Source organism: Schistocerca nitens, chromosome 8 (genome assembly GCF_023898315.1).
Source record: "Schistocerca nitens isolate TAMUIC-IGC-003100 chromosome 8, iqSchNite1.1, whole genome shotgun sequence".
NCBI classification, from domain to species: Eukaryota; Metazoa; Arthropoda; class Insecta; order Orthoptera; family Acrididae; genus Schistocerca; species Schistocerca nitens.
In genome coordinates, this window is record NC_064621.1 from 302,591,762 (window position 1) to 302,880,119 (window position 288,358).

At 41.7% G+C, this 288,358-nt stretch overlaps 1 protein-coding gene across 2 annotated transcripts; it reads left to right on the top strand.

Annotated features, from left to right (window-relative positions):
- Positions 1–31,765: 31,765 nt before the first annotated feature.
- Positions 31,766–155,871, top strand: LOC126198945 (malate synthase-like). Of its 2 annotated transcripts, none has more exons than XM_049935588.1 (10): positions 31,766–31,846; positions 58,954–59,100; positions 85,399–85,614; positions 89,975–90,142; positions 105,906–106,092; positions 106,189–106,329; positions 106,427–106,598; positions 117,610–117,721; positions 141,280–141,537; positions 152,546–155,871. In XM_049935588.1, exons 1-10 carry the CDS (start codon positions 31,778–31,780, stop codon positions 152,762–152,764), a joined length of 1,689 nt encoding a protein of 562 aa, XP_049791545.1. In that variant the 5' UTR covers positions 31,766–31,777; the 3' UTR covers positions 152,765–155,871. The 2 variants fall into 2 exon arrangements, with proteins under 2 accessions (XP_049791545.1, XP_049791546.1); XM_049935589.1 differs by having other exon boundaries at positions 106,427–106,586.
- The last annotated feature ends 132,487 nt before the right edge of the window (positions 155,872–288,358 follow it).

The following is a 288,358-nucleotide window of genomic DNA, read 5'->3' on the forward strand; positions in this document are numbered from 1 at the left end:
AAACTGGTAATTGTGTAAGTGGACTACGTTATAGGATTTGTGAACTCACAGTTGTTATTGTGATCTTCAGTCCAGAGACTGGTTTGATGCAGCTCTCCATGCTACCCTATCCTGTGCAAGCTTCTTCATCTCCCAGTACCTACTGCAACCTACATCCTTCTGAATCTGCTTAGTGTATTCATCTCTTGGTCTCCCTCTACGATTTTTACCCTCCATGGTGCCCCCCAATACTAAATTGGTGATCCCTTGATGCCTCAGAATATATCCTACCAACCGATCCCTTCTTATAGTCAAGTTGTGCCACAAATTTCTCTTCTCCCCAATTCTATTCAAGACCTCCTCATTACTTATGTGATCTCGCGCCCTCACATGGCGCGCCGGAATGCCTTGTTTTACTTCAGTGTGATTGAGTTGTGGTAACACACGGTGTCTTCTTTCTGGAGTCCAGAAAACATGCACAGGGAGGTGGGACAATGGAGATTCTCAGTTGTAGCGATACGGCACACAACATAAAGTGACGTGTGTTTTTGTATGTTCCATAACTGCAATTGGCGAGCATTGGTGGTTGTCAGAGTTTTCACTAACCAACATACACTGCAGTGTTGTTCACAAGCATCGATGAAGTAGATGTCTATCGTTGTGAAGAATCACGGTGAGGTGCTGAGCAATCTTATCGTGTCATCGCTGTATTTAAATCCATTTTTATGGCATGGCCACCGTGTTACCTGAGTGTGTCATGCTTTTGTGGTATTTGAAAATACGGCAAAGCTTTTGCGAAATTTTACTGACAATAACTCATTTAACCTTTGCTAGCTTATGTATTTTCCTTGTAGATTCAATAGTTGGTAGCATATCTGTATATACTGTCTTGTCCTGCCTGGGTCACTGTGGAGATAATCGTAGCAGTGGACTGTAGATCACACTAGCGGTCCATTCTGCGTGTGTGGCTGTTTTAATCTTCTGATGGCAGAAACAGTATTTTTTATCTATATAATTTATACCTGTACCTTAGGATACAGTTTACCTCGTATATCATTATTGCCCTCTTTGGGGATCAGATTACTTTATTACTGTGGAGCAAATAATAATTTATTACGTCATTTTTTATCTGAAGTAAGTCACTGCAAGGTGCTGAGTGCAGGAGTTTGCTGCATTCCTATGAGCTCTGACACTGTAAACTGTTGTTTAATTAAGAGCCCACGCTTGCAAAACTCCCAGTCACACTCCTCTCCCATCCAAATCCTTCACCATGAAAGTAGGAAAAGGTAATTTAGAACTCCGAAGTCGATAATTTATTTTGTGGTTAACGTATTTTTTGTTTTCAGATTAGGACTAGGATTTATGCTGTAAGTTCAAAATGTAGAAAAGTTTAAAATCTTGCATAAGAGAATGAGACACTGTAAAGGAATAACACTGCAGTTGTTATTGTCCAGTGTTGCAAAATGCTAAAGATGTGGACACTCTAAAGAGGAGTGTCCCTTATCCGCTGACAAAACTTTTCCACGTAGGCATCAGGAGATAGCGATGTGAGAGATATCTATTATCAGGGACAGGAAGCAGACGTTGATGTTTTGAGTACTTTGATATGGAGATTTAATTTCAGTTGTTGCCTGGGAACGGAAGTGCCCCCTCTACACAAAACAGGTTATTCATTAATAATACGATACGCCGTATCATAACCAATTTCTCGTGTAGAGAAACCACTACTCGAACGCTGTTCGCGCGCCAACAGTCCCGGTGGCAGAATCAGTCTCTTTTTCTATCATAATTTTCTCAGTTTTCTGAAGAAATGTTGAGAGTATTGACGACATCATACTTTTAAACGTTTCCCTCCTTCTATACTGTTACGTTTTCTATTGTCTCCTACGATGATTCTTTTCTTATTATTTCAAATAAACGGCACTGTTGTAGAATGATTTTTACTGTGATTTGGCACTGCGTACAATACATGCAGCCACATTCGGCAAACCACAGTGAGGTGCGTGGCAGAGGATACCTCCTTTTGTACCATATACTAAGTTTTCTTCATCTTTCGCTCGCGTATGAAGTGCGGGACACGTGATTAATAAATGCCTTGAATGCTTAAATTCTATTTCTTGTCGTTCATTAAAGTGATAAGGAGTAGGCTGTAGTTTACTCTTACTCTCTTAATACTGGTTCCTGAAACTTTGTAAGCAGACTTCCTCGGAACACTTCGCGTCTCTCATTAAGTGTTTGCCAGTTCAGCTTCATTTCTGTGTCGCTCTGTGTTTAATCAGACAAACCACTGACCATTTGTGCTGCCCTTCTACATACTTGTTCAAACTCTTCTATTAGTCGTATTGGGGTGCGTCCCACATACATGAGCAGTATTCTAGGATGAGTTCAACAAATTTTTTATAAGGATTCCACATAGTAGACTGACTGCTTTTTCCCAATATCCTACCAATGAACCTTTACTATCCTCACCAATGATGGATATCGGCCACAGCTCTGGGATGTTCCACCTTGTAATCAATTATCATCACCAGTGGGGCTCTGTTATGTGGCAATTTATTCCCAAAATGTCTTGTAACCTGTTTCATAACTTAATATGCAGATCCCAAAAGGTAGTCAAGTCAGATCACTAATGCTGCACTAAAACTGCAAGCAATATTCACTACTGCCAATGGCTGAACTACTAGTTATTATTTCTGTATCTTCTTTCTTCATAGTAAAATGAGGGAGTCTTGTCATTTCGGCAGCTTTGGAGCTTTTAGCTGGCTCACAAGAGGGAAGCTTTACTTAGGAGAACAGAGTAGTCATAAAGCTCTTTTCAGCTGAAAGCCATTCACCACTCAGCTAGAGAGCAGAGTCGGACAGTCTGCTGACCCTGTCCAGCAGAGACGTCAGGTGAAGCTGCGCAGTGTGCCATAAAACTGCACTGTGCAAGAAACAAAAAGGAATCCTTTTTTAGCTAAGATAAGAATCTGAAACATAGGATAAAACATAATACTTCGAAGCATGAGGGCACCCGTTAAGCCCAGGTTTGATCATCGGGAACGTCTGTTCAATTTTTAGTAACGGGTACTTTGGTTGGCTCATAGTCATTATTTCAGAGCGAGTTCCCATGTGATTGCACGTCCATGCCGTTTCGTTGCCATTACTGAAAGTATGCCATGTACTAAGAAAGATTTTCTGCCTTCTTCCCCCCGCTATGGGAGAGACCCCACTGGTTACCCACGCCGCAGTCTGTAAGAAATTGTTAAACTTGTTTGTAAATAATAACTGGTCAGAACTCAAAAGGTTTGCCGCAACTGACTGACGTGATTTCGATAAAGGAATCCACCGTAGGCAGAACAAAAGTCATTAATTTTCCACAAATATAGCTTATTGGACAAAATAGCATGCTCATCTACCCCGACGAACTAAAATCAGTTAACACAAAAACTGACCAAAAGGCTGAAAGTCTTTGACAACAACTCAATCTCGTACCTGGTCGAGTTTTCAACAAACAAATGTTTACAAAGCGCTACTGCTGCCCACGAAAAGCAAGTGCCACAAGAGTTTACTTGTAATACCTGCACAGTGATACAGATTCTTGGAGAAACAGAATACAGTCAGTGTTCTAGAAAAGCTTGTGAACCAGATTACGACATCCAACCACGGAGACTGGACAGTCGACGGAGCTGCAGAGGCCAGGTGGTGTCCGACGAGGTATCAGCTGGTCGGCAGCAGGCAGCAGCGTTGTAGTGGAATGGATTTCCGTCTGTAGCTCTGACTCGACGTGAACTCACTCTGCACGGCGGTGCGTGGGCCTAAATACTGTTGCAAGCCAGGATATCGCAGGAACTATTTTAGGATGCAGAAGGTCCCTCCTGGTCCGCAACCCGTGGTGGCGCTGCTGCAAATCTGTTTTCTGGTGCAGAGCGGTTTCATGAAATCTAGGCAACCCGCAACGTTGCTGTGCCAGATGGATTGCCGGCCGTACAGGCAAACGCCGCAACACGTCACCACCGATGCTGGTGGAACCAACAAAGTTTCGTAGAGAAAAGAACATTCTGCTTTGAGGCTGCCGTAAACAACACTTCTCCAGGGCTTGAGGCAGTGCGAGGGCTCTTAGAGTTACATATCGAGACGTATCTGACTTAGAGCAGAATGCAGAAGCTGAGCTGAACTTAAAATTTTCAGCCACCACTGCAGCCGTCTTGTAAACTTGCACAGCTTAAGGCTGGTAAGCAGGAGCTATCGTTGCAGCCACTGAGACGAGGTGAATGTGATGTGCATTAATTTGCATAAAGATTTTGTTTCAGAGATCTAGTTTTCACAGCCAGCTAGTTGCACCCATCATGTGCTTAGGCGAGACTGTTGGTGTTTGATCATGCTTTTCTGGGGATCTTTCTTTAAATCACCAATCTTTTCCGCAATCATTGGCCGTATTCATGACACTGTTTCATATCATTGTTTCATGTATCCGAACGCCTGCACCCAGGCCATAGTTCGTACTTGCAGTCCGTTGTCCACTTGTTAAGTTATTGTATTCTTGATTAGTGAGTAAATAGTGTTTTTTTTAATATGCAACAAAGCAGAGAGAGCAGCCATTCGTTTCCTTTCATATTTTGATGGATCGCGTAACTAATATGCCCGTGTGAGGTCAGGTACCTATACTTGCTTGCTTAATTTGAGCACCCGTAGTAATTTCAACTTAATAAGCTGTTATCTGTTGTGCGACTCTGTTCCCTTTAAATGTTCATGATCTTTTGGGGGTCTTCCTATCCATGTAGGTCACAACGGATAAGATCTGTAGAATCTCAGGGGTATCCTAAACAGATAAACCTATACCTCACAGTGCTCAGCACGCCACGAGAACCGACCCACTCTCTCAGGACCAAGGCCACACTGGCAGTACCTAGTTCAATCTTGTATAGTGCATTTCATTATGCCAGTCACACCTTTCAGCTGTTCGGGTAATGACTCTGTTACGGATATCGCTGTTCTTGTTCCCAGATCTGTGAGAATATGTAGACAAGAATTGCAGCAGCTGTTGCTAGCTTGCGGGCACAGCGTCCTTATAGCAACCGAGCTGTTGATTTGCTGTCAGATGGTCCAACGTCGCTTGTTAAACCTGCCTGCAGAGCGGTAATACACAGCACACCCAAGGGGATTTCTCTACCTGTCGGTTTCTGTGGTTTGTGGCGAGAGAATAACTAGAAGCAGTGTACTGATGTAAGGATTGCTCTGCTCTCTTGTATAAGTAGCTGTTATTTTCGTAATTCACAGCACAGCAGTTCTACCAGGTTGTGGGGAGCCACCAGCCGCAGGCACGGGTCTGCCATCGCAGAGCCAGCTTCCTGCACTAACAAGGGGAGGCCGCCAATTGTGAAATTCAGATTCGATTCATACTGCGCATAATAAAAGCTCATGGCCAGAGGTGTAATGTGGCAAAGCACCAAGATGCACTTCTCAGCCGTTGTCGAGAAAAATCGACAGTTAAAAGAAACCGTTGGGGTGAAATTCTCTCTACGATTTATAATTTCCTACATCGTCGTGGTGCAGCGGTAAGTGCTCGGGTTCGTAATCCGAAGGTCGTCGGATCGAATCTCGCACCATGCAACCTTTTTTTAAATATTTGTTTTTTGTAATTCAAATATATATATATCGTGGGGTCTCTACTGTAATTCGAACGTTTGACTTACACTATACGTATTCGTTTCGGAATATCGTTTCTACGTCTTCCGTTAACGACACGTGTAAACATTACGAAGACAATTAATAACATTTGTGAAATACAACTTTGTTTGCGGAAAACATAATCATGTTCGAAGTCGCCAGTTTTTCCACGACAAACGACTTTCAACAACTTATTATATGCATAATTGTTGCAACTGATTGCCGGGAATTATATATATATATATATATATATATATATATATATGAATTACAAAAACAAATACTAGAAAAGAATTTGCATGGCGCGAGATCCGATCCGGCGACCTTCGGATTACGAACCCGAGCGCTTACCGCTGCGCCACGACGCTGCAGGAAAGTATAAATCGTAGAGAGTATTTCACCGCAACGGTTTCTTTTAATTGTCGATTTTCTTGACAACGGCTGAGAAGTGCATCTTGGTGCTTTGCCACATTACACGTCTGGCCATGAGCTTTTATTATGTGCAGTATGAATCGAATCTGAATTTCACAATTGGCAGCCTCCCCTTGTAAGTCTAACCTCCGATAGAAGGTGATGGCGCGCAACCGAATACGAAACAGTCTGTCTTGGAGCTTATCGTTGGAACTGGCTATCCTTTAAGGCATAGCTGCAGATAGTGGGATAATATGTTTTACAGGCACGTAAAAAACAAACACCCAGACTGTGAATTTGTCCAATGATACCTGGCGGTATGAACTGCAATGTCACACACTTTTCAGGAGGGATAGCTTGCTCTAAAGGAATATGAGTTTTATACGCAAACCAGGAATCAACCAAAGACAAGTTATTTTGCCAGCTAATGGCTAAAACCAGTGCACATATCATAGTTGTAGTTGCCTTACGCACATTTTCCCTCTCTTTCTTTCTGTGACGTAAATATTCTCCATTGCCACTGCAAGATCACGCTGACGAGAAAGAATCATAGGGGGCAGTACACCTCCAGCTTCTCGCAGCACAATAAATAACCTTCCCACCAATTTACCATCCAGATTAACAGTCGGCATAATTGCATACGAATGCGTTAAGGCATTGATGTTAGTTGATCTTGATACAACTCCCTTTGTACTTCGTATTTCCATTGTTAGTTTCATATGAAAATCCTCTTCAAATCCCGACTGGTCGAACACAGATTCCTTACTGAACTATGGGTAAGTTTTTTTTTATCTCATCTACAAATTTTCGGGCCGATTCCTCAGTTTGCTGCGCATCGTCAAGTTGACGCTTTGTTTGAAATGTCGCTATCTTACGTCTTTCAGTGCAGTAACACTGTGTGAAGTTATGGAACCATGCACCGCTTCCCTTGAAATCACTGTAACCTATGTCGCACACAATTCGATGTGCATAACGTGGTAGGTCACTTATTCTGTTTAGTAACTTTTTTTTTTTTTTTTTTTTTTTTTTTTTTTTTTTTTTTTTTTGCTGTGGTGCGGATGATCTTCCATGTACGGAATTATGCTTAGCACCCGCTCCTTGTCCAACCACTGTCGTTTAATACCTTCATTGCAGACAGGATTTGTGGCTCCCTGTCCGGCAAGGATATTGAACTACTCGTACATGCCTCGACACTTGTTTCTGTATCGTCATCATTATTCTCATTGTGCACACAGTCGAGCGTATGCGACGCCACACATTCCACTGACTCATCTTGCAGAAGCACGAATATTTCATCTGCCACTTCTTTCTCACTCTGCGTAATTCCTTGGGTTCCTTTGTAACGAAATATCAACTTCGAAAACTATTGGTGTCCACACAACGCAGTGTTTGCTTTGTTTAATGTTACCATTGCTCTGCTTTGTATCGACACCACTAGCACTGTAGCACTATAGTGAGTTACTCGTCGACTATGCAGTCCAGCTACGCTCCGCAGCCCTGTGCTGTACTCACCAGCAAATACCTCCAGTGCTGCCCCCTGTTGCCATCAGTAGTCAATATTGTGGTTGCGTGGTAGGCAATATGTGGAGCGTCGAATGCCGTAAACGTTATTCGCCTTTTGCTACCTCGCACTCAAGGGGTTTCTTGTCAGTATCAAGGGCGGGCATAATATTATTGTAACGTCCCTCTATCGAACACCAGATTGTCCTCCTGATGCAACGGAAAACTTCACAGAAAACCTCAGAACACTTGTACATCACTTCTCTAATCATACCATTATCATCCAACAATTATTGGGAAAATTACAGTTTTGTTAGTGGGGGGGCGTGACAAGACATCCCGTGAAACATTACCAGACGTCTTCTCCGAAAACTACCTTGGACAGATAGCTCAGAACTCCCCTCGTGATGGAGATACATTAGATCTAATGACAACAAACCGACCTGACCTCTTTGAGGAAGCCCACATCCAAACTGGTATCAGTGACCATGAGTCTGTTATAGAAACAATGGTATCAAAACACTAAGGGCAACTAAAACAAGCAGGAAGATTTACATGCTCAGAAAATTAGACAGGAAGCAGTAACGTCACATCTCAATGAGGATCTGAAGCTTTTAGATCAGGACAGAAGCATGTGGAGGAACTATGGCTCAAATTCAAAAGAATAGTGGTCTATGCACTGACAGATATATACCCAGTAGAACAGTTCGTAATGGGAGAGATTCTGCATGGTATATAATCATTGTAAAGAAACTTTTAAAGAAACAGAGACTACTGCATAATAAGTATGAAACAAATCAGAGGACTATAGATAGAGAAAGGCTGAATTATATGTGTTTGGCAGTCAACAGAGCAATGCGTGAAGCCTTGAACGACTACTGTTGTAGGAAACTGTCAAATGATATTTCGCAAAACTCAAAGAGATTCTGGTCATATGTAAAGGCTGTCAGTGGCACCAAAGTTAGTGTTCAGTCACTCATGGAGGAAAGAAGAACTGAAACTGAGAGTAGCAAAACAAAAGCAGGTATGTTTTTCAAATGCTCTTTTACAGTAGAAAATCCTGGAGTATTGCCATAATTTAATTCTCGTGTCACTAAAAAGATGAGTGATATAGATAGTAGCGTCAGTGGTGTTGAGCAACAGCTAAATCGTTAAAACTGATCAAAACCCCAGGGCCTGATAGAATCCCTATCGGATTCTACACCCACTTCGCGGCTGAGTTATCCCCTCTATTAAATATAATCTATCGTAGTCTGTGCCCAGTAACTGGAAGAAAGCACGGGTCACGCCGTCTACAAGAAGAACAGCAAAAATGATCCACAAAACTACCGCCCAATATTCTTGATATCCGTGTATTATAATCTTAGAACATGTTCAAAGTTCAAATGAACCTCGAGCAGAGAGACCTACATGCCAGCCAGCATAGATTTCTAAAAAATAGACCATGTGAAACTCGGCACCCTCTTTTCCCATATGGGATTCTGAAAGCTGTTGATCAAAGCAGTCAGGTAGATTCAGTACTTCTCGATTTCCGAAAAGCATTTGACTCAGTACCACATCTACGTTTATTATCAAAAGTACGATCATATGGGGTATCGACGAAGTACATGACTGAATCGAGGATTTCTTGGTTGGGAGGATCTTGGATCAATTTCATCGACAGATGTAAAACTAACTTCGTGTGCACCCCAGGGAAGTGTGTTGGTTCGAAGCTGTGCAAAAATTCAGTCAGACTTGACAAGATTTCAAAGTGGTGCAATGATTGGCATGTGGCTTGAAACATTCGAAAATGTAAAACTGTACATTTCATAAAACGAAAACCATAGTATCCTAAGGATATAATACACCACTGGCCATTCAAATTGCTACACCACGAAGATGACATGCTACAGGAAAAAGATGCTGTGATATGCAAATGATCAGCTTTTCAGAGCATTCACACAAGGTTGGCGCCGGTGGCGACACCTACAACGTGCTGACATGAAGAAAGTTTCCAACCGATTTCTCATACACAAACAGCAGTTGACCAGCGTTGCCTGGTGAAACGTTGTTGTGATGCCTCGTGTAAGGAGGAGAAATGTGTACCATAACGTTTTCGACTTTGATGAAGGTCGGATTGTAGCCTAACGCGATTGCGGTTTATCGTATCGCGACATTGCTGCTCGCGTTGGTCGAGATCCAGTGACTGTTAGCAGAATATGGTTCCGGTGGATTCAGGAGGGTAATACGGAACGCCGTGCTGGATCCCAACGGCCTCGCCTCGTATCACTAACAGTCGAGATGACAGGCATCTTATCCGCATGGCTGTAACGGAGCGTACAGCCACGTCTCGATCCCTGAGTCAACAGATGGGGACGTTTGCAAGACAACAACCATCTGCACGAACAGTTCGACGACGTTTGCAGCAGCATCGACTGTCAGCTCGGAGACCATGGCTGCGGTTACCCTTGACGCTGCATCACAGACAGGAGCGCCTGCGATGGTGTACTCAACGACGAACCTGGGTGCACAAATGCAAAACATTTTTTCGGATGACTCCATGTTCTGTTTACAGCATCATGATGGTCGCAACCGTGTTTGGCGACATCGCGGTGAACGCACATTGGAAGCGTGTATTCGTCATCGCCATACTGGCGTATCACCCGGCGTGGCGGTATGGGATGCCATCGGTTACACGTCTCGGTCATCTCTTGTTCGCATTGACGGCACTTTGAGCAGTGGACGTTACATTTCACATGTGTTACGACCCGTGGCTCTACCCTTCATTCGATCCCTGCGAAACCCTACATTTCAGCCGGATAATGCACGACCGCATGTTGCAGGTCCTGTACGGTCCTTTCTGGATACAGAAAATGTTCGACTGCTGCCCTGGTCAGCACATTCTCCAGATCTCGCACCAATTGGAAACGTCTGGTCAATGGTGGCAGAGCAACTGGCTCGTCGCAATACGCCAGTCACTACTCTTGATGAACTGTGGTATCGTGTTCAAGCTGCATGTTCAGCTGTACCTGTACACGCCATCCAAGCTTTGTTTGACTCAATGCCCAGGCGTATCAAGGCCGTTATTACGGCCAGAGGTGGTTGTTCTGGGTACTGATTTCTCAGGATCTATGCACCCAAATTGCGTGAAAATGTAATCACATGTCAGTTCTAGTATAATATATTTGTCAATTGAATACCCGTTTATCATCTGCATTTCTTCTTGGTGTAGCAATTTTAATGGCCAGTAGTGTATTAGTGAGTCAGTGTTGGAATCAGTAAACACATAGAAAGTACTGGGGTATAACACTTAATAGGGACATGAAGTGGAACGATCGCGTATAGGCTCAGTTGAGGGTAAGTCTGGTAGCAGACCGGTTTATTGGTCGAATACTAGGGAATTGCATTCGGTCCACGAAGGAGATTGCTTACAAATCACTTCTGCGACCAATCATAGAATATTGCTCGAGTGTGTGGGACCCATACCAAATAGATCTAGCAGGAGGTATTGAACGTATGCAGAGATGGGCAGCACCAATGGTCACAAGTTTGTGTGACCCACAGGAGAGTGTCGCTGAGATGTTGACAAAACTGAATTGGCAGACGAAGACTATCCCGAGAAAGTAGTCTACTGACAAAGTTTCAAGCACTAGCTTTAAATGATGAGACTAGGAATACACTGGAACCCCCCACACATCACTCCCAAGGGGATCATGAAGAAAGGAGTAGATTAATAACAGCACGCAAAGACGCATTTAAACAATCATTTTCGTCGTGCTCCATACGTGAACAGAACAAGAAAAACCCCTCTTAACTGGGACAGTGAGATGCACACTATCTCAAGCACTTCACAGTGGTTTGCGGAGTATGGATGTAGATGGAGATGTAGATGGGAGATAAAAATTGTAGAGGGAGACCAAGAATTGAATACAGTAAGCAAGTTCAAATGGTTGTAAATTACAGTAGTTATTCGGCGATGAAGATCCTTAAAAAGGCTGGACAATCCTCGAGAACTGTATGAAGCCACCCTTCGAACTGAAGGCCACAACAACAACAACACATTTACATTGCTTGATTACAACTTGCAACTGAGATGTGAGATTTATCATGCGATTATTCTTCCGCGTATGCTCCCACGATTTTTCACTGATGACCCAGTAACACTATTTGTTAGAACAATTGACCTTAAGTGAATTTCAGAACTGTTATTGTATATAAGCGTTATTCCAAATTGTGATATGTGACATTAGAAGTGTTTTTTTTTTTTTCATTTATGTCTGCGGGTCGCAATACATGTTGTGAGCGGAGGAAGTTTCACATATACTGACTAATTGCAATGATATCTTTAATAATACAAATGTGTTATCAGCAGAGAGAAATTTCAAATATAAAGTGACAACGGAGAGTAACGCGAGAGCAATTATTTATTATAAACAGGAAGGTTACACTCACGCCAGGTAGATGAATAGATAACATCATTGGTGGCTGTGACTCATGTCTGTATCAAAGGAAAGGAAATTTCGATGAGGTACTACACTTGTCTTGCGATAAGTTATGATAAGATTAATTATGTTTAAGGATGAATCAGCAGACACAAGATAATGTCACTGACATAAAAAAAACGGACTTCACGCGTTTCATGTTTGATGATAATCTTTATGTGGCGATGTACTGAGTAAATACTATTTCTTATTTTGTTACTAGATAGGCAGTTTCCTTCTCAAAAAATTATGAGTTGGCTTCTGATTGAAGTGCTTAAATCGCCTACAATCCAGAGTGCTACAGTTCACGCTAAATTCATTAAGGGGCCTAATGAAAAATCTCCTGGGAAAATTGCCACCAATAAAGAAGGTCATAAAGAAAAAAAGGTGAATCCACGGAATAAATGTTTGTCGTGGATAGCAAAACGATTTAAAAACTGCACATTACGTAAAGTTACTGGAAAGGTGACCGCAATCTCATACGGTCGTTTCTTTGAATTAAATTACTGATCACTAAAGGCAAAATATAAAATATTGTTTCCTTTACAAATATTATAGACACTGCATCACGTAGAATAAACTGCCTAAGGCTTAAACTTAAATCAATAATTAACTGGAACAGGTGTGGCCCGGAGTAATTTTAAGAGTACAGAATTAATGTAAGTAACAACATTTACGACGCCATATTTATTTCTATTCTTGAGAAATACACACTAAAATAAAACAAAAAACGACGCACCACGAAGGAGTTATCCGAATGGGATGGAAATTGGTAGATGTGATGTACATGTACAGACAAATAAATGATTACAATAATAGAAAAACGGGATAATCTATCCTATGGAAAGAGCTTCACTAATGGAGCAAATCAGTAACGCGTTGGTCGGCTGCTGGACCTTAGGCAATCAGTTATTCGGCTTGGCATTGTTTGATAGAGTTGTTTGATGTCTTCCTGAGGGGTATTGTACCAAATTTTGTCCAATTGGCGCGTTAGATCGTCAAAATCCCGTGCCTATCGGAGGGTCCTGTCTACAATATTCTCAACTGGGGAGCTATCCGGCGGCCTTCCTGGTCAAGGTAAGGTTTGGAAAGCACGAAGAGAAGCAGTAGAAACTCTCGCCGTGTGCAGGTGGGTATTATATTGCTGAAATGTATGCTCAGGAGGGGGCATCTCCAAAGTGAGACACGTCTTCGGCCTAGAATCTCATTGACTTGAGTAGAATTGTCTTCTGTGATTAGTCCAGCTTCGCACTGAGCCCCGACGACCAGCGAAGTCATGTGTGGAGACGGACAGCGTTGGGATACCGACCTGGCTGCCGCCCACCATACGGTCCAACAAACAGGGCTGCCAACCCTCGGCTAGCAAGATCGTCGGACTTCTACCCAACTGAAAACATTTGGAAAATTATGGAAAGGGCCCTCCAACAAATTCGGGATCTTGACGATTTATCGCGTCTAGTGGACAGAATCTGGCACAGTATAGCTCAGGAGGATATCCAGCATCTCTATCAAGCAATACCAAGCCGAGTAACTGCTTGCATAGGGGCCAGAGGTGGACCAAAACCTTAGTGAGTTGCTCAACTTGTGAAGCACCTTTCCTTGAATAAATCATCCACTTTTTCTGAAATTGTAAAATTTCCTAGAGTACAAAACCATGGAAAAGAACATGCGAGCCTACACCGTATTCAAACCCTTCTTTCAGCTATTCCATTATTAACATACTTCGGGAAATCAAATGGGAACCACTGGAGGGAAGACGAAGTTCTTTTCTAACAGCTCTATTGGGAAATGATTGTGTTAGGCAAAGCACTGCATCTGTGTCAGCCACAACACCAAGGCGTTCTTATGGGTAACACATCTGCCTAGTAACCAAGAGTCCTGAGTACAAGTCCCTGCCTTAGCACAAATTTTAAGTCTTTGCTTCAGCTTCTAACCTTATCTAACTATTGAGAAAATTTAAAGAAATGGCGTTTGAGGTTCACAGCAGAACGATTCTACTGCCACCAGCGTCATTTTCACATAAGGGCCACGAATAAAGGATGAGAGAGATTAGGCCTCATACCGAGTCACGCAGACAGTCTTTTTTCCCTTATTTTATTTGCGAGTGAAACAGAAAAGTAAATGATTTGTTGTGGTACAGGGTACCCTCCGCCAAGCACGGAGCAGAATTGCTCCACACGACGACAGCGAACTCCAATATGGAGTACCAAAAGCTGACACAGAGACGCCTGCGCATAGGTTACCGCTACATGGGCCTTCTGTAGAGTTTTCCACTCTGTCAGTTTGCTCTGTTTGAGGCGCACAGGCGCATACGTACTTGTGATATTGCGTGCACGGCCTCTGAGTAGTGGCCAAGATTTCCGTGGCAGAATAACCCGTATGATGTCTTGCGGAGATATAATGCTCCGCTGCGGTTGGTTTACTAGCCTGCAAAAGTTAAGTGTGGTGATCATATCTCACACATCTTTGACGTACCTTGCCTGTGGTATAACCATTGTAGGCTTTTCCACACTGCCACGGTACTGTGTAGGCTTCAGACTTTCGCAAAACCCAAGTCATCCTTTACTGAACTGGTCAGAGCCCAGTTCTTTTGTAGGAGGCCGGAAGATTGTTTAAACAAATCGTTTCTTCAGGATTCTACCTAATTTCGACGAAGTGTTGCTGACATATGGTAGAAACGTTCTGGACTTGAAGAGCTCCGCCGCATGATGTTGCGAGTTGTCACGTTTCTTCGTCTTAAAGCTATGCTGATCTTTGGATGATATCCATTATTTCTGAACGCAGAGTGTGGATATTCCTGATCCATTGCCAGGCTTTCTCTATAAGAAACAGCATGTAAACGATGTATCAACGTTCGAATGACGCCCATAGTTTGAGAAGGGTGGCGGCAGCTACACGCCTGCAAATATAGGTACGTATGCGTGGGCTTACCATATAAAAGGAAAGTTATAAGACGAATCCACTTTCCGACTGACTAAAACATCTATAAATGGCAGATAGCCGCCTTTTTATACTTCCATCGTAAGTTGGATATCCGCGAGGCTAGATTCTAGAAATCGTAACGGCTCTTCCTTCTCGTGTGATCACGCTATGAAAGTGTCATCTATGAACCGCCTGAATAGTTTTGGTTTGAGTTCCTCCGAATGACGTGTCCTCTCCTCAAAGTCTTCCATAAAAACGTTTTCTAGCGGCGGAGAGAGGGGACTACTTATCACAACACCGTCAATTTGTTGAAAATATTCACTATTGAATAAAAAGTAAGTTGAGGCAGAGGCATGACGGAGTATCGCTGTTATATCGGTTTTGAACTAACAGTCGATGAATGACAACGAATGCATCACAAGGATTCTAATAAAGAGTGAGACGAAATCAAAACTTATTCGTAAGTCCGCAACCTTGAGTCGTAGTGATCTTAATCTACGGATGACGTCACGAGAGTTGCGAATATGATGCGCGGATTTTCCCACTAAGGGTCTCACAGGGAAACCACAGGACTATGGGATTTTTGTAATTTTTTATACTTACGGTAAGGAGTTTACAAAGAAAAAGAGTTTACAAACTTTCTCGACAGGAGAAGAATCTTTACCAAATTATATCATTATTTCATAAATAAATCCAGAAACAAATTTAATAATTAGCGTTTGATTGCGCAGTTAATAATATAAATTTTAAGTATGCCAGAAATTTTGTAATTTGAATTATTCTTAAGAGAAGAGTAATTTTAATTGTTAGTACATATCGCTTGTAACACATTAATTTCTTTTTATACATTTTAGCCTGAAATATAATACATCGTCTACAGAATCGTATGAATTCTTTTAGTGAGATAATTTTAACCTATGCAAGAATCGATAGTATATATGGTATCAGTTATCTCTATAAATAAAAGGTAATGTTAGAGGAGGATGATTCATTATAACTTCCAAGTGTCGACGAAGCGGAGGGAGACGTCTCAGAGCACCACACTTTTACACAATTACAAAGGAAGGCTGTAACCACCTGTGAGCCAAGTTTCAAACTTCTGTGTCGAAATGGGAGATAGTTATGGGGTTTCGAAACAGTGATCCCTTAATTGTGTTGCCAAATGTACATAAAGAAAAGAAAAAATCGGTAGCGCTCAAGACAAGTAATGGGTGGTTCGAGCCTCGTTTAGATTATTGTTTTATCGTTTTTTTGGTTCAGTTTCGTCATTTAGGTATAAAATTAATGAAATATATGCTAATTAATACACTTCTAACACTCATTTTTAGAAAAATGCACATCATCTTATTTCTAGTTGTATTTCCTACACAAAATGCAGTTTGTATTGCAAATATTAATTAGTAAATAGCAATCTTTTATGAAAGGTTGTTAATATAGAGTATTTAAACTTTAAATAACATTTCATATTAGTTTTTCACTTTTGTGTGTTTTACACTTCATGGAAATGCTCCTAGAAGATGCACCTTTATTTAAAATTTACCACAGCTGAGAATTGAATATAGATCACACACATTTCAGACAAGCACTCTACGACATGTCCGCATAGCCCCGCGAACCACCGAGAAATAGACAGTGCTTTAGGCTTTTGAAGACGCTCATAAAATTTCAAAGTTGGTTTTCTCTAGAGTGATTTTAGAGTTGCATTGAAGGGTTTTGGTTTTGATATTTGAGGTTTGAACTTCGCGTACCATAAATATATATTTAAAAAAGTGAAATTGCTGTGTAGTCTCTTGTCAGTAGCGACACTAGATAGACCTATAAACTTGTATTTTTTTTTTAAAAAAAAGCGACTTTTGTAGCGGTGTGCAATCAGTCTGTAGACTATGGCTGATGGATCAAATTTAATTCATCTAAATACAACTGTGTATTTATGCTACCCTCCTAAGATATGTTTATCTACACGGGGTGACAGCTAGCATGATGACCTGAAGGAGCTGAACTCGTCTTCACATCAAAATAATTCCAAACTGAATGGCCACGCCACCGCCTCATATAGGTCACCACATGCAGACGCGGCAGTTGTGCCGTACGGCAGACTGCTCCGCCGACCTGCTCGCCGATCCGTCTGACTGCGTGTGGACACCGGCGATTGCTCGGCAGACTTTACCTACCTGCACTGACGGAATGCGTGCTGGCAGGTAGCTAGCCGGTCAAACCCACACACCCGGACCACGGATCCGACTGCAAACCCACACACTAGACAACTGGTCTGGGCAGACCCACTCGGCCGACGAGTCAGGTGAATTGTCCACCTGTGTAAGGGGGGGCTTTTTAGAAACGACGACGCACAGTCATCAGGCAGTAATATCTGTGTTGCGACCACTAATCGTGGAGCTGTTCAAAAGCTCATCCATTGCTGTGGCCTGCCAAAAAGCCGGCGTGTGAAAAGAAGGATTGGAAGAATTACGGATGTTGATGACTCCACTGAAGTCTGAAACGAATTGTATGGTGGGAAAGAAAACAGTGCAGGTGAAAAAATGTATTCGATGCTCAGTGTCGTTAACGACTTGCTCCACAGATGATAAGAGTCTGGATGAGATCTAATACTAATGTGTCGGCACGAACGTAGGTGAAGTAAGACAGGGAGTAAAAAAAATGTATCAGGCAATAATTAAATGTTACTTCGAGACTGCTGGAATACTCTATTACATACCACAGATCTACTACCGAGCCATATTCATATGACTGTTCGGAAATGTCGCAGACAATCTCTACACACAGAGTGGCCATACGTTCAACGAGCACAAGTTAACTTGAGCAGCTTCTGTGAGTCAAGTTCTTGAATGCCGAGTCTCGCAAGTATGCGTTTCATACAGTCTATCATGTTGCAAAGTTTCACCGACCCAGCGATTTCTTTTAGGACTGCATACAGTATGTTTCCCCAGCACAACGTCACGAATTGAGTACCAAGATCCCCACGATCCAGTGACATTAATGTGACCACCACCCTTGTGAAATGTCTGGAAACAAAGTGGCCCTGCCAAGAGGAGGAAGAGTTACAGTCTGGGAAATGTTTTCGTGGCATTCCGTGGGTGATCTCCTCATTCTGGAAGGACAATGAATCATCACAAGTATGCATCTTGAGCAGTGCTTCGACTCGCCACTACGTTTGCTCGCTTTGTCTGTCTGTGAGTGGCAGTAGCAGCGTTTATCGATAGCGAATACTGTGGTATTATCTTTGGAGCGACCACTAGTATTGCCAGGCGTCGTGAGTCACCAGTTGAGTTGTCAGGGAGGGGGAGGGGAGGGGGAGGTGGGGGACGGAGCAGCAGTGAGTCCGCTCAGCCAGTACTCGCCCGACCGCTGGCGTCATACATGCACTTCCCGACGGAAGGATGTGGTCGTGAGAGAGCACGAGCACGTCAAGGACCGGATTCAGCGAGTTGAAGTTGAATGGATCGTTATATTCCATGTTGTGTCGATTCCCTAAGGTCTCGACACAATGAGTGGCTAGGTGCACGCGAAACTAACGCAGACGGGCGTAAATTCTGAAACAGGAGACTGGATGAAAAACTATAAAGAAAAGAAGAGAGATTGTCATCTACTTAACTTTTAATGATGTTCTTCTTGTTGAAATACATCTCTTGCATAGTAGTAAGCAATTAGCAATGATACACATGGCGCCTTGCTAGGTAGTAGCGATGGACTAGCTGAAGGCTATTTAATCTGTCTCTCGGCAAATGAGAGGAATACTTGGTAGGTCTAGTCGCAAGCTATGTCGTCCGTACAACTGGGCGAGGTCAAGTCCGTGTCTTGTGACCTGCCCTGTGGTGGCGCTACGTTTGCGAATACACAGTGGCGACACGCGGGTCCGACATGTACTACAGGACCGCGGCCGATTTAAGTTACCACCTAGCAAGTGTGGTGTCTAGCGGTGACACCACATTCCAGTAGTGCAACCTACACTTGTGTGTGTGTGTGTGTGTGTGTGTGTGTGTGTGTGTGTGTCTCCGTCCGTCGAAGTGACCTCATGGCAATAAGTTGTCAGTCGACGATTCATACTGGGACGTTTGCCTTGCCTGTCTTGATCGAGAGCGACCGTTGGTTGGTCGTTCGTTCTGTCGTCTTAACGGACGACGTGTATTTGGTCTTCCGACGGCTTCTGGGTTCAAATGGTTCAAATAGCTCTGAGCACTATGGAACTTAACTTATGAGGTCATCAGTCCCCTAGAAGTTAGAACTACTTAAAGCTAACTAACCTAAGGACATCACACACATCCATGCTCGAGGCAGGATTCGAACCTGCGACCGTAGTGGTCGCGCGGTTCCAGACTGAAGCGCCCAGAACCGCTCGGCCACTCCGGCCGGCGGCTTCTGGGTTCTCTGTGTCGCCTTGCTCCACAGTGACTGGTTTTAGTACTGTTTGAGTTGTTTGTGGAATTGTTTTCGGGGATCCGTGTGTATCTAGTGTGGTTTTGAATAAGCAGTCATTTTAACACTGTCTGCGTACTGGATTCGTGGAGGCAACTTCTTGTGATTACCTCGGATTATTCTTGCGTTTGAACATGATCTCTTGTATGTTCGTCGCTTTACGATGTCAAGAGTGTAGTTCACGAGTCTGCATGGCATGGATTATTCTGTCGTGTATTGGGCGTCGGACGTTAGGTAGATTTTGCGACAGTGTTGGTGTTGCGTTTAACTGTGACTGGTTTGAGTTCCCATCCTGTTAAGTGAGTATAACACTGGGCTGCCTGTCTCACCTTACGTTTGAGAGACTTTCCCAGGTCGAGCTTTGGAGCACTGTCTGTGGATCACTCCCTTCTTTATTTGATATGATTGTCAATCGTTTAAAAAATAATATTTTGCTTAAATTATTCCTTTTACTTGTGGCCTTCAGCCGACAAATAATTTGAATTTTTTCTTAATAAGGCCTTCAGCCGTCAGCATAGCTTGTGGTACAGTAAAAAAAAAAATTTAATCATTCTTTTAAAATTTATTTCAATATTTTCAACGTGTAATTCTCTTTCTGACTTGTAATTCAGGCTTTCAGCCGTTAATTGTTTGTGGTACTGCTTGTGGCCTTCATCCGACACACAATTTTGAATTCTTTCTTAATAAGGCCTTCAGCCCTCAGTGTAACTTATGTAACAAAAAATGGTTCAAATGGCTCTGAGCACTATGGGACTTAACTTCTGAGGTCATCAGTCCCCTAGAACTTCGAACTACTTAAACCTAACTAACCTAAGGACACCACACGCACCAATGCCCGAGGCAGGATTCGAACCTGTGACCGTAGCGGTCACGCGGTTCCAGACTGTAGCACCTAGAACCGCTCGGCCGCCACGGCCGGCACTTACGTTACAGTCAGTAATTTTATGATTGTTTTAAAATTTATTTTAATATTTTCAACGTGTAATTGTCTTCCTGATTTGTAATTCAGGCCTTCAGCCGTTAATCGTTCTGTGGTATTGCTTGTGATCTTCAGCCGACAAATAATTTGAACTCTTTCTTAATAAGGCCTTCAGCCGTCAGTGTAGTTTGTGTTACTGTCAATTACTTTAAAATGATTGTTGAAAATTATTACCTTAAATAAAGTGTATGTGTTTACTGTGCAACCAACGGTAGCTGAGTAAGGCCCCGTCCACTCATTTTCCTGCTTTCCCTAAGTCCCACGTTTCACATCTATCCTTGGGAATATGTGCACCCCTACATTCAGTTTGTTTTTTCTCGGGAGGGTGATATCTACTCTTAGGACAATGTAACGTGTCACACAGCTCTCAGTGTAGGTGTGAGGTTCGAAGAGCACTGGGATGAGTTTACCATATTCCCCTGGCCACCAAACTCCCCGGATTTATGCCCAATCGAGAATCCAGCCGCCTCGATCGGGCTGTTCGCGCCATGGATCCACATCCGTGAGATCTAGCTCAGCTGGTCACGGCATTTGAAACAGCATCGCTCCATATCCCTATCGGTATCTTACAGAACCCCACTGACCCCAGCATGTCTCGCAGTGGTCTGCACTGCATAAGGTTAGTCAGGCTTTTGACAGGTGTTCAATTACCGTGACTAGACAGAGCAAGACCGCAAATAATTATGACTCGTCGCGTAACTTCACTCCCCTGGCATTGCATTGCGAATTTTTGATGAAAACTACCATTGTTGCAAGTTGACACTGATTGCATTGTCATATACTGACGACGTAATGACTTGTACGTTGTTATACTTAAGGCTGTTGGCAGCCATCAAGGGCTTTCCAAGCCAGTAAATCAGAGATACGATACAGAGAACAGACAAAAGTGGTAGCATTTAGGTTGCCGAAGATAAATAGTAACACTAGACGCTCTTGGCAGCTGTCCCACGGGAGACGTGGAGACGTTTCACTTCAGAGAATTAACTGGTAACTCCACCCACCGCCTAGATGCTGTTATAAGATCACAGCAGAAGATGGCCACGGAAAAGTACATCTTAGCAGGGGTGCAATCTTGATACCTGCTCCTGAGAACTGCAACGTCACAAAAGGGCTGAGGGCGGGAGAAAGTGACGTGAAACACTGTTGCTGCTGGCCACAATAGGAGTGCCAGTGACGTTTACCTTTCAGCTGAACGCTGTTGCCATCAGACTTGGAGTTTGTTAGTGCAAAGTCCACAAGCATCCGTACCTATCGAGTAGGAGAAGATCCACATGATTCACCCTGAAGGTGCAGAACGACTCGTCAGATTGGCCGAGGCTTGTTAAGTGCCGGTGGATTGATGGGTCGAGTATAGGAAGGCAGAAATAGTGCGCCGCCACGAGTCTTTAAAAATCCATATTTTTGTATTCAGAGGGAGTTCTCAGTCAGATCCTTGGGGCGCTGACTCCGTGTTGCTCGTGACCAGCCTCGGCAAGCTACCACATGTGTTTTTCACTTGGAGAGCTGCTCTCAAGTTTGTACCTAACGAGCCGCTAGTGTCCGCTACTACTGTTAGCTATCACCCCCATGGATTCAAACACTGACTTCTATTGTGCAGCCAGTTGCCTCCTCTACTTTTTTCTAAAGTTAGAATTACCCTTCGGAGTAGTAGTTAGTCTGATCCGTAATAAATAGTGTTAATCACACCACCGAGTTTCATGAGTCTGCTGCTGCCAGCACTTTGCCGCGTCCCAAAATCCGCGCCTCTCGTAGTTGCCCTGTGACTGTGTTTGGCGCTGATCCAAGTCGTCAGCCTGCCTTCAATAGGAATTTGTCTTTCTGCATTTGCTCCTCACTGCTCGAAAATTGCAGACTGACCTCATACACCCGGTTTTCCCTTTATCCTGCGTTAGGACACGACAGAATGCTCACCAAAATATGTTTACCGTCACTGGGATTCAGCTTGTGCACAGACAGACAGGAGTATGTCCCCACCTTGAACGTGCACAGAATCGCTGACACAAAATATCATGTTAATACCTGTGTGCATACATAGCGCTACAGTCTGTGGTGGCTGAACTTTCGCTCTCTGGGGCTGAAGGAAAAGTGGTCTTCACTGGTGGCAGAGGAAGGTGTAATGTCACGACTTAGACTCACCTAAATTTGCAAACCCATGCAGAGTTAGGGAAAGTTGACAAAGGGCAGAAAAGTTATTTCTGGAGAACCAACATTCGGTTCAGATTACAATCCATTAAGGTGAAACGGATGACTTGTGCATGAAAGTATTGAAATGGTCTAAATGTGGACAGTTACAGAAAATACCAGTACTGTTACTGATGTGTCGGCAGCTGGGCCAACACCTTGTAGATAGAGGTGGCTTAAAGGGCACGCGAGACTAACGCAGACGGGCGTGAAGTACTGGAACAGGATACGTAATTAATGCTATGAAGAAAAGAACGGAGCTTCTCATATACTTATCTTTAATTTCTTCTTGTACATCTCCATGGTGAACACAAGTGAGACTCTAAGTACAATCACTGTAAGGCTAATGGCGCCTTGCTAGTTCGTAGCCATTAACTTAGCTGAAGGCTATTCTGTCTCTCGGCTAATGAGAGAGAAAGGCTTCGTACGTCTAGTCGCTAGCTCTGTCGTCCGTACAACTGGGATGAGTTCGAGTCAGTCTCTCGAGACCTGCCTTGTGGTGGCGCTAGGTTTGCGATCACACAGTGGCGACACGCGGGTCCGACATGTACTACAGGACCGCGGCCGATTTAAGCTACCACCTAGCACGTGTGGTGTCTGGCTGTGACACCACAGTTATAGAAAATACCAGTACTGACAGCCACCGAGATGCAAATCCTTGTTTCAGTGGGCCATCTGCGAAACATTATTAGGAGTTTGCCCCCCCTTCTAAAATTTAACCTTCGGGGTCTTCCAGCCAACAGTGTCATATAAATCTTACTTTATACAATCTTTCCGAACAGTTTCATTTATTATTTTTTATAGAATAGTACGACAATTTATTTTAAGGTAATGTCTTGAACACTTAAGTTCTTCACTGTACCATTACCGGCTTCGGCTGTTGTCATCTTCAGATCATAAAAATTTTTTGGACATAAGTATCAACGTCAATATCTAGAGACCTAGATGCAAAGTAAGTGAGCATTTGTTGCGTTGTTCTACGAAACTACTGGCCCGTGTTCAGTTCTTGGTGGGAACTTTCTTTTCATTACATATTTCTTTCGCGCATGTGATAATGTTGTGATAATCGAAATACCTTTCTTTGCCTTTTTTTAAGTAAAACATCGGGAGGTGTAATTAATATTTAGTAACGTATTGACAGTTATTTTCATCGTGATACATAGCACAGAAATACACTTAAAGTGTATTATTGCTTAATCCTAACTGATCGTCTGTTAGGGAGCATTCTCGCAATCAGCGCAGAAACAGGCAAAACATAAATATTCGTCGCACCATGCGCAACACATTCTTTCGTGGAATACAAATCTGATTCACTTTGGTAAAAACATATCTACCAAATATCAATTCAGATTTGTACCAAGCGTGTAAAACCATATGGTGAATGACAGGCGTGGACAACTGGTTGTAGACCGACAAATGAATTTAGATAGCGTTCGTCCCATCTTGTAATTCTCTGCTCCGCTGTGATGTCGCATTATTTCGAAGTCGTGCGAGGAAATCTTTACCTGTTGGAAAAAGTAAACATCATACGGTTAATAAAGAGGGGTAAATTTCCGTGGTATCAATTTTAAGGTCCAGCTCGGTTGAGCAGCATCATCTACGAAAGTCCTACCTATCGCATCTTGTATCACGATGAAAAAGAGTTAATGCATTATATATACTTATTTTCTTATTAATCACACCTCCGATAATCTACTTCACAAAAAGGAAAGAAAGGCATTCCTATTATGAGAAAATTTTCAGATACCTCGAAAAAAAATATCGAATAAAAAGATACGACCACGGATCAAACACAAACCAATAGCTTCGTAGTCTATGCCTTGACCACATTTTTTTCGTTGTTGTTCTCGTCATTTAGTCTGGATGGATGTCACATGACACCCCTTCCAGTCCATAGTTTTTTGATACTTCACCGTTTTGTGTGTGTGTGTGTGTGTGTGTGTGTGTGTGTGTCTGTGTCTGTGTCTGTGTGTGTGTGCAGCCAGCCTCTGACCGCACTCGCTCTGCTAGACATGTAGGTACAATGACGGATACCCAAGCTACAGTATGAAAACACAAAAATATTAATAGCTCGAACATTAATAACGTTGGGCGCCATATTACATTAATCAGAAAGATTTGTTCTTAGACGATGTTTCGATTTACACCATTGAAAATCCTTCATCGCTTTTATCTCGACTTTTTTTACAGTTGGGGAGTGTCTAGCAAAAGCGGAAAGATATCTTTTAGTTTTCCATGTATAACGTCCTAGCAAAACTTATTCAACATCAGTGATCTACATGTGAGACCTTTCCCTTGTAAGACTAACAAGAAATTAAGCATTTCAACACTTCGAGCCCGATGATCTAGTAGTAAAGCGAATGCCTGGAAACCGACGAGTCGAAGGATCGAATCCCAGTTGGACTAAGGAATATTTCAGTATGCCTTTAATGTAGGGTTCACTTGCCCTTACTTGTCAAGATACGCCATGAACGACGCATGGATCACGTTCCACGTTAAAGTCTGACCGTTTCCCCCGGTAGGATTTTTGCAGTGAACTTTTATTAAATACAATTAAGTTGGAGGTGAAACCGTTACAAGTTTGAAGCCGATGTCAGCCATGTTAGTAGCCCCAAACATTAGCTTCTAGTGAAACTGTTTTGATAAAAAAAAATGCCAGGTTGCTTACAGGTATACCAGTCGTTCTGACTATTGTCTAAAGAGTGAAGGTGTCACATTTCATTCGTAAGTGAACTCGTTCAAGCGGTATTTTCTTTTGTATGCATGAATTTCAGCTGCGCCTGGATACTTTTATTCTAGCAGTATTGTTGTTGTGGTCTTCAGTCCAGAGACAGGTTTGATGCAGCTCTCCATGCTACTCTATCGTGTGCAAGCGTCTTCATCTCCCAATACCTACTGCAACCTACGTCCTTCTGAATCTGTTTAGTATTTTCATCTCTTGGTCTCCCTCTACGATTGTTACCCTCCACGCTGCCCTCCAATACTAAACTGGTGATCCCTTGATGCCCCAGAACATGTCCTACAAACCGATCCCTTCTTCTAGTCAAGTTGTGCCACAAATTTCTCTTCTCCCCAGTTCTATTCAATACCCCCTCATTAGTTATGTGATCTACCCATCTAATCTTCAGCATTCTTCTGTAGCACCACATTTCAAATGCTTCTATTCTCTTTTTGTCTAAACTATTTATTGCCCACATTTCACTTCCATACATAGCTACACTCCATACAAATACCTTCAGAAAAGACTTCTTGACACCTACATCTATACTCGATGTTAAATATCTCTTCTTCAGAAACACTTTCCTTGCCATTGCCAGTCTACATTTTATATCCCCTCTACGTCGACCATCATCAGTTATTTTTCTCCTCAAATAGCAAAACTCATTTACTACTTTAAGCGTCTCATTTGCTAATCTAATACCCTCAGCATCACCCAATTTAATTCGACTACATTCCATTATCCTCGTCTTGCTTATGTTGATGTTCATCTTACATCCTCCTTTCAAGACACTCAAGACACTGTCCATTCCGTTCAACTGCTCTTCCAAGTCCTTTGCTGTCTCTGACAGAATTACAATGTCATCGGCGAATCTCATAGTTTTTATTTCTTCTCCATGGATTTTAATTCCTACTCCAAATTTTCCTTTTGTTTCTTTTACTGCATGCGCAATATACAGATTGAATAGCATCTGAGATAGGCTACAACCCTGTCTCACTCCCTTCCCAATCACTGCTTTCCTTTCATGCCCCTCGACTCTTATAACTGCCATCTGGTTTCTGTACAAATTGTAAATAGCCTTTCGCTCCCTGAATTTTACCCCTGCCACCTTCAGAATTTGAAAGAGAGTATTCCAGTCAACATTGTCAAAAGCTTTCTCTAAGTCTACAAATGCTAGAAACGTAGGTTTGCCTTTCCTTAATCTTTCTTCTAAGATAAGTCATAGGGTCAGTATTGCCTCACGTTTTCCAATATTTCTATGGAATCCAAACTGATCTTCCCCGAGGTCGGCTTCTACCAGTTTTTCCATTCGTCTGTAAAGAATTCGCGTTAGTACTTTGCAGCCGTGGCTTATTAAACTGATAGTTCGGTAATTTTCACATCTGTCAACACCTGCTTTCTTTGGGATTGGAAGTATTGCATTCTTCTTGAAGTCTGAGGGAATTTCGCCTGTCTCATACATCTTGCTCACCAGATGGTGGAGTTTTGTCAGGACTGGCTCTCCCAAGGCTGTCAGTAGTTCTAATGGAATGTTGTCTACTCCCGGGGCCTTGTTTCGACTTAGGTGTTTCAGTGCTCTGTCAAACTCTTCACGCAGTATCATATCTCCCATTTCATCTTCATCTACATCATCTTCCATTTCCATAATATTGTCCTCAAGAACATCGCCCTTGTATAGACCCTCTATATACTCCTTCCACCTTTCTGCTTTCCCTTCATTGCTTAGAACTGGGTTCCCATCTGAGCTCTTGATATTCATGCAAGTGGTTATCCTTTCTCCAAAGGTCTTTTTATTTTTCCTGTATCTATTTTACCCCTCGTGAGATAAGCCTCTACATCCTTACATTTGTCCTCTAGCCATCCCTACTTAGCCATTTTGCACTTCCTGTTGATCTCATTTTTGGAGACGTTTGTATTCCTTTTTGCCTGCTTCATTTACTGCATTTTTGTATTTTCTCCTTTCATAATTTAAATTTAGTATCTCTTATGTTACCCAAGGATTTCTATTAGCCCTCGTCGTTTTACCTACTTGATCCTGTACTGCCTTCACTATTTCATCCCTCAAAGTTACCCATTCTTCTTCTACTGTATTTCTTTCTCCAATTCTTGCCAGTCGTTCCCTAAAGCTCTGCCTGAGACTCTGTACCACCACTGGTTTAGTCAGTTTATCCAGGTCCCATCTCCTTAAATTCCCTCCTTTTTGCAGTTTCTTTAGTTTTAATCTACAGTTGATAAGCAACAGATTGTGGTCAGAGTCCACATCTGCCCCCGGAAATGTCTTACAGTTTAAAACCTGGATCCTAATTCTCTGTCTTACTATTATATTATCTATTAAAAAGGGAAATGGATGGGTTAATGTTAGATATAGTGGGATTTAATGATGTTCGGTGGCAGGAGGAACACGACTTTTGGTCAGATGAATACAGGGTTATAAATAGAAAATCAAATAGGGGTAATGCAGGAGTAGGTTTAATAATGAATAAAAAAAATAGGAGTGCGGGTAAACTACTACAAACAGCATAGTGAACGCATTATTGTGTCCAAGATAGACACGAAGCCTACGCCTACTACAGTAGTACAAGTTTATATGCCAACTAGCTCTGCAGATCATGAAGAAATTGATGAAATATATAACGAGATAAACGGAATTATTCAGGTAGTGAAGGGAGACGAAAATTTAATAGTCATGGGTGACTGGAATTCAACAGTAGGAAAAGGAAGAGAAGGAAACGTAGTAGGTGAATATGGATTAGGGCTAAGAAATGAAGGAGGAAGCCGCCTGGTAGTATTTTGTGCAGAGCATAACTTAATCATAGCTAACACTTGGTTCAAGAATCATGAAAGAAGGTTGTATACGTGGAAGAATCCTGGAGATACTAGAAGGTGTCAGATAGATTATATAATGGTAGGACAGAGATTTAGGAACCAGGTTTTAAATTGTAAGACATTTCCAGGGACAGATGTGGACTCTGACCACAATCTATTGGTTATGAACTGTAGATTAAACCAAAGAAACTGCAAAAAGGTGGGAAATTAAGGAGATGGGACCTGGGTAAACTGAAAGAACCAGAGGTTGTAGGGAGTTTCAGGGAGCGCATAAGGGGACAATTGACAGGAATGGGTGAAGGAAATACAGGAGAAGAAGAATAGGTAGCTTTGAGGGATGAAATAGTGAAGGCAGTACAGGATCAAATAGATAAAAAGACGAAGGCTAATAGAAATCCTTGGGTAACATAAGAGATACTAAATTTAAATGATGAAAGAAGAAAATACAAAAATGCAGTAAATGAAGCAGGCAAAAAGGAATACAAACGTCTCAAAAATGAGATCGACAGGAAGTGCAAAATGGCTAAGCAGGGATGGCTAGAGGACAAATGTAAGGATGTAGAGGCTTATCTCACGAGGGGTAAGATAGATACAGGAAAAATAAAAAGACCTTTGGAGAAAGGATAACCACTTGCATGAATATCAAGAGCTCAGATGGGAACCCAGTTCTAAGCAATGAAGGGAAAGCAGAAAGGTGGAAGGAGTATATAGAGGGTCTATACAAGGGCGATGTTCTTGAGGACAATATTATGGAAATGGAAGATGATGTAGATGAAGATGAAATGGGAGATATGATACTGCGTGATGAGTTTGACAGAGCACTGAAACACCTAAGTCGAAACAAGGCCCCGGGAGTAGACAACATTCCATTAGAACTACTGACAGCCTTGGGAGAGCCAGTCCTGACAAAACTCCACCATCTGGTGAGCAAGATGTATGAGACAGGCGAAATTCCCTCAGACTTCAAGAAGTATGTAATACTTCCAATCCCAAAGAAAGCAGGTGTTGATAGATGTGAAAATTACCGAACTATCAGTTTAATAAGCCACGGCTGCAAAGTACTAACGCGAATTCTTTACAGACGAATGGAAAAACTGGTAGAAGCCGACCTCGGGGAAGATCAGTTTGGATTCCATAGAAATATTGGAACACGTGAGGCAATACTGACCCTATGACTTATCTTAGAAGAAAGATTAAGGAAAGGCAAACCTACGTTTCTAGCATTTGTAGACTTAGAGAAAGCTTTTGACAATGTTGACTGGAATACTCTCTTTCAAATTCTGAAGGTGGCAGGGGTAAAATTCAGGGAGCGAAAGGCTATTTACAATTTGTACAGAAACCAGATGGCAGTTACAAGAGTCGAGGGACATGAAAGGGAATCAGTGGTTGGGAAGGGAGTGAGACAGGGTTGTAGCCTCTCCCCGATGCTATTCAATCTGTATATTGAGCAAGCAGTAAAGGAAACAAAAGGAAAATTTGGAGTAGGCATTAAAATCCATGGAGAAAAAATTAAAACTTTGAGGTTTGCCGATGACATTGGAATTCTGTCAGAGACAGCAAAGCACTTGGAAGAGCAGTTGAACGGAATGGACACTGTCTTGAAAGGAGGATATAAGATGAACGTCAACAAAAGCAAAACGAGGATACTGGAATGTAGTCGAATTAAATTGGGTGATTCTGAGGGAATTAGATTAGGAAATGAGACACTTAAAGTAGTAAAGGAGTTTTGCTATTTGGGGAGCAAAATAACTGATGATGGTCGACGTAGAGAGGATATAAAATGTAGACTGGTAATGGCAAGGAAAGCGTTTCTGAAGAAGAGAAATTTGTTAACATCGCGTATCGATTTAAGTGTCAGGAAGTCGTTTCTGAAAGTATTTGTATGGGGTGTAGCCATGTATGGAAGTTTAACGTGGACGATAAATAGTTTAGACAAGAAGAGAATAGAAGCTTTCGAAATGTGGTGCTACAGAAGAATGCTGATGATTAGATGGGTAGATCACATAACTAATGAGGTATTGAATGGAATTGGGGAGAAGAGGTGTTTGTGGCACAACTCGACTAGAAGACGGGATCGGTTGGTAGGACATGTTCTGAGGATTTAAGGGATCACCAATTTAGTACTGGAGGTCAGCGTGAAGGGTAAAAATCGTAGAGGGAGACCAAGAGATGAATACACTAAACAGATTCAGAAGGATGTAGGCTGCAGGAGGCACTGGGAGATGAAGCTTGCACAGGATAGAGTAGTATGGAGAGCTGCATCAAACCTGTCTCAGGACTGAAGACCACAACAACAACATCTCGTCATACATTTCACCAAATGGCTCTGAGCACTATGGGACTTAACATCTGTGGTCATCAGTCCCCTAGAACTTAGAACTACTTAAACCTAACTAACCTAAGGACATCACACACATCCATTCTGCGACCGTAGCAGTTACGCGGTTCCAGACTGAAGCGCCTAGAACCGCACATTTCATTAATCTCATCGTCATCTGCGAAGCTAGTCGGCATATAAACTTATACTACTGTGGTAGGCGTGGGTTTTGTATCTATCTTAACTGCTGGAACACGAAGGCGGCGTTTTTACATCTTATGCTTCGCTTCTTGGTTATTCTAAACATATAACAAAAATAAGTTACGCTGACGAGGCCAAATTCATTGTATTACTGGATCAAATATGCCTTTAGGACCACAAAAACGTCTGAAAATACCTTACTGACGCTGATTATTCACGAAATTTGATATTTACTATTTAAAACAAGTGTGGCGCGGAGACGACAGAAATTAAGAACAAGACGCAACTGTCAACAGTAGTCTGCTAGTCTTTAGAGTCTTGCAATCGCTGGCTGTCACGTAGGTAATGACAATAGCTGCAGCGAAGATTTTTCCGTTGGCATGTTCCGTAGCTCGTGCACTCAACATAAAACAGAGAAGAAAATATCTATTACGCCTATGTTTCCCATAGTATCGTAACACCCAGGACATTTGAATACACATAAAATCCCAGAGATTGAAAATATTGCTACAGGTGTAAAGTTCTTTTATTTAGAACACGACTGGCTTCGGGCTCTTATAAGCCCATCTTCTGGTGTCGTAACTTGGTGCTGTGACTCCGAGCTTAGTGGTGGACGAATGCAAGACGCGGTGTGCTACCACTGAGCGCAGAGCATGGAGTGTTCTAAATAAAAGAACCTAACAACTGTAGCTGTATTTTCAACCTCTGGTATAATGCTCGGTTTCGGATGTTCCTCCGACAGGATTGTTTGCACATAAAATCATTTTAACATATACTGCAATAGGTTAGGCGGGAAGAACAGCATTGTGAATGCTCCAATATCTTGCCACCCTGAAGAGTTGGTAGACGACAACAATGAGAAAGGATTACAGGGAAGATTATCTATCATGGTTTCACTGTGACATTCCCCGGTCATAAAGAGGTTAAATAATTAATATTTAACGGTAAGAGTAGCACGAATACCTCAGTTTTTCCGGGTACACACCGAAATTATGCCTGTATCTTATGCGCATTCTTTATGGCTTGCCTCGTCTTGTTTGTCTTCAAGGGAAAGAACCCAGCCTGATAAGAGCAACAATGATAGAGGCGGCTCTCTGACGTTGCAGTAGAGAAGACCAGTGTGACCTCGCTCTGGCGGGACTCTGAACCCAGCTCGCTTATCAGCCCGGCCGCGGCTATTTCCAGTTTTTCGTGGGACCGCCATGGCGGCAGACGCAGCCACTGTACGGCGCCTACGCGTCCTCTCCAGGGTCATTGCTGGCGTCCGCAAGGTAGTGTACCTGCGCGTGCCCCACAGTAACTGACACCGATAAAGAACAGACAACGCTACCGCTCTCACAACTCTCCTTTTGCTACCTGCTGTGCCAGTACTCTCCTTCTGCTACCAGCTATGACCACTTATGAGATACTTGGTGTCCCAGGAGGAGTGGTCAACATTAAGGCATATGACAGGAACGATCATTCGAAGCAAAAGAGTCCAGTAAACGTGGTCTCTAAAATGCATACCTTAATATCTGTGAGCACTCTTCGTCTTCGATAGTGTGAAACAAATCTCCTCTGCTGCAAGCTCTTTGCTTTCCACGTTTTGGGGCAGGAAGTAGTATGGACCAAACCAATAAAAAGATTGTCTAGTAAATATGAGCTCTAAAATGCATACCTTAAGAGCTAAAAGCACTTTTACTGTAACATGTGTTTCATAGTAGCGAAGATAAACAAGCTTTCATAGATTTTAAGGTATGCACTTTAGAGTCCATGTTTACTAGACTTTTTTTCTTGTTTTCGTGCATATGGAGAGCAAAAAGCTTACAGTAAAAGAGATTTGTTTCATAGTATCGAAGATGAGGATGTGCTCATAGCTCTTAAAATATGCATTTTAGAGTCCATGTTTCCTGGACTTCTTTTGGTTCAAATGGCTCTAAGCACTATGGGACTTAACATCTGAGGTCATCAGTCCCCTAGACTAAGAACTACTTAAACCTAACTAATCTAAGGACATCACACCTCCATGCCAGAGGCAGGATTCGAACATGCGACCGCAGCAGCAGGACGGTTCCGGACTGAAGCGCCTAGAACCGCTCGGCCACAGCGGTCGGCGGACTACTTTTGCTTCGATTTATCGTTCCCGTGACGTCTCGAATATTAACCATTCTTCCTGGGGCACCCTGTGCAGCAATGTGCTGTAATACATAAATCGAAGAAAAAATGCTATCTATGCCTCATTTACATTCCCCTGGGTGCAATATTAAGTCTGTTGATGATTGTCAAAAGTACACAAACGAGTCAAATAAAAAAAAAGTTCTGCAACATGTTGTTTTGATTTGAGAACACGCTTTTTGGAGCACATAATCATTTACCCTTCGTTGTGTATACGCACATTTGTATTAGTTCCTAAACGATATCGTTAGTGGCTCTTTGTTATAAATTCCTGCGATTGTATTCTAAATTCAGTTTCAGAACTTTAAGTACACGACAGACGCATATGTATCTGTTACGCTTTTCGCTTATCTTCCAACCCGATATTAATGTTTAAGACTATGATGTTACTCTTCGTGCGCAGATACAGAACGTTAAATACTCTTCCACCCAAATTTCACACCGAAATTTTGTACCTGAGTCTGCAAAAGTATCGAACAATTATCGTTGATCATTATTTTACTATTTCTGTACTTCCTGTGACGTGTTTTTGTTCTATCTTATGAAGCTCATTTCATTGTATGGTATTTCGCCGCAGTACGATACCATAGTCAAGAATAGGCATCAGTGTGCGCGTCTTTTTGATAAGAGGATAGAGAGATATAAAGGATACTTTTGTAATAATGTTTTGTTTGCTTTATCGTGCAAAACGACCAGTAAACCACAAAGTGACCAGAAGCTGACATGTCGCGAACGTAGTTCATACATTTTAGTTTCCAAAAGTGGAAAAGTCGATTCAGATTTTATCCGATGAAACGCTCATTTTGGTGTCCTTGGATTTCTCGTTGTTCTATTAAATAAAAATTATTTCTCCTTAGGGAATTCTGTGGAACACAGCCACATGCGCGACAGCTTGCAGTCACCCGCATTTGTAGTGTATGACGCATGAGCAGGTTTTTAGCAATAATGACAATAAAATATATAGAATGTTTTCATATAATTTTAATGTGGTCGTGGTGGTTTATCGGATAGAGCACCAGTCTGCAGTCCTGGAGATCCCGACTTCAATTCCCGACAGAGGTAGATATTCGTCCTCCTAACAAACCCTCCACGACGGCATGCCTACTCGTCCAAATTTATGGTCTACATAGGACTGTGCCAGAAATTTAAGTGACAAAACTGAGAGCTTCATATGGCTAGCGTTTCGAAAAAATGGCATCTTCGGCGCGGGTCGAACGAGGCATGAGCCATTTAAGTCCGCTCAGTTTTCAGGCTGCGGTTGGGGCAGTGGAAAGATGGTAATCCGAGAGTTGTGGGATCGCTTCCCTAATTGGGTTGTTCACGTTGCTTACACTGTCAAGTAAACCGAAATAATGCTCAATATATTGTATTTATTAATATTTTCATAAAATGCAATAAAATGTAAAGCAAAGGAACATTTGGGGCTGCAAATAAATTTCCAGGAATGGATCATAATGCGAGCGAATGAGGACTTCGTATATCAAGTTAGATACTTTTATTATTTTACATTTGATGGTTTGTATGTTCTGGGGTGATATTCATGGTAGACATAGGAGTGGCAGCCGCGCGGGATTAGCCGAGCGGTCTCAGGCGCTGCAGTCATGGACTGTGCGGCTGGTCCCGGCGAAGGTTCGAGTCCTCCCTCGGACATGAGTGTGTGTGTTTGTCCTTAGTATAATTTAGGTTAAGGGACTGATGACCTTAGCTGTTAAGTCCCATAAGATTTCACACACATTTGAACATTTTTGAACAGGAGTGGCATCTTGCGCACGCTATAAACGCCGCTATTTTTACAGTTACATGGTTGTTTGAAAGTTACCATAGAAAAACAAACGTGGTTTATATTCGTGAGAGGTTCTCTCTCATCGCTCAGTTTGGCAGCAAAACATGCACAACGTTATCATTTCGCCAAATAATGGCTTGGATTGCTGCCGACATACCATGGAATTTGTTTTGATGCAGTCTTCTCCAAGGTCAAAATGAAACTAACGGAATACGAAGCCTTAATTACAATCTCTCCTCAAAATTTTATTTACAGAGTCCTCATGAAAATTTATTTCCAAGCCCAAATCTTCGTTTACTTTTCGTTTTCATACCGTTCATGAAAATAATAATAAACACGATATACTGAGTTTTATTTCAGTTTTTCTGCAGTCTAAGTAATGTAAAAATTCAAAATAAAAAATAAAGAAGTTTCCGTGTGAGGACTCGAACCCACGACCCTCACATTACCATTCTGTAATCTTTCTGCTGCGCCAACCGCTGCTTGGAAATTATGTTAACATAGATGGCTCATGCCTGGGCCGACCCGCGCCAACAGGGCTATTTTTTTTTTTTTAACCGCTTGACCATCTGGAGCTCCTGCTTCTGTCACTTTCATTTCTGGTCAACGCCTGCATATACTGTAAATCTGGACGAAATCAGTGATAACAGAGTAGGCGAGGTCCCCTTGTCAACCTGCTATCAAACAAGAAGTGGGGATCTTTCCCGGGGGTAAAAGACGACCAAACGAGGAACCGCCACTATCATCTTGCTAGTACCGCGGAAATTTTGCCTGACCCTGCCTGCAGTCAGAGCGATAGCTTAGCCACAGGCTTGTGCCACAGACTTTACGTTTCTATAACAACAATAAACTGTTGCATTACAAATATAAATAAATATTTTAATGTGATAATAATAGTTTGTTCTCTTCAGTGAATTCCACACTGCCTAAGCATAACGGTCAAGAAATTACAGTTCGAGCAAATACAGGCTTTGAAAAGCGTAAGCCCAAAAATTTGAAAATTTCACATATCACACGATTAAAAATAACCATTATTGCAGAAAACTCTCACAACTTTGATAACAACATTATCAACAGAATATAAAATCGAAGTGTGCATCTACAATTATCAGAACTTCAATAGGCACTCCGACTGCGGACACTAGTCCTTTTTTTTTAGTTGAGGACCTTTCCTTACTTAACTTCCTAGACTATGCTGGTTCTACGTTAGGTTTTTCGAACCATGTTGGATTTATTGGCGACACAATGGAACTGTCTCGAAATCTGGCAGAAAACCCGAAGAGATTCTAGTCGTATGTAAAGAGCACCAGTGGTGACAGGACACAACAAGTACCTTCACTGCTCCATAACAATAGTGATATAGATGACAGTGCCACTAAAGCAGAATTACGAAACACAGTTTGCCGAAATTCCTTCGCAAAAGAAGACGAAGTAAATAGCCCAGAATTTGAACCAAGAACGACTGTCAACAGAGTAACTTAGACGTAGATATCCTCGATGCAAGGAAACAGCTTAAAACGCTTAATAAAGGCAAGGTCTGCGGTCCAGATTGTATATCAGCAAGGTTTCCTTCATAGTACGCTGATACAATAGCTCCATACTTAGCAATCATATACAACCGCTTTCTCTTAGAAAGATCCTTGCCTCACAAGTGTCTTCTTACCAAACTGTGTGCCTATGGAGTATCGTCTCAGCTGTGGACTGAATTCGTGATTTCCTGTCAGGAAGGTCATAGTTCGTAATAACTGACGGAAAGCCATCGAGTAAAACAGAAATAATACCTGTCGTTGCCCAAGTAAGTGTTATAGGTTCTCTGCTGTTCCCGATCTGCATAAACGATTTAGGAGACAATCTGACTAGTCGTCTTAGCCCTCTTAGATTGTTTGCAGATGATGCTGTCAGTTACAGTCTTGTACAGTCATTTGGTGATCAAAACGAATTGCAGAATGATTTGGACAAGATATCTCTATGTTTCAAAAATTGATAATTGACTCCAAATAATGATAAATGTGAAGTCATCCAGATGAGTGCTAAAAGGAATCCGCTAAATTTCGGTTCGACGATAAATCACACAAGTTTAAACGCTTTAAACTCAGCTAAATACTAAGGGATTACAGTTACAAATAACTTACGTTGGAACGATCACGTAGATAATGTTATGGAGAAAGCAAACCAAAGACAGCTATTTACTGGCAGAACACTTAGAAAATATAACAGATCTAATGACAGTGCCTGCACTACGCTTGTTCGTCCTCTGATAGAGCACTGCTGCGCTGCATGGGATCCTTACGAAATAAGAGTGACGGAAGACATCGCAAAAGTTCAAAGAAGGCCAGCTACGTATGGAGGAATGATCATCATAATAAAATAACAGAAATCAGAGGTAGCACGGAATGATTTTATCGTTGGTTTTTCCCATGCGCTGTTCGAGACTGGAACGGTGGAGAAGTAACTTGAATGTGGTTCGATGAACCCTCTGCCAGGCACTTAGTTCTGAATTGCACATTAATGATGTATATACAGATACCGTACGGTTCGCCTTCGTATATGTACCTTTTCTACTCTGGAATGTCTGTGCAGCCGCAACCCCACCCACAAGAGTAAATGAAAAGTATCCTATGTTAAAAGTACCTTGTAAGGTTTAGCATTTCTTCCCGTTTTCGAGTCTTAGTTTTTTACGCCAGTTTAGTCTCCAGATGTTAGCTGTGAAATCTGAAACTTGATACATCTACACATATTTCAACGGGACTTCAAAACGTACGTTACACTCTATTAAGACAGACAAAAAAATTTATTGAATGCTGTCCTACATTTCAAAGTGACACAGATACATGACACTATTTTTCTATGTAGCCATCACGACCCTGTAAGAAACGGTTGGAACGTTCCATATCTTTTTTCATTTCCTCGACGATAAAAATACACTCCTTGGTCACAGATCCATTCGAGAATTTCTGTGTGGACGTCCTCATTATTGAAAAACCCATTTCTCCCCCGACGTTATTTCAACTTTCCGAAAAGATGGAAATCGCATGATGCAATATCTGGACTTCTTGTCAACATCGTCCACGCCTGTCCGGCCTTGTTCAAGTTATTAATTGACACAATTTCACTGCGGGTCGTTGCGACTTTGCATTTGGTCCACATATCAGTAGAATTTCTCAGTGGATATGTGTGCAATTTAGACGTTTTTCGCGCTATAAATTTGTCTTGCCTCTGCACTCCCTCACTGTGATGCAACTGTTATCCGTACCGCAGCAGAACTGTGTCTGCAAGAAATCTGAAACATGTACTCTCTTCTGAAAACTCACCACTCTTGTCTTAGTGCGGGACGACGAGTGTAACTTACTGTCCGAAGTCCCTATGTATAAAATAATGTCTGTATTCGATGGCTAATCTCGGGAACCGCAGTAGTGATTTTGATACGGTTTTTACTAATAGATAGACTGATTCACGAGGATGGTTTATGTCTATAACTTATAATCGGTACACAAGACAAGTCATCTGATGCAGATACCTAATGTTACCAGTGCGAAGCTGGATAATGTCGCTAGTTTACAAATATAAACTCTTCTGTACTAAAAAGTGGTTGGAGGATTCATGACACAAATGACCACCTCTTCCCCCACTCCCTTGGATTCAGCCTGCACGTGCCATTGGTGTAGCCCATGTGACCATCGGTCATCTGCGATGCTTGGAAAACCATCGCAGCTACAGCTTCGAGATACCCACTCAATATCTGATTATCATTGCAATTGGAAACACAGCTGCGTGTGCCTGCCACCTCCTTACCTAACAGAAAACGCGCCTGTTCTGATAACCCATCAGACGCATTACCGAATTAGTCTAACCATGGTCATACAGCCGCAACAATCCTGCTTGTTTTTGTTATCCATTGCAATAGCAGCGCACCTCGTAGCCAGCAAGCTGAACTGTTCAGTAAATGTGGAAACCCAACCCAAAAGCCAGTACCCAATATGCCAAATCCTCGTGCTGTCCAGCGCAGGTACACACGCCTACGACTGCACACAGAGAACGCTGGTTTCCTGGTATCCAAGTGCAGAAATACCGTTACAAACAGAACATCGCGCACACTTCATTAGTTCTGCAGCTTTTTCTTGCAATTTTACAGAAACTATTCGGTAAAAAAATTTATTTTTCGTTACTTGTAGCTTCATACACTGAAGAGCCAAAGGAACTGGTACAGCTACCTAATATCGTGTACCGCCCCCGCGAGCACGCAGAAATGCTGCAACACGAGTGGCCAGGGACTCGACTAATGTCTGAAATATGCTGGAAGGAATTGACACCATGAATCCTACAGGGCTGTCCTTAAATCCGTAAGAGTACGAGGGGTTGGAGATTTCTTCTGGACAGCACGTTGCAAGGCAACCTAACCATGCTCAATAATGTTCATGTCTGGGGAGTTTGGTTGCTAGCGGAACTGTTTAAACTCAGAAGACTTTTCCTGGAGCAGCTCTGTAGCAGTTCTGGACGTGTGGGTTGCGCATTGTCCTGCTGGAACTGCCCAAGTCCGTTGGAATGCACAATGGACACGAATGCAGGTAATCAGACAGGATGCTTACGTACGTGTTAGCTGTCACAGTCGTATCTAGGCGTAATCAGGGGTCCCATATCACTCCAATTGCACCCCCCCCCCCAAACACACACCATTACAGGGGCTCCATCACCCTGACCACTTCCCTGCTGATATGCGGGGTCCATGGATTCATGATGTCTCCATACCCGTACACGTACAACCCGCTCGGAACAGCTTTAAACGAGTCTCGTCCTACCACGCAGGATGTTTCCAGTCATCAACAGTCCAATTTCGGTGTTAACGGCCCAAGACGAGTCGTAAAGCTTCGTGACGTGCAGTCATCAAGGGTACACGAGTGGGCCTTCGGCTCCGAAAGCCCATACCTATGATGTTTCGTTGAATAGTTCGCACACTGACACTTGTTGATGGCCCAGCATTGAAATCGGCAACAATTTTTGGAAGGGTTGCACTTCTGTCACGTTGAACGATTGTCTTTAGTCGTCCTTGGTCCCGTCCTTGCAGGATTTTTTTCCGATCCCAGCAATGTCGGAGATTTGATGTTTTACCGGATTCCTGATATTCACGGTACACTCATGAAATGGTCGTACGGGATGCTGTGTCCCATCGCTTGTGCACCGACTGTAACATCACGTTCAGACTCACTTAAATCTTGATAACCTGCCACTGTAGCAGCAGTATCAATCTAACAACTGCGCCAGACACTTGTTCTCTTGTACAGGCTTTGCCGACAGCAACGCCTTATTCTGCGTGTTTATATATCTCTGTATTTGAATAACATGCCTATACCAGTTTCTTTGGCATTTCAGTGTAAGCCATCTTAATGGTGAAGTGTCAATAATTTCGATAATGATCGTAATTATTGTGATATTTGACATTTAAGTAACATACTCCGCGAAATTCGAAAAGTTTGCAATGAAAAGTAGGAATCGCTATTATTTTGTATTTGCTGCATATTGTGTCATACATTGCTGTGTATGAAATTTAGCTAACATTGTTTTTTAGTTAGTACTGAGAAGAGAAATGGATTTTAATTTGCATACTCAGTTCCGACCGCACACCCATAAATTCAGAATGAAATATTCATAACATCCCCTGTGGTGTCACCGCCAGACACCACACTTGCTAGGTGGTAGCTTTAAATCGGCCGCGGCCCATTAGTACATGTCGGACTCGCGTGTCGCCACTGGCAGTGATCGCAGACCGAGCGCCACCACACGGCAGGTCTCGAGAGACGGACTAGCACTCGCCCCAGTTGTATGGACGACATTGCTAGCGACTACACGTACGAAGCCTTGCATTTGCCGAGAGACAGAATAGCCTTCAGCTAAGTCCATGGCTACGACCTAGCAAGGCGCATTAACCATATCTGGAGAGAGTCTCACTTGTGTTATCAAGAGAAATGTACCACAATGAATTAAAGTTAAGTGTACGAGAAGCTCCGTTCTTTTCTTTATAGCTTTCATCACGTATGCTGTTTCAGACTTAACGCCAGTCGGCGTGTGTGTACGCGTGCCTTTCGGTTACCCGTCACTGTGGACTGGCTGCCTTGTCAGTCCACTACATCCCCCATATCTCAAACTGTTTGAGATATGGTAAATTATAGCACAAAAGGAATAGAGCATTTTGCCATATGTCTAACATGCAGAACCTTCTTATCCATGGCAATATAGCAGAAGCCATAGCTTTTATTTTCAGTTTGCAGGGCAGTACTGTAATTTCTTAAGAGTGAAATAGGAATTTGGTACTACGAAAACGAAAGTGAAAAATCTTTTCTTACATTGCAAACTGATATAATGAGGTGTTCCATAAGCTGTTGACGTCTCTGGTCGATAATTGCTTCTTTAATAGGACACTGTTTCAAGAGTCAACCAGAGAAATGTAAAAATGTTCAAATGTTCAAATTTGTGTGAATTCCTAAGGGACAAACTGCTGAGGTCATCGGTCCCTAGACTTACGCACTACTTAAACTAACGTATGCTAAGAACAACACACACATACACACTCATGCCGAAGGGAGGACTCGAACCTCCGGCATGAGGGGCCGAGAAATGTAGACGTTACACGTTACTGATATGCTTCTTCAAATGGGAAAGGTTAGCAATCCACCAAAAATAAATCACTAATACTGTTACAATTTTGGTGGGATCCCGTAGTTAATCATGCTTTTAATAGTGAACGACGGGAATAGAAACTTACCAACGGATTTTTTCCTGCACTTTAATGAACTGAAAAATACGAAAATAATCCACAGCAAACAGTGTACCATCTATTTGTTACTGCTGCCGTTCAGAGTGAAGTGATGAATTTCTTCACCTTAATTATCCTTTCATGCGTTAAAGATAAATTATATATCTTTGTAATTATTTTCACATTAATGAGTAGTCTCAAAGTGTTTCATGAAGTATAATAGAACGATGCTGCATTTTTGCTCCAGAATACAACTGATGAAATAAAACTTTTTCATAACTGTGAAGATGTGAACACTGACGACTTGCAGAACCTTGCCAACTATTCGTTGAAGTCAGTATCATTCTTGAATCAAAAAGTATTTGTAGTTAAAAGATTCAATCCTTCACTGTGGGCAGCGATAGGAATGGAAAGATGGTACGATATTTGCTTACTTTTTCATATATCAGAGACACCTGTAGTGCAGAAAAAAAATCCTTTGGTAAGTATCAGCCTCAGGTGTTTATTATTAGATATACGAGTGCACTGGGTCACAGGATTTGCTTGAAATTGCAACACGGTTGGAGATAAATTTTCATGTGACTTGTTAAACTTTTTTTTCTTCAAGGAAGTGTCACCAGCGACGAGTTTGGAATAACGCGTACACATTTCTAGCAGCCACGTTAAATTTTGCCGATTTTGCAAAAAACAGCAGAAATTGAAAAAAGTTAATATTTATAGATATGATTGCAAATATAGTTTGTTATGAAGCTACACTGTGACGGCAAAAGTATTTATTACCATATTGTTGCTTTAAAAACACAAGAACAAGATTGTGCGATATTCACGCACCTGTCATTCCCACAATACTGATCATGTATTTCCAGCATTGTTCAATTTATTTTGCACTGCGTTTCCTGGTAGGAGGAGTACATGATTGATAATGATAGGATTTCTTTAAACATATTAATACATGAGGCGGTTTCAGTTTTGATTAAAAAAATATTTAACCGATTTTTATTCTGCGGGTGTACTTTTCCCTAAGTTGCTGACCTAACTCGTCCTCAATTATTTGTTTAATAAACCACAGTTACAAGATTCTCTTGCAATTGCAATAACGTCAACAAGTTAGTGAGTTGATTTTGTGTGAACTCCGCTGTGTTTTCGCAAAAGAAGAAAATTTTAACTCAGCAGCAATAAAAACATAGGCTATGAGTCATAAATCGCTACTGATGACGCTTTTCTCAAAAATGAAAGTTTAACAAGGCAGGCGAAAATAAACAAATTCTTTCGTTGCAATTATAGCAGAATCCTTCAACCCAGTCTGCTTCTAATAACGAACAGCTGCTATTGTAACTTACCAGAGCATTTTCGTTTTACACCTCAAACTCCCTGAAACAGTCATTTATTAACTGAGGCCAAGTCAGATCAATAGCATATGAAAAATCACATGCTTAAGGTAAAAATTAAACGTGTAATTTCTTCACTTATATTGTTGTAAAGCCATACTAATGGTCATTTAACTTGCTTATGCTGTTGCAAATCGACGCTAACAGCCATTTCACCAGCTACCGATTACTTTAAAAAACTCCAATATTCTGTTGAAAAAGTCTCTAGTTACTGTATAACGCTGTAGATAAGAAAACTCAGCATGCTAATAGTACGTATGGTAAAATACCATCGTCTCTGTACGCTATCGTTTTCCACAATCTCGTTTCGGTATCTCCAACCCTTTATGAGGTATTAGGGTTGTTATGGATATTTCGTTCTGGCTTTTGTCACTGGCGTGTGCGATCGGAACTGAGTGCAGTACACAAAATCATTTTTCTGGAGATAGGAAATAGAGACTTCTTCCCAAATCTAAAACAAATTCAATACGTTAGCTACATTTAATATGCAGTTACGTATGCTGTAACACGCACGAAACGCCAAATCATTGCGATCTATATTCTCCATTGCAAAATTTTCGAATTTTTCGCAGTGTCTTACTTTTTAAAAAAAATCACAAAAACTATTACCGTTAACGAAACGTGGACCTTCACCATAAAGCTTATATTTAAAGCTGCAAGTAACGTATATATATATATATATATATATATATATATATATATATATATATATATATATATATATTTCTTTTTACCACACATTTTCTATAAGATCGTTTGAAAAAGATTGTTGGGCGCGCGCTTCGATTTTGTTAGCTCAGCGCGTCATCCACCAGCGCCGTTGTTGCTGGCATACAGTATCTCGTACATTCCGGCTCGCAGGCAGGTGCTGGCCCGCACCATTCAGCGCCGCCATTCCGGCGGTCATTGTTTGCTGTCCCATTTGATAACATGGGGATATTCTTGGCGCAGTTTCCAGCCGTTTCAAGCTGGCTCCGCTATGCAGGTAACCCGCTTTCTTTCTGTGCGTGCCATATGACAACTATGAGCGCAGACCTTTCTTTTCTTTCTTTTTTTCTTTTGCTTGTTCCTTTTTCCGCAATGACACAGGGTCGGCATAGTTAATCGGATTTGGCAAGGTTAATTGAAGGGGTGGCCGGATGTCCTTCCTGTCGCCACCCCGTACCCCCCTGGGACGGAATTCGGGTACCCCAACTGTCTGTGTCAAGTGTAATCCATGGAATAGTGCGAATGCGGTCAGATGTCTGCGAGCCGTGTAACTGAGGCGGAAAGTGGGGACCAGACCAGTATTCACCTAGTGGGATGTGGAAAATGGCCTAAAAACCACATCCAGGCTGGCCGGCACACCGGCCTCCGTCATTAAGCCGATGGGCGGATTCGATCTGGGGCCGGCGCGCCTACCCGATTCCAGGAAGCAGCGCATTAGCGCAACTGTGAGCGTAGACCGTATCGCCTTTATAAACTGTCCAGTCACATTAAAGCGACCACACACTAATTTAGACTTAGCGTGCAGTAACTACTCACAAACCGTAGGTGGCATCACTAGCAGTGGAGGCATTGTAAAGCGCGTCATGGGGATGCGGAAACAGTGCACTCGTTGTCGTAACGCCGAAACTAAGCGATTTATCTGTCGTCCAAAAGGGCATGATCACTGGCTTTCAGGGCAAGGGTGAAAGCATTTCCGAAACGACCAAGTTTGTAGACTATTCGCGTGCCAACATGGTTAAACTATACCGCGTATGGCACAATGGCGGTATTTAAAACCGGCGCCATGGTAACTGTGTTGCACCGCGGGCCATACATGACAGTTATGGAGATGTGTACGAGCGAAACGAAGCGTAACTGTTGAGCAGAACCGGCCATGGTGGCCGAGCGGTTCTAGGCGCTTCAGTCTGGAACCGCGCGACCGCTACGGTCGCAGGTTCGAATCCTGCCTCGGGCATGGATATGCGTGATGTGCTTAGGTTAATTAGGTTTAAGTAGTTCTAAGTTCTAGGGGACTTACGACCTCAGATGGTAAGTCCCAAAGTGCTCAGCCATTTTTTTTTTTTTTCGTTGGTGACATTGTCATTTTGAAATCCACAATGGATCATCACAAGTATGCATCTATCATTGGAGACCATGTACTCCCCTAAATGCAATTTCTTTTTCCTCACCACGATGGTATTTACGTAGAGGACAATGCCACGTGTCATGCAAAAAGTGGTTCAAATGGCTCTGAGCACTATGGGACTTAACATCTGACGTCATCAGTCCCCTAGACTTACAAATACTTAAACATAACTAACCTAAGGACAACACACACATCCATGCCCGAGGCAGGATTCGAACCTGCGACCGTAGCAGCATCCAAGACACTGGAGTCGGCATGGCTCCACATCGCTGTCGGTACCTTCCAGAACCTCACCGGCTCTCTTCCTGCACGTCTCCAGCGGTCTGCGGTGCAAAAGCTCATTATTAAGGCTTGTGGCAGGTGGTCACATTAATGTGACTGAACAGTGTAGTTTCTACAAACGGTTACGTGTGTAACGCAATTAATTGTAGAAACGGCGCCGGCCGGGGTGGCAGAGCGGTTCTAGCCGCTACAGTCTGGAACCGCGCGACCGCTACGGTCGCAGGTTCGAATCCTGTCTCGGGCATGGATGTGTGTAATGTCTTTACGTTAGTTAGGTATAAGTAGTTCTAAGTTCTAGGGGACTGATGACCTCAGCAGTTAAGTCCCATAGTGCTCAGAGCCATTTGAACTATTTTTTGTAGAAACGGAGAGTAGATGACATCACCTTTTTTTCTCTCTGTTTGCTAAGGAGCCAGAGGTTCATGAGATTTGAGACCTAGTATGGAAGAATGGTAAACAATAACTATCGGCAGAAGCCGATTAGCCATATAAGTATAAATTTACAAACCTGCAGCTACTTGATTTGCCGTCAAACTAAATCTTCTGCTTGTTCAGTGTCTAAAAACAAATAATTCTGTGGAGTGTTTCTCTCCATTTCTGAACACAAACTTTAAAGTCACACTTCGTGTGACATCTTCAGCAGGTCATAATATCCATTGGTTCCACCTGCCTTCTGAGAGTAAAATATCTGTGTCCACAGTTCGGGTCCATGCCGGGATAAAACCATAACAAGTGCTTCATATTAATATGTAACTGTATTATCAATCTCTTTAACACAATGGTGACACAGAGTAGTATTAATGATTACAGAACAGACAAATCAGAAGCCTGTATAGTCGCTGTCCGATGTATGTCCAGCCGTACAAAATGGTTCAAATGGCTCTGAGCACTATGGGACTTAACATCTATGGTCATCAGTCCCCTAGAACTCAGAACTACTTAAACCTAACCTAAGGACATCACACAACACCCAGTCATCACGAGGCAGAGAAAATCACTGATCCCGCCGGGAATCGAACCCGGGAACCCGGGCGTGGGAAGCGAGAACGCTACCGCACGACCACGAGCTGCAGACCTCCAGCGGGACACCGCTTCTTCTTTTCCTTTTCGACGCTGCCGTAGTTCCCGCATTCATTCAGCACTCAGCTTTTCAGGCTTTCAGTATTTATTTTGACGCAGGTTTTCTTCTGACTTGTGCTTCGGGCATATTTATGAGTCGTATGAGGTTGCGTCTTTCATTATTTTGTAATTTTCAATTTAATACGAATTTTCACTTATATTATTGGCTCGCTTTGTATCGTAGCCAGAGCTCCATAAGCCTTTCACAATGACACCCGAAACAGTCCCTAGCTAAATGAGTTTCCACGCTACATCAGTTTTTAACATTTCACAAAGGTAATTCGCAACAGTCACACGCGTGCTCCTACACTGGTACGATGACGTCACTGAAAGGTGAAATACTGCACGACGAATACAGACCGATATGATCGACCTGTTTGTGGGCTCAACCACTGGCTATGCATTATTAGTCTCGTAGGTATTAGCGTTTCAAAACTTACGGTGTTTCACCACAGGATAAAGTTCAACCGATGACAATAGATGTTTTCACGTCAAAATAGCTCCATAAATATTGATTACACTAGTTCCTTTGGTCTTGATGTAATAATGTGGCATTTATTGTATGTCTTTCTCTAAAATTAGAAATTGGTCTGTTACACTTGTGATATCATTTTGGCCTTTTCCTTTGCCCCTGACAACCACTAGTCCTTATTTTATTTCTCTATTAGAATTCCATCCATTTATTATTATGATCACACTTTTTCACTCCACATGTCGATAGTTGGGAGCTCAGCTTTCTGCATTTGTACATTTCTTGTGCCTAAAAACTAAGTTCCACAGTTATCATTGAGTTAAAGGTTTCTACTAAAGCTATCATGTATTGCATGTATTATATCTGTTGAATAAGGTTCCACAATTTACTTGTTGACATTATACTACATAGGATCTTTCCAGTGAGAGATGAATTTCTTGAGTATCAGTGACATAACATACAATTTTAACTGAACTGCAATGTAAGTAGCGTATTGTAATACTGTTTGCAACAAATTGCTATTATCAATTTGAAATAGCTCATATCACATGGAGTACCGGTAGTTAGTAACATATTTTCGTGCTCCATGGATCAAATGGTTTAAATGACTGAGCACTATGGGACTTCGGAGGTCATAAGTCCCCTAGAACTTAGAACTACTAACTTACTAACCTAAGGACATCACACACATCCATGCCCGAGCCAGGATTCGAACCTGCGACCGTAGCGGTTGTGCGGTTCCAGACTGTAGCACCTAGAACCGCACGCCATTACGTCCGGCTCCATGGATCATTTGCACGATACATCGTAAGGATGTGGAACGAGTCATTTTACATTCACGTCAAAAATTAATTTTAAAATGTGGCTACATGCTGAACATTTATAAGCTTTTTTAAATTATTTTTATTAAGAATGCAGATGTGAGTCAGAAAAACCTGCCCACCATCTTTTACACATTAGAGCTACTGATAGCCTTAGCAGAGCCAGCCGTGACAAAACTCTTCCGTTTGGTGAGTAAGATGTATGAGACAGGCAAATAGCCTCAGACTTCAAGAACAATATAATGATTCCAATCCCAAAGAAAGCAGGTGCTGACAATGGTGAAAATTGCCAAATTATCAGTGTAATAAGTCACGGCTGCAAAATACTAACACGAATCCTTTAAAGAAGAATGGAAAGACTGGTAGAAGCCGACATCGGGAAAGATCAGTTTGGATTACGGAGAAATGTAGGAACAGGCGAGGGAATGCTGACCGCACGACTTCGCATAGAAGATAAATTAAGGAGAGGCAAACCTACTTTTGTAGCATTTGTAGACTTAGCGAAAGCTTTTGAGATTGTTGACTGCAATATTCGTTTCAAACTCTGACGATTGTAAGGGTAAAATACAGGGAACCAAAGGCTACTCACAATTTGCACAGAAACCAGATGGCAATTTTAAGATCCGAGGGCATGAAGGGGAGGCAGTGACAGAAGGCAGTGAGACAGGGCTGTAGCCTATCTCCGACATTATTCAATCTGTATATTGCGCAAGCAGTAAAGGAAACAAAAGAAAAATTTGGAGTGAGGATTCCAGTCCAGGAATAAGAAATAAAAACTTTGAGGTCCGCCGATGAGATTGTATGGTTCAAATGGTTCAAATGGCTCTGAGCACTATGGGACTCAACTGCTGTGGTTATCAGTCCCCTAGAACTTAGAACTACTTAAACCTAACTAACCTAAGGACATCACACACATCCATGCCCGAGGCAGGATTCGAACCTGCGACCGTAGCAGTCCCACGGTTCCGGACTGCGCGCCGAGAACCGCGAGACCACCGCGGCCGGCGATGAGATTGTAATTCCGTCAGAGACAGCAAAGGACTTCGAAGAGCAGTTGAACAGAATGGACAGTATCTTGAAAGGAGGATATAAGAATGGAATTTGGATGGATGTAGAGTTCTTTTCATGAACTCAGAAGTGTTAATCATAAAATGTTTTATTTCAAGATCACTTGTCTTAACATTCACTGAGTCATATTTAAGACAGTTCTTGTAGTCTATCCCCGATGTTATTCAATCTGTATATTAAGCAAGCAGTAAAGGAAACACAAGAAAAATTTGTAGTAGGTATTAAAATCCATGGAGAAAAAATAAAAACTTTGAGGTTCGCCGATGACATTGTAATTCTGTCAGAGATAGCAAAGGACTTGGAAGAGCAGTTGAACGGAATGGACAGTGTCTTGAAAGGAGGGTATAAGATGAACATCAACGAAAGCAAAACGAGGATAATGGAATGTAGTCGAATTAAATCAGGTGATGCTAGAGAATTAGATAAGGAAATGAGACACATAAAGTAGTAAATGAGTTTTGCTATTTGGAAAGCATAATAACTGATGGTCGAATTTGGGAAGATACAAAATGTAGACTGGCAATGGCGAGAAAAGCGCATCTGAAGAAGAGAAATTTGTTAACATTGAGTCTAGATTTAAGTGTCAGAAAGTCCTTTCTGAAAGTATTTGTATGGAGTGTAGCCATGTATGGAAGTGAAATATGGATGTTTAACAGTTTAGACAAAAAGAGAATAGTAGCCTTTGAAATGTGGTGCTATAGAAGAATGTTTAAGAATAGATGGGTAGATCACGTAACTAATGAGGAAGTAGTGAACAGAATTGGGGAGAAAAATTTATGGTACAACTTGACGAAAAGAAGGGATCTGTTGTAGAACACAGTTTGAAGCATCAAGGGATCACCAATTTAGTACTGGAGGGAGAATACAGTAAGCAGATTCAGAGGGATGTAGGTTACAATAGTTACCCGGAGATGAAGAGGCTTGCACGGGATAGTGTTTCATGGAGCGGTGCATCAAACCAGTCTTTGGACTGAAGACCACAACAACAACAACAACAACAACAACAACAGAAACTGTCCGTCCCCCATTCGCTAGTTTTCTCGAAAAGTGATGTGGTTGACTATTCTCTGATTGATAATTTTGGAAACTGCTCAAAAATCTTGTTATAATCGGCGATCACACCACTATTTGGAGGTTACGAACAGTCAATGATAAAGACTGAAAACGGGCTGAAGAATTCAATTTTTCGTGCTAATTTGTCGGTTTTCAAGAGCTAAAAGCAGATAAATGCATGTTGTGTAGACACAGGCAGGAGTTCAGCTACTTCTATTTTTATTGTAAACTATGAATGAAATGTTACGTTTTAAGTTTTCTACATATATTATGTCGCAAGTTTGTAGTAGCTCCTTCCGTTTTTAATCTTGTAAAGCTAATGGAGCATTGTACTTCATTGATACCAAGCTTCACAAAATACTTCCAGACTAGGGACGGCGCCATTCCGTAATGCGACTGATATCCGATGACGACAGTAAGAAACTACCATGTAGATCAGATGGAGCAAATCTTGCACACTGCCTGTACATGCGTACCATCTAATAGGTCACGTCAAACGGTAAAAGGTACGTTATCCTTTCAGCAATACTGTACCAATTCTTATTCCATGTGTTTGTTGCTCGTCTATGTTGGCATTGTTATTAAAATAACACTGATCGATTTTCTCCATTTTCATAATAACGCAATATTTCAAAGCAATGCAAATTTTACGAATAAAAATTACTCATTTCTTACAAGTATTTATTTAAAAACGAAAAATTTTGGCACACTGCTGTTATGGCTAATTCATTTTCTGATTTCTTTACGCGATTATTAGTAAAAAATAAAAACGTCTCTTACAACCGAGACCAAATAAATATCGAAAATAGCGGTTACTCATAACTGAAATACCGGTAATGGTTTTAATCTTCCGGCTTTTCTCATCCCTATCACACACAAAGATTCGAAAGCAAAGTCCACCACTTTCCAAAAGCCAGCACCTGACTTACAGTGAAAAGAATCATGACAGGCAACTGGGTGCACGTTACACGAAGTGCTTCATGACCGATCAAACACCGAATTCAGACAAACCGTAGTTTACGTAAAACGATACTGAAATCGTCACTTCGAGAATTCCGCACTGCTTCTATCGACGGATTTTATCGGTACAGAAAAACCTAACTCGGAATCGAAGCTAACTTTCATCCAGAATGACTACTTACTTGACCATGGAGCACCTCCCTGGTTAGTTCTCTCCAAAACTTCAACTACCTCACCTCCGCATTCGGAGAACGACAAAATTTGGTGGGAGTATACCAACAAGTCCCCAAACTGCTTGTCGCGCCACAGTATCATGACTAGAGTTGGCTTTGAAAATAACGTTCAGCTACCATTCCAGCCCACTACGCTAGCCAACCCAAGAGCTTCGACGTGAATCTGTCTGCATTTGTTAATACACCCACATTCATTAAAAATGCGAGATCATCCATTTTTGGAGCAGACGGTAATAGGTGCGTATTGTAGTGACCGTCAATTGTAATTAAGGTGAGAATAAAGGCACACAAAATCAGGTTCCCAGCGCGATCTTCCTGCTTGGTACGGAAAGTACGAGCATGTAAAATTAGAGCAAATTCAGGCAGAGAAAGATACCCTGCCAAACTTGGTAAGAGCACCAAAATTCTATGAGAGCAGGATTGATTGACGGCTTTCACCTTGGCCAGCAAATGACCTTTAGATGTGCCGCCCAGTGAAAACTTAAGGGTTGCCGAGAGAATAACAACACCATTTACCAGTCACTATGGCTGCTGAATTCTGACATTGAGCTTATTTGTTTTCCGCGTCCAGAACATTATACACTAAAATATAATAAAGTCAAATGTAATAAAATTTAAAGATGAAATATGTTTTGTCCAGTAATCAGCTGCACAGATGGTCTTATCATTACCTAGCTCTAAATCTAGCGGGGTATAGTTTGTGCTGAGGTTTCAGCACATCAGTACGTGGTCGTCCATTTGGACATTCCCACAGTCACGCAGTGGTTCCCAATCGAAGTAGTACCATCGGGCTAGGTTGTACTTCCAAATTGAGATCCTAGTCCTCAGCTTGTCGAGAGCCTTCCAGGTCGTGAAGGATTTGTTACTTCCAGCCGCAAGTTCTTCCTCCAGCTCCAGTACAGAATTTGGTATTGCCTCCTTCCATAGCTGAAGGCTCCTCTATTCGACGGTGACGTTTATTGGTTCTGACATCCAAAGGAAACTCTCTTGAGCGAAGCCACCAAGGCTGTTGTTGGTGCCCGTGTAAAGGGTGACGGTAATCTGTCATCTGTTTCTTCCTCTAACTCGGCAGCTACTTTCAGCCGTACGCTACGGGGAGCTACCCCTTATCCTTATGAGAGAGTAGATCATCTCTGTTGCCACGGGCCTCAAACATTCTGATACGAAGCGGGATGATTCATTTAAGGGCACATCGATATGCATCACGAGGGTCTAATTCTTCCACACAGGCGTGGTATGTTCAGCTGCCGACAAATTGAGTGCAATGGCTGTTGTTCGAAGCACTTGTGTGTCAACACCTCAGTATGTATCATTTCATAATAAAAACAGTCTTGGTTGCAAAATTGTTTAGTGTAAACGTCGCGTTTTTCCCTTTTGCGTCATCACCAAATTGTGTAAAAATAGTTGGATATGTAACCCATCCGCCATGATGTCATATGAAATGAAAAATGGGAGAAACAGTAACGGGAACGGAATAATTTTTACCCTAATTTGCGTTGATCAGATTACGAATTATATTCTTCTTAGCACTGACCTTGTGGCTTAGTGTCCAAACAGTTCAGTTTAAATAATAGAGTTCTGTCCAACCCCACGTCAAAATATTTGAGTGTGTAGCAGTGTTCCAGCTGTTGCCCTTTTCAATTCACAGAGTTTTCTTTTGACTTCCTTACTCCTCAGGTGGAAACCGCAAACTTCCGTCTTTGATGAATTTGGTTTCAGGTGGTTCTGGTGACAGCAATCCTAGCATTTCAAGACTGCAAGTTAACTTATTCTCCGCTTCCTCGAAGGTGCTCACTTGGACAGCCAAGGCCGTATCATCAGCATATACAAACTGCCTACTATCGGGATGCACTGGCTGGTCATAGGTGTATATATTTAACAGCAATATACATTGAACAACGATATGGGCCTTCGGAGCCGAAGGCCCACTTGTGTGCTCTTGAAGACTGCACGACACAAAGTTTTATGCCTCGACTGGCCCCGTCAACAGCAACATTAGACTGTTGATGACTGGAAACATGTTGCCTGGTCGGATGAGTCTCGTTTCAAATTGTGATGATGTTTGGTTTGTGGGCGCTCAACTGCGCGGTCATCCGCGCCAATACAAATTCCCAATTTTTATACAGTCCAAGTTTTGCACAATCCAGTCTAGCCGCTGTCACGGATGATGATGATGATGATAAAATGATGAGGACAACACAAACATCCAGTTCCCAGGAAGATGAAATCCCCAACACGGCCGGGAATCGAATTCGGTATCCCGGAATCTAGAGGCAGCCCCCCGCACCACTATACCACGAGCTGCGGACTCGTTTCAAATTGTATCGAGTGGATGGACGTGTACGGGTATGAAGGAAAACTCATGAATCCATGGACCCTGCATGTCAGCAGGGGACTGTTGAAGCTGCTGGAGGCTCTGTAATGGTGTGGGGCATGGACAGATGGAGTGATAAGGGACCCCTGATACGTCTATATACGACTCCGACACGTACGTAAGCTTCCTGTCTAATCACCTACATCCATTCATGACCACCGTGCATTCCGACGGACTTCGGCAATTCCAGCAGGACAATGCGACACCCCACACGTCCAGAATTGCTACAGATTGGCTCCAGGAATATTTTTCTGGGTTTAAACACTTCTGCTGGCCACCAAATTCCCCAGGCATGAAAATTATTGAGCATATCTGGAACGCCTTACAACGTGTTGTTCAGAAGAGATCTGCACCCCTTCGTACTCTTATGGATTTAGGACAGCCCTGCAGGATTCATGGTGTCAAATCCCTCCAGCACTACTTCAGACTTTAGTCGAGTTCATACCATGTCGTGTTGCGGCACTTCTGCATGCTCGCGGGGCCATGCAGTATATTAGGTAGGTGAACCAGTTTCTTTGGCTCTTCAGCGTAGAAGCGCCTATTCTGCAGTACACACTGCATAAATCGCAAAAATCCAAAATCTTTAGTCATCTGGTAAACCTTATATATCAGTCTCCTGTAGTTAAGTGTCATACGCTACGCTCGGATCAAAGGAACATCGGTCACCTGCATTCTTTCATATCCATCTTCAGTGTACTGGGTTAAATCCAAAATTTGCCCAGTGCAAAGCCTAAAACCGGCTTGTTCAGGCCTTAGGAACTCGTCTACAGGTTTGGATATTCTATTCAGCACAATTCTCTCGAGGGCTTTTAACAGGTGGCACAGCAGAGATTCTAGACGAGCCAGTATCTGTCAACTAAGCTCAGTTCGACCCGATGCCCAGCCGAGCTAGAAACGTTGTTGCTGTCTGAGTTGGCAGCTCTGTGTACTAAATTTCGTACGCTGTACACCCGAAAATGCACTGAAAATTTAATTATACATTCTTTCTACTTATTGAACATGCAGAATAAGTAAATTTTTGTTACTTGCTATCCTTCGTGGTATTGGAGCTCAGAAATTCCGAAAGACTTCGATATTTAAACAGAATGCGGCTTGCGAATAACTCATACCCATTACGTGAGCACAGCTACGCCATCCAAAATATAAATATCTCTCGTTTGTTATATGGTAGATGCTTCACACAGGGATCTCTTTTTCTTTACAATTCATCTTTCGCTGGTAACACTGGGACTGTTAGAAGCGTTTTTCTTTAATTGATTTTTTAACTTCATTATTTTAATTCAGCTTAGACTCAGCAGTCGTACAAGGGTTGGACAAAAACACGGAAACATCGCAAAAAATGCGTGGTTGAACATAAATTGAGATGCCAACCAAGGCTGCAGATTGAGCTGTTGTATTTGACCACGAACGGCGCCTGTGTAATGTCCTCAATAAATTCTAGATGTCAGCCCTGGTGAGGACAGTGTTCTGTGTAGTTGTGAGTGCATTATGTCGGAGCTAAGTGAACTCTAACGTGGGAAAATTGTTGGTGCTCTTATGGTGGTTGGATCTGTAAACAAGGGACCCGAAGTGTACAGGGAAAGCGGAAGAATATCAGCTGCTAAGTCACAACGCGGACGACAGTGCGTGTTTAGTGATGGTAACAGACGTTCGTTTAAATAGAATAAGAAGACAACATAAGAGAACAACAGCTGCAAAAGTCACTGCAGAACTGAATGTCGCATTCGCCAATTCTGTCAGTACCGAAACAACATGAGGTGAGGCCCATAAACAGGGGCTGTAGGGAGACCTGGATTTCCAAAACCACTCAACAGTGGCTGAAATGCCCGCAACAGGAAAACCTGGTGCTATGGCCATAAAACCTCAACGATGGAGCGATGGATGAAAGTCATTAGGTCGGATGAATCCTGTTTCACACTGTTTCCAACTTCCGATCTACACTCCTGGAAATTGAAATAAGAACACCGTGAATTCATTGTCCCAGGAAGGGGAAACTTTATTGACACATTCCTGGGGTCAGATACATCACATGGCTGGCTCTGAGCACTATGGGACTCAACTGCTGTGGTCATTAGTCCCCTAGAACTTAGAACTACTTAAACCTAACTAACCTAAGGACATCACACACATCCATGCCCGAGGCAGGATTCGAACCTGCGACCGTAGCAGTCGCGCGGTTCCGGACTGCGCGCCTAGAACCGCGAGACCACCGCGGCCGGCATACATCACATGATCACACTGACAGAACCACAGGCACATAGACACAGGCAACAGAGCATGCACAATGTCGGCACTAGTACAGTGTATATCCACCTTTCGCAGCAATGCAGGCTGCTATTCTCCCATGGAGACGATCGTAGAGATGCTGAATGTAGTCCTGTGGAACGGCTTGCCATGCCATTTCCACCTGGCGCCTCAGTTGGACCAGCGTTCGTGCTGGACGTGCAGACCGCGTGAGACGACGCTTCATCCAGTCCCAAACATGCTCAATGGGGGACAGATCCGGAGATCTTGCTGGCCAGGGTAGTTGACTTACACCTTCTAGAGCACGTTGGGTGGCACGGGATACATGCGGACGTGCATTGTCCTGTTGGAACAGCAAGTTCCCTTGCCGGTCTAGGAATGGTAGAACGATGGGTTCGATGACGGTTTGGATGTACCGTGCACTATTCAGTGTCCCCTCGACGATCACCAGTGGTGTACGGCCAGTGTAGGAGATCGCTCCCCACACCATGATGCCGGGTGTTGGCCCTGTGTGCCTCGGTCGTATGCAGTCCTGATTGTGGCGCTCACCTGCACGGCGCCAAACACGCATACGACCATCATTGGCACCAAGGCAGAAGCGACTCTCATCGCTGAAGACGACACGTCTCCATTCGTCCCTCCATTCACGCCTGTCGCGACACCACTGGAGGCGGGCTGCACGATGTTGGGGCGTGAGCGGAAGACGGCCTAACGGTGTGCGGGACCGTAGCCCAGCTTCATGGAGACGGTTGCGAATGGTCCTCGCCGATACCCCAGGAGCAACAGTGTCCCTAATTTGCTGGGAAGTGGCGGTGCGGTCCCCTACGGCACTGCGTAGGATCCTACGGTCTTGGCGTGCATCCGTGCGTCGCTGCGGTCCGGTCCCAGGTCGACGGGCACGTGCACCTTCCGCCGACCACTGGCGACAACATCGATGTACTGTGGAGACCTCACGCCCCACGTGTTGAACAATTCGGCGGTACGTCCACCCGGCCTCCCGCATGCCCACTATACGCCCTCGCTCAAAGTCCGTCAAGTGCACATACGGTTCACGTCCACGCTGTCGCGGCATGCTACCAGTGTTAAAGACTGCGATGGAGCTCCGTATGCCACGGCAAACTGGCTGACACTGACGGCGGCGGTGTACAAATGCTGCGCAGCTAGCGCCATTCGACGGCCAACACCGCGGTTCCTGGTGTGTCCGCTGTGCCGTGCGTGTGATCATTGCTTGTACAGCCCTCTCGCAGTGTCCGGAGCAAGTATGGTGGGTCTGACACACCGGTGTCAATGTGTTCTTTTTTCCATTTCCAGGAGTGTAATTTGCGTCACTAGACTGAAGTATGTCGGGAGTTCGGTGACAATTTGGGCAGTCATATCGTGATATTCCATGGACCCCATAGTTACACTGCAAGATCGGGTTGTTTTTGTTGTGGTCTTCAGTCCTGAGATTGGTTTGATGCAGTTCTCCATGCTTATCCTGTGCAAGCTTCTTCATCTCCCAGTACCTACTGCAATCTACATCCTTCTGAATCTGCTTAGTGTATTCATCTCTTGGTCTCCCTCTACGATTTTTACCCTCCACGCTGCCCTCCAGTACTAAATTGGTGATCCCTTGATGCCTCAGAACATGTCCTACCAACCGATCCCTTCTTCTGGTCAAGTTGTGCCACAAACTCCTCTTCTCCCCAATCCTATTCTGTACCTCCTCATTAGTTATGTGATCTACCCATCTAATCTTCAGCATTCTTCTGTAGCACCACATTTCGAATGCTTCTATTCTCTTCTTGTCCAAACTATTTATCGTCCATGTTTCACTTCCATACATGGCTACACTCCATGACACTTAAATCTATACTCGATGTTAACAAATGTCTCTTCTTCAGAAAAGTTTTCCTTGCCATTGCCAGTCTACATTTTATATCCTCTCTACTTCGACCATCATCAGTTATTTTGCTCCCCAAATAGCAAAACTCCTTTACTACTTTAAGTGTCTCATTTCCTAATCTAATTCCCTCAGCATCACCCGATTTAATTCGACTACATTCCATTATCCTCGTTTTGCTTTTGTTGATGTTCATCTTATATCCTCCTTTCAAGACACTGTCCATTCCATTCAACTGCTCTTCCAAGTCCTTTGCTGTCTCTGACAGAATTACAATGTCATCGGCGAACCTCAAAGTTTTTATTTCTTCTCCATGGATTTTAATACCTACTCCGAATTTTTCTTTTGTTTCCTTTACTGCTTGCTCAATATACAGATTGAATAACATCGGGGAGAGGCTACAACCCTGTCTTACTCCCTTCCCAACCACTGCTTCCCTTTCATGTCCCTCGACTCTTATAACTGCCATCTGGTTCCTGTACAAATTGTAAATAGCCTTTCGCTCCCTGAATTTTACCCCTGCCACCTTCAGAATTTGAAAGAGAGTATTCCAGTCAACATTGTCAAAAGCGTTCTCTAAGTCTACAAATGGTAGAAACGTAGGTTTGCCTTTCCTTAATCTTTCTTCTAAGATAAGTCGTAAGGGCAGTATTGCCTCACGTGTTCCAGTGTTTCTACGGAATCCAAACTGATCTTCCCCGAGGTTGGCTTCTACTAGTTTTTCCATTCGTCTGTAAAGAATTCTTGTTAGTATTTTGCAGCTGTGACTTATTAAACTGATAGTTCGGTAATTTTCACATCTGTCAACACCTGCTTTCTTTGGGATTGGAATGATTATATTAAGATCGGGTTACTGCCAAGAATTATGTTATCATCTCGGCTGATGAAGTCCATCCCATGGCACAACACGTGTCCCCAGTGGTGATACTGTATTCAAAGACGACGGCGCCACTTTCCACACAGCTCACATCGACCAGGACTGGTTTCCTGTGAGCACGAGGATGAATTGTCGCATCTGCACTGGCAACGACAGTCACCATACCTCAATATTATTGGTCCTTTCTGGTCTGCTTTGGAGAGAAGTTTTGCGTGATCGCTATCCCCCTCATCGTCGTTATCTGAAATGGTCACTATTTTGCGGGAAGCATGCTACAGATTCCCCTGAAAGCATTACAGGATCTATATTGATCCACTCCGAGACGACTGGAACCTGTTTTGAATGCCAAAGGGTTTCCTACACCGTATTAGGCGTAATAATGTGTTGTATTTTTGTTGTTTCCATATTTTTGTGCAACACTTGCACATCACTTTGGCAGAGCGCGAGTGGTACATAAACCTTCAACTACCTCCAGAACGTAATGGTAACGTAATCACATTGTACAGATTGAGAAGGAAACGGTGTTCTCCAAAGCGTAGTGCTTATTTTCAAGGAGAAATTGAGATAAATTACGACATCCATCTTACGTCGCGTAATATCCTCGATGGTGAAATTAGCGAAATTTGGGCTGATATCGAGTTACAGAATAACATAAACGCCTTGGTAATATTCGTGTTTTCTACACCAGCAGAACAAATAATGCTGGCGCATAATGTGGTCTGCGAAGTGCTCTTGAAATCAGGAAGAAGTATATATAAGCTTGATCTGATGCAAGGCATATATCTCATTGCTTCTATTTGTCTACAGAACAACGCCAGTGCGAAGACTCTCTGGAATGTAGAGGTGGAAGCTGTGCCACCAGGCGCGGAAGAAGCTCACCGGATCTTGCTGACAACGGCAGCCCTCTCCTTCGTTGCAGACCTGACGCGCACTTTCGAGCATGGCATACAGGAGGTAAGTACGAAACGCAAGGTGAATCCACGGCTGTGTTCCTCCTCCTATATACTCAGAATGGAACGTAAACAGTATGCACCAAATTGTATGACTCAGGTTGTTTCTTCCCCTTGCGAAGCCAGCGAAGGAATTAGTATTGGCGTTACAACAGAAAAATTATGTAATAATATACTTAAACATCTGAGATTATCACTTTATCGTGTAGCCCAAATTGGGATACTCCTGAAGGGCCACAATTATAACTTCGTTATTCTCTGATTTAGAAACCCTTTCGTAGCTGTCAAGTAATTGCTCATTTGCGTTTTTCACACCTTCTACAGCCTGCTTAAATGGAAAGGAAAGAAAGGAGATAGCATACTTCTCTAATTCGTATGGGAATTGAATATACGTCCTAATCTTCTCCTCTCTTCTGTCTTTGTCAATCTTCTCCTCCTTCACCCTCTCTCTGTCCATCTCCTCCTCCTTCCCCCCCCCCCCCCCCTCTCTCTCTCTCTGTCCGTCATGTCGCACCCTCTCTCTATCTTCTCCTCTGCTCAATCTCTGTCTCCATCATTCCTTCCCCCTTTGTCTGTCCATCTCCTCTCCCCCGCCCCTCTATCTCCATCTCCTACTGCCACCTCTCTCGCATTCTATCTTCTCATTCCCATTGTCTATGTCCATTTCCTCTCACACCTCTGTCCACCTCCTCTTTCCCACTCTCTCTAACCTTAAGTCTTGCTTATTGGTATTGCAAATTCGGATTCTGTAGGGCTCTAGCGGTATCGTCTTTGATTATCAGAACGTCCTCAGTCAGCACTGGCAACCAGAGACTTCCGGCATGAGACGTCACCCACCTTCTGCCAACTGCCTTGTCAAAGAGCATGAAGGAGTGGAATGAGGTTCATGGCACTCTCTTGCCCTTGGGGTGGGAAACTGCCACTAAACGCGGAAGAATCAGCATAGATCAGCTACATGAGGATGTAGAAGGCAGTGGGCATTAAAGACATATAATGTGTATCCACAGGACATGTAGTTTGTAATGATAATCGCTCCAATGGCAAAAGATTCCGGAATAGTCTCTCATTCCGATACCGGGAGGTTGGAGGGGGGGTGGGGAGGCGGAGGGACTGCTAAGGGGGGTGGCCATGACAAAAAGAGTGAATAACCAACGAAAGGATAACGTTCTATGAATCGGAGCGTGGACTGTCAGAAGTTTCAACGTGGCTGGGAAGCCATAAAATCTGAAAAGTGAAATGCAAATGTTCAATATAGATATAGTGGGGGTCACTGAAGTGAAATGGAAAGAAGAGAAGGATGTCTGGTCAGATGAGTGTAGGATAATAACAGCAGCAGAAAATAGTATAACGGGAAGGTGGGCGGAGAGAGTGTTATTGTGGAAAGTTCAGTGATAGGTTGCTCTCATCAGAATCGACATCACACCAACACCAGCAACTATAGTTCAGGTTTACATGCCGAAGACGCAAGCCCAGGTTGAAGAGACAGAAATAGTATATGAGCATATTGAAATGGTAATTCAGTATGTAAAGAGAGATAAAAATCTAATAGTCATGGGGGACTGGACTGCGGTTGTAGGGAGGGAGTAGAAGAAAGGATTAAGGGAGAATATGCGCTTGGTAATAGGAATGAGAGAGGAGAAAGACTGATTGAGTTCTGCAATAAATTTCAGCTACTAACAGCGAATACTCTATTCAAGGCTCACAAGAGGAGACGGTATACTTGGAAAAGCCCGAGAGATATGAGGAGATTCCAGTTAGATTGCATCATGGTCAGACAGATATTGATAATGGAAGAAAGACTAAAGGAAAATCAAGACACGTTCATAGGATTTCTCTAACTGGAAAAAGACACAGTGTAAAATGGTGCAAAATGTTAGAAATTCTGAGAAAAATAGGGGTAAGCTACAGGGAGAGACTGGTAATATACAATACGTAAAAGAGCCAAGAAGGAATAAAGATAATGGAAGACCAAGTTCGAAGTGCTCGGATTAAAAAGGTTATAAGACAGTGATGTAGTCTTTCGCCCTTACTGTTCAATCTGCACATCGAAGAAGCAATGACAGAAATAAAAGAAAGCTTCGGGAGTGGAATTAAAATTCAATGTGAAAGAATATCAATGGGAAACTTTGCTAATGACATGAGTGTCCTCAATGAAATTGAAGAACAATTACGTGATGTGCTGAATGGAATGAACAGCCCAATGACTTCAGGATGCGGACTGAGAGTAAATCGAAGAAAGACGAAAGTAATGAGAAGTATCAGAAATAAGGACAGGATTGATGGTCACGAAGTAAATGAAGTTAAGGAATTCTGCTACCTAGGCAGCAAAACAACCCATGACGGACGGAGTAGGAAGGACATCAAAAGCAGACTAGTACCGGCAAAGAGAAGTCTACTAGCAGCAAACATAGGCCTTAACTTCAGGAAGCGATTTGAGATGTGGTACTACAGACGATTGTTGAAAATTAGGTGGACTGATGAGCTAAGGAATGAGGAGGTTCTGCACAGAATCGGAGAGGAATGAGATATGTGGAAAACATTGACCAGGCGAAGGGACAACATGATAGGACATCTCTTAAGACATCGGGGAATGTCTTCCATGGTATTAGAGAGCTTTAGAGTGCAAAACTGTAGAGAAAGACAGATTGGAATACATCCAGCAAATAACTGAGAACATAGGTTGCGAGTGCTACTCTGAGGTGGAGAGGTTGGCACAGGAGAGGAATTCGTGGTGGGCCACATCAATCCAGTCAGAAAACTGATTACTCAAGAAAAAAATTCTTAGATTGGTTAGTGGTTCCAAGCAAGTGTGGCACAAGCAAACCATTAATGTTTATTTTCCCCTGGACAGCAAGTCAAGCATTGAAATCTGGCGTGCGGACGCAAAACGGATCGTCTGTACTGTAGGCATAGTCCACTTCATGGTGCAGTTACGGCAATGCAGAAAACTTCTACCGTCGTCAGCTATTGCTGAATAAACTATAGTCGTAGCACCTGAGTGACATGGAGATTCACCCATATACGTTCCTTTAGTTACACGATGTCTTCTTTAAATGCACACAAAAAGAAACAATTCAAAATAAAAACATGGCTGCGTCGTTAGCTACCATTTACAAATTAAACTTAAAGCAATTACAGCCCTCGGTCGCTAAGATTAAGTCTTTTGACCTAGTTTAGACACTTCTATGAGTGCCTTCATTGAAATTACATTCAAATTGGCCTATAACATAAGTACAAAATTACGGGGAAATCTTTTGTACAAAAATGTAAGTACTGACTAATAGCACAAGAAAGTAACAGTACTTAAATGTCACGTGTAAAATAAATATCAAGCGATAAAGCTTTAGTCACAAAATTTTTAAAGTAGAATGCGTGGAAAGCAAGCCACTACGGGCTGCTCGCATACGTCGAGTTACAGGTAGCATCAGGCTGAGGCGCCCGTGTTAACAACGCAGGCAGGTGAACATTGCACCAAGAGTGCCATCTAGTAGCCGCAAGTACAAATTGGCTACTTAACATTCAAATAAAGACAGACGAGTATTATGATGAACATTACTCAGTCAGGACGTAAAAGACAATATTTTGTTTGACAGTAGCAGACAAGATAACATTGCGTCTACACCAGAGTTTAAAAGTAAAGTTTAAAGGATGAAAACACCATTATAGAAAATACAAAAAGGGCTGAATGACACTGCCTGTAGAAAAACAATGTAACATGAAATTCAGCAAATATAAACCATTTAATAAACGAGAATTATGAGTCGAGTTAGATAGAAAAAACATTTCGGTAATTACTCGAGGAAACCCGAAATCAAACATGAAGTAACGGCTTTATACCGTTCAAGAAGTTTTTATTTCGTAATTGTAGTTGTTTATTGAGAATGATGGTGATGATTGGTTTGCGGGGCGCTCAATTGAGCCGTTATCAGAACCCGTACAAATTCCCAACCTTTGCTCAGTCCGATCTGCCATTTTCATGAATTAGGATGAAATGATGAGGATAACACAAACAGCCAGTCATCTCGAGGCAGGTGAAGATCCCTGAACCCGCCGGAAATCGAACCCGGGACCCCGTGCTCGGGAAGCGAGAACGCCCGCGGGACCTCGAGATGCGGACCATTGAGAATGAGGCTATCATTTCGAGAAAAATACATAGAAGGCTGCCTCTAAGTATAAAGATAAAACAAAGAAAGTGCTACGCACAGGTATGGCTATCCAGTTTAATAAGCAATGTGAAAAAAGGGGCTCTTCCCTAATCATGTGAAAGCCTATATTAATTTGCAAATTGTAACAAAGATCCCAAATTCTTCAAACATACAGTTAAAAATCTCATTTCTGATAATGTTAAAAAGCTATATGCTTAAAAAGATGCTCTTAATGAAGACGCATATTTTCTGTATTTAGATCTTATAAATACACTCTTGGAAATGGAAAAAAGAACACATTGACACCGGTGTGTCAGACCCACCATACTTGCTCCGGACACTGCGAGAGGGCTGTACAAGCAATGATCACACGCACGGCACAGCGGACACACCAGGACCCGCGGTGTTGGCCGTCGAATGGCGCTAGCTGCGCAGCATTTGTGCACCGCCGCCGTCAGTGTCAGCCAGTTTGCCGTGGCATACGGAGCTCCATCGCAGTCTTTAACACTGGTAGCATGCCGCGACAGCGTGGACGTGAACCGTATGTGCACTTGACGGACTTTGAGCGAGGGCGTATAGTGGGCATGCGGGAGGCCGGGTGGACGTACCGCCGAATTGCTCAACACGTGGGGCGTGAGGTCTCCACAGTACATCGATGTTGTCGCCAGTGGTCGGCGGAAGGTGCACGTGACCGTCGACCTGGGACCGGACCGCAGCGACGCACGGATGCACGCCAAGACCGTAGGATCCTACGCAGTGCCGTAGGGGACCGCACCGCCACTTCCCAGCAAATTAGGGACACTGTTGCTCCTGGGGTATCGGCGAGGACCATTCGCAACCGTCTCCATGAAGCTGGGCTACGGTCCCGCACACCGTTAGGCCGTCTTCCGCTCACGCCCCAACATCGTGCAGCCCGCCTCCAGTGGTGTCGCGACAGGCGTGAATGGAGGGACGAATGGAGACGTGTCGTCTTCAGCGATGAGAGTCGCTTCTGCCTAGGTGCCAATGATGGTCGTATGCGTGTTTGGCGCCGTGCAGGCGAGCGCCACAATCAGGACTGCATACGACCGAGGCACACAGGGCCAACACCCGGCATCATGGTGTGGGGAGCGATCTCCTACACTGGCTGTACACCACTGGTGATTGTCGAGGGAACACTGAATAGTGCACGGTACATCCAAACCGTCATCGAACCCATCGTTCTACCATTCCTAGACCGGCAAGGGAACTTGCTGTTCCAACAGGACAATGCACGTCCGCATGTATCCCGTGCCACCCAACGTGCTCTAGAAGGTGTAAGTCAACTACCCTGGCCAGCAAGATCTCCGGATCTGTCCCCCATTGAGCATGTTTGGGACTGGATGAAGCGTCGTCTCACGCAGTCTGCACGTCCAGCACGAACGCTGGTCCAACTGAGGCGCCAGGTGGAAATGGCATGGCAAGCCGTTCCACAGGACTACATCCAGCATCTCTACGATCGTCTCCATGGGAGAATAGCAGCCTGCATTGCTGCGAAAGGTGGATATACACTGTACTAGTGCCGACATTGTGCATGCTCTGTTGCCTGTGTCTATGTGCCTGTGGTTCTGTCAGTGTGATCATGTGATGTATCTGACCCCAGGAATGTGTCAATAAAGTTTCCCCTTCCTGGGACAATGAATTCACGGTGTTCTTATTTCAATTTCCAGGAGTGTATTTTTCGTCTTAATTACAATTTTAACGTTGACTATTTCTGGATACAGATTAACGAACATTTAGAAATTTGTAAACAAGTCATATTGCATGAGCACGAAGAAAAACTTAGAAACCTTTTTTGTCTATTTCCTGCTGAAAAATGGCCTCAAAGTACTTTCAAGAAAGCAGTCAAGTATTTTGTAAAAGAATTTTAAATAAGACTAAGATTAATTTTATACATTAAACTGTACAGCTACACTATTGATGAAAAACAGCTGGAGACAGCGTCTGCCGTAAAATATCTAGGCGTAACTATCCACAGCAACCTTAAGTGGAATGGGCATATAAAACAGATAGCGGGAAACGCGGACACAAGACTCAGATTCATCAGAAGAATCTTAAGGATACGTAAATCGTCCACGAAAGAAGTGGCTTATAACGAGTTTGTTCGCCCGTTTCTTAGTATTGTGCATCTATCTAGGATCCCTGTCAGGTAGGACTGGTAGAGGAGATCGAGAAGATCCAACGAAGAGCGGCGCGTTTCGTCACGGGATCGTTTATCTGGCAAGAGAGCGTTACGGGGACTCTACACAAACTCCACTGGCAGACGTTACAAGATAGACCTTGTACATCACGGAGAGATTTGCTATTGAAATTTCGCGACAGCACTTTTTGGAAGGAGTCAGACAACATATTACTTCCCCCCGCCCTCCCACATACATCTCGCCTATTGACCACGAGGAGAAAATTCGAGAAATTAGAGCCAGTACAGAGGCTTACCGACAATCATTCTCCCCACGCACTACTCGTGAGTGGAATAGGGCTGGAGGGATCAGATAGTGGTACCTAAAGTGCCCTCCGCCACACACCATTATGTGGCTTGCGGTGTATGATGTAGATGATGTCTTGCTTGGAAAAGGTCTAAAGTATAATGTCATGCCCAACTTGACAGACAGTAAATGTAACAGAAAAAATGCTTGTCGACCTAAAAATTGGTCTTGATTGTAAAAAAAAAAAAAATAGATAATTCATGTCAAACTAGAATTACCTTTGATGTAGCTAACATCCTCAGTAAAAACACAGCCTCTCTTCATAATGTTATGCATAACGATAGGAAGTTGGTTAAATCCATTAATAATAAACTTAAAGAAACTGATACTTTAATAACCAAGTCTGAAAAAGATTGCTCTTTAGTTTTTGCCTAAAGTTCTGAATATATTTCTAAAACCTTAGATTTTTTTAAAGAAAATAATATTTTGGAACTGCTTGAGGATCCGACTCCGGAATTACAAAAAGAAGTCAGTCACCTATCAATGACGCAAAATTTTTAATCAAACCTTTTCAGAAGAAAATGCTTATCAACATGAACCGTCACCCCCCAAATTTCGGTCTCAATTCAAAATACACAAACCTAACCATCCGATACTGCCGATTTCTAATACTATGAATAGCGCTTACCTTGATGTAGCCAAATTTCAGCATGAAACTCTGAAAGAATTCTTCTTCTTCCAGAACAATTATTCCATCCCCAATAGTCACGCCTTAGCCCATAAAATAAAAGATTCAGAATGCAGTTCAGACACCACGTTGTTTTCACTAGAGATAAAAATCTTTATACTAACGTTCCTGTACAAGAAACGCTTAGGATCGTAGAAAAAAATTTACGTCATTTCAAAAAAGAACTTTCAGATGAACAAATCACTGACTTCATGGATCTAATCACAGTCGTAGTCAAATACCATTTTGAATTTAACGAACAACTGCAATCAGTAATCCCACAGTCTCGCTATGGGAAATCCGTAAGCTGGTATATTTTAGTCATCTTCAAAGGACTTGTTGTTGTGGATTGGCAGGAGAGCCAACCCAGGAATACTAGAGGAAGCCGAAAGGCACGCGTTTTAGCTCACGCAGGCTGGCGTGAGGTCTGGAACACGACAGGGAAATTAGACTTTAGAAAAACGAACGTAGCTGGTGGAATACTTAACTTTAATCCATTAATGGTGAACGTCAGTCTGACGGTACATGAATTACAAGATCAATAGCAACTGATAATGGCGCCTTGCTAGGTCGTAGCAAATGACGTATCTGAAGGCTATGCTAACTATCGTCTCGGCAAATGAGAGCGTATTTTGTCAGTGAACCATCGCTAGCAAAGTCGGTTGTACAACTGGGGCGAGTGCTAGGAAGTCTCTCTAGACCTGCCGTGTGGCGGCGCTCGGTCTGCAATCACTGATAGTGGCGACACGCGGGTCCGACGTATACTAACGGACCGCGGCCGATTTAAAGGCTACCACCTAGCAAGTGTGATATCTGGCGGTGACACCACACTTGTTAATGGCATTGACCGTATTTTCAATCTCTTTAATGAACTTTATAAGAAAATATCCTTCACCATCGAACTCGAGAACTAGGCCCGCCAATTAAACTTTCTTGACTTGACGGTTACAGTAGAAGAAAATAAAATATTTTTAATGTTTTTCGTAAAGAAACATCATCATCATCATCATAATCATCATTTAAGACTGATTATGCCTTTCAGCGTTCAGTCTGGAGCATAGCCCCCCACATAAAATTCCTCCATGATCCCCTATTCAGTGCTAACATTGGTGCCTCTTCTGATGTTAAACCTATTACTTCAAAATCATTCTTAACCGAATCCAGGTACCTTCTCCTTGGTCTGCCCCGACTCCTCCTACCCTCTACTGCTGAACCTATGAGTCTCTTGGGTAACCTTGCTTCTCCCATGCGTGTAACATGTACCCACCATCTAAGCCTGTTTGCCCTGACTGCTACATCTATAGAGTTCATTTCCAGTTTTTCTTTGATTTCCTCATTGTGGACACCCTCCTGCCATTGTTCCCATCTACTAGTACCTGCAATCATCCTAGCTACTTTCATCTCCGTAACCTCAACCTTGTTGATAAGGTAACCTGAATCCACCCAGCTTTCGCTCCCATACAACAAAGTTGGTCGAAAGATTGAACGGTGCACAGATAACTTAGTCTTGGTACTGACTTCCGTCTTGCAGAAGAGATTAGATCGTAGCTGAGCACTCATTGCATTAGCTTTGCTACACCTCGCTTCTAGTTCTTTCACTATGTTGCCATCCTGTGAGAATATGCATCCTAGTACTTGAAACCGTCCACCTGTTCTAACTTTGTTCCTCCTATTTGGCACTCAATCCGTTTATATTTCTTTCCCACTGACATTACTTTCGTTTTGGAGATGCTAATCTTCATACCATAGTCCTTACATTTCTGATCTAGCTCTGAAATATTACTTTGCAAACTTTCAATCGAATCTGCCATCACAACTAAGTCATCCGCATATGCAAGACTGCTTATTTTGTGTTCACATATCTTAATCTCACCCAGCCAGTCTACTGTTTTCAACATATGATCCATAAATAATATGAACAACAGTGGAGACAGGTTGCAGCCTTGTCTTACCACTGGAACTACTCTGAACCACGAACTCAATTTACCGTCAACTCCAACTGCTGTATTTTAACCCTGCCACCTTTAGAAATTGAAAGAGAGTATTCCAGTCAACATTGTCAAAAGCTTTCTCTAAGTATACAAATGCTAGAAACGTAGGTTTGCATTTCCTTAATCTTTCTTCTAAGATAAGTCGTAAGGTCAGTATTGCCTCACGTGTTCCAGTACTTCTACGGAATCCAAACTGATCTTCCCCGAGGTCAGCTTCTACTAGTTTTTCCATTCGTCTGTAAAGAATTCGTGTTAGTATTTTGCAGCTGTGACTTATTAAACTGATTGTTCGGTAATTCTCACATCTGTCAACACCTGCTTTCTTTGGGATTGGAATTATTATATTCTTCTTGAAGTCTGAGGGTATTTCGCCTGTTTCATACATCTTGCTCACCAGATGGTAGAGTTTTGTCAGTACTGGCTCTCCCAAGGCCGTCAGTAGTTCCAATGGAATGTTGTCTACTCTGGGGGCCTTGTTTCGACTCAGGTCTTTCAGAGCTCTGTCAAACTCTTCACGCAGTATCGTATCTCCCATTTCATCTTCATCTACATCCTCTTCCATTTCCATAATATTGTCCTCAAGTACATCGCCCTTGTATAGACCCTCTATATACTCCTTCCACCTTTCTGCTTTCCCTTCTTTGCTTAGAACTGGGTTTCCATCTGAGCTCTTGATGTTCATACAAGTGGTTCTCTTATCTCCAAAGGTCTCTTTAATTTTCCTGTAGGCAGTATATATCTTACCCCTAGTGAGATAAGCCTCTACATCCTTACGTTTGTGCTCTAGCCATCCCTGCTTAGCCATTTTGCACTTCCTGTCGATCTCATTTTTGAGACGTTTGTATTCCTTTTTGCCTGCTTCATTTACTGCATTTTTATATTTTCTCCTTTCATCAATTAAATTCAATATTTCTTCTGTTACCCAAGGATTTCTACTAGCCCTCGTCTTTTTACCTACTTGATCCTCTGCTGCCTTCACTACTTCATCCCTCAAAGCTACCCATTCTTCTTCTACTGTATTTCTTTCCCCCATTCATGTCAATTGTTCCCTTATGCTCTCCCTGAAACTCTGTACAACCTCTGGTTCTTTCAGTTTATCCAGGTCCCATCTCCTTAAATTCCCACCTTTTTGTAGTTTCTTCAGTTTTAATCTACAGTTCATAACCAATAGATTGTGGTCAGAGTCCACATCTGCCCCTGGAAATGTCTTACAATTTAAAACCTGGTTCCTAAATCTCTGTCTTACCATTATATAATCTATCTGATACCTTTTAGTATCTCCAGGGTTCTTCCATGTATACAACCTTCTATCATGATTCTTAAACCAAGTGTTAGCTATGATTAAGTTGTGCTCTGTGCAAAATTCTACCAGGCGGCTTCCTCTTTCATTTCTTAGCCCCAATCCATATTCACCTACTACGTTTCCTTCTCTCCCTTTTCCTACACTCGAATTCCAGTCACCCATGACTATTAAATTTTCGTCTCCCTTCACTATCTGAATAATTTCTTTTATTTCATCATACATTTCTTCAATTTCTTCGTCATCTGCAGAGCTAGTTGGCATATAAACTTGTACTACTGTAGTAGGTGTGGGCTTCGTATCTATCTTGGCCACAATAATGCGTTCACTAAGCTGTTTGTAGTAGCTTAACTGCGTTCCTATTTTCCTATTCATTATTAAACCTACTCCTGCATTACCCCTATTTGACTTTGTGTTTATAACCCTGTAGTCACCTGACCAGAAGTCTTGTTCCTCCTGCCACCGAACTTCACTAATTCCCACTATATCTAACTTTAACCTATCCATTTCCCTTTTCAAATTTTCTAACCTATCCGATCCGTAGAACACCAGTTTTCTTTCTCCTGATAACGACATTTACAATTTGTTATTACAATTTGTACAGAAACCAGATGGCAGTTATAAGAGTCGAGGGACATGAAAGGGAAGCAGTGGTTGGGAAGGGAGTAAGACAGGGTTGTAGCCTCTCCCCGATGTTATTCAATCTGTATATTGAGCAAGCAGTAAAGGAAACAAAAGAAAAATTCGGAGTAGGTATTAAAATCCATGGAGAAGAAATAAAAACTTTGAGGTTCGCCGATGACATTGTAATTCTGTCAGAGACAGCAAAGGACTTGGAAGAGCAGTTGAATGGAATGGATGGTGTCTTGAAGGGAGGATATAAGATGAACATCAACAAAAGCAAAACGAGGATAATGGAATGTAGTCGAATTAAGTCGGGTGATGTTGAGGGTATTAGATTAGGAAAGGAGACACTTAAAGTAGTAAAGGAGTTTTGCTATTTGGGGAGCAAAATAACTGATGATGGTCGAAGTGGAGAGGATATAAAATGTAGACTGGCAATGGCAAGGAAAGTGTTTCTGAAGAAGAGAAATTTGTTAACATCGAGTATAGATTTAAGTGTCAGGAAGTCGTTTCTGAAAGTATTTGTATGGAGTGTAGCCATGTATGGAAGTGAAACATGGACGATAAATAGTTTGGACAAGAAGAGAATAGAAGCTTTCGAAATGTGGTGCTACAGAAGAATGCTGAAGATTAGATGGGTAGATCACATAACTAATGAGGAGGTACAGAATAGGATTGGGGAGAAGAGGAGTTTGTGGCACAACTTGACCAGAAGAAGGGATAGGTTGGTAGGACATGTTCTGAGGCATCGAGAGATCACCAATTTAGTATTGGAGGGCAGTGTGGAGGGTAAAAATCGTAGGGGGAGACCAAGAGATGCATACACTAAGCAGATTCAGAAGGATGTAGATTGCAGTAGGTACTGGGAGATGAAGAAGCTTGCACAGGATAGAGTAGCATGGAGAGCTGCATCAAACCAGTCTCAGGACTGAAGACCACAACAACAACATAACTAACTGCTGCCTGACTATCCATGTAAAGACCTTTAATTGCTTGCAAAAGTTTGCCTCCTATTCCATAATCTCGTAGAACAGACAATAACTTCCTCCTAGGAACCCGGTCATATGCCTTTTCTAGATCTATAAAGCATAGCTACAATTCCCTGTTCCACTCATAACACTTCTCCATTATTTGCCGTAAGCTAAAGATCTGGTCCTGACAACCTCTAAGAGGCCTAAACCCACACTGATTTTCATCCAATTGGTCCTCAACTAATACTCGCACTTTCCTTTCAACAATACCTGAGAAGATTTTACCCACAACGCTGATTAAAGAGATACCTCTGTAGTTGTTACAATCTTTTCTGTTTCCATGTTTAAATATTGGTGTGATTACTGCTTTTGTCCAGTCTGATGGAACCTGTCCCGACTCCCAGGCCAATTCAATTATCCTGTGTAACCATTTAAGACGTGATATTCCACTGTATTTGATGAGTTCCGACTTAATTTCATCCACCCCAGCTGCTTTATTGCACTGCAATCTATTGACCATTTTCTCCACTTCCTCAAATGTGATCCTATTTCCATCATCATTCCTATCCCATTCTACCTCGAAATCTGAAACATTACTGATCGTATTTTCACCTACATTGAGCAACTCTTCAAAATATTCCCTCCATCTGCCCAAGGCATCCAAAGGATTCACCAGCAGTTTTCCTGACCTGTCCAAAATACTTGTCATTTCCTTCTTACCTCCCTTTCGAAGAGTGCTAATTACACTCCAGAATGGTTTTCCAGCAGCTTGACCCATGGTCTCCAACCTGTTTCCAAAATCTTCCCAAGATTTCTTCTTGGATGCTGCAATTATCTGTTTGGCTTTGTTTCTTTCTTCAACATAACTTTCTCTGTCTACCTGAGTTCTAGTATGTAGCCATTTTTGATACGCCTTCTTTTTCCTTTTACAGGCTGCCTTGACTGTGTCATTCCACCAAGCTGTTTGCTTCATCCTACTTTTACACACTACTGTTCCAAGACATTCTTTAGCCACTTCTAGTACTGCGTCCCTGTACCTTGTCCATTCCTTTTCCAATGACTGTAATTGACTACATTCAACTAACTGGTACCTTTCTGAAATCGCTGTTGTGTACTTGTGCCTGATTTCCTTATTATGAAGTTTCTCCACTCTTATCCTCCTACATATGGACCTGACCTCCTGCACTTTCGGCCTCACAATCCCAATTTCACTGCAGATTAAATAATGATCAGTGTCATCAAAGAATCCCCTAAATACACGTGTCCCTCACAGCCTTCCTGAATTCCTGATCTGTTATTATATAGTCAATGACAGATCTGGTTCCCCTGCCTTCCCAAGTATACCTGTGAATGTTTTTATGTTTAAAAAAGAGTTTGTGATTACTAAGCCCATACTGGCACAGAAATCCTAGAGTTGTTTCCCGTTCCCGTTGGCCTCCATATCCTCTCCAAATTTACCCATAACCTTTTCATACCCTTTTGTTCGATTTCCAATCCTGGCGTTAAAATCACCCATGAGCAGAACACTGTCCTTGTCCTTTACTCTAACAACTACATCACTGAGTGCGTCATGAAAGCTATCCATCTTATCTTGATCTGTCCCTTCACAATGCGAATATACTGACACAATCCTAATTTTCTTGCTAGACACTGTCAAATCCATCCACATCAGTCGTTCGTTTACATACCTTATTGCAACTATGCTGGGTTCCATTTCTTTCCTGATGTAAAGCCCTACACCCCATTGTGCTATTCCTGCTTCGACTCCTGACAGGTAGACCTTGTATTCTCCCATTTCCTCTTCGTTCTCACCCCTTACCCGAACGTCACTAACAGCTAAAACGTCCAGCCCCATGTTGCTTGCAGCCTCTGTCAGCTCTACCTTCTTCCCAGAGTAGCCCCCATTGATATTAATAGCTCCCCATCTTATTACCATTTGTTTGCCAAGTCGTATCTTAGGAGTCCCTGGTTTGTCAGTTAGAGGTGGGACTCCGTCACCTCCAAAGGTCCGAGGCATTTTGCTCTGACTGTTGCCAGCATCATATTTAAAGTACCAGGGAAGCAGGTTGCTAGCCTTACTTGCCCCGAGTCCCATTGGGTTTTACCCCTAACGGCTGAGGGACTAACCGGTGGATTTGGTAGTCTTTGCCGTATGAGCACAAAGGTGACCACGACTCAGAATATGTCCGAGATGCCCAGCCTTATTCCAAAGTAACTGGTATCCCGACTGTCGGGACCACTTACTTGGCCACTCATATGTTGCCCGTGGTTCATGAACTAGGACATGACTACAGGAACCCACACCATGAACCATATACTGATCAAATCGTACCTGCGTCTTCCATGCACCCACAATCTCACAAAAACGCTTTCTTTCACTCTGCTATTCATAGCTACTTCTATTCCACACATCAAAGAAAAATTTAATGAAGAAATTAATTTACTCAAAACGATAGCAGTTAATAACGAATATGAACCTGGCATAATCAATGACATCCCAAAAAAGAAAACTGTTAAAAGAGTTACTACGCTCGACACCTCTATCATTGAATCCAACCCAAAAAAGTATTATCCTATTCCTTTCTTGGGCCCATCTTCTATTAGATTCAACGACTTCTTCGTAATAAATACGACTGTAACGTTGCCTTTTCTACCAATAATAATTTTTAAAAAAATTATTCATAATTTAAAATCGACTCGTTCCGCTTTGTAAAACTCTGGCGTCTATAAGATTTTCTGCGACTTACTACATAGGACAAACAGGACGTGCCTTTACAACCAAATATAAAGAACATCTTCTAAGGAAAAATGGCACTAGCATCCAAAATTCGTCTTTTGTCGACCACTTTTGGATTACGCGTCACGCGCCTAAAGCTGTTCACATACCAACACTTTGCACACAGAGGAAATGGCGTAGACTAGACATTCTCGTAGAATTAGAAACTTTTAAACATCTTTCTCGAAATGATAGCATCATTCTCAATGAACAGCTACAATTACGTAATAAAAACTTTTACAACGGTATAAGCCGTTACTTCATGTTTGATTTCGCGTTTCATCGTGCATTTACCGAAACGTTTTTCTGTTTAAGTCGACTCATAATTTCAGTTCATTAAATGGTTTAAATTGGCTGCATTTTATGTTATATTGTTTTTCTACAGGCTGTGTCATTCATCCCTTTTTGTATTTTCTATAATGATGTTTTCATCCTTTAAACTGTACTTTTAAACTCTGATGTAGACAAAATGTTATCTTGTATGCTGCTGTCAAACGAAATATTGCCTTTTACGTCATGTACTAAATAATCTTCATCATAATATTCGTCTGTCTTCATTTTAATGTAAAGTAGCCAATTTGTACTTGCAGCTACTAGATGACACTCTTGGTGCAATGTTCACGTGCCTGCAGTTGTTAACACAGGCGCCTTAGTCTGATGCTACCTGTAACTTGGCATATGCGAACAGCCCGTAGTGGCTTGGTTTCCACGCACTCCTCTTTAAAAATTTTGTGACTAAAGCTTTATTGCTTGATATTTATTTTATACATGGCATGAAAATACTGTTTCTTCTTTGTACTGTTAATCAGTTTTCAGTATTTCTGTACTTCTAAGCTTTTACGTAGACAAAAAGTTACCATGTCTGCTGCTGTTAAATAAAACATTGCCTGTTAGTTCATGTACTAAATAACGTTCTTCTTAACATTCATCTGTCTATATTGTAAATGTTTAGTAGCGTGATTATAGTTGCGGCTACTAGATGGCACTCTTGGTGTAATGTCACTTGTCCACAGTTGCTAAGGGGGGCGCCTCAGTCTGTTGCTTCCTGTGGTTTGACATGTATGAGCAGCCCATAGTGGCTCGCGTTCCGTGTCTTCTTTTTTAAAAATTTTGTGACTAAAGCTTTATCGCATGGAATTTATTTTATACGTGACATGTAAGTGTTGTTTCTGTCTTGTACTGTTAGACAATACTTACATTTTTATATAAAAGATTTTTCCCATAATTTTTTACTTACGTTACTGGAAAATTTGAATGTAATTTCTGATGAAGGCACTCATAGAAGCGTCTAAACCAGGTCAAAAGATTTAATTTTTGTGACCAAGGGCTGTAATTGCTTTAACTTTAATTCTACATATTAAAGTTTAGAAAATCAAAATTACACTGATGGGAAAAAATCGCAAAACCAAGAAGGAACTGTGAGACGCGAACGAAAGTTGGCTGGCGTGTTTCTACATCTAAAAGTAATGTCTATTCAGATTTCGCTCCAGTTGCACGAGAGAGGCGCTCGTAGCGCCGCTACGATTATGGAAGTAAAGTTTGCTTTTAATACACGTTGTAACGGTCGTCAGCGTTAATTACCATTGATATTGGACGTGGTGAGCTGATGTTAGTCAAGAATGACTTTAAGGCGACAAAGCCGCCATTATCAACACTTCATTGAGGTTGAACGAGGTCGTGTAATAAGGCTAAGAGAAGCTGGATGTTCCTTTTGCGATACTGCAAAAAGACTTGGCAGGAATGTAGCCACTGTACATGATTGCTGGCAACAGTGGTCACGAGAATCTAAGGCCGCAAGAAGATCGGGGCCCGTGTGGCCACGCGGCACTACCGGCAGGGTAGACCATCGTGTTTGGTGTATGGCTCTGGCGCATCGTATTGCATTTGTAGCAGCAATTTGAGCAGCAGTTGGTACCACAGTGACACAATAAAATGTTACAAATCGGTTACTTCAAGGACAGCTCCGAGTCAGACGCCCTGTAGCGCGCATTCCACAGACCCAAACCGCCGGCATTTGATACTTCGGTGGTGATAAGCGACAGCTAATTGGAGGACAGCGTGAAGGTCTGTTTCCAAATGAAAGCTTGTTCCGCAGTGACGGCTGTGTGTTGGTCAGGAGGAGGCCAATTGAGGGCCTGCAACCAGCCAGTCTGCGTGCTAGACACACTGGACCTATACCTTTAGTTACACTACTGGCCATTAAAATTGCTACACCAACAAGAAATGTAGATGATAAGCGGGTATTTATTGGACAAATATATCATACTAGAACTGACATGTGATTACATTTTCACGCAATTTGGGTGCATAGACCCTGAAAAATCAGTACCCAGAACAACCACCTCTGGCCGTAATAACGGCCTTGATACGCCTGGTCATTGAGTCAAACAGAGCTTCGATGGCGTCTACACGTACAGCTGCCCATGCAGCTTCAATACGATACCACAGTTCATTAAGAGTAGTGACTGGCGTATTGCGACGAGGCAGTTGCTCGGCCGCCATTGACCAGGCGTTTTCAGTTGGTGAGAGATCTGGGGAATGAGCCGGCCAGGGCAGCTGTCGATCATTTTCTGTATCCAGAAAGGCCCGTACAGGACCTGCAACATGCGGTCGTGCATTATCCTGCTGAAATGTAGGGTTTTGCAGGGATCGAATGAAGGGTAGAGCCACGGGTCGTAACACATCTGAAATGTAACGTCCACTGTTCAAAGTGCCGTCAATGTGAACAAGAGACGACCGAGACGTGTAACCAATGGCACCCCATACCATCACGACGGGTGATACGCCAGTATGGCGATGGCGAATACACGCTTCCAATGTGCGTTCACCGCCATGTCGCCAAACACGGATACGACCATCATGATGCTGTAAACAGAACCTGGAGTCATCCGAAAAAATGTTTTGCCATTTGTGCACCCAGGTTCGTCGTTGAGTACACCATCGCAGGCGCTCCTGTCTGTGATGCAGCGTCAAGGGTAAGCGCAGCCATGGTCTCCGAGCTGATAGTCCATGCTCCTGCAAACGTCGTCGAACTGTTCGTGCAAGTGGTTGTTGTCTTGCAAACGTCCCCATCTGTTGACTCAGGGATCGAGACGTGGCTGCACAATCCGTTGTATCCATCCGGATAAGATGCCTGTCATCTCGACTGCTAGTGATACGAGGCCGTTGGGATCCAGCATGGCGTTCCGTATTACCCTCCTGAATCCACCGATTCCATATTCTGCTAACAGTCATTGGATCTCCACCAACGCGAGCAGCAATGTCGCGATACGATAAACCGCTATCGCGATAGGTTACAATCCGACCTTTATCAAAGTCGGAAACGTGATGGTACGCATTTCTGCTCCTTACACGAGGCATCACAACAACGTTTCACCAGGCAACACCGGTCAACTGCTGTTTGTGTATGAGAAATCGGTTGGAAACTTTCCTCATGTCAGCACGTTGTAGGTGTCGCCACCGGCGCCAACCTTGTGTGAATGCTCTGAAAAGCTAATCATTTGCATATCACAGCATCTTCTTCGTGTCGGTTAAATTTCACATCTGTAGCACGTCATCTTCGTGGTGTAGCAATTTTAATGGCCAGTAGTGTATTATCAAGAGTTCGATCTCGTATGACAGTCCGAGCACTCTCGTGGTTATCCCATGCATCCTGACCGCCAATTTGTACGTCAGTCTCGTGATTCTGCCTGTTGTGCTGCCATTCATGAACAGCACTCCAGGGGATGTTGTCTAACAGGATAAGGCTCGTCCACATACCTCTGCTGTAACCCAACATGCTCTACAGAGTTTCGACATGTTGCACTGACGTGCTCATCACCAGATATGTCTCTAATGGAGCACGTATGGGACATCATAGGACGACAGCTCTAGCGTCGTCCACAACCAGCATTGAACATCCCTGTATTGAGTGACTGACCAAGTGCAACAAGCTTGGACTCTATCCCACAAACTGACATCCGGCACCTGTACAACACAATGCATCCATATTTGCATGCTTCCATTCTCCATTCTGGCGGTTACAAGGGCTATTAATGTACCAGCATTTCACATTTGCATTGGATTATCTCGCACTTACGGTACCTGCGATCTTGCAATGTTAATTACATATGTTACCTAGATAAATATACTCCCGATTTTTCATTACTCTACATCAACAATTTTTTGATGTTGCCGTTTTTTTCCCTCAGTGTATGCGATGTGTTTGCAGAAAGACTGTTAGACACAGAGAAAATACAGTTAACACATTGAAATGGGTAAATACTAAGGTACCAAATAACGCAATATCTGCACCAGTACCCCTAACACCCTCCATATTTTCTTACCACACCAAGTGCCCGCATCACCACCAGGGAGCATTCAGTCTCGCGATGGGCAAAGCTCGTAATGTTTTGGTCCATCATGTAAAGCTTCGTTTCGAATTTCGATGAAGATTTTAGATTCAACATTCAATAAAAATTTTTTTGGGTTTGTGACAGCATTGTCAATATATAAAACTACCGACGTTTCGGTCCCTGTTGCAGGTGGCCTCCTTCAGGTTGTTTGTGTAGATGCTGATGTCGTTTCCTATTCCCACAGTTGGCTGGTGCCTGCTATGCCACAGACTACTTGAAAACATCCCTCTGAGCAGCATACTGCTGATGCCAAGTTCAAGATGTTATTGTCTATAACAGACTGAAACTTTTCCTCTCTTCAAGAGGTTTCTACTCGGTCGGTAATAGAGTAACAGCCGAATACAGGAGATGCGGCAGCATATCAGTACCACTTCCTTCCAGGCGGTTTACCCAGCGTCAAATTGTAGGTCCTCTCAGCAGCAACCAAAACGCGTGAACAATTGTAACATTTTGGATGTTCCATTCATTCAGCACCTACTAGAGCCATATTTCAACTGAGCAATGCTCGTCTATTCCATTATGATACAGGAAATGATCAAAACTTGTTCTGTCCTGAACTGTTCACTAATCCAAAATTGTAGATTTTGGGAATTTTGCTGGTGGACTTCTCTTCTAGAAACGCTAAAAATGGCATTCTTATTCGGAACCTGAGTGATTAGATTCCATTACGAATAGAATCTCTTGTGAGAAAGAGTTATGACTTCTGCAGATAGTGATTTCACGTACACATTACTGTCTCAATAAATGATTTCGACTTTTATCTCGCACATACACTACTGTAGCAACATCACACTACGCAGAAGCTGAAATTGAACAAACCCCATTTCAGTTAGATAGGTTGGACATAAGACATCCTTTGGTATCGATCACGAGTAGTGGTCCTTTCTTTTTACTCTTAGCAGTCACCGATACATGAGTTCAGTAAATGAAAGTATTGTTTTTGCCACAGAAGCTTAAACAGGATATACCTGTCAGATTTAGACATTGTACGAGTCTGAAGTTGACTTGTTTATAATGATATAAATACTTCTGTACTGATTATATTTGTTTCTCGCCCGTTTTAAGGCCTAAATTCCTTACTTAACTGCTTAGTGTGGATATTTTTTTATGAACTGGTGTAACGTGATCCTAAAGATTTTAGGACAGTGAGGTGGAATGAAAGCATTCCTACACTGATCTATATTTGAGATACCTAGAGAATGCATTTTAATCTCTTCTCTTGACTAGGAGCTTCGAATGCATTCCAATCATTAGTGCGAATTCTTTGAATGAGAATGCTAAAAGTTAATTTCCTACCTTGTTGTTAGCCATAGTAAATACTCGAGTCATCTGAATTTCGGACTCCCAGCATTTTTACCTGACCTAATGTTGATTTTCTGAACTTTAGTCAGCAGAATTGTTTCTTTCTGTGTACATTTAAAGAAGACATCGTGTAACTAAATGAATGTATGTAGGTTAATCTCCATGTCACTCTGTTGCTACGACTACGTTTTATTCAGCAACAACTTACGACGGCCGAAGTAGATAGGACATGAAATGAAGACTGGCAGTAGCGAGGTGAGCCTTTTAGAATGAGAGAACTCTGTTGACATCGAATATGGATGAAGGTGTTTACATGGAATGTGTCCTTTTTGAAATGTGGTGCTGGAGATGAACGCTGGAGACTGAAGGTCGGATAACTAATTAGCGGGTGCTGATATAACTTAGAAAACAAAGATCTATGAATGAGTGATGTGGTGCAGTAGGTATCTCACGAAACTCTTATTAAGGAGAACGACGGTTCAGATCCGCGTCCGGTCATCCAGATTTAGGTTTTCCGTGATTTCCCTAAGTCGCTCAAGGCGAATGCCAGAGCTCTTCCTTTGAAAGGTCACGGCCGATTCCTTCCACATCCTGGAACCAATCCTAGATTGTGATTCGTCTCTAGTGACCTCGATGTCGATTGAACATTAAACCCTAATATTCCTTCTCCTTTTTAGAAACTTATGGCACAGCTACACTAAAAGAAAGGATTAGTTACTACGACATATCCCGAGACATCAACGAATCGTAAATTTGATAATGGAAAAAAAGTGACGAGTGGAGGGAGTAAAAATTGGAAGGGGAGATCACATCTTGTCTACAGCACGCAGCTTCAAATGTGGGTTAAATGAAGAGGCTCGCACAGCACAGACAATCGTTGAGGGCTCCATCAGTGCAGTCTTCAGACTGAAGACGACAACGACGACAGTGTGTTTAGCAAGCAGTCAGATTCAAGTCGCTGTATGAAAGTCTTATTTAGTCTACATATGGTTTACCTAAATGACTCGAACTGAAACCTGGGACACTTCCTTCAGCGGTATTCTTTCCTTATTCTCGATCCGCTGAGCTCGATGAATCTGAACGTTTGAGTATGTTGGCTGCAGTGTGGAGTAAAGTTGGTGCAAACGGAAATAGGGACAAACGGACAAAACGTAAGAAAATATGTGGTATCATTTCGCTGAAGTTAGCAGCTCTATTCGTGTGAGTCATTTTGCTGTAGTGTGGTGTATACGAGTGACTGCGATAAGTATAGGTGGAAACATCCCATTCTGAATCTCCTTCTGACTTGTATACTTACGCAGGTAAACAATATATGCTACGAAGGTAATGACTGAATTCATGGAGATTCTACCCTGGCGCGGTGGTGGGCTTGCGCTTTTTCTCACGAGCCAGTATACTGCATTTTTGTGAACACTGACTCAAATAGTGCTCGGGGAGGCAGACAAATGCTTGTCCATGGGGACAAACGGACACATTAATTTTTTCTTAATAAAACAGTTTTGGTGGTCTTGCAAATATCTTTAACTGACTACGAATTTTAATAAATGGCAGTAGTTGTCACTGACCCCTGCACTAAATTACAGAATGGTTCGTAACTGTAAAAGGTGTGTTTCTCCTGTCGTTGATATGAAAGTGCTGCGATACGATGACATTTATGAACTAGGTATACTTCCTGGTACAAACGTAGTCAGAGAGTGGCTTCATGAAATGGGGACAGTTCTCTGAGCTCTTCGACCATTTTATTAAGGTGAAGCCTTCTGGACCTGTCGTCACATTTTGAACGGCCATGGGTCACATTGTTCAGATCCTCCAACTCTAGAGAAGGCTGCAGCCTACGGTGTGCATCTGTTATATTTTCCCCCACACAGTACTCACAGGCTACAGCCCTCACGATGTCTCTTACGCCCCGCTAACGACATTTTACAACGCTGGCTGCAGGTTGTACGTCAGAAGCAGTCCAGGGAAAGGAATTAAAAGTGACATTTGGATCAGCTATTTTTGCTGAAGCATGGAACCGTGCAGATAAGGTCGGGAACGCTGTAAATGTCTTTAATACTTGTGGGATTCATCCGATCAACCCGAATCGCTTGCCCGAGCAAGTGTTTGCTCCAGCAACTCTGCACGAAGACCCCACTAATTCCACAGTATCAAATCCTGCGAATGAAACAGCAGACCCCGAAGTCACAAATGTACCAGGAAATAATCCAGTGGAGGAACTGCAGGCACAGCCAACAACAGAGGTCACCGAACACACTGCGAATGCGAGAAGAAGTTTCAATTACGTCACTCATGTGCCATCGGCTCCAGAATCTGCAAAAACAGACGCAAGATGGGGACATAATTCATTTTGACAGATCCTAATTTTATTAGCGATCCCAAAGAGAAAAGGCTAGGACAGCAACAAGAAAATACGGGAAAATATTAAGTGTGATACCCATAAGAACGATGCGTGTAAAATTCTATACAAACACTGTGAAAGTAGGTGCAGTGTCTAGCTTGTTCTTTCTGTTTTCATGTTGTATGTGTTTCAGGTGGAAATAACCCCTACTTTTGAGAGCTGGTTTCTCAGGATGAGGCAGGATAAGGTTACGATTGTGGACGGGGCCGTAATCAGTTACTCTCGGTTGCACAACAAATACGTAAACTTTATTTAAAGGAATTAAAATTTTAAAACAATCTCTTAAAAAACACAATTGACTGTATGATGGCTGAAGGCCTTATCACAGAAAAAAATCCACAATTTTGGGGCCGAAGGGCACCAACAATAACCTCAAACAACAAACGGCAGAAGGCCTGAATTAGAAGTCAGAAGAACGACTCCAAATAGCACATATTAAGATAAATACTTCGTTTTAAAACAAACTGTAACACGGCTGAAGGCCTTATTATGAAAGAAGTGAAATTATTGCTCGCCTGAAGGCCACACATAACTTCAAATCACAAATGGCTGAAGGCCTGGATCAGAAGTCAGAAGAACAACTCCCAATAGTATTTTTAAAATAAATACCAGGTAGCAGAGCATGGTTTCGATCCACGGACCTTTGGGATATGGGACCAGCACGGTTCCACCTGCTGCGACCCAACCGAACTGATGTTCGTTCGCAACCCCTCACCAAATCCAGTAAGCAGACAGCATTAAAATAACTGCTCATTCAAAACCACAAGATACACACGGATCCGGGAAAACAATTCCACCAACAACTTACAATACTAAAACCAGACACTGTGTAACAACGCGGACGAATTATAAGTCGGCACAAGCACAGAGAAGCCAGAATCGGTCAGAAGATCCAATGTACGTCGGCCGCTGCTACGACCGACCGAACGACCAACCAACGGTCGTCCCCACTCAAGTCAGGCACTGGGAAGATCCCAGTATAAATCGTCGACTGACACCTTATTGCCATGAGGTCACTTCGACGGGCAGACACACACACGGGTGAAAGTTGCACTACTCGAATATCACGGCCCATTCAACTGAAACTCGCTGAATCCGTTCCTTGACGTGGTCGTGCGCCCTCGCAACCACATCCTTCCATCGGACAGTGCATGTGTGTCACCAGCGGTCGGGTGAGTACTGGCAGTCCGCACCTCACTGCCGCTCCGTCACAACTCAACTAGCTCGACGCACGACGACTCGGAAATACTAGAAGCCGCTGCAAAGATGGTACTACCGTACGTTCTATCGATAAGCATTGCTGCTGCCACTCACGGAGAGACAGGACGAGCAAACGTAGTGGCGCCAGTGAACACACTAAGAAAACGAGACGCCACTATCGCTATTACAAGATGCCAAGCTATGAACGGCATAAACGCGAACCGTACACGGCTGAACTTCGTCTGCCAGAATTGTTCCAATGATGAGAGAGATTAAAAAGTCAGGCGTTCGTTTGCCCCATATGGAGTGTCGTTTCCCGCTACAGTTGGTGGCAAACGTTTATTAGAGCACCATCTACACTCCTGGAAATGGAAAAAAGAACACATTGACACCGGTGTGTCAGACCCACCATACTTGCTCCGGACACTGCGAGAGGGCTGTACAAGCAATGATCACACGCACGGCACAGCGGACACACCAGGACCCGCGGTGTTGGCCGTCGAATGGCGCTAGCTGCGCAGCATTTGTGCACCGCCGCCGTCACTGTCAGCCAGTTTGCCGTGGCATACGGAGCTCCATCGCAGTCTTTAACACTGGTAGCATGCCGCGACAGCGTGGACGTGAACCGTATGTGCACTTGACGGACTTTGAGCGAGGGCGTATAGTGGGCATGCGGGAGGCCGGGTGGACGTACCGCCGAATTGCTCAACACGTGGGGCGTGAGGTCTCCACAGTACATCGATGTTGTCGCCAGTGGTCGGCGGAAGGTGCACGTGACCGTCGACCTGGGACCGGACCGCAGCGACGCACGGATGCACGCCAAGACCGTAGGATCCTACGCAGTGCCGTAGGGGACCGCACCGCCACTTCCCAGCAAATTAGGGACACTGTTGCTCCTGGGGTATCGGCGAGGACCATTCGCAACCGTCTCCATGAAGCTGGGCTACGGTCCCGCACACCGTTAGGCCGTCTTCCGCTCACGCCCCAACATCGTGCAGCCCGCCTGCAGTGGTGTCGCGACAGGCGTGAATGGAGGGACGAATGGAGACGTGTCGTCTTCAGCGATGAGAGTCGCTTCTGCCTTGGTGCCAATGATGGTCGTATGCGTGTTTGGCGCCGTGCAGGTGAGCGCCACAATCAGTACTGCATACGACCGAGGCACACAGGGCCAACACCCGGCATCATGGTGTGGGGAGCGATCTCCTACACTGGCCGTACACCACTGGTGATCGTCGAGGGGACACTGAATAGTGCACGGTACATCCAAACCGTCATCGAACCCATCGTTCTACCATTCCTAGACCGGCAAGGGAACTTGCTGTTCCAACAGGACAATGCACGTCCGCATGTATCCCGTGCCACCCAACGTGCTCTAGAAGGTGTAAGTCAACCACCCTGGCCAGCAAGATCTCCGGATCTGTCCCCCATTGAGCATGTTTGGGACTGGATGAAGCGTCGTCTCACGCGGTCTGCACGTCCAGCACGAACGCTGGTCCAACTGAGGCGCCAGGTGGAAATGGCATGGCAAGCCGTTCCACAGGACTACATCCAGCATCTCTACGATCGTCTCCATGGGAGAATAGCAGCCTGCATTGCTGCGAAAGGTGGATATACACTGTACTAGTGCCGACATTGTGCATGCTCTGTTGCCTGTGTCTATGTGCCTGTGGTTTTATCAGTGTGATCATGTGATGTATCTGACCCCAGGAATGTGTCAATAAAGTTTCCCCTTCCTGGGACAATGAATTCACGGTGTTCTTATTTCAATTTCCAGGAGTGTATTTATTTCAGTATTCCTGGGCTAAAAACAAAATTTAAAAAACAATTAAAATTATACTGTTTCGACTTAAGGTATAAGCTTGTCAGAGGTATAAAATAAAAATTTGAGATTTGATTTTATTACAGTTATTTTAAAAAATCCGCTTAAGGTTTCTGTTTGGCGCAACTTTATCCTACATTTAAACAAAGCGTTAGTTTTTGGTAGAGATAATTAACGTGTATTAAAGGGCACATGTATATTCGTGTTGCAGCTCTACCGGCGGCGGGCGCAGAGTAAGTGCGAGTTCGCCGACGGCCGGCGGCTCCCAGCATTCCGCCACGGGGACAACAGCGCCGCGTCCGGCGACTGGAGGGTAGCGCCGGTGCCCAGCAGGCTGACCAACCGTCACGTCGACCTGGGCGATGTCAGCCCTGCAGACATCGACCACTTCAGGGCCGCTCTGAAAGCCGACGTACAGGGCATCCAGGTTGATAATACTGCCACTCACGCAATGTATTGTTTACTGCAAACCTACCACTATTGGTGTTGTAATGTACTATCAGAAAGGCAGACCTACGCTGACGTGACAAGTTATGGAATAGTGATATACAGATATACAGATGGCGATAGTATAGCGTACGCAAGGTATAAAAGGGCAGTGCATTGGCGGAGATGTCATTCTCACTCAGATGATCCTTGTGAAAAGGTTTCCGACGTGGTTATGGTCGCACTGCGGACATTAACACTTTGAACACGGAATAGTCGTTGGAGCTGACGCATGGGCCATACCATTCCGGAAATATTTTGGGAATTCAATGTTCCGAGGTCCAGTGTCTAGAGTGTGCCGAGAATAACAAATTTCAGGCGTTACCTGTCACCACGGACAACGCAGTGGCCGACGAAAATCACTTAACGGCCGAGTTGCAGCGACGTTTCGGTAGAGTTCTCAGTGCTAACTAACAAGCAACACTGTGTGAAATAGCCGCAGAAATCATTGTGGAACGTACGACGAACGTATCTGCTAGGACAGTGCGACGAAATGTGGCGTTAATGGGATGTGACAGCAGACGACCGACGCGAGGACTTGTGACAATGTCGATTGGGCCCTAGAGGACTGGAAAACCTTGGCCTGGTCAGATGAGTCCCGATTTCAGTTGGGAAGAGCCAGTGATACCGTTCGAGTGTGGTGCAGAACCCACGAAGTCATGGACAGAAGTTGTCAACAAGGCAGTGTGCAAGCTGCTGGTGGCTCCATAATTGCCTGGGCTGTGTCCTCTGGTCCACTGAACCTATCATTGACTGATTTGGCTATAGAGGCTGCATGGCGCACTTTTTTTTTTTTTTTTTTTTTTTTTTTTGCAGTGGATTCCAACGACTTGTTGAGTCCATGCTATGCCGAGTTGCTGCACTATGCTTGGGAAAAGGAAGCATTCCATGACTTTTTCCACCTCAGTGTACATTCATGGCTTTTGTAGATTTAGAGAACTCTTTTGATAATGTTGACTGGAACACACTCCTTGGAATTCTGAAAGCAACAGGCACAATTAACGGTTGCGTAAGATTATGTATAGCTAGTATGGAAACCAGACGCTGTTCTACAGGTAAGGGTCGAGGGACATGAAAGGGAAGCAGTAGTAGAAAGGGAAGTCGGGGTTTTAGCCTAACCCCGATCATATGCAATCTGTCCATTGAGCAAGTAGAAACGAAGGAGAAATTTGTAAAGGGAATTAAAGTTGAGGAAGAAGAAATAAAAATTTCGAGGTTAGCCGATGAGATTGAAAAACAGTATAGAGATATATGGATGTGTCCCTGGATCGAAGCGGGAATTTCTTTTCCCACGTCGACCAGTTTGGAGGCGATTACTCGCAGTACGAATGCGTTCTCTCATGGCGATATCCATAAATCAAATACACTCGGCTTTCAAGCCTCGACAAATGCTTAACAGCCTACTATCTCTCGGCAGAGTTCCGTTCTGCAATCGTGAAGTGATTGATTGTCGTGTGGATACAGCTGCCATACTTATGTAGCCGCGGCGTCGCCAGTGACGTCAGCGATGCTCAGTCCCTCACCATGTATGGCAATGTATTGGCCGCGCGACCGTGACGCCCGATCACAGAATCCCCGGTCGTGCTAAGCTACAATCCACAATCCTTACTGAGGTTTCTCTTCGATATTTTGATCTCTATTCCTTCGTTTATTACGCTATCCCGGAACTGTTTGTTCCGTTTACTAGCAGAAGTCTCGTCGAATGGAATTCGGTGTCCGTTTTCCATTGCATGTTTCGCTACAGCTGACTTTTTGGTATAGTGTAGGCGGAAATGCTTTTCATATTCTCTGCAGCGCTGTTCAATAGTGCGACCAGTCGCGCCGACATAAAACTGCGCACACCCACACGGTATTTTGAATATTCCAGGTGTTCTGAGGCCTACATCGCCTTTCACAGCCTTCATTTTTTGCCTGTGTTGCTGGGGGCCTGAAGACAGTGGACAACACCAACCGAAAACGGCCAATGGCGGTCGAGTAGGGTAAATCCCAGAAATACTAGCATAATAGCCAAAAACTGTTAATAAGTGAGAAATAATGTAGCACGTTTGAGCTGGCTGCTCAGTATGTGTTACTGCACACCGCAAAGCTTCGTCATAAAATTTTAATTTCCACCCTGTGAAAATCAAGCTACGAACAAGAAGCTCTGGATGGTATCAGTCCTTCTCTACATATTCCCTCTGTGTTTATAGGCGCTAGATGGCTTGGTGGAGACCTTGGGTTGTAGAAATCTACGTTTTGGCTCGTCGTCATTCTGGAAATGCATGCCTCGCAGTGGTTTCTTTATCAGGCCGAGAGAGAGGAGCAAGTCACTGGATGCCTTCTCGGGAGAATTACGCGGGACGTGGAATAATTTGATGGTCGAAACAAAGAGCCTGTATAGTTGTGACTTGTGCAGATTGAATTTGGGCGCTGTCGTGGAGTAAACAAATTCCCCTGGATAGCTTCCCGCAACTCGTCGTCTTGACAGCCAGCTGTGATCTCGTCAGCTGATTTTTTTAGTACGCTCCTGTGCTGGTTTGACCTTCACGACCATAGTGTGTTAGCACCACACCATGAAAATCCCAAGAAAGAAAAAAACACTCAACACCATCTTGGATGATGAAGCAGCGATAACCACACAAGGGAGCAATATGCGCCACCTGGTAAGACGCCAGCTAGAAGCTATCGAAAGTGGGAAAGTGAAACGAGGCGCCACGGATCATATTAGGACTGCGGGAAGGTGCATCAGAACAAACAAAAATTAACTACATAACTACAGTGAAGAGCCAAGGAAACTGGTACACCTGCCTAACATCGTGTAGGGCTCCCGTGAGCACGCAGAAGTGGCGCAACACGACGTGGCATGAAGTCGACTAATGTCTGAGGTAGTGCTGGAGGGAACTGACACCACGAATCCTGCAGGGCTGTCCACAAATCCGTAAGAGTACGAGCGGGTGGAGATCTCTTCTGAACAGCACATGCAAGGCATCCCACAGATGCTCATTAATGTCCATGTCTGGGGAGTTTGATGGCCGGCAGATGTGTTTAAACTGAGGAGAGTGTTCCTGGAGGTGTTGTGTAGAAATTCTGGACGTGTGTGGTGTCGTATTGTCCTCCTGGAGTTGCCCAAGTCCGTCGGAATGCACAATGGACGTGAGTGGATGCATGTGATCAGACAGGATGCTTAAGTACGTGTCACGTGCACGTATCAGAGATCCCGTATCACTCCAACTGCACACGCCCCGCATCATTACAGAGCCTCCACCAGCTTGAGCAGTCCTCTTCTGACATGCAAGGTCCACGGATTCATGAGGTTGTCTCCATATCCTTACACGGCACTGCGGCCCAGGGCTTGGAACATGTCAGAGCGCAACCTGCTGGTGAGTATTCGTGGGACGTGGTTCCTCAAGTCACATTCAAACGGTGCATGTCTTGTAATGCGTAGCATATACAGAATGCAAATGAATATACCGAGCAAAAAATTAGCCATCCTCAGGAGACACCACGCTAAGACCGCATAACATCGCCTCCAGCCATGATAATGACTCGATACAATTTGAAACGAGACTCTTCCGACCAGGCAACATGTTTCGAGTCATCAACAGTCCAATGTCAGTGTTGACGGGACCAGGCGAGGCGTAAAGCGTTGTGTCAAGCAGTCATCAAGGATACACGAGTGGTCTTCGTCTCTAAAAGCTCATATCGATGATATTTCGTTGAATGGTTCGCAATCTGACAGTTGTTGATGGCCAGCAATGAAATCTGCAGCAATTTACGGAAGGATTGTACTTCTCTCACGTTGAATGATTCCCTTCAGTCGTGGTTGATCCCGTTCTTGATCGATCTTTTTCCGGCCGCAGCTATGTCGGAGATTTGATGTTCTACCGGATTCCTGACATTCACGGTACACTCGTGAAATGGTCGTACGGGAAAGTCCCCAATTCGTCGCTATCTCGGAGATGCTGTGTCCCATCGCTCGTGCGTTGACTATAACACCACGTTCAAACCCACTTAAATCTTGATAACCTGCCATTGTAGCAGCAGTAACCGATCTAACAACTGCGCCAGACACTTGACTTGTATAGGCGTTGCCGATAGCAGCGCCGTATTCTGCCTGTTTACATATCTCTGTATTTGAATACGCATGCCTATACCAGTTTCTTTGGCGCTTCAGTATATTTCATTCAAGGTGATAATGAAGACGTTACGACTACCCTTGGTACTGTGAATAGCAGATAAGACAAGAGATTCCATAGTATGTACGGTAGTTACCGTTGCTGGCGTGACAAGTGTGTATACTGACGGAGGGAGTGTGTCCGCAGGTGGACTTCGACGACGGGCACTGTCCCACGTGGGGCAACCAGCTGGCCGGCCTCTTGGCGGTGTACCGCGCCGTGCACGGTACGCTGGAGGGCGCACCTCCCATCACCGAGTGCCCCGTGCTGATGCTGCGGCCCAGGGCTTGGAACATGGCAGAGCGCAACCTGCTGGTGAGTATTCGTGGGACGTGGTTCCTCAAGTCACATTCAAACGGTGCATGTCTTGTAATGCGTAGCATATACAGAATGCAAATGAGTATACCGAGCAAAAAATTAGCCATCCTCACGAGACACCACGCTAAGACCGCATAACATCGCCTCCAGCCATGATAATGGCCTCAGTTCGGGGAGAAAGAGAGTCCACAAGCTACTTCCGGTATGTGACACCCATCTGAAACCATTCATTGACGTTAAAGGATGTAAATAATGTAGAAATTATGGTCTCGCCTGACCAACATGCTTCTGAAAAAAAGAAGAAGAAATGATAATTAAATCGAAACCCTTTGCTGCCGGCAGGTGTACATCAATGGGGACAGCTGAAAATGTGTGCCCCGAGCGGGACTCGAACCCGGGATCTCCTTCTTACATGGCGGACGCTCTATCCATCTTTTTTTTATCTCATTTTGTTCGTTTTTGTTCTTTGCATCTGCTCGGGGCGGACGTCATAAGACAGCCGTTTAAGTTCGTCGTTGATCCATTAACTCAATTTTTTTTATTACAGAGGGCAGCTAACCCTCTGACTCCATCTGAGCCACCGACGGCAAAGAGAAGAGGCGACTGCAGGGACCCATCCCTTGCACGCTTCCCGTGAGCCCCACATTCCCAACTATCCACAACCTACACTCGTATTGTTCGTAATAGATTTTTGCCCATTCACTCATTACTCGCGCCAGACTAAGCTGACGAGTCCCGTAAGAGTTCGGCCAAACTGCGCGCTTTCGTACAGAAGAGGTCAAGTAGCCTTTAACTATAGTTAACTATAGTAACTCTTAAGGGACTCGTCAGCTTAGTCTGACTCGAGTAGTGAGTGAATCGGCAAAAATCTATTAGGAACACTACGAATGTATGTTGTGGACAGTTGGGAATGTGGGTCTCACTGGACGCGCGCAAGGGATAAGTCCCTGCAGTGGCGCTATCCTCTGTGTCCTCGGTGGCGCAGATGGATAGAGTGTCTGCCATGTAAGCAGGAGATCCCGGGTTCGAGTCCCGGTCGGAGCATACATTTTCAGCTGTCCCCATTGACGTATATCAACAACACCTCTCAGCAGCTAAGGGTTTCGATTTAATTATCATTTCATTCTAGAGAAGCTGCACGGTCATCAATGGTATCTGCTCTTTCGGCTCTTAAATACTGCTTTCTCCGCAAATTTTTTACATCTTACAGTTTACTTTTGCCAAAGAGCACAATGAGTTATAATTTTTATAATCTTTGTCTCTAATTCTCTATATAATTTTTAATTTCTGCTGCTTTTGTCTGTCTAGTCACAATACCCGACATCTGGCGTCACTAGATATTGAATACTAGGGCTGAGCAAACGAAACTCGCGTGCGAACTGGATCAAGTATTCCCGATGCGCCGTAGCGTTCGATACAGAATAGAGCCTGTTCGAACAATCACATGACATCTGACTCACGCTGCGCGAATGCAAGGTATAAGCAAGAAACTACGAATTAGCCACAACAAAAAGCTACGGCTCTGCTTAAAATCTGACAGTGTCGTGCAACTTGGAAGGAAATAGCATCGAATGGAATCACTGTACAAGCTACTGTTGTATTTGAACAAATTCGCAATAAGGGATCTCGTACAATGTCGGTATGTATAGATATGTAAACATTTATGCTGATTTTTAAGTAAGGGTAGCAGGCAAAATCGAAGATGTTTTGTCCCAAAAAAATTATTTTACTGAACCTGATTTACAAAGTGGGCTGCTAAATAGCGTTTCAGTAACTGTCTACATATTGTAGTAATGGTTAAAACCGTTACCAGATACACTTTAGCAAATTGATTGTAACTGGCATTGCGAGAATAAATTAAGACAAGATCAGTCTTGGAGATAGCACTATCACACGTCACTAGATCGTGGGACGAGCGAAAGTGTCTTATTTATTTCTTAGTTTCCGTTTTAACATATGACCTGCACCCTATAAGGTATTTTAGTCAGTGTTCCAGAGCTATTTTGATTGTTACAATGCACTGTGCATTAAAAACTTTAACACGGGGCTTGGATATAGTACCAACAATAGTCACTGTATCATGGGCCAATCGAAAAATCGAACAGGTCCTGAGATTTCCCTATCTGTGTCGTAAACTGTTCGAACATTTCGAGTCGTGGTCAAACACAGCCCTACAGAATAGTCTTTCCAAGTGCTACTACAATGCACCATACATCAGCACTGTTTATCTCCTCGGGATGCTTTGTATGAAAATGAACATAAAATACAATTGTGTTACTATTTATTCTTATGTGTCACTCCGGAGTGCTTCGAAATAAATTACCGAAGTCTGAATGAACATCATTTTTTTATTCGTAAACAATTTGCACATGACGGGAATCATGAAAGGTCATAGAAACTGTTCAAAGTGACAATCACTGGTCTCATTGTGTACATTATTTCATAATCCTTTGAGAGAACTGTCCTCTGCAGTCAGAATCATTTCCCCCATTACTTGCACAAATTGTTTATGATAGGTTAGTAATTGCTTCTCTGCCAATGTTGTTCACTCTGTTGTCTTAAAAGTGAGCATTTCATGTACACGTTGACGGGTACTTAACCGAAGAATCTTCTTCCATACAGTCCAATTCCATCTCCTAAAATTCCACTGTGTAAACAAATCTTCTTCGAAAACCTTGACCAGGACTCTGTGATTTGTGTGAACTAGTTTCTCGTAAGTCTGTTTACACGACGTTTTTATCTCAGTTACATTGACACCAGTTGCGAAACTTCGTAAATTATCCGGTCATTTGATACTTTTATAACCTATTTGACTCATTAACGCGTTTGACTTGTTTGCTGCCACATGTTTCTGCACAGGACTATTTGTTTACTGAATTTCGGGACAACCTACTGCCGAGTTATACACATCGCTGTAAAAACTTTTATAACCACACTCCTGTGCGACAGTAGAGATGTTGTTGTCGTTGTGGTCTTCAGTCCAAGGACTGGTTTGATGCAGCTCTCCATGCTACTCTATACTGTGGAAGCCTCTTCATCTCCGAATAACTACTGCAACCTACACCCTTTTGAATCTGCTTAGCGCATTCATCTCTTGGTGACCCTCTACGATTTTTACTCTCCATACATCCCTCAAATACTAAATTCGTGATCCCTTGATGCCTCAGAACGTGTGCCACCAACCGACCCCTTCTTCCAGTCAAGTTGTGCCACAAATTCCTCTTCTCTCCAATTCTATTCAGTACCTCCTCATTTTCAAAAGTTTGTATTCTCTTCTTGTCTAAAGTCTGCATCGTCCATGTTTCACTTCCATCCATGGCTACATTCCTTACAAATACTTTCAAGATAGACTTCCTGACACTGAAATCTACACTCTGCTTCAGAAACGCTTTCTTTGTCATCGCCAGTCTACATTTTATATCCTCTCTACTTCGACCATCATCAGTTATTGTGCTGCCAAAATAGCTGAACTCATCTCCTACTTTAAGTGTCTCATTTCTTCTAGTCAAGTTGTGCCACAAACTTCTCTTCTCCCCAATCCTGTTCAATACCTCCTCATTAGTTACGTGATCTACCCACCTAATCTTCGACATTCTTCTGTAGCACCACATTTCGAAAACTTCTATTCTCTTCTTGTCTAAACTATTTATTGTCCATGTTTCACTTCCATACATGGCTACACTCCATACAAACTTTCAGAAACGACTTCCTACCACTTAAATCTATACTCGATGTTAACAAATTTCTCTTCTTCAGAAACGCTTTCCTTGCCATTGCCAGTCTACATTTTATATCCTCTCTACTTCTACCATCATCAGTTATTTTGCTCCCCAAATAGCAAAACTCCTTTACTACTTTAAGTGTGTCATTTCCTAATCTAATTCCCTCAGCGCCACCTGATTTAGTTCGACTGTATTCCATTATCCTCGTTTTGCTTTTGTTGATGTTCATCTTACATCCTCCTTTCAAGACAATGTCCATTCCGCTCAACAGCTCTTTCCAGTCGTTTACTATCTCTAAAAAAAATACTATGTCATCGGCAAACCTCAAGGTTTTTATTCTTCTCCTTGGATTTTAATTCCTACTCCAAATTTTTGGTTTGTTTCTTTTACTGCTTTCTCAATATACAGATTGAATAAAATCGGGGATAGACTGCAAGAACTGTCTTAAAAATGACTCAGTTAATATAATATGACGAAAAGAGATCTTGAAATAAAACATTTTATGATTAACTCTTTTGAGTTCATGAAAAGAACTCTACGTCTATCTAAAGTCCATTCAAAGTACATGCACATGCACACTATTCACATTTTCACTTTGGTTAGGTATTGCTCTTTCTCATTCTGTTCGGTTGCCATAAAGAAAACTACGCTAATTCTTATGCGACAATACCAATCATTGAATAAATTCTTCGCGTCCCCATTCAGACTTGTTCATTCGACGATCCGATTTCCCAGACTCATTTGCTATGAGCCTTTCTGCATGCTCCAAAAGCTCATCCTGTTCCTCAGCTAATGGGGTAGCCCACGTCACTTGTTGATCTTGGGTCCAGCAGAGATGGGTAAGGGTACGGATCGATACACAGTAGTGGAACCGACATCTGTACCATGACCGCTTCTCTCTGTACATTCGTTCTGCATTCTGCCGCTCCACACTTTAAATGCATGTCACAAACTTCCTTAATGAGTATTGGTTCACCTTTGAAACCAATCATGACTATAAACAGTGGAAAACACTACTGCGAACACGTCAGAGACGACTGAATGTTAATCATCAAGTTAGTACCGCCAGGGCCGATTCGCCAGGTTGTTGTCCGTTGTGAAATACAAAATAGTAAAGCTGTCCTCAATCCGAAGGTTGGTTTGAACATCGGTTTGCTTTACTTGACATGGTCCTACTGCACATGGCATGCCCAGGCCTGCCCCCAACTATAGGCGACCTTCAGTTAATCGTGAACGCCGAACAATAGCAACTTGGCATTTTTCACATTAACGATTCATTGCCGTAGGTAATGAAGCGGTAAGTTATAGATGATACAGTAGGCCTGACCCAGGACCAAATCCCTCCTTTGAATTTACAGGCTGGTACTTTAGCGCTGAACCACTGGACCCTGCAGTTTCTAAGTACGTGCGCCACAAACCGCCTGGAATATCCATTTTCTGCCAGTCGAAACTCATATTGTATCACCATCAGCTGCTACGGAAATTCTCACGTTTCGATTCATGTTTCGATTATCACAAATTGTCACCAAGGGCAGGAGGTCTTCAGTGGTTATTTGTGATAATCTTAACTGGTCGCAATTGTAAATGTTTTTAACAGCAGCTGATTTCATGAAATGTGATTTTCACTAGGCTATGATCTGTAGGCCATCAGCTGCAGAAAACACACTGGCAGAAACGGAAAGTGTCACACCTAGAAGTATAAATCCGATATTTATTAAATTTTGTAGAAATATTCACCACATACTTGGTATTAAATGGTTGAAATTTCATTCATTTCAGAACTTACGTCTGTTATAAACATCAGTATGAGTTGTGAACCCAACGGATATGAATATACTCTTGTATTCATAATGGCATAGAACCAAACAGCATTCATATGTCATCTTGAGGAATTTAAGCGATGTCTGAAACACACGCTCCTGCTCCGAGTCTGGTATAAAGGTATGAGTTTTCCCATCGCATTTCCGATGTCCTCTATGGGTGACAAGTCGGAACCAGACAGGTCAGTCAAGAACTCGTACATTCCTGAAGGCGATTGTGGTGTGAATTTCAGTGTGGTATCTTGCCATTTCTTGCTGGAATTTTATTTTTGGTGCAGGGTCATAAAGTATATGCCAGTACGATTCTCCGTTTCTGCCACATAGCAACGAATGGTGGGTGTTGGTGAGTCTAGGGTTGTAGAGGAACCTGTTCTGAGTACCTTGTCAGTGGCTTTTCATGCGACGGTCCTTAGTTTTCAAAAAAAAAAAAAAAAAATAAATAAAATAAAATAAAATAAAATAAAAAATAAAAATAAAAAAAAATCGATGTGCGCGTAACCTATATCTGTAACGTTAATCACACACTGACGGAAAATAAAATCGCAACACCAAGAGGAGTTGTGCGACATAAAGGAGGTTGGTAGACGTGTTTCTGCTTCTGGAAAATGATGTCTATTCAAACTTCGCGGCAGTCACATAAGACTGGCGATAGTAGCGCCACTGTCAGGATGCAAATGAGGTTTTCTTTAAATATACACTCTAACGGTCATGAGGGTTAGCACTTTGAGGTTCGACATGGTGAGCTGGTGTTAGTCAAGAATGTATTTAAGGCGACAAAGACGCCATTATCAACACCTCAGTTTCAACGACGCCGTGTGATAGGACTATGCGAAGCTGGATGTTCCCTCTGTGATATTGCAGAAGGACTTGGCAAGAATGTATCCACTGTACGTGACTGCCGGCAGCGGTAGCCACGAGATTGTACGGTCGCAAGAAGACCTGGCTCTGGACGGCCACGTGGCACTACCAAGAGGAAAGTCCATCGTGTTTGGCTTATGGCTCTGGCGCATCGTACTGCATCTGCAGCAGCAATCTGAGAAGCAGCTGCCACTACAGTGAGACAACGAATTGCTACAAATCGGTTACTTCAAGGACAGCTCTGAATCAGACGCCCTGTATCGTGCATTCCACTGACCCCAAACGACCGCCATTTATGACTTCAGTTGTGTCAAGCGAGAGCTTATTGGAGGTCAGGGTGGAGGTCTGTTGTGTTTTCTGATGAAAGCTGGTTTTGCCTCTGTGCCAGCGATGGCCGTGTTTTGGTTAAAACGAAGCTAGACACACTGGACCTATGCGTGGAGTTACAGACTAGGAAGCGACTTCGTATGACAGCAGGAGCACCCTCGTGACTATCCGACGCACCCTGAGTGCAAATTTGTCCTTCAGTCTGGTGATTCGACCTGTTGTGCTGTCATCCATGGACAGCATTATAAGAGATGTTTTCCAACAGGATAACGCTCGCCCATACTCCGCTGTTGTAACAGAGCGAGCTGTACAGAGTGTCGGCGTGTTGGCTCGGCCTCCTCGTTCACTAGATCCGCCTCCAATTGAGAGCGTGTATGGAACGTCATCGGATGACAGTTCCAGCGTAATCCACAACCAGCATAAACCATCCCTGTATTGACCGATCAAGTGCAACAGGCATGGAACTGCGTCCCACAAATAAACATCCGGCACCTGCACAATACAAAGTACACACATCTGAATGCTTGCATTCAACATTCTGTCGGCTGCACGGGTTATTAATGTACCAGGATTTCACGTTTGCAATTGTTTATCTCACGCTTAAATTAACCTGTGATCTTGAACTGTTAATCACTTAAATATGTTACCTAGACAAATGTATTCCCGAAAGTAAATGAATGGTTTTTTTGTATTGCGATTTCTCTTCAGTGTATTTCGACCAAGCGAACGTATCGCAGCGGCTAAGGTTTCTGGCTGCCACGTTGGCGGTACAAATTCAAATTCTCCCCAAGTATTTTTCTTTTCAATTTCATGTTACAAAATGTCATTCAATAGTATATGTCAGGCTTTAGTGAGTTCACCCTTCGATTGCTTATCACACTTCTCCACTTCTGATAGATCTTTTTTAATCTGTTTTTCTGTAGAAAAGCTTGCTTCTTCCACTTCTCTGTGTTCTTTTGGCACACACTGCATTGAAGACGCGTTGCGAACAACAGATGCTGGCAACAAACGCCATCTGGCGGTTAACACAGCCTGGAAACTCCGTCAGGTCCTCGAGGGAGAAAGGACGTCAAGAGGCAAGGTCACGTCTAGGAAACGCAGGAAGCAAAGGTTGCCTGTATACGTGGGATTTTAACTGGGGACCACAAACCCTACACACATTTGAAGAAAGTTTGCTGTAATTATGGAATGATTAAGGAAATTACTACGTCTAAAATGACTGTTTCTTGAATATATTCTGTTTAGCAAGAGCTTGGTCAGCATTACACCATTTACCAAAAGATATCGCCTTACTTCTTTCACAGCCCAATCGAGGAAACGTTGTCCATAATGCAATGTCCATAAAGCGTTAGTTTACTTTCAGTTCTTGACTGAGATACACAAGAACAACCATGAGTGCAGTTTACTCGTCGCGTTTTCAGACTGTGTTACTCTGCAGCCACCCCAAGGGTCCGAAAGTGAGTCATACCGCGGAATCTAAATATGAGGAAATAAAATCATTTGTACAAAAGCGGGTAACACGCTGTAAATTGGTTAAAAACGTGGATGGTTTTGAAGACCGTGGCTCAATCGGTAAAGAGGCTCCAAAAGTGTGAAAAAATGAGTATTAACCTCTTTTCGGGAAACTCATTTTCAACATTACGTCAAGGGCAAGATACCCTCACTTTCAAACAGCGGTCAACGCAAATTCGACACTTTTAGAGGTCTCTTCCACGTGAACATGCAGAAAGCTTAGTTTCAAACATGCATCGGAGATGCCTAGGAATTATCGACGCTGCGCTTGAGTGGACGTAGTATTATTAATTGTAACTGTAGTTCTCTTTTGTTGATGTATTATGTATGTATGTGTTTTAGTTTGTTGTCAAATAAATTTTTCTACTGGCCACTGTTTTACTTAGCAGATTGTAATTTAGCTTGACGTATACTATTTGAAGGGCTTATTTCAATACTGGTACAAGTCCATTACCTCCACTTTTCTGTCTATAATGCTTCTGAAATTAATGAGCCAAACATACAGAAAGAAAGGTTCAACTGCAGATTTTTCAGCGCTCATTTAACTTTAGGACTCTGTATCTCAATATGAACAAAAATGGGCTTGTGCCACTATTGAGATAAGCCCTTCATTTAATGATATTCTCTTCGATGAAATTGAGTAAAAGTACACGGGATAGGATTTGAAGGCGTACGGCCATCGTGATAACCGCGAACCGTAGTCGCTGCGCTATGCTCGCGTGGCTGAATGGTGCTTAGCGTTATGGGTGTAGGAAATAAGCACACAGCTTCAACACTGATTTTCTCGGAAACTACTGACCGTAGCATGAAAAGCCGCTAGCCAAGTACTTAGGACAGGGATGGATCTCGAAAGTCGATGCTTCTTTTGACCTTCCAACTGACTGTCTATAGACAAGTTAGCGTCAATCTGATCACCAGAAATACGAGAGACGTTCAATAATTAACGCAGTACACTTTCTTTCTCGTCGAATTTCGTTTGAAAAAACGTGGAATTTGTCGCGGGACATGGGGGAATAATCCCGCTTCAGCTGTTCCAGTGCCACGAAGTTCCGGTAGATGGCGGCGCTATAAGTAAGTAACCTTCAAAGTGGCGTCTGTAACGGAGGTGTATTTCAAACAGAGAGCTGACACAGAGTTTCTTTTGGCAAGAAATCAGAGCATCGCAGATGTTTATAGGCGCTTGCAAATTGTCTACAGAGACCTGGCAATGAAAAACCGACATCTCTGTTGGTAGTGGTGACACACTCGTCCACCATTCGAGGTGTGTGTATTTTGTATTGAACCGGGGACCTAGAAACGACGGAGAGACTTCGTCCCGTCGTAGTGTCAAGAACCCACAAAGGTCACAGCACTCCACCCGCCCCACACCGAAGCCCGGGTTATTATATTGTGCGGTTCGGTACCCAGTAGACCCCCTCCCCCTGGGAACGTCTCATGCCAGACGAGTGTAACCCCAAATGTTTTCATGGTAGAGTAATTATGATGTACGCATACGTGGAGCCAGTGTTTGGGCAGCAATAGCCGGCATAGTGTAACTGAGGCGAAATAAGAGGAACCAGCCCGCATTCGCCGAGGCAGATGGAAAACCACCTTAAAAACCATCCACAGGCTGGCTGGCACACCGGACCTCCACACTAATCCACCGGGCAGATTCGTGCCGTACCCTCAGCTGGTAAAGTCACGGCAATGGTCTTCTGGCACTCTAAAGGGATTATTTTGTTTGATGTCCTCCTTCATGGTGCCACGATCAACTATGAAGTGAATTGTGCTACCCCTAGGAAACTGAATAAACGGTTTCAGTGTGTTCGTCACCACAAAAATGCAAACGAATTTCTCCTTCTCCAATGCAACGGAAGACTTCACATAAGTCTGGCCACCCGAGAGGAGCTCACAAAGTTTGATTGAACTGTTCTTCCTCATCCACCATAGATCCCGTATCTCGCAGCTTCCGACTTCCTTGTGCTTGGCCGGCCGGTGTGGCCGAGCTGTTCTAGGCACTTCAGTCTGGAATCGCGCGATCGCTACGGTCGCAGGTTCGAATACTGCATCGGGCATGGATGTGTGTGATGTCCTTAGGTTAGTTAGGTTTAAGTTCAAAAAATAGTTCAAATGGCTCTGAGCACTATGGGACTCAACTGCTGTGGTCATAAGTCCCCTAGAACTTAGAACTACTTAAACCTAACTAACCTAAGGACATCACACACATCCATGCCCGAGAAAGGATTCGAACCTGCGACCGTAGCGGTCGTGCGGTTCCAGACTGTAGCACCTTTAACCGCTCGGCCACTCCGGCCGGCCTAGGTTTAAGTAGTTCTACGTTCTAGGGGACTGATATCCTCAGATGTTAAGTCCCATAGTGATCAGAACCATTTGAACCACTTGAACCTTTTGTTTGGCCCAATTAAGGATGCACTCCGCAGGAAGCGGTTCTTGGATGATGGCAGGTTATTGATGCTGCAAGGCATTGGCTCCGACGTCGACCAGTAGAGTGACACCATGTGGGCACAAGGGCCCTCCCAGTGAGGTGGCCTAAGGCCGTGGCATTGGGTGGAGATTATTTTGAAAAATAGGGCTTCGTAGCCAAGAGAGTGGGGAATACTATGGTGTATTGGAATTCTGAATAAAATCGACCTGGTTTCAGAAAAAAAAGTGTTGCGGTACTTACTGAACCCCCTCGTAGAAGCGATACTCATCGCTGGACACCACAAAATTGTACGTACAATCCTCTTTGACTCTGTACCTACATCACGCACGTCTCTGTTGTCTGCTGTAGGACGTCTAGAGTAAATATTATATGACAACTCGAGATTTCATCCTATCTTTCAGTAATGTCTTTTCGACTATTCGTAGTAACACCCATCGTGCTGCCTCTGCTCGCGCCGCAGACAGGTCTACGGTCTTGTCGTGACGTACTCCTTCTGGAAGGGTCCATGCCTATTTCTCTTGTCATATTATTGTCCCGAGCCCAATTCGTTACCACTGGTTCCCTAATCATTACTCTGCAGTCAAATGTCTGTGTGATGTGTCGGTGTGATAGTCCCATGCCCAATGTTTCGACTTTTCTCGAAGTCTAAAAGATGTCGATCAGCTGCACGTGCCCATCCGACGGGGATGCTGTGTTGCGATATCCACCTCGAAAGCTGCTGCTACTTTAGACACGCCCCAACAGCTATGATAATCTTTACAAGAAGAAATACCTTTCTCCGTGTCGAGAATACCGAAAATCAGTTCGCAAGAATGAAATTTTAATTAACATATCCCACGTGCATATATACTGGAGCATCAGTTCGGCAGTGTTAGCTGAAGGTTGTCGTGCTGTAATACACTCTGAGAAAAAAAAAATCCGACTCACCACAAAGAAATTACCTGAATGGAACGGAAATCGATAGATGTGATGAACATGTACAGATGAACAAATGATTACAACTTCAGAAAAATTGGGTCATTCATTCACGAAAAAGAGCTTCACAAATTGAGCAAGTCAATAACGCGTTGGTCCACCTCTGGCAAGTATGCAAGCAGATATTCGGCTTGGAACTAATTGAAAGTTGTTGTATATCCTGCTGAGGGATATGGTGCGAAATTCTGTGCAGGTAGAGCATTAGTCAAAATCTCGAGATGGTTGAAGGGCCCTGCCCATAATGCTCCAAATGTCCTCAATGGGGCAGACATCCGGCGACCTTGTTGGCGAAGTTAGGTGTCGGCAACCACAAAGACAAGCAGTTGAAACTCTCGTCATGGGCATGCGGGTATTATCTTGCTGAAATGAAAGCCCGCTGTGCTGTAAGGGTGCCGCGGATGACAACCAAAGGAGTCCTGCTATGAAAAGAAGTGGCACCCCAGACCACCACTCCTGATTTCCTGGCAGTTTGGTATCCTACCGCTGTCCGGGGAGTCTCCAGACACTTCTTCGGCCTAGAATCTCATGGACTAGAATTTTTTTCAGTGATGGGTACCCCTGGCCAGTGAATTTCAACTGCTTCCTTCTTGCTTGACAAACGCTACCTTAGCTCGCCAGGTTGACGGATCTTTACCCGAGAACATTTGGAGGATTATTTCCAGGGTCCTCTAATCAGTTTCGGGGATTTTGACGATCAAATACGCCGGTTGGACAGAATTCTACACGATATCCTCTGGAGAACATCCAACAGCTCTGTCAATCAATTTCAATCCGAATAAAAGCCTTCCCAAGGGCCAGAGACGGACCAACGCGCTATTGAGTTGCTCAGTTTGAGAAGCTATTTCTCTTGACTAAAACATCCAATATTTCTGAAATTGTAATTTGTTTGTCTGTACATGTCCAGCAGAGCCTATTTCTGTTTCATCCGTAAATTTCTTCGTGGGACTTCGTTTTTTTTTAAGCCTTACATGTATTTTTTTTAGGAATGTACGAGGGAAATCTCAAAAGTAAGGTCTCCCATTTTTTATAAGTACATAGATCTGTTTATTTCTACAGTGGTTTACATCACTTTACAGCTTGAACATTTAGCTATTTTTCGACATAACCACCATTTCTGTCGATGCATTTTTGTAGACACTGTGGCATTTTTTGTATGCCCATGTCATACCAGCTCGCCGCCATGCTGTTCAGAAAGTTATGAACCTCTTCTTTCACTTCGTCGTCGGAGCTGAATTTCTGGGACCACAATTAACGCTGAGAGGTACTGTGAGACTCTGAAAAAACTCAAACGGGCAATTCAGAACCAGAGAAGAGGAATGTTTAGCAAGGGCGTACACATTCTCTATGACGACGCTCGCCCACACATCGCTCGGCAAACCGTTGCTCTCCTGCAACACTTTCAGTGGAACATAATCACCCACCCACCCTATAGTCCTTGGTGCCCAGTGACTATGACCTGTTCCCTAGGTTAATAGAACATTTGGCCGGAAAGCGATTCAGCTCCGACGACGAGGTGAAAGAACAGGTTCATAACTTTCTGAACAGCATGGCGGCGAGCTGGTATGACATGGGCATACAAAAGCTGCCACAGCGTCTACAAAAGTACATCGACAGAAATGGTGATTATGTCGAAAAATAGCTAAATGTTCAAGCTGTAAACTGATGTAAACCATTGTAGAAATAAACAGGTCAACGTACATATAAAGGAGACCTTACTTTTGGGATTACCCTCGCATTTCAGAACGTGCCTAGCAAAGCCACATATATCATCCTTGTCTACCAACAGATCAGAACTGATTTTTTTTTATAATCGCAACTTATAGCAGTAATAAAGCCTTTTCCATATCACATAATAGAGATAAAAAATTATTTCCGACTAGTATCTACAAGAAGTTGGACACCACATAGCGAAAATATTTCAAAGTCCTTAATTTAGCATCTTCTAACGTCTGCATAATATTGATATTAAATTACTATAGTGCAGTGTCTGAGACACTACGTTGACGATCAACAGCCGCATTCAACAGAGAATGAACTCGAAAACTGTGATTACTGTTCCGTATCAACTGTAGAATGTTTCAGAACAAATGAAATTTTGTGCCATACCGGTACTCAAAACAGGATTTCCCGCTTATCGCGAGCGGCCGCTTTAACGATTTCGGCTATCCACGTATGTTTCCATTTGTCCTGGCGTCTACTGTCCCTTGTGCTTGCATTATTGATTCTCGCACAGGATGAGACATTATTTTCGCTTCTCGGCTAGCTGTCGCGTAAAATAATGCCTTACAGTGTCTGATACACTGCATTGACGATCGACAGGGAGTAGAGACCAGTACAAATGGAGATGAGGGCCGCTTCTGGAAACGTGCTCGGATAGCCGAATTGGTTGAACTGACCGCTCGCGACAAGCGGGAAATAGTGTTCGATTCTCAGCCCGACACGAATTTTCATTTGTTCTGAAGTTTTCTACAGCATTATGCGGAATCATATTCGTAGTTTGGGAGTTCATTCTTAGATTAGATTAGATTAGATTAATTATTCATTCCATAGACCCATAAAAGAGGGAATCCTCCTGGGTGTCGAACATGTCAGATAAACACATTACAAAAATGTTATTAGAAAAACTTGAGTTTCATTAATTTTTATGATCCTCAGTCAATAAACAGTAAAATTATGTACATGAATTAAATTTAAACTTCTAATATTTACAGGTTTAATACTTACATCTGCTTTCATTAAATCCATCACTCAGACATTTGCTAGTTTCTTGGCTATTACAACCAAGTATTGTCAAAAATTAAAGTAAATTATTCACTTCAGTGATCCTCAGTTAAGACCAGTCAGATTATGTACAAGATTTAAAATTAAACTTCCACTATTTACAGACTTAAGACTTACATCTGCTTTCCACAGATCCATCATTCACACAGTAGGTAGTTACCTGGCTGTTACAACCAAGTAATGTCAAAAATTAAAGTATAATAAATTTTCATTTAAATGGTCTACTGCACTTGTTGAGAAACTCATGGATGGAATAAAAGGAGTTGGCCACCAAAAATTCTTTTAAATTATGTTTAAATTGTGTCTTGTCTGAAACTAAACTCTTAATAGTTGCTGGTAACTTATTGAAAATATGCGTTGCTGAATACTGGACTCCTTTCTGGGCAAGAGTAAGTGATTTTAAATCTTTATGTATATTGTTCTTATTCCTAGTATTGATACTGTGTATTAAGCAGTTAGTTGGAAAAAGAGATGTATTATTTACAACAAACTTCATTAAGGAATAAATATACTGAGAAGCTGTGGTTAATATGCCCAATTCTTTGAATAGGTTTCGACATGATGTTCTTGGATTTACACTACCCATTACTCTTATTATACGCTTCTGTACTCTAAACATTTTTTGTCTGTTTGTTGATTTACCCCAAAATATGATATCATATGACATAATGGAGTGAAAATAAGCAAAATATGCCAGTTTTTTATATTTATATCTCCTATGTCTGACATCATTCGCATTGCAAACACAGACTTGTTTAGGCGCTTTAGCAGTTCGTTAGTATGTTGCTCCCAACTGAATTTATTACCAAGTTGTAATCCCAAGAATTTTACACTCTCAACTTCTCCTATTTCCTTGTCATCATATTTTATGCACTCACCAGAAAGAAATCTCTTTGAAGTTCTGAACTGCATATAGTGGGTCTTTTCAAAGTTTAATGACAGTGAATTGACGTCTAAGGTTTGTGTCACCCTATAAAAATGCAATATATATGGTTGAAGTATATACTTCATGTTACTTACTCCATTGTGTGTTGTCTGTGATCACAAATCATCTGCGAATAGTAGCACTTGAAATTGTTTAAGACGTACAAAGTAGAGTTAGGTGGGTGATCCGCAAAATAATGTTAAAGACCTGAAGATGGTAATTATGGAGTGAAACCGTTCATATTGTAAACCACTTGTGAAACCGAAGCTGCAAGTAAACTCTGATTAATACTGTAAAGTTTTCAGAAACTCTATGGAAATATGGGAAGCCTAATAAAAATATTATTGCTCTGAACTGCGTCTATGTGTGTAAGAACGCGGGTAACAATAATGTAGTTTACTTATTTTAAAAACAGGTAGATGGCAAAGAGGTGCCGGGAGCTGTTTTCGATTTCGCTCTCTTGATGTTTCACTGCGGACACATCCTCGCTGCGAATCGGAGTGGACCATTCTTCTATCTGTCAAAAGTTGAAGGCGCTTTCGAAGCACGGCTCTGGAACGAAATATTTGTATGGGCCCAGGATGCTCTGCGAATACCACGAGGTAAGTTACAAAAATTTAAAAGCATGATTTTTAAGTTTTAACTCATATTGCTTATATTGCTAGAAATTATTGTGTGATGTCTGCACCATTTTGCAGGTACCATTAAAGCATGTGTCTTAATAGAAAATATTCTGTCGTCTTTTGAGATGGAAGAAATACTTTATGAGTTGAGAGAGCACTCTCTAGGGCTGAATTGCGGAATATGGGACTACGCTGCTTCAATTATAGCGAAATTCGGTGAGTACTCATTTCATAGTGGGCTTTCTCGTATTCAAACGGAATCGTAAAATGATTGGTTTGATGTAACGGCGCTTAATACACCGAAATGCTTTAGGTGATCGCAAGGAGTTCGTCCTGCCTGACCGTAACAAGTATGTGAACATGGAGAAACACTTCCTGGTGTCCTACATGCGACTCGTGGTGCAGACCTGCCACAGAAGAGGTGCACACGCCACGGGAGGCATGGCGGCGTTCGTAGTTGAAGGCGACGGCAGGTACGCCAAAGCGTAGGTGAATAAATTGTCCTTCCAGCCTGCCTGTCCCTGTCTGCGCTGCAACCATTAAAACAGCTCAGCATGCCGCTTGCATTATCAATCGAGCGTGGCCAGGTGCGTACACGTTTGCTTAGCTAGTTTTACTGCAGCTCGGCAGCAAAATGAACACACCAAATTTAGAGGACATAGAGGAGAAATTAAGAATTTCGGTATATACGAGGTGCGACAATAAAGTAATGAGACTGGTGTGAAAAAAATGTTGCTTACCGTTTTAGTCAAGTTTAGTGTTGTCTCCTTCAAAGTAGTTCCCTTCTGATTGCACACACTTTTTCCAGAGCTTCTGCCATTGATGGTAACATTCCTGGAATTCATCTTCTGTCATATCCTCCAAGACCCTCGTCACAGTTTTTTGGACATCTTGTGTTGTTTGAAAGTGATGTCCCTTGACCGCCGTTTTGACTCTTGGAAATAGAAAAAAGTCGCACGGAGCGATATCTGGTGAATAAGGTGGCTGTGGTAGTACTGAAATTTGTACTGAGGCCGGCCGTTGTGGCCGAACGGTTCTAGGCGCTTCAGTCTGGAACCGCGCGACCGCTACGGTCGCAGGTTCGAATCCTGCCTCGGGCATGGATGTGTGTGATGTCCTTAGGTTAGTTAGGTTTAAGTAGTTGTAAGTTCTAGGGGACTGATGACCTCAGATGTTAAGTCCCATAGTGCTCAGAGCCATTTGAACCATTTTTTGTTTTGAGGTTAAAAATTGCTGTACTGACAGATCAGTATGGGATGGCGCATTATTGTGATGCAGAATCCAATTGTCAGCAATGTTGGCACGGACGCGAAGAACTCTTTTTACGAAGTCTTTCTAAAATTTATTTGTAGTAATATTGATTAACTGTTTGTCCAGGAGGCACCCACTCTTTATGAACAATTCCCTTGGAATCAAAGAAGCACACAAGCATGCATTTCTCTTTTGACTTTGACAAGCGAGCTTTTTTTTTTGGTCTAGGTGATCCCTTTGAGCACCATTGCGAGCTTTGTCGTTTTGTCTCTGGATCGTACTGAAAAAACCAACTTTCATCACCAGTGATAACACGGTTCAACAATTCTGGATTGATTTCCGTTTGCACTAATAGATAGGTTGCCACATTTTTCCGTGTTTCTCGCTGCTGTGGTGTGAGATTTTTGGGGACCCTTTTTGCACAAATATTTATATACCAAGATTTTCAGTTATTATTAGACGAACTGTTTCTCGATTTATGTTCAGTTCTTCTGCAATCATTTTCACGGATAATCTTCGATCAGATCGTACGAGTTCATGCACCCTGGCCAAATTGACATCCGTCCGTGAGGTTGATGGTCGTCCACTGCGGTCTTCATCTTCAACATTCGTTCTACCTTCACGAAACATTTTATGCCAACGAAAAACTTGACTCTTGACATAACCTCCGCTCCAAAAGCCTTCTGAAGCTTACCATAAGTTGTCGTCGCTTTTTCAAACAATTTAACGCAAAAAGAAATGGCATACCGTTGCGCAGTATTACGCGGTTCCATTTCCGTGACGAGAGACACAAACACGTATTAACTTATTACAGCACAACTCACGATTGAGCAGTTGCATCGATGTGCTGCTTGGACTAGAAGCAGCTTATAGACCTAGGTCAAAGATATTGTGCCGACACAAGCCTGCAGGGTTGCCACATCTTGCAAAGAAAATAAGTCTCATTACTTTATTGTAGCACCTCGTTTACCAGACACTAAACATAGCCCAAGTCCAGCAGGGGAAAAGTTATCTCGTATTCATGAGGCAGCTTCAAATAATTTGATGGGTGTCTCGCCACGGAAAATGCATAAAATGCTACTAAATACTCATTCGGGAACATCTGGTATAAAAATTTCGAAAGAGAAACTCAGTAGCTGACAAGTGTGTGGAAATGTCTGGTGAGGACTTGAGGCCATTTAAAAGTATACAGGCTCTCTAAATTTGGGGCAAACATGATTGAAAGAGGAGAAAAATATGGATCAGTGGACATTATAAACTACATTCTGGTGGTACGCTATGTAGTGCAAAGAAAGCTTAGTATGAAAGAAAAGCTTCTTCTTTTTAGATTAACATAATAAGAATAACGAACTTCGTGTTTGCTAAAATGCTTTTGGAGAATTTAGAATGAACTATTTTGGCCATTTAGATTCAATTCAACGAGTTCGCAATTCACATCCTGGAAAAAGCAATGAAATTGTTATAACTGGGGTCATATTTGGCTGGACTTTAGTCGGCTTTGCGGTATAATAGACATCCTCAGGTTCTTAGGTGCAAAGGATCCCGACTTTCAGAAATGATTCTGCTTGATACAGAAAACGTGTATTAGTGGCGACCTGACGATGGTTCGAACTGAGAATAGCCAGTATTAGCCGAAAGAGGATGAGGTTGCAGAAAAAACCGGTCATATCGGTATAAGTAAATAAGTCTGAAATACGCCGAAAAGGACAAATAAAATCCACCATTTTCTGGCGTACAGTGCCCCAAAATAAATATATATTGCATTGAGACTCTTCTTGAGATACTCAGGTAAAAGAAATTTCGTCGACTTCCAAACCCTACTCATAACACTACAATGAAAGCGTATAAAATAAACGCAGGATAGCAGCGCGGGAAGACGGGCATGCAATCAAGACTCCTTTAGCCTGTTACTGTTGGGCACAACTCGGCTTGGATGGGAGTAATACAGTCTGGCCATTGTGCTGACAACGTGAGGCGGTTTGCCTGTCTCGCTAACATGCAAGCATTGGCAGGTTAGAAGTGGAACATGTATTGTACACCTCTACGCCAAAGCGATCACACGAAGCTACTCACTGCTTATAGCTCAGTACAGTAACAAGATGTGAAAAGGCTGCGGCTCCCCCATGAACGAATCGTAAAGCTGAACAATATACAGTGTTATGTAGAAAATAAAACAGTCACGGCTGCAAAGTTATTTTTATTTAAAAACGACGCTTTTCGCTGTGGTTAGGCATCATCAGATTATCTATAAGGAAAAACCAGGCTAATTAAATAACTATCCTAAAAGGAAACCAATGAAGACTTACAAATACCTCTCAATTTTTATAGCATCTCCTTCAGGCGCAGCACTTAGCGGGCATGCTAAAACTTTATGTGGGGAAATGTGCGCACCATATCCCGAACTCGACAGACTTCATTGGCCGCCTGAAGGAGATGACAGTACAAGAATCCGACATCATGGTCAGCTTCAATGTCGTCTCATTATTCACACGTGTCCCCCTGGGAGATTCTCTCCACTTAATCAGTGAGAAATTCGGGCCTAAACTGACACAACTGTTCAGGCACGTGTTAACATCTACGTACTTTGTCTTCAATGATCAATACTACGAGCAGACCGACGGAGTAGCCATGGGGAGCCCGCTCTCCCCAGTGGTGGCCAACCTGTTCATGGAGAGTTTCGAAGAGGAAGCACTGGAAGCCGCCGAACTGAAACCTGTTTGCTTCTTTCGCTACGTGGACGACACGTTCGTCATCTGGCCACATGGACAGGAACAGCTACAGATTTTTCTACAACATCTAAATTCGGTCCACAGTAACATTCGGTTCACCATGGAGACTGAGAAAGATGGAAAACTACCCTTTCTTGATGTCCTAGTGGAACGTAGGTCTGATGGCTCACTGAGTTACAGTGTGTACCGCAAGCCTACACACACTGACCTGTACCTACATGCCTCCAGCTGCCACCATCCGGCGCAGTTTAATGGAATGCTCAACACCCTGGTACATAGAGCACACTCGATCTCTGATGAACAGAACTTGCCAACGGAACTCAAACACCTGGAGACCGTGTTCCGCAAGAATGGGTATGGCAACCGCCAATTCCAAAGGGCCTTCCGACAACAGAAGTGCAGCAACAATCGAGATGAAGAACAACCCGAAGAAGAGAAGCAAGCTCTGGCCTTTCTGCCGTTTGCTGGCAACGTGTCGTCAAAAATAGGGAGACTGTTAAGGCGGCACAAGATTGACACAGTCTTCCGACCACCAGCAAAGATTCGTGACCTAATAGGAACGGCAAAAGGTGACGTAGGCCTTAAGAAAGCTCTCTCTCACTCTCACTCTGTGTTGCCTCTGATGCAAACACACCTGTTGTGTTCCCAATTTCTCGAGTAAGGTCGTTCGTGAAACAGCGGTGAAAATATTCGAGTTCCATTGTTGTCTGAAACCACTGAAGTAGTGCAAATCGCTGTCGTAGGTCATAATACTGGAACTTGGTAAGATCACCAACATGATAAACCTTCCATGTCCCACGGACTGGACAGAGACATAGTCATTTTCAGTACTAACTTCAGACTCAGTGGGACTTACACCACTGAAGAGTGAGGTATCATTATTCTCGCTCTCCTCTCCTTCAGCCTCAGTATCATCCAGAAGGATGCTCCCTCTGCCTGACATCTTCAAACAGGTAAAAATCACACGTAAAGGATACGATTGTTTGCATACATCTAAGCACTTAGCATAAACTTAGATAGAGCAGGCTGAAACGTTTCCCCCAGTCTCTACATGTGAACCAGATGAGGCGTTGCTCAAAGGGGCGGCAAGAATGTAATAGTTTACAGAGGAGACAATTTAGAATAACGGAACAGCCGCGAAGTGGAGGGAACCCCGGGCGAGTCACAGCAAAGTTCCCTGCTTCGAATTTATAAGTTACCTCACTGAACTCCACCCTCTTTATTTTCATCTGCAGATCTGCGTGGTGTTAGGCCACTGACTAGGACGGCAGACGTCACTGTTCGGAAACGGAAACCGATCAGACCTGCGTCGTTTCAATCGCAAAATGTTGCATGCAGCCGAGAAGTGATCGTAATAAATATATTAGGTGGATTACGTTACCTAATTGAAAAATAATTAACGAAAGATCACTAATTATGTACGATTGTTCGCATCCGAGCAACCCACCGCCAATCTCTCCCATTTTTGTCTGTAACTTGAGGAGACAACAGCATGAACGATAAAAAGACAAGGTAATGGCTTGAATTAATAACGAAGCCGGCGCAACAGATAGATTTAAATAACTTTTATTGAACAAATATAGTTACGACTAAGACACACCCGCTAAGCTCGAGCTCCAAATGACAAAGTTGATAGTGCAAGAAGAAGATAAAAGAACAGCCCTCTTTCATTTATTCTCATTGGCTTTGCATTCACCACTCTTACAACTTCTAAAAGTATCGGAATGTTAAATCCAATCTGTAAACTTATATCAAAACCATAGTTTCCTTTACAGTTAAAGTATAGTTTTCCTTTTCACACGTCGTTACATTGTCAATTATGAGAATAAAAATAAGGGCAAAAAAGTAATGAAACTTTTTAAGCCAACTTGTGCTTTCTGTTGATCCGATTTGGTAGTACAAGTTAAAACATGGATTATCACACCTAGCGAAAAAACTGTAATAGAGATAGAGTTTCGGATTGGAGAAAAAGAAGAAAATCTATGTGTCAGACGAGGTCCGACATTCGAGCCGAAAGGGTTTAATTTCATCTGTAACGATGGGAAACCGTTTTCCAGAAGTAAATTAAAAATCGTTCCACCTCGTTGCTATTTGCGATATGGATGAAAAGATCGAAGTCCTTCAATAGCCCTCCACGTCCTCATTGATAACGAATGAAACATGCAAGAAAAGCACGCGGAGTAAACACAGGCGTGTCGTCAGTCAGGTAACTGTCCTGTGATTTAATGATTAGCTTTGCTGGCTACTGAGTTGAACGTCTGAAGTTCTATTCCTGGTGACTGCGTCGTATTTTTCTGGGTAGGAAGATCTCGAAAGGCCTACATTGTCAACTATCAGTAACTGTTTACGAGGCTACATTTCGAATAGCACAACAGTTTCTAGCGTAATTAAAAACATAATTTAGTATTTTGATTCATTTAGGATCTAGAATAATTATAACAAACTTTTATTATTATTATTATTATCGGCTTATGATAAGCCCTCACTTTGATTCTTGTCTTTAAACTGGCATCATCTTTTACAAACACTTGTGCATATAGCATGTATTGTTTCCCATTCGGATAGTTTGTGTGAGTACCTCGTGCACCTGAAAACAGAATTAATGGATATTCCATCCGGCAGATTAACAGGCACTATCGCTCCAAGCCAAAAGTCCGGCACAGGATACATAAAATAATAACCCGGCAAAAGTCATACATTTCCTTCCACGTGTTATCAATGTTTGGTCTGACATCCAGAATACTCATGAAAATTCGATTTGAGGTAAGCTTAGGTTCGTAGCCTAGGACTGAAAAAACTCTTTAGTGGAGTGGTACGCAAGGCAGAAGAGTATTCCAGTGAACAGCAACACTGCATTCCTTTTTTGTAACCCATTAAGTCTATTGTCGCTAGTCCCTGTGCTTCCTTCATTTCCACCACCAGCTCACAGCCTAGGGAACACAATATGTCCAAGGACCCACAGAACGGTAACCCCTCGGGCAGTTGACTTTCGCAGTTTCACCATCACACGGTGACGCTGCCCGTGTCACCGACTAATGAGGACCCTGCTCTTGTTACGACCGTAAGGCATGCATTAAATACATAAAGCGCGCTAAAGATTAGTGAAGTTACTGCAGGTGCCCAGCTGAAATATCATCCATAGAAGTAAATGATGGCCCGAAACCTCATCGGATAATAACAAAGTAAGCTACCAAACTGCCAAATTTTCTAAATAATGTATGCATGCTTCCTTAAAAAATTGGAGTTCCTATTTAAAAAAAGAATATTTGCACTTGCTTTCGAATACATTTGCCCGTAAGATACAGATAACTAACATAAGGAACCTGGATCATAATATCAAGGCATTGGAAAACAATTATGGCTCTCCTTCCAACACAAAAATACGTCCTTGACATTGTGAAGGTTGTCTTCCTATATATACATCTACATATATAATCGGGAACTGTTACAACCTAATCCTTTCCCTACAATTTCAACAACGTTGCGACGTAATGTTTCCTTCTTTAAAATGAAATTAATTTTACTTAAAGTTATTGCAGTTAGAAGCTCGATGAAATATAAACGTCTTTATGGGTGGTGTAAAACAATAACCCAGGCTACTTATCTTGAGATCTGCTCGTTGTCCTGAAATTCTTGAGAGAACTGAATTCACATTTTAGGTTCAAACAGCGTGTAATGTGAAATAACAGCCGCATGGGGTAGCCGCACGGTAGAGGCGTCCTGCCACTGTCATTGCGGCTCACCCCGTCGGAGGCTCGAGTCCTCCCTCGGGCATGGGTGTGTGCGTCGTCCTTAGCGTAAGTTAGTTTACGTTAGATTAAGTAGTGTGTAGGGTTAGGAACCGATGACCTCAGCAGTTTGGTCCCATAAGACCATACCAAAGATTTCCAATTTGTGAATAAGAGAAAGATACGCCCGTATACTTCCTATGGTAGATTTATTGCACACAGTGGCTTAGGTGGTGTGTCACAAGACCACTGACCAATAATGTGCCCCATCGAGCCGAATACCGTTCTTTTATAACATTCCAAACAATGTTTCCGTTTTATTACAGATTTTCGAAACTTCTGATGAAAATAATTACATCCAATTGAACTGACACGCGCATTTTACAGTTACAAATACTCTCTTTAGTTTTAGACATACGATTCAGCAAAATTACAATGTTATTATAAGAATCTGTTTGAAATATGTAATACAAACAATCAACTTACTAGTTTCCTTAATTACATGAAGATGAAAGTTACTCGTTGTTCCTCGCAAGTATACGGCTGATATATGATAGCATCCTTTCATTAATATGCCCAGTAGTTCTTTCACATAGAGGTTCCACTTTTCAGTTTGTTTACGTCTTCCAGACTGCTTTATTATATGAATGAGTTCATTACATTAAGAAATAAAGACTTACATTATGTACCTTTTTTCACACATTGATTCTAGCAAATCTTATGGTATTTCAGGCATTTGGACCAACGGATGCAAATTAAGTAACACGGCATTATACGGTGTCATTCTTCAATAATTAGAATAGAATACGTTCATTTCAGACTTTCCTGCGAATTGACAGAGTTATATAGTTTTGGTGCATTGCTGTTTCAAGGTCATACACATTTCATATCGTTCACAAGGCAGGGATGCTGGTGCGAACATTGTATTTACACTGAAGTGACAAAAGTCATGGGATAGCGATATGCACATATACAGATGGCGGTAATATCGCATACACATGGTACAAAAGGACAGTGCATTGGGGCAGCTGTCACTTGTATTCAGGTGATTCGTGTGAAATGGTTTCCGACTCGGTTATGGCCGCACGACGGGAGTTACCAGACTTTGAACGCGGAATGGCAGTTGGAAATAGACGCATGGGTCATTTCACTTCGGGAATATTTAGGCTATTCTATATTCCGAGATCCACATATCAAGAGTGTGCAAAGAATACCAAATTTCAGGTGTTACATCTCATCACGGACAACGCAGTGGCCGACAGTCTGCACTTAACGACCGAGAGCAGCGGCGTTTACACAGAGTTGTCAGTGCTAGCAGACAAGAAACACTGCCTGAAATAAGCGGGAAATCAATGTGGGACGTGCGACGAACGTGTACATTAGGAAAGTGCTTCGGAACTTGGCGTTAAAGGGCTATGGCAGCAGACGACCAATGCGAGTGCCTTTGCTAACAGCACATCACCTGCAGCGCCTCTCCTGGGCCCGCGACCATATCGGTTGGACCCTAGACGACTGGAAAACTGTGGCCTGGTCAGAAGAGTCCCGATTTGAGTTGGTAAGAGCTGATAGTAGGGTTTGAATCTAGTGCAGACCTCACGAAGCAATGGACCCAAGATGTCAACAAGGCACTGGGCAATCTGATGGCGGCTCCATAACAGTGTGGGCTGTCTTTACGTGGAGTGGACTGGGTCCTCTGGTCCAACGGAAGCAATCATTGACTGGAAATGATTATATTTGGATACTTGGAGACCATTTTCAGCCATTCAAGAACTTCATGTTCCCAAACAATGATGGAATTTTTATTGGTGATAACGCGCCATGTCACCGAGGCACTCTTGTTCGTGATTGGTCTGAATCCCATCGAACACTTTTGGGACATAACCGAGAGGTCAGTTCCTGCACCGGTGACAGTTTCTCGATTATGGATGGCTATGAGGCAACATGACTCAGTATTTTTGTAGGGGACTTTCAACGACGTGCTGAGTCCATGCCACATTGAATTGCTGCACTACGGCGGGCAAAAGAAGGTCGACACGTTATTAGGAGGTATCCCAAGACCTTGGAATGCTCACTTAATACTGGTTCCCGCAACACTTACATAGACTTTCGCAGGATAGTTGGCGTCTTCTTTCAGGAGTAACAGTTCAGGTTCTTCAGCATCTCAGGGACACCCTCTCTTGTACTAAACAAACCTGCCACCATTTGTGCTTCTCTTCTCTGTATGCGTTCAGTATCTCCTGTTACTCCTGTTCTATATGAGTCTTACACACTTAAGCAATATTCTAGAATGGGGTGCAGGAGTGTTTTGTGAGTAGCCTTCTTTGTAGACTTAGTATACTTTGGCAGTATGCCACCAATGAACTGAAGTTTGCCACCAGATTTATTCACAACTGAACTTAAGTGGCTCTGAGCACTATGGGACTTAACATCTTAGGTCATCAGTCCCCTAGAACTTAGAACTACTTAAACCTAACTAACCTAAGGACATCACACACATCCATTCCCGAGGCAGGATTCGAACCTGTGACTGCAGCAGTCCCGCGGTTCCGGACTGCAGCGCCTAGAACCGCACGGCCACCGCGGCTGGCTTGAACTTAAGTGATCATTCCATTTCATACCCTACAAATAGCTGTGTACAGGTAAATATATGGACTGACTGATTCCGGATGTGATTCATCGATGTTTTTATCATAGCGCAATAGGTTTTTGCGTTTTGTGAAGAGTAAAAATTTAAATTTACGATTATCTGAAGCAAGCTGCCAATCTTTAAGCCACGCTGGAATCTTATCTGTACCTTCGTCCAAATAATGATTGTATTTTCCAATGACAGCGGATTTTTCCGTTAATGAAACATAATAAAGAAACCTGTAATAATACTGCTAAAAAGCTATTGTACTTGCACTAAATAATTGTGGCGATTGTATTTTCATTACTAGTCAATTAATGTGACGTTCATAAAATGTTTGTACTCACAGGCCTATTCGATTTCAGTTACTTTTGAAATCATTTTCAAATTGAGAACCTGCAAAATTTTCAGAAGTTTTTGCTTTACATTGCCACGGCTTCTTCTGAATTTGTCTATTACAACATCATCACAGGTCTCCTCTTGCCTCACTTGATCCTTGATTTGTCGTAATTCCTACGCTTGTGAACATTATTTAGTCTGCCTAATATCAGAGTCAGAGAGATGATGACCTTTTTTATTGCTTCATATTAGCTACACTGTTTAGTACAGCCAATAAAAATTTATTTCGAACGCTTGTTCCTTAGTTATTGATGAGTCATCGTGTTAAATTTTGACAGTCAGAGCTCGTCTTATTTTGTGGTCTTCACTGTCACTGATGAACATCCAGCCCAGCATGAAGCCCTGGGTAGTCTCTCAATAGGGAGCTTACCACTCCCTAGCAAAACTTCTTACTTCTCTCAGCCCGCCGATGAAAATAAGAAAACTTAGATTTTCCATTCCATCGTCAAATGCAGTGTCCCTAAAGTACACGTTGTTTATTAAATTTGATTGTGCCCGTAATGAGCGAGTTTTCCTATATGCCCTTGCAACATCAGACAGACGTCCAATAGATTTAGTAAAGTTAACCACACTACTCGCAGTTTATGCTTGTGCCATTGAACATCATATTTTTACAACTCTACTGTAACTCTGTTATTTGAAAACAATCACCCGGAACATTCTTGTGACCAATACTGTGTAATTCTCCAGCCATAAAGTGCCACAAATTCTATTACGCCATTGGTAAGGCCGTGTCTGCTGACTTACTTTTTATATTTTACAGCAAAGAGAAGCTCATAGTGGACAAAGTTTGTCAAGCGAAACTGCAGGAGATTCAACATGGTGTAGACGGCTTCATGGTATATGATTTGCGGTTGGTTCCCTACGTAAATCAGGTAAGTTAAATACTAATGCACGAAGTGATGTCATATTTAAGGTCCCTCTTTTTGAAAATACCTGATAATTCAAATAATTTCAAAGGAAAGTAAGTAATGCAAGCTTTCTCTCGAAGTGCTAGAGATCTCTTAAAGCCGATGATGTTATATCTGTGCATCGTAGAACTGATTCGGTTATTTCTGAAAGACCTCATATCCACACTGGATGGTTTTGAGGAAAAACGTAAAAAAATACTTTTAAATGAAACTGCTGGTTTCAGAAAAACTATTTCTTACATGTCAGCAATAAACACCACAGAGAGATTTTTTTTATTTTTTTTATTATTTTTTTTTTTTTTTTACATTCAGTAGGAAGGAAGCTATGAGCTTCAGAGTTCTGTGAAATAAAGGCCTTTTAGCTATTACTTCAGTAATATTCTTTTATGCACCCAATATTTAAGGATTTATCTTTTTAAAAACAGATATACGTATTTGAATGCTAGATGAACATTTAGTATGCGTCTAGATTGCGCTGAGTACACAACTAGCATATACTACTACAGCTGTGATGTTCGATGCGTCTGGTAATGCTTTAGTCCATGACACTATTCCTGCCGACCACTGTGGCCGAGTGGTTCTAGGCGCTTCAGTCCGGAACCGCGCTGCTGCTACGGTCGCAGGTTCGAATCCCGCCTCGGGCATGGATGTGTGTGCTGCCCTTAGGTTAGTTAGGTTTAAGTAGTGCTAAGTCTAGGGGACTGATGACCTCAGATGTTAAGTCCCATAGTGTTTAGAGCCATTTGAGCCATTTTGAACACTACTCCTTCAGGAACTGGTAGTATATCGTTACAATACTTTACATACTGGCAAAGGATGTATTTCATAACGTACTTCCTGTATGCTATTTTATCACGTTTGGTTGCAACACTTTAACTGTACTCTAGACACCAAGGACCGTCACACGTTTTGTTAGGGGCAAGCATAGGTCGAATGTGTGCTTCACAAATCCACCGATGCAGTCAAAGGTGGTCCCCCACATCTGGAGTGTTTGAGATGTATCTGAATTATGATGAATCAACTGTAGTGAATGGTATCTTTGATTGATGTTCCAGTTCCCTTCTCAGAGATTCTGCTGGCTGTATGGTATCTTTGATTGACGTTCCAGTTCCCTTCACCGAGTTCTGCTGAGAGTCAACCGTTCTTGCAGAAATTGAGCCATCAACTGTTTAAATCTACAATTTCCTTCATGTTGACCACGTGAACTGTAAATTTATTGTACTAGCATAGTTTACAATGATTGATCGCAACTAAATTGCCACTTCTCCACGAGAAAGGGGTTTTTAGAAAAGAATGGGAATATTTTTGGCTTCCTGTGTCAACGCCAAATGCCAAATATTCGCCTCCTTAGTAATATGATGACACCACTCCTGGAGAGTTAAAAATTACAATAAAAAGCTTTTACCAAAGAATGTTACGAAGGGCCTTCCAAAAATGACAGTCATTTATCTGGTTTATTAACTTGTCGAGACGACAGAAATGTGCCACAATATGTATAACACTGGATGTAGGTGGACAGAATATGAGAAAGTATTGAGTCTGTCTTTCCGAATCTCGATCTAAGCGAAGTAGTTGTCTGTAGCTGTAGTCAAAATATTCTCATCATGTTTACGTAACCAAACGTAAGTACAATGCTAGTTTGGTCTTGATGAGGTGACGCACCAGAAATACATGTCTGAGACTCCGTGCAATACTTCCTGCAACTTAATAGTAGACCCTGAGAAATGATCGTCTTAAATATCTCTGAAACCTCCCAGGTATAGTACATATCTACGATTTTTCGTTGATGGAGTTGTGACTCTGTGGCTCCTGCAGCGATTTCTTTTCATGCCAAGAAATAAATTAAATTCTCGCTGTCCTTCTACTTGAGGAAAAAAACCAATGAATGTTTTGTGTACCAGCCACATTTAAGTTACGGAAATAATTGTTTCACTCACAATGTGGTATGTTACTCATCTCTAATGAGCGATAAAAATTTACCGTTTGAGGGTGTTGCTGCAGCATATATGAAACTCAGTGCGACTCCGATGTCGATATATAAGCACCGACGTGTATGCAAGGGATTAGTATGGCATTTGTGTCTTTCGATCTGTGTGCGGTGAATGCGGCAACGTGGACTATGACGACGTTATTACCAAACGCGTCCAATCAGGACAAACGTGATGTTATTCTTTTTTTGGCTGCCGAAGGGCAGACACCGGTAGATATCCAGCGGAGAATGAAGAAAATGTATGGAGCAGCATGTCTGTCGAAAACAGCCGTTGTGGACAAGGGATGCTGTATGATAACGCACGTTCCCATATCGCACAGAAGTTACGCCAACTTAAGTGAGAGACACTCGGGAGGTTGTCGGCGAGAAAAAGTTTAGAAAAGGTTTAAAATTATGCGTAAAGTTTGTTGCAAGTCTCTAAGTGCTCTCATTCTCAAATACTGGATGACCAAAGTAAGGGAATTCACGGCTCGTGGGCTATACTGCTTTTTCATCCCTACCCCAACACCTTTGATAGGTAAATGCTTCTTACCTCCACAGCGGTTCTTCCCGGACAGCAAGTGATATATGTACCAAATTGTTGAAAGCTTTCCAGTGGTTTAGGAGTAGATGTGGAAAACACACACACACACATATATATATATATATATATATATATATATATATATATATATATATATATATATGTGTGTGTGTGTGTGTGTGTGTGTGTGTGTGTGTGTGTGTGTGTGTGTAGGGATTTTCGTTCTCTAAAAGAACCGAATAGTTCGAATGGTTCAAATGGCTCTGAGCACTATGGGACTTAAAATCTGAGATCATCAGTCCCCTAGAACTTAGAACTACTTAAACCTAACTAACCTAAGGACATCACACACATCCATGCCCGAGGCAGGATTCGAAACTGCGACCGTAGCGATCGCGTGGTTCCATACTGTAGCGCCTAGAACCGCTCGGCCACCCCAGCCGGCAAAAGAACCGAATGCTTGAGCATAAAACGTTTTGAATAATTCTACAAAAGAGTGACTTCAGCGATATAGGGCTATGCGTTTCTGTCCGACGACCTTTCTTGAAGATAGAAATGGCCTGCACTTCATTTTCATTGACAGACGCCCATCGGCGTTCCAGTGATTTGCGACAAACTGCTACTAGAAGGAAGGCAGGTTCTCTGGCATTATGTCTGTAGAACCTCACAGGTAACTCATCTGGCCCGGATCATTTTCCACTGTTGAGCAGTTTGTTGTCTGTTAGTGGTTTTACTGCTGCCAACACTAACATCTTGCTCGTTATTTTCTGATGTGCAACCGCAGCACACACAGCAATTCGACATTTGTACTGTGGCCACCACGTCACAGTGCATTATGCAAAATTATATCGCCTTTGGGTATTATTATGCTGACGAAGTACTTAATTTGTTACACTGCAACTCTCAATGAATCCTTACAATGTACCCAGCTTAATCCTCGATAACTTACTCTATCCTACCTTCACGTTGCTCATAGCTGATCTGTTTCAGCAGCACATATAAAGTGAGAGAATATTAATAACTATGCAGTTTCAAGAGAAAGAAATGCCTTTCTCTTCGTATCATTCGAGTACCACATAAACTCATTTCTTAGAATATGGGACACAATAACTCATTTTTCAAAGTGTCCGGCGTCTCAAGCAACCGGAAAAGAAATGACGATCCCTCATACGCGGATTTAGGATGGGCAGTCCGAGAACCGATAGCTACTTTATAGAGATATTCGAGCTTACACGTAGACTTGTCAACAATCAATCACGACAGTAAAAGGAAAGGTGGAATGTGGTGGTAGTACCTTCTGCCATACACCAAAGGCGGTTTGCAGAATACAGATAAGATATGTATATAGAGAAGACACGTGGACGTAGCCGTAATACCTGAGGACGTCCAGATAGTCTGTCCGAAACTTAGTAAGTGCACAGTTGGGACCACGGCGCCTCCACAGTCGTGTCTTCAGCAGCAGTGCTGAGCGAGATGGCGCAATAGTTAGCATAGTGGACTCGCATCCGGAAGGACTCCAGTTCAAATCCGCTCCCGGCCACCCACATTTAGGTTCTCCGTGATTCCCCTAAATCACTCCAGGCAACTGCTAGAATGGTACTTTTAAAAGGGCACGGTCGATTTCATTTTCCAACCTTAAAACATTCCGAGTTTATACTCCGTCTCTAATGATCTCGATGCCAATGGGACGTTAAACCCTCGTTTTCCTTCTTTCCACTAAATTACAGTCCTATATCGTTAACGCCGGTATGCAGTGGGATTTTGGAACATATATTGTGTTCGAACATTATGAATTACATTGAAGAAAACGATCTATTGACACACAGTCAACATGGGTTTAGAAAACATCGTTACTGTGAAACACAACTAGCTCATTATTCACACGAAGTGTTGAATGTTATTGACAAGGGATTTCAGATCGATTCCGCATTTCTCGATTTCCGGAAGGCTTTTGACACTGTATCACACAAGCGGCTCGTAGTGAAATTGCGTGCTTATGGAATATCGTCTCAGTTATGTGACTGGATTTGTGATTTCCTGTCAGAGAGGTCACAGTCTGTAGTAACTGACGGAAAGTCATCGAGTAAAACAGAAGTGATTTCTGGCCTTCCCCAAGGTAGTGTTATAGGCCCTTTGCTGTTCCTTATCTATATAAACGATTTCAGAGATAATCTGAGCAGTCATCTTCGGTTGTTTGCAGATGACTGTCGTTTATCGACTAATAAAGTCGTCAGAAGATCAAAACAAACTGCAAAACGATTTAGAAAAGATATGTGAATGGTGCGAAAAGTGACAGTTGACCCTAAATAACGAAAAGTGTGAGGTCATCCACATGAGTGCTAAAAGGAACTCGTTAAACTTCGGTTACACGGTAAATCAGTCTAATCTAAAAGCCGTAAATTCAACTAAATAACTAGGTATTATAATTACGAGCAACTTAAATTGGAAGGAACACATAGAAAATGTTGTGGGGAAGGCTAACCAAAGACTGCGTTTTATCAGCAGGACACTTAGAAAATGTAACAGACCTACTAAGAGACTGACTGCACTACGCTTGTCCGTCCTCTTTTAGAAAACTGCTGCTGCTGGGATCCTTACCAAATAGGACTGACGGAGTGCATCGAAAAAGTTCAAAGAAAGGCAGCACGTTTTGTATTATCGCGAAATATGGGAGAAAGTGTCACAAAAATAATACAGGATTTGGGCTGGACATCATTCAGAGAAAGGTGTTTTTCGTTGCGACGGAATCTTCTGACGAAATTCCAATCAACAACTTTCTCTTCCGAATGCGAAAATATTTTGTTGACACCGACCTACATAGGGAGGAACGATCACCACGATAAAATAAAGGAAATCAGAGCTCATATGGAAAGATATAAGTGTTCATTCTTGGATTGGAAAAATAGAGAATTGTGGAGGTGGTTCGATGAACCCTCTACCAGGCACTTAAATGTGATTTGCAGAGTATCCATGTAGATGTAGAAGTAGACTGCTTTTCAGGTCAACCTTGGAGATCGTGAATGCCTAGTTCAAGTAATATTGTTGCTAGGTAACTGACTGAGCTAATAAAACCGAGTTGACGTACAACTACATCGAGTTATGACCAGTCCGGTGATGAAAGCCAGAACAGCGTTCAGCTCGACACGCACTGGTGGGGAAAGAGGCCCTCATGCGTCACGCTATAAGCAGTCTCCGTAGTAACTGTGATGGACAAATCGGATTTAGCTCATTTTCTTTCTCCTCCTCCATCCAACAGCCACCTCTCCCCCCGCCACTGCGTAAATAGCTGTCCCCTCTCCATGTCATTCTCATCATACTTACACACTTGGACAGTCGAATACCGCGTGGTATTTAATAACTGTGACTTGCAAAGAATTCTGTTATTATTTGTAGCCTCTGTTGTTTTATTCATACACTCTAGTGTACCTGCGTCGGTTATTTTATGGGTGCACACATTGTTGTTCTTGTCGTCTTTTCGATATTAAAATGCTGTGTGTGGAATCTAATCTTAGTACATGAGTGATTCATTAATTAGTTTGTAGTTACCTTCTGCCTCTCCCCATGCTGCACTGTATGAAAGAGCATGGAAGAACTAATTAAAGAACCCTGACAGAACGAACGAATATAATTCATTCTGTTAGGGACACATATACATTACAACATGAAATCACATTTTTCAATGCACAGAAACTCATCGGAACTGTTATCAACAACATACATAGCCATGATGAAATCTTAACTTTCCCCTCAGCTATTTTTAACGTTATACAGCACTTCTCTTGGAAGCAACAATTGTAAAGCGATCTCAAATATTAATAAAACCAATCTATAACACCACTGCGTTCTAATTAACACCAATTTTTCTTCTTCCTTTTCTATTAGACTGTTTCCTCACACACGTTACAAACTGTTGTTTTGTATTGAAGACTCTGTGCCACGTATACGAAAATTGTTAGTCGCGAACTGTTATAATTTTGTAATTATATAGCAGCACCTGATTACATTTGAAATAAATCGTTAAATTAATAAAGCAACAAATCAGTCTAGGCACTAAACACGAAGGAATCAAAATCAACTGTCTGACCTCCGTGGTTGACACTGCAGTTTTTGCCAAAGATATGGAATTAGCTATCACCCAAAGAAACCTCCTTGTAAGTACATCAGAGAAAGCCGGAGTACAAATCTCGACAACCAAAACTGAATAAATGACAAATATCGTAAGTGGCCGCAAATTGCTGAAAACAGGTTTTGGAAAAACTGAAATACCTCAGAGAAATAATTCAAATCAGTGGACTGACGAAAATAGCAAACAACGTCACATCCCAGAAGATCAAAAGAGCATAGCAACTCTCCAAGGACACCTACAATAAAAGAATCAATTTCCATTTACGTGAACATGAGAGACAGTGCAACAATTATTAATCTACAATCTATCTACGCAGCAGAGTGGATGCCAACGTTTAAAGTAACAGCAACAGAAAAAAATGGACAAATAAGATAGGAGAATCCTTCGAAAAATTCTTGGCTCTACTATAGATGAAACTGAAATAGCCAACTTCAAATTAAAGAGCTACCAAGAACTCTACACTCTGGAGAATGTGGATCAGTTTTTTTGCACATGTGAAACGAATTAATGACAATAGATTAACTAGAATATTCTTCCAGTATTTCAGTAACAAAAAGGAGCAAAAATAACTGTCTCAAATAGATTGAAAAAGACAAGAGATGAACAAAATTGAAGAAGAAATTCAGAACAGAGAAAAATTCAGAACCAGAATAAAGCTTGAAAGAGAGGAAACGCTTAGTAATTTCCACCCAGGAACGAAAACAACAGCTGAGTGAGAGAATAAAGAAGTACTGTGGAGACCAGAAGAAAAACTTCGTTCGAAAGAACAATTCCTCCGCGTAATTGAAGGTGTTGGAAGAAGGATGTGCTCACCCAGAAGAGCGTGTTTTACGTGACTGCGTGTTAGATGTTTGGTTCAATTGAAAGACAAGAACATAAACACACTATAAGACAAAAAAACACAATAAGATGAAATTATCCAAATTGGACGGTAATTGGTAGATGTGTTATACATGTACAGACAAACAAATATTACAGTTTCAGAAAAACTGGAAGATTTATTCAAGAGAAAGAGCTTCGCAGGTTAAGTCAATATAGCACTAGTCCATCTCTGGCTCTTATGTGGGCAGTTATTCAGCTTGGAAGTGATTGATCGAGTTTCTGCTGCTTGTCTTCGAGCATGACGTACCCTTCTTTGGCCAGCGAGATCAACGCAGCTGTACCCAATTGAGAACGTTTGGATTATTAAGGGCAGGACCCTCCAGCCAACTCTTATTTTAGAGTGTACAATAAGACCAAGTAATTTATATAACAGCCAACTGCCTTGCGGCAACGGTAACACCGGTTCCCGTTATATCACCGACGTGAAGCGCTGTCGGGCTGGGCTAGCACTTGGATGGATGACCATCCGAAGAATGCTGAAGATTAGATGGGTAGATCACGTATCTAAAGAGGAGGTACTGAACTGGGTAGAAGAGGAGTTTGTGGCACAACTTGACTAGAAGAAGGGATCGGTTGGTAGGACATGTTCTGAGGTATCAAGGGATCACCAATTTAGTACTGGAGGGTAGCGTGGAGGGTAAAAATCGTAGAGGGAGATAAAGAGATGAATACGCTAAGCAGATTCAGAAGGATGTAGGTTGCAGTAGTATGGAGATGAGTCTTGCACAGGATAGAGCGGCGTGGAGAGCTGCATCAAAGCAGCCTCTGGACTGAGGGCTACAACAACATATTCATTCTTGCTTTTAGTAGTAAAGAAATTTTGTGGCTTGCGACAAAACATTCGCTATTTCTATACACAGGTTTACACCTATACAGGTTAAGAAGTTGTCCAGACGTCCCAAGTCTCCAAAACATTGGAGTATAATAATGTTCGAAAAGTTACCTCTTCACACTTCCTCCAAAAAGTACGTGATCTATGTGGATGTAATAAAACAGTTCCGCACGTGTTGACTGTCGAGGATAAGATTTCATACATCATTTCTGGAATTATTTTTCTCTCCAACTTCTGAATATTTCACTGCAAAGCTCATCGTGCTGATGTACTCAGAACGGCTAATAAACAGACACAATTCGTGTAAACCAACAAGCGCTCGTAATAATGATATTTGATCCGGCTAACAAAATTAAATCTGGCCTTATCTGTGAATAGGAAAACGAAAATAGGATTCCGAAGATCGATTTACGTCTTCTGCAGTTACCTGGCACGTAAACATGGTATTTTCAAGGTTTTACGATTTTTTTTTTTCGTACTCACATTGGAAACGCATTCGTTTGTGCTCTTCATCAGACGTCCAAATTTTAGCCGCTAAAGTAGAGCTGTTTATCTGGAGAATATAAGCTGTAGCAGAAAAATTTCTGGCAAAGTTCTAGTGCGTACAAAACATCGGAACTACCTTTATGTTCAGTTCTTCAGATCTGTGTACATACTAGAATAAAATGAGATCTATAACTTTTGTAGCAGTAATTTTACAGAGTGAATTGTTGGGTCACGTATTGAAATTATAAAATTCCAATTTCATATTCAAAGCTTTTATATGTCCTCTCACACATATTTCCTGTTGTGTAGTCACGCGCGCTGTTCGCTTTTTGTCCTTAATCAGGATAAAGTTTATAGACATGATGCTAATACTCTCTGACCAGTCATTAATGATTATATCCGGCAGAATTACCAATTTATGTAGATGTTGATTCCTGCGTTTCACCCCCCGTTGCAAATAAACTGAAAATCCAAAACATTATCTGTAGAACTCTAATTGCCATGACGACTTGTAGTAACCAAATATCAGGATAATTGAACAAATACTAAAAACGGGTCATTCCTTTAAATAAATCCAAATTTTTGTATACATACTACAGCAATATTAATTTTATAACTACATAACAATGTTGTTTAGATTTTGCAAGTACTGTGCTTACATACTGTGTTACTTCTTGAACATAACAGTCAGAGTCAGTTGGTTTGCTGTCTTTAATGGTTTTCGTGCAGCCAAGTCTCACATCCACTTGACGGTGAGCAGCTGCATAAGGTCACAGGCCACCGCTCCATCCGTGCTGGCACAGTGTCGAGACACGCAAACGCCTCACCAACTGACGGTCCCGTATCTGGATCACTGATAATGTCATCCTCCTGGCCATTAGTTTCTTCTCTCTCTCTCTCTCTCTCTCTCTCTCTCTCTCTATGAAGGATTTTTTCATCGTCATTGAGAATTTGGAATTCAGAGTCCATAGAATCACAAGCAAGCTACTCTCCTGTATTTTTTGCACTGCAATCGAAACGTCGAGGAATTTTCAAAAGGATTCCTACATCCTCAGGTGGTGTTTAGTTTTCTGCCATTTATCTTTCTTCCCTTTCATGCTTCTTCTTTTCGTCTTCGTCTTTCTCTATCTGATCATTGGTAGAAATACCGTTCAACTTAGAGTCCGCCACCATGTAAGTGTAGTCTTTTAAATTCGGTGTTTGGTAATGAACCACAATGCCTTCTTGATATCCATGTTCTATCAAAATATTCTTGAATAGTTATCTTCTGAAATGTCGCTTCGTAGTCTCGATAACCGATTGTTCCACTGGATGCAGCAAACTCGCTACATTTGGCGGCAGAAAGAGTGTCTTGAAACGTCCATCTTCTCTGTCAGGAAGGCCTTCTGTGGGGCGGGTGGGTGGTGGGTGCACTGTCCAGGATTAACATCACCTTACTCTCTTCCTTCTCTATGACCTATTGGTATTTTTTTTACTTCAGGTACAAAATTGAATCGCACCATTCGCAAACAAAGTAGCAGTCATCCAGACCTTTGGTTGATCCTTGTAAAAGACTGGAGGTTTTCCAACAGTTTTCGTTTCTCTATCAACAGAAGGGTATTTTCTGTTTTGCAGTAGATTTAACACATTTCAGCAAAGTAACACGGTCTTTACTAACATTATAGCCAGTAGCACTAGTTTCCCTTTTACAAGCTAAAGCTGTTTCAGGTAAAGCTTTCCGAATAAGGCCTGTCTGCTCTGCGTTGTATAAAAATTCAGGATAATAAGATTCTGATTCGATTTTGAATTTTTCAATAAAATTTTCTACTGTTTTTGGGTGTACTGATAGTTTTTCGCCACTTCAATTTAACTCAATGCTGTGCCTTGCCTCGACATTCCATAACAGGACATTGATGGCTTTAAATGAAGATAGACTGAAGATTTTCTTGACTAAAATCTCGCTGCTGCAAAAATCACTTGAATACGGCCTCTTCAAGCTCTTTGTTTCCTGCTGTTTTCATTGCTTTTCTCGGCGAACTCGCAACTTCAGTCTCAAGGACAGACACAAAATTGAAAACTCAGGGCTTGTTTTCTTATGCTTGAAATTGCTCATGTCAAGAGAACATCTCGTCTAATATCTTACCACTCATGCCTTTTTCTCATTATTCAAGGACTTTTATTTTATCTGCCAACGATAAGAAAAAGCTGTTCCTTTTAGAAGACATATTCACACAACATATTAAAGCACTCCCGCAAAACACAATAAAAAACATGGAAGATGAAACATAGAGCGACAAATCAGTGTATATGTTACGGTCACAACACATACTAATATACACTACGGCGACAAAGCCAGGGAATACCTCTTAATATCATGTCGAAACTACTGAGCGAGGTGGTGCGAATGTTATCGCACTGGACTCGCATAGGGCAGGACAACTGTTCAAACTCGTGTTCGGCCATCCAGATTGAGGTATCCTGTTATTTCCGTAAATCACTCCAGGCAAATAACAGGATGATTCCTTTAAAAGAACATGGCTAGTTTCCTTCCCCATTCTTGGCACAGCCCAGACTCCGTGGCGACATGACGTTAAACTTAATCTTCCTTCGTTCTTCGAGTCGGAAATCCTTTTACCCGGCGTAGTGCAGCAACTCGACGAATCATGGACTCAAAAAGTCGTTGGAAGGCTACTGCAGAAATATTGAGCCATGCTGCCTCTACAGCCGTCTATAATTTCGAAAGTGTTGCCAGTGCAGGATTTTAAGCACGAATTGACTTCTCGAATATGTCCCATAAGCGCCTGGTAGGATTCATAGCGGGCGATCTGGGTGACCAAACCTGTCAATGATTTCCAAGTATCCGGAAGTACCGAGAACCCAGTCCATTCCATGTAAACACAGTCCACGCCAGTATGGACCACCACCAGCTTGCACAAAGCCTTGGTCAGAACTTGGATCCATGGCTTCGTGAGGTCTGAGCCACACTCTAACTCCACCATCAGCTCTTACCAACTGAAGTCGGGACTCATCTGACCAGGCCAGGCTTTTCCAGTCTCCTAGGATCCAATCGATATGGTCAAGAGCCCAAGAGAGGCACTGAAGGCGACGTCGTCTGTTAGCAAAGGCATTCGCGTCGGTCGTCTGCTGCCATATCCCAATAACGTCAAATTTCGCCACACTGTCCTACCGGATACATTCGTCGTATATCCCATATAAATTTTTGAGGTTATTTCATGCAGTGTTGCTTGTCTGTTAGCATTGACAACTCTACGCAAACGCCGCTGCTCTCGGTCGTTAAGGCAAGACCGTCGGCCACTGCGTTGCCCTTGGTGAGAGGTAATGCCTGAAATTTTATATCTTCGACACACTTTTGACACTATGGATCGCGAAATATACAGTTGGCCGAGGAAATACAGCATGGTAAAGCAAAATAATAAAATAAAAAGATATTCATGTAAACGTTATTAATTTATTTATGTATGTAGCATAAACGATGACCTGTAATTTTAAGAACCTCATCTCAGATTCGAAGAAAAAAGACTAGACATAGTGATGGCACACATATCTAATAAATACAACAGATATATAGGAAACGAAGCATTTAGCGAGTGTTAGAACTGTAAAAAAACATCTCAGGCTTCGCTCTTCATAACAGAGGGTTTCTAAATTTACACCTTCATCTACGTAGCTACTCTGCAAATCAAACTTAAGTGCCTGGCAGACGATTCATGGAACCTGATTCTCTATCATTCCACTCTTGAACAGCACGCGGAAAAAACGAACAAAATGGCTCAAATGGCTCTGAGCACTATGGGACTTAACATCGGAGGTCATCAGTCCCCTAGATCTTAGAACTACTTAAACCTAACTAACCAAAGGACATCACATACATCCATGCCCGAGGCAGGATTCGAACCTGCGACCGTAGCGGTCGCGCGGTTCCAGACTGAAGCGCCTAGAACCGCTCGGCCACCACCGGCCGGCAAATAAAGGAACACTTAACACCCATCCATGTGAGCTCTGATTTCCGTTATCTTATTATGATGATCGTTTCTCCCTATGTAGGTCGGAGTCAACAAAATATTTTCGCATTCAGAGGAGGAAGTTGGTGATTGAAACTTCGTGATAGGGTTCTGCCGCATCGAAAGACGCCTTTGTTTTAATGATTTTCACCCCCAAATCTTGTATCTTGTCCGTGACACTCTCTCCTCCATTTCTCAATAATGCAAAACGTGCTGCCCTTTTTCGAACTTCCTTGGTGTACTACGTTCATCCTAGCTGGTAAGGATCTTACACCGCGCAGCAGTATTCCAAAAGAGGACGGACAGGCGTAGTGTAAGCGGTGTCATTAATAGCTCTGTTGCATTACCTAAGTATTCTGCCAATGAAACGCAATCTTTGGTCAGCTTTCCCCACAAAATTTGCTATGTGTTCCTTCCAGTTTAAGTTATTCGTAATTGTAATTCCTTGGTGTTTAGTTGAATTTACGGCCTTTAGATGTGGTTGATTTGTCATGTAACTAAAGTTTAATGGGTTCCTTTTAGCACTCGTGTGTATGACCTCACACTTTTCATAATTTTGGGGAAAATAGCCAATTTTCCCACCATATATATACCTCATCTAAATCGTTTTGCAATTGGTTTTGACCTTCTGATGACTTTGATAGACGGTAAACGACAGAACCACCTGCAAACAACTTGAGACAGCTGCTCAGATTGTCTCCCATATCGTTTAGATAGATAAGGAACAGCAGAGGCCCTATAACACTATCTTGGGTAATGCCAGAAGTCACTTCTGTTTTATTCGATGACTTTCCGTCAGTTACTACGAACTGTGACTTCTCTGACAGGAAACAACGAATCCAGTCGCGTAACTCAGACGATGATTTGATTAGAAGCCGCTTTTGAGGTACACTGTCAAAAGCCTTCTGGAAATCTAGAAATGCGGGATCAATTTGAAATCCCTTGTGAATAGTACACGATACTTCGTGTGAGTAAAGAACTAGTTGTGTTTAACAAGAACGATGTTTTCTAAACCCGTCTTGACTATCTTTCAATAGATCGTTCTCTTCGAGGTAATTCATTATGTTCGAACACAAAACATGTTTCAAACTTCTGCTAGATATCTACGTTAATGATATGGACCTGTAATTTAGTGGATTACTCCTATTATCTTCCTTGAATACTGGTGTGATCTGTACACCTTTCCAGTCTTTGAGTGCGGATCTTTCTTCGAGCTAGCGGTTGAATATGACTGTTAAGTTTGGAGCTATTGCATCAGCATACTTTGAAAGGAACCTGTTTGGTATACAATCTGGACCGGATATCTACTTCTAGGTTTCCCATAGTGGCAGCTGTTCTTGACTCGAAAGAAATATTCACTTCGTCGTCTTCGGTGAAGGACTTTCGGAAGGCTGTCTTCAGTACCTCTGCTTTTGCAGCACTGTCATCGATAGTATTTCCATTGCTATCGCGCAGAGAAGGCAGTGACCGTGCCTTGCAGCTAGCATTCTTTACACACGACCAGAATCTCTTTGGATTTTCTGCCACGTTTCGAGACAAAGTTTCGTTGTGAACACTATTATTAGCATTACGCATTGAAGTCCGCCTCTAATATCTAGTATTCTGTAAAAAATTACCACCTTGGTGATTTTGCGTTCATTTAAATTTGGCAAGCTTTTTTCATTGTTTCTGCAACAATGTTATGGCCTGTTTTGCGTACCAAAGGGGATCAGCTCCGTCTTTTGTTAATTTATTTGGTATAAATCTCTCAATTCCTCTGAATTCAAGTCCCACCTTATTTACACTTACATTGTTAATTCGGAAGGAGTGAATATAGTCTTTCAGGAAGGCGCCAAGCCTGTTTTTATCTGTTTTCGAACAGATATAATTTTCGTTTATTTTTAGTGGACTTGGGAGTTACGGCTTTCAGTCTGGTTACGACAACCTTGTGTTCAGTAATCCCTGTATCCCTTTCGTGCTCGTTATTAACTCAGTATTAGTTGTAGCTAAGAAGTCAAGTGTGTTTCCACGACCGCTTACTATTCGGGAGCGCTGATGAATTAATTACTCGAAATAATTTAATGCGGACTTCATGTATTTTTGCCAAGCATGTCGAGAGTATTTGAAGTCACCGCCAACTAAAACTGTATGAGTCGGCTACGTGTCTGAAATTAGACTCAAGTTTTCTATGAACCTTTCAGCAATTGTAGTATCTGAGTTAGGAGGTCGGTAACAGGATCCAATTATTTTTTATTCTGATTGCCAAGGATAACCTCTACCCGTATTAACTCACAGGAACTATCTATTTCAATTTCGCTACGAGATTAAGTACTTCTAACAGCAACAAACACGCCATCGCCAACTGTATGTAGCTCATCCGTCCTGAACACCGTTAGGTCCTTCGGAAAAATTAAGGCACCAGTGTTTTCTATTAGCATTTGAAGCTCTGGTACTTTGGATATAGGATGGTTTTTTTAACACTCATATAATTAAGCATGTATATTTTATTAATTAACGTCCGTTGAATGTCGATATTTCGTTTGTTTCTCTACTTTCCGATAAGCAGCGGAAATAAAACCTAAAAATGGGTGTACAGAATGTCGGCGGACTTTTATTCTCTCTATGTGTCACACAAAATCATTATGGACTCGTTAAAAAATGAAAAAGGTGATTCGCCGGCCGCTGTGGCCGAGCGGTTCTAGGCGCTTCAGTCCGTAACCACACGGCTGCTACGGTCGCAGTTTCGAATCCTGCCTCGGTCATGGATGTGTGTGATATCCTTAGGTTAGCTAGATTTAAGTAGTTCTAAGTCTAGGGGACTGGTAACCTCAGATGTTAAGTCCCATAGTGCTTACAAGGGAACCTCCCCATCGCACCCCCCTCAGATTTAGTTATAAGTTTGCACAGTGGATAGCCCTTGAAAAACTGAACACAGATCAATCGAGAAAACAGGAAGAAGTTGTGTGGAACTATGAAAAAAATTAGTAAAATATACAAACTGAGTAGTCTATGCGAAGATAGGCAACATCAAGGACAGTGGGAATCAAGGAGCGCCGTGGTCCCGTGGTTAGCGTCAGCAGTTGCGGAACGAGAGGTCCTAGGTTCAAGTCTTTCCTCGAGTGAAGAGTTTAATTTTTTATTTTCAGTTTATGTGACAAACTCTTATGTTTTAACCACTTTTTTGGGAGTAATTATCACATCCACAAGAAGACCTAAATCGGGCAAGGTAGAAGAATCTTTTTACCCATTCGCCAAGTGTACAAGTTAGGTGGGTCGACAAAATATTCCTGTCATGTGACGCACATGCCATCACCAGTGTCGTATAGAATTTATCAGATGTGTTTTCCTGTGGAGGAATCGGTTGATCTATGACCTTCCGATCAAATGTTTTCGGTTCCCATTGGAGAGGCACGTCCTTTCGTTTACCAATAGCACGGTTTTGCGGTGCGGTCGCAAAACAGACACTAAACTTATTACAGTGAACAGAGACGTCAATGAACGAACGGACAGATCACAACTTTGCGAAAATAAAGAAAGTAAAATTTTCAGGCGAGAGAAGATTTGAACCAAGGACCTCTCGTTTCGCAGTTACTCACGCTAACCACGGGACCACGGCGCTCCTGATCTCGTACTTTCTTTGATGTTGCCTATCTTGCACATGGACTACTCAGTTTGTATATTTTACTAATTTTTTTCATAGTTCCACACAACTTCTTCCTGTTTTCTCGATTGATGTGTGTTCATTTTTTCAAGGCCTATCCACTGTGCCAACTTATAACTAAATCTGAGGGGGGGGGGGGGGGGGGTGATGGGGAGGTTCCCTTGTTAGAGCCATTTGAACCATTTTTTTGAAAAAGGTGATTCATTCCTCGCATCTGTATTGCTATATGTCTCGCATGACTTGTCCCACAAACATCTGCAGTCTTTAAATTTCTCCCGAAACCGGTCCTTAAAGTTTCGTCCGGCTTGCATCCTCTCATGTATATTAGAACAGCATTTAATCCCACGAGCAGTGACAGAAGACGAACTTTTGTCGGTCGGTTGGCACGACATTGCTACACACGGCACAATTTATTGGTTGAAGTGAAGGAGGTGGGGGAGAATCGGCTGTCGGGTGGTCATACTCGCCCGACATCCCGACAAGGTAAGTTCGTCGGTCGGTTCGTTGGTGCATGTGTAGGGCCCCCTAGGCCAACAGAACTGAATGGTTATTATTAGTGGTACATTGTAATTCGGATTAACTGTCTCTCTTACATCTCCATACAAGTTTTAAGATATTGTATTCGAACATTCAACATTCCTGGTTCTTTTTTGGTTATTCATGCCTTCCCCAAGAGATCACCGATTCTTCGTTTGTGCTCTCTCGTCACCAGCGCATGCGTTAGCCGACTGGCTGGCTGTTTACTTTCGCGGTGTATTTCCCAGTGCATGGTCGCATTCCTTGCATGCACGTAGACTGGCGCTGAGGCGTGTGTTTGTTTTATTTATATCTCCTTTTGTGCTACCAAGCTATTTTCTTGATGGACACTGTCTAGTGCTTTAGGCCAGTTGCGTTACTTTTCTTTAAACTAGCTACTTAAAAGGTCTTCATATGGTTTTTTAAGTATCATTGTGTTACCAGTGGATTTCCTTGATGTAATCTGTTTAGGCACCAGCCATTTTGGACTTTGATCTCTACGCCCGGCTGATTTTTGATTCAGTGATAGACCACAGTATTATAATAAATGACGGTATAACAACGAATGCTGGGTTCCATGTTCTGGCCTACTTAGCTCTTATCACGTAGTTACGTGAGTATAATTTTCTCAGTTTTACATATTTTTAAAAGTTCTTCAAAATTTTTTTCATGTTAGTGGGCATTTTAGTATATGTCACTCTTTCTGGACTCATTGTTATCCAGATGGCACCTGAAGAAAGCCGGCGAGAGTGGCCGAGCGGTTCTAGGCGCTACAGTCTGGAACAGCGCGACCACTACGGTCGCAGGTTCGAATCCTGCCTCGGGCATGGATGTGTGTGATGTCCTTAGGTTAGTTAGGTTTAAGTAGTTCTCAGTTCTAGGGGACTGATGACCTCAGATGTTAAGTTCCATAGTGCTCAGAGCCATTTGAACCATCCTAGCTCAAACAGGACTCGAGGAGCAACGACCCTTCCACCCAAACCGCGATTCTGCGCGCGGCCCTTTCCGACCTATTTGCTACAGCGCTCCCTCGCGTTAACCATTAAATACAGCTGAACCGGCCTCTTAATCCCCAAGCTAATTACCGTAGTTTGAAACACACTCATTGACAAGGCGCGAAGCTGGTCACTGGTTCCTGCCATTTAGTATCTGACCACTTTCCTTACGCCATGCTACATGATTGTGGGTCGTTCACCATTCCTTGTAGAGACGTTGGACATTACGTGTTAATACACCGTAAAATCGGTTAAATTGCTTCAGGATTTGGTCGTGGACGCGTCCAGCCACGATAGCTTCTTTCTGCCATTCTATCACGTCTCCATGTGCTCCAGCTCACTGCGCTGTTCCCATGCAGCCGCCTGACACGTACACACCAGTTCATTTTCGTTACTTAAGCCAATGGTGGAGCGTCACATGACCGTCCCATACGGGTTCTGTTGTACGTAGTTGATTGGCCTATTCATACAGTGTATAAAAGGTGAATGAAAAGACCAGTAATCTGCTGCAGCTATATTTAAGTCGATTACGCAAACAACCGGTTTTGCAACTTCCAAATTGCATCTTCTGTGTATCTACATCTACGTGATTACTCTGCTATTCACAATAAAGTGCCTGGAAGAGAGTTCAATGAACCACCTTCAAGCTGCCTCTCTACCATTCCACTATCGAACGGCATGCGGGAAAAACGAGCACTTAAATTTTTCTGTGCGAGCCCTGATTTCTCTTTTATCGTGATGGTCATTTCTCCCTATGTAGGTGGGTGCCAACAGAATGTTTTCGCAGAGATATTATAAATTAAGACGTTCATAACAGTTGGTGTGGCTAGGCATTGTTTCCAGCCTTCAGTTTATAAAAACTAACATTGACGACTGTCCAGTCTAAAATGCAAAAGACTAGAATTAAGAATCGCTGATCCTTCATCAAAACATAGTGAAGGAGTAACTAAAATGATGGGGTCAGCTCAAGCGCTGCTTAGCATTGACTACAGAAATGTCTGGTCTATGAGGAGTTGCTCGACCATTAAATCCCATTCTTTTTAACTCTATACGCACAGTCATTGTTCTAAATGTACTACCTACTGTTAGCATTTTGGAACTCAAGAGTGCTTCCTTCCGCTGATTTCATGCTATATTTTACAGCTACCCTCAGCAATGCTCGACGCGCCTCTCCGTAAGTACATGGTACGCCTGGTCTTTGTTTAGATGCGTTTCTTCCTTCGCATTTCCGCTTCAGACAACTCATAAACAGTCGACTTTGGCAGCTTTATAAGGGTTCAAACGTCCGAGATGAATTTGTTACTGAAGTGACAGCCAATGACTAATCCGCGTTTGAAGCCACTGACCCATCCTGGTGTACCCGTTTTGCTTTTATTGCTTCTACTGACAGTAAAACAGTCCCCGTCACCTTTTGTACTGGTTGGCCGGCCTCGTTATATCTAGTGGTCACTTCCGCATTACATACGATTTTTCGCATACTTTTGATCAGAGCAGTTGCGCTGAAACTGGAGCCAAGTATACCTGCACCAACGTGCTTGAGTGGTCCCAGTTACGAAAGTAGGTTAGTCATTATCTATCTAGAAATGAGAGAAGAGACATCTCCGCTCGACACTGGTAGTGTAATGTGAGGCGTGTGCAACAGACAAATTTTAAATTGGGGCGTTGCAGGTGTACACATACAAATAAGGCACACATTGCGAATTTCTTTCCATTATGCGTCTGCTATACCTGTCTCTTGCACTGAAGAGATCTCACGGTAGAAAGTCCGTTGACAGCACTTAATATGCTGCTTCGCTGTTAGCAATTAGTATTCAAATACTGTTTTAGGGATGCCAAGACATTATCACGAATTTTCTTTAAGGAAAGTGTAAGAATCATTCACGACCACTTCGAACAGTAAGCACGCAAGACTGAAACAAAACAATTAAAATCAGTACTATTTACAAAAGGCTCTAGCACGATGCACGCCTTTATGCACGATCATCACTCCAGCCACACCTTCGTGTCGGGCCGTCAGTCCCCATTCTCGAATGCTAGTCAACCGGGGGCCATAAAGGGCAATGCGTCGTTAAAAGGGCGTGCCGTATACAGCTAGTATGAAACGAGAAACATATTTCTGAGTCGTTTCACATGTTCGTTGCTCAGTTGAGTTCACCCCATATGGCACATTATTACAGTTTCCATATACCGGATTAGTTCGCTGAAAGACTGTCCCTCCCAATAAACCATGTTACTGATCTGGAAAGTCTCAAAAGACCATTTACCCAAAACTGCTACAAAGAGAAGCATAGCCTACACTTTCACTCAGATGGCTCCGAGCACTATGGGACTTAACTTCTGAGGTCATCAGTCCCCTAGAACTTACAACTACTTAAACGTAACTAACCTAAGGACATCACACACATCCATGCCCGAGGCAGGATTCGAACCTGCGACCGTAGCGGTCGCGCGGTTCCAGACTGTAGCGCCTAGAACCGCTCGGCCACCACGGCCGAATCACTCAGATGATCTGGTCACTTGTTTAGCTGGTGTAATACCCCCATTTGAAGTAATTTACGTAATAGTCGTCTAATGAAGAACCCAGTCTAATTTGCCTAATAACAGCTACTAAAACATTTCTCTGTGATATTTCTTGCGAATCAATCGTAATCATTCCTTTTCTATAAACAAACAAATAATTCCCCCAAGTATGTTTACAGTAATGAAGTAAATTGGAAGATTAATTATTAATCTTTCCTTCATTTGTAATCAGCAGCTCTTTGCAATGCGCTCTGTATTGTATACTCAGTCAGCTAGAATGCCAACTCGAAATTAGGTACGTTAATAGAAAAGTTCGTCTCCAAATACAGATTCTGTCACGACTGTTCATGTCGAAGATATTCCGGTGCTTAAGACAAAACTCAGTTTTTGGTAATATTTTCGGAGAACAGCGGTCTTGTAAGCTATATAAAATAAGTGAAAAAGAGTCTAGATCGCAATGGTTATTTAAAGAGACCGGTTTCGGCCTAGTCTTACGGCATCTACATAGTAGCAGTCTGCTGACTGTTTCGCACATCAACTCATAAGTAACGACTCAGATTTTAATAAGCATAAATTACTTCGTCACTGGCTTCTTTATGTTGAAACGTTCCCTTTTTAACAATTATACACGAGACTGTGCTTAAACTGACACACAGTATTTTTTAGCGCAACGCAATCTGGCTTTCAATAATCTCTACAAGAGAATGGCCCTGACTAACATTAACCTGTACTTTTCACAAATCACTTACCTCACAAAAATCTTGGTTACTCCCACTACTGCAATACAGCAAGCGCCACTACTGCCAGCTAAATAAAAGATTCAAACTATGGAAGGCACTAACTACTGATAGGGATAGTTAGCAAATGAAAGATATTAATAGAGAACAAACAATGTATTTACCTCAATAGTCATAATATATATAGCAGTTCATGACAAATTTCAAAACTCCGCCATCTCTCTCCCCACATCCACCACTGCTGGCGGCTCACCTCCAACTGCGCAACGCTACGCGCTGTTCACAGCCAGCTGCCTAACACTACAATGGCGAGTATTACAACAATGCAAAGCAGCCACAGACTGCACACAGCACAGCCAGTGATTTTTATACAGAGGTGGCGTTACCAATAAAAAAATCTAAACAGCCTACTTACAATGTGCCTAGCACGATTTCTACCCTTTACAGTGCTATTCTGTAGATGGCCTAAGACTAGGCCGAAACAGTTGATTCTAAATAAAATAACCATTGCGATCTAGACTGTTTTTCTTTAATTTTATAAAACCCAGAAAACCGAAAAGACGTTAATTTCTCATCCAGTATGAAGTAGGCGCTTTATTGTCACTGTCATATCAATTTTGAACACATAGGTTATCTAACAATGAAAGAGTAAATCCCTGACGGGGTAATGCACAAGATTGCTGCTGCACTGATTACATACTGAGATGAAAAGTCGTGCGATTACTCCCAATATCGTGTCTGAGCTTTTTGCCCGGCGTAAAGGAACAACTTGATGTGGGATGGACTGAAGTAGTTGGAAGTCCCCTCTAGAAATAGTGAGCTATGCCGCCTCTATGGGCGTCCCTAATTGCTAAAGTGTAGCCAGTGCAGGAATTTGTGCACCTACTGACTTCAGATTATCTCATAAATCTTAGATGGAATTCATGACAACGATATGGGTGGCCAAATCATTCGTCCGAATTGTCCAGAATGTTCTTCAAACCAGTCCCGAACAATTGAGGCCCGGTGACATGCCGCATTGTCGTCCATAAAAATTCCATCATTATTTGGAAAGATGAAGCCCACCAATGGTTGCAAATGGTCTCAGTGTAGCCCAACATAATTTCCAATCAGTGATCGGTTGAGCTGGGCTAGGCAGCACAGTCCATTCCATGTAAACACTGCCCACAATATTAGACCCACCACCGGCTTTTACAGTGCTTTTTTGACAACTTGGGTCCGTGGCTTCGTGAGGTCTGCGACACAATCGAATCATACCTCCAGATCTTATAACTGGAATCTGGACTTATCTGGCCAAGCCACGATTTTCCAGTCTTCTAGGATCCAACTGATATGGTCACGAGACAAAGAGAGGAGCCGTAGGCGATGTCGTCCTCTTAGCAAAGGCACTCGCATTGGTCGTCTACTGCCATAGCCCATTAACGCGTAATGTCGCTGCACTGTCCAACGGATACCTTCGTCGTACATCCCACATTGATTTCTGCGGTAATTTCACGCAGTGTTGAAACTTCCTGGCAGGTTAAAACTGTGTGCCGGACCGAGACTCGAACTCGGGTCCCGAGTTAGTCTCGGTCCGGCACACAGTTTTAATCTGCCAGGAAGTTTCATATCAGCGCACACTCCACTGCAGAGTGAAAATCTCATTCTGGAATCATGCAGTGTTGTTCCTCTTAGCAATGACAACTCTACGCAAAACCGCTGCTCTCGGCCGTTAAGTGAAGGCCGTCGACCACAAAGTTGTCCGTAGTGAGATGTAATGCCTGAAATTTGGTGTTCCTAGCACACTCTTGACACTGTGGATCTCGGAATATTTCATCCCCTAACGATTTCCGAAATGGAACGTCACATGCGTCTAGCTCCAACTAACATTCCTCGTTCAAGGTCTATTAATTCCCGTCATGCGGCCAGTTCACGTTGGAAACCTTTTCACATAAATAAACTGAGTACAAATGGCAGCTCCACCAATGCACTGCCCTTTACGCGGTATTACCGCCATCTGTATATGTGCATACTGCTATTTGATAACTTATGTCATCTGAGTATATTCTCTGACGTATGAAATTTCTGTAACTTGTTTCATGATGTACTACAGAGGCTCGAAAGAAATATTGAGGTTTACTTTATCCATCTGGCTTATCACTCAACATACTTCTGTTACAAGAAACATTCATAGCGGATTGTAGAACACTTGACAAATATGGTAGTCTAGATGCAAATCAGAAGTCACAACAGTGTCGTGGTAGCGACGTTGTCACTCTAGGATTATGTTGGCAGCTGTGGGAGTGCGCCGCTGCCGACGTCAACCAATTGTCGGTGATTCACCCAGCGCTGGTGGTATCTCGCGAGGACCTGCTGCAGATGCCAGCCGGAGGGGTGACAGAAGAGGGCCTGCGCCACAACATCGCCGTCGCCGTGCTCTTCGTCTTTCACTGGTTCAAAGGCCGAGGTCACTTCTTCTACAGGGGCTGCGTCGAGGACTCTGCCACCGCAGAAATCTCTAGGTCGCAAGTCTGGCAGTGGATACGACATCAGGTAAGTCTCCTCACTGTACCTTTTTACTATAGAAACAAAAAACTGTTCTTGCTAACATTTTATTTGTTAGAAGTTCCACTTCTAGTTAGTGTTGTGGTATTCAATTCGAAAACTTATCTGATACAGACTTGCTGGTCTGTCTTGTGCAAGTATCTTCATCTCCGCGTAACTACTGTAACACGCATTTGCTTGAACCTGCTTAGAGTACGATTCTTGATCTCCATTTAATTTTGTGACTGTTGTTAACCCCCAACACTTCCCTACGGTACCAAATAATTTCTCGGTGCCTCGGGATGTTGCCTATCCACCCACATCCACTTTTATTAGAGTTGTACATTAGATTTATTTTCTCAAGTCGATTCCGTAATTCGCCATCAGTTATGCGACCCATCAATCTCCTGTTCAGTACTCTTCTGTTGAAACACGTTTAAAAATCTATTATCTTGTCTATATTAGTGTCCATACTTCACTTTCATGTAAGTCTGTCACGTAATTCAATACAAATAGTTTCAGAAAATACATCCAAACAAATTTATAACAGGTAGTAACATAGCCCGCCCATCCAAAAATTTCAGAGGCTGATTTTACTGCTGGTGTACAAACAGCGCCACCACGATAACTGCGATGGAGCTTGAACTAATAACAGATGTGCATTCAACAAGTAAGTGTTCAATAGTCGACTGAGTAGTGGACGTGCAACGTAGTGTCAGTATTGTCACGAATCACAGTGGAGCAACATTTCCAAATGACATGTTAAAGGCATTCACCAGAAAGTTCTGAAGAATAGGAAATCGTGTGCAAAGTGTCTCAAACCTTGGAACCAGAACATAAACGATGCTTTGACACCTGCCGCGACTTGTTTGAAATGGGAAAAGTAGACAATTCTTTAAAAAAAAAGCCAAACGTGTGGAGACTTGGTGTTATCAATAAAAACCTACCACAAAACGACAAATTGCAGAAATTCACTTGAAGGGTCGACCGTTTGACGGCAAACAGACATTCAGGCCAATGTTACGCGCGAGTTGAACAGTATCAACCATGACAGTTTTCATAGTTGTAAGAATGTTCTGTGCGTTGTAATAAAGTGCAAGGAGACTAGATAGATCACCTGAATAATTAAAACCATCTTAACTTTTCCATATTTTTTTATTAATTCAGGCTCGAAACTTTTCGGACTGGAGGGGTAATCCTTCCAGAAAATCGTTTCATGCAGCTGCGTTTAGTTTTCACATCCTTTTTCACTTCGGCAGTCATCTGTTGTTTTGTTGCCCTGTTAGCAAAACTCGTCTACTACTTTTTCATTTATTAATCTAAGAGGATGTATCTAATATGAACTGGAATTCAAATCTGGTGGCTGTGATACTGGACTGTAACGGGTGTGAGCTCGACAGGATGTTAGTGGGGATGTCTGAAATAGTACTGTTCTGCTGCAGTTAGACGCCACCGCTCGCGTCAGGCCATCATGTCATGCCAACAAGACGTAAACAAGTCTGTTGCGAAGTTTCTCGCGGAAGAAGGCGCCAAATCTGCGGAAATAGAGGAGGTTGCATGCAAAGTTTAGGGAAAAGCCTTTTCGAAGACCGAAATGTATAAATGGTAGGAACATTTGTGGCAGGGCGCCTAGCTGTGGAAAACGTGCCCCCCAAAAGACGACCACAGACACACATCACACCAGACGATGTTTGTGCCTTACAGGACCTTACTACAGAAAATCGGCGCATAAACCTTTCCGAAATCGTTTTTGCAGTAGGAATAGGCTATGGCAGTGCTCAGGCCATCGATGATGGTGATTCATGCCCACTCTCTGCTGCTTTAACGAGGAAAAATGGCTCTGATCACTATGGGACTTAACTTCTGAGGTCATCAGCCCCTAGAACTTAGAACTACTTAAACCTAACTAACCTAAGGACATCACACACATCCATGCCCGAGGCAGGATTCGAACCTGCGACCGTAGCGGTCTCGCGGTTCCAGACTGAAGCGTCTAGAACGCACGGCCACACCGGCCGGCCTTTATCGAGGAAACTACTGGAGGAAATTCACTGAGCAACTCCAAAATATCCTGCCTAGAATCCAGATTGGTGACCCTGTATTTCATGGTTGGAGCGCTGAAAGCAGAGCTTGGAGGATACGTTTGATGACGATACAGCGATAGAGTAGTTCACGTGCAAGTGGCCGCGTACACGTCCCCTTTCAAAAAGTTGCCTGCTCGCTGGAAAAAATGTGCAACCAAATCAGGAGAGTGTAGAAAGATTAGGTGAGTGTATTTTTGGTTTGGTTCATTTAGTAAAGTTTACAAAAACAATTCAGGTTCATATTTGATCAGATACTTTCAGCATCACCTGAGGTAATTGAAATATATACTATTATTCACGTTTTACTTGAAGTTCACTACCCATTCTATTCAAGTGATTTTCCAAGTTCTTTCCAGTTTGTCAGAATTATATTGTCAGGCAAACCATACAGTTTTTGAAACTTCCTGGCAGATTAAAACTGTGTGTCCGACCGAGACTCGAACTCGGGACCTTTGCCTTTCGCGGGCAAGTGCTCTACCAACTGAGCTACCGAAGCACGACTCACGCCCGGTACTCACAGCTTTACTTCTGCTAGTACCTCGTCTCCTACTATCTCATTCTGGAAACATCCCCCAGGTTGTGGCTAAGCCATGTCTCCGCAATATCCTTTCTTTCAGGTGTGCTAGTTCTGCAAGTTTCGCAAGAGAGCTTCTGTAAAGTTTGGAAGGTAGGAGACGATGTACTGGCAGAAGTAAAGCTGTGAGTACCGGGCGTGAGTCGTGCTTCGGTAGCTCAGTTGGTAGAGCACTTGCCCGCGAAAGGCAAAGCTCCCGAGTTCGAGTCTCGGTCGGGCACACAGTTTTAATCTGCCAGGAAGTTTCATATCAGCGCACACTCCGCTGCAGAGTGAAAATCTCATTCTGCATACAGTTTTTATTTCATCTTCCTGAACTTCAATCTCTCTTCCAAATTCCTCCTTAGTTTACTTTACTGTTTGTTCTCTGTACAGATTGGATAACATAGACTACTATTCTGCCACACGCCTATCTCAAGGATTCTAAGTTCGCATTCACAAAAAAGTTCTGCATCAAGCATGCACAGCAGAAGTAAATGAACACCCATACATAGAATAGTTACTGTACAAAAGTGCTTGCATGCTAGGTACCGACGTGGTCGCAGGGCGCTTGTCTATTACTTATGTAATATGGGCAAAACAAACTGAAACAACTTCTAAGTATTTATTAAAATAGTGCGCACTTATATTCTCAGCTTTGAGTGATGGATGTGGGTGGCACTGTAGTTAAAGTCTTATAAACCAGTATGGGCGTACGTAGAAATATTTCCACTATGGGGCAAAATTTTGCTATCTTCTATGTAACAGAATCGATGAGTTTACAAAAGTACCCATTAACTAAATTTCTGAAGAATTACAAAGAATTATTGTGCCTCAGGTGTTTTTATTTATCCATTTATTGTTTAACGTACAATATTTATATAAATAGTAAGCAGATTCAATTTCTTATGTAAAGTACATCTTTTCATATTATTATGAATGTCAATGGCACTTTTTGATTTTGTGATCTAAGATTCCATCCTGATACAATTAAATCAAGCATATCCAATGAGTTATGAAAAGTTATACAAAAAATTAGTGTGTAGCAGCATAACATGCTGTGAAACTAAAATTCAAAATCTAACAGTCAGAAAGATTTAAAAAAATTCGGGATATCAACATAATTAACCAGCATCAATATTCCTCGAAATGGAAGAACAGGCTTTAAACTTTGAAACAGAAAATTCTTATTAGATTTGGTGTCAGATACACTACTTCTTCACGAAACTCATCTGATTCTAGGTACATAGTGTAATCTAAGGCCTGTAAACGACTAGATAATTGTGATGAATCTTCCAAAATGATCCTTACATTAACAGTAAAACAGACATTTAGCAGCCTTGGACTGAATGAAATCAATCCTCGTCTCTTCAGTTTCAAGTTATCCTGCAGCCATACCAAACTGACAGCTTACTTCGTGGCTCTAGGACTGTGCTTGGTGCTATATTACACCACAAAGTTGCGAAGGCTACAATTCCTTAAGAGGAAACTTTTTTGGCGTTGAAATTTTACTTTTTCTTCCTCTCTTCTAGCGCACAAAATGTGATTTTCTGTTTTGACTGAAGCACTTGAACTAACAGATTTACAAACGGTTATGTTCTTCAGTGTCTAGTGCAATAGTTCTGCCGTTTAAAACTGAAGGTAGAATTGACAAGCCATCACAGGTCTTCTTAGTCCATTGATAAACTACAAACGAAGAGAGAGTGCTGAAAAATGCCTCCAAATTTTTCATGTTAAAGCACTTCAAGCTTTTTAAATATAACAAATATTACTAACGTTATACATGTTCAATTCATGTATACATATTTGCAGCGCTCTGCCGCTAGTGGGATCCGAATTGTAGCATGTGACATGGCCATGTTAATGTAACTACGCTCATAAAAAACAGTGTGCTGTATTAGAATTCAGAATTCGAAGAGTTCGTCCACAGATGGAGTACCCTCCCCTGAGAATGACAATGCTAGAACACACACGTGCGCTGCGACATCGGCAACAATTCTAAACCATGGGTTCACGTTCACAATCATCTTCCACAGAGTCCAGGCAGGGTATCGTCCAATCTTTTTCTGCTTCCAAGGCTTAAAGAACGCCTGCAACATTCTACATTGACGATGTCAACAAACTGGTCTCTTTGGCAGAAATGTTTGTCGTCAGGGTCACTGCTACACAGTAATTATGTAGACGAGAGCAAAATTGCAAAATTTTAAAGTTTGTTTGGTTTGAAAAGCTGAAGGAGTTTTCACATAAAATCTGAGGCATCGTACAGTTGAGATCCTGTTCTGCAGCAAGAGCTCGAGGCGTTCTTGGTCAGGTAGGGGATGTGTATACCGCATCCATGTTTGTGTAGTGCTGGGAATCTGTACGTCAGGGTTTTGCATCGGTCCGTCCCTGCAGCTCGGATAGGGCTGTACGAGGAATAGGCAGAAAAGATTGAGGGAGAATTTTCCAGTACTGTTCTGTAAAGATGTGCCACCCCACCAAGGAATCATAATTTCTCGTTAAAGGCGTCAAAACGAAGAAAATAGTCATTACTGAAGTAACAGTATTACCCGTCGCACAAAGCAGTGTTAATCTACAGATCAGTGTCGTTGCAGACAATCATTGCAAAAAATTCAAGAGTATTCTTAACACTTTGACACTCGGTGGTTACTGTTAGACGATAACTAGTTTATAACGGCTGGCTGTAACGGAGGCAACTGGAACTGGTCGATGACTGCTACTGGCCACGAACTGTAGAACTGCAACAGAAACTGCTGATGATGAACTGTCAGTCTGGCTACACGTCCACATCTATCTGAGAGGTAGAGATGTCCCTCTCAGCTATCTATGGACCCGAGAGAATGGCTTTCAACAAGGTTTCATCTTAAGTGCCCTTCTTTTTCTCATCACTGTTAATTGACTGAGCAATATGGCGAAGGCCGTTTAATTTTTAGTTTTGGACTTCTGTTTCTGTAAGGCCTTTTTAGCCCTTTTTCCATGTGCCCGTTTTAGCAGCCTTCTATTCTGTCAATTTGGACTGACTTATAGTGGTTTAACTCCTTTCTGTGTTCGTGTTCTATAGTTTTGACTTGGGCGCGTATAACAGTAGTTGTTTTTTGCGCCCTAAAGCAAAACAAAAGCAAACCCTTCATTTCTGCTATCTTAAATCATGACACCGGTGACACCACTGCTTGCTCCCTCCTTTCCTACCCCCCCCCCCCCCCAACCAACTCCTAAATCAACCCACCAACCAATCAACTATCTCTAAGGCTATTGTTGGGTTGCATCTCCATTGAAGGTGATGGTACCCTTTTGGAGAGCAGCACGACCACAATTTTTGGTCTCGTGTAAGAGTTGGAACCACTAGGCACCGTTCAAAATTATTCGACGAAATTTGAACATGAGCTGAAGCATCGAAGGCTATTTACGCTTTTTCAACCCTCCTGTGGCGTGATCACACAGGAGTGCAACATCAACATGTGCGCGAAGAAAAAAGCAAAAGGTCCCTTACCCAATTCGTCACCACCCTCGGAGCCACACAAACAGCTTTGTTGAGAACGTTGGAAATGTACCTGCAGAAATTGACACCAAATCAGCCTATTTCCTGCTCTAGCACCTGAAATTAGGCAAGCCGTTCGGCACCTCTTTGGTGCGGTTCGCATTCAGGCGCCAGAGCAGCCGCCAGGCTGTTTCCGAATTCAGAGGTCTTAAAAGGCCTTTTCGTGTCGCTTCTGGGCAACGGCGTGTCTTAAATGTTTTCCTCGGCCGTCCATAAGAAAACAGCGAGATTTCAATGCTGGGTGTCGTGGTTCTGACCTCCATTGCAGAGATGTCAAGAGGGATCCAATGTAACAGGGGGGGGGTGACGACCTTCTCAACGTGTGCCCGTCCATGGTGGTGTTGAGCAGAATTGTGATGAAATTTGATGCCAATGTGACATCGTTAACTACCTTATAGCTCACATGAACTCTTGAGCCGTGGTTCTTTTTGCACATGTACAGATACCTTGCTGTCTGAAGCGTCGCCGAGCCCGAGGGTGACGTCGTAGGGCGCCATGCTTTTTCACCATTAGAGGGGGGTTGTCGGCACCTTAGAGCTAAATTTCAAACTCATGCGCCGGACTGGGAGGCAGTTACGGGATTTCGAAAGAGTTATCCTTCAGCTCTGTTCTGTTGGGCAGCGTATTTAGGTTTTCTGTTGTAAGTAACTCGTATTATAACGAAAACTGAAGCTTACAGTAGATGTTCGAAGTGATTATCAACAGTCTGAATATATGCATTTAGGTCCCTGTAACGGATCAAACTAATTGTCAGACTTCACTAATTTGTGAAACTAATTGCAGTTCGAGGCTTTGTTTGATGTGTTCGGGAAATATAGACTGCGTTTGACGTATTTTAAAGATTCTTTGATTGACGGCCGATTTGAAAAGATGCCGGACGTTATGTCACCGTGCATGTTTAGAGGGAGATTTTTTACAATTTATCTCACTGTATTTTGAGCTTTGCACAAATGTAGAACCTGGGATAAAGATTATATGCATAAAAGCAAAAGAGCAGTCGACATGACCTAAATAGGAAATTTGTTGTATTTCCCAGATAGATATTGCGCATGAACACACAAAGATCAAAATTAACGCTTAGCGTGCGGCTGACGTAACATTACTGTTCTTGCAGAAATGTCAGCGTGCAGGGGATGTAATATTGCGTCACACCAGTTAAGAGGGTTTTCCGTGATGTCGGCTGTATTTTTACGGCTTCTGAAATATGTGAGGTCTGCAGGTTTCGTAGATCACAGTAGCGGTATCATTTCAACAATTCATATTTTCTGAAAAGTTTGTTACTGTCTATTGCTTCGTAGGAATTAGTGACGTTAAAGTTCTGTTTCGTCTGTTTTGCGTGCTTTTATATTGATTCCGTCTCTAAACTGTGCAGGGAAGAGAAGAAAAATTTGGAGAAAATGATTTGCAAATCCCTTGAGTCTACAAGTGATGAAAACGAAGAATTTGATGACTATTCAGATTACACGTCATCTGAAAATTGTAGTAATGTTAAACTTTTGTGAAGAAGAGTTGCTTCATACATTTATCTTATTTTCACAGATTGTTTCCTCCTACAGGCACAGTACGAAATGAATGGGGGAATAACTATCCTGGGATGTAATGTTCGACTGTATCTCTCCGTTTAAATTTGCATCACACTGTGCTTCACTATGAATACAACATTTTCTTTGATTGAATTTTCTCATTTTGAGAGAGCTGAAGGGCGATCTGTTTAACTGTTAAAAACCAATCAACATTCAACATCACATATATAGATCTCCAGAATATGTAAACAGTTATGTTTTCGTGTACCGTGTTCGTATTATGCGACAAGCAACTGTGAACAATGCGTATTGACATAGCCTGTGGCACAAGGCGCTTTATTTTTTAAATATTTTAGCAATGACAAACTTTTTGCAATGTGCTGTTTTTATCCACTTGCCATCTTGTGTGTGATTCAGCGTAAAATGAACACTCTCTACAACTAAAAGATTTTTAGACCCGAAGAAGACAGCATAGTCTGTTGAAACCGGTAGCCTTAGATTAAAAAAGTTTCATGGGAACTTGGCTGTTAAACGGTTTTTAACAATATGCTTTGATCCTATTTCGTGTGTTCCTTTAGATATAAATTAACTTTACAAGAAATATAAACAGAAGAATCACGTGTTCGCTGAAACATTTGAATTCATTTTCAATTTTTTGTGATGTTTACTGTCAAACTGAAGTTTCCTCTGCGTTTTCCTGATTTAACACTGGCAAATAAAAGTATTTACATCTGATGGAGGAAGTCTAATAAACCTGAAAATGTTTTGAAATTCGATCTACATATTTGTATGCACGAATCATAACTAGGAAACTAGATATTTTAGCCAGTCCACTGGTAATGGCAACTACCCACGAGTATTCACTACCCACATCATTAAGAACGGAGCGCAATAAAAAATAAATAAAAGTTCACGTAATAATCAGATTCGGAGTCAAATATTTTCTTTATCAGATTTTCATGCATATTTCTTTCAACCATTCCCTGGAGCAGGGTCTTGTTTTCTTTCCTTCTTCCTACTCAGTGCTAAGGTCTGTACACGAAATGCTTTGTCTGCATTAGTAGTCATTCCCACTTGGGTCAAAACACGATGCGGTACGCACTTTTAAAATACCGATCAATTTGACAAACTTTGTTGGTACGTCTGCTCAGTTGTCTCGCAAACTCGAGAATAGGGAAAAGATGAACTGATAAAGTTTGATGGTTTGTAGGGGTCTTCGCAACGTAATTCATTGACGTAGTGAATTCGTAGAGTTCAAAATCATTTGTCCCCATTGCTTACAGTTTCCGTTCACGGCAGGGATATAGCCACTGTAGAGCGTCGAATATCCGAAAACTAATGAAACGAAATACTAATTAACCGAAAGCGTTCCAATCCGCAAGGCAAAGTTTTCATGTGTGCGCTGTAGAAGTTGAAGGGTGCTGTGTATATTGCTGAAAAAGTCTGATACGTAGTCAAGGGCATTACAAAAGAAAGACTGCATTACGCTACTTGCTTGACATGAGTCTCACTGCATTTGAAGAGCCACGAAACAGACAATTTGCATCTGAATTGGCAGGGGTGATTATTTAATCTTCAATATTAGAAGAACGCGATCAAGAATGTATTGACGACTGGTTACAAGGTGATGTTGTTGAACCTAGCTATCAGATACTGACGGACGATGAAATTATCACCAATGTCATCGACGACCTCTGTAATAAAACGTATGATTTATGGAGTTACAGCATGGTGGAATAAAGTAGAACAGAATGTGGCTGCTAAGGTGCTTGGAATGGTGCAGAGATTTGCGTGCCTAGCCACGACAGGTGGAATTAGTAGCACACCCACTGGGGGATGGAGACCATGCTGGGCAAACCCTATTGCATATCTGGATTACAATGGATACAGTATCAGGAACACACAGCCTTTAGGATATCCAGAAACCCACGCCAATATCAGGAGTATGGTAAACATAGGAATGGGCTTGGAAATGCCAGCTGACTATACAATAATTTTAAGTTGCTTCAATTAACTTTCGAGGGTAACAACCGCAAGAAGAGAGCAGCGGAAGACTGAACCACTATACCGTTCAGGAGACAATCTTGTTTACTGGTGTTCGAAAACAGTCTAATCTATGTGGGTATATGGAGATACAGCCTAGGCTCTCTTTTGAAGAGCTGGCTACAATATTTCAGGCAGAGATTTTCGCTGTCAAAGTATGTGCAGATAAGAATCTGTTTAGATCACAAGAATCGTTGCATCTACGTTCACTCACACAGCCAAACAGCTCTGAAATTTCTATCACCTCATCAACAAGACAAAAGAAAGCCATGAAGTCCTTGTGAGGCTAGGGGAAAGCAATAAGGTTGAGCTGTCGTGGGTCCCTCAGGAATTAGTGGAATTGAATGAGGTGATGGGCTGGCCAGGACAGAAACAACGAGCCCATTTGTTGGATCAGAACCTGTCCTTTCCATCACTAAGGCGATGGAAAAATCAAAACTTTTTAGATGGATTAGGAGACAAAACGCAGAATACTGGACAAATATACAAAAACACGGCCAGCTAATGATGCTAAAGCCGTGTTTTAGAAGCTGCTTTGTGGACAACAGCTTGAACAGGAGACACTGCTTTTGGGAATTTCACACGATGGGTATAGAGAAAGAAGCCCCTAAGTGTAGACCATATGGTGAGGATGAACCCGCGCCACATTTTATCTCCCAATGTGAAACTTTGGGGTGAAATCAGTAAGTTCTGAAGAAATTGTGTAATCAAGAGCTAATAAAGGGTCTCCTCGTACCCTTTGAGGGTACTGCCTGGCTTTACTAGAATGACAGGCAGAGAGACTGTCAGTTTCGATGTGGGTAACTGTGTCCCAAGACCACTGCTTTCTCTCCCTGTGTCAGTCAGTCAGTCTGTCAATTCCGACTCTTGCGAGAACGAGGAAGAGCCGGGCGAAAAAGACTTAGCAGAAAAACGACCATTCAGTGAAGAAACTTTTAACTAACTTGATAAATGCAGGAAGTGGCTAGAATAATGTGATGCTTTCCAATTGTCCTCAAAATGTTCGCGAGATTTATCTGTAAGAAAAATTTAAATTCTTCAGCAAAAATAAAATTTTCGACTTTTTCCTGAAATGTAGGACAATTTTATGGTCAGTTTGAATTATTCAAACGAGGCTGTGTAGACGGTTATGTTACTCAGCATTTTTGTTTCGTATCCATGTGAACACTGATAGTGCTCTTGTAAACGTTAGAATGTCCTAAACATGTTATCCGAACACCCCTCATCCCCAATTGTTCTGAATAACCGATGCTTTACTGTAAATACCTTGTTTCAGGTCTGCATGGAGAAGACGAACGTAATGGTGACTAAGCATCTAGTGAAGCAGCTGACAACGGAATTCGTACAGCAGCACCCGTTCTGCAAGGCGGATGTCACAAAGATGCAAGCTGCTGCGGAAGTCTTTATGGACATTGTAACCAGACGAGAGTTCCCGGATTTCATTACTACTTACCTGAACCAATGTCCTATTTTCTGGCACTTTCAGAGAGTGTGAATCTTCTGGCAATACGCTTCACAAGTGGCAGTTACGACATAAAAGAGCAGAAACGTTGCATTCTTAATTACTCTCATTCTCTAGAGAGCATTTTAGAATGTCATTAAGCCCTAGCGAGGCTATGGAAAAGCGACAGGGTAAACCTGCTGTGGGTCTCTGGTCACTTAGGAATTAGTGGCAATGAACAAGCTGATAATATTCTCGAGGGCTTCGGTAAATAGCTACTAACATTCTGGGGTCGGAATTTTTCACGTCTAACGCGTACTATACAGAGGTGGATCATAGTAACACTGTAAAACAGATCACAGAGTGAGATGATTGGGAATTTAACATATTGAACCTACAATCGAGAGAAACGAGATACAGATTCCTGCCCGACCATAACTCGTTTTTCCAGAGCGCCTACAAACCGGTTAATGCGAAAGCCAATGTGTATCCTTTGAAACGCGGCAAATTTCCTTCTCAGTTCGTACCTAACCCAAGATTATGCTCTGTATCTGATGAACTCGTCGCTTTCCTTCCTTTGTCATTTTCAGAAATTTTCAAAGGGAGTGGTCTCCAATCCAGATGCCAAAGTTTTCTATGCTCTGGAACTTCAATTGAACTATTAGAACGCGCCTGCCTAACAGATTCAAAGATGTGGTCTCCAATTCCTTATCAACCTCCATGGAAGCTCTTCCAGGTACCTATAGGTACTGCACCTCTTGAGAAAAGGATGTAAAGGATAGTGGCTGCAACAAAGCCTGAGGTTGGATTCTGAAAGGAATCTTACACTTGGTGGCGAACTGTATCCTGATGGGTACCATAGCAGCTGGTTATTAAAATTCTGTAGCAAAGCAAACGTCCATATCAGTTACCTGTCCAACATGTACAATGTCCTTACAATGCATTGGTTCAAGTGAGCATCGCTTACGGACTAGGCACTCCACTTCCTTCGATGGCTGCGACTATTTTTTTCATAGTAGAGAACCATCTAGAACATCCCTTCTTCAACGGCTGACTATGAAGGTTGTAACACTGATAGAGAGCAAACAGTAACGAGTATATTATGGCAGAAATACTTGGAAGAACAGTGCTGAAGTGCCAGCCTGCAAATACAAAGGTCAAGCATTCGATCCCTGGTCCCTCGCAGAATTTTAATCTGTCGTATTCAGTTCTTTAACCTCTGGCAATGTTTGTTGATGCGAAAGACAGCGCGTTGCATTGTAGTTCGGCTTCCCCCTATAAACAGCTGGATGAGTCAGTTCGATGATCGGAGGAAGGTAATGGCGTACTACCTCTAATAGGACAATGTAATGCCTAGTGAATGTCCTACTCATCTGGTAGAGCTACAAAATCTGTTGACGTCACATTTTCTGATCCACTTCCATGTCTGCAACTCTCCCTATTCCCTTAGGTTTACGTTTTTCCAGATACGCATCATTGTAGTAGTGAAATTTCGTTTTTTACGAACCGCATTCACGTAAACTGACCGTTAACACCATTCGAACATTTTAAATTGGCCTAATGATTACGTTCCTTGTCATTGAGATATGGCGATCCCTTTTGCACCCCTTACCACATACAGACACGATACACAGCGTCCATTTCTTCATATGTGCTCCTAATTGTTGTCTCCACAAGGTGCTGCTCACTCTGAACACGCTCACTCGCAGTGTAATACCTATAATTTGCTTGACATACATTATAAAGTGACATCTGAAACATGTCAGGCACCCAATAACAGCTGAACTACACAATAAAATAGGGGACAAAACTGGGAAGCAACTAGAACCGCCAAATGCATAGACTCCAGCTGCCAACTCTCATAGGTTCATAATTGTTTACTAGGTAGCATACTGTAATATTACTGCATATTTACGTTGGCTCAATGAAGAATAAACTTCTTACACTATCGTAGAGGCTAGGCACTTACGTTACAATGTGCTTTTGCCAATGATCGTTGTCTAATCAATAAAGCGTTAGAATTAAGAATTTATACAGCTAGAACTGGAAACAGGCAATACAGAACCAGTCAGAAAATCGAGGGTTTACTATCTTGACTATCAAACATTTGCACCTAGGAAATATCACATCTAAATAGCTTTTGTATAATAATTTCTGATGCTGCTTTTAGATAACTAGGATGCAAAAACAAAGAAGGAAATTTTGTGTTGAGTGTCTTTCCCCTCATTTATAACAAATATATCGTCATAAAACCCTTAAGTATTTAACCATAGGAAATTGGGAGGTATTACTACTATTTGATACTAAGGAGACATTAGTGACAACTGCTCTATCATAGTGGGAAGAATAGTAAGTGTTTGATTAATGTAGGTTCGCCAAAACGAAAAACCACTTCATCTCTGTAAACTGAAACAACACAATAAAATATGAATAAAGTGTTAAAGAAAATAATAAAAATATAACTTGTTTTAAATATTTGGCATATCCTAACTCAAACTAAAAGCTACATAACGGCAATCCTACAAAGATAAACAATGTGACTCATGGTGCATCTATGTTATGAGAAAGCATGTCACAGTAAACATGATAAAGAAATAAGCAGTAAACGACAGAAAAGATAAAGATAGAAAATTGCAAGGCCAACGACTAGTGGATATGTAGATCATTGAAGAAACATCAAGCTCTCAGAATAGCTATCAAAACATAAGCTACTGCAAATATCTACAACGTGAACATGTCAAACGTATGATTGAGACAACAGCCTCAGGTTGCTTCCTGATGGTGATAAACGTACCTGAAATATCATACATAAATGTAAATTTTAAAGAAACAATTCTGTACCTATTCATTAGCAATCTGACGAAACACACTAAGGAAAATAAGAAGGGGTATATTTTTAGTTGAAAAATACAGATACTAATTACAAAAGATAATCTTTCAGCACAATAATATCTCATTTCAAACTCTAAGACGTAGCGTTAGCTTATTAGAAACAATGTGAAGTTACATGATGTAGTTTATTAGGCACAGCCTTGCACTGACTTTTGTCAGTTAAAATGTGATTTACTAATGTAAATACCTTGTTGTAACATAATTATAGTATTACCTAAACCAAGAAACTTGTAAATATTGTCTAATAATTAAAAACTCTATTACCTTCATATGACAACTATGAAGTAGAATTCTCAAATTTAAATAATACTTGGTTTAAGTTCATACCCTTAGGAACAGTTCGTATGGCTGCTTGAAGGGGGCTGGCTGATGAAAGAGAATGTTTGTACATAGTTCCAATTTATATATATTTTTACACTGTATTTTCGATGTTTACAAAAATCGTGAGTACAGCATTTAATTTTCATCTGCTAATTGGGCTTAATCTAAGGTGCTTCTATCAAGTTCGTAATTATTACTCGATTTCCTATAAAATAGAGCTTATTTTGATTACTTTTCGATATATGTTTCATGTACACAGTTTATATATTGTATTATCACTATATAGACTGAAGATCTTTAAGAGTGCTGCTCACTCAGTTCTAGGAACAGTTACGTACCAAGAACAGAATACCAACCTCAATAATAGATCACATGGTAAGTGGAACAGGAAAAGTAGTCTCTGGCCAAAACTGTAAGATCACAAATAACATGGAAAAGCTTTTGCTATCGCTTCCAGTGACCAGGAGAGGTCTGTAATGAAGGTATTTCACCAACGCGTAGATATTTCACTCTACTGTGTTAGTAGTCTGTTTTCCAAGTTACACCATAAAGTGTACCTGCTAATGTAGGGAAGAGCAGGGCATTCTTCAGAATAGCTATTGGTGCAGCTAGATATCTTTAAACTAGAATTTGGAAAACACCAATTCTTAAAACAAGTACTACTTCAAACGGCATTTCATATAAATCACAAGCTCAGAAAATTTCCACAGATCCAGCAATCAAAGCAGAATCGAAGAAATATGTGGATGACATGGTTGGTAAACGCAAATAACTGCACCTTCTACATAGTCATGAAGAGCAAAATGTGGTCATCAAGACAAACTGGAGGCAGCGTTTTCGATGGTTAGAAGGTTCTTAGTTTTTATCTGAGATGCTGGGAAGTGGAAAACTAATATGGAAAACTAATAAGTGGAAAATCATGTCTGCAGAGATTCTTCAGAGGCACCTCATTCAATTGTAAAATACACTCCTGGAAATTGAAATAAGAACACCGTGAATTCATTGTCCCAGGAAGGGGAAACTTTATTGACACATTCCTGGGGTCAGATACATCACATGATCACACTGACAGAACCACAGGCACATAGACACAGGCAACAGAGCATGCACAATGTCGGCATTAGTATAGTGTATATCCACCTTTCGCAGCAATGCAGGCTGCTATTCTCCCATGGAGACGATCGTAGAGATGCTGGATGTAGTCCTGTGGAACGGCTTGCCATGCCATTTCCACCTGGCGCCTCAGTTGGACCAGCGTTCGTGCTGGACGTGCAGACCGCGTGAGACGACGCTTCATCCAGTCCCAAACATGCTCAATGGGGGACAGATCCGGAGATCTTGCTGGCCAGGGTAGTTGACTTACACCTTCTAGAGCACGTTGGGTGGCACGGGATACATGCGGACGTGCATTGTCCTGTTGGAACAGCAAGTTCCCTTGCCGGTCTAGGAATGGTAGAACGATGGGTTCGATGACGGTTTGGATGTACCGTGCACTATTCAGTGTCCCCTCGACGATCACCAGTGGTGTACGGCCAGTGTAGGAGATCGCTCCCAACACCATGATGCCGGGTGTTGGCCCTGTGTGCCTCGGTCGTATGCAGTCCTGATTGTGGCGCTCACCTGCACGGCGCCAAACACGCATACGACCATCATTGGCACCAAGGCAGAAGCGACTCTCATCGCTGAAGACGACACGTCTCCATTCGTCCCTCCATTCACGCCTGTCGCAACACCACTGGAGGCGGGCTGCACGATGTTGGGGCGTGAGCGGAAGACGGCCTAACGGTGTGCGGGACCGTAGCCCAGCTTCATGGAGACGGTTGCGAATGGTCCTCGCCGATACCCCAGGAGCAACAGTGTCCCTAATTTGCTGGGAAGTGGCGGTGTGGTCCCCTACGGCACTGCGTAGGATCCTACGGTCTTGGCGTGCATCCGTGCGTCGCTGCGGTCCGGTCCCAGGTCGACGGGCACGTGCACCTTCCGCCGACCACTGGCGACAACATCGATGTACTGTGGAGACCTCACGCCCCACGTGTTGAGCAATTCGGCGGTACGTCCACCCGGCCTCCCGCATGCCCACTATACGCCCTCGCTCGAAGTCCGTCAACTGCACATACGGTTCACGTCCACGCTGTCGCGGCATGCTACCAGTGTTAAAGACTGCGATGGAGCTCCGTATGCCACGGCAAACTGGCTGACACTGACGGCGGCGGTGCACAAATGCTGCGCAGCTAGCGCCATTCGACGGCCAACACCGCGGTTCCTGGTGTGTCCGCTGTGCCGTGCGTGTGATCATTGCTTGTACAGCCCTCTCGCAGTGTCCGGAGCAAGTATGGTGGGTCTGACACACCGGTGTCAATGTGTTCTTTTTTCCATTTCCAGGAGTGTACCTCTATAGTGAAAGGTATTTCATACCTGGTACTCAGTAGTGACTTCCTGTGACGTTGTTTAGGTCTTTGACTCTATAAACTGTACTAAATCAGGCGAAAAATTTCTACATTATGGCATCAAAGGTAAATTAGTTGCATACTTACACAAAAGAAAACAGATCTAAATGATGCAGCCACAACAATAAATTCAGAATGAAAAATTGTTGAATGTGGAATTCCCCAACGCTTAATCCTTGTACTACTAATATTCTTGACTTGCATTAACGACCTGGCAGTGTCAAACATAGTAAAAATGTTTATGTATGATAAAAGTATCATGATCAGAGAGACAAACTCCACCAATCAAGTTAGAACCAAACCAATAACACTCAAAGTATACAAATGGTTCATAGCAAACAGTTTAACCTTAAATATTTCGAAAACAAATCTTACGCAGTTTCAAGTCGTAAACAAGAAATTGTAAGCTGCTCAAGTAGACATTAAAGGACAGAAAAAATAAACATCTGGTACAAAATTTGTAGGTAACAAAGAGATGTAATTAACATAGACGGGTCATACTGATAAGCTACTTATGAAACCTAGTTCGGTAGTCCTTCCACTAAGAGCTACTTCTCGGAATCATTAACTAGAAATTATAATGCTTTCTTGATTGGTACAGTTCCGTCTACTCTAATCTACTCTCCTGTGGCCCAATAGTCCTGGAAAATATTACAGCACGGGATGCCTCTCCTGTTGGACCAGCGGTCGATTTTCCTGCCCAAATGGTTCAAATGGCTCTGAGCACTATGGGACTTAACATCTGTGCTCATCAGTCCCCTAGAACTTAGAACTACTTAAACCTAACACAAGGACATCACACATATCCATGCCCGAGGCAGGATTCGAACCTGCGACCGTAGCAGTCGCGCGGCTCCGGACTGAGCGCCTAGAACCGCTCGGCCACCGCGGCCGGTTTCCTGCCCATTCCGGACAAGTACAGAGAGTGGGTGTGCTAGTCATTATGAGCTCCAATGTTAGGTGGGTGATGGAGCCCGTCAGGGAGATAGCAGGCAAGGCGGGAAAGAATTCCAGTGTGCATTCGTAATGTTTGCCGGGAGGTCTCATCCGTGATGTGAAGGAGGCCCTGCCAATAGCTATCGAGCCCACTGGGTGTAACTGGCTGCATGTAGTGGCACATGTCGGCACGAATGACGCCTACAGCTTGGTTTCTGAAGCCTTCCTCGGCTCCTTTCGGCAGCTGGCAGATTTGGTGAAGGCAACTAGCAACGCAAGCGGGTTGCAGGCTAAGCTGTCTATTTGTAGCATCGTACTCAGGGTTGATCGCGGTCCTCTGGTTTGGAGCAGAGTGGAAGGTCAAAACCAGAGGCTCAGACGACTCTGCGATAGCATCTGATGCGAATTTCTCGACTTCCGCTATAGGGTGCAGAATTGTAGGGTTACCCTTAACAGGTCAGGCGTGCACTACACGCAGGAAGCAGCTACTAGGGTAACGGACAACGTGTGGCGTGCACATGGGGCTCCTTTAGGTTAGAGAACTCCTCCCTTGGGAGCAAAGACTGTTTGCCTGTTAAATCAGCCACAGCGACCTCAGATCGTGTTGGTCCTCGCAGATCAGAGATAGAAAAGATTAATACGATTTTAGTAAACTGCAGGAGCATCCAAGGAAAGGTTCCAGTGTTAATGCCTCTTACTGAAGGTTATAATGCACAGATAGTATTGCGAACAGAAATCCGGTTGAAACCAGACGTCAGTGACAACTAAATCATAAGTTCACATTGGAACGTTTATCGTAAGGATAGGTTAGTCGCCAGTGGTGGGGACGTGTTTACTGCAGTAAAAAAACTCGATAAAATCTAGCGAGGTTATCACGGATTCCGAATGTGACTTAATCTGGGTGAAACTGAGTATCAAAGAACGGTCAAAAATGGTGATGGGATGCTTTTATATACCATCTGGGTCAGGATCTGTAGTTGTAGAGCGCTTCAGACAGAACTTTCAGAATATATAGTAATTTTACTGAGCATGCCGTCGTAATAGGGGGGTGACTTCAACTTTCCAGGTATAGACTGGGAGTTTTATGCCATCAAAACTGGTGCCAGAGACAGGGAATCGTGTGGCATTGTTCTGGATGTCTTGTCCGAAAATTACCTTGAGCAGATAGTTAGAGAACCAACTCGAGAGTGTAACGTCTTAGACCTCCTGGCAGCGAACAGAAGTGAACTTATCGAATCAGTTAACGTAGAGGACGGTATCAGTGATCATAAGGCTGTGGCAGCATCTGTGACTACAGGTCCTACAATGTCCCTCCTTTCAATCGTCGTACGAACATCGAAGTGGCCGATATTGAGATAACTGGTCGCGGAATTGAAAAGAAGCTACAATCGCTTAGTAGTGGAAAGGCGCCGGGACCAGATGAGATACCTGTAAGATACTATAAAGATTATGTGAAAAAACTTGCTCCCCTTCTAGCAGTAATTTATCGTAGATCGCTTGAGCAACGAAAGGTACATAACGACTGGAAAAAATTGCAGATCATTGTCGTTTTTAAGAAAGGCCGTAAGACAGACCCACACAATTATAGACCTATATCGTTGACATCAATCTGTTGTAGAATTGTGGAAAATGTTTTATGCTTAAGAATTATGACTTTTTTGTAAAATGAACATCTCGTCTATAAAAATCAACATGGATTCCGCAAACAGAAATCCTGCGAAACTCGGCTCGCTGTGTTCCTCCATGAGATCCACAGCGCAGTGGACAACGGCGCTCAGGTTGATGCCGTGTTCCTTCATTTTAGTAAGGCATTTGACACCATTCCGTATTGCCGTTTAATGATAAATGTGCGAGTTTACGGAGTATTGGAGCAGACCTGCGATTGGATTCAAGACTTTCTTGCAGATAGAACTCAACACGTCTCTCTTAACGGAACTAAATCTACAGATGTAAAGGTAATATCCAGAGTACCACAGGAACGTGTGATAGGACCGTTGCTGTTCACAATATATATAAATGATCTATTAGAAAGTGTCGGATGCTCTTTAAGGCTATTCGCAGATGATGCAGTTGTTTATACCAAAGTAGCAACGCCAGAAGATAGTAAGAATTTGCAGAACGACCTGCAGAGAATTGATGAATGGTGCAGACTCTGGCAGTTGACCCTGAACGTAAATAAATGTATCATACTGCGCATACATAGGAAAAGAAATCCACTAGTGTACAGTTACACTATTGATGACAAACAGCTGGAGACAGCGTCTGCCGTAAAATATCTAGGCGTAACTATCCAGAGCGACCTTAAGTGGAATGACCATATAAACAAGATAGTGGGAAAAGCAGACACGAGACTCGGATTCATTGGAAGAACTGTAAGGAAATGTAACTCAACCACGAAAGAAGTGGCTTATAAGACGCTTGTTCGCCCGATTCTTGAGTATTGTTCATCTATCTGGGATCCCTATCAGGTAGGACTGACAGCTGAGATGAGAAGATCCAATGATGAGCGGCGCGTTTCATCACGGGATCGTTTAGCTGCCGAGAGAGCGTTACGGAGATGCTAAACAAACTCCACTGGCAGACGTTAAAAGAGAGGCGTTGTGCATCACGGAGATATTTACTACTGAAATTTCGTGACAGCACTTTTGAGGAGTCGGAATACATATTACTTTCTCCTTCATACGTCTCGTGTAATTACCACGAGGAGAAAATTCGAGAAATTTGAGGCTTGCCGACAATCGTTCTTCCCACGCGCTATTCTCGAGCAGGACAAAGTGGGAGGGATCAAAATGAAGATCGTGTGCAGCAAAGTGTTGTTCTCAAGTGGATTCATTTTCAGTTTGTTGCAACAAATTTAAATTTTCTTCTGTGCTTCAACGGACCTGGGAAATATTTTGCAGTGGAAATTAAACAGTTCAGCCTCCAAAAAGTGATCTTCAGAAAGAGGCTGTTCAGGGCGTCACGATGTCTTTCATAGTTACAGTGTTAATTGAATAGATACAAGATCAGCTTTGTAAGTTAGTAAGGATGATGAAATTCAAAAAGCTTCACTAACAAGGAATCCCTTGAGTGTGAGGTCGCAAGTTCAATCTTTAGTAAGGTTCATTTAAAAATTCTGCATTAACAATTAGGAAAAACAGTAGCTGCTAACGACTCATCACGTGCATCAAGATGATGACAGGAAATAAGTCTCAGGGAGTTGCAGAGATCAGCCTTCTATGCGATGTATGTATTACGCTTCACGAAATGGGCATCAACATCGAATAAATGTTAGGAACGAACCATGAACACCGAATGAAAAATGGCGTGCCACAATAATCAAAAGGTTTGTATCTTCAAGATCGAAGGCGAACTCCTTGGGAGTTATAAACGTGCAGGACGTTTTGTTAGGTATTCACCCTTAAAGGATCCATATAGAATCATACTGGTGTGATGAGGTGATGGAATACGAAGGCATGCAACCCAATGCGAAACAGTCTGTCGCAGAGCTTACTGTGAAACTGGCTGTTCTCTAAGGCGTAGCTGCGGATAGTGCGATGCTATGTTTTATGGGCAGGGAAAAAACAAACATCCAGAGGCCGAGTTTGTCCAGTTGTTCCAGGTGGAATGAACTGCAATGTCACACGCTTTTCAGAGGGGATAGTTTGCTCTAAAGCAGTATGATTTTTATACGCAGACCAGGAATCAAGCAATAGTTTTGAGTATCTGTTGACCAACAGCAGTGTTCATATCATAATTGTACTTCTCTTGCGCCCATTTCTCCCACTCCCGCTTGCCCTTGCAAGATTACGTACACAAGAAAGAATTGTAGGGGGCAGAGCAATTCCAGCTCCTAGCAGCACAATAAATAACTTCCCAGTCAACTTGTAACGCATTTTCTCTTCAAATGCCGACTGGTCGGAGTTGGAAACGAATTCCTTACTGAACGATGGGATGCGGTTGGTATCTCATCTATAAATTTTCGGTCCGATACCGCAGTTTGCTGCGTATTATCAAGTTGACGCTGTGTTTGAAATTTTGTTATCTTACGTTTTCCAGTCCTGCAGCACTGTTTGAAGTTTTTCGATTGTCTGCTGCTTTTCTTGAAATCGCTGTAGTGTATGTCACGCGCAATGTGATGTGCATGAAGTAGCAGGTCACTGTCATGCCCATCATGTAAACTGTATGGAATATGCTTGAAACGCGCAAATGTAAGTTTTTGTGCCAAGTGTGTCTTGTCCTCCTTTGAATATCATTAGTTCTTTTTATGCACTACACGGTAATATTGCTGCTGACTTATTCGAAATATGGTCATAATTGTTCTTCTTTTGCTATGCTGCGTACGATCTCCCATGTACGTAATTATATTTAGTATACGTTCCTTCGACAATGATTTTCCTTATCTACGTTAACTGAGGATGGAATGTGTGGCTTCCTGCCCGACAAGTATGATGAACTACAGGACTCGACACCTGTTTCAGTATCACTTTCACCTGTTAAGCACGTGTCGTCGTCATTGTACTTCTCATGAAAATTTTCACCACAGTCGACCGTATACCACACCACCCACTCCACTGACTCGTCTTGCAGAAACGCTAATATTTCATCAGTCACATCTTTCTCACTCTGAAATTCTTTGGATTCTTTCTGACTAAATGTCATCTCTGGTACCTGTTGTAGATATAATGCAATATTTACTTTGTTTGTTCAAAAAATGGTTCAAATGGCTCTGAGCACTATGGGACTCAACATCTGTGGTCATAAGTCCCCTAGAACTTAGAACTACTTAAACCTAACTAACCTAAGAACATCACACACATCCATGCCCGAGGCAGGACTCGAACCTGCGACCGTAGCAGTCGCGCGGTTCCTGACTGAGCGCCTAGAACCGCTAGACCACCGCGGCCGGTTCTTTGTTTGTAGTCAGTTAGTATTGTCTACTTTGTATCACTGTTGCTCTGTTGTGAGTTACACGTCGACTAAGTAATTAAACTGCGCTGTACTCGCCACTGGATACCTCCAGTCCCGCCCTCTGTTGTCATTAGCAGCCAACATTGTGGTTGCGAGATGAACAATACGTTGGACTTCAAATGCCGTAAACATCATTGACCTTTTGCGACCTCACGCTCGAGAGGTTCCTTGTAAGATGCGAGGCGACTGGAACTCTGAGCAGTTTTTAGAATCTAGAAACTGCAGTAATGACAACTTTTTGGTCAACTACATGCTACAAATAAACTGCTGCAATGCGTTGACACCGATACAGGGACTGTAATGAAGATGTGCGGTTCCTTACTTGAATACGCTCGGGAGAATAGTTCTATGAATGGCACATATAAAAACGCTGGCATCCAAAAGAGTAAGATAAATATGTACAAAACAGCCACAAGATAGAAAATGTCAAGCTTGAAGGAAAGGAAGATTTTAGCGAGAATACATTTCTGCTTAATATAGACAAATTGATATCTGAACTGGTGATAAGAGTAATTGGAAGAGTTTTATGGAATTTTTGAGTCCCTAAGCATTTTCGTGTACGAGACAAGTTAGCCATTAAAAAGTGCTAGAAAACTGCAACAGTGTTACAAGGCGAGATGGAAGAATTTTCGGATGGTCGCGTTATTTTAAACCATACGTGAAGAGCAACGAATTAAAAATCTGCTTCCTAAGTGCTTTGTGTAGAGTGTTGCATGAAAATAATTACAAAATGACCTAGAGATAATTTCTGTATGGTGCGAAAAATGGCAATTGCCACTAAACAAAAGTGCGACGTCATCCACATGAGTACTAAAAGAAATCCGATAAATTTTGGATATACGATAAATCGCACAAATCCTAAGGGCTGTCAGTTCGACTAAATACCTAGGAATTACAATTACGAGAAACTATAATTGGAAAGACCACATAGATAATATTGTGGGGAAGGCGAAACAAAGACTGTGCTTTGTTGGCAGAACACTTAGAAGATGCGACAAACCCACTAAAGAGACAGCCTGCATTACACTTTTCCGTCCTCTGCTGGAATATTACTGCGCGGTGTGGGACCCTTACCAGGTAGGATTGACAGAGGACATCGAAAAAGTGCAAAGAAGGGCAGCCCGTTTCGTGTTATCGAGCAATAGGGGTGAGTGTGTCACTGATATGATACGCGACTTGGGGTGGCAGCCACTGAAACAAAGGCTGTTTTCTTTGCGGCGAGGTCTATTTACGAAGTCTGTCATAAACTTTCTCTTCCGAATGCGAAATTACTTTGACACCCACCCACCTACGTACGGAGAAATAATCATAAGAGAAATCAGAGCTCGAACGGAAAGATTTAGGTGTTCCTTTTTCCCACGCGCCATTCGAGAGTGAAATAGTAGAGAAGTAGTATGAAAATGGTTCGATGAACCCTCTGCCATACACTTACGTGTGAATTGCAGAGTAAACATGTAGATGTAGAACATTAAAGAGCTGTTTCCTACGAATATTTTTGTCAGCTGCTGCAACCAACTGTTAGACCCAGCGCCCCTTCTCGTTTCTCAAGACTCAAGAACTATTTGTGGTAACTGTATTTCAGTCCTCTGCGTGAATTCTGACATAACACAGCAACTAGATTATGAAGATGTGATCGACGAATTTACTACAGAGAAAGCACGCCGTAGGCCAGCTTTCCCTGACTTGAGGGTGGTGAATTCAACATGTATGTATTTATTATCAATAATAATATTATTTGTTAGTAACAGGAGTCGTACTATTCAGGTAAGTACAGATGTAAGTTACTTCGTGGTACATTTACGTCGAACTGAGAGACGGAAGTATTTTGTCTGTCTAGGGGCGGCAAATAGCTAAATTCGCCCCTGCTTGACATTCCATATAGCTAAAGCAACTCACTGAGAATTATCAAAGTGGTATCTTTACTTTAGAAAACGTATTACATCACCCAGCTCGAATACTCCTTAAAAGAAGGTAGAAAACATGAAGATAAATGAAAGAGCAATTCCTTTTAGTGCCGCTTTTTATTAGAGTATCCATGTTCACCAAGCGTAGCTCGCTTTTCACTTCTGGCTGACAAAGCCCTCGGCTAATTACTCAGTGGTATCACACTAATAAGTTGTTAGCGAGATCAACACGATATATCTAGTTACGGATCGAAACAAAACGTTTAGTCTGAACCAGTTAACTGTAATCCGCTAAATTAACTTCCTTTGGAAATATGGTTACCGGGTCGCATAAGGCGTCCACAATTTCCTACTACCCGTGACCACAATTTTTCATCCGTGTCAAGATAACCGCAAGGATAAAGAAAGACGTAACACTCTATCAACGGAAAGAAAATAAGAAAGTAACGGTGAGCGTGAACTTGTGTCCATACATTTTTCAACAGACATTTCGGCGATAAATTTCTTTGTGACTGATCAATAATAAGCTGGGGTCACCTTCCATGTCCAAGTACCGCATTGCAGCTTCTGGTGTGGGGCGAGACCACACGTATTTTTTCTCATCAGGTGCATTAAGAGTCAGGTGAGTGCAAACCCATTGCATACAAAAAGATAGTCTGTCATGAACATTATTTTGTCTTAAGGCGTAACAATCAAGTGTGATCATCGGTAAGAAATTATTGACAATAAGAAAATTAAGAATACACTAAATATGTAAAAGAAATACTGAGTAGAAAATGTTACCCTAATTATAAGCACACCGGAAAATAGTCACTCCAACGAGCGATCACGCTACTACCGGATACCTCGCTTCTATCCTTGATAACGGCCTTAATTCGGAGAGAAGGAAAGTCCGCAAGTTTCTTCACCCATGCCCCACTGAAGCCACTGACTGATAATTGCACTGATGTGACGAGTCATGGGATAGCGATATGCAGAATGCAGATGGCTGTCGTATCGCGTACACTAGCTACACAAGGACAGTGCATCGGTGGAGTCGTGATTTGCCGTCAGTGATTCACGTGAATAAAAATGGTTTCCGACGATATTGTGGCCGCACGACGGGAAATAACCCACTTTGAACGCGGAGTAGTAGTTGGAGTTAGATACGTGGGGCATTCCATTTTAGTAATCGTTAGGGTATTCAATATTCCGAGATCGACAGTCAAGAGTGTCCCGAGAATACCAAATTCCAGGCATTATCTCTCACAAGGGACATTCCAGTGGTCGACGAACTTCACCTAACGACCGAGAACAGCGGCGTTTGCGTAGATTGTCAGTGCTGACAGACAAGCAACACTGCGTGAAATAGCCGCAGAAATCGATGTGGGACATACGAAGAACGTATCTGTTGGCACAATTTGGCGAAATCTGGAGGTAATTGGCTATGGCAGCAGACGACCAATGCCAGTTTGTTTGCTAACAGCACGACATCAGCTGCAGCGCGTTTGCTGGGCTCGTCACCATATACCGTAGACGACTGGAAAACTGTGTCCTGGTCTGATGAGTGCCGATTTCAGTTGATAAGAGCTGATTTTGTCGTTAGTGTGGCGCAGACCCTACGAAACCATGGACCCAAGTTGTCAAAAAGGCAATGTGCAATCTGGTGGTGACTCCATAATGGGTTGGGGTGTACTTATGTGGGATGGACTGGGTCCTTTGTCCCAACTGAACCGATTATTGGCTAGAAATGGTTATGTTCGGCTACTTGGAGACCATTTTCAGGCATTTATGGACTTCCTGTTCCCAAACAACGACGGAATTCTTATGGGGGGCAGTGCGCATGTCACTGGGCCACAATTATTCGCGATTGGCTTGAAGATCATTCTGGACAACTCGAGCGAATGATTTGGCCACCCAAATCGCACGACTTGAATCCCAACGAACTTTAATGGGACATAATCTATCACCGACAACACTTTCACAGTTACGGACGGAATGGCTCAATATTTCTGCAGGCGACTTCCGACGACTTGTTGAGTTCTTTCCACGTTGAGCTGCTGCACTACGCCTGGTAAAAGGAATTCCGACATGATATTGGGAGGTATCCCATGATTTTATCACCTCAGTGTAGAATCCATACAGCCACTAAACTGAGTGATGTTCATTGCTCTGCCTGAAACAGTCCCAGACATTTTCTACAGAACTAAGATCAAGTGATATAGCAGTGCTCTCGGGATGGTATAGGGTCCCCAAGTGTTCTTAAAACACTATAATGAAGTACTGTCTAAGGAAGCTGTACATATAGTCAATCAGAACTCGGTAAGATTTCAGTGGCCTAAGCGCTCAGCAGCGGAAAATTGTGCAATTCACAAAACCAAAAAAGTAGTACCCAGTGACTATAACTGCAGTGAGTCACACCTTGAATCGGTCAATTCATACAAATACCTGGCTGTAACAAATGGTGGGGATGTGAAATGGAACGATCGCAGAGGCTTAGTCTTGAGAAAAACAGGTGGCAGGCTTCGCGCTATTGGTAGAATACTAGGGAACAGCGATCAGTGTACTAAGGAGACTGCTTGCAAATCACTCGTGCGAGCCACCTTAGAATATTGTGCAAGAGTACAAGACCAGTAGGAAATAGTACTAAGAGCGGATATGGAACGTATACCGAGAAGGATCACAGGTTTATTTGACCGATGGATGAGTGTCACAGTGATGCTGAAGAAACTGAACGGGCCGACTCTTGCAGGTAGACGTTGTATCATTATTTTATGGGTAATCCTCCTTACGTCAAACAGTAATATAGTGTTGGTACATAAAGTCGTATCGTTTTTCCGTAAGTTAACACATACACATAATATAGACTTTAGTCATCATTAATATACTCTCCTTCACTATTTACAACAGTCTGCCGGCTGTGGAATAACTTTTAGGTTCTTCGACTGTAGAAATCACGCGATTTTGAGGCCAAAAGATCGTCGAACGATGTTCGGAGAGCTTTTTCATCCGAAATGGAAGTTCCTTGAAGATGGACGCGTTACACATCTGAATTGAAACCGTCGTAGAACGGAAACGGTACGTTTCCGTACATGGGTTCTCATTCAAAATATTATATACCCACTCACCTCCACAAGTCGTAGAAATTTGTAAGGGGATTTTCCGAACATCCTGTATGTTGTCCGGTGAGCTTACAAACGGTAAGCAGCCTTCGACGACATACTGTTTCAGACGAGTTTGTTACAGGCGTAAAATTTATTCTTCTCTGGCGAAAGGATTATGATCAAAACTACTATCTGCTATGCGCAACTGCTGTAATTTGTCATTTATCGCTCTCTAATATAGTATACTTTAATAGATTTGAGACTATTAATCTTGACCTTTATGAAACTGTGACCTGTACGTAAACACAAATAAATCGCCAGTTTCTCATTTTTATGTTTGATGAAATAGACAAACATCAAACCTAAATGAAACGCATGACTACTCCAAGAAGATAAACAGCACTACTCGAGAGTTCAAAAGGCGCACATGGGTGATAGATGTAAATGGCAATATCATTAATGACAAGAAATTAGAATAGTTAGGTGGAAACAATATTGCGAAACACTGTACTGGAGAGGATATAATAGTGAGGAAGAGAGCATTTTTATGGAATCAGACAATGAACCTGATTTTCCTATTCAGTGAAATCGAAAATGCCGTAAACCATTTGAAAAATAACAAATTCCCAGGTATAGACGGTATTTCCATGCAAATGTTGAATGTGATGGGAGAGGAAGGCATACTTACTTTGTACTCGTATTTAACATGTCAGCTGGTTAATGATCTTAACACTGCTCTAATTCCTCTTCTCAAAAGAAGAATCACTTAGGGACTGCTCCAGTTATAGAACTACAGCATTAATATCGCAGCGTAGTAAAGTCCTCCCGCAAGTAATAAACCAACGTCTAAAGAAATTTCTAGAACCCCAGATTTCTTCAGAACTAGCAGGTTTTGCGGCAGGTAAAGGTACTCGAGAGGCAATTTTGAATTTGAGCCAAATAACTAAAAAATGCCATGAGTTCAGTGTTCCTGCCTTCATTTGTTTCCTCGGTTATAAAAACGGGCTTTTCATTCTGTCATGTGGGACAAGCTGTAGCAAGTGATCAATGATTTTGGGGTTACAAAACACGTAGTAGTATTATTAAAAGGTCCTCATAACAGCCATACTGCAACCATAAAGGTGGATTGTGAGTATTCGGAGTTTTTCGATGTAACAAATGGAGTCGGACAAGGTTGTATACTGTCACCTCAGCTCTATAACATCTATGCGGGTACATCATAAGGGACACATTGGATTACTGGGATGGCGGAATTTCAGTTGGTGAGAGGAAAATCACAATTTACGCCTTGCGATAATACTACCCTCATTGTAGGAACTGATCTGGTCTCCAGTGAGGAAACTATTACTTTGCGTTTCGGTCTAGAGATAAACATAGAAGGCTAATCGTTTTTAATCGTCAAGGTTTAGATAAAAACAACTTACAGGATACTTAAAGGATCTGGAGGTAGTGAGTGATTGTGTACATCCAGGATGTCTTATCAATGAGACAGGTAGTGTGATAAAGAAATAAAACGAATAACCATCCTTGACCGAGCCAGAATAGTTAAATTCACTAAGATCGGGAAGAATCGGTCGATACCCAAACCAACGAAGAGGCGCTTGGTGGAATCATTGGTGTTTTCTGTGGTCTTACACGGCTGCGAGACCTGGACAGTGAAAGCTAATGACAAGAGCCGAATTGAAGCCTTCGAGATGATGTATTGGCAGAAGACGTTACGTGTACCATGCACTGAAAAAACAACTAATGCTTCCTTCATAGAAGAACTTAGCATCACGTGATCTTCTCCTGGCAGCCAAAGATATTGCCAGTTCCTTGGGAACATTTTGAGAAGACAGCTGTGGATAAATATGTCTAGTCGAAGATTCAATTGTTTAAGAAACGAATGAAGAAATGACGTCGGGGCATTTACCAATGAGTCAACCGACTAATGATGACGACGATATTGAAATTTCAACACTGCGGCTTGGCCAATGTTTCCTCACGTTAATGTATTTTTCAATGCACGCCTTATTGTCGACTACGCAGAATGGAACACACTTTGTTCATGTACTTTGTGTACTAATATATCAATACCAACTATTCTGCTGATGAATAATCAAAACGCAACTACAATGCACAGGTTCAAAATGATTCAGCTGTACTCATCCAAGCATTTGCGCAGAAACTTAGGAATAGGTAGCATAGGTCTGCATATTACAACTGGAAAATTTTTTAGAAAGGCTGTGAATTTAGTTGTAGTTCTCATGCTGCAATAATGCGAAAATGCTTGAAACCGTATTTTTGTAATTTAACTACCTCTAACGTGAAAAAGGTTCACTTATACAGTAGTTACGGGGTCCTAGTAGATTCGTTCTTTCAGAGTGAATAAAGGTTATAACACATTTAAATTTCAGCAACGTACTGACAATTACAGAGGGTAACATATTACCAGCCGCAATACGATGAAGAAAAATCATTGGCATTCAAAACATATTCCATTCGTCTCGTAATAGTTAAACATAGGTACCGAATGGTTTTTAAGAGAGAATCGTATACCGTTCTTTCTGCAAAATAGCGTCAAGTTCAAGATATCGATCACGCACCCTTCTCTCGAAAGTGGAGCACCAAGGCTAAATGATATTACTATGTGCTGATTGTGGTGGCCAGGGGAAAAGTGTCAATTCATCCTCGTGCTCACATTCCTGGACGACCGCGAGAGGTGTGAACAGGGGCACCCATCACCACTGGGGAACGAATATTGTACCATACGATATACTTGATCAGCCGAAACGGTCACATAAACCTTCGCAGTAATGCGTCCTTGCAGAGTACCCATGGGGCCTACGGAATACCACAAACTGGCTGCGCAAATCATCGCCGAACCCCCACCATGTTGTATTCTTAAGACGTTAACTTGGCCATAAATTGGAAACAGTGTGAAGCAAGAAACATCGGACCAAATGCCTTTTTTCCATTGCTCTATAGTTTAGGTTTTATGGCTTCATAATCACGTTTTCCTGGTAACGGCATTTGAATAACAGATGAATGTATTTGGACTTACAGTTGGCCCTGCAATTTCCTGCCTCTGGAGCTCCCTTAGTGTTGTTTTGATGCTGACTGGATACGCGTGAGTGACTTTCACTTCTGTAGTGGCTTTGCAGCTTCCGTCCTCTTATCTTTCTTCCCAACACACTTATGTGTCTGTCTGTCTGTCCGTCTGTCACGATCACTGCCGCACGGGGTAGCCGCGCGGTTTAAGGCGCCTTGTCACGGTCCAGGCGGCTCCCCTCCCGTCGGAGGTTCGAGTCTTCCCTCGGGCATGGGTGTGTGTGTTGTCCATAGCGTATGTTATAGATAGATTAAGTAGCGCGTAAGCTTAGGGACCGATGACCTCAGCAGTTCGGTCCCATAAGACATTACCAGAAATTTCCAATTTCACGGTCACTCAACACACACTTCGGCCGCGTTGTGACATAGCGGATGTTGTTTTTTCGCTTTTCCATTCTGCGTCATAAATCGTTAATATTGTCTCTTGAAACGCGAAACACTTAGGCCCCGGCTACGGAAGCACCCACCGTACGAGCATCAACAATTTGCCGACGTTCGAAATCACTTAGTTCCGACATAATGCAGTCGCAATTACAAGGTACACTGTTCTAACGCTTGTAACGAATGGAGTACATTGGACTGGTGCCGTTCGTGGTTAAATACAACAGCATAACCTGAAGGCTTGGTTAGGATATGCATTTACAGGGTGTTTCAAAATGAATATACGGGTTTTAAGGCTTTGTAGCATTTATTACATTCACCTTGCAATTATAAATAATACATCAAATGAAAGAGTAATTGAAACAGTTTTCTTTGTGTACCTGTACACAAAAGGAAGGGAATAGAAAGAGCCAAGAGTGACTGAACTACGTGTTGAACGAGTGAGAGCCTCTTACACGTAGCCGCAAGAAATCAGTTCGGTAGGCTAGTCGTGAATTAGCAGTTTCAGTGACACCTGTCTGGAGTATTAAGGAGACGCCTACAACTAAGTCTTCATCGTTTGCAGTTGTTACAAGCTCCAAAGCCTACAGAGTACGGTTCACGTGCCAACTTTGCAACCGAAACATTGCTGCAAGACGATGAAGATTTTCTGGATCGTGTCGTCTTCGGTGATGAATCGACATTTCACGTAAGTGGAAATGTAAACAGAAGTAATGTGCGCATCTGGGGGTCAACAAATCCCCACGAGACGGTATAGTTGGAAAGAGACTGAGCTGAATTTTTCTGCGCCATATCCCGGCGGAAAGTTTATGAGGAGCCTTTCATTTTCGGTGAAGCAACTATAATTGGTGTTTCCCATCTTGAAGCTCTAAATTATGCCTCATTCCATCAACTGGAAGAAGCTGAACCACATAACTTTATTTGGCAGCAGGATGGTGCGCCTCCTCATTGGCATAACTCAGATGGCGATTGGTTAAGAGACGTTGTTCATTAACACTGGATTTGCCACAAGGGACCGAATGCTAGAGCTTGTTTTGCATGACCTCCACGTTCACACACGAGCTGACTCAACGCGAACTTCATAACGGATCTTGTGTATGTCTCTCCGCTATCCGCTGAGCCACCTGACTTCTGAATCAGCATCGTTGCAACTATTATATCAGACCCAGTGATCAAGATTTGAGAAGAACTCCTTTACCGACTCGATGTCAGACGAATGGTGGTCACACTCAAGACTTGCAAGAAAAACTGTTTCAGCTGCTCTTTCATTTTATGTATTATTCATAATTGTAAGTTCAATGTAATAAATGCTACAGAGCCTTATAACCCGTAAATTCATTTTGAAACGCCCTGTATTTTCAGGCATGTATTTCTCGCGGTGCTTCCACATTTTTGTGCAACTACTGTACTTTAGTGGACCATGCCATGTTACAACACAACTAGAAACTTGTTCTTCGCATTAAGATGGCTATGAGCTATTGGACATTATGACCTAGCGCTAGCATTATAGTCCATTGGCATATTGTTGTGGTTGCTTCATAAATCCTGGTGGAAGAATAGTACAGATGTTTTCATCACATCAACACCTTCACATATATGAAGATTTGCAGATCAAGTAGTGATCATCAATATACGCTGTCAGACCAAAAATACCCAGACACACGTATGTAATGAGGAACTGAGCACTAGATGCCAAGAGAGCCGGACCCGGCAGTGTGAAACGGGGCGGGGTGTACTGTTTTGCCCGCATCTCGTGGTCGTGCGGTAGCGTTCTCGCTTCCCACGCCCGGGTTCCCGCGTTCGATTCCCGGCGGGGTCAGGGATTTTCTCTGCCTCGTGATGGCTGGGTGTTGTGTGATGTCCTTAGGTTAGTTAGGTTTAAGTAGTTCTAAGTTCTAGGGGATTGATGACCATAGCTGTTAAGTCCCATAGTGCTCAGAGCCATTTGAACCATTTTTTGTATTGTTTTGCCAGTAGAGGAGAAGTAACAGCAAGATGGGTCTGCCAGGAGGGCTCAGTGACTTCGAACGTGGACTCTTCATTGGATGTCAAATGAGTAACAAGTCCATCAGCGACATTTCAACCCTGGTAAAGCTACTGAGTCGATTGGTGATGTGATTGTGTAGTGGAAATGCGAAGCAGCCAACCATAACTAAACCAAGACCACGTAGGCCTCATGAATAGACGGACAGGGATCGTCGAACATTGTGGAGGGTGATTGTAAAAGAACCGCATGAAATCAGCGGTGGGAATCATTCGTGAAATCCAAAGGGCTTGCAGCAGTCCAGTTAGCACAATGACTGTGCGTAGGTAGCTGAAAACAATGAGGCACAGTGGTCGAGCAGCTCCTCATTAGCCACACATTTCTGCAGTCAGTGCTTAGAGACGCTTGAGGTGGTGTAAAGAACGACGATTCTGGACAGTGGATGACAGGAAACAAGTGACTTGGAGTGATGAATCAAGCTATATCTTGTGGCAATTCTCTGGAAGGGTTTGGTTTTGGTGAATGCCTAGAGAAAGTTACCTGTCGTCACGTGTAGCGTCAATAGTGAAGTACGGAGCAGGCGGTGTTATGGTATGGGGGTGTTCTTCGCTGCTAGGATGAGGTCTCCTTATTGCGCTTGAGAAAACACTAAATGCGTAAGCATATGATCACATTTTACAGCTTTGTATACTGTGCGTAGTGGAGCAACAGTTTGGAGACGATGACTGTTTGTATTTTATGACAGTGTAACCTGCCATGAAGCAGCTTCTTTGAGGCAATGTAACATTCCTGAAACGGACTGGCCTGCCCAGAGTCTCGACTTCATCCCAATGGACCACTTTTAAGATGAGTCAGAACGTCGCCTTCGCTCCAGACCACAGCGTCCAACATCATTACTTTCTCTCATTTCACCTCTGAAGGAAGAGGGATGTTGGTAGATCTCCTAAATTCATGTGATCCGATGCAGACTGTGTCTTTTACAACTAGGGTGCAGGGGAACAGTAGCTCAGCCATAGACAAAATTTGTATTCATTCTTCATTACTAGATGTGTATTCTGTTAGTAAAAAGGTGAACTGCCTTTCAGACCATGATGCACAAATTTTAACACTAAAAAGCTTTAGTACTCAAACAAATGTCACATATAATTACAAACTATATAGGAAAGTTAATCCAACAGCAATAGAGAGTTTTTTTAAACCTCGTCAAGGAACAAGAGTAGCATGATGTTTATAGTTCCGATAACACAGTAGACAAATATAATGCTTTCATTAACAAATTTCTCATGCTGTTTGAGAGTTGATTTCCATTAGAACATTCTAAACTGGGTACTAGCAGTAAAAGGCAGCCCGGGTGGCTGGCTAGTGGGATAAGAATATAATGTACAACAAAGTGGGAATTATATCAAAATGTTAGAAGTAGTCACAATAAAGCTACAGTATCCCATTACAAACAGAACTGTAGGGTGCTTAAAATGTTATTAGAAAGGCAAAGAGTATGTGGTATGCAAATAGAATAGCTAATTCACAGGATAAAATTAAAACCATATGGTCACTTGTGAAGGAAGTGTCCAGTCAGCAGCACAAGGTCGACGATATGAAGTCAGTTTCATATTTCTGTTATTGATAAATATATGTACAGAATTTAACAATCATTTTCTGATCATTACTGGTGAATTAAATAAAAATTTAGTTTCCACAGGGAATCATATAACTCTCTTGGCAAATGTCTTTCTGACTTTGATGTTTGAAATACTCCTCTGTGATACAGACAAGAGGGAGATTCAGTCAATAATTAAATCACTGAAGACTAAGGACCCTCATGGATGTGATGGAGTGCCTAGCAGAATATTAAAGTACTGTGCTGCACATGTTAGCCCTGTATTTAGCCATATTTGCAATTTCTCCTTTAGGAATGGCCAGTTTCCTGAACGATTAAAGTACTCAGTAGTAAAGCCGCTTTATGAAAAGGGAGAAAGGAATCACGTAGACAGTTTTAGACCTATTTCTATGCCATCAGTGTTTGCTAAACTTATTGAAAAGGCTGTTTATGTAAGGATAATTGATAATTTTACATCACAATTTTCTATCAGATGTACAGTTCGGCTTTAGAAGTCGTTTAACAACTGAAAATGCTATATTCTCTGTTCTCTGTGAGGTACTGGATGGGTTAAACATGAGGTTTCGAACGCTAGGCATATTTTTTGATTTAACTGAGGTGTTCGATTGTGTTGATCACAAAATATTGCTCCAGAAGTTGGACCAGTATGGAATACGGGAGTAGCTCACAATTTGTCCACCTCTTACTGTAGCAACAGACAGCAAAAGTTCATTATTCAGTGTTGAGAATGGCTTTGATGTAGGGTCTGAGTGGGGTAAAGTCACGTGAGAGGAGCCTCAGGGATCAGTGTTGGGGCCACTTGTTACTTATTTATATAAATGATATGCCCTCTAGTATTACAGGTAACTCTAAAATGTTTCTGTTTGCTGGTGACACTAGCATGGTAGCAAAGGATGTTGTGTGCAACATTGGCTTGGTTTCAAATAGTGCAGTTCATAAGTTCATAGCTTGTAGAAAATAAACGCTAAATCACAGTAAGACTCAGTTTTTACAGTTTCTAACACACAATTCAACAAAACACGACGTTTTAATTTCAAAGGATAGGCATATGATTAGTGAAACCGAGTGGTTCAGATTTCTAAGTGTTCAGATAGATAGTAAATTGTTGTGGAAAACCCACATCCAGGATCTTGTTCACAGCCTAAATGCTGCTATTTTTAATATTCGAACGGTATCTGAAGTGAGAGATCGTTCGACACGAAAATTAGTGTACTTTGCTTATTTTCAATGGCTTATGTCGTACGGTATTATATTTTGGGGTAACTCTTCCCATTCTAAAAGGATGTTTTTGGCTCAGAAACGGGCGGTTCGGGTAATAAGTCTTGTGAGTTTACGAACATCTTGGTGACCCCTGTTCACGAGTCTGGGAATTATGACATTGGCCTCTCAATATATATATATAAATTCCTTACTGGCATTTCTTGTTAACAATATTAGCTTACTCCCTAGAATAAACAGTTTTCACTCAGTTAATACTCAGCAGAAATCAAACCCGCATTTGGATCGGACTTCCTTAACTCTCATGCAGAAAGGTGTTCAGTATACTGCATCCATTTTCAATAAGCTACCACTAGAATTCAAAAATCTTAGCAGTAATTCACGCGCTTTCAAATCAAAACTGAAGAGTTTCCACATGGGTCACTCCTTCTATTCTGTCGAGGAGTTCCTTGAAAAATTAAACTGATTCTTGTTGTATTGTTGACTGCTTTTACTTAAACATATGGCCTAACTTTTCTCGGGTTCAAAAACATTTAATTTTTATCTGTTATTACTTTTATGTTGTAATTTCATATACTGACATGTTCCATGACTTTGGGGATTTGCTCCTCAATTGGTCCTACGGAACTTGACGTGTAAATAAATAAAAAATAAACGGCTGACATTTCTCCTCAGACATTCAAATACCTCAGTGAAAGCGTTCCCCACAGAGTTCAAGCCGTCGTAAAGGCAAAGGACGGACGCATCCCATATTAATGTCCACTAAAAGTGTGCGGATACTTTTGATCAGACACATATAAGCATAATCTGGCGACATTTGCTGACTATCCGTTTGGGTCTGGCCTGTATAAGTGTTCCTAATCTACTGTTGATACGTTCGCATGTTTTCATCACTCGCCTCGCTCTGTCCTCTAATCAAGGTGCTTCCCCTAACTATTGTTATTTAGCCTGAGACTGTATTTTCATCGTTGCATCGAATAATTATCGACAATTATCTAAGACCCGAGCGATAACCAGCGAGGATAGATGAATACAGTGTGAATCAACGAATACATGCACTGCAGATATTTCGAAGATGGAAGGCACTATCGATGTAAGGTTTTCACAGAATTTGAGACGTTTACAAAAGCGCATTTATTTACAACTGTTACAAATTTTTAAATATGACAATACCTATTGACAGTAAAATCCTAAAAGTAGTGTAAATGAGGATGTCAGTGGTGTTTGTTGCAGGAAGCTACTGCAACTAGTTTACGAGTTATGGTATTGTGAACACTATGAGCATCGATAGCATTGATAGCTGTTTGTTTCATCATATTGTTTAGACGCTAGCCGACGACGTCATGTTTGTTTAGATTGTGCTGTGTATACACTGCGATCGCATTGCGACGGTCCTGTCACTTATTGTGATTTCGGACGCAATAAGATGTGCTTAGAAGATGGTATGTCCCAACGCAGAAAAAGCGGACATGCTCGTGGTTCATGGTGAATGTAGGAAGAATGCCGTTCGACCGTGTACCGTGTACGCCGAAAGATATCCCAATAGATGTCAACCATCGCACCAGTTACATGCAAGTCGTAGTGTAATGCCTGAAATACGTCACGGAACGGAAGAGGAGGGTGAAATTAATATTCTGGCTATTTTAGCAGTAGAAAAAGTAGTTCACATGCAATCGCATGAGGAAGCGGCATGTGTCAGCCGTGTGAACTACGCGTTCTCCATCCCTATCACATCTCTCTCCAGAAAATACTGCATGGAAATTATTTTAGGAATCGTGGAAACTTTTATACATGGGCATTAATACATGTTTGCGACTGCAGCTGCACTGACAAGTAAATCTCAGAAACGTGCTCTACTGATCTGTTGACAATTCCCGTTGACTTCGCCAAGTGTAACGTCGACGCACCTGTAGTTTAAACGAGTTTAAACGTATGGTGTGAAATAGTCCACTACCATCTCACAGATCCGTTGTTCCTAGAGGCAACCCTGAATTCGCACAAGTGTCTCATCATCCTAGTGGAACATCTTCCACAGATGTTATAAGACGTTCCCCTTCAAACTAGGAGGAACCTGTGATATCAACATGATGACTGTCCGCCCCACAGTGCAAGATTTACGACTGCGTATCTTCAGGGACTTTTTCCAAATTGATGACCAGCCAGTTCCCCAGATCTGACGCAAACGGAGTTTTTTCTGTGGGGAGTCTGAAAGACGTTGTTTGCAAAGAGTATCATCGGCACCAGGTGATACTAAAAGGCGTATAACTGCTGCCTGAGCTGCAATTTCCGTTGAAATGGTAGAACTTGTGCAGCGATCGTTGCATGGAAGATTGGAAGCTTGTACTGAGGCAGGTCGCGAAAATTTCGAGTGGAAGCTTTGAAGGTGCATCGATTCTTTACTTGTGGGATCCCACAGGGCTACTGTACTCACCTTTGTTGTCTGTCATGTGTTTCATTTAACAACAACACGACACCTGCAGAGATGTATTAACGTCCGTGTAGGGATGCAAATACGCACTCAAGTAAAATTCACATTCGTTTGTGCTACCACATGGAACAAGCAACTGTCGGTGTTCACAGTGTTCAAACTACGGCTTCTCGTAAACTACTTGCACTAGACTCCTGCAATAAACACCATCAACATTCCAATTAACTCTATCTTGATTGTAATACGGTCAAGGGGGAAAGTTTCATTGAAATATTTGTGCATTTTATAAATAAATATGGATTTGAAACTGATAAAACTCTATGTGCGAGCTGCAAAGGCGGCGGGCCCCTGACTTACATTCCAATCTGTCAAATCCGCATATCAAATCAATGGCGCCTTCCAGATCAGAAATATTTGCTGTGTAAGTTTTAGTTGATTCGCCCTGTATATATCTTTTGAAATAACAATCATTGCACAATTTGTAAATCGCCTTTGCCATAAGTAGAAACACAAACTTTTTATTTTACTGTGCATGTGGGAAGAATCTTATCGATCGTCCGCCTACTGTACGAACCTTTTCCATTTATTTCTATGGAGCGCGTTGGTTGCCAACTCGGAGCTGGTCATCATCCTAGCATATTCATACAATATTTAATGTCGCCGACAAGTTGTGTGGCTTTTTTTATCTTCTTTTCATGACAGTTAACCACTGCAAGTATTTAGGGAGTCTTTTTAGAAAAACAACAGAGCAGACATGGTAACAGATGCTCGTATAGCTGCAACTAAGAGAACACTTCACAGACATATCAGTATCTTACGGGGAAGATCATTTAGCGTTACCTTCAAACTTGACCTAAAGTATACTACTGGCCATTAAAATTCCTACACCAAGAAGAAATGCAGATGATGAATGGGTATTCATTGGACAAATATATTATACTAGAACTGACATGTGATTACATTTTCACGCAATTTGCGTGCATAGATCCTGAGAAATGAGTACGCAGAACAACCACCTGTGGCCGTAATAACGGCCTTCATACGCCTGGGCATTGAGTCAAACAGAGCTTAGATGGCGTGTACAGGTACAGCTGCACATGCAGCTTCAACACGATACCACAGTTCATCAACAGTAGTGACTGGCGTATTGTGACGAGCCAGTTGCTCGGCCACCATTGACCAGATGTTTTCAGTTGGTGAGAGATCTGGAGAATGCACTGGCCAGAGCAGCAGTCGAACATTTTCTGTATCCAGAAAGGCCCGTACAAGACCTGCAACATGCGGTCGTGCATTATCCTGCTGAAATGTAGGGTTTCGCAGTGACCGAATGAACGGGAAGAGCCATGGGTCGTAACACATCTGAAATGTAACGTCCACTGTTCAAAGTGCCGTCAATGCGAACAGGAGGTGGCCGAGACGTGTAACCAATTGCACCCCATACTATCACGCCGGGTGATGCGCCAATATGGCGACGACGAATACACGCTTCCAATATGCGTTCACCGCGATGTCGCCAAACACGGATGCGACCATCATGATGCTGTAAACAGAACCTGGATTCATCCGAAAAAATGACGTTTTGCCATTCGTGCACCCAGGTTCGTCGTTGAGTACACCATCGCAGGCGCTCCTCTCCGTGATGCAGCGTCATGGGTAACCGCAGCCATGGTCTCAGAGCTGATAGTCCATGCCGCTGCAGACGTCGTCGAACTGTTCGTGCAGATGGTTGTTGTCTTGCAAACGTCCCCATCTGTTGACTCAGGGATCGAGACGTGGCTGCACGCTCCGTTACAGCCATGCGGATAAGATGCCTCTCATCTCGACTGCTGGTGATACGCGGCCGTTGGGATCCAGCACGGCGTTCCGTGTTACCCTCCTGAACCCATCAATTCCATATTCTGCTAACAGTCATTGGATCTCGACCAACGCGAGCAGCAATGTCGCGATACGATAAACCGCAATCGCGACAGGCTACAATCCGACCTTTATCAAAGTCGGAAACGTGATGGTACGCATTTCTCCTCCTTACACGAGGCATCACAACAACGTTTCACCAGGCAACGCCGGTCAACTGCTGTTTGTGTATGAGAAATCGGTTGGAAACTTTCATGTCAGCACGTTGTAGGTGTCGTCACAGGCGCCAACCTTGTGTGAATGCTCTGAAAAGCTAATCAATTGCATATCACAGCATCTTCTTTCTGTCGGTTAAATTTCGCGCCTGTAGTACGTCATCTTCGTGGTGTAGCAATTTTAATGGCCAGTAGTGTATGTTAGTCAACTACCTTTCTAGTAATATGATACGAAAATGAAGCTTTAATGTAAAGAAAAAAAGATGAAGAAAAACTATTAATATTCGAAATGAAAAAATGGTTCAAATGGCTCTGAGCACTATGGGACTCAACTGCTGTGGTCATAAGTCCCCTAGAACTTAGAACTACTTAAACCTAACTAACCTAAGGACAGCACACAACACCCAGCCATCACGAGGCAGAGAAAATCACTGACCCCGCCGGGAATCGAACCCGGGAACCCGGGCGTGGGAAGCGAGAACGCTACCGCACGACCACGAGATGCGGGCGAAATGAAAATATTTGACAAGTTATAGGAGCGATGAAGATAACATGAAATGAAGGGTAAGAAAAAGAATGAAGAACTATGGGTATTGTGCAAACACAGTGAGATCGTCAAATTGCTAAAGTACAGAAAGTTGAGTTGGGCTGGCCACGCAGCAAGAATGTCGGAGAATGAAGTTTATCTACATGTTGGTATTAACAGAGAACTTTTTCGAACAAAGCAGAAAAAACGTATATTTTATAGGTGTTTTATATTGTGCTGTATGTGTTACACTGTGAGATCGAAACATTTTCTCGAACACTCTACAAGCCTCCGCAATGGGTGGGCCAAAGGAGGTCCTTGGCGCTCCCTCCCCTCCCCCCTCCCCCCTCCCCCTCGGGAAGGTGTAGTACGAGAGAATGTTGTACTTTAGCACATTTTTCAGAGTTTCATCTCTAGCCAGCCCTGTAAGAGAAGTTTAGTATGTTTTCTTATACTATTTTCAAATGATGGCAGTCACTTTTTATGTGCTACACTCTTTTTTCTGAAATTACAAATACTTGTACTACTACAGAAAATTGAGGGTTTTTCAAAATTGAAAACATGTTCCAAGGTACAACGAGGTCATGTACCTAGAAACAAACACGCAATTGTATTTAAATGTGGAGAAAATATTGCCAGTACCGCTTTAAATAGTCTTATCTGTTACATTATTACTCTGATACACACCATTTATCCGAAAGTGAAATGAAATTAAGCAGAAGATTTATCAAAAACCAGTTACAAGTTAAAATCATTTTCAGATAAAAGCTACTTGCAACTAACACAAATTTCCATATTCGAGGCAGCGAAAACTGACAAGACACCAAAAGTTCATTCTTCTTTGGCAGAGGACCTCCATCTGTTTCGTGGTAGAAGATGGCGCACGACCGACTAAATATGGCTAAATCACCCACATGTTAATTAACTAGTTTTTTAAAAATATATAGAATTTTACTCACCATAAAACTCGGTAACTTAAGAATTAACAATATCTTCCAAATAGTGTTAATATACACTCCTGGAAATGGAAAAAAGAACACATTGACACCGGTGTGTCAGACCCACCATACTTGCTCCGGACACTGCGAGAGGGCTGTACAAGCAATGATCACACACACGGCACAGCGGACACACCAGGAACCGCGGTGTTGGCCGTCGAATGGCGCTAGCTGCGCAGCATTTGTGCACCGCCGCCTTCAGTGTCAGCCAGTTTGCCGTGGCATACGGAGCTCCATCGCAGTCTTTAACACTGGTAGCATGCCGCGACAGCGTGGACATGAACCGTATGTGCAGTTGACGGACTTTGAGCGAGGGCGTATAGTGGGCATGCGGGAGGCCGGGTGGACGTACCGCCGAATTGCTCAACACGTGGGGCGTGAGGTCTCCACAGTACATCGATGTTGTCGCCGGTGGTCGGCGGAAGGTGCACGTGCCCGTCGACCTGGGACCGGACCGCAGCGACGCACGGATGCACGCCAAGACCGTAGGATCCTACGCAGTGCCGTAGGGGACCGCACCGCTACTTCCCAGCAAATTAGGGACACTGTTGCTCCTGGGGTATCGGCGAGGACCATTCGCAACCGTCTCCATGAAGCTGGGCTACGGTCCCGCACACCGTTAGGCCGTCTTCCGCTCACGCCCCAACATCGTGCAGCCCGCCTCCAGTGGTGTCGCGACAGGCGTGAATGGAGGGACGAATGGAGACGTGTCATCTTCAGCGATGAGAGTCGCTTCTGCCTTGGTGCCAATGATGGTTGTATGCGTGTTTGGCGCCGTGCAGGTGAGCGCCATAATCTGGACTGCATACGACCGAGGCACACAGGGCCAACACCCGGCATCATGGTGTGGGGAACGATCTCCTACACTGGCCGTACACCACTGGTGATCGTCGAGGGGACACTGAATAGTGCACGGTACATCCAAACTGTCATCGAACCCATCGTTCTACCATTCCTAGACCGGCAAGGGAACTTGCTGTTCCAACAGGACAATGCACGTCCGCATGTATCCCGTGCCACCCAACGTGCTCTAGAAGGTGTAAGTCAACTACCCTGGCCAGCAAGATCTCCGGATCTGTCCCCCATTGAGAATGTTTGGGACTGGATGAAGCGTCGTCTGACGCGGTCTGCACATCCAGCACGAACGCTGGTCCAACTGAGGCGCCAGGTGGAAATGGCATGGCAAGCCGTTCCACAGGACTACATCCAGCATCTCTACGATCGTCTCCATGGGAGAATAGCAGCCTGCATTGCTGCGAAAGGTGGATATACACTGTACTAGTGCCGACATTGTGCATGCTCTGTTGCCTGTGTCTATGTGCCTGTGGTTCTGTCAGTGTGATCATGTGATGTATCTGACCCCAGGAATGTGTCAATAAAGTTTCCCCTTCCTGGGACAATGGATTCACGGTGTTCTTATTTCAATTTCCAGGAGTGTATTATACAGCACTTACGGGTAAATATGTAGAACTCATAATATTCACAAACATTGCACAAAACAGAACCTCGTGTCTAACAACAACCATAAAAGTAGATAATGTCGAAAACTGTAACTCCCGTAAAATGCCTAGGAGTAACAATCCGGTGTGACGTCTTAGTCGGTTAGTGTATATACGTCGCACACGTGCTTTCATTAATATAAACTCTACCTTCTTATATAAAGGAGGAATTGACATGCCACCATAAAACAAACGTTCATATTCGTCTGAAGGTAGTGTTGCCATATCTTGCTGCGACCTAGTCGGGACACACTGATATGGGGGTGTAGAAATGAAATAAAAAGGTTATTTAATATAATTGCTTTTTATATAGAATATAATTACAAGGAAATTGTTGCTGCAGAAGTTGACACACCATATTTTTCGGAATATTTCGCCTATTTCAGCAAGTCTTTTATGTATTTATAAAAATCGATGCAAGTCAGCTTGTAGTTAAACTGGCACTGTAAGATTAATTCCACAGTCCCCGGCAGCAGTCGATTTCTTTCATCAGTACACTGGGCCGACTTCAGCGAAAATACTCTTTCCACAGTGGCTTCGTGTGCAGGAATAGAAAACAAATAGTCTCACAATATTATCAGCTGACATTTTCGTTCAGAATTTTTGGTTTCCTTAAGAAAGTAAATCCGCTTTTCTTCTGCACAGTGTTTAGACTTCCATTCTCCCAAGTCACGCTCAGTTTCTAAAACGCTATTCAGATACATCTATTCTTGAAAACAATTGTTGCCAGAAATCTTCACACCACCTTTAGTCAGGTATATAATGATGTTTTCACCCAATACCCAATCTGGGGCTTCAGGTAGCGTCATCCAATCAAATACTTCATATTTATTAAAGGAAATAGCCCATTTCTCTAAACAGTTAAATGCTATGGAATAGTAAGGCATTGTCTCTCATTCAAATTTCGAAATCAAATTAATTATTTCTTGGTTCGGTTTCTCTTTCTTTAATTTGTTGAAATTCATCTTGATTTGCATGCCAATAAAACTGGCAGTCTTCCTTTTATTCAGACATCTTTGTGTGTCGATTAATATAATAGTTATTTCAATTATCGAGACTTAATTCTTCTCCGCGCTTTTTTATTTTTCTCAAATAGAGCTAAGTTTGACTGCAGAAACATGCAGTAAATTTCACTAATAGGACTACTGAACAAAATCTTAAATTATTTTAGGTGGCCTTTCTTCGGCGTGAAATTGTTTTAATGGAATCCAGAGCTCAAGAATTGTCTCAACTGCAGGCATTAACGACAGCCAATTTTTTTTTTTTTTTTTTGAGTGAGACAGAGAAATCTGATGATTGATATCAGTAATAGAGTAAGGAACTTCCTGGCAGATTAAAACTGTGTGCCGGACCGAGACTCGAACTCGGGACCTTTGCCTTTCGCGGGCAAGTGCTCTACCAACTGAACTACCCAGACACGACTCACGACCCGTCCTCACAGCTTCAATTCCTCCAGTACCTCATCTCACTCTCCAAAATGGAAGAGATGGGCAGTTGATGCTAATTCATTTCAGTGGAAGCATACTTGCATATGCGATATATACCATTGAAGAGCTTCAACTGCTCATCTCCATCCACTTCCTGCTCCACCAATCCATCCTCTCATCCCAACATCATCCACTCACTATGTTCGCTGCTGTGTTCTATTGAAGAGCTGCTGGTGTCTGACTAGGTGGAGTTTATCAGCCATTTTGCCTGTAGGCATACAGCTGAGGACTCTGCTCATAACCTCCTACATGCAGAATGGAAAGGAGTTGCATTGGGTTAGTGCCTGAAGAAGAAGAAGAAGAAGAAGAAGAAAGAAGAAGAAGAAGAGGAATACTGCCCAGCAGATAATCGATATGCAGCTGAAAGGTATCAAAATGCATACTCCAAGTCATACAGACTGATGCTGTTGTTATAACTGCTTGCCAACACACGTGTGCAAAGAGCCAAGCAACTGGTCTTCATAGTTATGCCACCAGAGGCGCTTGAAATTTGCAGTAGCCAATAGGAACGCTGCATCCATAACATCAGGGATATAAGTGGGCCCAGCAGCTCTGCAGCCTCAGTTGCAGTCAGTCTGGCAGCATGAAGCACCAGCCTAGATCGTCCAGCGCTGCCCAGCCGCAACAGCAGCAGAAAAGGGAAGAAGACGCGGAAGAATAAGTAGCCCTTGGTTAATGTCCATGTTGACTGTCATGTGAAAACGGTGAAGTGTTTGTGCTGATAATATCGCTTGTAACGATTATTCTTCTTCGCTCATCAGTGGATGCGACGTCCTCGAGCCTTTCGGTGTCTGCAGAAATGACGTGTCCCAGCCCGCTGGGACCTGCAGCAGCGGCAGCAAAATGGCTCTGAGCACTACGCGACTTAACTTCTGAGGTCATTAGTCGCCTAGAACTTTGAACTAATTAAACCGAACTAACTTAAGTACATCACACACATCCATGCCCGAGGCAGGATTCGAACCTGCGACCGTAGCGGTCGCTCGGCTCCAGACTGTAGCGCCTAGAGCCGCACGACCACTCCGGGCGGCGCGGCAGCAACCTGGGATCCTGTTGCGCACCTGGTCAGCTTGCTGGAGCGCTTTTCTGCTGTTGTCGGTTGAAGACATCCAGCCAGCCCCTGACTAGCAGAAGTGCACTGGAGGTCCTAATTAGCATGACACAGGTCGGTACTGGCCCCCATCATACACACCATCACAGAATATTCAAGTGATACTGCATGGAAAACGTGAAGATATAGTGGATGAGAAGATACCAAACATGCCCTGTGCACAACTACTGTTCACTTCAGTGTATAATTAACTGCTAGTGGTTCGAAGCGTTTACGTTTGCGTAGAAAAGTATCTGTAGACAGAGACTGAAGTGTTGTGATAGGGAACGATAATGCAGCTAAAGGTGTTTAAGTGTCGTTTGCCGGCCGAAGTGGCCGTGCAGTTAAAGGCGCTGCAGTCTGGAACCGCAAGACCGCTACGGTCGCAGGTTCGAATCCTGCCTCGGGCATGGATGTTTGTGATGTCCTTAGGTTAGTTAGGTTTAACTAGTTCTAAGTTCTAGGGGACTAATGACCTCAGCAGTTGAGTCCCATAGTGCTCAGAGCCATTTAAGTGTCGTTTATGGAGGTGGAATGGGGTGAAGTGTATCGTGCAAAAGCCTACATAAAGCAGCAGTTGACTGCTGAGTATCATCTGAGCTGTCCTCCTCTGGACATTTACTGTGCTGCTTTATCTGTATCTGTATCTAAATACAAAGAGTGTGCGTAAAGACGACTTCAAGTAGTGGGTCACTAAGGTGCCAACGCAAACTAATGTACTGCCAATACGTTTGAGAGAAATACATGCTGAGTTCTGTGCTTACAAGAAGGCTTTATTTTCTATATTCTGTACTGGTGTTAAGATAAAGAAAGATCCTGTTGATGTAGTGCACACCACGTATGAATACTGAATACAAATGTATATAACTATGTGTTTCATTTCATACTTCTCATTATATTGCAAATACTAAAGCTTTTGCTACAAGTATTTTCAATGCAATTATGCAACTGCAGAAAATTACGTCATTTAACTAGATTCTCTGTAAAAGCCCGTTGCATACCAGTGTCTGACATAGTTGGTATCTTGGCAGGGCATAGTGTTCATTATTTTCTATAAAAACCCATTGCATGACAGTACCTGTCATAGTAGGTTTCGTGGCAGGGTGGGTGAACCATAAAGACTTTGTTGTGGCTGTGACAGCGTGCAAGAACACCAGAAGAAGAATGGCATACTCCTTTCTCACAACATTGTGCAACAATTGTTAAGTCCACTCAGCTGTGGCAATACAAAATTAATGTTTTCATGTCGCTGCTAACACATCTGGATGGAGTCCGCTTTGAGCATGCATGTGTATTTTCAAAAACACTGTTTCAGCCCAAATACCAACTATTACAGGAGATACTGCTGGGTGTAGATTGTGCGATATACACGACATTCATTGAGAGTAGTGATATCCCTCCACCAGAAAAACTAAAGCCAAACACAGTGTTCATATTTGACGAAGTTGCTGTGGAAAACCAAGATCAAATTCGATGATATTTTTGTTTTGGTCGCCATATTGCTGTTGATGTACTTTATCTGAGTCAGACATATTCCACAATCCCAAAACAGCTGGTGAGGGATCATGCAAACCTAATTATAACATTCGAACAGGACAATCTGAATTTAAAAAACATCTACCAGGCTCATGTAGGAACCGATATGTCATCAATGATTTTGTAAAGATGTACGCAGATTGCTGGAATTACTCACAGTATTCGTTTCTTGTTATTTATAAAATAGGAAAACTGAATGATGGAAGGTATAGATGGATCTTATATATATCCATGGAAAGAGGTGAGTACATTGGATACGCATCACCATGGAGAAATTCGCACGCATGCTAGGAGCTCAGTCTGATAGGATGGGTGTGCATAGACAAAACATTCGCTTGTTTTGTCTAGATGTATTGTCATACCCTTCTGAGAATTAACAGTATACTGAAAGGCCGGATTAATCCAATCGAAAAGAAAGTAAATGACTTAACTGAAAGGAAAATATCTGTTATTGAGCAATGTACATTGTATGAACGGATTGAAGCAATTGAAATGAAAGTAGGCGACTTAACTGAAGAGAAAATAGCTGTTACCGAGAAGGGGGAGCAGCATAAGAAGAAGAGCGGATACATAAAACCTTGCGCTGCACAGAAGTCCGATTAGTATACAACGAGATGTCGCCTAAGCAAAAAGTCATCGAAGCATGGAAGGCCGTGCAAGGAAAATTATTGCTGCTGGGGTTAGGGACTTTGAAGCAACGATGATGGTATTGAAAATCAGCATAAAAGAGTGAGCAATCGGCACCCCCAATGAACTAATAGATCTGCTAGGACTGCTCATGGCATCAAATACCTCTGGTAATACTGCTCATTCGCATGAAGTTGTTTCAGTCATTCTTGAGATTAGAGAGAAAGGTATCATCAAATAAATTTGTAGGCTGTAGTTCGAGAACTGCACAAGTTAGCAGGCAAAACATACCCTCATAGATATGTTATGATTAAGGGTTTGGACGACCTGTGGCAGGTGAATCTTGTCGACATGAGGAAATATTCACGTGTGAATAACGGCTTGAAAGATATTTTAATGGTCATTGATACTTATTCTAAATTTGCCTGTGCACTACAGTGAGAGCGAAAACGGGGAAGAATGTCGCGCATGTGTTCGAGCGATTGCTGCAGACGGGGACAAATCAAAGCCCAGACTCCTTCAAACAGATCACTGCGGCGAGTTTTACAATAAATATTTTAAGACTGCGATGGAGTGGTATGGAACACATCACGACTCGACATTCACCCACCTGAAGGCGAGTATCGTGGAACGTATAGACAGAACAGTGAAATCCCAGGTGTTGATGCAATTCAATCTTCGAGACACACACAAGTGGACCGACATTCTCCCTCAAATATTTTCATAGTATAATCAAACCAAACATTGCACAATAAAAATGAGACCAATCGATGTTCGTGATGAGAGACTTCTAGATACAGTATACACTCGTATTAAAATGCTAGAATCACGCAAACAGCAATTTAATGTTGGTGACTTAGAACATATTTTAAAACACAAGACAGCGTTGGAGAATTCACACATGCCAAATTGGTCAACTGAGATATTCACTGTTTCCAAAATGCAGAGAATGAATCCTAGAACCTACCTCTTAAAGGACAGCAGTGGTACTGAAACTGCAGGATTCTTTAACACAGAAGAGTTATAGAAAAGCACAGACACAGAAGTGTATTTCGTGGAGAGGGTCATATGGCATCGAGGGAACAGAGAGTTAGTTAAATGGTTTAGTTTTCCTGCATCACAAAACAGCTGGATCGATGTTGGCGACTTGCTATATAACAGGGTGCTCAAGCCACAAACACCTCCGTAGCATAACATGCGTGATAGGAGATGCGTTAGAGGAGCAGGCGGTATTCTCGACAAACTACCAGTCGAATTAGACATTCCTAGATCTAACTATTGTGTATCTGGAACACAACTTCAAAAACGATTCACACGCGGTAATAAGATAAAAATGTGCTCGACGAAGCATGTATAGAACGCGACATCGCATACGCAGCAAATAAAGATCGTCATAATGCCGATCGCTTTTAGCTGATAAAGCTAAGGCGATTCGGGCGAGAAGGGACGTTGGTATAGGTCAATCCATTTCAACATTTTCAGCTGAAAAAACCATGTGTGATAAAGTTAAGTTGGGCTTGGGTGTGAAGAAGTTCAACCAAATTATGAGCGCTTCACGTCGGACGCTGAGGAAAAAGAAGACAACCAAACCACCCAGGATTCTACAAATATTCCCTTCCTCACTCCAGCCCTAGACGGCCTCTCGGCGGTAGGTTCATTGACTGGGACTATTGCCAGGACAGTCAAGAATGCACAAACCTCTCAGGACCAACTGCAGGAGGCTCGAAGACATAACCGCATGATGGAGGCAGCAACCATCAGAATGAACTGTACTTGAAACCATACAAGAAATGACAAGGGCCGGCCGCGGTGGTCTAGCGGTTCTAGGCGCGCAGTTCGGAACCGCGCGACTGCTACGGTCGCAGGTTTGAATCCTGCCTCGGGCATGGATGTGTGTGATGTCCTTAGGTTAGTTAGGTTTAAGTAGTTCTAAGTTCTAGGGGACTGATAACCACAGATGTTAAGTCCCATAGTGCTCAGAACCATTTGAACCAAATGACAAGGTCTCTTCATAAACAAAAACAAAGCCCCCTAACAGTCCTACCAGACAGGGCGCCTACAAATAAAGATTTGCTTAAGTTTTTTAAGAAGAAATTTAACATTCCGAAATTCCGAGGCTTATTTATGCCGAATACATTACTGACAACTATGGGGAAATCAGGAGAATGCGGAATTGTGAATATAGATGTAGCAGGAGGACCTGAAACTCACTCGGTAGCATATATTAAAAAAAGAAATACAAACATCGTCTAATATTTCGACAGATTCGGCAGCTTGCAACCTCCAGAAGAATTACGATACTTCACAGGCAGAAGACGTGTGTTCTACGACTTTCGACGCTACCAAGACTTTAATACATTCCTGTGAGGTCATCTATTCATCATGTTCCTCCTGACGTTTAGGAATGATATACAGGGTGGTCCATTGACCGTGACCGGGCCAAATATCTCACGAAATAAGCGTCAAACGAAAAAACTACAAAGAACGGAACTTGTCTAGCTTGAAGGGGGAAACCAGATGGCGCTATGGTTGGCCCGTTAGATGGCGCTGCCATAGGTCAAACGGATATCAACTAAGTTTTTTTTAAATAGGAACCCCCATTTTTTACTACGTATTCGTATAGTACGTAAAGAAATATGAATGTTTTAGTTGGACCACTTTTTTCGCTTTGTGATAGATGGCGCTGTAATAGTCACAAACATATGGCTCACAATTTTAGACGAACAGTTGGTAACAGGTAGGTTTTTTAAATGAAAATACAGAACGTAGGTACGTTTGAACATTTTATTTCGGTTGTTCCAATGTGATACATGTACCTTTGGGAACTTATCATTTCTTAGAACGCATGCTGTTACAGCGTGATTGCCTGTAAATACCACATTAATGCAATAAATGCTCAAAATGATGTCCGTCAACCTCAATGCATTTGGCAATACGTGTAACGACATTTCTCTCAACAGCGAGTAGTTCGCCTTCCATAATGTTCGCACATGCTTTGAGAATGCGGTGAATCATGTTGTCAGGCGTTGTCAGTGGATCACGATAGCAAATATCCTTCAACTTTCCCCACAGAAAGAAATCAGGGGACGTCAGATCCGGTGAACGTGCAGGCCATGGTATGGTGCTCCGACGACCAATCCACCTGTCATGAAATATGCTATTCAGTACCGCTTCAACCCCACGCGAGCCACGTGCCGGACATCCATCATGTTGGAAGTACATAGCCATTCTGTAATGCACCGAAACATCTTGTAGTAACATCGGTAGAACATTACATAGGAAATCAGCATACATTGCACCATTTAGAATACCATCGATAAAATGGGGGCCAATTATCCTTCCTCCCATAATGCCGCACCATACATTAACCCTCCAAGGTCGCTGATATTCCACTTGTCGCAGCCATCGTGAATTTTCCAATGCCCAATAGTGCATATTATGCCGGTTTACGTTACCGCTGTTGGTGAATGACGCTTCACGCTAAATAGAACGCGTGCAAAAACTCTGTCATCGTCCCGTAATTTCTCTTGTGCCCAGTGGCAGAACTGTACACGACGTTCAAAGTCGTCGCCATGTAAATATGGTACGGGTGCAATCGATGTTGATGTAGCATTCTCAACACCGACGTTTTTGAGATTCCCAATTCTCGCCCAATTTGTCTGCGACTGATGTGCGGATTAGCCGCGACAGCAGCTAAAACACCTACTTGGGTATCATCATTTGTTGCAGGTCGTGGTTGACGTTTCACATGTGGATGAACACTTCCTGTTTCCTTAAATAACGTAACTATCCGGTGAACGGTCCGGACACTTGGATGATGTCGTCCAGGATACCGAGCAGCATACATAGCACACGGCCGTTGGGCATTTTGATCACAATAGCCATATACGAGTATCTACACGATATTGACGTTTACCGCAATTGGTAAACGGTCCATTTTAACACGGGTAACTTATCACGAAGCAAATACCGTCCGCACTGGCGGAATATTACGTGATACCACGTACTTAAACGTTTGTGGCTATTACAGCGCCATCCATCACAAAGCCAAAAAACTGGTCCAACTAAAACATTCATATTTCTTTACGTACTACACGAATATGTAATAAAAATGGGGGTTCATGTTTTAAAAATCACACTTGATATCCGTTTGACCTATGGCAGCGCCATCTAGCGTGCCAATCATAAGGCCATCTGGTTTCCCCCTTCAAGCTAGACGAGTTTCGTTCTTTGTAGTTTTTTCGTTTGATGCTTATTTCGTGAGATATTTGGCCCGATCACTACCAATGGACCACCCTGTATAAGGACAGGCATTAAGCCTCCATTCACCAGTTGATGTTTATATGTAGTGTCGTACACTCTGACTTTAAAAGGACGATCGTCTGTAGTACGTGGAATTAGTTCCCACCAATTGATTTGAAAGTATTGGAGATGGGAGCATCGCGCTGACTGGACTGGGGACATACAACACCATCCCAAATATCACAGAGGCTAACAATAAACTGCATCTGGAAATTAGTGGTGGAAAAGGAATAGGGGAAATTTAACCTGGTGCGTACGAGATTGACGACTTAAACGAAGTTTTAAAACAGTCTGGGAAAGAGAATGAGCTCTGTGCAAACATCAGTACTCTTAAATCTGAAATAAGGATGGTGGTTGCATCGATTAACTTGAAGCAGAAAGGTTCAGTAGGCCCACTACTGGGTTTCACAAAGGGACAGGGTCTGAAGACGGATCCCAGCAAATTTTGCATATCTGATCAGACAGTAGATATTCTCCCTGTAGTACAATCCGTGTTGAGTGTAACATTGCAACGAACTCATATATCAACAATAGATTGTTAATTTACGGATTCTTCCCACCAGTTGGAACAGGATATAATATTTTTGTGACTCCTACCAACGCTATATACCTTCCAGTGACAGTTCAGACATTGGACTAGCTGGAGCTGCTTATTGTGAACCAAAATAACCGAACTTGTTGACTTCCGTGATGAGGAAATCATTGTACGACTACATGTAAGACAATATGGGCGTAAGGTATAAAACCAGAGCACACAGCGCACTGCACAGCACTTCGTAGCAGAACCGCAAGGTGATAACACGAGCGAACTACGAGTTTCTTAAATGAGTAGAATTGAAACATCGCAATGACGTCGTTGCTCAATATATCTCACCCAGTGGAATACGATGAGCGAATCATACTCCAGTAATACTTCTCATATAAACCTTATGCTTCAACGACATTTAACAAGAACGATAATATTAGGACTGTCATCCAGCACCAAGACGCTTTAATTCTTCCATGCAAAAGTTTCATATATTTGGATGGATCATTGAAGAAATGGTAGTAATATAGTTTGATCAAAGCTTGCATGTAATACTTCGTCATTCCTGTTCCAGAAAATACGATATGAACTGAATGGGGCAGAGAATGATTATACACGTAGTGTAGGCATATCGTCAAACCTTAAAACATATGTCTAATCATCTTCATCCTCAGATTTGAATGCTTTAGAAAATGCAGGATGCTTCATAGACGAGCCTGTGGGCAGAACAGCAGAAGAGTACCACCAATTTACTGCCTGCATGCCTGTAAAAATACTTATAGGGTACTTTGAAGACATGCAGTGAATTATTATGAATGCTAAACAGGAACTTATCCCGGTAAGGAGTGCAAGGGATAGCAACTGGTACAGTCAAGGAGCTCAAACTCCAGGATCACATCGTCATCAATAAAATTATATGAAAAATACCAACATCACTGAGGCGGATGAGGGGCGTTTCAAGCAGACTATTAGACTTGAAGAACACACAGAATAGAAGGAACCTAAAAAAGTCTGTATGCGGCGCACATCTGCCACATTATTCGTAACACCATGGAGCCAGTGATCCCAACCTGAAACGAGGCAACTCTCTTACCTGGGGTGTAAAATTACCGTAAATAGACCAAATTGAACCAAAAGTATCGTACTTATCAGCATAATGACCATAATACATAATACTGAGTGCCAGCTCTTGTTGTGAATACTTTATAGTCTATCTGTTGTGAAATATACTATTGTTTTATATTCGATAGAGATTTTTTGGGATTGAAATTAATGTTTTATGCATAATACAAAAAACCTCTAACATTCTGCGTGGTGTCTGTTCTAAGTCGTGTCTCCCTACCACTTTCGCGCAACGACGCTCTGAGCGTGTTTTTTAGGGAATTGACTAGTTTGAACCTGGGACCTGTTGCTGGTAAGGAGGCGCCAGACCACACATGACATGTAGAGTTCAGAAGAGTTCAGTGAGACTAGCGATGATATAACCAAATACTTAATGATTTCAGCGTCAGTTCCACTGCACTCCCTGTAAAAGAATCTTAATACTAACTAAATTTAGTGGAAGGGGTTCAAGACTTTCCTATTTTTAGTTAGCTGGTAAAATAACGCCGAAAAAGCAGTTAAGTTTACCATTGTAAATTTTATTCTACTCTCAAAACTTTGTTTATAAATTGCACTATTGATAAGAGGAAATGTTTTAATTCAGGATGATAAAAACCAACTGCGTTCAACAAAAATGTGAACGAATATTCCCTGAAAGTGTTTCGAAGTTCTACAATGGATCGAAGGATGACCTATGCCATATCACATCTATAATCTAGGTTTAAATTACGTTTCACAAAAGAGAAAACTATCAAAATGGTCTACAGTGACCTTCACTTATCTTTAATTACTTATCTAACTTGTCGTAAATTACAGTGGCTGATGTGGCTTCTCAATAATTATATAACAGAGAAATCATCGCGTTTCAGATTTTAACTTACGTAGCAAATGTGAATACCATGAGATTTAATTGACGATCGACACTAGTATTACGTAAAAAGGGGATGTAACAGATGAGACTTCTGCAGTTCTGAGTGAAGCCTTATGCGCTCAAAAATGCGGCATCGCGTGCGTTCATTACCTTGTTGGTGTTCGTCAGGGGCGGCGGCCGGCGCAGCTCCATACAGCTCGCCGTCTCGGAAGCAACTCTCTCTAACTTCTCCTTACTACAATTTACCGAAGTTGGTTTAAAAAAAAACTATCTGGCTGTGTTTTCATCTGACCAATCAGGGTCTCAATGTTAACCTTAAGCTCCGCCTACAAAAAGTCTGTCTATCCAATGAGAAACGTTATACTTTTCGTGGTCGGGCAATGCTTTTAACGTTTGCAACGTAACAGAGACGCGAAAAAGTCTCACGCTAAAACTTGCAGCTGGTGTGGCCCTTTTAGTGATATCGTAAGATCTATACTGTTCTTCTGGAGGGCTCTATCTTTTAACATGGGCTGGGGGGTGGTCCTGGTGGTTACTTTTGGTGGTGGGGCAATGTTTTTAACGTTTGCAACGTAACAGAGATGCGAAAAAGTCTCACGCTAAAACTTGCGGCTGATGTTGCCCTTTTAGTGTTATCGTAAGATCTATACTGTTCTTCTGGAGGGCTCTAGCTTTTAACATGGGCTGGAGGGTGGTCTTGGTGGTTAGCTGGCGACGTGGGTGTCCGTCCCTTATCGTAGGGCCTTCTAGCTTAACACGGTTCTGCTCTCGGCTTCTGTTCTCGTTTCTCCCCTCAGAACTGCATCTGTCTCACGGTGGGAAGGTATGACATGCATTTAGGCGTTCTTGTGTTAGTCTGTGGTATTCCATTTGCTCACTCGTTACTCGTATTACTTTGGTTAATTTAATGTCACGATTTATTCGGAGCTATGTGACGTACTACTGGATTTGCTTATCATGTCAGGGTTTTCATGGAAGGTGTTGGATTTGCCTGACACCTTACAATAATACAAAAAACCGTCCATGAAAAAATGTGCGATGTCTCCCTGGCTCTTTTCCACTACGTGACTAAATTTATCATTGTTTATGAGTAAAAAATTCAAAATACCACTTGCAAAAGCACAAGGACGATCAAGGACAGCATCGAAAGCAATACCTTTAAGCTTTATTGGATTTTTCTCATAGGCCCCAATAGTGATTTCAATACTATCAATGACTCTTTAAACAGTAGCACTTCAGGCCGGTTCCATCTATAACGGCGCATCTCGTGAGTCGTTCAAAGCACATACCGGCTCCAGACAGAAAACTTTGCGTTCTATCTCTTCTTTTCTCATTGCTGCCAACGCCACCGACTTAACAATTGTGACACAACAGTTACGTTACAGAACTGTGTTGTATTCTTTGTTGCCACGTAGTTATGCATATGTTACAGTTCAGTGTAAATCCAAACGTTAGCAGTTGATCGGTGCGAAACGAGTCAGACGTGCAAGCTACACACACAATGTGGACTGGCAGCGCCGAGCCTGCAGTATGTCAGCATTTTCTCTCACACGTTTCCCCACACGCAGCGGTAAATGCACTGAAGCGCCAAAGAAACTGATACAGGCAAGCGTTTTCAAATACAGAGATATGCAAACAGGCAGAATACGGCGCTGCGGTTGGCAACGCCTATATAAGACAAGTTCAAAAATGGTTGAAATGGCTCTGAGCACTATGGGACTCAACTGCTGAGGTTATTAGTCCCCTAGAACTTAGAACTAGTTAAACCTAACTAACCTAAGGACATCACAAACATCCATGCCCGAGGCAGGATTCGAACCTGCGACCGTAGCGGTCTTGCGGTTCAAGACTGCAGCGTCTTTAACCGCACGGCCACTTCGGCCGGCTATAAGACAAGTGTCTGGCGCAATTGTTAGATCGGTTACTGCTGCTACAGTGGCAGGTTAGCAAGATTAAAGTGAGTTTGACTACAATAGCCGGCGCACGAGCGATGAGATACAGCATCTGCGAGATAGCGAGGAAGTGAGGATTATTCCCTTACAGGCATTTCACGAATGTACCGTAAATAGTTGTATTAGGAATCTTGTAAAACATAAAATCTCCGACGTCGCTGCGGCCGGAAAAAGATCCTGTAAGACCAACGACGACGGAAAAGAATCGTTCAAATTGACAGAAGTGCACCTCTTCCGCAAATTACTGCAGATTTCAATGCATGGCCATCAATCAGTGTCAGCATGCGAACTATTCAACGAAACATCATCGACATGGGCTTTCTGAGCCAAAGGCCCACTCGTGTACCCTTGATGACTGCACGACACAAAGCTTTACCCCTCGCCTGGGCCCGTCAACACCGACATTGGACTGTTGATGCCTGGAATTAGGTCGCCTGGTTGGACGAGTCTCGTTCCAAATTCTATCGAGTGGATGGACGTGTGCGGCTATGGAGACAACTTCATGAATTCATAGACCCTGCATGTCAGGAGGAGACTGTTCAAGCTGGTGGAGGCTCTGTAATGGTGTGGGGCATGTGTAATTGGAGTGATGTGGACCCCTGATACTTCTAGATACGACTCTGACAGGTGACACGTACGTAAGCATTCTGTCTGATCACCTGCATCCATTCATGTCCATTGCGCAGTCCGATGGATTTGTGCAATTCACGCAGGATAGTGTGACAACCCACACGTCCAGAATTGCTACAGAGTCACTCCAGTAACACTCTTCTGAGTTTAAACACTTCTGCTGGCCACCAGACTCCCCAGACGTGAACGGTATTGAGCATATCTGGGATGATGTGCAGTGTGCTGTTCAGAAGAGACCTTCGTCCCCTCATACTCTTGCCGATATATAGGGACAGCACTGCAGGATTCATGGTGTCAATTCCCTCCAGCACTACTTCAGACATTAGTCGAGTCCATGTCACGTCGTGTTGTGGCACTTCTGCCTTCTCGCGGGGGCCCTACACGATATTAGGCAGATGTACCAGTTTCTTTGGCTCTTCAGTGTAAAACACGTGACCTCCCTTAGCTATGGTCTTCGGTTACGATGAGACGAGATGAAAGGGAAAAACAGTTTCTGCCGAGAGGCATAGCACGTGGAGGGGAGAAGAATTCTATCAGTCTTGAAAACTTAAACGTGCTCACACGTCCCACTCAACATTTGCTGTGCGTGTTCTGCGCCCTAAATTTTGAAGAAATCAATAGCTTTTTTTATTTTAGGAACTTTATTCATTTTCTTCAAAGAATGCAAATCAACGTGCGGAAGAGGGAATGTTGTTACTAACGCAAGAACCGAAATATACTGCGCAGTGTTTGATCGCGACTATTGGCTACATTTGTGAGGCGCACGAAACTTTCTGCGATCTGTTGATGAATTGTCAGAACTACGGGGCGGAGGGCCGTATAGAAAGTGAGCACCTTATATTACCACTTTCTCGCCATTACAATCGGCTCAGAATACAACATATGTAGCCGAAGCTACTTTCTCTCCATCTTGGGCATTAAAATTTGTATACATAAAAGAGGAAAACATATCATTGCCCTTCCAACGTTTTGAATTTATGAAGAAATGAAAAGGGAAGGGCACTAACAAACGAAACCAGTGGCAGTTTTATTATGCTTATGTTAATATGTGTTTTACATTAAAACATTACGAAAATATAAATATTTATGCAAACAGCATCATATAAGCTATGAAGCTTTGGCAACAATAGTACCAATTACAGGCTAACATCGTTTTTTGTTTGAATGATGCACTAGTCATTCTTATTATCACGCTGTCACTATTTTTATATCTTAAAATTCGTTAGGCATTAAAACGCTATCAGATTCTTCCACATCTATGCCACTACACAAACAGTGAGTTTTATCGAAGTTGTGTTGAACTGCGGATTTTTTTCTGTACAATAGTGCTAGGTTCATATGGCAATATTCACTCTGTGAAGGCTCAGAAGTTGTGCAGTTTACATTTCTCTCTTTCACTCGTTTCTTTTCTGAGAGCACAACGTTCATAGTCGAATTCGCTATTTCATTTCGTTTTTATTACTTTGATTTGGCTAAATGCACGTTCACAATGAGCATTCGAGTCCGGAAGTGAAATAAACTCCAACATAAATCTAGACAAATATTTAAAAGTCAGCCCTTGGTTGTCTTCTTCGCAAGCCATCAATTTTGACTAAAAAAATCCACTGAACTTTTTATTTCAGTACCTGCCAGGAGGTCAAACGATTGTAATTGGTGCCACTCATCATCGATTATTTAACAGTTGACAGTGGATGCAAATACGAGGCAAGGCTTCCATCAACAAAAGGAAACTAGACACGGTATCTCTTGTCTTCTTAATATTACTTTCGCTCTAGTTTAAGAACGGGACGCGAAAAATTGAAGGATTTCTTACTTTCCCTACAGCCTTCCGTCAGAAATTCGACACAACGTGTTGAAAAATCTGATTTCAGCTTTTCATTATTGCGGACCTCAACCCTGTATAAAATACTTTTCTAACGTCAACGCCGTAGTACATATTTTCCGGTCGTAAACGATGCGTCTCGTTGCATAGATGTAGTTTGTGAAAATCGGTTGGCTAAACATAATCCTTGGACGTGTACGATTCTCACAACTCTTAATAGTTTGTAGATTCTATCATGGATGTTTGTAATGGCTACAGACGATGACTGGAAGAGTTCAGTCGGCATGGCGAATTTAGGTAGAATATAGTCCAGAAAAATGTAGAACAGTTTGATTAGAGGATTGCTGAGTGAATGGACAATCTGTTCAACAGATAACAATCTAATAGCATTTGGTCTCTAAAATACAATTCTAGTGCAGCTCACTGTACTGGTATCATAGAAAGAACGGTTTTTAAAATAACCAACGCGTTTGTTCAGGGCGAAGCGTTTTGTGGGTGTTAATATCTAAAAATGTTTGAAACTTTTGAAACAAATGTTGTTTTGCGCTGCTCTTAAATTGATCGTATACGTTTCGTAGTAGATCTTCGGGACATCTAGGTAATTTCTTACACTCATTGCTACTACAAAGATGCAATGAGTGATGTATGTACCTGAATATGTAAATGTCAGGGCACTGCTCTATGCGATGCGAATCCAACGATATTCTCAAATGGAATTTCTTTAACTTCAAAGGAATTCGTCAGTATATCTAGGATATGTTTTGCCTTAACACATTCAAAGTCCGAATTTTGCTCAGAAACTTGGCAGACATCCAGAAATTTGCGGATCACTCGACTCTCTTTGGGATAAAAAAACCTTTTTTACACGGCACAAGGTATAGGAATACAGTACGCATAATTTTAGTCAGTAAATGCAGTGAAGAAACAGTTACTACCTTACAATGACATTCACCGTTTGCATGCTCCCAGTATGAGTGGATTCGTCTTTTAAGACGATAAATCGACTAGTCTGCATTTTTTGTTGTAGTGGTTCTATTTCGGCGATGGTGATGAAGTATTTTTTAATGCAGTTCCTTTTGTTGCCTTTAATTGCATATTTCTAATAATTTCAGAATCAGTTACAGCCCTCTTCAACAGTATTTTCAGATGACCAAAGTAATGAAAGAAATATTGTGTTCAACTAAAAAAAGCACATAATTTTATTTCAAGAGCTTGAGTTGCCTTGGCTTCTGTGCTGATTTCATAAATCTATTTGCTGAAAGAAAGAATCGCCGACTGTGCTGATATCAGATTGTGTACATGAGTTTTCGATGACACACGATTTTTAACCACAGTCAGCTCCGCTTTTATTATTACGTTCCATACACGACACTGGGCTTTGTTCTGATCTTAGGCATCTTTCTAAGCGATTCTTTGTAATCATCGTTTTTGAGCCAAAATGAAAGAAATATTGTGTTCAACTAAAAAAAGCACATACTTTTATTTCAAGAGCTTGAGTTGCCTTGGCTTCTGTGCTGATTTCATAAATCTATTTGCTGAAAGAAAGAATCGCCGACTGTGCTGATATCAGATTGTGTACATGAGTTTTCGATGACACACGATTTTTAACCACAGTCAGCTCCGCTTTTATTATTACGTTCCATATACGACACAGGGCTTTGTTCTGATCTTAGGCATCTTTCTAAGCGATTCTTTGTAATCATCATTTTTGAGCCATGCATCTCTGAATTTTTGTTGGCGATGTTTATTGCTAATTTTGACGATTTATCTCGGGGGTGATTCAGTTCACTGACTGTCGCTGTCTAAACAAGAAGGATTCATATTTCTTTCGACAAATAAAAATCATAGAGTTAAACGATATATATGTATATAACATGCAGCCAAACAACTAAGATATCTAAGAGATATACTTAAGTTATCAACGCAAAAGCAATCACTCTTCCAATCACTAAGTTGTTGCCTCAGAATATTAATTAAATACATGAATCTTCAGCGCCACCAACCAAGTGATAAGATCGCACACTTCAAACCTATTTAACAAAACGAACTGAGAACACTCAAATGGAAAATGTGTGAAATGTGTAAAGTGGGAACATCAACAACCAAATTACATTGAAGCGCCAAATAAACTGGTATAGGTATGCGTATTCAAATATAGATATTTATAAACAGGCAGAATACGGCGTTACGGTCGGAAAAGCCAATATAAGGCAACAAGTGTCTGGCGCTGTTGTTAGATCGGTAACTACTGCTATAATGGCACGTTACCAAGATTTAAGTGAGTTTGAACATGATGTTATAGTCGGCGCACGAGCGATGGGACACAGCATCTGCGAGGTAGCGATGAAGTGGGGATTTTCCTCTCTAACCATTTCACGAATGTACTGTATCAGGGATCTGGCAAAATATCAAATCTCTGACATCACTGCGACACTAAAAAGATCCTGCAAGAACAGAACCAATGACGACTGAAGAGAATCGTTCAACGTGATAGAAGTACAAACCTTCCGCAAATTGCTGCAGATTTCAGTGCTGGGCCATCAACAATGTCAGCGTGTGAAACTTCAAGGAAATATGATCGATATGGGCTTTCGGAGCCGACCCCTGATACGTGTAGATACGAGTCTGAAAGGTGAAGCGTATGTAACCCATTCTGTCTGATCACCTGCATCCATTCATGTCCATTGCGTAGTCCGACGGACTTGGGCAATTCTAGCAGGATAGTGCGACACCTCATACGTCCAGAATTGCTGCTGCATAGTGGCTCCAGGAACACTCTTCTGAGTGTAAACACTTCCGCTGGCCACCAAACTCCCCAGACATGAGCATTATTGAGCATATCTGGGATGCCTTGCACGTTGCCTGTTCATTAGAGATTTCCCCCTAGCACCACTTCAGACATTAGTCAACTCCATGCCACGTCATGTTCTGGCACTTCTGTGTGCAATATTAGGTAGGTGTATCAGTTTCTTTGGCTCTTCAGTGTTTTAATATCGAACAACGTCATTATATTCCTGCTGACTGAACAGTAGACGTTAACGGCCACTGAGTTGATTAAAGAGCTACGGGCCGCGCGCGATTAGCCGAGCGGTCTAGGCGCTGCAGTCATGGACTGTGAGGCTGGTCCCGGCGGAGGTTCGAGTCCTCCCTCGGGCATGGGTGTGTGTGTTTGTCCTTAGGATAATTTAGGTTAAGTAGTGTGTAAGCTTAGGGACTGATGACCTTAGCAGTTAAGTCCCATAATATTTCACACACATTTGGACATTTGAAAGAGCTGCGGATGAACTGTTTACTTACGAAATGGTTCAAATGGCTCTGAGCACTATGGGACTTAACATCTATGGTCATCAGGCCCCTATAACTTAGAATTACTTAAACCTAACTAACTAACCCAGTCATCATCACGAGGCAGAGAAAATTTAATTATGAAAAGTGTTGGGAACAATCAAATGAAACCAATCGATTCATTCGATTGTTGGAAAACAATGGACTCAGCTTTACGTGTCGGTTGAATTATTCATCCGGTCCTTTGAAACCAGTCCAAGCGGAAAGAGCGAGCGAGCGAGCGAGCGTCCCGCACGCTCCACGTCCGCGGCCTGCTGTTGCCAGGGCCAGGCCAGCAGCCGGCGCGAGGAGGTGGCCAGTTGCCGCTAGCGTGGATCCCTGTAGTGCTGCCCTCGCGCCGGCCACCGCGTTCTCCTTTGGGTCCGGCTGTACCACTGCCCCTGGCGACAGTAGGAGGAGGCTACGGCGGCGGCACCACGTGCCCGCCTCCAACGACCGTCGCTCCCACGGAAAATGGCGAAAAAGTATGGCATTCAAATCACTCAAACCCAGAGGCTGTGTGTAAACATTCATATAACTGATGTAATCGACAGACACTTGCCTCGTATTGAATGAAACCACTCAAACCAGGTGTGTGAGTGAAAACATTCGTATAACGGCCGCAGTCGACGGAGCTTGTGTCCGTTGATTGTCCTGGATTTGACTCAAACCCGGTAAGTCAATGAAAACATTCATACTGCTGCTAGCAGTATACTGAAAACACCTTTATCCATCCCACTTTCTAATTCTACCATATCGAAAAATTAATTGCAAGCAACTACTGCGAAGGGTAAACGTTCATGTATTATTAAACAGGTTTTATTGGAAGTCGTGGTACTTTCGTTTATCATGACACTAAAGTTTGTACCCGATTCTGTAAGAGAATGACCAAGATTCTTTTTCATTTTATCTCTTATAAACATAATTATCTTCCTGCTTGCATAATCAGAACAAAGCACATTAGCGACTGATAAACAGTTAAAATTTTGTAGTTCAGTTACTGCTGGATATGATTCGATTGACAATTTCTGTTTAACTTATATACATGCATCTCTAAACAACGAAGTACTTGCGATTAGTTTCTACTGATATTTGGTTTCCCCACAAACTTTCACTTTCACTCACGCATCTTTCTACGCTTTGCTTTCCTTTGCTACTTAAGATTTCATGGAAAACAGGTCTCATGAACATGTGTCCAGAAAAGCATGGGGCTGAATAACAAAAGTTTTTCGGAACACATGCCTATGGTTTCCCTCCATCCCACATATCGGGACCATCACGGTTATGGACCTTCTTGTCCAAACATCCCAACAAGACCCAATTTTGTTCCGATTTTGAAAAAATAGTGTTACGAGCTTGGCTGAAGTACTAAAGTAACGTTATTTTTTTTGCACATCAAGCAAATGCAACCTCACTTAGTTTTATTTGTGTCAACAAGTTTGTGTTGACAAGGTCGTCTCACAAAAGGCGTTGTATGTTGCGTATCCTCTACCGACGACGCAAGCACCTTCTAGATCTAGCGCCATCATTCGAGGAAATACCAGACTTCTCCAGATACAAGAAGTAAGAAGACATAATCGCATGATGGAAGCAGCAGCCACCCGAAAAGGACCATACCTGAAACCATACAAGAAAAATCTAGGGCTCTTCATAAATAATTAAAAAAAACCTTAGCTATCCTATAAGATCGACTGCTTAAACGCCTACAAATACAGTTCTGCTCAAGCCTTTTAGGAAAAAAATTCAGGATTCCAAGGTCATTTGGTGTGTTTACGCGGGATACAATGCCAAAGAGAATGTGGAAATTCAGAGAACATGCAACTGTGAATTTAGATGTTCCTGGGAGACCAGGAACCCACTGGTTGGCGTACGTTAAGAAAAGTACAAATAATGTCCACTATTTCGGCTCATTTGGAGACCTGCAGCCACCAGAAGAATTACAGCGACACTTTGCCGACAGAAGGCGTGTGTTTCCAATTTTCAACACTACCAAGACTTAAATAGTTACTTGGATGGGCAGCTGTGCAACATGTTTCTCCTAACGTTTACGAAGAAGGATATATAAGGAGGTGCATTAAACATCCACTCATCAATTGAGGTTTAGATGCAGTATCGTACACTCTAATTTTAAAAGAATTATCGTCATTATTACGCGCGAATTACCTCCCACCAATTGATTTAATCAACAGGGAGCCGAGTATCGTGCTGATTGGACTGGAGACATACAACAAAAATGGTTCAAATGGCTCTGAGTACTATGGGACTCAACTGCTGAGGTCATCAGTCCCCTAGAACTTAGAACTAGCTAAACCTAACTAACCTAAGGACATCACAAACATCCATGCCCGAGGCAGGATTCGAACCTGCGACCGTAGCGGTCTTGCGTTTCCAGACTGCAGCGCCTTTAACCGCACGGCCACTTCGGCCGGCTGACATACAACAGCATTCCGAATATCACAGTGGGTAACAATAAACTTCATCAGGAAATTAAGGGTTGGAAAGAAATTATGAAATAGAACTTGTTGCATATGATATTGACGATTTGAACGACGTTTTAAAACGGTTTGGAAAAGGGGGTGTGCTATGTGCAAACATCAGTACACTTAAATCTGGAATAAAGACACCAGGGACTCACAGCAACTTCCGAATGTCTTTACATTGTCAACGAAGACAGGACAGCAGTAAAGTTTTAAAACCGAAGTGCACCGTGCCGATCGTGGCACTTAACAAAAGAACATGGTGATGACATGTGCAAACTATAAGTTTCTTAAATCAGTAGGTATGAGAGTTTGAAATGATGTTGTTCTATATAACTAGCCTGGCGGAATATGATGAGCATGTTATACGCCAGGAATACTTCACGCATAAAGAATTGCGTCAACCACAGTTAACAAGAACGATGAAATTAGAATTATCTTCCACCACCAAGACGCTTTAAGCCTCCCGAGCAAGAGTTTCGTGTATCTTGATGGATAATTTACGAAAAGGGATGGTACTGCTACAGTCAAATAAACCTTTAGCGTTCCTGTTTCATACGAAACGATGAACTTAACAGGGTCAAGATTGACCGTACATCCAATGTACGCAAGGCATTAACTCTTAAAACTCATATCTCTGCTTCTTCTGCGGATCTGAACGATTTAGAAAATTCTGGTTGATTCATAGACGAGCCAGTGGGTAGAAGAGGGGAAGAGTAGAAGAGATTTACTGTATATGTACCTCTAAAACTGCGTATGGGATACTTTGAAGACATGCAGAGAATTACTATGAATGCTAAACAGAGATTTATATATATATATATATATATATATATATATATATATATATATATATATATATATATATAACTGCTTATGGTATACTTTGAAGAGATGCAGAGAATTGCTCTGAATGCTAAACAGGAACTTATTCTGGTGTGGAGTGCAACAGACTACAACTCAAACATTCAAGTAGCTCAAGAGAAGAAAGAGATCTCGGTCAATAAAATTATATGGAAAATGCCACACATCATTGTATCGGAGGAGCAGCTTTTAAAAGTTCTGAATGGTGGTATATTTCTACCATTATCTTTCCATTCATGGGTGGTGTTCGAGTACTCAGTGCAACCGACTGCAAGCAGACAAACGTGGTCAGTTAAATCCTCTGCCCAATTGAAGACGCCCAGATTAATCATACTTGCGTTTCAGACTAACAAAAGAGGGAATGTAGCAAATGATTCCACTACATTTCACAATTGCAGGTAACTAATGCCAGAGTCCCCCCCATGAACCATGGACCTTGCCGTTGGTGGGGAGGCTTGCCTGCCTCAACGATACAGATAGCCGTACCGTAGGTGCAACCACAACGGAGGGGTATCTGTTGAGAGGCCAGACAAACGTGTGGTTCCTGAAGAGGGGCAGCAGCCTTTTCAGTAGGTGCAGGGCAACAGTCTGGAAGATTGACGGATCTGGCCTTGTAACAATAACCAAAACGGCCTTGCTGTGCTGGTACTGCGAACGGCTGAAAGCAATGGGAAACTACAGCCGTAATTTTTCCCGAGGGCATGCAGCTTTAGTGTGTGGTTAAATGATGATGGCGTCCTCTTGGGTAAAATATTCCGGAGGTAAAATAGTCCCCCATTCGGATCTCCGGGCGGGGACTACCCAAGAGGACGTCGTTATCAGGAGAAAGAAAACTGGCGTTCTACGGATCGGAGCGTGGAATGTCAGATCCCTTAATCGGGCAGGTAGGTTAGAAAATTTAAAAAGGGAAATGGATAGGTTAATGTTTGATATAGTGGGAATTAGTGAAGTTCGGTGGCAGGAGGAACAAGACTTTTGGTCAGGTGAATACAGGGTTATAAACACAAAATCAAATAGGGGTAATGCAGGAGTAGGTTTAATAATGAATAAAAAAATAGGAGTGCGGGTAAGCTACTACAAACAGCATAGTGAACGCATTATTGTGGCCAAGATAGACACGAAGCCCACACCTACTACAGTAGTACAAGTTTATATGCCAACTAGCTCTGCAGATGATGAAGAAATTGAACAAATGTATGATCAGATAAAAGAAATTATTCAGGTAGTGAAGGGAGACGAAAATTTAATAGTCATGGGTGACTGGAATTCGAGAGAAGGAAACATAGTAGGTGAATATGGATTGGGGGTAAGGAATGAAAGAGGAAGCCGTCTGGTAGAATATTGCACAGAGCATAACTTAATCATAGCTAACACTTGGTTCAAGAATCATGAAAGAAGGTTGTATACATGGAAGAATCCTGGAGATACTGAAAGGTATCAGATAGATTATATAATGGTAAGACGGAGATTTAGGAACCAGGTTTTAAATTGTAAAATATTTCCAGGGGCAGATGTGGACTCTGACCACAATCTATTGGTTATGAACTGCAGATTAAAACTGAAGAAATTGCAAAAAGGTGGGAATTTAAGGGGATGGGACCTGGATAAACTGAAAGAACCAAAGGTTGTACAGAGTTTCAGGGAGAGCATAAGGGAACAATTGACAGGAATGGGGGAAAGAAATACAGTAGAAGAAGAATGGGTAGCTCTGAGGGATGAAGTAGTGAAGACTGCAGAGGATCAAGTAGGTAAAAAGACGAGGGCAAGTAGAAATCCTTGGGTAACAGAAGAAATATTGAATTTAATTGATGCGAGGAGAAAATATAAAAAGGCAGTAAATGAAGCAGGCAAAAAGGAATACAAACGTCTCAAAAATGAGATCGCCAGGAAGTGCAAAATGGCTAAGCAGGCATGGCTAAATGGCTCTGAGCACTATGGGACTCAACTGCTGAGGTCATTAGTCCCCTAGAACTTAGAACTAGTTAAACCTAACTAACCTAAGGACATCACAAACATCCATTCCCGAGGCAGGATTCGAACCTGCGACCGTAGTGGTCTTGCGGTTCCAGACTGCAGCGCCTTTAACCGCACGGCCACTTCGGCCGGCGCAGGCATGGCTAGAGGACAAATGTAAGGATGTAGAGGCTTATCTCACTAGGGGTAAGATAGATACTGCCTACAGGAAAATTAAAGAGACCTTTGGAGAAAGGAGAGCCACTTGTATGAATATCAAGAGCTCAGATGGAAACCCAGTTCTAAGCAAAGAGGGGAAAGCAGAAAGGTGGAAGGAGTTTATAGAGGGTCTATACAAGAGCTATGTACTTGGGGACAATATTATGGAAATGGAAGAGGATGTAGATGAAGATGAAATGGGAGATACGATACTGCGTGAAGAGTTTGACAGAGCACTGAAAGACCTGAGTCAAAACAAGGCCCCAGGAGTAGACAACATTCCATTAGAACTACTGACGGCCTTGGGAGAGCCAGTCGTGACAAAACTCTACCATCTGGTGAGCAAGATGTACGAGACGGGCGAAATACCCTCAGACTTCAAGAAGAATATAATAATTCCAATCCCAAAGAAAGCAGGTGTTGACAGATGTGAAAATTACCGAACTATCAGTTTGATAAGTCACAGCTGCAAAGTACTAACGCGAATTCTTTACAGACGAATGGAAAAACTGGTAGAAGCCGACCTCGGGGAAGATCAGTTTGGATTCCGTAGAAATGTTGGAACACGTGAGGCAATACTGACCCTACGACTTATCTTAGAAAATAGATTAAGGAAAGGCAAACCTACGTTTCTAGCATTTGTAGACTTAGAGAAAGCTTTTGACAATGTTGACTGGAATACTCTCTTTCAAATTCTGAAGGTGGCAGGGGTAAAATACAGGGAGCGAAAGGCTATTTACAATTTGTACTGAAACCAGATGGCAGTTATAAGAGTCAAGGGGCACGAAGGGGAAGTAGGGGTTGGGAAGGGAGTGAGACAGGGTTGTAGCCTCTCCATGATGTTATTCAATCCGTATATTGAGCAAACAGTAAAGGAAACAAAAGAAAAATTTGGAGTAGGTATTAAAATCCAGGGAGAAGAAATAAAAACTTCGAGGTTCGCCGATGACATTGTAATTCTGTCAGAGACAGCAAAGGACTTGGAAGAGCAGTTGAACGGAATGGACAGTATCTTGAAAGGAGGATATAAGATGAACATCAACAAAAGCAAAACGAGGATAATGGAATGTAGTCGAATTAAGTCGGGTGATGCTGAGGGAATTAGATTAGGAAATGAGACACTTAAAGTAGTAAAGGAGTTTTGCTATTTGGGGAGCAAAATAACTGATGATGGTAGAAGTAGAGAGGATATAAAATGTAGACTGGCAATGGCAAGGAAAGCCTTTCTGAAGAAGAGAAATTTGTTAACATCGAGTATAGATTTAAGTGTTAGGAAGTCGTTTCTGAATGTATTTGTATGGGGTGTAGCCATGTATGGAAGTGAAACATGGACAATAAATAGTTTAGACAAGAAGAGAATAGAAGCTTTCGAAATGTGGTGCTACAGAAGAATGTCGAAGATTAGGTGGGTAGATCACGTAATTAATGAGGAGGTATTGAACAGGATTGGGGAGAAGAGAAGTTTGTGGCACAACTTGACTAGACGAAGGGATCGGTTGGTAGGACATGTCCTGAGGCATCAAGGGATCACAAATTTAGCATTGGAGGGCAGCGTGGAGGGTAAGAATCGTAGAGGGAGACCAAGAGATGAATACACTAAGCAGATGGATGTAGGTTGCAGTAGGTACTGGGAGATGAAGGAGCTTGCACAGGATAGAGTAGCATGGAGAGGTGCGTCAAACCAGTCTCAGGACTGAAGACCACAACGACAACAACATTGCCAGAGTGTACCTGAACTCCGAATTATACTTCTATTATAATTTACACCTGCAGTGTAATGAAAATATATACAGTCTAATACATGACACGTGTGAGAGGTTCCGTGCTTCATACTCCAAACAGGAAATATGTCTACTCAGCCCACAGAAATTCAAGGAGCTGGCGTCAACCGTCGTAATAGACTGCTCCAGTTCTACATGACAGTGTGAGTAGCTATTGTCTGCTCACTGGTGTTGTGCAACGAGCTGTATAAATGAACAAGTACTGCACTATACCCCGAGCATTTCACAGTGACGTCTCAAGGTGCGAACGTCATTGCATATGCTCAAGGTTTCTATGATGATGAGTGTAGACAGTCCATATTTAAAGATGTTTCATTCATGGCATACACAGAAGATGCCAGAACAATAGGAACATTCTCATTAAGTGTTGCATCGCTGAGTCTTTCAAGGATGTGAAGTGTGCTAACATACAGAGGACTGTAAAGTGGTTAACACGTTCCTACCATGGAATTCACTGGGATGTTCCTGGTACACCCAATAAAGATATGATGACGTCGCTTCGATTTATACCACCACCTATGTTCAAGGCAAGGAGAACATCACATGGATGCGTCGAATATTCAAGTTTCCTGCTGTTCAAGACCTGGAATTCTACGGATACCCTGCTCTCCGTAGATTCAAGAAGAAGAAATTGTGTGAACTTGGTGTTGCTGTGTCTCCTTATAAGAATGTAAAATTACTTTTAAGTAGAATGAAAAATAAACGAATTTTTACCACACCATCTGTGCACTTTTCTTTCACACTTTGTTAGTATGTGCCTTTACCCACGTACCACGTCTGTGGTTCTCCTCAAGCGCAGGAGATATAACTTTTGACATGTTTGGTATATGTCTCTGGCAATAGATATGGTCATCTGCTCCCATAACGAAATGCGTGCTGCGTGATGGGTATAATCCCATGCAACTTTAAACTTCACCTTAACAGCACTCATGTTTAAAACTGATGTCATTTGTGTCTTGCACATCCTATATATTTATACAGCTGGGATAGGTTTTCTGTACAAAGACATATGTTATTGAATTTTTCGTTTATTTAGTTTTGGCAGCCGGCCGCGGTGGCCGTGCGGTTCTGGCGCTGCAGTCCGGAACCGCGGGGCTGCTACGGTCGCAGGTTCGAATCCTGCCTCGGGCATGGGTGTGTGTGATGTCCTTAGGTTAGTTAGGTTTAAATAGCTCTAAGTTCTAGGGGACTTATGACCTAAGATGTTGAGTCCCATAGTGCTCAGAGCCATTTGAACCATTTGAAGTTTTCACGGATACAGTTTGATTCTTCAGGTGTGATTTGCTTTTTGAGATACAACTTATTTCTTGAGATACAAATTGGTTCTTGAGATACAATTTGGTATGCCTGCATTATGCTAACTACTTAAGCCCCATCTTATTCTAGTATTTGCTCCTGTGAACGTGTACATTGTATCGTCCTAAGAAATACCAAATTAAGATCAGCCTGAAGATGCCTAAACAAGGCGAAACGCGTAGTTTGTAAATAAAAAAACTAAAATTGCAATCAAGACTGTTTCCAACTAATACTATTTTTCGTCACTTGTGGTAGCATGTATTGAATAATTGTCTGTGTGTATTTGGAACACCAGGGTTCTAGGGTAACTGATAGTTCAGTTTCGAGTGGTATGTGAATTTTTTTTATTGATGATCTGCGTGTTTTTCCTGCCAAGTGGATGAAGGACAAATGCTGCGTTCCCAGCAATTTCGAACCTCTCCCGGTTGGCGGCGGTGGCCCTTACACCAAGGAGAGACCCTCTGGTTCATTCAGTCCGGGGTAGTGGAATAGGACGAAGTGGCCTCCGGCACTGGGAATTGACCGACAATTTCGAAAAACATAAACAGCTCCAGCACGGACAATAGTCTCTATGAATTGCGAAATGCACCATCATTATTTGCTAAAAAGTATTCCCAGTACGCTCATCCATTATCAACTCCTTCCATCCCTCATGAACGAGAGCTGACTGAAAAGTAATGCCTCCACCTTCCGTAACTCTTCAACAGTTGCCAGCATTGGTATGCGGCAGGTACTGGCTTATTCCGTAGCCTCTTCTCTACGGCTGCAGCTGGCGGAAAGCCTTAGCATTGAACGGTTGTGTTGTTATAGTGTAAAGTATGCAACCCTGCGCAGACGGCGGTCAATACGATTTAAGCAACGTTCAGTCATTGAATTCTTGACAGCAGAAGGTGTTACCCCAAAGGAGATTCATCAGAGAATGAAAGCAGTTTATGGTTATTGTGCTGATGTTAGTACTGTGCGCCGTTGGGCGAGTAAGTTTAAAGATGTTGACGCGGGAACATCTGACCTGCGTGGCAAAGAGAGGGACGTCCTGTGACAGCAACCACCGAGTTTCACAATCACAATGTTGACAGGTTGATTCAGGACGATTGTCGTATCACTCAGAGACAAATTGCAAGCACAATCGTCATTTCACAAGAACGTGTGGGTCACATTATTGCTTTGCTAGGCTATCGGAAGATCTGTGCACGATGGGTACCCTGGATGCTGACTCCTGAAATGAAAGCGCACAGACAATAAATTTGCCATGAACTCCTCTCGCGTTACGGGAACACTCAACCCCGCCATATTTGGCCCATGATTCTCCACAGTTACCTCACTACTGGTTTTGGTTAGCTCCATTTTATGTAATTGAGGGGGATCACAGCCTTCAACTGCAGCGGGACATTACGCGGAATCAGCGGCGACGCGCAAAAATGCTTACTAGACCGGGACTACGAACCTGGGATCTCCTGCTTGGTAGGCAGGTGCGTTAACCACTGCGCCATTCGGGACACAGCGTTATCGCAACTGCGCAGGCTGTCTCGGTACGACTGTCAGCCGAACCACATTCCCACTGAGCTCCACCTTTCTGCAGTCCCTGTCCATTGACTCACTGTTTGCTACTCTGAGATTCCCACAAAAGGTCGGACATATTTGTGCATCCGCACTGAAGAAATTGGATCCATTACCCAGCTAGGCGTATCAGTTATTTGTTAATTCGTGGTGTCTGTTCTTTCGGACACACGGATTAATACATAGAGCCATTTTGCCATGCATGGTATACTTTAAGCGCGGCGGCACACAAAAAGTTTACAAACTTAGCTATTTTGGAAATGCTTCCTCCCTTGACTCTAAAGCCAATGATCATGCGCTTTTGTACGTCAGATAAATAGCTCCTCTTCTGCATTACAACGAATGGACTTTTTTCTGTGTCTCCCATTACGCTTTATATAAGCACAATTGCTTATGCTGGCACCTGCTGCCTGTGAGTGGTTATTGCACGTCGACGTCTAACATAGGCTGTGGTCACCCGAACGTGGTTGGACCGTTTCCTATGGACTATGATTGTGCGAAACGCTCATTAGGAATGCCATCACTTGTTGCTTCACCCATGCTCTAAAATTACCCTTACGAACTTCTAGGACTCATAGAGGGAACTGAGTGCATAATGTTTTGAATTGGAGCCCATATACGGAAACGTACTACTTCCGTGCTACAACCATTTGAATACAAGCTGATAACGCGACCAAAAATGGTTCAAATGGCTCGGAGCACTATGGGACTTAACATCTGTGGTCATCAGTCCCCTAGAACTTAGAACTACTTAAACCTAACTAACCTAAGGACATCACACACATCCATGCCCGAGGTAGGATTCGAACCTGCGACCGTAGCGGTCACCCGGTTCCAGGCTGAAGCGCCCAGAACCGCACGGCTAACGCGACCACTTTACAAGTAATTTATTAGGCGTGACCTAGTACATCACATGTTTTACAGTATCACTCATTAATAATCAAATTAGCAAAAAGAAAACTTAACCATTTTTCAAAAACACTGTTGTGTATGGTGTCTCCTTGGAGCATCACAGTCGCGCCTGCTGACAGTGAAGGTACCCGTTTCCCGAAGCCGTTGCGTAGTTGTGGCGAAAAGGATACGTGATGGTGTCGGACGTTGTGCATACAGATCTCGATAAAGGCGACTAGCAGCTCTTCCATTACTGTGAACTTCGCCATACAGGAGGATCGTGTGGGTGTATTCTCCAAAAGTGTGCTCAACCATGTTGCTCTAACACTAACAGACACGTGAATGAAGCTCGAACCAGGTCAGAGAGGTAGTACGGACGTCAAATGACATCAGCCAGTCCAACATAATCACACATCCCTCCTCCTCAACATGACTAATTTGTTGCATACCTATCTAGTACACACGTTTTCAAACGACTGTAGCACGGAAACAGTACGTTTCCGGATGTAGGTTCCATTTAAAAATGTTGTTTACTCAGCCCCGTCTACAAGTCCTAGAAGTTTGTAAGGGACATTTTAGGGCGCCCTGAATATGCATTACAATTTTTCACTGCAACGTAGTTTTATAACGCCAAGGGGGCGAAATAAGCTAATCACTAAATTATGAAGTAATGTGGTTATTTCAAAATAAAACACAGGCCTATGCAGGAAACAGCAATTATTAAATACACTTCTCCTATTGGCAGGATGTCCGGATCTCTGAAAGCCGCCTTCAGAACTTCGGAGATGTTGGAAGCGATGCGGCCGTTCCTCGCAGTGTGCAGGCTGCACGGTCTCACGCCGTTCACCCTCTCTGCGGGAGGGAAGTCCATCAGACGCTCAGCACTGAACATCTCCTACGCTGCCGGGTTGACGTTGCTGCAGTTGTCAGCGCTCTCCTACCACATTTACTTGATGACCGTCGAAGACAAACAGAAGCACGGAAACATGGAAGACTTGGCGACTGTGGTAACTTCTACGTTGTACGCAATATCCGGCATCGCAGCGGTGATGGACCTCTGCTTCAACTACAGCAACTACCGCAAGATCGTGGCGCTGATGGCGCGCTGCGACGACACGCTGCTGACGCGCTACTGGGGTGGCAGGTTAAAACACGACCTCTTACGACTCTATATATAAATGTCGTGTCAGCTGCTGTTTTACTAAATTTTGACCGTGATCCTGTTACCAATCGTTAGTTTCGACAAATGGACTCAAAGTTATTCATTCTTCCCCGAAACATGCCATAATCAGTGTTCGAGGGGCAGTCAAATGAATACTGACTACCCAGCACATTTGGACCATCGAATAGTTCCATTCAAAAGCATTCACTACACGCATTAAACATTCATCCCACTGGGAGACGACACGCTCAATTTCTGTTTCGTGAAACGTGGTCGTTGTGTACCCGTTTGATGATGATCTTTGGTTTGTGGGGCGCTCAGCTCCGCTATCATCAGCGCCCGTACAAGGTCCCAATTTTTACACAGTCCAATTCTTTTCACAGTCCAATATACATACTGACACGAATGATGATGAAATGATGAGGACAAGACAGACACCCAGTCCCCGGGCAGACAAACTCCCCAACGCAATCGGGAATCGAACCTAGGACCCTGTGATCCAGAAGCAGCAACGCTAGCCACTAGACCACGAGCTGCGGACAATCTGTGCGCCCGTGCTCTATGGGTAGAGTCTTTGGTTAGTAGTCAAAACGTCCTCACTCTTGGTTCGAAACACGTCACCGATTAAATGTGGAATAAATAGCATCTGCAATGGGGGCCGAAATCAGCAATGATCAAAAGCATAAGGATGCAAAAGTCAGTGGAAACCACTGCATTAAAGAAACATAATGTCTATCCACAGGATATATGGCCTGTAATTGTAAAGTGTCATGATGATCTTTGCATTGGTAAAAGATTCTAGACCGGTTCCCCATTCGGACATCTGGAAGGGGATTGCCAAGGGAGAAGTGACCACGAGAAAAAGATTGAAAACCAACGACAGGAAAACATTCTATGAGTCGGGGCTCGAAATTCCAGAAATATGAGCCGGCCGGGGTGGCCGAGCGGTTCTAGGCGCTTCAGTCTGGAACCACGCGGCCGCTACGGTCGCAGGTTCGAATCCTGCCTCGGGCATGGCTGTGTGTGATGTCCTTAGGTTAGTTAGGTTTAAGTAGTTCGAAGTTCTAGGGGACTGATGACCTTAGCAGTTAAGTCCCATAGTGCTCAGAGCCATTTTGAACCCAGAAATATGAACGTGGTAGGGAAGCTAGAAAATCTCAAAAGGGAAATGCTAAGGCTCAATCTAGGTATAGTGGGTGTCAGTGAAGTGAAATGAAAAGAAAACAAGGATTTCTGGTCATATGAGTAAAGGGTAATGTCAGCAGCAGCAGAAAACGGTATAACGGGAGTAGAATTCGTTATGAATGGAAATGTAGGACAGTTGTGTCTTGCTGTGAATAGCTCAGTGACAAGGTTATACTTACCACAATCCACAGCAAACCAACATCGACAACTATAGTTCAGGTACACATTCCGACGTCGCAAGAGAAGAGATAGAGAAAGTGAAGAGATAGAGAAAGTGTATGAGGATATTGAAAGGGTAATATAGAACTTAAAGGTAGATGAAAATCTAATAGTCATGGGGGACTGAAATGCAGTTGTAGGAGAATCAGTAGATGAAACGGTTACAGGAGAATATGGGCTTAGGAGAAGGAATGAGAGAGGAGAAAGACTAATGGAGTTCTGCAATAAATTTCAGCTAGTAACAGCGAATACCCTGTTCAAGAATCACAAGAGGAATAGGTGTACTTTGGAAAGGCTGGGAGATACGGGAAGATATCAGTTAGATTACATCATGGTGGGGCAGAGATTAGATACAGGATTTTAAGGCATACCTTGGAGTAGATATAGATTCAGATCACAATTTAGTAGTGATGAAGAGTAGGCTGAGTTTCAAGAGACCAGGCGGGAAGAATCAATGCGCAAAGAAGTGGGATGCGGAAATACTAAGGAACGAAGAGATACGCTTGAAGTTCTCTGAGGTTATAGGAACTGCGATATGGAATAGCTCAGCAGGTAGCTCGGCCTAAGAAGAAAGGCCACCTCTAAAAAAAGGCAATCGCAGAAGATCGATAGAAAAATCTACGTACAAAGAATGTAACATCGAAGAAAATGGGGGTAACAGAAAATATACTTCAGTTGATCGACGAAAGAAGGCGGTACAAAAATGTTCAGGGAAATTCAGCAATACAGAAACACAAGTCACTTAGGAATTAAATAAATAGGAAGTGCAGGGGACCTAAGGCGAAATGGTTGCCTGAAAAATGTGAAGAAATCTAAAGAGGAATTAATGTCAAGAGGATTGACTCAGCATAGAGAAAAGTCAAAACAACGTTTGATGAAATTAAAAGCAAGGTTGGCAACATAAAGAGTGGAATGGGAATTGCGCTGTTAAATGCGGAGGAGACAGCGGGTAGTTAGAAAGAGCACACTGAAGACCTCTATGAGGGGTCGGCTTGACTGGTCACGTGATAGAAGAAGAAACAAGAGTCGATAAACAAAAAATACGGGATCCACAATTAGAATCAGAATTTAGAAGCTTTAGAAGACTTAATATCGAATAAGGCAGTAGAGACAGATGACATTCCATATACTTTCTAAAGTCATTGGGGAAAGTGGCAACAAAACGACTATTCACGTTGCTGTGTAGAATATATTAGTCTTACGGAATACCACCTGACTTTCGGAAAAACGTCATCCACACAATTCCGAAGATAGCAAGAGCCGACAAGTGTGAGAATTATCGCACAATCCGATTAACAGGTCAATGCAACCAGTTACGTTGGGGCTGATAATGGAAGCAAGACTAAACAAAAATCGAGACACGTTCATAGGATTAAAATTCAAAGTGAAAGGATATCGCTGATAACATTCGCTGATGATAGTGCTATCCCCAGTGAAAGTGAAGAAGGTTTGCAGGGTTTTATGAATGGAACGAACAATCTAATTGGTACATAATGTGGATTAATAGTAAATGGAAGAAAGTCGAAGGTAATAGGAAATAGCAGAAATGAGAAAAGCGAGAAACTTAACATTAGGATTAGTGATCACGAAGTAGATGAAGTTAATTCTCCCATCTAGGCAAAAAAATTACCCATGACGGATGGAGCAAGGAGGACATCACCCAAAGCAGCCAAGAGAAGTCTGCTAGTGTCAAACATAAGCCTTAATTTGAGGAAGAAATTTCTGAGAACGTATTTTTGGAGCACAGCGCTGTATGGCAGTGAAACATGGACTCTGGGAAAACCAGAACAGAAAATCATTTAAGCGTATGAGATGAGGTGCTACAGAAGAATGCTGAAAATTGGGTGGACTTATAAATTAAGGAATGAGGACGTTTTCCGCAGCAACAGCGAGGAAAGAAATATATGGGAAACACTGACAAGAGGAAGGGCCAGGATGGCAGGACATTTGTTAACACATCATGAAATAACATCCATGGTATGTAGAGGAAAACAGAGGTTGGAATACATCCAGCAAATAGTTTGGGGCGTAAATTTCAAGTGCTGCTCTGAGATGAAGTTGGCACAGAAGAGGGATTCGCGGTGAGCCGCACACTACAGTGTCCTCCGTGGGTCCCGAATGCCTCATCCAGTAATTTTAATATCTTTGGCGACCTGAGGAAATACATGAGTGGATGTTGGTTCCAGTCGGACGAAGCAGTGCAAGAGTGGGTGCGATTGTGGATCTCTCGACTGCCAACCACATTCTACAAAACAGGATTTGGTTGAAACTTCCTGGAAGATTAAAAGTATGTGCCACACCGAGGCTCGAACTCGGGACCTTTGCCTTTCGCGGGCGTGTGCTCTACCGACTATTTTTCTTTTTTTTTCATTTTGTTCGTTATTGTCCATTGTATTTGGTCGTAGCGGACGTCACATGACATCAGTTGCTGATCCTTTCACTCAGTTTTTCATTACAGAGACCAGCCAGCTCTCTAACTGAACACGCTGAGCTACCGTGCCGGCGATTAAACTACCGCAGCACGGCCCACGTACCGTCCTCACAGCTTTAACTCTCCTAGTACCTCGTCTCCTACCTTCCAAACTTCACAGAAGCTCTCCTGCGAAACTAGCAGAACTAACACTCCTGGAAGAAAGGATAATGCGGAGACATGGCTTTCCCTCAGCCTGGGGGATGTTTCCAAAATGAAATTTTCAGCCGGCCGAACTGGCCGAGCGGTTCTAGGCGCTACAGTCTGGAACCGCGCGACCGCTACGGTCGCAGGTTAGAATCCTGCCTCGGGCATGGATGTATGTGATGTCCTTAGGTTTAAGTACTTCTAAGTTCTAGGGGACTGATGACCTCAGAAGTTAAGTCCCATTGTGCTCAGAGCCATTTGAACCATATTTTTGAAAATTTCGCTCTGCAGAGGAGTGTGCGCTGATATGAAAGCTGCGAGGATGGCTCGTGAGTCGTGATTGGGTATCTCAGTCGGTAGAGCACTTGCCCGCGAAAGGCAAAGATCCCGAGTTCGAGTCTCAGTGCAGCACACAGTTATAATCTGCCAGGTTACATATCAGCACACACGCGGCTACAGAGTGAAACTTTCATTCAGGATTTGGTTGTCTCGTCTCCTATGGGGGTAAACGAATAACGCAAATGGTGATTGTTTTGAATGGAACAATTCCATGGTCCCGTTGTGGCCAATGTTCGTTTTTCATTTGACTGCTCCTTATGCAAAACAATGTTGATGTAAATCGTTTCTCTTAGGCTGTACAGACTGCAAATACGAGTTGTACCAAGGTAAAATTACGGTCGCCAGGATAATTCGACATACCTTTTTAATCAATTAATAAATAAATGTTAGTAATTAAACCTGAAATTCTGATGATTAATTAACTGTCTTCGCACAGTATTTCATGAGAAAGCTATTGAATAAACTTTTACCTGTAATACTGTTATGCACTCTATTTTGAGACACCAATCAATCAGAAAATCAGGCACTCATATTAACGGTTACAAAAATATTCCAGGTGGTTTTTAGAAAAGCAACATCTAAAGTAAATGTGAAAATTAATCTGCAGCCTTACTTTCTTTACATAAAAGCTTTATAAACGCAATACATATCAATGAACAGACATCTGCAACACTTTGCAAACAATACAATGCTTCCAGAATGAGATTTTCACTCTGCAGCGGAGTGTGCGGTGATATGAAACTTCCTGGCAGATTAAAACTGTGTGCCCGACCGAGACTCGAACTCGGGACCTTTGCATTTGGCGGGCAGTGCTCTACCACTTTTTTCTTTTTTTTTTTTACTCATTTTGTTCGTTGCATCTGCTCGGGGCGGACGTCGTAAGACATCCGTTTAAGTTCATTGTTGATCGATTAACTCAGTCTTTTTATTACAGAGGGAGCTAACCCTCTGACCGAACACGCTGAGCTACCGTGCCGGCGACTATCTGAGCTACCGAAGCACGACTCACGCCCGGTACTCACAGTTTTACTTCTGCCAGTATCTCGTCTCCTACCTTCCAAACTTTACAGAAGCTCTCCTCGGTCGGGCACACAGTTTTAATCTGCCAGGAAGTTTCATATCAGCGCACACTCCGCTGCAGAGTGAAAATCTCATTCTGGAAACATCCCCCAGGCTGTGGCTAAGCCATGTCTCCGCAGTATCCTTTCTTTCAGGAGTGCTAGTTCTGCAAGGTTCGCAGGAGAGCTTCTGTAAAGTTTGGAAGGTAGGAGACGAGATACTGGCAGAAGTAAAGCTGTGAGTACCGGGCGTGAGTCGTGCTTCGGTAGCTCAGATGGTAGACCACTTGCCCTCGAAAGGCAAAGGTCTCGAGTTCGAGTCTCGGTCGGGCACACAGTTTTAATCTGCCAGGAAGTTTCAATACAATGCTACCTGCAAATTTAATCATCTATAGATTTATCGCAGGGGGTACACGCAGAGAGTGTTGTGAAATGCTTCTGAACACATTTGGGCAGCTAGTTAGACAGCGCACGCGCAATACAAATATTTTAGATCTTGTAGCCGCATACAGGCCTTACCTTATCGATGGCGTCAATACAGATTCAGAGATTGGTGACCATGATGACACCATAGCAATTATGGTTACTAAAGTTAATAAATTAATCAAGAAGGCTAGGAGAGTATTTCTGCCAGAAAGAGCAGATAAACAATTGTTACCGTCCCACTTATACAATGAAATGACATCATTTGGTTCCACTATGGTGGACGTAGGCCAATTTGAGCAAAGTTTAAATGGATTGGAAATCGTGATCTGGAGAAGAAAGCGCTGAGTAAATGGATTAAGGACGGTAAAGACTCACCGTGGTTTAACAATGAAATTCGGAAAATGCTGAGGAAGGAAAGGTGGCTGAGCTCTCGGTTCAAAAGAGACGCGCAAACGACGATAGGCAAAGTTGGTAAAAATTCTGACGGCTATAAAAAGATCGATGTGTGAAGCCAACAACACCTACCACCGTCATACCTTAACAAAAAGTCTTCCCTAGAACACAAGAAAATTCTGGTCGTAAGCAAAACCGCAAGGGGGTCTAAGGATTCTATCCAATCACTCGTTGACAACTTTGGTGTCACAGTGGAAAATGGCAAATGAAAGCTGAAGCTCTAAATTTCGCAAGTAAGAAATCTTTCAAGCAGGAGACTCATACAAAGAAGCGTATATAGACGTTTGACCACCGTACAGATTCCCATATTGAGGACATAGTAATGACCATCACTGGCGTAGAGAAACAAATGAAAGAGATGAAAGCAAATAAGACGGCAGGCCCGATGGATACGAATTCAGTTTTAAAAAGAATACTATATGGCATGTTTCCCTTACTTGGGTTTCATTTATCGCTTACCTCTCGTCTAGCGCGAAGCTCTAACGACTGGAAAAAAGCGCAGGTGGCTCCTGTATATAAAAAGGGCAAGAGAACGGACTCGGAAAATTACAGACCAATATCCTTAACAATGGTCTGCTGCAGAATTCTTGAACGTTCTCTTAGTTCGAATATAATAAATTTCTTTGAGACGGGAAAGTTTCTGTGCACAAATCAGCACAGTTTTAGAAAGCATCGCTCGTGCGAAGCTCAGCTTACCCTTTTCTCACACGATAACCTGAAAACCATGGATGAAGGCAACAGGCAGATTCTATATTCCGAGATTTCCGAAAAACTTTGACACGGTGCCCCACTGCAGGCTGTTACCATAGGTAGGAGGAAACGGAATGGGTTTCCATGTATGTGAATGGCTGGAAGACTTCTTAAGTAAAACCACCCAGTAGGTTGCCCTCGACGGTGAGTGTTCGTCGGAGACAAGTCTATCGTCAGAAGTGCCCCAGGAAAGTGTGACAGGACCGCTGCTAATTTATACATACATAAAAGACTGGCGGAAAGGGTGAGCAGCAATCTGCGGCTGTTTGCTGGTGATGTTGTGGGGAGTGGGAAAGTGACTGTAGGAGAATACACGATCAGTTAGACAAAATTTCTAGTTCAGGTTATGAATGACAGCTAGCTCTAAATGTAGAAAAATGTAAGTTAATGCCGATGAGTGGGAAAAACAAAGTTGTAATATTAGGATGCAGCATTAGTAGTGTCCTGCTCCACACAGTCACGTCGATTAAATACCCAGGTGTAACGTTGCAAAGTGGTATGAAATGGAACAAGGATCTGAGAACTGTGGTAGGGAAGGCGAATGGTCGACTTCTATTTATTCAGAATTTTGGGAAAGTGTAGTATATCTTTAAAGGAGACCGCATACAGGGCACTAGTACGACCCATTCTTCAGTGTTGCTTGAAAGTTTGAGATCCGCATCAAAGTATTTCAGAAGTGGGCTGCTAGATTTGTTTACTGGTAGGCTACGAGATTTATTACTGGTAGGTTCAAAGAACATGCAAACATTAGGAAGCTATTGCAGGAACTCAAATGGTAATCCCTTGGGGGTGGCAACGTTCTTTTCGTGAGACGCTATTGAGAGCACTTAGAGAACTGCCATTTGAGGCTGACTGCACAACAGCTCTACTGCCGTCAATGTTCGTTACGCTTAAGGAGCACAAAAATAGGAGAAGAGATATTAGGGCTCCGAGGGGAATTGTTTAAACATTTCATATTTTCACCATCTGCAACAGCAACCATCCTAGGCAACAATTCCTTGTAATTATATAGACTTGAGCCTCATATCCGATGTGCTCAGTACGATGGATGTCTGCTGACTGGTGCTTTGTCCTCCTCTAGTGCACTCTGCTAGCGCCTCCCCCCTTCTCCACTGGAGAACTTTTGCCTCCTCAACATAGGACTTAACTCCAGCTTTTGCCGTCGCATCGTCACATTTCTGCCCATTGACCCGAAAAATGGACCGGTAAACAGATTACGTTACATATATAGAAATTGTTCATGGTAGGTACAAAATGAGAAATGAACGTAAGTAGTACAAAACTTGTGTGAATTCCTAAGGGACTAAACTGCTGAGGTCATCGGTCCCTACACTTACACACTACTTAAACTAACTTATGCTAGAACAACACAGACATCCATGCCCGAAGGAGGACTCGAACCTCCGGCGGCAGGAGCCGCGCAAACCGTGACATGTCGCCTCTAGCCTCCGCGCGGCTGTAAGCAGTAACAAAGTCTAAACAAAATACAGGGAAAACATTGTTTAGAATGAACTGAAGAATTAAAAATGGAAGAAGTTGTAACTGCCAGATCTCACATTTGGCAGGAGAATAAGAAAAACAACATGTCTCGTTTTGTAAACAACGTATTTGCATCTAAAAATCTGAGAAATCATTCAGATATCACAGAATTATGTAGCCTACCTCATCACTGTAAAATGTAGTGAGACAAATTAGTAAATAAATAATGTATTAAGACTGTTCTACGTGTCACATCAGGGAACTGACTGATTCTAAGCGCCAATAAAAAAAGTTGTCATTTCTAGTGCCATTAACACTGAGACCCTTCAGTTTGTTTTTGATAGTACAAATACAGAAATACAATAGTAATATTTTGACTAGTAGAACTGCAGGCAACAAAAGTCATTTCTCCCTTCTCTTAAAGTTTTCACAAGAGCGTAACAAAATTTAATTGAACAAAACAATCCTTCAGTATTGAGATCAGAGGTAAAGTTTGTTATAAAACAACCTGTGCTGTAGAGGAAGAACTGGCAAAATCTTCAAAAGCTCTTTCTGTTTTGCAACTGACAAACATGGCATGTGACGGGCAAAGCTTACAGTATTATTTTCGAGTAATGCAGCCTTATTCAATAGAACTATTACGGATATTGCTCCGTTCACCGCCACCAGCCGCCATTATGGGTATTAAATCTTACTTTGTTATTGTTGTAGTTTTTATTTTAGATGTTTTTTAGCCATATTACCATCTCTTTGTGTGAAAAATCCCTCTTAATACCTGTTACTATTGTTTTATAATATACATTTTAGCCATCAGCTGTTTATTTGTCCCTTTAGTCCTCTGTCGGTTTCGGTTATTAATCATCATCTGGCATGTAGGGGCACCAGAATAGTTAAAAGCACGCCATATTCCTTTGGAGCTGAACAATATCTAAATTATACAGTGAAGTTGTACAAACAATTTGACTTAGAATACTCAGAGTCAACCTTATGTCAAACAGATCGACATCACAAGAGAAATAAGACGAAGTAATTGTTCGTGATGTCAGTCTGTTTGACATAAGATATGACTGTCAGGGTTCTAAGACGAATTGTTTGTACAATTCCACTGGATACATTCGATTTTGTTCAGCTTCAAAGGAATACGGGATGCTTTCAACAAATCTGATGTCCCTACATCCCGGATGATGGTTAATAACTGAAACAGTTAGATGACTAATGGGACAAATAAACAGCTCATGGTTAAAATGCACTTTATAAAATACTTTACAGCTGTTGAATCTCATCTTATGGAAATTTTTACTGTACTGTTGTATTGTAAGGCTTATGGCCTGCAGATGATCTGTATTATACACTAACGGCCATTAAAATTTCTACACCACGAAGATGACGTGCTACATACGCGAAATTTAACCGACAGGGACAACATGCTGTGATATGCAACTGATTAGCTTTTGAGAGTATTCACACAAGGTTGGCGCCGGTGGCGACACCTACAACGTGCTGACATGAGGAATGTTTCCAACCGATTTCTCATACACAAACAGCAGTTGACCGGTGTTGCCTGGTGAAACGTTGTTGTGATGTCTCGTGTAAGGAGGAGAAATGCGTACCATCACGTTTCCGACTTTGATAAAGGTCGGATTGTAGCCTATTGCGATTGCGGTTTATTGTATCGCGACACTGCTGCTCGCGTTGGTGGAGATCCAGTGATGTTAGCAGAATATGGAATCGGTGGGTTCAGGAGGGTAATACGGAACGCCGTGCTGGATCCCAACAGCCTCGTATCACTAGCAGTCGAGATGAGAGGCATGATATCCACATGGCTGTAACGGATCGTGCAGCCACGTCTCGATCTCTGAGTCAACAGATGGGGACGTTTTCAAGACAACAATCATCTGCACGGACAGTTCGACGACGTTTGCAGCAAGCAGCATGGCCTATCAACTCGGAGACCATGGCTGCGGTTACACTTGACGCTGCATCACAGACAGGAGCGCCTGCGATGGTGTACTCAACGACGAACCTGGGTGCACGAATGGTAAAACGTCATTTTTTTCGGATGAATCCAGGTTCTGTTTACAGCATCATGATGGCCGTATCCGTCTTTGGCGACATCGCGGTGAACGCACATTGGAAGCGTGTCACCCGGCGTGATGGTTAGACAGTAACCTCCCCAGTCGCTCACTTATAACTTTTCAATAATTGACTGTAAATTTAACCTGGTAAATTTTGGACGTCAGCAGTGCTGCGTCATGGCCCTGAAAGATCATTCTGAATAAAAAAAAGAAAAATTCTTACCTCAATGAAGTCGCCGGATAACGCATATATATCTGCTCTTACAATAATTTTTTCTGGCACAGCCGTGTGCAATGCTGGCCGATAGATTTGTCATTTATGAAAGGAAACAACTGATTTTTCTTTTGCAATAATCGGAATGATCATGGATTGGAGAAATTAGTAAATTCTTTAAATTGAAATGAATGGTTGTTAAAAGTTATTTTTTATGAGAAAGATTATTATTAGGACGTTTTTAAAACATTTACGTGGGACTTGAGATAACAATACTACATATGCACGAGGCTGCGTTTTACCTTATACAATAATGCTCAGGCTCCGGCATCGCTGCACCACGACCGGTCCAGCCAACACGATACACCAGACCAGACTGCTCGCTAGCAACTACTTACTGCTACAGCTACACAGTTCCTACTGCAGTCAACACTGCTCTCTGGTCTGAGATTCTCTTATATCTTGCATATCGCAGGCAGCTCGTGAGCAATACATCGAAATTACATCTGCTCGGACCTCTTACATAACCCACCACTGGGGGGGGGGGGGGGGGGGGGGCAAAAATTTGACAGCGATGGTGAGTCAATTGGACTTGCCATGAGCAACAAATTTTTCTAAAATCTATTTAGTTACTAAGTCTACAGTCACAGAGTATATACACTCCTGGAAATTGAAATAAGAACACCGTGAATTCATTGTCCCAGGAAGGGGAAACTTTATTGACACATTCCTGGGGTCAGATACATCACATGATCACACTGACAGAACCACAGGCACATAGACACAGGCAACAGAGCATGCACAATGTCGGCACTAGTACAGTGTATATCCACCTTTCGCAGCAATGCAGGCTGCTATTCTCCCATGGAGACGATCGTAGAGATGCTGGATGTAGTCCTGTGGAACGGCTTGCCATGCCATTTCCACCTGGCGCCTCAGTTGGACCAGCGTTCGTGCTGGACGTGCAGACCGCGTGAGACGACGCTTCATCCAGTCCCAAACATGCTCAATGGGGGACAGATCCGGAGATCTTGCTGGCCAGGGTAGTTGACTTACACCTTCTAGAGCACGTTGGGTGGCACGGGATACATGCGGACGTGCATTGTCCTGTTGGAACAGCAAGTTCCCTTGCCGGTCTAGGAATGGTAGAACGATGGGTTCGATGACGGTTTGGATGTACCGTGCACTATTCAGTGTCCCCTCGACGATCACCAGTGGTGTACGGCCAGTGTAGGAGATCGCTCCCCACACCATGATGCCGGGTGTTGGCCCTGTGTGCCTCGGTCGTATGCAGTCCTGATTGTGGCGCTCACCTGCACGGCGCCAAACACGCATACGACCATCATTGGCACCAAGGCAGAAGCGACTCTCATCGCTGAAGACGACACGTCTCCATTCGTCCCTCCATTCACGCCTGTCGCGACACCACTGGAGGCGGGCTGCACGATGTTGGGGCGTGAGCGGAAGACGGCCTAACGGTGTGCGGGACCGTAGCCCAGCTTCATGGAGACGGTTGCGAATGGTCCTCGCCGATACCCCAGGAGCAACAGTGTCCCTAATTTGCTGGGAAGTGGCGGTGCGGTCCCCTACGGCACTGCGTAGGATCCTACGGTCTTGGCGTGCATCCGTGCGTCGCTGCGGTCAGGTCCCAGGTCGACGGGCACGTGCACCTTCCACCGACCACTGGCGACAACATCGATGTACTGTGGAGACCTCACGCCCCACGTGTTGAGCAATTCGGCGGTACGTCCACCCGGCCTCCCGCATGCCCACTATACGCCCTCGCTCAAAGTCCGTCAACTGCACATACGGTTCACGTCCACGCTGTCGCGGCATGCTACCAGTGTTAAAGACTGCGATGGAGCTCCGTATGCCACGGCAAACTGGCTGACACTGACGGCGGCAGTGCACAAATGCTGCGCAGCTAGCGCCATTCGACGGCCAACACCGCGGTTGCTGGTGTGTCCGCTGTGCCGTGCGTGTGATCATTGCTTATACAGCCCTCTCGCAGTGTCCGGAGCAAGTATGGTGGGTCTGACACACCGGTGTCAAAGTGTTCTTTTTTCCATTTCCAGGAGTGTATATTATTGATAAGTGCAGAACATATTAAGTAATGAAATAGAGTGCACACGCACTGAGTACAGAACATATCAAGAAATGACAAAATGTATACGCAATGAGTACAAAAGATATTAGCAAATGACAAAGTGCACACACACTGTATATGTCTTTAGCATACTTAGGACAACTGATCATATTAACAAATGAAATGAAGTGCACACGCACTGTAAAAATCTTTAGCATTTTACAAGAACTGATTACCCTAAAAATGAAATAAAGTGCACACGCAGTGTAGAAGTCTTTAGCGTATTTACAACATATCATGGAGTGAAATAAAGTGCACACACACTGTAGAACTCTTTAGCATATTTAGGACGACCGATCATATTAACAAATGAAATAAAGTGCACACGCACTGTAAAAATCTTTAGCATTTTGCAAGAACTAGGAAAGGAATGGGAGGGATTGCATCATGGTTGTAGCATAGTAGGTTGCACGTAGCTGCACCGAAAGTCCATATCTTTCTACAGAAGCACAACACCAAGTGAGACAATCTGAAGTTCTCTTCCCTGAAGTATTTATCAGTGTAGCCAAGACACTGAAATGTTGTATTAATATTCAATGTTATCATTTGGTAGCACATTAGGTACACCAAACAGTAGGACCATAATAACATCTCCATCGTTCAAGGTGGTGGACAGCATGATGTGTCAACACCACATTCTTGTAGAATCCATACTCTTTCACCAACGTAGAATTAGTGCTAAAACCAAATATAGTGCTCCATGATCATGAGGATGGACAGGACAAACGGATATTGCAGTAATTTCTGGTAATTAGGTCAGAAGGTGAAGGACATGAAGTCTTATGCTAGTCATCATTGAGAATTACACTAGTCTATCAACCGATTTGAGTAATTATTGGCACTCATTGCCTAGTTACTAAAAATTTCTGTACTATGTATGGAGTATTACAGAACATTATTCATAAGTCATCTGATTACAGTAAATACTGGCACTCATTGGCCAGTTACATACCATTTTTATGCATTATTCAGAAGTCATCATTCAAAGCAAGAGTTAATTAATGGCATAGCATTTATACATAATTCATCTAATTATAGTAATCATTGGCATTCATTGGCCAGTTACTAAACATGAAGCAAGTATTGAATATTACAAAACACTATTCATAACTCATCTGATTATGGTAATTATTGGCACTCATTGGCCATTTACAAAGTATTCATATAGTTTTACAAAACATTATTCAGTATTATTCAGAAGTCATCATTCAAAACAAGAGTTAATTATTGGAATAGCATTAATGCATAAGTCATCATTCAGTATAACTCAGAACTCATCATTCAATTGACATAGGACATATTTAAAATGTAACACACTGTAACTATTACTCAAGGTCTGTGGTCCAATAATACATAGATATAATGGATTCAATACATCTGAGACATTTGCATTATATTTAGAACTAGAAATATATCATAAACTGGTAGCATTATTTGGTTGCATACTGGTAACAGTTGGGACAGGTAATTTTTTTTTTTTGTGCTAGCAATGCATTGCGTTGGGATCGATAATTGCTGGGGCATGAAAATATATGCTTTTGACTTATTGCTGGAAATAAGGATTAATAACGTCATTCGTCATGAGTCAGCTGTAGCAAGGTTATGCAACAAGTAGAGTATATGTGATCACATTCATGAATGACACACACAAATGGGTAAAAACAAAGTACTAGAAGAGATTTAATAATTAAGTGCTTATGGCATATTAGTATCATGAAAAGTTTCTCCTGGGAAAAATACAAAGTGGATTGTTAAGCTGAAAGAAGAAACGCATATTATGCTGAAAAGTAGTGAACTTCGAATTAACGGGTAATTAAACGTGTACTCAATATGTATGTACTCTAGCTGTCCTGTCCAAAACATTCAGTCATTATACCATGTGACATAAGACATACTGTCAAAACGAACTGCAACAAATACTTAAATAACTACATAGCATCTTTTAACTAATAGTAAATATATAAACGTCATCATTATCATCATCTGCAAAGAAAAACTTCATTATTCATATTACCATAACTTCATCACTATCATCACCTGCAAAGAAAAACCTCAATATTCATATTGGCATATTCTTCATATAATTATTCCTCATCATTTACTATCATCTGCAAAAAAGGACACTTCATTATTCAATATTCATATTACCATTTACTTCATACAACTATTCATACTATAGAGTTTCTTATTTCTAGCATATTTCATCACTAAAACTAAGATGTGCAGTTCTGTCTGACAGCCTGCATCAATCGCCTCGTATTCTGAAAGAAAAATAATTAGTTAAGACTGCTATCATACGATGTGTATAGTATATTCTGGTTAATGCTTGTTAATTCTGATCCATTTACTCTTCATGACAAGGTATTGCATTTTCTTTCGTTCATTCCGAAGGTGAAATTCCCATTTCATAGTAATCCACTGTGGTTTGTTTAATTTATTCCTTTTACACGTTATTGCTTTCTGAAAATGATGAATAAGGATTAATATCTTGCATTTAAATCATATACCCATTAGATAAAAACTTGTTTCTAGTGATACAACTAAGCGTACAGCATAGCATGACAGAAAACGTATTATGTCAAAAACATAGACAGTTTTCAAGTGCAAAAAATGTATACACAGTATCATAATGTAGTGGCAAAAAGTGTAGAATAGTCAAGATATTATGATATCATAAGAAAAAATGTCAAAGTCAACTGGTGTTTGTTATATCTTAAAGATTACATAGTGCATACAGACAAAAATTCTACTTTCGATAGGAAAACAATCATATATACACAAAAAATGGAAAATGTGCACGGTCTGATGTCTAACGACAAGAAAAGCGACCTGCTAACCTTACCTTGCCGGGCACTTGCCAAGAAAAATACGATCATTATCAGTAAGTAGTCACATAAATATCATTGCATAAGTAGTCATATAAATATCAGGAAATGACATTACAGTGTGACAAATCATAAAGTATGCTCATTCAATAAAAGGTTTAATATTGGAGACATGGTGATTGCCTTTGCTTTTTTTGGGTCTCAAAGTTTCAACATGTACTACATTGGGGTGAGGAATGCTGCGAATTCGATATGGACCTGCGTATAGAAGCTCAAATTTACTGCACCTACCTTTTCCTTTGTTGGATAAATAGTGTGTACGTACTAATATTTTCTGTCCAATGTGAAAGTCACAGCGTGTACAAACCTGTTTTTGCTGTCTTCTCCGGCGCTCTGCGGCACGTTTGATGTTGTTCAGCGCAATGTCGATTATTTCGTGGTGTCGTAATCGACGAGATGTAGGAAAGTTTACAATTCTGTAATTTTGTTAGGTAGTTCAACATTTTTCAGTATGACAGACGGAGATAGCATAGTGGATTCATTTGGAATGGAATTAATTACATCTTGGAATGAGAATATGTGTGTGTCCCAATCAATATGTCTTTTGTGGCAGTATATTCTACACAGTTTACCAATTTCTTTCATTAATCGTTCACAAGGGTTCGAAGAAGCATGGTACCTGGATATATAGATCGGAGAAATGTTTCTAGCTTGTAACATACGTGTCCATATAGCAGATCGAAACTGTGGTCCATTGTCGGAAATTACTTTCAATACATGTCCTACATGAAATAGAAAATGTTTTACAAATGCATTCGAAACAGATTTAGCAGTAGCTTTGCGTACCGGAGTGAAGGTAACAAATTTCGAAGTTAGTTCAACAGCGACAAAGATGTAGCAATAACCTCTATTAGTTCTGGGAATCGGACCAAATATGTCTACAGCGGCCATGTGTCTCAATTTAACGGGTACAATGGGATGTAACGGAGGAATATGTGAAGTCGTGTCTGATTTAGCTTTCTGGCAGATTTTACATGACGCTAAAACTCGTCGAATACGTTTCTCCATGTTCGCAAAATAACAGTTCTGTCTCAGTTTAAGAAAACATTTTCTTGCTCCATAATGTGCGTAACTTAAATGAGTATACAAAATTAATTTGTTAACAAGCTCGTCAGGAATACATAATAACCAATTGTTGCTGTCAGGGTGAGAGCGGTGAAACAGAATGTTATTGCGTACAGTGTAATGGTTTCTGATGGTAACATTATTCTTATCTTGCTAAAGGCGTTTAATTTCTTTCCTACGTTGTCTTTGCTCTGCTCCTGTGCTATGTCTCGTAATGATGCCGAAATAAAATATTCGAATGCAACTTGTAAATATACATGACGCTAAAATTTGCTCGGCAGAAGTTGGTTGCGATGTCTTGCTGATTGTTGCTGAGAGAACGGGATAGTGCGTCTGCTACAATATTTTGTGTACCGTGAATGTGAAAAATTGTAAAATTAAATTCCTGTAAATAAAGTTTCCATCTGCTTAATCTGTCATGTGAAAATTTTGCTGAAAGTAAAAACTGGATAGCTCTATGATCTATGTAAACGGTCGTATGTCTTCCATAAAGAAAATGCCTAAATCTCGTAAATGCCCATACAACACATAATGTTTCAAGTTCTGTAACAGAATAACTGCGTTCAGCAGGTGACAGAATGCACTTGCAAAGGCGATGTTTTTAATTACTGTAGTACCGCCTTCTTCAATTTCCTGAAAAATGTGTACGCCTAAAGCGGTGTTAGAACTGTCGATGGCAATGGAAAAATTTGTAATAAGATCTGGGTGTGATAAAAGTGGTACATTCAACAAATCTTGTTTCAGATTGACAAATTCGGATTGTGCTTGGCTATCCCACGACCAAATAGCGTTTTTACCCGTCAACTGGCATAATCTAGGGGTGTCTAAAGCAGAGTAATGAATAAATTTACGGAAAAAGTTAATTAATCCCAAAAAGCTGCGTAGTTGTCTCTTCGTCGTAGGTACAGTAATGTCACGTAAAGCTTGAAGTTTTTCCGGGTCAGGCGCAATGCCTTCTGCTGAAATTACATGTCCAAGAAATTTTATGGAAGTTTTGCCAAAGTGCGATTTGCTAAGATTAACTGTAAGTCCTTGTGCACGAAAAGTTTGCAACAGTTGTTCCAGAATCAGATTGTGTTCAGACCAGTTAGCTTCTGCAATAAGAATGTCGTCTACATACGTTGTGATTCTGCCTTTAAGTTCTGTCGGAAGTATACTATTCAAACCGCGAATAAATGCTGCTGAAGAAATAGTTAAACCGAACGGTAATCAAAATTTGGATGATCCAATCCTTACTTCAATGATAGGGTGGGAAATGGTTTTTTGAATAACAGGTTTTTCATGCAAAAGAGTGTCTCGGATGCCGTCAAAAGTAATAACATTTTCGTGAACAAGATTCTGTGTGTCAAAAGTATTGCTTGCGTTGCTGGAAGGTGCAACCTGTACTGTATCTAGTCAAATTCTTTCTGACGTGCTGTTATTTGTGGGAGGATGCTGTGGCATCTCGACTATTTGTACTGTTCTGTTACTTCGTCCTGACGCATTAGGTTCGGGATGATACCTACTGTCTGGTTCATTCATGATAATCTGTTGTTGCGGGTGATTCTGTTGCTGGTAAGACCGACTGTTACGCTGAAAACTATGCTCATTACATTTACGTCTGTCATAATAATCATTGCTATACGGCGCGTTGCGATACGAGTTGAAATGATGTGTCTTCTGAACGTAGTGATTTCCTTGTTGCTGTGAGTTACTATTTGGTGGAGCCGACGCTATATGTGTACGCGGCGAAACATTAAAGCTTGGTTGACCTTGCTGACTACATTGTTGGTTAGGTATGCTAACCGACTGGTTTTGTTGATGTTGTGGGGAAAAGCCTCTATTGTTGCCAAATTGTCTTTGCTGTTGCTGATAACTATGTACATACTGATGATTAAAATTTTGTCTGTTATTAAAATTACGCTGGTAGTTCTGGAGTGTCTAATGAAAATTGTCACTTTCGGTAAAACTTGTCATATCAGGTTTTCTTTACACGTTTCTAATCTTAGATAGATCAATAGTTGAAGAGTTGTTTTGAAAGATATAAAGGATAGTAAAAGAGAAGGCAGCAGTGCAGAAAACTAAAGATGAAATAGCACTACTACGGCTCAGGGCCCTGTACACGCTACGGCACATATTCATTGAAGTGTAATGAATCCCCTGAGGTCTATTACGCGCTGCAAATAAATTTTAGTTTCTGCATTACAGGCAATGCCGGTGAAAATTCAAAAGCAAATTGTTGTATCCAGTCAAAAGGGTGAATCTTTGTTCTGTCATTTTTAAATGCCTTACATTTTCTAACGGATAGAAAGTGCTTGTAATCAAAATTATCGTCTCTGTATGTCTGAACAGGTTCAGGATTGAATGATAATTTGTTTGTCTCTGTCTGTTCGGAATCTACGTCACGTAGTCTCTATAAATTACCTAAATTACACTGGCTGTGTGAATGTGACAAATGTTCGGAGAGTGGCGTATGCTGTGATGTGTTAAAGGCTGAAATATTTTTCATCTCCGTCACTTCTTGCTGTAAAGATGACAATTTTCTACGTAATGTATTATTGGACGAACCTATCTCACTGATCGTCTGCTGTAAATTTTGGAATTCGGGTGTTTGATTAAACGAAACTGGTGACGTATCGTCTGATTTGGTGTCATTATTATTTTCGATAACATCAATACGACTGGCCAATTCATCATATTTTTCAGTCAGTGCTTTTACCTGATCATCGTTTTTAGTATCACAAGCATTAATTTGTTTTTGTATTTTACGTGTGGTTTTTGTTCAATTTCTTAACGTCTGCTTTGATGGCATCGGGATCCTGTATTAGCTCCAACTTTTCAAGTCTGTTGGTCATTGTCTGAAAGTCTAATGTGTGTGTGTCTGTTTTTGTTTTAAGATCGGAGATTTCATCATGCAATTCGGTGTTCAACTGTTTCATTTCGTCTGATACTGTAGCAATATTGTTGTCTACGTATGTTTTTGCTTTCGTAAACAATTTACGCTTATCTTCCTGTCTCTGTGCAGTAATTGTTTCCATGACTTGTTGCTTTACTTTATTCTGTTCCTGTATAAATTTACGGTAACGCGTTTCACTGTTTTGTAGGTGGTGATTAAAACGTTCGTCAATTTGCCTGTTCTGTTGGTCAAATTTAGTGTCTACTTTCGCATCCAGTGTGCGTGAAAGTTCTGCTGACATTAATTTAAACTCGTCGCGTAACTGTTTTGCGTTTTCAGATCATTGTTTAGCGACTGCACTAATTTCGTCTCTAAGTAATTTCGTTGTGGCTGCATGTGTATTACTTAATTGTTGTGCAACAGATCTAATTTCTTCACTACTGTTCTTAGCACAAGTCTTAATTTCCTCACGTAATTGTTCTTTAGTATCGTGACATTGCACGGCAACGGCTGTAATCTGTTCACTAAGCTGTTTGAAATTGTTGTCTTGTTTTTCATTAAGTTGTTTGTTCTGTTCATTTAGGTTGTCGTGTTTTTCATTCAACTGTTTAAGATTTTCATTAAGTTGTTTGAAGTTGTTGTCTTGTTTTTCATTCGACTGTTTGGAATTGTTGTCTAGTTTTTCATTAAGTTGTTGTTTGAGATTTTCATTAATTTGTATCAATAATGCCATAACTCGATCCGTGCCAAAATTAGCTGCTGTATTTTCTGTGCTGTGTGATGGTGTATGTGCATTTGTCACATTTGTGTAACCATTAGGTCATTCTCTGATTCTTGAAAAGGTTTGCCAATCGGACGTGCACTGTTGGTCACTACATCGGAATCAAATAAATCTGACGTATTCTGACTACATTGTTCATCTTCGTGAGAAAAATTTATCTGTTCACAATTCAAATTTTGCAAACCGGGTGTGTCAAACTGGGCAGCGTTCATTGTATCGGAACGTGCCGCGTCATCAATTGTTAAATTTACTGTGGACATAATTGAATTTGTTTGCCCATCATTAGGATTTAACTCAATACTAGTGATCGGCAGGCACTGATTATCTGTAATTAGACGATTATCACTATTACACTGAGTGTCGCAAGAATTATCGGTCAAATTATTCGAGTTGGCTATTTCACTCATTGCACATCGCGATGTACTGTTAACAGTTTTTCGCGGCATTTTTCACAAATCAAAAATAAGCACAAAATGAAACAAAGACGAAGCAAAAATGGAACAAACACAATTACAACAAAGAGCAATAAATTGCCGATTATCTGTGAAAGAAAGAGTGACAAATTAGTAAATGCGTTGCGCCAGAAGCAAACTACATTTAAGTAAATAAGAGCAGATATATAACTGACTACTTCTCAGAAATTCACAAAGAAATACGATCCTGGCCGGTTGTCGCCAAGTGTAACCTCCCCACAAAATATATATTCACATTTAGTTAACCTCAAAACAGAAAAATTCCTAAACTTCTCAACAGTAAAAATTATAATTATGTCGTTCACATTCTTGAACAGTGAACGTTACATTTCAGATGTGTTACGACCCATGGCTCTACCCTTCATCCGACCCCTGCGAAACCCTACATTTCAGCAGGATAATGCACGACCGCATGTTGCAGGTCCTGTACGGGCCTTTGTGGATACAGAAAATGTTCGACTGCTACCGTGGCCAGCACATTCTCCAGATCACTCACCAATTGAAAACGTCTGGTCAATGGTGGCCGAGCAACTGGCTCGTCACAATACGCCAGTCACTACTCTTGATGAACTGTGGTATCGTGTTGAAGCTGCATGGGCAGCTGTACCTGTACACGTCATCCAAGCTCTGTTTGACTCAATGCCCAGGCGTATCAAGGTCGTTATTACGGCCAGAGGTGGTTGGTCTGGGTACTGATTTCTCAGGATCTATGCACCCAAATTGCGTGAAAATGTAATCACATGTCAGTTCTAGTATCATATATTTGTCCAATGAATATCCGTTTATCATCTGCATTTCTTCTCGGTGTAGCAATTTTAATGGCCAGTAGTGTAGGCTGAAACTGGTTGCCAACCAAAATAAACAGCTGTTGGGATTAAGACATGTACTGTATTTTAACATGCAGCGTTGCTGTTACAAGGTGGCCAGCCAAGAGGGTGGTGTGGGCGGAGCTGGCCGCGGTGGCAGTGGTGGAGGTGGCCAACGTGGCCGCGTGCTTCCCGGCCACGAACGCGCTGGAGGCGCTGCTGCGGCTGACCGACGTGGGCTGCGGCGCCGTCGTGTGGCTGACGACGCTCAAGCTGGCCGACGCGGTGCTGGTGGTGCGCAGCGGGCTCGTCTGCCTCAACGAGCGGCTGCCCAGCCTGCGCGCGCAGCCCGCCGCGGGGGAGGACGGCGACTGCGCAGTGGACGGCGACGGCGAGCGCTGGCAGGCGGGCGGCCGCTGGATGGCGGCGGGCTACCGCGGTCGCGCCGCCGGGCTGCGCGCGCTGCGCCGCTGCTACGACGCGCTCAGCGAGCTGGCCGAGGCGGCCGTGGCAGCGCACCAGCTGTGCGCGCTCTGCACGCTGCTGGCCACGCTCGCCAACTCCATCCTGCTGGCGTACCGCGTGTCGCGCGGCGCCGTCGCCAGCTGGCCGCGCTTCGCCGCCTCCGCGGCGCACAACCTCGGGCTGTTCCTCGTGCTGGCGGTGCCCGCGCACGCGGCCGCCACCGAGGGAGGCCGCACCGGCCGCGTCGTCTCGCAGCTGCTGCTCGACGAGCCGCTGCGCACGCAGCCCGAGGCCGAGATGCGCCTCTTCGCCCACCAGATCGCCAGCACGCGGCCCACCTTCTGCATCTACGGCACCGTCACTCTCGACCTCAATCTGCTCGCCTCCTTCATTTCCACGCTCACTACTTACACTGTGCTCCTTCTCACATTCCAATAACCCCTGTCTTACAGCTGGCTCTGCAGTAGCACGTTTCCTACAGCGCCGAAATTTAGGGACGCGTCAAATTATTATTTTTATGTTCCGGTATTTCACTTATCGTCACAGCCCCGTCACATAACAGTACCATCATGTCAGGGTGTATTCACATTGTCTGTCACGTCACGGCACAGCATGTCAAGTTAATTTAAGTCACGTGATCTAAACTCGCACGGCTGTCCTGACGAAGAGCACATACACAACGCGATAGTTTAGCCGGCCGTTGTGGCTGAGCGATTCTAGGTGCTTCAGTCCAGAACCGCACTGCTGCTACGGTCGCAGGTTCGAATCCTGCCTTGGGCATGGATGTGTGTGATGTCCTTAGGTTAATTAGGTTTAAGTAGTTCTAAGTCTAGGGGACTGATGACCTCAGATGTTAAGCCCCATAGTGCTCAGAGCCATTTTGAGCGATAGCTTATGCTGGTTGTTACAAACTTGTAGAACTTGTAGTGGGAAGTGAGTACCTAAAACTTTTGAATACGATTCCATGTTCGGAAAATTACCGTTTCCGTTCTGTGGTGGTTTCAACTTAGATGTTTAACTCATCCACTTCTGGTTGAAAAACTGAATTCTGACTGACGCAGTCCGATTATTATGTGACAATTCGAAAGAAAACATAACGAAACATCCAGTTATCACTTAAGCACATTCGCTTGCTTAAGACTTAAATATTATGTGTTTACGTTATTGCAAAACAAAAAAAGAATCCAGCATACTTTACGTACAGAACAGTACTGTTGCTTACAACAGGAGTTTGCTGTGGCAACCACCAACGTTGTTACACGCATTGTACCTACAAAGCATGTTTTGGTTCATACTCGCCATCTCACCTGGTGTCTCTTCAGTTTCTAGAGCAACGGACAGGACGTTTGTCAGCAGATCATCCTCTGTCACTACAGGAGTCCCAAGTAATACAGACGTTAGGTGATATCAAGTGACTGTCTGACGTAGTTGGTTGATTCGTGGGAGGGGACCAAAGAGAAGGATGGGGAAAGAAATCGGCCCTGCCCTTTCCAAGAGACCATCCCAGCATTTGTCTGAAGCGATTGAGGAAAATCACAGAAAACATAAATCAGGAGGGCCAGATGCGGGTTTGAACTGTCTGCGCCACCTTGCTCAGTCCAACGTAGTACGTGTCCACATGTCTACCCTGTTGCATACCAGACCAAGCATACCTGAGACTTTTCTTTTTCTCAGCGTTACACAGCTGAACTGAAACCATTGTAGAACGGAAATGATTCATTTCCGAATATGGATCCCTATTCAGAATATAATGCGACCACTTCTCTCTACAAGTCCTAGCAGTTTGTAACGACAATTTCCGAACACCCTCACGTACGTGGATGCTGTAGCGGATATTTGTATGAAAATGAGATATTGAACTCAAATGATTTGCAACTTGAAGGGATTGCTTGTATATCGGAGACGGAAGACAGGAAAACAAAACAACGCAAAAAAGAGTGTACGTCCGAAAAACGTCACTATATGGCACAGAAGGGAATTTCGTGCACTATAAAAGAAGCTCAAGGGAGAGGAATCGGCATTTTATAAATATGTTACAAAGTCGAAGCACCGGCTATTTCCGTTTATTACGTCAGATTGCTCCCAGAATTACTGAACACAGTGTTACGAGCGGCCATCATATCCTGTGAAAAACTGGTTTGCTTAGGTTAAGTTTAGTTGCCAGTTCAGTTCAAATTTTTGTGCAACACTCGTATCTCCCTCAATACGTTTCCCTTCAAGGTTTTCTTTACATCTTATATTTGGCTGTTAATAGTACAAGTGGCTTATTTGCTCTGGGGTTAGTTAGCGAAAACACATAAATATTGACCATCGATGCTTGAAAAACTGTTTCACACACATTCTAGAGAGCAACTTAACAATCAATAAGCCTACCACAAACACATATTTAAACAAATAACTTTATTACATTACTTGATGTATACTTCACAAAATGATAATCTTGCCATTGTTGGAGTGTCTGAAAGTTGTAGTCTATTTCTTTATAATACATTAAAAATTTCTAACAACTGATTAGTAAGTGGAATTCTTTAATTCCACTTACTAATCAATATGATTCTGCCACAGTGCTTTTTTCACTTAAAGTAGCAGCCATACTGCGGTACATTTCATCATAAAATATCAAATACGGAACTAGTATGTATAAAAATCCATTTCATAAATTTAGTACATGGCAAGTAATTTAGCACACTCATGTTGAACAATGCAGACTGCTGCCTCACTGCTTAAGTTAATCTCTCATTAATTATTATAAAATTATAAATTTGAACAAAACCAAACAATTGATAACAAATAACAATTGTTGAGAATTATTTCAGATTTGTAAAACTTTTGTTCTTTACTATGAAATAACCTATATACTGAAGGTCGTTACATGTGTACCTCATGTCATAATCCATATTTGCTTTTTTCAGTTTGGTCCTCGATAATGCAGTTCTGTAATAACAGTTATTTCTACACTCTACAGCAGTGTATGAAATATTAACTGATGAGCAATTAGAAACTCTTCTTAATGACAGCAATGTGGGATTATCTGATTGGAAAGATAACGAATTCTCGTTTTTGACTGAAAACTGTCCTGCTGAGCCTAATGAAACTGACTACCAAACAATAGAACGTTGTCACAGGATGTCATGACAATGGCTAGGAGAAGAGGAGTCTTTCTACACTGACAGTGCAGGTGTAGATGAAGTAGAAAATGTGAATAACAAGTCAAGAAGAGCTGTGCTGCAACATATTAGAAGAGGCAAGTTTTACAATGTTGGCCAGTTACTAAAATTTGCTGAGGCAAGGAATACATCAAAATGCAGCAAACCTGGTTACAATTCGAAGATAAGAGATGTGTATCGAACGTGAAATGTAGTTATGTATTGCAAAAAATAATTGTTAAGAAGCTTATCATAAAATGTATGATAAACATTTATTTACTGGCAGTAGCAAATAAATACTTACTGTGTGATTATTATTTTCTTGCATTTGTGAAGTTGTTGTAGAGCATCAAGAAAACCCTCTTTTGGATATCATATATTTTCTGTGTGCACTACCAGACAGTTTACTGGTTCAAATTATTGCTGAATAAGATGAGTTCAGTGAAGAAAGGTGAAAGGCAACATGAAACAAAGACGGACACATTTTTACAATAATTGAGACTTGTGGTCCACATGTGTGGAACTCCATTTACACATTAGGCACCTTATCAAAAAATATTTCATTCACATTTATGTAATGCGTGTTATTAGTTTGATGGAGAAAATAATAATAAAAATTTTCTGGAAATATTTTTATCTCAGGAGAGAAGAGGTTAAACGTCCTTTTTTCATGATAGAAAGGAACTTCTGACACAGAACGTGTTCCGCATATGGCAGGATGGAGATCTTACGCAAGTGAGTGGCTAACAGACATATCCAGCAGTCAAGTGGAATATGGCTACTGCTTGTCCACTTGGTCAATGAGGCAGGGCAGATCGTTGTACCTGTAGGATAGTGTACCTAGGAACACATGATGTTTCCTCGTCAGTGTTTCCGTCTAGTGACTGATACAGTCAGGTGAATGAATGCACACCAGAGACTGACATAAGCAGTTTCCAGTATTTCCTACTAGCTTCGTTGCTGTGGGACACGAGGCTGTATTTTGTGCACCGTTTTTAAATATTATGAGTACTGCAAATTTGAATGCTGTACAATGTAAGGTACAGTCAAATGGAAACGTAAGAGATGGAAAAAAAGGAAGTAAAATGTCTGTTATCTCTAAAGTAATCGCCATAACTGTTAATACATTTATTCCACTGTAGGACAAGGCGGCCAGTGCCTTCATGGAAAAATGTTTTCAGTTGTTGCAGAACTGTGATTGCACTGAGGTGGGTACCTCTTCATCTGAAGTAAATCAACAGCCGAGAATGTCTTCCTTGGGAAACGCATGGGGAGAGATCAGGACTGAACAGAAATATGTAAGGGCTTCCCATCGAAACTTATACAGCATAGTCGAAACAACCTAGGCAGTATGTGGTTAGGCACTATCCTGCAGCAGAATGATGCCGTCTGTCAATATTCCTGGATGTCTGGACTTGATGGCTGGTTTCAGGCATGCTTTTAAGTCCAAATCCCCAGTAATGTCGATGGGCAGCACCGTTCTTGGACACTTCGCAAAAACTGAAGCCGCCGTCAAATCCAAACGCCCAGGAATGCTGATATCTATATCTACATCCATACTCCGCAAGCCACCTGACGGTGTGTGGCGGAGGGTACCTTGAGTACCTCTATCGTTCTCCCTTCTATTCCAGTCTCGTATTGTTCGTGGAAAGAAGGATTGTCGGTATGCTTCTGTGTGGGCTCTAATCTCTCTGCTTTTATCCTCATGGTCTCTTCACGAGATATACGTAGGAGAGAGCAATATACTGTGTGACACTTCGGTGAAGGTATGTTCTCAAAACTTTAACAAAAGCCCGTACCAAGCTACTGAGCGTCTCTCCTCCAGTCTTCCACTGGAGTTTATCTATCATCTCCGTAATGCTTTCGCGACTACTAAATGATCCTGTAACGAAGCGCCCTGCTGTCCGTTGGATCTTCTCTCTCTCTTCTATCAAGCCTATCCGGTACGGATCCCACACTGCTGAGCAGTATTCAAGCAGTGGGCGAACAAGCGTACTGTAACCTACTTCCTTTGTTTTCGGATTGCATTTCCTTGGGATTCTTTCAATGAATCTCAGTCTGGCATCTGCTTTACCGACGATCAACTTAAACTAAGATCAGATCCAAGGGAGGTCACAGTAGGAGTACCCCAAGGAAGTGTATTAGGCCAATTGCTGTTCCTCATTTACATTAATGATATTCAGGTGTCAGAGGGAAAAGCAAGAATCATGTTATTTGCTGATGATGCTAGTTAATAGTTAGTGATATGAAGCAGTCATTGCACAGTACTGTGGACCATGTCCTACAAGATATACAAAAATGGTTTAGTGCTAACAAGCTAACACTGAATGCAAAAAAAACTAATTATGTGCAATATGGAAAAATAAGTGAACAGGACGACCTAAATCCCACCATGGAGGGCAAACAACTTGAAAGAGTACAGTGTGCAAAATTCCTGGGTATTCACATTAAGGGAGAAGATTAATTGGAAGGACCATGTGGTGAGCTTAGCACTAAAACTAAATTCAGCATGTTTCGTGCTTAGAATAATTTCAAGAGTCTGTAGCAATGACTGTACCAGATTAGTATATTTTGGCTATTTTCAGTCCATTGCATCCTATGGGATAGTATTCTGGGGAAAAACAAATTGTCATCTAACTGAGATTTTCAAATTACAAAAACGTGCTATTCGGATAATGACCCACAGCCCACCTCAAACACATTGTAGGCCCCTTTTTAAAGCATTGAAAATTTTAACAATTCCATCATTATACATTCTGAAATGTGTGTTGGTGATCAAAATAAATCAGGACAAAATGAAAACCAATACAGACTTCCATAATTACAATACACGACAATGTAAAGATCTCCACATACAAGCTGTAACAAGGACCCGAAGCCAGAAACATGTATGTAATCAAGGCATCAAACTTTTTAATGCACTACCAAAACATATCAAAGAGCTGGAAAATGAGGATAAATTTAAAACTGCTATAAAGAACCACATGCTTGACAAATGCTATTACAGCATAAGTGAATATCTGCGCAACTGTATAAAATATATGTTTAACTTAATGTGACAAATGAAATTACATCAGTGCATAATAAATTATGTTATAAAAACACTTATTAGTTGTATATTGTATTAAACATAAGATAGATTAATATGAATTCAGCACAGATACAAATTTTGTAAAGATATTATATAGTTGTTAAAATGTACTCTGACAAATCCTGTAGCACAAATGTGATCATTGGGATGATAATAAATAAATAAATAAATAAAAGAAATGATCATTCCATTTTAAATCACTCCTAATGCGTACTCCCAGATAATTTATGGAATTAACTGCTTCCAGTTGCTGACCTGCTATTTTGTAGCTAAATGATAAGGGATCTATCTTTCTATGTATTCGCAGCACATTACACTTGTCTGCATTGAGATTGAATTGCCATTCCCTGCACCATGCGTCAATTTGCTGTAGATCCTCCTGCATTTCAGTACAATTTTCCATTGTTGCTACCTCTCAGTACACCACAGCATCATCTGCAAAAAGCCGCAGTGAACTTCCGACGTCATCGACAAGGTCATTTATGTATATTGTGAATAGCAACGGGCCTATGACACTCCCCTGCAGCTGACCTGAAATCACTCTTACTTCGGAAGACTTCTCTCCATTGAGAATGACATGCTGCGTTCTGTTATCTAGGAACTCTTCAATCCAATCATACAATTGGTCTGATAGTCCATATGCTACTTTGTTCATTAAACGACTGTGGGGAACTGTATCGAACGCCTTGCGGAAGTAAAGAAACACGGCATCTACCTGGGAACCCGTGTCTATGGCCCTCTGAGTCTCGTGGACGAATAGCGCGAGCTGGGTTTCACACGACCGTCAATTTCGAAACCCATGCTGATTCCTACAGAGTAGATTTCTAGTCTCCGGAAAAGTCATTATTCTCGAACATAATACGTGTTCCAAAATTCTACAACTGATCGACGTTAGAGATATAGGTCTATAGTTCTGCACATCCGTTCGACGTCCCTCCTTGAAAACGGGGATGACCTGTGCCCTTTTCCAATCCTTTGGAACGCTACGCTCTTCTAGACACCTACGGTACACCGCTGCCAGAAGGGGGGCAAGTTCCTTCGTGTACTCTGTGTAAAATCGAACTGGTATCCCATCAGGTCCAGCGGCCTTTCCTCTTTTGAGCGATTTTAATTGTTTCTCTATCCCTCTGTCGTCTATTTCGATATCTACCATTTTGTCATCTGTGCTACAATATAGAGAAGGAACTACAGTGCAGTCTTCCTCTGTGAAACAGCTTTGGAAAAAGACATTTAGTATTTCGGCCTTTAGTCTGTCATCCTCTGTTTCAGTACCATTTTGGTCTGTTGCAGGATAATGCCCAACCACCTGCTGTCGCTGTTTTTTCGGCTGCGTTGCAGAAGTTTCAGGGGGAAGCCCTTACACATCCTCTATAGAAACTGTACTGCGCTATGCCCATTGATTTATGCAGAATGGAGTGTCGAGACGTCACTCTAATCTGTATTCTGACAATAGCCCTGCTTTCAAAACTAGACACACCTCGCCCTAGTACTAACACAAATCGTCAAATTTTAGTCCACAATGTTTAAGTGAGTTAATGTAATAGGAACTGCGCACAAACTATGCATCCAACTACACTCCCGGAAATGGAAAAAAGAACACATTGGCACCGGTGTGTCAGACCCACCATACTTGCTCCGGACACTGCGAGAGGGCTGTACAAGCAATGATCACACGCACGGCACAGCGGACACACCAGCAACCGCGGTGTTGGCCGTCGAATGGCGCTAGCTGCGCAGCATTTATGCACCGCCGCCGTCAGTGTCAGCCAGTTTGCCGTGGCATACGGAGCTCCATCTCAGTCTTTAACACTGGTAGCATGCCGCGACAGCGTGGACGTGAACCGTATGTGCAGTTGACGGACTTTGAGCGAGGGCGTATAGTGGGCATGCGGGAGGCCGGGTGGACGTACCGCCGAATTGCTCAACACGTGGGGCGTGAGGTCTCCACAGTACATCGATGTTGTCGCCAGTGGTCGGCGGAAGGTGCACGTGCCCGTCGACCTGGGACCGGACCGCAGCGACGCACGGATGCACGCCACGACCGTAGGATCCTACGCAGTGCCGTAGGGGACCGCACCGCCACTTCCCAGCAAATTAGGGACACTGTTGCTCCTGGGGTATCGGCGAGGACCATTCGCAACCGTCTCCATGAAGCTGGGCTTCGGTCCCGCACACCGTTAGGCCGTCTTCCGCTCACGCCCCAACATCGTGCAGCCCGCCTCCAGTGGTGTCGCGACAGGCGTGAATGGAGGGACGAATGGAGACGTGTCGTCTTCAGCGATGAGAGTCGCTTCTGCCTTGGTGCCAATGATGGTCGTATGCGTGTTTGGCGCCGTGCAGGTGAGCGCCACAATCAGGACTGCATACGACCGAGGCACACAGGGCCAACACCCGGCATCATGGTGTGGGGAGCGATCTCCTACACTGGCCGTACACCACTGGTGATCGTCGAGGGGACACTGAATAGTGCACAGTACATCCAAACCGTCATCGAACCCATCGTTCTACCATTCCTAGACCGGCAAGGGAACTTGCTGTTCCAACAGGACAATGCACGTCCGTATGTATCCCGTGCCACCCAACGTGCTCTAGAAGGTGTAAGTCAACTACCCTGGCCAGCAAGATCTCCGGATCTGTCCCCCATTGAGCATGTTTGGGACTGGATGAAGCGTCGTCTCACGCGGTCTGCACGTCCAGCACGAACGCTGATCCAACTGAGGCGCCAGGTGGAAATGGCATGGCAAGCCGTTCCACAGGACTACATCCAGCATCTCTACGATCGTCTCCATGGGAGAATAGCAGCCTGCATTGCTGCGAAAGGTGGATATACACTGTACTAGTGCCGACATTGTGCATGCTCTGTTGCCTGTGTCTATGTGCCTGTGGTTCTGTCAGTGTGATCATGTGATGTATCTGACCCCAGGAATGTGTCAATAAAGTTTCCCCTTCCTGGGACAATGAATTCACGGTGTTCTTATTTCAATTTCCAGGAGTGTAGAACAGAAGTACGCAGGTTACATGTCCCTATTACATCGTACACACTCTGTCAATACTATCCTCGTCAATAGTGTTGGAGTGCATTAAAGTCATGAAAGGTCAACACACCTTAGTATCGGTACTTATCGTTACAATAACTAGGGTTTGATTAAATCTTTTGCACACTCCACATTATATGAAACCTAAATACGCTCGTTCAATGAGCTGTAACATGGGTTGCTATTGACAAAAACAGTTCAACTATTCTCAGTAAAATCGAGTGCGTTATAATTCATAACTCGCGCCGATTATGGCGTTATTATTTACTTAAATGATTAAAACCTCTTATTGACATCAAACAACTTTAGAGCCCGAAATAACTATAGTTATCACTGGTTATTTACTTTTTTCACGCTAACGATTGGTATAATTTACTGCACGAAGATCTTTCACTCACTATTATAAAACAAAATCACCTAAAAACACGTAATAAGTATTTACCGTAACCAATGTTTCACTTGTTCTTATGGTAACCCTCAATTTCGTATACCTTTGATTGGATAATAAACTGTTTCATATTACGATAATTTCGAACTTGAAAAATAAGTTATAATTTCATTGCAAACCTGAAATAGACCAATAGCTATCTCTGCAATGCTATTAATTCTCTTACGACCTGTAAAGCCAGGTTCACACGCACAACCAAAGTGCTGCCAGACCTAGTGGCATAGTACAGTTGCATTTCAGTTGCACATGTGAACTCCCATTTCATAGTGGCGCAACTTGAGAGAGACAACTTTTGTCACACCACAAAAAGTTCACCTTGGTTGTATTTTGTTGCGCCACTTTCCTACCACCACTGCTCCGTGGCGGCAGTATTGTGAAACACGAGCATTCTGTCGAACTTACAATGCAGTAATTGCTGCTGTACTCCATTCGATTTCAATGTGTTTTTATTTTATTTCCGAAACAAGAGAAAACAATGGTGGAGAGGTACACTTTTGCACCTTCTAGAACTACAAGAACAGCAACCTATATCTGATTTTCTGCAGCAGTGTACAGGTGTGTGTGTGTGTGTGTGTGTGTGTGTGTGTGTGTGTGTGTGCGTGTGTGCGTGTGTGTGTGTGTGTGTGTATGTGCGTGTGTGTGTGTGTGTGTGTGTGTGTGTGTGTGTGTGTGTGTGTGCAAAAACCAATTACATATCCCATGAAGGAATAAATAAATAAACTTAATATATGTAACCAAACAAGCGAGTCAAATAAACTTCGTAATTTGTGAGACCAAGCAATATATAAAAAAAATTATAGATCATATGCAGGAAATAGCTCCAGAGTGTGATGTGACAGCTATTAAACTAAAAGTTAGTTATTCAAAATACCATTGCAAGACTGGCTTGTAACTACTTCACATCAATGAAGTTCTTTATTATTTACGACACTTTCGTATCTGTCAGTGGGGATTCAATCATTTCCACTGTAGAATTAGATTCAGATCTCAGAATTCAGTTTAACTTTTCTTTATGTGAATCAAATTAATATCTCACAACAACACTGAACGAGTGACATTTAAAAAACTCTACAACCCACACAAATCGGTATAGATAAGACAAATCAAAAACACAAACAAAAATCCTATCTGCCACCACAACTTTTATAATAACTTTAATGCAACAATCAAGGCTCATCCACTTCAGGTGTTGGAAATCACATTCCCTCTAATAATCACTACATTAAATTTGCCACCCTCACCCTACCAAGCAAAGGAATTGAATATCATTGAATAATATTAATTGGTTCTGCTAGGGTACAAAGTTTATTTTCAGATATTAGTGTCACAAATTTTATGGGCTACAATGACTGTGTCCTCTATTACATAAGTCACAAATATTAGGCCAATAACCCTGCAGTGCACTCAAATATGTACATCAACATAAACTGCTCAATACTCAGCTACCTTAGACTTGGTGCCCCAAAACCATACAATACCACATCTGTTCAATTACATTAGAGTGTGTGTGAATGTAGCATTCGCCAACATCAGCCATAACAACTTCTAGGGTCTTGTGCGCACCAGGAATACCACTCACGCTCTAAGTCTAGTCCAATGACTGACTAACACCTACAAACATCAACTTATCCAAATACAGACCACAGATTCATAGAAATTAGAGCATCAATTTTCAACAGCACACTAGCCTGTTTCTTCCTACACCACTTGAACACTAATAAACTTTATCCACATTATTGTAGAGTAAATTAACCAATTCCTCCACATATTTGATCATAGCAAAAAGTCTCTCCAGGACTATAACCCAAAATAAACTCAAATCAATAAGTTTAACATACCATACTTTCTCCTGAGGAACAATATAAATTGACGCAGATACACTGCTAAACACCTCTGACAACTCCATCACACTAAGTTCTGATCGACAACACCAACCAAATATCAACTCAATAATTTAAAAAAAACCTTTTTATGATATTCCCGTACAATTTATTAGTCACAATCCCACCTAGATTCACGATCTATTGTTTCTCCTAGTTACTGTTAGACATAATAATTAATTAGAGCTTGCACCTACTAGCTCTAGTGTAGGCTTCTCTAGGAAGACTCAAATCAGAAATGAACTTCTAAATCCTAAAAACATAGGGAAATCAATTGAGACAATTACTTCACAGTTTTGTTGCTTTTAACAATTAAATTTAAGCTCTTCAGGTGCCTTCGTCTTGCTGAATAGCGGCCAACTCAATGTGATGATAACTCTGGCTCGGACATTTGATATCTGCTGCTGCCAGTGTAAGAAGACGCCTTGTGACAACTTGCTCATTCTGTCAAGTGTGGTCGAAAGCTCGCTTTTCTACAACATTTAATCACATACAGACTTTAGTTACAGACCATAGATACATTAATAAACATTCACCACGTATTTAATACTTGCAATGGCTAGTTAATATGTTGAAGCGAATCAAATTCCATGACAGCACCCAAAAACTTTTGTCCTATGAAGAGGGGCATGTCTGGATTCAATCACAGTTCATATGCAACCACAAACATTTATCCATGGAGGTACGTCTTGTCTCACAGTGGAAGAAATGTATTAACAGATATGACGATTATGTTTGAAATAATAAACAGTTTTCTTAATTTTTCCATCTCTCTCGGTTTAATTTGACTGCTTCTTCTTTATTAAAGCAATTTTAAGAACATTGTTCAATTTTCTATTACAGAGTCCCGTAGCGAGCAAAATTCTATATAATTTCAAAACTAGTTACATAACATGTAGAAGGTTGACCATACTTCGGCAGTTGTTCACCATCTTGTACCTCGAAAAATGGTTGTCATCTGCCAATACTCGCATTTTAAAATGTCTTTATCTTCTAAGCGATTTAAGACCAAACTTCTTCTTAATCTGATTTCACTTATTGATTATTAGTATCTACTAGAGTAATAATGTAACACAGAGAGTATTAAATACAATATTGACAAGATTTCTTCAATTGTGACACTTTTAGATTTCAATAGAATATTTGTTAGTAGTTCAATGAATAATATAATAATGTGTGATTATATTGTTTTAAGGCATCACACACAGGAACATTAAATAAAAGAACTTTACAATGACTTTTAGTACACACAATGCTAACATTTACATATATTGCCATTCCTGCATAAATGTTAGTGCCAATAGGTTTGAAAATAGCGAAGATCGGCTTTTAGCTCTGCATTTAGTAATGTTTCAGTTCCTATGTGTTAATTATTGTCCATTCAACACTTCTTGTATTGTTTTCATGTAGCCTGGATTGAGCGATTGGACATTATTTTGTCTTCCACCATGCTGCAACTTTTGCACACCAATAACTCTTCCTTTACATTTTAACAACACTGTCAGTTGCATTTTCCACATAAGCACTTTTATTACAGGGCACTTAAGTCTGTTTGATACAACCAACTGACCCAATCTCTCACCACAGACAGAAGCAGCTAATTGAAAAATGAATGTAATCTAACTGTCAACTTGCATTTGCTATATCACAGATGTTATGCCCTTGGTTGTTATTACTCTGTACAATTTACCATCTGTAGTAAAATAATAAAAATAGATCATCAAAACAAAAAAATGCGACTCTTTCTTCATTCGTTATATCATATTTTCCCTTACTGGATAAAGGTATCGATCACTAAAGTTACTTCGATGACAGTTTACGGTGTAGATATTATGACATTTCATATGTGAAAGTCATGTCATGATTATCCAGTCTCACTATATGAAATTTTGTAGTGCACATAACGTCGACTGGGAATTGAATCCTTTATTGCTGGACCAGTGGACCAGTGGATGAGGTTCGTCATTAGAGTTTATATTTTTACATATTTTTTTCTAGACAAGGGTTAGCCCTTATTGATAACTTAAGTTTAAATCTTTATTACTTTACAAATTACAATGTCTACAACTTGTAGTTACATGTGGCTATCTTGTGTTCGCTACCATATTCACAAACTAGTAAGTATATAAACTATCCTCCTTTTTCCTTCTTAGTCTTTATTATACGTAATTTACTTTTCATCTTTCGTTTACGAAGTTTTTATCACTTTTCGTCTGCATTGGAAATACAGAGTTAGTGGGTTCAAATGGCTCTGAGCACTATGAGACTTAACATCTGAGGTCATCAGACCCCTATAACTTAGAACTACTTAAACCTAACTAACCTTAGGACATCACAAACATCCATGCCTGAGGCAGGATTCTAACCTGCGACCGTAGCAGTCATGCGGTTCCAGACTGAAGCGCCTAGAACCGCTCGGCCACAACGACTGGCGAGTTAGTGGGCAGCTGAGCTTTACTGTTTGACTTTCCTCTCTGTTAAGCCATAATGTTTGAGTCCAAGCACCGGAATTACAGTGGTGTCAGAGTGTCAGCTAACAGGAATAAGCTCGTAGCTTGCCTTGCTAGTCTACCCAACTATGCATCTGTAATAGGCTGGTGTCTAATAACCATTTCTTCCAAGAGATATAAAGGGACATCAGCAGCTGAATGAGCAAAAAAGACGACATAATTGATCCAAACAGCCAAAACTGTCATACAGTAAGATCGCCACACGATTATCAGCATTTTTCTGAAGTGAGAGTTCGTCCCTTCCTAACGGTTGTAGACTCAATGCTGTCCAGGCACACTTTATCATACACGCCTTGTGGATCATATCGCTGAAGTCTATGCACTCTCATTTGATCCATTTAACATATTTTTAGTATGAAAACTGTAAATTCAACTCATGCGTCATGTCATAATTTCAATTTATTGTCCCTGTTTCCTCTGAAGCCATACATTACATTAATGTTTGTTCCATAGGTCATGAATACGACATTTCGTAACAGAAGGTTTCTTTGCACAATATAATTTTTTTTCTTTTTACAGTCACTACTTAAAAATCTAAAAGTTCGTATATCGAGTAAAAGCAGTTGTCATTCAGAAATTCTTTTGATTTGTTTTTAAGTACTGGTTGGCTATCTGTCAAACTTTTAATACTATTTGCTAAATAACCAAAGACTTTTGTGGCAGCATAATTCAGAACTTTCTGTGCCATAGTCAGATTTAACACAGATTAGTGAAAATCTTCCTTCCTTCCTTCTAGTATTGTAGTTATGCACTTTGATGTTATTTTTGAATTGGGATCGATTATTAATAACAAGATTCATAAAGCAATGTATTTCTTGTTAAGGTACTGTGAATATCCCTAGTTCCTTAAATATGTGTGCAAGGTGGTCTTGGCTGGGCTCCAGCTATTATTCTGATTATATGCTTCTGTGCAATGAATACTTTTCCCTTAATGATGAGTTGCCCCAAAAAAGATGCCATATGAATACAGTGAACGAAAATAGGCATAGTAGGCTAATAAACTGATATGTTTGTCACCAAAATCGGCAGTAACCCTTATAATATAAGTAGCTTGACTCAAACACTTCACCACATTATCAATGTGTTTCCTCTGATTCAATTTGTCATCAATGTACACACCAGAAATTTTGAATATTCTTCCTCAGCAACAGACTTCAGTTCAAAGCCTATATTTATTAAAGGTGTTATGCCATTTACTGTACAGAACTGTGTATCCTATGTTTTCTCAATCTTTGGTGAGGATCCATTTGCAGAAAACCATTTAATAACTTTCTGAAAGACATTATTTACAATATCCACAGCAAATTCATGTTTGTTGGGTGCAATTACTATGTTTGTATCATTGGCAAAAAGAACTAGCTTTTCACCTTCACGGATATAGAGTGTCAAGTCATTAATATGCCATATTAAGAACAATAAGCGATCCAAGAATGAACCCTGTGGGACACCATTCTGCATACATCCCCAGTAAAGAACCCTGTTGAATTTTGCAAACTATCTGTACTGTTAACATCAACCTTCTACATTCTTGCAGTTAAATATAAATTGACAATTTGTGCACTGTCCCAGTCATACCACAATATTTAAACTTATCTAGAAGAATTTCATCATTCACACAATCAATGCCTTTGAGAGATCACACAACTCAAAATGGGTGAATTTGGATATTCAGAGCATTTCATATTTGATCAATGAAAGCATGTATAGCATTTTCTGTTGAAGAGCTCTACTCTAAACCGAATTGACATTACGCCAGTACTCCATTTTTACAAATTTGTGAAGCGTGATTGTTCCACATTGTCTGAGCACTTTTACACCATTTTCACATACTAATCCATTAAAGTACAATTTATGACAGATGTTTATTCTAAAATACATACTACTATAACCTGTATGCTTTGTACCACAAACATTTTGAAACCAACATTTTTAAAAAAGAAGAGGGTTTTCTGTGTGCCTGTCTTCTTTATATTACATTATTTTAAGGATAGAAGGAGTTTATTTAGGGTAATTCGAGGTTCTTGCCTATTGCAGGCAAATGAGCACATCTTGCTTGATCACTTCTTCAATGCTTATCACGATTTTCATCCGAATTCTGTCACATCTACATCTGAAAATACATTCAAGAGTATCTAAGGGAGAACTTCTACAGTATGTGCATAGAAGATGCAATACATTTGCATGTGTCAGAGTGCACATGTCAGTAGAATGTGTGATTATTCTATTAAGGAAAAAATATTTTGCAAAAGGACAAAGGAAAAATAATACAGTGTAACATAGTATCGAATTACTCTATGGTGTTATGTACATATTTACTTGAACAAGGTCAATGAGGAATCGACATTGTGGCTTCCTTCTACATTGTCAAAGCTTTGTTGTTTCTATTTACACAGTGATACTATTTGCATTGTCTCAATTTTACTGTTACTGTTGTTTATGCACAAATATTTATTTTTATTTGTTTATGCTGATACAATAAAATTTTCACCTTGAGTCAGTTTTACATTAATGATTCTTATTATATAGGTATTTACAGAGTTATGCCATTACTTATTTGGTAAATTGTCTTAAAGCAAATCTCTAATTCATTTTCTTATGGAATGTATGTTTGATTACACTACTATGTTGACATTTTTATAATCTGAGAGTATATGACTTTCGAACTCACATAATGTAACAGACATTGCAGTGGAAAAATGTATTTCATGTAATCCCTTGGAAGTTCATAGGTGATTATTGTACTATAGTGCAGTATATGAACATGCAAATGATTGCATCTGAGTAAGGGGAGGCAGTGTTGGTTGTTAGAGTTTATTTTTTGCTCTGACTTGTGAAACGAATATTACCAAGTGATTTGTGACTCAGTTCTTCCATAGCCCAGTGTGTGTATGATTCATTATATCATTCATTTCTCATTCTCTCAGTATGATTATTGTTACTATAAAGTGCGCGTCATATATCTTGGCGGCCGAGTTTAGGTTCGTTCTGCGCATCTGACGTCAGAAAACACAGTCAGCCAATGAACAGAGAACGATGTTGCCAGATCTGGACTGCAGTGCAGAGCACGGACGAGTCTCTTCAGTTTTAGAAACGTTCAGTCATAAATACAGTAATAGAACAAAAGCAATGTCTTGATAGCAGACTTTCTTTTATAGAAAGTTTGGAAAAAGCATTCTTTATACCAATTGCTTCATATTCTATTAATTAATTAAACCAAACAAGCAATAAGACTCCTAATTCAGGCGATAGCAAGGAAAGGTGTTTGTTTGAATCTCACGAACTGCTTTTTCGCAATAAAGAACAGCGGTAATTGTTTATTTCCTATTGTACTTCGACGAAGCGTGAGTAATTCGTAGTCATACCAACAGTGTTTATAAGTAGTTGCGTGAGGAGTTAGAGTCCTTATGGAGTTACTCTGTTCGATGAGCCAATGTAGTTGTGTGGTACTTGAAATTTTCTTTATTTAAAAACAATATTGGAGTGCCTTACTTCACGATTTTTATTCGTTTGAATGAAATTTCTAGTGCTTTGCCTCTTCATTAACTTTTTCGCTGCTGCAGACACGTGCTCCCCACACTCCACGCTGAGCGCGATTTTGTCATTACTGCACTTCTCGCCTGTGCAGACACATGGTGTTCCCTCTGCTTTGACACACTTATCATTCGATTTCACAAAAACTATTTGGCCAAAAAATTTGATTTTTACACGTCTTCTTGACTGATACCTTCCCCCCATAAATGACTTAATTTTGTTTTGATGTGTAGCATTAAATGTAGTAAACCATTGCACGAAATTTTGAAGAGTTTGCAGAGGTAAAAGTCCATAGCGTATACTTTCCGTATGGTCGATTTTAGTTGCCACAATGTTGAGAATGAAATGTGGACAAGATACCTAAACTTCATATAATATTTACTGTATAACAATATCTCATTTAATTTAAGTACCACATAGGTGTCGTATGTAATATTGAGAAATATTCCGTCTTTCGCGACTGTAATAAAAGTTTTATTTACACAGGGCGCGTTTGGGTTTATTTTAAAGTGAAAGGTGAAAAGGTATGGCACATACACAATGGTATTCATGTTCTATTTCTTGTTTTTGTTCCACAGTCGCAGTTTTACCAATGGTATTGAAATATATCCCTCTTCTGCAACTGTAATAAGCGACTTACTTAGACCAGATGCGTTTCTCTCTTTTGAAGCATCATAAGAGGACTGTATTTTGTGTCCTCCATTGCCAAGTCACCTTTCGTAGTTTTGTGCTGCGGTAGCACAATATTCAACGTTTGTGTTGGCTCATCAGTGTTTTAGCAAATAAATGCTGTTTGTGTGTGCCACACACAAAATTATATTTGACATAGCTCTGAGCACTTCACTGACAGACGGTATATTCAAGTCCTAATGTTTTTGTAAGTCCACAGTTTTGTTTAATGTATTTTGTCTACTTCCTTTTGATTGATTGAAGTGCTTTAAAGTAAAGCCAAACGTGCCCAGTGTAAGTAAAACTTTTGTTACAGTCGCGAAAGGTGGAATATTTCTGAATATTACATACGACACTTATGTGGTACTTAAATGAAATATATAGGTATCTTGTCCACATTTCATTCTCAACACTGTGGCAACTAAAATCGACCATCCGGAAAGTATACTCTATGGAATTTACCTCTGCAAACTCTTCAAAATTTCGTGGAATGGTTTACTATATTTAATGCTGCATAATAACTGCGTTGCACATCGAAACAAAATTAAGTCATTTGGGGGGGAAGGTATCAGTCAAGTAGATAGGTAAAAATCTAATTTTTGAGCCAAATAGTTTTTGTGGAATCGAATGATAAAGAGTGTCAAAGCAGTCGGAACACAATGTGTCTGCACAGGCGAGCAGTGCAGTGACAAAATCGCGCACATCGCGGAATGCAGGGAGCACGTCTTTGTAGCAGCAAAAGGGTTAATGCAGCCGTGGTGGCTTTACTTCATGAACTGCGCGCTCCCCGCTAAACGTAAGCTTGCGAACTATGCTATACTATGGCGCTGCTTCTCTTGGCGCGTGCGTCGTGTGCAACTGGCAACGCAGCAATCTCCCGCGTCTAGGCAGGCATGCGCGAGCCGCCAAGATGAAAGAATTGAACTATAGTATACATGGTAATGAGTATTCACATGTACTTCACTATTCGACTTTGCATTCCTTTTCACACACACTTGTACATTCACACATAACCATATTTCTTGTTAGTGAGGCCCTCCTGGTACCTACCATCATACTTTATTTATTTTCTTAAATTATTTGGACATGCACTCGCATGATCCCCTTAAATCCTTAATCCCTACTTAAAATGACCAAATGCTTAGCTATGTGTATGTTAACCAGCATAACATACATACTTCAAACATTTTTAGGAGAGTAGCTTGTAACTTGTAACTTCTTGTACTCGCTAAATATTAGTCTTGTGTCTCACAGAGTCTGCCAGAGCTAAAACTATACTTATTCCATTAAAACTTCTATTTGGGACTTCATATATTGTAGCTTCTATTACCCAACACATAATGTTCTTCATGACTACACTTACTACTTAATGAATATTAAATCATGTGTCTTTTGTGGTATTACACATTTTGTCAAGCTCATGGTGGCAGTTGATTCCCTTTCTCTGTCCTAGTTGCATCTTGCCATGACACTTCTTCTTGCTATATTTGTTGTCTATAATTTTTTTAAATAATTGTATTAATATGGATTTAGTCAGCTTGTAACACAGCATACCTTATATTTCATGTTCTTTTGTAATTAATCACACATTTTATTCAACAAGTATAGTTAGTTCTTTAAGTATGTAAGTATTATCTATACTCTTATCCTTGTCGTCTCAATCTTTCTTTTCTTATTTATAAGAAATCCATTCCAAGAATACAGTTAACTATTAACTTCTCCACCACAAAAAATTTACATTCGATTGTATCTCGTTGAGGGTAAGGGGTATGCACATTGTACTTTTATTCCTCTCGACCTGCCTCCCACGGCGGTCAGAATTTTATAACTTTGAATAGGTAATGTTGGTACATGCACACTCTTTTTGATCTCGTAAAATAAACTCTTTGATACTATATTGGTCGAAGCTCTAGTGTAGAGTACAATAGGTACTAAAATATTTCCTCCTTTGGCATTTATTATCGCCTGTACTATATCGTCAGTATTTTCGCCATTTAGTACCTTGCCTGCGTATAACTCATCTCATACATCTTGGTCTTTATCATAACGTAAAAAATACGTGTTTTGTGAATTCAATAGCCCAACTTTCCCTTTAGGTCATGATAAGGGAGCCTAACGTGACCAGTTGTAGTTTTCCAGTGGTGCCATCGAGGTAGCACCGTTATTGTCAACTACCGCGACTATATGGACCACGCGCCCTATGTTATGCCAATTTGTGTCTTGCTTATTGCCCAGATCCTGTTCCCCTTGCCTAGTTTCTGTACCTTGCCCAGGATCAACAGTTACTGGTATGTACTCATTACAGTTTACATTATTTGGTCTCCTAGGAGCTTTAGCGCCTTGCCAATCATTACACCTGTCTTTGTTGTTAGGATTTGATTGGTTCCTGTAGCTTGGTATGTACCCACGGCCACCTCTCTTTTCATAAGCATTGTTTCCCCGATAACCGAAATTTCTCAGCCTGTTATCTGGTGGCGACACGTATGTGTGCCAACCATGGTTATTTTTGTTACCGATTTGATGTTTTCCATTGCTTTGAACATTTGATCTTGCAATCGAATTATCTCCTTGAGCTCCGTGAATTTCATGTATTAGATCTGCAGAATTCTATACCCAGAGAAATTACTCAAGGTCTGTCTCAGGTATAGTGATAAATATCTCTCGCAAGTCCTGAGGCAATCTACTTTTCAAGACCTTTAACATGTCTATATGCGAAACAAGTTTACTCTAGCATCTCGTCTTATGTACACTGAAGAGCCATATGTCCACCTCCGTAGCATAGTGGTAGCGTCACTGCCTTCCACACAGGGGGGCCGGGTTTGATTCCCGGCAGAGGATTGGGTGTTGTGTGTCCTTCATCGTCATTTTCATCATCATTGACATGCAAGTCACCGAAGTGGCGTCAACTAAAAAGGACTTGCAACACGGGTGCCGAACTACCCCGAATGGGACTTCACGGCCAACATTGCCACACCATCATTTCATTTTCTGAAGATCCAAAGAAACTGGTAACCTGCTTAATACATGTAGGTGCCCAGTGAGCACGCAGAAGTGCTGCAACACGACGTGGCATGGAGTCATCTAATGTCTGAAGTAGTGCTGGAGGGAAGTGACACCATGAATCCTGCAGTACTGTCCATAAATCCGTAAGAATACAAGTGGATGGAGATCTCTTATTAACAGACAACGTGCAAGACATCCCAGATCTACAGTTTGTCTAATTGTAGTTACACTGGTAAATATCTTCCTGGCTTCCAATATTCTTGTGAGTCTGGTATGTATTTGATAATCTGTAGACAACTTTGTGAGTTTAATTGTAAAAGCAATTTAGCGATATGTGCAAAATAATTTTCACCCCTGAAAGCCTCAGAAAGAAGAGGTGGATGGTGCTTCGATACCAGTGCCTTCAGAAATTCGGCGGATAAATACGATAAGAGCCAATCAGAATGCTCGACTCATTCACATCGTTTGTGCTGGGATAAGGGAACGTTTGCGTATGTTGAGAGCAGGAATGGTATCACGTTAGGAGTGCTGGGAAGAGTACATTCGATTTTATTTTCATAAACAGGTTCAGCGAGTGTTAACTATTTCTGGGACGCTATACAATTCCAGAGTGTCGACATGGCTATCTTTTTTTTTATTTTTTTTTAATTTTTACAAAGCCATGTGACTTAAGAATAACATTGGGAACATTGTTAGATGCGTTTGTAACTATGCAAGTGCACTTTGCGGTGTTGCGTCAGTCACGCTGGGTAGCTGAGTATGGTTAAATGCATGTCTCGTGTCGCGCTAGGAGCAATGGGCCCAGTACTATTATGACATCAATGGTAAAGACAAGTGGTGTCTGGAGATGTCTCGCATATGAGACTGGCGTGAGCGCTCCTTGGAATTCTGTGATGTCGGTATAATGGAGACTGTATAGAATCAACTTTCACCTGCATTCGGTGGCGGCGGTTCGCGGGTGTAATGGTGCACACGGTCTTGAATGAGCGTCTGTGTGTGGTCTGACAGCTGATGGCTGCATCACTTTGCAGAGGGACCGGGGTTGACAGAGGGTGCTTGCGCACGTTGATTGCATTATTTTGCGAGCATGTCTGTAGGTTATGATATGCGCTATCTGGACAGTTTACGAGTACTTATGTATCTACACATCACTGTGTTGCATTATTTAGGAGGAGTCTGCAAGTGTGTACTGAAATTATTTCGATAAATTAGGAGTTGTTTGCGTGTCTGCAGACTGTGTATTGTGACCCGAAGCACAACAGTACGAGTGTTTTGTGTCAGTGTGATAAACATACTCCATCTCTAAATAATTTCTTTCAAAATAAATAAAGTTCACTCCTTCGTTATTCTTTCCAGCAGCCTAGAGCAAGCTGAGTCATTTTCGCGCCATTTTCCCCTCCATACCATCTTGGATTACATCACATGAGGGATGACAGCACCATCTGGTGGCAGTATTGTGTACTAGGTCAGTTGGAATCTAGATCTCATGGTGTAGAGGCTGCCAGCAAAATAAAGACTTGTGTCCAGAGTCGTTTTACCCCCATTTCCCCATGCCATCTTGGATTACATGACAGGAGGGATTACAGCACCCTCTGGTGGCTGTATTGTGTACTAGGTCAGTTAGAGTGTAGACCTTGTGGTGCAGACACTGCCTGCAAAATAAAAACTTGTGTCCAGATTCTTTTTCCCACTGTTTATCCCCACCATCTTGGGTTACATCACAAAATGGTCAACAACGCCCTCTGCTGGTGGTACTGAGTACTAGACCTCATGGTGAACACACTGTTTGCCACCATCATGGATAACTGTATTTGCGTCATCAACTGACGTCATGGCCGCCATCTTCGACGACAGTGCCGTCTGGGGCCTGTACAGTGCACTAGGTAAGTTGGAGTATGGACCTCGTGACGAGCACACTGGATGGTGATGCTGCCTCTAATCGTTTAAATAAAGACTGGTGCATGATTTCGACAGTTGATGATTAGCAAGCATGTTTGCAGAGTCTTTCAGATGGATTATTATTTTGACAGTTTAAGAGTTGTTTGGCTCCCTGGACGTAAATTGGTTTGCATGTCTGTAGGCTGTGCAATGCATTATTTTGACATATATATATATATATATATATAAATATTACACCAGTGTTGTGTGTGTCTTCATTATATATATATATATATATATATATATATATATATATATATATATAATGAAGACACACACAACACTGGTGTAATATTTATGATGTTATTTGTTTCATAGGCCATAGTTACAAGGTGAAACATGAAGTATTACACCACACTGATAAAGAAGGGAAGATGCACTACCTTGAAAGAATGAAAATTAATAATCATATGTCCATCATCCCAAGCTTAGTACTGAATGATCAGACACAGTTTCCTTACATGCCACTTCTGACTCCAGATACACATCATAATCTAATGCAGATCATGTTTCAAATTACCCCTCCTACTCACATATCCCATTTCCTTTTATTTCAGTAACTATAATTTCTCCTGTTGTATTAAATAATTTTACTTTGTATAATCACCGCTGCTTCACTCACCTGTTTAATATCACTATTATATCTTATCTGTTTGTAGATTAGTATCTATTAGAGATAAAATTATTTTGTTCAGCTACATCTTCAGAATATGTCACCAAAGTTTCTTGTTCAATTATTTTCTTCTTTGAACAACTGTTGCAATTTCGCTATGGTTCATTAGTTAATGAACTATAGACAATGACTATGAGTTGGTTAAATAATTTTACATTGCACTTACACTGAGATATTCTCTCTTGTTTCATTCCTAATTCTAAAATTAATGTTTTTCATCTCACCTATTGGAGATACTCTGGAGATGTACTAGTTTAAAATCTTTGATCCAAAAAAATTTCGCTGCACCACATACTTATCTTTGTACCTGATGATAGCATAATAGCTGAAAACCGGTTTGTCATACAAGTTATAAATATTGTAGAATACTACACCAGTGTTGTGTGTGTTTTCATTCATAATTTTACAAAATAAAAAAAATTATCGTCAAAACAAAAGAAAAAATACGATTTTATCTTCTTTAGTTACATTTAGATACATTGCTCAAACAATACACAGATGCTTATGTTGTGCCTTGGAACAGTTTTCCACATTTTGGGAAACCATACTTTCCCAGAATGACGTTCCTGATGACAGAAAAAGACTGCAGCACACATAAAGTGAATGCTATCATTTAAAAAATGAGATAAGAAAATTAATTAAACTTCTATTACAGGGCAGGGAAAGCCTGAAAAGTGTCCTAAGTCACAACACCCTCCCCCAATACTCCATGTGGTTTTTTCATTTCTTTTCCCCATGTGAAATTTAATTGGATCATTTTAATTCTTCTTGAAATATGTTGTCAATAGTGGTTTCACAACAAAATACAACATGTTACTTTCTCCATACGGTTTAATTTTTGCACCGTTTTTGGCAAGAAAATATGATTTTTCTTTACCATCTGATCCACAGTGATTTGGTATCCACTGAAGTGCAGCAGTCTCGTTTTTCTATTGTAAAGCTTTCGTTATTTCTCGCACTTCTTTGACCTGAACTATTTTTGGAACTTGTATGTTGGTTGCCAATATTGCTGCTCTGGGATCACAAATTTGACTATTTTGTGAAATGGGTGTAATTAATTGTTTACCTGACTTATTGCTTCTACTTCACTGTCAAAATTTCAATGCCATACATTCCTATGCCAAAAGTTCTTTCATTTTCCATTAAGGAGTCATGTGTGTATTTGTGAATCCACTGATCTTCACAACACCTCAGACTTATTTTTTTCCCTGCTGCAGCTCTCATTATTAATTTATCTGTTTGAGTTTCTTACGATTATCCATTTTATCTACTTTGTATTGTAACTGAGAAAGCATAATTGGAGTAAGTAGGAAATTAAATTTTCTGACATTATCCTGTAGCAGTTATATTGCAATCTGCTTTTTTGGATGAAGCTAATGTGTGTTTCCAAATGACTACTGTTATTGTTGTATGCATTTTTATATTATAATCATTAATATGTTTTCATGTATCAAGTTAAAGTATGGTTTTTGTTCATTATTTTGTCCCTTTTTTCTTTGAACCAATGGGATCCACGATTGCAGATCTACATATGTTTATTTGAAATGGCATTAACATGAAGTACCACCAATAATGAAGAATTCCAACTCCACATCCTGTGTCAATATAGTGTACTTTTGTAGTGGTTGTTGGTTGTGCAGATTTCAAGTCTGCAGCTTTGTTTTTTAGTTCCTTTAACTTCATAAATAAAAAACAAAAACTCTGCATAATGTTCATTTCTCTGACTTCCATGTTTAAATGGCAACATAATCAAGATGCAGTTGATTATCACATTGTATCACTTTTGTCACTTATGTATTCCTAAAAAATAATACTGTGCCACCATGCAAATATATGCATCTGCAGCTGTCAAAGTATCTGCTTGCTGCATCCATCATTATTGTGCCAAGACTCTCACCACCACTGCCTACCTGAAGCTGAGGTAGATGGTTTGTGATGACATTTCTTTAGTGCCCATGACCAATGATAAATACAGGCCTGATCGGACGTCTATGTGATGTCAGCAATGTAGTGTAACTGACAGCACAAATGCAGGAAGCCAGAGGCCCTTATTACGCTGTAAAAGATTTATTTTTGATAGTGATTTTTCTCAAAGATTTTGTCAAACTTGTTTGACCAAATTCCTTCACTGGAGCTATTACATGATCGTACAATATTTCATCATAGTTGTTTGGGAATAGTTGCTAAACAGCATATCACCTTTATAACAGGTGTTGAGTACTTCACTTGAAAATAAACAAAATTGGAAATCATTGCAGGTGAAACCATAGGTAGAAGGGAAGCCTGAAATGTTCCCCAGAATTTGTTTTGTGAGCTACAGTTCGAGGACATAAAGAACTACGAAAATTATTTGAGAATAGGGGAACAAACATTTCAGTCTGCCCTGAAGAAAATAGTCCCTCATATCTGCATACATAATACTCATTTAAGAATGTCATTTCTTAATTTCATTGATCATAACCGATATTTTGTAAAGCCTACAACCACATGATTCATAACTTAAATAATGAAACACTGCACGAATTACGTATTTTTTCATGCTTAATTTGACTCATTTTGAAAATTTATTCTCATTAACAAAAGGATATATTCACATTGGCTTTTTATGTGTTTGAAAGGAATGAAGTCGCCTACTTTGCGTGGTCTAGGAATACTTCATAGATCAGCTTGACCTGTATCATACAAGAGTCTTAGAGAAACATGTTGTCTGCAACTTACATCATTAAGAAATTTTATTCACAAAAATTGTTTGTTGACGGTATTTTTAATGTATCGAGTTACCGAGACACAATTTTCCACAGCACGACTTTCTGTCATTTGTGTAACAGACCGACTGCAAACACTTTAACTTCCACAGATGCATTTGTAAAGCTTGAAAATGTGAAAGGATGCATTATCTTTGCGCATTAAGAAGAGTTTTGTTGAGCAAAGTAAGTTGCAGTAAGCAGAATGGCAGTAGCAGGGAAAGTCAGTTTCACGCCGTGTCCTGCCTAAATGTCAGAAGCCACCGACAGTGAGTGACTTATGGATATGTGACACTTCAGAAACAAGCGGCAGCATCGGGCAATAAGCTCTCATGTAATGCGTCCAAGTGACGTTCTCCCACTACAAGATGACTACTAGAGGACTACCAGCTGCTTCTGTAAAACGGCACCCTTAAACAGTAGAATACTGCAACTTTAGAATAAGGCAGCAAAATTAACTCTATTTGGGAAAATAAGGAGATAAAGGAGCAATGTCCATGAAATTTATGGAGGGTGGGATCTTTGTGGAGAATATCATAATTTGTATTATCAACTACAAAACTACTACCAGACAAATATTTCGCAAATACGTGGCTGAACAGAAGTGCTCATCAAGAAATTAAAGAAAAATTTTTCTTACATGACTAAGAACTTTAAACAGCTGATGAGGGTGGAAGGAAGACTGACCACCAGAAATACAGGAGAATGTCTAATGCTGCACGCAAGTATCCATAGTGTAATGGTAGCGTCGTAAGCTTGTAAAAGGTATCGTTGGTGGGATCTGGGTTCGATTCTGACTCTAACTTTCTAACTGACTCAGTGACAACCTTGACACTAACGCTGTGTACCAAGTTTTATCCATAATGTTTACACTGCATCACAACGTATATTTTTAAGGTCTCATCAAAGTACTTGATCTTCAAGTGTGTACATGCGTATCCCAGAATATCACATACATTCAATTCCGAATAAAACACACCAAACAACGATGGAATATTACTAACATGTGATTGTTGGGAACGTAATTCATCAGCAGTCAATGTTAAGGTCAAGTGTTTCAATTAATCTAAATGGTCTGCATAAGTAAAACATATAAACTTTTTGAAAATAAAGCTAACCGTTTTGTGAAACGACTTGTCTAAAACTAAGAAATAAAACACATTAGAGAACCATTTGATGCTCCTCATTTTCTGTACATGTTTTCGAGCATTGTTCAAGGTCAAATGTTTCTTTGAACTATTTTCTTTTCAGACAAACCATTTTACAAAATATTTGACCGATTTCTTTAACTTTTTCAAGTTTTATTTAGAAAGTATATCTTATTGACACCTCATTTACCTTCCTAGCGTCATCTCGAAATTCCTAAAGTTAGTATTTAATTCGCAGGAAGCCTGTCTGACAGTTAAATAGCACACCAATGTATCATTCTATGTGCAAGATATCTAGACCTGGAAGAAATGAACTTTTTGAAGCTTCATTTATATAACTAGCAACAGTTGCTTATGAAGTATTTCAGTTTTCTCCTCAAGTCGGTAATTAAGTTTTCCTTTATTACCCCAATCACTTTCAAGCAATTAAATATTTCCTTGTAGCACTATACTTCTGGACGCTTTGATATCCCATTTGACCATTTCCCATTCTTTGGCTATGAAAATTCGGACAAATACGCATTGCGTTGTTTGTAGGGAGTCTTGTTTTCGTTTCGCTCCGCTCAAACATTTGACCAATACGTTTCGAGTGTTAATCATACGATGATATATGTCCTTTATGCGTGTTGTGATTTCCATAAAAACCTCGTTTCGATATCTTATTCCCGACGTGCATGAAACGATTCGAGTCGGCTGCGAGCGAACCGTCCACGGATATTATAACCTATATCTGGAGAATGAAAAGAGATACCATTCCGCTCTCGACTTTAAAAACAATTTCGATATGTTGGCTGCATTTGATACGCAACGAAAAATCACCCCGTTTACATGGGGTAGCATTCATCTCACGCTAGGTGAGGAGAGCCCTACGTCATAGTGACGTAGGCACGCGTCATCATGAGTTTCACGAGTTGTCCTATCGGCTGTTGTGTGCATTCTGTATATATCGACTGTTGTGTGCGTCTTGAATCGGCATTGTTATTTATGTACTTTCATTTTCCTATGTCCGATGCTAGCGTGTACGTCGTTCTGAACATGGGCTCTAACGGAGATGAGAGAACTTTCGAGCAGATCCATGAAGATGGTCTGAAAGATTTCACTATCTTTCTTAGTTGGTTTACAACACGAAGGCAAAATTAAATGACTAGATGGTTTAATGTTTCTAGCAACAATCGGAATTATCTTCAGAACCACTTTAATTTCTCAGTTTAACGTTTCTGCCCACATGAATTATGTACAATTCATTGGATTTTATAAAAATACGAAACAATTTAATTTCTTCCTATTTCACGTTTTTATCCACATGATTTATTCAATATTAATCGGATTGAAAACATGACAAGGCACTTTTTAAACTTTCGTTATGGTTATGATTCCTTCATTCAGATATTCGTTACATTCACGAAGCACACAATAACATCCCACATTATTTGGATTGCAGCTTAATAATTAATTACTTCACTTTTCTGTCCACACGATTTATGCGCGATTCATCGGATTTAAAAAGAATGACAAGCTTTTTTTTTTATTTCGTTATGGCCTCCTTCGCTCAGACATTAATTACGTTCATGAAATACACAATAAAATCGCAAATTGTTGGGATTACATTTAACAACTCATTCAGCTGGGATGAGCATATCACACAACTCCCGCCACTTCGTTTGTACACGTGTGTTCACATTTAGCTTTGACATCATAGGTACAACTTCAAAGATCGATATACGTACTCATTTAGTCGATTTAGGTTAATTATGTCACGATGATGTAGCGTTACGTTATTATGACGTAGGGTTCTCCTCACCTAGCGTGAGATGAATGCTACCCGTTTGCATGGAGCTACCAAAACCGTATTTCGTAAGTCGATTTCCCAATATCGCTTTTGGTTCGTCATGTAAACACTTCAAAATCGATTCTGAAAATCCGCTTCTAGTTTACAGTTTTCCGATTCAACAATCGATTTTCACCCTCATGTAAAGGCAACCGGTTTTGAAACGTGCTTGGGCTGTCACATTTTGTCTTTTTTTTAATCGGCTAATATGGACGGAGTGGCTTTTTTTACAGTGAAGGATAAGTAGAAATATTAGACCGAAGTTCTTTACATCTCATCTAACTGAAGAGAAAGTGCTTGTGCTTACTAAACCAGAAACTGTAACAGCTGTTTTCCAGGCGCCATATTTAACCGGGCTGGCAAATCCGCTTCAGACCTTAATATGTAAATACAATAGTTATGTCTTTTCCGAAGATGTGTCACAGGTAAGTGCAGTGAATGTGTGGCCTAAAATGAGCTGTATGTAAAGTCTACATAATGTGATTTTGTCACTGCAAAATCTTTAAAAAAAATTTCCTGTCATTTACTTAGTTTTGTGCAGCACAATAATTACGACAATTAACGATATTAAGCTGTAAGATGCGGAAGAATCAATTTTTTTCAACGAATAGTTTTCTTAAAATTAGATGATAAGTATTTCACAGCAGCCGGCACGACCACTCCAGTGCTTTGCCGAGAACACACTTAACTGTCTCTCTCTTGCGGGAACTCTGGTGATGAGACTCAGACTCGTTTGAATTCAAACGTCGCAAATTGTAGCACAGGACAGGCGGCACGAGAGTCATTGTTCACCTAGGACACTTCTGTAACTGCACCTGCGGTTGCGTTGTGTTCATCTGAAGCTGCTGTGCTGTTGGTCGCTTCTGTCACTTACATAGTAGTCTGCTTTACAATTGTGTGAGAGTGAAATATAACAGTGATTAGTTGGCTTAGCTAAGGAGCACTGGATCAGATAAAGTGGTTTCCTTTTGAAGAGCAGAAATTTTGAAAAAAAGAGAATAGTTAAGAATTGAATATTATTGAGGAAAAGATTTTTGGTATATGATTCTGAATCAGAAATGACTCAAGAGTCAAAAAGTATTTGCGAAATTGCTTTTTGTACATTTAGAGATTATTGTAGTTTGCTCATTTTAATTGTTTAGTGATTTAGAGTGTTAGGTAAAGGAGACGATTTATCAGTCATACTTCCAAGGTGTTAGCAAGGTCTATCCACCTCTATTAGTTAAAAGGAGTTTCTGTTTAATAATTTAAAGTAAAACTGATAGGAATTTTATACTTCAATAAAACTTAGAGTCTATGACAAAGATGAAAATAATGAGTAATTTTATTAAAAATAGTTTAAATGTTGGATCTGCAATACTGAGAAAATTAAAGGAGTTCTGATTTCATTTTATTTTTCCTTTATAATCATCCTCTCACTTTTCTTAAATAACATACATTTTAATACAATCTGAATGGAGTGAGTACTGAGAGCATTATTAGCAAATGGATGGAACAATGAGTGATATCACGGCACACAACCAAAGGTCTATATCACTAGTTGGCTGCCCAGTTTCGAAAAACAATCTAGTTCTTTTTTGGAGACAAAATAACAACAACACATCTTTTCTATCTTTCTCAACCCATGAAGAGATTTTACAATTTTGTAGACTTCAGTGGCCACAGTCAGTTGATATAAAACTTTTCTATGTGTTGCACTGTATCATAATGTAAAAAGCAATACTGGAGAAACCAACATTTCAGAAACAGTTACAGTGGCCTTCTTCTGTGAATACTGATGTCAGTAGACCCAGAAGAAGGCCACTATAACTGTTGCAGAAACGTTGGTTTCTCCAGTACAGTCTTTTGCATTTTGATGTTGTATGATACTTAGAAAACTTTTATATCAAGTATCAAGAGCCTGTCCAATACATGGAGCACAGAACCATGACACTGTATTGGGTGCAAAAAGAGATGCATCAACATGACAAAATTCAGTGTCGTCAGAACAATATTTGTTTTAAAAGCATAAGACTACACCTGGAAAGAGGGTTAACATTTATTTACGTGGAAACTTCATTGATTTCTAGATGTTATTCGTCGACTGCATCATTAAGTTGACTTGAAAGTTCAATGACTTGATATATATATATATATATATATATATATATATATATATATCACCTGCTGCCATTTAGAAATCCTACGGAGACATCTGGTAAGTCTAAACTGTAAAACACAAGTAGAGAGATGGAGTGTGTTGGTACAACACTCAGTGTAGTAAGTGTAAGACCACATCAGATATGTGGATAATTGATTATTTTGCAGTATATTTCAGTGTGTTAAATACAGTTATGAAATTTTACAACATGAGCAAAATACGGAATGTTTATGAGGAAATTATGAATTAATTGATGAATTCTCAGCGAAAGGCGTGTTCTTAATGGCAGGGGATTAACTCTGTTTGTTCATGACACTGGATGATGTAACATTTCGTCTGTGTTGATATCAAATATTACATCACACCAAGGCATATATACAGTGAAGTCGGTGTGTCTAAGGAACATGTGAAATTATGATGATATTCCAAGCTGCAGACTTTCACGTTACTTCTTCTAAGCTGCAAGCTATACAAATGCCACTATGTACACTCTACAAGTCTTTATGTAGTGGCAACTCGTGCGTGGAGTCTGTGTGCACAGTCCCAGAAGTGATAGGTCTGCCTGGACAGATGGAGCGCAGCCAATGGTGATTATGTGTGTGAATTATGTTTGACACTACCTAGTGACCAGAGCTTTCACACATCATTACCGTCCTCTCGAGGCATAGAGTTCATATTTCTACCACCAGATGGATGTAGCAATCTTTGATGTATCGTTCAGCAATGCCACAGTCATCTGCTGTCAGTTGAAGGCAGTTCAGTTTTTTGTCTTTGTATGTCGTTCAGAAGCTAATTGATGATGAGCAAGCAGAGATGCACCTGCTGAGTTTTGTGATTTTGTTTTTGAGCATGCGGTGTCCATATGCCTGATTTTAGAACATTCCCCATTGCATGAAAATGTTGCACGTTGGTGGAATAATCACAGTTCATCACATTCGCCAGTTGTCAAGCTCACTAATATGGATAATTGTGGATTAACGCATTTAAACGATCTTCAATACAACCTGAAGGTCTTCGTGAATGTGAAGAGTCACTAATGTCAAAGCAATCCTCCTTAAAACGAGAGAACCATTTTCATCCCATTCTCTGTCCAATAGCATTACCCCCATACGCAGTGCAAATGTTTCTGGCTGCCTCCATTGCTGTCACCCTCTCTACTGATCTCAAACAGAAAAATATGTCGGAAGTGCTCTAATTTCTCCACTTTGTACACCATTTTCTATCTTCCACAGCTCCACTCATTGACTCCAGATGACAAAATGTAAACTCAAATAACAACAGAGTACTACAAATAACAAATAGAAATCTATAAAAAAAACCTTAGAAACCGGTATACAAAGAAGCAAAATAAAAGAACTACAAATGTATGCACCAACCTAATAAATATAGCCATTCTTCAATTATAAGTACATCCCATGATTAAACATCAACAATCTACTTTCCATTAAATGAATTTTTTTAATATTAACTTTTTTGCTTTAGGTACTGGTACATAATCCATAATGTACATATTATTGAAATAATAGTTTTGGGAACTATGGAATTAGATGAGTATCAGTAACATATTATATCTATATATAATGAGAACTGTCTGGACTAACTAACTGGCTGACTGATTCATCAGTACTCAGCTCAAATCTCTATGGACAGAAATTTGAAACTGGATAGTATGTTAATATGACACTGTAGGCATCGTCTAAGAAGCGACTTTTCAAAATTCCACTCTTCAGGTGTTGAAATAGGGGATGAAAGGCTTTTTTGTAAAGTGTCACTATCAAAGCAATCGTTGAGCAGGAACTATGAGAATTTGTATTTTTTTTGTGTGTAAAATAACGAAATACGTGCTTCAGCATTTTTGAAAATTCAAGCCCTGGGGGGGGGAGAGAGGTTTGGAGCGTGACACAGATCATGAAAAATTTTAAGAAACTATTTCATTACAAAAGCATTTTTTAAACTAAATGTATGAAAATTTGTATTTGGCAACTTCGTTAGAAATTAAAAATTATATGTTTTTGGAAATTCAGGCACTAAGGGGGAGATGTAATGTACGGAAATTTTTACCAAAGTATTTTGTTATTTTAAAACATTTTTAAAGTTGAGCCTATGAAAATTGGTATTTCACTTCTCAGTTAGAAGTAAAGAAATGCACATGGCAAAATGTCTCCTCAATGTGAATTATCAGAAAGTGATGTCACAAAACTCGTAGGGTGCCATGTCAATGTTAGCTAACTTGTCACGTGTGCTGAGGAATTAAGAGGGGAGTAATAGGAGATGAAAAGTTTTTTGAAAATATGTCACTGTTAAGGCACGTTTGAGGTCAGAACTACGAAAATTGGTATTTGGTTTCTCGGTCAGAAATAAAAAAAAATACGTGTTTCAGCTCTTTTGGAAATTAAACCGTAAATATTTCATCACAAAAGCATTTTTGAAACTACATGTATGTAAGTTTGTATTTGGCTTTTTAGTTAGAAATAAAAAAATGTGTTTGAGTGTTGTTTGGAAATTCTGTCTCCAAGGGGATGAAATAGCGGGTGAAATTTTTTATGAAAACATTTCGTTACATTAAAACATTTTTGAAGTTACATCTGTCAAAATTGGTATTTGACTTCTAAAGAAATGTGTGTTAAGGAAGGAAAGTTTCTATTGAAACTCACCACAAGAATTCAAAAGCCATCACTAAGAAAGATCTCTAACTCCAGCTATCAGAATTGCTTTTTGTTCAAAAGTACATCAGAGGAAAAAACCATGCCTCTATGGCCTTAATTAGCACTGAAGTTTAGAAGATGTTGCTATTTGTGAACAACATAAAATTTTGATTAAAGAAAAACAAAGAAATCTGTGCATACCCTACATTCTATGCAAGTGAAGCAGCAGGAAATAAGTTGGTATTGTATATATGATACAAAAATTTGTATGCAAGAATATTAAGAAATATGTTAGATTTATTACTGTTTTGTTAGTAATAAAAAATTTTATTCAGTTAACAATAAATTGAGGTACATATGATAATATAAAACTGTATTAAAGTAGTACAATAAAACAAAGTATGTTTAAATGGTGGGAGGATGGGGGTCCAATAGCATTAACATTGGTGCAGGGTTGGCCTTCACATTGTTTGCAAATGATAGTACACTTGATACTGTTTTTCGTGCAGGAACAACCTTCATGGCATCCTGTGTGACATCTGCAGTAAATGGTTTTCAACAGTTTTGTAGGTGCTGTTCCTTTAGTAGTGAGAGCGGGCAAGAGGCCAAATTGTGAAGCCTTCTGCATATTGCAGTATATCTAGTGCTGTGTCCGACATTTTTTTTTGTTTAAGAGCCAATATTGATACTGTAGGACGATAACACAGGCTGCATTTGTAGTGGGATTGGGGGTGAGGTGGGGAGGGGGAGAGCAATCAAAATTTTCACCACTCCATCGATATTGACAGCTTATGTCTTACACATTTTGAATTTACATGCTACAAAGATATCACACCAAACAAGCCTGTTTTTGAGTGAAAAATAAAATAATGTATAGGAATTACATTTATTTTTCTGCAGGCTTTTATAGTGATATTTTCCATACTGGAGTAGGTACTATGGCCAGTTAGTGCCATCAAAATATGATCCCACGTTTGTTTCTCCAATTTCAGGATACATTTTCTAGGCATCTTCTCACTTAGTATCTGAAAGAATAGTAAGCAGCTGCAGTATACCGTATACAAGATGTCCAAGATGACCGCCGAGTGACATCACAGGTATATTCTTCGTCCATTAAAAGAACTTATTTCAGAGGAAACAGTGTCAAATTTAAATTTTCTTTGTTTTGTGTACTTGCTGTAGTGTCTATTATTGTCACACAACTGAAAATTAGCGTCCCAGTAGAGCTTGTTCTTGAAAAAACTTGTTCTTAAGCTGAAGTCCCGATAATTGTGACATAACCTGAAATTTTGCATGACATAAACACAAAATATTCTATTCAAGTTTTCTTGACAGTGCAAAATCCGTTTAAAAAAGACAGCTAATAGTTTCATCAGTTTCTTTTGTCACGATAAAAGTGTAATTAAACGTTTCTAAATCATATGTAACTAACACATTTCGTATTTGTTTACTAGTTATGTAGACACGATCTAAATGTTCCAAAATATAAACATTTAAAAACCTGACTAAACATGTCTGATAACGTAAATTCTCTAAAAGCAAAGTAATTGCAAATTCATTCTTCTGTCATTGTATCTCTAAATCAGTACAAGAACAAAAACCACCGCACATAAGACCTCTGTGTCGTTTTATGTTAACACACAGCCAATCTCGCGTCCTTGACACATTAAAAACATTCTTTAAAGTTTATTATTCTTTCGAAACAGACTGTGAGTGAGAAATGTAGGAGCTGTTAGAGGGTAGTGAGTAGAGGGATTTGTTGCAAATCTTGTAGGAAATATTTTCACTGGGGGGGATGCAGTGGGGGGAATGTTGGGAGAACAAAAGAGGCTCTCTCCTGGAACTGCAGAGTATGCAGTAGGAACATTTTGATTATGGAACAGGAAAGGAAAATCTGAGCCCTTCAGGCACAGTTGGAGGAAGCAAGGAAGGAACTGATAAGTATCAAGGGAGATAGGGTGGAGGAGGGTGGTTGGGCATTGGCAGCTCGTAGGAGGATAGTAAGAAAAAGGACGTGATCTAACAGTTTTATCATCAACACCAAAAATAGGTTTCTACCACTGCCAGAGTTAAGTGGAGAAGAGCCTCAGGTAGAACGAGGAGCAGGAAATGTGCAGCACACTTCAACCAAGGCCAAGAAGCCTAGGAATGCACAAATGCTTAGGAAGAAGAAAGTGCTGCTGCTAGGTGGCAGCCATGGGCGAGGTGTAGCCCTCAGTTACAAGAAAGTTTAGGGGCAGCCAAATGCAGGGCTAAGTCATGTGATAGAAGACCTAGGGTCTTTATGTAAGGACTTCACAAAAGACGACCTTGTACTGACAGTGGGTGGGTCAGGAAACAGTTTGGACAGGAATGCGGCATATGACATAGGTGGCGACCTGGACAAGATAGCTTCCCTGATTCATGGCATCAACGTACTTTTTTGAGCTGTTCTGGCGTCATGATAAATCACACCTTGATGTTGCTGTGAGGCGAATCAATGTGGGTTAGGGATGGCTCTGAGGGCAGCCAACTTTGCTAATGTTTCTCTGATACCCATCAGGACAATCAACAGATGGGGGTTTCCCTAGGCTTGGCCTACACCTAAACAGGACTGGGAAGGGAAGATTGGTACAGCTGATTCATGAAAGTATAGGGGGTGGATCCCGGGCCACACATGGTCAATTAACTATTATCATAGGTAGGAAAAGTAGGTCTTTTTTAGGGTAAATACAGACAACAGGTTCCCCTGCCTAAAAAGTATCTCCAGCAGTTTAAAAGATACTGAAACAATTACTCACAAGACAGATTTTAACACTTCGAATATCACACGTACCAGATGTCACAAAGAATAAAAAAACACTGGAAAGGGTAGCATGGGGCATTTCGCGGACTTAACAATCCTCCATCAAAAGATGCAATAATTAAAAAATAAAATACAACTTTTAGAAGTTGAGCTCCAATCTTTGAACTGCACAGTAGTTTGTATTACCGAGCACTGGCGTAGAGACACACAAATCCGTCATGTAGTATTAACATTATATAAAAGGGCAAACTCTTACTGTAGAACTACTTCAAGGGGTGGAGGATCATTCATTTGTATCAGAAAAGGAACGCAGTTCAAATCAAGACATGACTTCAGTACAGTAAGAGAAGACAAACACTTTGAAATATCAACTATTGAATTAACAGGGCTTGATATCACCAAGAAATGAATCATTTCGTGTGTGTATAGATCTCCCAGTGGTAGTGTGGATATTTTTTTCAATAAATTAATAGGAGTTCTAGATAAAGTCTCAAGTGCAAAGGTCAACATACTTCTGTGTGGGGACATTAACATCAACACCAATATCATAAATGAACCCAGTAGCACCTTCATAAACATCCTTCAAAGTTTTGGCATCTCCCTATTGGTCAATAGTGCAACAAGGGTTACTAAAATGACTGCAACAGTAATTGACCACGCGGCTACAAATATGGACAGGGAAAAATGTGATGTAGCTGTACAAGATCTCGGATTATCAGACCATCACTGTCAAATAACAACAGTAAAAACAGGCGTTGAATCATGCCCTAAACTACAAGCCTACAAACAACATCTACGAGAAATGAAAATAAAAGATTTTTCAAAAGAACTAGAAAAACAAAGCTGGGATGAAGTATATAAAGAAAGCAATGTAAATACGAAATTCTCTAAATTCTCTACATTGTTTAAATTGAACTTTGAAAAGGCATTTCTAAAAGTATGCATGTCTGTATCAACATCTCACAAAAACAGATGGATAGCTGCAGGTATTCAGAAGTCCTCCCTAACACTTAAACACCGCAGTTCCACGAATAAGATTTGCAATGATCCAGAATTCTTAAATTTCTATCATAGATTAAAAAATATCTATAGGAAGGTGCTGATTGCTGCAAACCAGTCATTTAATGACAAAATAATATATAATGCAGAGAATAAAAGAAAAGCAGTCTGGGATGTATTAATAAAGGAAATGGGGAGAGGCAAACAAATGTAAAATAACATACCACTAAGGGAGGTGGATAAGGTAATAAATGATCCACAACACTTAGTAAACTATGTAAACGAGCATTTTTCAAGTATTGCATAGAAGTCACAGCAAAAATTCCCTAAAACAAGTATAACACCTGTAAATAACGTTGCACTAAATACAATGGTGTTACTTCCAACCACAGAGAATGAAGTCAATAAAACTGTTCAAAAACTAAAAAACAAAATGTCAGTAGGCTTAGATGAAGTACCAATGTGAGTACTGAAACAGTGCATAGGGATTATACAAGGCCCCTTAACAAATATAATAAATGAATCCTTCATGCCAGGGGTATTTCCAGAGCAGTTAAAACAGGCAAGAGTTGTACCTTTGCTTAAGAAAGGTAATGCATAAGACATAGAAAATTACTGGCCCATTTCCCTGCTGTCAGCATTCTCAAAAATAATAGAAGCAATTATGAAAGACAGATTAATGGATTACCTAAATAAATACAAACTTTTAAGTGAATCACAGTTTGGTTTCCGAAGTGGCAAAAATACGGAGTTAGCCATAGTAGAATCCACAAAAGTTATACTTGATGCTCCTGATAAAGATGAATGTGTCACGGGCATATTTTTGGATCTTTCTAAGGCATTTGATACAATCGACCACAAGATTCTATTAAATAAATTAGAAGCATTAGGAATAAGAGGGGTAGCTTATGACTGGTTTCGATCATACCTAGCAGATGGGGTACAGAGTTGAGATAGCACATATTTCAAATAGATGGAAACATTTAGTAAAACACTTATCAGAACCAAAATACATTAATATAGGGGTTCTGCAAGGTCGCATATTAGGGCCAATACTGTTCCTGATATACATCAATGACTTTCCCAGTAGTGTTACTCATAGCGAAAAAGTCCTCTTCGCAGATGACAGCAATATTATAGTCACTGAGAAAACAAGAGAAATCCTTGCAAAGAAAGGAAATGAAACTCTCAAGGAAGTTTATGATTCGTCAATAAGCAATAAAGTGACATTGAACATAAAGAAAACTAATGCTATGACTTTCAGTTTGAAGAGGAAAACTGTTCCATGTAGATGGCACCTCTATAGACTGTGTAACAAATGCAAAATTTCTAGGAATGAATACTGATACTCAGTTGAAGTGGTGTGAACACACAAAGGAAATGGCAAACAGAATGTCATCAGCATATTATGCCCTTAGAATCCTATTATCAGTGTGTAACATGCTGTGTCTTTCAGTTACATATTATTCGTATGTACACTCAATTCTTAGCTATGGCATTCCATTTTTGGGGAACAAAAGTACAAAACATAAACACAACTTTCAAATTCCAGAAAAGAGCCATAACAGTAATGACCAAAAATACTAGTCAAGCTCATTGTAAAGATCTGTTCAAAACACTGCGGATTTTAACTGCTCCATGTGAATACATTTACCAGTCAGTTGTACACATCCAAAATAACGTTGGTAATTACTGCACAAACAGTTCTGTCCATTACCATGCTACAAGAGATAGATTCAGCTTACATTTACCAAGAAAAAATGAACATAAAACTCAAAACAGCATTTTCTACAAAGGAATAAAACTGTACAATAAAAGAAAATATCAAAAATACACTAGTTTAAAAAGGTGGCTAAAAAGTACCTGTTATGCAATACATTTTATTCAGTCAAGGATTTCTTAGATAAAACAGAGTAAAAACAGTTTGATAAAAATGTTGTACAAATACATAATAATAATAATAATAATAATAATAATAATAATAATAATAAAACACCCAACATTCCACATAACACCTTCACTTTTTTCCTTCTTTTTTCCTTTCTAGAAATACTAACCCCCAAGCTATGCATAGCACAATACTAACACCTCCTCTTCTTTCTGAGCTCAACATCTCACCCATTATGGAGGGATGCTGACTCAGTTTTTCAGGATTGCAAATGGGAAAATGGTCGAGAGATCATCTGTGTGTGTGTGTGTGTGTGTGTGTGTGTGTGTGTGTGTGTGTGTGTGTGTGTGTGTGTGTGTGTGTGTGTGTAGTGTTATGAAACAATGTATGTGGTATGTGTAGTGTGTGCAGTGACTGATATTGAGATATAAGTGAACGGTGTGGCATTACATTATTTTAATAAATTTGTAAAAAAAGTATTGTATACCAGGAGGAGTAAATCTAATGATTATGTCTAACTAGAAGTCTTTAAATATATATGTATACGAATTAGCTTATTTTATATTGATCTAAACTTGTAAATTCTTTGACATGTCCTATATCCTTGTAAAAAGAGATCTACAGACAAATAAAGCTAATTCTGCTACTACTACTACTACTACTACTACTACTACAACTGGACTAATGTATTCAGCCAGATATAACAGAACAGTTACAGTTTTAAATAATGTAACATTATTAATTCAAAATCGCCTCAAAGGAATAGAACGGTGGATGACAGCTTTATACATAAGATGACTTAGAAGTCAGTTTTATCAGTTGTATTATTTTGTAAGTAAGTGACTGTTATTGAGTCAAACATCTTGGGCACTTTTCTCAATGAGTAGTGTCTCCATTTTTCCCTATCTGACGCTATGTCGAAATTTCTGATACACAGAAGAAATTATCACACTGAAAGAAATAACAAGGACCTACATTTGTAGGTTAAAAATGTTATTTAAACATCGCTACTGTAAGAGGTATCGAGAATAATGTAAATGACTTACCTTACATCAGACAAATCAAATTCAGAAAAGTTAAAAAAAAAAGAACGGAACAAACTTTCTCTGTCCTGTACTGACAAAAATGACGATGTGTTTCAGAACTAGTTTCACCAATTCTCGACAGGTAGTAGCACTGTTAAAAGCAAAAACTGAACCACACCTTACCCTATCGATATTATTATTAACCTGTAACCTACATAAATCATTACATTATATTAATTAATAGCAACAACTGCATTGTTAGCCACTGTCACAAATGTTTCCTAAATGTTTGGAGTGTAATTTTCCTGTTACTCATTGCCTTCTATTATGACAGCCGTAATTTGATTTCAAATTACTTGGTACCAAGTTGTACCACATTTGAAGATTACCGACTGTAGAATGCGCATTCATGAATCCATGTTACTTCTGTTTGACATCTATACCATAGCAGCTGATTGGTGGAAGTTGCACACACTAGTGGGTCGTCCACACTGGAACACAAACTATAAAGTATTCCCCCTCTCACTTCTGTTAGCCCTTTAACTACACAGTGCCTGTCCTACATACCACTATGTGCCTGAAACGTTTTTGTTTGCTTTGAATACAACTTAGTCCTTGAGAAATGGTATGTTCAACTGAAAAAAAGAGACAGGAAGCCCTCTAGCAACAATGTATCCACCTCACACAGCTTCTACGACATCTACGCCGTGATTTGCTTTGTCATAGCCCGTTATTATACTTTTTTTCCCTTTTCGCCACCATTTGGTGTTGATTTCATCATCATGATGCATCCAAAAAATAAGCAGTACTGATTTGTTTCGTTTTGATACATGTGAAAGTAATGTAACTTCTTCCTGAAATCCAAACATACTTGAGTACTCTTTTCTAGATTGTTTTGCGTAAAACCTCAACTGGAATTTCAGGCTAGTTTTTGTATGTACCAACCACAGTAAAATTTTTTTCTCTTGTAGTACTTTTTTGAAGATTGGGAAAAACTTAAACCAACTGTGTGTTGTTAGATTTCTTCCAGACACTTTTGCTGGGTCTACAAGACGCGAAACAACATCGTCTGCCTTATTACTGACTTTGTAAGATGCTTGTGGTTGTGTACCTGCATAGACTTCCCAAATGTTTCATGTAGTACGTTTTAGAACAAGCCAGGATGAAAATCATTACCCATGCCTGGCAGTTTCGTTTGGGATATACATCCTGAATCTGCACCTGCCTCTGTATTGATGGAGCATTTCATCAAAAGTAACGTTTTCTGACGAAGCAAAACATGCATTGCATTAGAATGGATCTTATGGTAGCAAGATTATCTTGTGCATTTCATTCTTCGCTTGTATGGATGTTGTCAAACCTGATAAAACGAGTCAGAAATCTGAAGCTTTCCAGTGACATACTTGCTCGATAGATTTCTATTCCAATCTCATCTGCATCCCAAAAGTCTTCAGTATTCATTTTAGCACCATACAATGCTCAAGCTAAGTAAAGTAAGCCAAAATATGCCTTCAGTTCTTCAACACTTGTAGGCCTAGCCATAGTTGGGTAACTTGTATATTTGTTTCAAACTGAATTAATACAGATATTGGTTGAGTCAAGAACTAAATCAATCAATAACTTCTAAAAAATAACTGTCATGATTCTAACAGTGAACGTACATTCATTGCAGCTCAAGTACTTCCAAGAAAATGCATGGTAACTATGTTGTGATGTCTTGTTCAAAGGCTTTGTGGGAAACAAGTTTTTCTCCATTTAGTTGCTCCATTCCTTCCTTTACAAAAACGCATAGGTAACGCATCTGAGTCAGTTACAGGAGTTGTTCTTAAGTCAACAAGCGTAGGAGCATCGATGCTGGCACAAGGCTGAACATCTTCCTCTTCATCACCACTTATTTCTCTATTATTGCTACGATCAATGATTATTTCGAAGTCTGGGTCCGCATCACAATCGTCTTCTTCACTTTCATCATCATATAAAGTTACGTAAATTTCACTATATGAAAAATTGTCTCTTGTCATTTTATATTGTAAACTATTGACAATGATAATTCGGTTTTAGGACGTCACAAAGAGTTCGCAAAGTAACCCAACGATGGGCCTAGACCAAAAACAAACAAATGGTATCTCACTGGCAGAGATTAGTAACATAAACTGTTGGGCTGGGTCGGACAGGCCCGCGCGCTTTTTAGAAGACTGCCAAACAATGACTAAACAAAGCAAAACTGATTCACGACGTGAATGGTTTCTCTCGGGTGTTTCAGGAAGCTGGCAGAGTGCTCGAGTCAAATCAGTAATTATAACAAAATCAATTCAGTGAAACAAAAACTAGTGGGTCTCACAGAGCCAAACCGATCACTCTAGGGTTAAGAAGCACTCAATGTTAGTTGAAGTTTTTATTCTGCTGTTAGATAGTTGCCAGAAGCATTTTATTACAAAATCCAGCTGTGAACAGCGGATCGCTCGAACTAGGCCTAAGCACAATGAGAAACTCAGACAGGAGAGCACTGCAAATGTTAGAATAAGGAAAGGTTCTCATAAAAGTATAATTAAAAATAATGTAAGTATATTTCATCAAAATATTGGGAGTTTAAAGAATGAAATAGATGAGCTTCTGGTTTGTTTAGAAGATTTAGAAGCTGAGGATGAAATAGATATACTATGCCTGTCTGAGCATCACATTGTTACTGATATGGATAAGGTAAATGTAAGTGGATATAGGATAAGGTAAATGTAAGTGGATATAAGCTCTATGCACATGTAATGAGAGAAAATATGGAGAAAGGAGGAGTTGCCATATATGTCAAAAGTTATCATTGTACAAAAGTATAGAAACAAAAAAGTTTTGTGTAGAGAAACATATAGAAGTATGTGCCTGTGAGCTTAAATAAAAGAAAGGCACATATAAATGTTTATGTGAATATGTAAAATTTGTAGCTGATTGTACTTTGTATTTTCATAAATAAAGATCTGTAGCATCAGCCACGAACTATCTAGTGTACATCTAGAACCGGAGGCTCAAGGATGCAACAGTTTTCTGATGTAAACACTCTTATCGCTTGGCGTCGGCGGCGCGCCAGCGGGGACCCATGCTGCTAGAGCGACTACAGCAAACGTCCGGGATAACGTTCCGCTGGCCACTGCGAAAGCGCTAAGTCCTTATCTAAGGTCAATGACCTCGCACAGTATATAAGCGATCGCGCTCTCGCGCTACGCTCAGTCTGTCTCTTGCTGCTGCACAGGTAACTGCATTGAACGCCGCCAACATGCCCTACAGGAGGTATAGTCGTACCCGCAGAACAGTCTACAAACACATTGAAAATATAGAACTTACAACAACATCAGGAGACAAAAAAAAATCGCATTCCAGTGAAGAGTGTTGCAGCCCACTCCCTCGTCGATGGACCTTGTGTATTCCTTGGATGTTCTCTAAATTTTAGCTTGGATATAAACGACACCTTCTCTCATGGAAATGGATGGTTCACCGTTGCCATAGTAAGAGGTGGTAGCGGAGTTTCTAGTGTACAACATCAGGAGACAAAAAAAAATCGCATTGCAGTGAAGAGTGTTGCAGCCCACGCCCTCGTCGATGGATTTGGGTTAAAGGTAAAGGTGTATGTGAATATGTAAAATTTGAAGCTGATTGTACTTTGTATTTTCATAAATAAAGATCTGTAGCGTCAGCCACGAACTATCTAGTGTACATGTGTAACTGTATATAGGTCCCCATCAGGAAATTTTCATCTATTTCTGAAAAAATTGGACTCCTTGTTGTGCTATCTGTCAGACAGGGGGAAGCAAATTATTATTTGTGGGGACTTCAATGTAGATTCTCTGAAAGAGGGTAATAGGGAAAATGACCTTGAAGTATTACTCGGTTCTTTCAATTTGACACCCGTTATTGATTTTCCTACTCAGGTGGTAAAGGATAGCAGCTCACTGATAGATAACTTCTTTATAGACCAAGATAAGTTTAACCAGATAAATGCTCAGCCTGTTGAGAATGTTCTTTCTGATCATGGTGCACAGCTAGTTACAATATATGACATAGCTCCATTCAGCAATACTAAACAGTCCTCCAAAGTAGTACGTTCAGTCAACGATTTAACAATTGCAAATTTCAGGGAAAGCCTACAGCAGTTAGACTGGGATGGGGTGTACCGTGAACCTGATGCCAATTTAAAATATAATTTATTTCATGACATTTTTGTAAATGCATTTGAAAACTGCTTCCCCAAGAAAAGAGTTAAATATACTCATAAGAAACCTTGTAACAAACCATGGCTTACTAAGGGTATAAAAATATCTTGTAACCGGAAAAGAGAAATGTATCCGACAGCAAGAAAGAGTAGTGACCCAGAAACTATCAAACATTATAAAAACTATTGTGTTATATTAAGAAAAGTTATTAAAAAATCCAGAAGTATGTGTATCATGTCTGAAATCAGCAACTCTGATAATAAAATTAAAACAATTTGGAATATTATTAAAAGAGAAACAGGTCAACCAAGAGCAGAGGAAGACAGTATTACCATCAAATTGAATGAAAACTTTACGAACAAAAAGTAAGAAGTTGAAAATATTTTAATAATCATTTTCTAAATGTTGTGGATATAGTAGGATCCAGGTGTTCATTAGAAGATGCTAGGCTGTTAATGGAAGAGACCATACCTATGCAATTTGATACAATTGAAATCTCACCCACTTCTTCCTCTGAAATTAGGAAAATAATAAACTTGCTTAAAAGCAAAAGCTCACATGGAATTGATGGCATTTCCAGCAAAATACTAAAAGCTTGTTCTCAACAGATAAGTAAGATTCTCAGCCACCTGTGTAATGGCTCTCTGGAACAGGGCATTTTCCCTGATAGACTGAAATATGCTATTGTTATACCTTTGCATAAAAAGGGGGATAGATCTGATGTCAACAATTACCGTCCAATCTCCCTTCTAACAGTTTTATCCAAAATTTTTGAGAAAGTAATGTATTCAAGAGTAGCTTCACATATCTGTAAAAATGAAGTACTAACAAAATGTCAGTTTGGTTTCCAGAAAGGTTTTTCAACAGAAAATGCCATATATGCTTTCACCAATCAAATTTTGAATGATCTGAATAACCGAACACCACCCATTTAGATTTTTTGTGGTCTCTCAAAGGCTTTTGATTGTGTAAATCATGAAATTCTGCTAGACAAGCTCAAGTATTGTGGCATGAGTGGGACAGTGGACAAATGGTTTAATTCGTACCTAACTGGAAGAGTGCAGAAAGTTGAAATAAGCAGTTCTCATAATATGCAAAGATCAGCACATTCCTCAAACTGGGGAACTATCAAGAATGGGGTTCCACAAGGTTCAGTCTTGGGTCCTTTGTTGTTCTTAATATATATTAATGACTTGCCATTCTATATTCATGAAGAGGCAAAGTTAGTTCTCTTTGCTGATGATACAAGTATAGTAATCACACCTGACAAACAAGAATTAACTGATGAAATTGTCAATACTGTCTTTCAGAAAATTACTAAGTGGTTCCTTGTAAACGGACTCTCACTGAATTTTGATAAGACACAGTACATACAGTTCTGTACAGTGAATGGTATGACACCATTAATAAATATAGACCTTAATCAGAAGCATATAGCTAAGGTAGAATATTCCAAATTTTTAGGTGTGTCCATTGATGACAGATTAAATTGGAAGAAACACATTGATGATCTGCTGAAACGTTTGAGTTCAGTTACTTATGCAATAAGGGTCATTGCAAATTTTGGTGATAAACATCTTAGTAAATTAGCTTACTACGCCTATTTTCACTCATTGCTTTCATATGGCATCATATTTTGGGGTAATTCATCACTGAGGAATAAAGTATTTATTGCACAAAAGCATGTAATCAGAATAATAGCCGGAGTCCACCCAAGATCATCCTGCAGACATTTATTTAAGGATCTAGGGATATTCACAGTAGCTTCTCAGTATATATACTCTCTTATGAAATTTGTTATTAACAACAAAACCCAACTCAAAAATAATAGCAGTGTACATAACTACAATACTAGGAGAAAGGATGATCTTCACTATTCAAGATTAAATCTAACTTTGGCACAGAAAGGGGTGAATTATACTGCCACGAAAGTCTCTGGTCACTTACCAAATAGTATCAAAAGTCTGACAGGTAACCAACAAGTATTTAAGAAGAAATTAAAAGAATTTCTGAATGACAACTCCTTCTACTCCATAGAGGAATTTTTAGATATAAATTAAGAAAAAAAAGAAAAAAAAAACAAACAAAAAAATTATTTAAAAAATAAAAAAGTTGTTATATTAACTTAAGTATGTTGTTAAATTAACTTAATTATGTCATGTATTGGAAAATTTGACGCATTCCACACCATTACGAAATATCGTATTCATGATCCATGGAACTAGTATTAATCTAATCTAATCTAATCTAATCTAATCTAATCTAATCTAATCTAATCTAATCTAATCTAATCTAATCTAATCTAATCTCTATCTGAGGCACATGCTGCCTGCACGCTCCAGTTTGACGACCACTGATCTAATGGGTTGTTTTTCCAAGCCTGCATCTGCAAATAACTTCTTAGGGAATGCTGTCGAGCAGTTGCTTCTGTAGGAGACAAAGAAGCGAGATTGAATGATGACTTTGATGCAGATTTTCCCAAGATTTGATAGCAAAGCACATTTAAATGCTTTGTTTCATCTTCGCAGTGCAGGGCTGCTATGAACTTCTGCCCAACCTTATCATCCCCAGTAGCACTGAAGTTGCTGAATATGTCTACTGCCTTCTGAAAGCTGTGGTTTTTTTTTTTTTTTGTCTCCATTGCCTTGACGAGTTTCAGCTTTCCTTTGCCATAAAACCATGAAGTTGTATCATAGGCATGGAAGGTATGTATGAACCTAATGTTCTCTCTCGATACTTGAGACCATTTGAAATTTAGAGGGCTGTAGACTACATTGGATTGTCCGCCTTTGCCCGACTGCAGTAAAAAAATGTTAGGGGACAGTGGGGCTGAAGTGGTCAGAATCACAAGGTCAGTTGTCCTTAACAACAACACAGTCAGAGCGCTGAGCAACGTCAACAGTACTAGCCACAATAAACAGTAATTTCTAATATCAGAAGCCAAGATTGTCTGATGTGAAATAGTTTACTTCATGGCCAGTTTCGACAGTAACTAGCTGATGTCCTCAAATTCTCAGATCTCCCAGAAATACACTGATGGAGAAAAAAATCGCAATACCAAAAAATAATTAATGTACAGTGATGAAATTTTGGGGATACATTTGTCTAGGTAGCATATTTAAATGATTAACAATGTAAGATCACTGGTTTATGTAAGCAGGAGATAAGCCATTGCAAATGTGAAATGCTGTAGCATTAATAACAGGTATAACTGCCAGATCGTTGCAAGCATGCAAAAGTGCATGGACTGTGTTGTACAAGTGCCGGATGTCAGTTTGTGGGATGGAATTCCATGCCTATTGCACTTGCTCAGTCAATACAGGGGCGGACAGTGCTGCTTCTAGATGATGCTGGAGTTTTCGTCTGATCATGTTCTGTATGTGCTTGACTGGAGACACATTTGGTGATCGAGAGGACCAAGGCAACATGTCGGAACACTGTAAATAATGCTGGATTACAACAGTGATATATGAGCGACCGATATCCTTTTGGAAAAAAAAACCTTGGAATACTGTTCATAAATGGCAGCACAACAGGTCGAATCACCATACTGACGTACAAATTTTTCAGCCAGGGTGCATGGGATAACCAAGAGAGCGCTCCTGCTGTCATACAAAACCGCACTCCAGACCATAACTCCAGCTGTAGGTTCAATGTTCGCACACAGACAGGTGGGTTCCAGGCTTCAATTGGCCTCCTCCTAACCAACACACAGCCATCGCTGGCACCAAGGCAGAACCAGTTTTCATTAGAAAATACAGCATACCTCCCCCCTGGCCTCCAATGAGATCTCGCTTGACACCATTGAAGTGGGAAATGGCACTGGTTTGGGGTCAGTGGAATGTGCGCTACAGGGCATATGGCTTGGAGCTATCCTTTCAGTAACCGATTTGTGACAGTTCGTTGTGTCACTGTGGTGACAGTTGTTGCTCAGACTGCTGCTGCTGCTGCTGCAGATGTAGTGCATTAGGCCAGGGCCATACACCGAACACGATAATCTTCTCTCTTGGTCCCAGTCATCTTATGACCACACATTTTCGTGACCAAGGCTGCCAGCAGTCAAGCACAGTGGCTAAATTCTTGCCATGTCCTCCTGCAGTATCACAGAAGGAACATCCGGTTTTCTGTATCCGTATTAGACGACCACACTCAAATTCAGTGAGGTGCTGATTATGGTTTCTTTGCCACCAAAAAGGTATT

Excerpts from the sequence above, each read along its gene's own strand:
- LOC126198945 (XM_049935588.1), top strand. The coding sequence starts at position 31,778 with ATGGCGGCAGACGCAGCCACTGTACGGCGCCTACGCGTCCTCTCCAGG. Across the intron at positions 59,101-85,398 it reads TCGAGCATGGCATACAGGAG|CTCTACCGGCGGCGGGCGCA; the intron begins GTAAGTACGAAA and ends TTCGTGTTGCAG. Across the intron at positions 117,722-141,279 it reads TGGTTCCCTACGTAAATCAG|CTGTGGGAGTGCGCCGCTGC; the intron begins GTAAGTTAAATA and ends TTATGTTGGCAG.